This window comes from Pseudorca crassidens, chromosome 12 (genome assembly GCF_039906515.1).
Source record: "Pseudorca crassidens isolate mPseCra1 chromosome 12, mPseCra1.hap1, whole genome shotgun sequence".
NCBI lineage: Eukaryota > Metazoa > Chordata > Mammalia > Artiodactyla > Delphinidae > Pseudorca > Pseudorca crassidens.
The window spans coordinates 66,696,417-66,964,199 of NC_090307.1; the positions used below are offsets into that span (position 1 = coordinate 66,696,417).

General features: G+C 57.0%; 11 protein-coding genes and 3 long non-coding RNA genes across 43 annotated transcripts; 11 read left to right on the plus strand and 3 right to left on the minus strand.

Moving 5' to 3' along the window:
* Positions 1-1,249: 1,249 nt before the first annotated feature.
* Positions 1,250-24,801, plus strand: SLC2A11 (solute carrier family 2 member 11). 12 transcript variants are annotated; one of them, XR_010933184.1, is made up of 12 exons: positions 1,274-1,776; positions 4,386-4,484; positions 6,744-6,904; positions 9,987-10,111; positions 11,763-11,892; positions 12,410-12,558; positions 15,414-15,601; positions 15,712-15,822; positions 16,091-16,192; positions 16,324-16,399; positions 18,151-18,300; positions 21,519-22,303. XR_010933184.1 is itself a non-coding variant. In XM_067700054.1 (12 exons), exons 1-12 carry the CDS (start codon positions 1,612-1,614, stop codon positions 18,154-18,156), a joined length of 1,440 nt encoding a protein of 479 aa, XP_067556155.1. In that variant the 5' UTR covers positions 1,299-1,611; the 3' UTR covers positions 18,157-19,962. The 12 variants fall into 12 exon arrangements, 10 of the variants coding, with proteins under 10 accessions (XP_067556157.1, XP_067556156.1, XP_067556159.1 ...); XR_010933183.1 differs by lacking the exon at positions 21,519-22,303 and adding an exon at positions 18,829-19,962 and having other exon boundaries at positions 1,296-1,776; XM_067700054.1 differs by lacking the exon at positions 21,519-22,303 and adding an exon at positions 16,619-16,746 and having other exon boundaries at positions 1,299-1,776; positions 18,151-19,962.
* A 1,850-nt stretch (positions 24,802-26,651) lies between these two features.
* Positions 26,652-27,479, plus strand: MIF (macrophage migration inhibitory factor). Its single transcript, XM_067700059.1, has 3 exons — positions 26,652-26,872; positions 27,044-27,216; positions 27,299-27,479. The coding sequence occupies exons 1-3, from the start codon at positions 26,765-26,767 to the stop codon at positions 27,363-27,365; spliced, it is 348 nt and encodes a 115-aa protein (XP_067556160.1). The 5' UTR covers positions 26,652-26,764; the 3' UTR covers positions 27,366-27,479.
* Positions 27,480-36,912: 9,433 nt separating this feature from the next.
* LOC137204152 (uncharacterized) lies at positions 36,913-40,928 on the plus strand. Of its 2 annotated transcripts, none has more exons than XR_010933441.1 (3): positions 36,913-37,176; positions 37,839-37,977; positions 40,701-40,928. It is a non-coding gene; the product is annotated as an uncharacterized lncRNA (long non-coding RNA). The 2 variants fall into 2 exon arrangements; XR_010933442.1 differs by having other exon boundaries at positions 37,839-37,968.
* Positions 40,929-47,744: 6,816 nt separating this feature from the next.
* LOC137203600 (glutathione S-transferase theta-4) lies at positions 47,745-55,406 on the plus strand. The gene is made up of 5 exons (XM_067700060.1): positions 47,745-47,856; positions 48,931-49,018; positions 53,003-53,153; positions 53,813-53,989; positions 55,102-55,406. Exons 1-5 carry the CDS (start codon positions 47,745-47,747, stop codon positions 55,297-55,299), a joined length of 726 nt encoding a protein of 241 aa, XP_067556161.1. The 3' UTR covers positions 55,300-55,406.
* A 1,885-nt stretch (positions 55,407-57,291) lies between these two features.
* On the plus strand, positions 57,292-66,104 carry LOC137203601 (glutathione S-transferase theta-1-like). Its single transcript, XM_067700061.1, is given in 6 exon segments — positions 57,292-57,494; positions 59,309-59,396; positions 60,928-60,991; positions 60,993-61,079; positions 65,274-65,450; positions 65,647-66,104. Coding segments are annotated over 6 exon segments (723 nt in total). The 5' UTR covers positions 57,292-57,382; the 3' UTR covers positions 65,842-66,104.
* A 1,393-nt stretch (positions 66,105-67,497) lies between these two features.
* LOC137203603 (glutathione S-transferase theta-3-like) lies at positions 67,498-72,944 on the plus strand. 2 transcript variants are annotated; one of them, XM_067700064.1, is made up of 5 exons: positions 67,498-67,700; positions 69,071-69,158; positions 69,708-69,858; positions 72,005-72,181; positions 72,511-72,944. In XM_067700064.1, the coding sequence occupies exons 1-5, from the start codon at positions 67,589-67,591 to the stop codon at positions 72,703-72,705; spliced, it is 723 nt and encodes a 240-aa protein (XP_067556165.1). In that variant the 5' UTR covers positions 67,498-67,588; the 3' UTR covers positions 72,706-72,944. The 2 variants fall into 2 exon arrangements, with proteins under 2 accessions (XP_067556165.1, XP_067556164.1); XM_067700063.1 differs by lacking the exon at positions 67,498-67,700 and having other exon boundaries at positions 68,317-69,158.
* Positions 72,945-74,840: 1,896 nt separating this feature from the next.
* Positions 74,841-77,546, plus strand: DDT (D-dopachrome tautomerase). Its single transcript, XM_067700065.1, has 3 exons — positions 74,841-75,171; positions 75,504-75,679; positions 77,294-77,546. Exons 1-3 carry the CDS (start codon positions 75,064-75,066, stop codon positions 77,364-77,366), a joined length of 357 nt encoding a protein of 118 aa, XP_067556166.1. The 5' UTR covers positions 74,841-75,063; the 3' UTR covers positions 77,367-77,546.
* Positions 77,547-79,782: 2,236 nt separating this feature from the next.
* CABIN1 (calcineurin binding protein 1) lies at positions 79,783-177,786 on the plus strand. Its single transcript, XM_067700062.1, is given in 38 exon segments — positions 79,783-79,878; positions 84,830-84,859; positions 84,861-84,911; positions 85,388-85,480; positions 86,527-86,640; positions 87,267-87,401; positions 88,149-88,329; positions 90,498-90,627; positions 91,878-92,027; positions 93,759-94,045; positions 95,057-95,225; positions 96,981-97,117; positions 97,613-97,830; positions 98,921-98,999; positions 99,507-99,694; positions 100,428-100,580; positions 101,828-102,022; positions 104,552-104,794; positions 104,890-105,046; positions 109,654-109,769; positions 111,419-111,580; positions 112,290-112,496; positions 112,678-112,823; positions 114,868-115,129; positions 115,517-115,777; positions 118,654-118,805; positions 120,288-120,466; positions 131,069-131,251; positions 132,435-132,766; positions 139,366-139,479; positions 165,840-166,003; positions 166,886-166,982; positions 167,743-168,417; positions 169,374-169,448; positions 171,887-172,169; positions 175,202-175,366; positions 177,067-177,293; positions 177,398-177,786. Coding segments are annotated over 38 exon segments (6,735 nt in total). The 5' UTR covers positions 79,783-79,797; the 3' UTR covers positions 177,542-177,786.
* Positions 148,375-159,761, minus strand: LOC137203605 (uncharacterized). 2 transcript variants are annotated; one of them, XR_010933187.1, is made up of 4 exons: positions 159,091-159,761; positions 155,456-155,510; positions 155,112-155,223; positions 148,375-154,995 (listed from the first exon to the last, which is right to left on the minus strand). It is a non-coding gene; the product is annotated as an uncharacterized lncRNA (long non-coding RNA). The 2 variants fall into 2 exon arrangements; XR_010933188.1 differs by lacking the exon at positions 155,112-155,223 and having other exon boundaries at positions 159,091-159,723.
* A 2,297-nt stretch (positions 177,787-180,083) lies between the features above and the next one.
* SUSD2 (sushi domain containing 2) lies at positions 180,084-189,998 on the plus strand. Of its 2 annotated transcripts, XM_067700066.1 has the most exons (15): positions 180,084-180,191; positions 181,649-181,856; positions 182,036-182,187; positions 182,672-182,839; positions 183,335-183,509; positions 183,628-183,829; positions 184,061-184,146; positions 184,231-184,499; positions 184,589-184,732; positions 184,829-184,987; positions 185,341-185,589; positions 185,707-185,979; positions 186,095-186,271; positions 186,413-186,515; positions 186,643-189,998. In XM_067700066.1, exons 1-15 carry the CDS (start codon positions 180,116-180,118, stop codon positions 186,665-186,667), a joined length of 2,466 nt encoding a protein of 821 aa, XP_067556167.1. In that variant the 5' UTR covers positions 180,084-180,115; the 3' UTR covers positions 186,668-189,998. The 2 variants fall into 2 exon arrangements, with proteins under 2 accessions (XP_067556167.1, XP_067556168.1); XM_067700067.1 differs by lacking the exon at positions 183,628-183,829 and having other exon boundaries at positions 183,335-183,462.
* Positions 189,999-200,298: 10,300 nt separating this feature from the next.
* On the minus strand, positions 200,299-220,940 carry GGT5 (gamma-glutamyltransferase 5). 3 transcript variants are annotated; one of them, XM_067700081.1, is made up of 15 exons: positions 218,997-220,940; positions 218,648-218,746; positions 218,139-218,315; positions 208,293-208,423; positions 207,899-207,994; positions 207,190-207,385; positions 206,485-206,642; positions 205,812-205,958; positions 204,822-204,958; positions 204,300-204,490; positions 203,796-203,902; positions 203,538-203,656; positions 203,297-203,407; positions 202,292-202,370; positions 200,299-201,065 (listed from the first exon to the last, which is right to left on the minus strand). In XM_067700081.1, exons 3-15 carry the CDS (start codon positions 218,309-218,311, stop codon positions 200,569-200,571), a joined length of 2,142 nt encoding a protein of 713 aa, XP_067556182.1. In that variant the 5' UTR covers positions 218,312-218,315; positions 218,648-218,746; positions 218,997-220,940; the 3' UTR covers positions 200,299-200,568. The 3 variants fall into 3 exon arrangements, 2 of the variants coding, with proteins under 2 accessions (XP_067556182.1, XP_067556183.1); XR_010933193.1 differs by having other exon boundaries at positions 200,932-201,065; positions 202,058-202,370; positions 218,139-220,940; XM_067700082.1 differs by lacking the exon at positions 202,292-202,370 and having other exon boundaries at positions 200,773-201,065; positions 218,139-220,940.
* A 353-nt stretch (positions 220,941-221,293) lies between these two features.
* Positions 221,294-254,147, minus strand: GGT1 (gamma-glutamyltransferase 1). 13 transcript variants are annotated; one of them, XM_067700075.1, is made up of 15 exons: positions 237,113-237,150; positions 234,234-234,351; positions 233,797-233,869; positions 231,813-231,981; positions 231,159-231,323; positions 230,405-230,535; positions 230,170-230,256; positions 227,166-227,379; positions 226,796-226,953; positions 225,734-225,883; positions 225,193-225,329; positions 222,660-222,847; positions 222,352-222,479; positions 221,959-222,257; positions 221,294-221,619 (listed from the first exon to the last, which is right to left on the minus strand). In XM_067700075.1, exons 5-15 carry the CDS (start codon positions 231,317-231,319, stop codon positions 221,473-221,475), a joined length of 1,800 nt encoding a protein of 599 aa, XP_067556176.1. In that variant the 5' UTR covers positions 231,320-231,323; positions 231,813-231,981; positions 233,797-233,869; positions 234,234-234,351; positions 237,113-237,150; the 3' UTR covers positions 221,294-221,472. The 13 variants fall into 13 exon arrangements, with proteins under 13 accessions (XP_067556176.1, XP_067556175.1, XP_067556177.1 ...); XM_067700074.1 differs by lacking the exons at positions 234,234-234,351; positions 237,113-237,150 and adding an exon at positions 252,679-254,147; XM_067700076.1 differs by lacking the exon at positions 234,234-234,351 and having other exon boundaries at positions 237,113-237,135.
* On the plus strand, positions 240,825-243,998 carry LOC137203612 (uncharacterized). The gene is made up of 3 exons (XR_010933197.1): positions 240,825-241,169; positions 241,992-242,067; positions 243,896-243,998. It is a non-coding gene; the product is annotated as an uncharacterized lncRNA (long non-coding RNA).
* On the plus strand, positions 244,448-251,037 carry LRRC75B (leucine rich repeat containing 75B). The gene is made up of 4 exons (XM_067700083.1): positions 244,448-244,639; positions 247,129-247,257; positions 248,817-248,932; positions 250,284-251,037. Exons 1-4 carry the CDS (start codon positions 244,463-244,465, stop codon positions 250,807-250,809), a joined length of 948 nt encoding a protein of 315 aa, XP_067556184.1. The 5' UTR covers positions 244,448-244,462; the 3' UTR covers positions 250,810-251,037.
* Positions 254,148-267,783: the final 13,636 nt, after the last annotated feature.

Genomic DNA, 267,783 nt, shown 5'->3' on the forward strand with positions numbered 1-267,783 from the left:
AAGAAAAGAAATGCAAGACCTTCACTACTTTTGATCCTTATCATATACCCGGGACTGCGAGCCCCACATATAAAATCTTCTCCGATTCCCCTAGGAGGGGGACACAGTTCTTGAGGCACTAGCCTACTGTCTTCCCCTCTTGCCTGGCGAAAGGAATAAAGCTACTCTGTTCTATTTCCTCCAAACTCTGTCTCCTTATTTCTATTCGGCATCAGTGGACAGGGAGCCAAGATTTGGTAACACCCCCACCTCTGCCTTCTCACCGGGGAAACCAAGACTGGGTGGGAATCCGAGACTGGGTGGGAATCCACGCGGGAAGCTCCCCGGAGGAGGAGTCGGCACGCGTGGGGGTTGTCTTTCCATGCTCCCCTGACTCAGGCGTGGTTTGACAGCCCCATCCCGTAGGGTCTGCGCTGGACTTGGAGATCTGAAAGCCCAGCCCCGACTTCCAGCAGGGCTGCAGGGGTGCTGCGGACACAGACTCCACCTTGTGGAGCCTCAGGGACGTTGAGAGGATTAGCCATCAGCACTGGGCAGCCACAAACACTCACAACCTTGACTGTCACACACTCAAGGTTAAACTCCTGATTAATGTTTGCCAAAGAGAAACCTCAAGCTCCCTTGCTTAAGGATAATAATTAGTGGCTGGGGAGCCCACGCATTGGGGGGCTGACTCCAGCGAGGTGTCCATGGAGGGGGGGGCGGCGGGGAGGGAGCGAAGAGGGTATTATCACAGCAGTGGATCATCTCAATTGATGCAGAGATGCAGAAAGGCATGCACTTAGCAACTGCTAATATTTTATTTATTGTATTGATATTTTTCCTTAAAAAATGCATGATGTTTTTTAGAAACTTGTACAAGTTCAGGGCAGCAAAAATAAAACAGTATCCCTTCTGGTGTATGTCCTATCACAGTCTTTGCTCAGATGACTTCCTAGGGTCACTTTCAGGTCTATGTTTCTATGACCAAAAATAGCATCTTTGGCAACTGGTTTCGATTTGGCCTTAATCCAACTCCTGGATTCATGAAGGACCTGAGAAGCCCTGAGAAATAAAAGATTAATCCTGCCCAGTGGACCCGGTGGTTCCTCATCTCACAAGGTCCACTGGGCCGGACTAATCTTGTCGCATAGGCCGGGCTGGCCTCTCACGGAATGGATCCCCGGGCTGCAACCCGAGACTGGGTCTCCCACCCGCCTTCCAAGTCACTGGCTCTGCCAGGACGGACGGATGAGAGCTCTCCAGACTTGTGGGTCTGCCTTTTGGCCCTCCTAATCCTGCCCCTCCCCTGGGGGGAAAGGGCGGGGACACCTGTACTGGAGGAGAGTGGGGATGCCTGTGCGGAATCAAGGGCTCGGCCCTTATAGTGCCTGGGGACAGGGGCCTCCCGCAGGCGGGCAGGGGCGCCTGATTGGGGTGAGAGGAGGCCGGGCAGAGGGGCCGGAAGGGACGGCGGCGGAGGTCCAAAGGGGAGCGCAGCAGTGACGGGCTGAGAGTCACTCCGGAGGCGGCAGCGGGGGAGGAGACGAGGGAACTAGGGGCCAGGGCCGGGATTTCGTGCGAGTCTGGAGCGCGCTGATCAGAGCCGCCGGCCACGACAGGCGAAGGCAGATGCAGGGGCTGGCCGTGGTGACTTCGGAACTGAGCCCCCTTCCGGTCTGCGGAGATGGGCCACAGGCTCGGCCGAGTAAGGAGTCAGTGGCTTTTCACCTTCAGAGCTGCAGAAAGGGAGGGATGGAGGATAAACACGAGCCGCCGTTACAGCCTCGGACTCAGGTGACCCGCTCGCGGGACCCCAGCCCCACACACCCTTAACGCCCTGTGCGCCTGCGCACGTGTCTTGGCCGCGCGCTCTGGCTAAGGTAAGCTTTGAGCGAGTCTTCGCAAGTGCCCACTACGCATGCGCCTCCCTCTTCCACGCCGATCCGCTTTTCGCAAAGGTCTGAATTCCGAGACCTGCCGGCCCAGGCTTATCGGATGAGGGATTGCGGACTGGCGTGCACTTGGGAAGGCTCAACGAACTCGTCCAGTGTACAGAAGTATCTGAGTGTGCACAGTGGAGCTAGGTGCTCGGCCCAGACGAACAAGAGCAGGTGTTCACGCGCAGTGTTGGGCTGGGGCGCAGTGTGCGCACTGCGCACGGGACCTGCGCACCGGCCGCGTCCCAGGCTAGCATCCCTCTGGTCCTCGTATGGGCCGGACACGCCCCCAGCAGCAGCAGCCCCTGGGCACTGCAGTCCTGGCCGCCTCATCCCGTCCTGGGCCTGTTTCCCACCTTCACTTCTCTCCCCAACCTTCATCTCCTCCACGCTGGTTCTAAACTCCGTCCTCCCGTCCTGCTGCACCGAGGGGGCGGGGCAGCGGGAAGAGCAAGCCTATAACGCTCACCACCCCGCCTCAGGGTTTACCCCGCCAACCGGCGCTGATCTGCATGGCGCTTCCCCTCACCTCCTTCAAGTCTTTGTGCGGAGGCCGCCTTCTCATGGCGTATTCCCTGACCACCTTTCCCAGACATGCCCCTCTCCCCTTCGCCTGCTTTCTGTCTACGTCGCACAGCTGACTTACTATGTATTTTCCTTGTTTATTTGTTACTGCCTGTCTTCCCCCGCTGGAATAGTCACGGATTTCGTCTCTTTTGTTCGCTACTATATCCCCAGCACCTAGAACAGTAGATTTATTGCCCACAGTAGGGAGGCAAGAAATCTTTATTCACTGACTTAATAATCACCACCATAGCTAATGTCTGAATGCTTTCCATGACCAGTCAGAGGACTAGGCAATCTCCATGCACGATCTCACGGAATGAAGTCTTGGAGACCTGCCGGCACCCCTGTCACGTGGGCTCAGTTCTCATCAGGCAGTGCGTGACTTGCTGCTTCCTGCAGATCTGCTCTCTTAGTGGAACTCTCACCTCCGGGCAGCCCAGCAGGGTGCTTCCAGTGACTCCAGTGAGACTGAGACGGGACTCCTGGGTTCTCACCTGGCTTCCCCCTATGGCTTCAGGCTTGGGAGGAAGTTACTTAGACCTTGTAGGAACTTGCGGGCAGCCAGGGTGCCTGTCATAGACCTGCCTGCAGACCTGTGGCAAGATCTCTGGCAGGAACCTGCCCTCAGAGCCTCTACCTCCCCACCCCCAGGCCATGTTCTCACAATACGGTGAAAGCAGGTCTGTCGTTCCCCACCCCACACCCCGCCGCACTGTGTGTGCCTCCCAGCTCAGTTCCTGGCTGGGACAGGCACTTGGTATTTGACGGATGAATGAGTAAGTAGTCTTCAGGTTCCGGAGATTCTTCAGGAAGCCCTTAGCCAAACATCCTTCTGACTTGAAACTTGTATTTAAGAATTAAAAAAGTAATAAATATGACACAGTGCTTTATATTTGAGGGACAATTTGCCCGAGCAAGAAAGGTAGTATAGAGTTACTAGGAAAAGATCAACAATTTGATTTTTGTATAGTTAACCACTTTGTGAATGTCTCAGAAAATATCTGAGGGAAGCAGTTCACTGCTCTTTGGGAGAGTGGAGAACTGTTAGCGTACATTGGATTTTCAAAAAATTTAACGAGCAGGTTATTTTGTAATTAAAAATTGTAAGAGAAAAATTATAAACAAGACTGAATCCCCCGAAGAAGATACCAATCTAATGATGGGGCATCAGGGCGCTGAGCTGGGTGCCTTGGGGAGTTCTCCCTCCATCTCTAAGGGTGCTGCATGAGGATGAAAAGCTGCCCTTTGTTGTACCAGGTGTGTGTAGTGCACATGCGCATTGGCTGTCCCCCAGCCTGAAGGTAGCCATTATCGTCACCAGGGCCAGCGAGGAAGCCCCTTAGAGAAGATGAGGGAGGAAGGGCAGAGCTGGCACTGCGACCCAGGCTGCTCTCTGCTGCTCCATGTGCCCCCCCCAGGCCCCCACACATGTAGGTCCGTGTGGCCCCTCCTCTTAGCCTCCTGGCAGAACAGGCTGGGAGGGAAGAGAGGGAGGCCCAGCCACTCTATTGAGAGAGTTTCACTGGGGCGCGTCAATGTAGCTCGGGGACTCCTGTCCTGCCAGAGGCAGAGCTTCACGCCTGTGGGGCCCCAGCTCAAGGCATTGTCCCCTGAGCCACAGCAGGCATGCCCAGGGGCAGCCCGGCAAGGAGGGCCGGGAATGGCTGTCCATCTCAGGAAAATGCTGTCAGGGGTGAAGGGGCAGTGAGATCCTGGACTCAGAGCAGAAGGCTAGGGGTGCCTCTGCTACCTGCCAGCCATATTAACTAGGCAACTCGTCTCTGCCTCAGCGTCTTCATCTGCAAAGTGGAGCCATCATTGCCTGGTTCAGATAGATTGCAGTGCTGGGATTGGTGGAGGCTGTAGTCAGGCACTCTGTGTCCTCTCCTCTCTCCTCAGTTCCAGGGCAGGGTCCTGCTGCTGACCATCTGTGTGGCTGGCATTGGTGGGACTTTTCAATTTGGCTACAACCTCTCCATCATCAATGCCCCGACTTCGGTATGTACCCTCCATGCGCACCGTCACCATCCCAGTGGGTGCTGGGCCAGGGCCAGCCGCTGCCTGCAGCGGATCTTCAGGCCAGCAGCCACTTGGTGGCGCTTTCTCCCACACGTCCACCTCCACTGCGATGCTCCACAGGCCCTGCGATTTCAAACCCAGCTCTGCATCCTCCCCTGAAACTGGCAAGTTCTCCTGAGTCCCTGATATCAGTAGATGACTCCACCATCCACCCAGTGACTGGGGTCCGCCCTGACTCTTCCCTCCCTCTTGGACACCAAGTCCTTCCTAACTGCCTCTGGCTTCCAGCCATTTCTCCTCGGGTCTCTTCCACAATCCCAGTTCAGACCCCGTCTCTCCTGCCTGTATCACTGGCCTCACTGCCTTTGACCTCCCCCTTCTAGATCCTCGCAAATTTGATCAAACCACTCCCCTGCCCAGAAACATTCTGTGGCTCCCCAGTGCCTACAGGAATAAGGACAGACTCATCCATCTGAAGTCCAAGGCCTCCTGGGATTAGAACCTGTCCACCTGTCTTCCACCTTCGTTCCCCCAACTCCGCTATCAAAGCAGGTTAAACGCAGTTCCCCAAATGCACCCAGCCCTTCCTTGAAGACTCCTTCTGATGGGAAGCCCTCTCTGCCCCACCTGCAAGAAGCCCTTCAAGAGCCACCCAAATGCCATCACCTCCCTGAAGCCGTCCTTTAGCAGCCCCCACAGCTGGAGTCACCCTCCCTCCCCAGCCCTTGGTCTCAGCCTCCTGCTGGTCTCCTCTCAGTGTCCAAGTCATCTTTGAGTCCCCAGCACCTGACTCTGTCCTGGTCTGTGCCGATGTTCAGTAAATGCCTGTGGAAAGGGTGAATCTCTCGGCCCCATTGATAGAAGCCACCTCTATCCCACCTAAGTGAGAAGGGCAAGTGTCCTGTCACATAGCTGTGAAGGAGGTGGGGCTGCAGGAAACAGGTCCCAGGATGGAACTGGGGCTCTCCTATCCCTGCAGGGCATCATCCTCCACCCAGTGCAAGAGAGCAGCTGTCACCAGACTCACTTCCTGTCCTGGACTGGGAACCCCCAAACAGAAGTCCTCCCTGTTAGTTCCAGCAGAAAGGCTGGGGAAGAGTTTGATTGGCTGGTTTGGATCACATGCCCTCTGATTGGCTGGTTTGGATCATATGCCCACTAGACCAATCATGTGGTCAGGAGGGTGGAGCACTTTGATTGGCCAGGCCTGGGTCAGGTGACCAACTGTGTAGGGGGGTGTAATTGTCAAGGGGAAAGAATTTCCCTCAAAGCGTGTTGGTGCTTAGAAGTTGGGGACGGGAGTACATTCTGGGCAGAAACAACTATAGCTGCCCAGTCCCTTAAAAGAGGATGAAATGAAGGGTTTAGAAAGGGGGGTCTGAGCTCCATTCGCTTTTTTATTTGTTTATTCAAAAAGCATGCGAGTGTCCACTTCAGTGCAAACCTGCACGCTGGAGAGGGATCTGCCCACAGCAGGACGCTCTCAGGCCTTGCTTCCCATGGGCCATCACTGGGTCCTGCAAATGAGACTTCCTTGGCTTCTGAGGCTTCCCCTACCCCCTTGAATGGTCACCCTTGAGGATTTCAAGCCAAGGTCAGGGGAGGCTGGCCCTGGTCCCAGCTCCCCCAGACAGGTCCTTCCCCCAGAGGGACCTGGCAGGCACCAGGCTAACAGCCATTACCCTGAGCTGGCCTGCTCACCTACACCCCCTGGTCATCCTCACGTCCTCCCTCACGTCCTGTTGGGAGGACTAAGACCAGCCAGACGCTGACATTCATCTCTGACCAAGAGGAGGGTATCTGGGTCTTTTGGTCAGGCGTTGCAGCGATCCTGAGGTGCCCCCAGTGACGGAGCCCTGGGGACAAACACCCCTCCTGCCTCCTCTGTTGCTCTGCTGATGCTCACTGATGGCCAAGTCCATCAGAAAGCTGGTCATCAAGGGAGCCTGCTGATGTGGCCCATGCAGGTGGCTTCCCAGGCCAAAAGTGGGGGAGGGGTGCTGATAGTGGACTCAGAGGGGCACATAGAGACTGGCCAGCTCTGAGCTCCAGGAGACACTGTGTTTGAAAGAGACGGCACAGTGCCCTGCAGTTGGGTGAGTTCGGTCCTGCCCCGAAGGGACTAGGATTGCTGGGGAGACTTGCCTGCTCTGCAGAGGCAGGGCCTGTGGGGAGAAGGCCTGTTGTGGGGAGGGAGCCCCCGCCCCCAGGGGGGCTGAGTGGCATCTCTGTCCACAGTACATTCAAGAATTCACCAATGAGACGTGGCGGATGCGAACTGACCGGCCGCTGCCCGACCATCTGGTCCTGCTTGTGTGGTCCCTCATCGTGTCTCTGTACCCCGTGGGGGGCCTTCTGGGAGCACTGCTTGCTGGCCCCTTGGCCATCACACTGGGGAGGTAAGTGCTTCCCGTGGACCCCCAAATGCCCTTCAATGAGGGGCACCCCGGGTGTGGGCAGGATGCCCGGCAGGCCCAGGCCTGAGTCAACTCCTCACCAGCCTCCCGCTCTGCCTGCAGTTTCACCGGGTGACTCACGTTTCCCAGCAGATGTGGCAGAGGGAAGAGTCCCATGCCGGGAGGGAGGGAGGACCCATGGCTGCCAATACAACACATGTTGTCTGACTGTGAACAGGTGTTTTCTCCCCAGTGCCCCCCTTTGTATCCAACTGATGCAGATCTTGGGTCGCAAACAAGAGAGACAGACTCTGACAGACTGAATGGAAAACTGTGATAACGCAAAGGATACTGGGGCAGCTCATAGGACAAAAGGAAGTGGTCAAAAGCCAGGCCTGGGGAGGGCAGGATGCAAGACCACCCTAGCCTGGGCTTTCCTCCTGGGAGATGCCTTCAGCGCATCAGCTCCAGCCTTGTTCCACCTCCAGCATCTTCACTCACTCTCAGAATCAAGGGAGACGGGTTGTTCCTGGCCCACCTTGGGTCACACGCCTACACCCGTGAGACAGCAGGAGAGAAGCAAGGCCGGGCGGGAAAACAAGCGGCTCTCATGGTCCCCCCCTTGGCTGGCCACCCAGCACGTGTCGGCACCTTTCACCCATATATTCAGCTCCCCATGTGCCCCTCCTCACGTTAGTTGGTTCAGTCCTTCCTGAGACCACCCAGGGCACTGCCTCGTCACAGCCACCAGGGACGACACAACGGAGGTGTCCTCCCTGAGTGCAGAGTTTCCACGTGACGACCAATCTGCCAGCCCTGCCGTTAACGTGTTGATATTCTGCACACTACACACTTAATGGTAAACTTAACTGTCCTCAAGACACCTCATGGGAAGAAGAAAGAAGAAAGTGTAGGGGAAACTAGTCAAAGAAAAGGAAACTAGTGGACGAATTTAGTTTAAAGCGTATGATCCAGAACCTGGAAACATAGGTAGAGGGTCTGCTCCTGGGTTTTGGAGCTGGTCACTCCAAAACCTGCCTCGGGAACGTCCATCCTCAGGTTTTCTGCTCCTGTCTTGGGTCAGCACTTCCACCGGCCTGAGGCTGTTTGCCCATCGGCGTGACCCCAATCTTCATGCTTGAGTGAGCAGGGCAGTCCTGATGGTGTGGGTCCTTCGGCAGGCTCTTACCCTCTGAGGTCATCTACTTCTGAATGACGGGGTTCCTAACGCGATACTGAGTTCCGTGGGCACCCATCCTTCCGCTTCCACTGATGTAACCTCCTTTGTTGGAAGCAAAATTGCACAGATAACATGTTTGTGTATTTAGCAGAAGTATCAACGGCAAGTAACAGAAAACCAGGACTCAGCTGGCTAAAACAATAGCCAAACACCCCATTCTGGCGTTTATTCTCTACTAGGGCCTAGTGACCAGCCAGGAGTTATTTCTGATTAAGGGGGTAGTAATTCACTGAAGTAGTGGCTTTACTCCAGAATCCTAGGTCTTGCACTGTGATTCTCCTTGGGGGCACTTTGAGCACCACAATCTCCCAGGTCTAGAGGGTCGAGGGGCGGAGCCTCTGGCAGCTGGTTTGGACCCACTAGGGCATACTCCACTCACAGCTTCCAGGTTTGCAAATATCCAGTGTAGGTGTCAGATCACGACACTCACTGTGGGACAGGCTGCCTCCAAAGTAGAAAGAAGCCATCTGAGATTTGTCCACCCTTCTTAGAGGAAGGGCAGCAAGCCATCCCGCACTTTGGAGGAAATGTGCCCTCGGACGTCAGGAGCTCCACTGGTGTGGCGGCTCCCACTCTGTCATGCTTGTACGTTACCATGACGTCGGGTGCACTTGCCGCTTCCCCTTCCCCAGGTCCTTTCAGCATAAAGTCATCAAAGCAGCAGGCCAGCAAGATGCCTGAGGCGGGCAGCTCCCCATGGAGCAGGTGTGGCCCAGAGCTGGAGAGCGGCCATGTCCCTAAGGAGGTCGGTAAAGGTGCAGTACTCTCCCTGCCGGTGGAAGTAAAGTGTTTCTGCTGTCGTCTGTGTATTGAAATGCAGCAAAATGCATTCGCCGGATGAATAGCTACAATGGATGTACTGTGTTTTTTGTTTATTTGTTTTTGGCTGCACTGCGCGGCATTGGCATGCAGAACTTCCCCAACCAGGGACTGAACCCGTGCCCCCTGCCCCCTGCATTGGAAGCGTGGAGTCTTAACCACTGGACCACCAGGAAAGTCTTGGAAGTACTGTATTAATTTATATCAGTGAGGAAGCCGTATGTGGCTTATAAGTCACAACTGGAGTTACCACAGGATCAAGTTATAATCCACGGTCATTCTCCATTCTCTAGGCCAGGGGATCTGAGCTTTGGCCCATCTTTCACCCCTGTGCTGTTGGTTTGGAGCAGGCCAGCGGCTTCCTGTGGCTCATTTCCTTGTCAGTACATGCGCCATATGACCTCCTGTGGCCTCTCTTGGGTGACCTGCATGACGGCGCCTCTGAGCACGGTGTCAGGAGCCCAGAGCTGACGCCTCATCGTGTGGCGCTGCTGACATGCCCAGTGCCCCTTCCTGTTTTGCCGTCTGTCCTGTTGAACCAGCCTGGCAGAGACCACCCAGCCATCCTGAAGGCTCTGAACAGTGACTCTGCAATGCACTTGGCTCCCCAGCTGTCCCCTCCCTCACTCCGGAAGCCCCTGTTCTTCCTCCCTAGGGTTTCCTTGAGTCTGAGAAATCAGATGTTAGGCCCTTCGCTTTACAGAGGAGTTTGAGGAGAGCAATGCTCAATCTGTAGGGATAAAGCCATACGAGTTCTGTCACTTCAAGCCGTGGCGGAGGCAGAAAGGAGAGTAATTTGGGGCATATTGGAGGAGGGGAGTGGGAGTAGGGCCCTGGGGGCATCCCACAAGTGACCCCAGCTACAGTGGCCAGCGTCATTTCTGTTCGTGTAGCTTACACTCCTGACTCAGTCCCCTCATGCACACACAGGTCTGATCAGGGCTGGCTGCAGCTTCAGAGAAGGGTCCCCAGGGGTGGTCCTCAGGACTGAACCCACCTCTCTCGCCTGTGTTTGGCTTCCCCAAGGAAGAAGTCCCTGCTGGTGAATAACATCTTCGTGGTGGCTGCAGCGACCCTGTTTGGCTTCAGCCGCAGAGCAGGCTCCTTTGAGATGATCATGCTGGGACGGCTGCTCGTGGGCGTCAGCGCAGGTACAGTGTGAGTGTGTGTGGATCCCCTCCTGCCTCTGTTCCTACACTTTCCTGTATCCTCTTTATTCCCTTCATTCATTGATTTGTTTTCCTTTCATGCCCACCATTATTATTATTTTTTTTTTGCAGAATGATTAGATATGATTTATCTTAAAAGGGTCATATAACTAGGTACTTAAAGTGGATCTAGAAAAATGGAAAAGTTGTAAGGGATGGGAGGGCAAACATCCCCAAACTTAAACCAACAGAAGTCCTCTAAGCTGGGAGCTTCCTGGCAGTCAAGATGAAAAGCCATCTAGGACGGGCTCTCTGATCTTCCCTACAGAAGCAGAGTAGCCTTTTAGGGACCCCTCAGGCTCTGGGGCTTGTCACGGGAGGGAGCAGAATTTTGAGCGTGTCCACCTGGGCTTTTAGGGGTGCCCATCAACAATCCCCCTTGACTCCTACTGTTTATACAGCCAGGTGCTGATGTCTTCATTAGTTAGTTATCTATTCCTGTGAAACAAAGTACTCCACAATTTAGTGGCTTAACACCAGCAACATTTATTAACTCATGGTTTCTCTGGGTTAGGAACCATGAGTGTCTTAGCTGGGTGGTCCTGGCTTGGGGCCTCTCAGGAGGCTGTGATCAAGCTGTCAGGCAGGGCTGCAGTCACCTGAGGTTTGGCTGGGGCTGGAGGACCTGCTTCTGAGATGGCGCCCTCGCGTGCTGTTTGCAGGAGGCCCGGGCTCCTCAGCTTATGGGTCTCCCTGTAGGGCTGCTTGAGTGTTCTCACAGCATGGCGGCTGGTTTCCTCCAGAGGAAGTGATGGGAGAGAGGAAGCCCACATGTGTGTGCAAGGACACAGTCCCAGTGCATTTTATGGCCTAATCTCAGAAGTCATACACCATCAGTTTTGCCACAGTCTACTTAGAAGTGAGTCACTCAGAACAGCCCGCATTTCAGGGAAGAAGGACCAGGTCAAACTTTGTGCCCTGAGTACCTGGCACAGAAGGAATCCCTCCCTAATTGTCTGTAGGAAGAGTGGGTGTACCTCCATGGGAGAGCTTCTGGCAATCAGTGTACCCCCCTTCCTCCCAGCTCCCCCCACCCAGTGCTCAGAGAGGGGCAGGACCTTGTTGAGGGCTGTTTCCTGATCCCATGTCAGGGAGGGGGTGGAGCAGCATTCCCTGACGTGTTCCCAGGTGGATGGTGCCCCAGTACTGCGGCCTCCTAGCTTCTGCCGGCTGTCACCCTCTGGGGTGGGCAGTGGGGGCGCCATCCAGTTCCATTTTCCCACTGGCTGCCTGGGTGCGAGGTGCGTCCCCAGGGAAGGCAAGATGGGGGAGAACATGCGGTGGTAGTTGACATGAGAGGTGAGAGCCGGGGCCGCTGGTGGGCATCTGCTCCCTCTGAGCCCCTCACACTCCTCCCGGTGATAGGGCTTCTCTCTCAGAAGTACTGGGAGTTGACCGGAGTCCTGCTGGCCCTATATCAGGTGGAGAGGAACCCCTCAGAGCGCTTGGGCTGAGGGAGCAGCACTCAGTGCCTGTAGATGATGGGCTGGTGGTGCCAAGGCCGCGGTGGGGGCGGGCGGGGGTGGCGGGGAGAGGCGGGCCCAAGCATTGCGGAGTCCAGCCTGTGGCTGACGGCTGCTGTGCTCATGTCCAGGTGTGAGCATGAACGTCCAGCCCATGTACCTGGGGGAGAGCGCACCCAAGGAGCTCCGAGGGGCTGTGGCCATGACCTCAGCCATCTTCGCCGCCCTGGGGGTCGTGATGGGTCAGGTGGTTGGACTCAGGTAAGTGCCGCCCCCCCACCCCACGTGCACTGAGAGGTTGGAGGGATGCCAGGGAAAGCCCTTCTTCACCTAAATTTCTCCCCTACCCACCCAAGTGGATTAAGACGTTGCTTCCTTGTATGAAGTCGTTGAAACCCTGTCCATGTGCATCTGGCCAGTGTGGTGTCAGTCAGACACACTTGGTGTGAGTCACCCTCTTCTCGCCTCTCCGGATCAGGGAGCAAAGAGGAGAGGGTGCAGGTTTGGGCTTTTAAAGGGAGCGTGTCCTGTTTATCCCAGAAAAGGGAGGTGAGGGCAGAGCCCTGTGCCCTGGGAAGAGCCCTGGGGAGAGGAGTTGCCAGGGATGAGGTGGGGCTATGACCCTGTCCTATCGTGGGTCCCTACCTGGGTGTCCAGACCCAGAGCTGGTTGGGAAGAGGCACAGGGTAATGCAAACCCTCTGCCCTCAGGGGGGGCCGGTAGGGGACAGAGCTCTGACAAGGAGGCACCTGGCCCAGCCTCTCCTCTGTCTCCCCAGGGAGCTCCTGGGTGGCCCGCAGGCCTGGCCCCTGCTGCTGGCCAGCTGCCTGGTGCCTGGGGTGCTCCAGCTGGCCTCCCTGCCCCTGCTCCCCGAGAGCCCACGCTACCTCCTCATTGACTGTGGAGACTCCGAGGCCTGTCTGGCAGGTGAGTCCCTGACCTCGGGCCCCCAGACCACCCTTGACCATGGGGCACATCTGGCCAGAGCATGTGGGTCCTTATTTCCTGGGTCGCATTTATTCAGGAAAAGCTATCCCTCTCTTTGTGCCTCAATTTCATGATCCATCCATCCCTTCAGAGCTCTTTATCAAGGGGCTGTCCTAAGCGCCAAGGCGGTGGGATGGAACAGACCCAGCACCTGCCATCTGGGAACCCCCAGGGTGGTGCAGAGAAGGAGCGCCACCTGCCCCCTGCCTGACATGCAAGATGAAGAAACACTGAGTAAGACCTCAAGGGCCCAATGCCAGCTGGGCTGATGGTCTTCCCTGTTAGCTATGGCCACGATAATGATGCCAAAGGAACAATCCCCAAATCTCTGGCTTAAAGCACACAATCCTTCACGTTGGGCTGGCTCATGGTGTCGGGGTCAGCTGGGGCTGGCCAGTTGAGGCTGGTCTGAGCTGGAGCAGTTCAGCTCTGCTGCACACACTGCTCCTTGCACTCTTGGTACTGACAGACTAGCCCGGAAGGCAGATCCAGCTGCACAAGCACTTTCCAAACCTTTGGTCCCTTCCTGCCCACTAACCTCCCATTAGCCAAGGAGAGTCACGTCACTGAACCCAAAGTCCAGAGATAGGAAAATCCATGGCATCTCCACTCATGTGGCAAGGGGCGAAGACCAGGGCCCACTAATGTATTCTTCCCAGCTTGCCATGGCCACAGTTATTATTCATGTCCCTGCCCTGAGCAGGAACATGCTCAGTGCTATCCGGAAACACCCCCCACCCCCACCAAGTCTCACCCAATCATGGCATCAGGCTTGAAGTCCAGGGTCTTAAGATCATGTCAAATCTATATATGCCTTTTCTTGAGCCAAAGACCCAAGAGATAAACAGAAGTCTTCCACCTCGCGCGCACTCAGCAGACACTGGTGAAAAACTGTTTTTCAAAAAAGAGGCGGCAAGGAGGCAGAAAGCAGTTGCCGATCCACAGCAATGCTGAGTGCCCCTGGGGAAACGCTGCCAGCCTCCCCTGCCCTGGGATGGAGAGTGCTCCTGCATGAAGCCCTGGCTCTGCCCCCAGGGAGGGGCTCCCCAGGCCACTGAGAATCTGGGTGTCACGGTAGCACTTTGGAGTCATTTAACTGTAATATGACTCCACAAGACAATTCAGTGTTAAACAGCGATTATGTTATTCAGTGGAGTCCAGGCTGTGACATATAGAATCATAGACTGTCAGGACTAGAAAGGGCCTTAGGGATCATTTTCTTCAGCACCCTCGTGGTACAGATTAGAAATGCCTAAAGGAAGACAGGGACTTAGTCAAGACTCTTCAGCTGTTCGGGGTAGATTTAAGATCAGACTGTGAGCCTCCTGACATTATCGCCTTCCTTTTCTATCACCTTCCTTGACACCTGAAGAGGGCCCTGGAAAATGTACCTATAGAAAACTGGGGCACAGAAGCCTTTACATTTCAAACCATCTTGGTGTCTTTTCATCCAGGCCGGCAGAGCTTCTGTCAATACAACTTTCCCCCAAAATGATGTGAACTTTCTGTGCATTTGATTTATGTGCCAGAAAGTCACACCCACAATTCTTGTCGAGACATGCTTCTCTCTTGCAACCTAATTACTGGAATCTAGGGCATGTCGAGCTGCGGAGGACCAATACCCTTAAGCCTCTGTAATGCCCGTTTTTCCAGCCCGGAGGGTCCATGAGGCACTGCAGGAAGCCATACCCTTGATTTGATCTTTACCCTCAGCCCAGGGCTCACTGGCCTTGCTCTGGATCTAGTCTTTGCTCTCAGGCTGTGATTTAACTTAGGACTCTGCTAGATGGAGAAGCTAGAGATGAAAAACAGATTTCTTTTTCTTTTTTATTTAACTAACCTAGCAAGCTCTGAAATAAGTTAAATTGGATTAAATTGTGTTCCCTCTGAAGGTCTTTTTGAGCTCATTTTCCTTACAATCAGCTCAGAATACTCAGGTAAAGGCAGCTAGCTCATGCTTTCGACGCTTGGAGATCTCTTTGCCCAAGTCCAGAAGTTCATTAGACCTGTTTTGTTTCTTGCACGTTACACGGGCTTTCATTCTTCCAGCCTCCTCACCGTCCTCTGCCTGGTTAGGAACCAACACTGCATGTCATAGGTCCTAGTTATGGCGTCACCTACTCCCATACCAGGGGTTTTTTTAGTCCGTTTTTTTTCTTGCTGCCTAACAGTCGCACCTCCGCGGGAGACCAAGGAAATGATTACTTAGCCCAAGCTTCTGAGTTCTCGGGTTGGCTGATGAAGGTTAGGTCTGGCTGGAGGCTCTGTCACTGGTGTAGGTCAGCTGGGCATTGGCTGATCTAGGACGGTCCCAGCTGGGCCATCTCTGCTTTTTCCTGGGACCAGTGGGTCAGCCCCACCGCAAGTTTTTATGATGATGACAGAAGACCAAACAGAAACCAGCAGGTCTCTTGAGGCTGTATTGGAACACGCGGCACGCCCTCCTACAGCCTAATTCTACGGGCCGGAGCGAGTCGCAGGGCCGAACCCAGCACCAAGGGGCGGGTGTATACATGCCTCTTTAGTGGGAGCAGCTACCAAATCCCATGGCCCAGGGAGGGGTGAACTGAGACTGCAGTGGAGATCGGCCACAGTTGTGTCCTGTGTGATGCCCCCGCACAACCCCGAGTTTCTAAAGCCCTTTCTGCTCCGTGGTGCTGTGAACTGATCATCCCCATCAGACCAAGGGGACCCTGGGAAGGCGAAAGGAGGTGGGCGTGGGCAGCTCACTGTGGGGGTCACAGAGGGCCTGGGGGAGGGGAGCTCAGCGTCCTCTGCCCTGCCTCCTCCCCCAGCGCTGCAGCGGCTGCGGGGCCCCGCGGACCTGGCCGAGGAGCTGGCCGAGTTGGAGCGGGAGCGCGCCGCCTGCGAGGGCCGGCGCGCGCGGCGCCCGTGGGAGCTGTTCCGGGACTGCGCGCTGCGGAGGCAGGTGACGAGCCTGGTGGTGCTGGGCGGGGCCATGGAGCTGTGCGGGAACGACACGGTGAGCAGTCCGGGCCAGGCCGGGGTTGGGGGGAGAGGGGAGGGGGAAGGGCCGGCGGGGAGGGCCGGTGCGCCTCGGCCTCTCGCCCCTCCCCCCCTCCCCCGCGGCAGGTGTACGCGTACGCGTCGGCAGTGTTCAGCCAGGCGCGGATTCCCCCGGAGAAGGTCCAGTACGCCGCCATCGGGACCGGGGGCTGCGAGCTGCTGGCGACGCTGCTCAGCGTGAGTCTGCCTCCGGGATGACACCTCATCCCCCAGCCCTGCGGCGGACCCTTGGGGGTGCTGGCCCTCCGGGGACCGCAGGCCTCAGCGCTAAGCCACTTCCACTTCAGGTCGCTATGTTAAAATACGGCGAGTTAGCAAGCACTTATCGAGCATCTAGTTTGCCGGGCTTCCTCATGAGGCCCCTCCCCACTGCTGGCCCGCAAACCGAGGGGACCGCGACCGTGGCCCACACCAGTGAATCAGTGAGGGCTCCTTTCCTTTGCAGTGTGTGGTGATCGAGAGGGTGGGCCGACGGATGCTGCTGATGGTGGGGTACGGCCTGATGACCTGCTGGGGGAGCGTCTTCACAGCGGCCCTGTGCCTGCAGGTAGCTGGGCGTAGATGAGGGCGGGGCGTCGGCCCTGTGCCTGCAGGTAGCAGGGCGTGGATGAGGGCCGGGCGGCTGGGCCCCGCCTGACCTCCCCTCACCACCACCTCACCCCCGCCCCTCTGCCGCAGAGCTCCCTCCCCTGGATGCCCTACCTGGCCATGTCCTGCGTCTTTGCCTTCATCCTCAGCTTTGGCATTGGCCCTGGTGAGTGGGAAGAGCTCCTGTCTTTGGGCCTGGCTGAAGGAGCACGGATGTCTGGGTGAAGGATGCTTGGGTGTGCCCTCCCCCCACTGTACAGGCTTCTGGGAGGGAATGGCTGGAGGAGCGCTGGAAGGGCCCCACTTTCTTGTCTGGGGCAAGGTGGGGGGAAGGCCGGCCAGGGAGCCCTGGCTGGCAGCCTCCTGTCCCCACTCCTCCTTCCAGCCGGAGTGACCGGGATCCTGGCCACAGAGCTGTTTGACCAGATGGCCCGGCCTGCTGCCTACATGGTCTGCGGGATGCTCATGTGGACCATGCTCTTCCTAGTCGGGCTGGGGTTCCCCTTCATCGTGGTAGGCCTGCCCGCCCCTCCCTCCCGGGGGCCCTGCCGTAGGTTTTGTCCTTGTCAGCATGAGAACCCCAGGGGAGGCTCCATCCAGGAGGTGTGAGACTGAAGGGGATGGGGCTTATCTGAGCCAAGAGGGTCGAGTCCCTCATCAGGACCTGTGGTGGGGCCTTCCATGTGGGGGCTGAATGGGCCACACCAGAGCTTGGGTCTCTTAACCCACAGGAGGGCTTGTCCCACTTCCTCTATGTTCCTTTCCTCTGTGTCTGTGTCTGTGGGGCCGTCTACACTGGCTTCTTCCTCCCTGAGACCAGAGGGAAGAGCTTCATGGACATCTCAGAGGAATTGCACAGACTCAACTTCCCCGGGGTGGAGCCAGGGCCCCGCATGGACAGGCCGGAGGTTATCCGGTCCACAGAACTCTAGCTCAGCAGGTTTGGCTGGGGCCCAGCCGGCTGCTGCTCTTCCCTCGGGCCCTCTCCATTCACCAGCCCTGCATCCCCTTGTTTAATGGGTGTTTGTTGAGCACCTACTGTGTGCAGGCCTGGTATTCAGCCATCAGTGGTGAGCCGGACAGATGGGGTCTGGGACCTCTCGGTGCTCCCTGTCTGGAGGCAGTTAACAGGAAACCAATAAAAACACAATTACAAACTTGGGCGGACTTTCCTGGCAGTCCAGTGGTTAAGACTTCGCCTTCCAATTCAGGGGGTGCGTGTTTGATCCCTGCATGGGGAGCTAAGATCCCACATGCCTCGCAGCCAAAAAATCAAAACATGAAACAGAATAAATATTGTAACAAATTTTTAAATTTTTATTTATTTATTTTTTTTTGGCTTTATTTATTTATTTTTGGGTCTTCATTGTGGCGAGCAGGCTAGCGGTTCTAGCTGCGGTGAGCGGGGGCTACTCTTCATTGTAGTGCGTGGGCTTCTCATTGCGGTGGCTTCTCCTTGCGGAGCACAGGCTGTAGGCGCGCGGGCTTCAGTAGTTGTGGCACGTGGGCTCAGCAGTTGTGGCTCACAGGCTCTAGAGCGCAGGCTCAGTTGTGGCGCATGGGCTCAGCTGCTCCGCGGCATGTGGGATCCTCCTGGACCAGGGCTCAAACCCGTGTCCCCTGCATTGGCAGGCAGATTCTTAACCACTGCACCACCAGGAAAGCCCTATTGTAACAAATTCAATAAAGACTTTAAAAAAGGTCTACATCAAAAAAATCTTAAAACAAAACAAAACAAACTTGGGGAAATGAAGTGGAAGAAAATACAGCTTCTGAAGGGTGTGTATACCAAGGGGTGTTTGAGAGGGGAGTGGTCAGGGAAGGATTTTCTGAGGAATTGATTGCTAAAAATCAATTTTATTGAGGTATAATTTACATACAATAAAATGTATCCATATTAAGTTTACGTTTGATAAGTTTTGACAGGTGTACATATCCATGAACCACCACCACCATCAAGGTAGACCGGTCACATCATCTCCAAAGTTCCATTGTGCCCCTTTGCAATCAATACTCTGCCCGACCCCAGGCCCTAGGCAACCGCGGACCTGCCTTCTGTCACTACAGGTCAGATTTCTTTTTCAGAATTTGATATAATTTCATACCATATGTATGCATTAGTGTCTGGCTTTGCTCCAGATAAAGTTTTTGAGGTTCATGCGTGTTGTTGCATGTATTAGCATATATCCCTTTGTATGGCTGAATAGTATTCCACTGTATGGATATACCATCATCTGTTAACCCATTTCCCTGCAGGTGGACATTTGGCTGTTTCTAATTGGTTGTTGTTTTTTTAAAAAATACATTTATTTATTTTATTTATTTATTTTTGGCTGCATTGGGCCTTCGTTGCTGCGCACATGCTTTCTCTAGTTTCAGCAAGTGGGGGCTACTTTTTGCCATGGTGCGCCGACTTCTCATTGCGGCAGCTTCTCCTGTTGCGAAGCACGGGCTCTAGGCACGCGGGCTTCAGTAGTTGTGGTATGCGGGCTCTAGAGCGCAGGCTCAGTAGTTGTAGCACACGGGCTTAGCTATTCCGCGGCATGTGGGATCTTTCCAGTCCAGGGCTCGAACCCATGTCCTCTGTATTGGCAGGCGGATTCTTAACCACTGAGCCACCAGGGAAGCCCTGTTTCTAATTGTTAGCCATGATGAATAAAACTGTTATGAACATCCCTGCACAAGTTGTGTAGATGTATGCTTTCATTTCTTTGGGGTAAATGAATTGCTGAGTTTAATAATGAACGTATCACTTTGTTATAAAGCAGAAACTAACACACCGTTGTAAAGCAATTATACTCCAATAAAGATGTTAAAAAAAAATAATGAATGTATGTTTAACCGTAGCAGAAACTGTTTTCCAAAGTGCATATACTGTTTTACATTCCTGCTAGCAATTGATGAGACTTCTGGATGTTCCAAATCCTCGTCAGCATTTGGCAATGTCACTCTTCTTAATCTAGCCATTCCACTGAGTGTGTAGTGGCGTCTTGTGGTTTTATTGAGGTATTTCCCTGATGGCTAATAATGCTGAGCATCTCTTCGTGTGCTAATATGACCATTCACGTATCTTCTTTTGTGAAGACTCTGTTCAAGTCTTTTGCCCACTATTTTTAAAAGATATTTTTTAGAGTAGTTTTAATTTCACAGCAAAATTGAGAGAAAAGTACAGAGATTTCCCATATGCCCCCTCTCCCACACTCACACAGCCTCCTATTATCAACGTCCCCCACCAGAGTGGGACGTTTGTTACAATCCACGACCCTACATTGACACGTCATTATCACACCCAAAGTCCACGGTTTACATTAGGGTGCACTCCTGTAGTTTTACATGCTATGGGTTTGGACAAATGTATGATGACATTATGCACCATGATAGTATCATGCAGAGTATTTTCCCTGCCCTAAAAATCCTCTCTGTTCTACATGGTCATCCCTTTCCTGCCCCTGCCCAGCGCCTGGTGACCACTTATCTTTCTATGGTCTCTACAATTTTGTTTTCTCTGGAATGTCATATGGTTGGAATCATAGAGTATGTAGCCTTTTCAGACTGGCTTCTTTCACTTAGTAATATGCATTTAAGTTTCTTCCATGTCTTTCCATTGCTTAATAGTTCTTTTTGCACTGAGTAAAATTCCATTGTCTGAATGTCCCAAAGTTTATTCACCTACTGAAGGACATTTTGGTTGCTTTTGCCAATTGTGAATAAAGCTGCTATATACATCCATGTGCAGGTTTTTGTGTGGACATACATTTTCACCTCCTTTGGGTAAATACAAGAAGCATGATTGCTGGATCGTAGGGTAAGAGTATGTTTAGTTTTGTAAGAACCTGCCAAACTCTCTTCCAAAGTGGCTATACCATTTTAATTCCCATCAGCACTGAATGAGAGTTCCTGTTGCTCCACATCCTCACAACATTTGGTGTTGTCAGTGATTTTGGCCATTCTAATAAGTGTGTGGTGGTATTTTGTTGTAATTTGCACTTCCCAGATGACAAACATGGAACATCTTTTTGTATGCTAATTTGCCATCTGTATATATCTTCTTTGGTGAGTGTCTGTTAAAAGTGTTTTGGGACTTCCCTGGTGGTGCAGTGGTTAAGAATCCACCTGCCAATGCAGGGGACACGGGTTCGCGCCCTGGTCCGGGAAGATCCCACATGCCGTGGAGCAACTAAGCCTGTGTGCCACAACTACTACTAGAATCTGCAAGCCACTGAGCCCGCGTGCCACAACTACTGCAGCCTGTGTGCCTAGAGCCTGTGCTCGGCAGCAAAGAGAAGCCACCTCAATGAGAAGCCCGCACACTGCAACAAAGAGTAGCCCTCGCTTGCCGCAAATAGAGAAAGCCCGTGCACAGCAACGAAGACCCAACGCAGCCAATAAATTAATTAATTAATTTAAAAAAAAACTGGCTGTTTTTAAAAATCAAGTTGTTTGTTTTCTTATTGTTGAGTTTTAAGGGTTCTTTATATATTTTGGATAACAGTCTTTGATCAGATGCATCTTTTGCAGATATTTTCTCCCAGTCTGTGGTTTGCCTTTTCATTTTCTTGACAGTGCCTTCCACAGAGCAGCCGTTTTTATTATTTATTTATAAAATGTATATATATATTTTAATACATTTATTTATTTATTTTTGGTTGCATGGGGTGTTCATTGCTGCATGCAGGCTTCCTCTAGTTGTGGCGAGCGGGGGCTACTCTTTGTTGCGGTGCACAGGCTTCTCATTGAGATGGCTTCTTTTGTTGTGGAGCACGGGCTCTAGGCACGCGGGCTTCAGTAGTTGTGGCTCGCGGGCTGAGTTGCCCCATGGCATCTGGGATCCTCCTGGACCAGGGCTCGAACCCGTGTCCCCTGCATTGGCAGGTGGATTCTTAACCACTGCGCCACCAGGGAAGTCCCTGTATATATATTTTAAAGTCTTTCCTTTTTAAATTAATTTATTTTATTTTATTTATTTTTGGCTGCATGGGGTCTTCGTTGCTGTGTGCGGGTTTTCTCTAGTTGCTGTGAGCGGGGGCTACTCTTCGTTGCGGTGCACTGGCCTCTCATTGCCGTGGCTTCTCTTGCTGCGGAGCGCAGGCTCAGTAGTTGTGGTGCACGGACTTAGTTGCCCCGTGGCATGTGGGATCCTCCTGGACCAGGGCTCAAACCCATGTCCCCTGCATTGGCAGGCAGATTCTTAACCACTGCACCACCAGAGAAGCCCATTTTTAAAGTCTTTATTGAATTTGTTACAATATTGCTTCTGTTTTATGTTTTGGTTTCTTGGCCTGGAGGCATGTGCGATCTTAGTTCCTGGACCAGAGATGGAACCCGCACCCCCTGCATTGTAAGGCGAAGTCTCAACCACTGGACCACCAGGGAAGTCCCCAGATGTTTTTAATTTTAAAGAAGTTCAGCTTATGAATTCTTTCATGGATTGTGTTGTATCTAAAAACTGATCACCACATCCACAGTCATCTAGTGTCCACCATTTTTTTTTTAAGCTGCACTGCGTGGCTTGCAGGATCTCAGTTTCCCGACCAGGGATTGAACCCGGGCCCAGTGAAAGCGCCGAGTCCCAATCACTGGACCACCAGGGAATTCCCTTATTCATTTACTTTTAATGGATGTCCAGTGGTGCTGGCACTGTTTGTTGAAAAGACCATCTTTTCCCCATTGCACTACCTTGGCACTTAGGTCAAAAAAACAATTGATCATTGTTGTATCATAAAGAATTTGTCTGGCTTTCAGTAGGAAGCAGTAACCGCCAAATCAGCAGAAGCGGCAAGCAGTAGGTTCTCTGGGGAGCGAGAACTCTCTGAGTCGGGGTCAGGAGAGGTCTCATGGAGAAGTCACCTGGAGCTGGCTTCCTGAGGACAGGCCCAGCTGGGGTTCCTTTGGAGGCAGGAGTGTTGAAGGATGGGACTGAAGGCCTGTGGGTCCGGTAAACGCGGAGCTTTCTGGAAGGCAGGTGTCAGCACTCTGGGAGCCCTCTGTGTGTTCTCCCAGCTTCTCTCTGGCAACTGCCCCATCTCCACCTCTGCTGACCTGCCTCCCCAGCTGCCCCCTCATCCTCGGCACCAGTGGCCACCCTGGCCGCTACTGGCCCCTGGTGAAGATTAGTGAGAAAGGACCATCCCTCGAAATCCCGTGGTGCACAGGCTGTGAGCAGGGCAGGTGTCAGGCTGTGTCCCAGGTCTGGGACTGCACTGGTCACACTTAGGTGCCCTGGTCCCCAGCACGGACCATAGAGATGTCCCCAGCTGGGCCTAGCCCTTGGGCCGTGTCCCACTTGCTGTCCACCCAGCCAAATTGGCTCTGAGAGTGTGGGGTGGGCGTTGGAAGTCCTTGTTGCCCAGGGAACCCTTCAGCAGGGCAAGGAAACAGGGACAGGGCCCCGCAGACAGGAGAGGCCGTGCCAGGAGAGGTGGGGGAGACGCAGCTTGGCCTCAGGTTTGATGGGATGGGGGAGGGGCGGGGGTGGGGAAGGACCTGGCCACCAGGGAGGGAAAGCACAGTCGCCCACACTGCCCAGTGCCACCATTAGGGTCAGGCCTGTTAGTCCGTTTTCTGCTCCAGGACACTTGATGACAAAGCAATAAGATCGGGTAGCTTTTACTGAGCACATACTGAATGCAGGCACTTTGCGCTTGTCCTTAATCTCGTTAAATCTTCACACAAATCTATGGAAAAAGAATTCCCCCATTTTGAAATTTTGCAGCTGAGGCTCAGAGAGATTAAGAGGCTCAGCCCAGATCACCCTCTCTGAACCATGTCTCATCCTGTGGGGGAGAGCTGGCCATGACCGCTAGCGCCCCAACAAGCCTGGGCCTGCTTTTGCAGTGTGGTGCTCTCCTGGCAGACACCCCTCTTAAAATCCTGTACCTTCAGCTACAGCTCGGGGCGGGGGGGTCTCCAGCAGGGATGATGACCCCCCAGGTCTTCTTCCGCTGTGACTGGAGGGGGAGGGTGTTTCCTTTGCTTGTCTTTGCTGCAACTTTTACCACATTCAGCGAACAAGGGCACAGGGCCTGGTGCGTGGGGGACAGTCAGGGGCTCAAGGCTGGCTGGGTTCTTGCTGTGAGTGATGAACCGCGAGTGCCCGGGGGAGGGATGGCAAGGGGAATGAAGCTGGCGAAGGGGCTGTGGGAGCCGGTGGTCAGGTGGACGGTCCGTGCACGTGGACCGATGGCCAGGTCCGTGTCAGGGAGAGGCAGCAAGAGGACAGCAGTAGCCCTGCATCATGGAGTCAGCAGGCCCTCCCCCTCCCCATGCACCCCTTCCAGCGTGGGTGACTTGCGTCCTGCCCACAGAGATGTTCAACCGGGGTGGGGGGCACGGCTGCCAGCTTTAGGGGCCTGCCGGGTGCTCGTATGGGCCGTATTCCTCCTCATCCAGCTGGCGTTTCCCTACATCCTGAGGTTTCCTTCCCACCCCCTCTCTGCCCAGCAGCCCTCAACTGTGGGGTGTGGCCCTCAAGAAGTCCTCTGTACCAGCCAGGAGCTGCCCTGGGGCTGCAAACATCAGAAACCCTGACCAGTGGTGCTTCAAGCAGAGAGGGGCTTACTTTTCTCCTGTAATGTAAAGGCAGCTGAAGGGGCGGGGCAGAGCCGCCAGAGCCCCAGGCTCCTCGGGGTTGCCACTCCCCCTCCTTTGCCTGTGTTTTTCCAGCTCAGGGTTGCCTGGCAGCTGCTGCACGTCTGGTAGTCCTGTTCAGGTTCCAGGCGGGAGTGCAGTCCTGTCCAGGTTCCAGGAGGGGTTAGGAGGAAGGGCGTAGGGTAGAGCCTCCATCTGCAGGCAGCTGCTTCCCTGTGGACCCTGCACATCACATGGGCCGCAGCTACCTCCAGTGGCCATGCCTGGTTGCCAGTGGCTCTGGGGCAGTGAAGGTTCTAAGGAAACAGAACGGGGATGCTGTCAGTGAGGAGGGAGGGGGAGAAGATTTTGGGGGCCAAGGGCTCCCGGTGCGTGTGCGCTGTTGTTCAGCAGGTGATTATAGAGCCCCTGGGGATGCCGGGGTGTTACTGTTCTATTGCTCCTAGAACAAATTACCACAAATCGAGCAGCTTAAAACAACACGTTTATTATCTCAGTTTCTGTGGGTCACAATCTAGTACAAAGTGACTGGTCGTCTTCTTCAGGTCTCACGGCCGAAGTCAAGGCGTCTCCAGGTCAAATAGGGAGGAACCCACTTCTGAGCTCATTCAAGCTGCTGGCAGAATTCAGTTCCTTGCAGCTGAACGACTGAGGCCCCTTCATCTTCAAAGCCAGTAACGGCACATCTGAGTCCTTCTGCTTCGAGGCTCTCTGACCGCCCCTCCTGCTGCATCTCTTACTTGAGCTGGAGAAAATTCTCTGCTTTTAATGGCTCAAGTGATTACGTTGGCCCCACCCAGATAATCCATGACAACCTCCCTACTGTAAAGTCTGTAGCCCTAATTACATCTACAAAGTGCCTTTTGCCAAGTAAGGTAACATATTCACAGGTTCCAGGGAATCGGGTGTGGTCGTCTTTGGAGGCCCTCCGCCTGCTACCTAGTAATGGGTCAGAAGGTAGGCCACAGCAATGTCCCCCACCTCATGCAGCCCAGAAAGGAAGCAGTAACTCGCAAACAGATATGGTGACGGCCTTGAAGTAGAGGACCTGATGGAGCCAGGAGCTCTGGGGCTTTCCTGACGAACTGAGCGACAGCGTTCCAGGACCAACGCCCAAGCCAGGAGCCAGAAGCCAGGAGCACGGGCCCCGAACAGTGGCTCACCTACACGGTGTCGCAGGTTATTTGCTGGCAAGGCTTCAATGTGTCACCCACTTCCACTATCAGAGAACCGCCAACCAGGTGCTGGCTCCTGAATCTTCTGGCTGGAGTCACTTGTGTCAGTTCTGTTCACATTTCACTGGGCAAGGCAAGTCACATGGCCAGATCTGCTGCCAGTGGGTGGGGAGACAGACCCCTCCCCCAGGCAGGCCAGGCCAGGCCAAAGGTGGTGCCAGCTAACTTAGGCTAAGGCAGTGTGGGGGCCGGAGAAGTGAGGGTAAAGGGACAGTGGATGGAGGTACATTTCACTGGCAGGCGATCAGGGGTGGGAGAATAGTCATGCACCTGGATTTGGACACAGGTAGCAGGACATGCGGAGTTGGCTGCTGGGGCTCGGAGGAGCACCCCGGGCTGGAGACAATGCATGGGGTGCATCAGTGGTAACAGAGCCCTGGGCACAGGAAGTCTGCTGGGGTGTGGGAGTGGGGAGGGATATGACCTGGGGCCCACCTGGAGGGATCCACATTTAACAGAGTATTTGCACAGCTGGGCCATGTGACCTCCTGCCTGAGGCCGCCTGCTCCCACAGGCATGGTGGCCTTGCTCTATCACATGCCCAGTGTCCAGGCCAGTGTGTGCTGTGCCACCTTAACCAGACCACACCTGCCAGAGACCAAGGACAGGACCTCCCTGGAGAGCTCTGAGACTTGGCCAAACCAGCATGAGCCAAACCCCCTCGAGTGCCTGCAGAGCTCTGCTCCCCAGCACAGCCCCCCCACCAGGGTCTCCTCAGAGCGGGAGTCGGGTGGCCCTCCTGCCCAGGAATGGCAGGGCCTGCAGGCTCATCCCTGGCCCTGTCCTCATCCTGCCGTGTCATGGCTAACTTCATTCATTCATTCAGCCAGTAGTTAGTCCATGTCTCTTGTATGTTTGGCACCTACTAGGTGCCCCCTGAGCTGACCAACAGTGGAAGAGAGAGACTGCACCCAGGGCTCTGTGAGAGGGCATCCGCACAGGACCTGGCTAGGGTGGGGCTTCCCTGAGGAGCTCAAGTTTCCAGACCTGCAGAGGGGTTGTCCAGGGAACCGGATGGGGCTTTGGCGTGGGCTCTGAGACGGAGTTGCTAACTGCCTTTGGAACCCCTCCTACTCCCTGCCCCTCCCCTGGGCACCTCCCAGCATCCTTACCCACCGTGAAGAGCAGGGGTGCAGGGAAGGCCTCTGGATGGTGACTCGCTTGTGGAAGCCCCCTCCCACCTGCATCAATGACCACCCCTCCCCATCACACACACACGCGCGCGCGCGCGCACGCGGAGACTGCGGACACACAAGGGCTCAGTGGAATGAGCTGGGACTCCATCTTCTTGTCCGGCTGTGATCTGCTGGAGGGCCAGGGGCCATCTGTCCCGCTAAAAGCCGCATCCCCGCTGCTCCCGGCACACAGACGTCGCTGTGACTAGATGAAAGGACAAACGAGGGACAGGCAGATTTCTGGCCGCCGCGTGGAGAACTTTGAGGAGGTGCTCAGGGCCAATGGCCGACTCTGCAGTGGCTCCGAGTTCCGCCGGGCGGGCTGGGCCTCCGCAGGCGGTGACGTCACCAGGCGCGAGCGCGCCGCGGCCTCGGGGGCGGGGCCTCCGCCGGCTGGGGCGTCACGGGAGGCTGGGCCGCAGCCGCACTGGGCGGGGCGCCGGGCGGCGGTCACGTAGCTCCGAGGTTTCCCGGCGGTGTTTGCGCGCGAGTCGGTTGGTTCCTGCATCCCCGTCTTCGCCGTCCCTCGCCATCATGCCGATGTTCCTGGTGAACACCAACGTGCCCCGCGCCTCTGTGCCGGACGGGCTCCTCTCCGAGCTCACCCAGCAGCTGGCGCAGGCCACTGGCAAGCCGGCGCAGGTCTGCGGGGAGGGCCTGGCCAAGCGGTCCCGGGCTGGGGCGGGAGGTGGCCCCGGGATGGGGCTTGGGCGGGGAAGGCGGCTCCGGGATGGGGCTCCGGGAGGGGAAGGGATGGGGGCGTCCGGGCCGGCGAGGCCAGGAGGCCCGCTGACCGCTGCCCCTCCCCCGCAGTACATCGCGGTGCACGTGGTGCCGGACCAACTCATGGCCTTCGGGGGCTCCAGCGAGCCGTGCGCACTCTGCAGCCTGCACAGCATCGGCAAGATCGGCGGCGCGCAGAACCGCTCCTACAGCAAGCTGCTGTGCGGCCTGCTGGCCGAACGCCTGCGCATCAGCCCGGACAGGTGTGTGGGCGTCGGGGGACAGGGGGCGCGCGGCCACGGCGGCCACCTCGCAGCCGGCTTAGACCCGCTTCCTCCCCCGCAGGATCTACATCAACTACTACGACATGAACGCGGCTAACGTGGGCTGGAACGGCTCCACCTTCGCCTGAGTGTCGCGCCCCGGGCTCCCCTGCCCGCGTCCCGCAACCTGCGCGCGGTTTTCTGCCCGCCCCGCCCCAGCGACCCCACCTACCGGGACGGAGAAATAAACGGTGTGGAGACTGGGGCTGCCTCGGGCTTCCTTGCCTTGCGGAGGAATCGGTGCAGGGCTGGGTCAGTGACTGGGGAACCGAGGTCGGGAGGGGTGCCCCCAGAATCTGCAGCCTAGCCTCTCCACGCCCCCAGCCCCCAGCAGAGGGCCCAGCTGTGGTTAGCATCCTGCCCAAGGCCGCAGACCCCGGAATCCTACGGGAATTCGTCGTCGATAGTCCCCCACCCCCCACCTCCCGCAGAGGCCGGACTATCTTTTGGGCTAGGGCTGGGGGGGAAGGGGGAGGGGTCAGAATCTGAGTGGGGGCGGGAGGGGGAAGAAGGCCTTCCCCACTCCATCCAGGGTCACTTTTCGATAGGCTGCTGCCTCAGTGTCTTGAGTTGGGAAATCCCGTTGTTCTGGAACTTTGCAACAGCTTTTGGGTCTGGTAGGAGGGAAGGTGCCCAGGAGGTGATTCCTGGTTATGTTGCCCTGTTCACCCCAGTTCTGGGCCTGGGCTCTGCTCCCCTCAGGCACAGCAGTTCCCTGAGATAACACCCCCTGTAATTTGGGTACCATTCAGGTCTTATGGTGCAGCAGCTCTGAAAGCCTCCAGGTGGCTAGTTAACCCCACTAGGACTCCGGAGGTCCTGGCGCTGAGGGTACCCTGTGAAAACAAAGTCAGTGTCAAGGTCCAGTGTAACTGGGGTCTCCTGGCCTAGGATCCCTTCTCCAAGTGCAGGGGCTCACTCCCTCGTGGGGGCAGCGATAGGGCAGCAGGCAGTCCTGGTGCTGCCACGAGGTGCTGCTTGCTCAGGTCCAGTCGCCTTTGGGCTGAACACTTTACTGCCCTGCAGCGTGAGCACCTCCATGGGCCCTGGCAGCGACTCCTTCCAAATGAGCCCCAGCCATGAGCACTGGGAATTTGTGTGAAGGGCCAGCTCCACCCTTCCCGCACTGCCTGCCCTGGGGGAGAAGTCCAGTTCATTGCAGCTGCTGGCACAGAGAAGGGGCTCCTCTGGCCACATGAACCCCATTCCTGGGGGCCTCACCTCTGGATTCCTGCTGGCCCCGAGCCATTGAAACCCTTTGTTCTTTCTTAGCCCCTAAGATAGTCAGGAACATCCTAGATGGAGGTGATTTTTTTAAATTCCACAGAATTTAAGTGAATTTGTTTTTGGAAGCTGAGGGCTCTGGGGAAAAGGGTTATTACTACTTGGACCAAGCCTCTGGAGCTCTTCCCTTCTGATGCTGGGAGTGAGGATCAGGCCCACCTTTGAGTGATACACAGTGACAAGGGCCACCTTGTATGTGTGCTGGGGCCTGGGGTGGCCACGGGCTCCTTCCTTGGGACGGCTGCCAGTGGCCCAGCCCATGTGGCACCCACTGTGGCTTCAGTGTGAACTCCCAGCAGGCAGGGGCAGGAAGCTTTGGGTGCCCATCCTAGGCTTGTAGCAGGCCACACTTGCCCTCTGATTATGGCAACTTCAGAACAGCCCAGGCCCCGGGGCTGCCTAGCCCAGTCCCTTGGCACTTTCCACTTGGATCCACCCCCTACCCCACACCTCTGGGGCAGAGTGCCAGTGCCAGCTTGCGCATTCAGATGCCTGAGGGCTGCTCTCCTTCGGTCCAGGTCCAGGGGGCACTCTCCACCCTCAGCCCCCAGTCAGCTCCCTGGGTATTGAGGATTTACTTCCAGGACAGTGGGGACAGTCGTGACCTTTGAAAGGCGGAGAGTCGGTTCAAGGGAGTCTGGAGGGCGTAGCCCATCTTTCGGAGGGGATGCTCCTCTTCCACAGAGATCTTCCAGTTCACCTCAGTCTCGTTCTGTCCTCAGCGAGGGGACTGGAGTCAGTCTCCGTGCTGGGGGAGGGGGTGGGGGGGTGGCATGGCTCCAGCTGCAGCCAAACATCACTCAGCCTGGCTCGTGGCCTGGGGCCTCCCTCTTGGGTATGAGCACCTGCCCTGTGACAGGCTCCTGCCTCGGCCTGGCCTTTGTCACATCCCCTGAGCTCCCCAGCTCTGTGCCCCCCAACCCCCAAGTTCCCAGCACACAGCCTCTTCCCCCTGCTCTTGGCCTTCACCTTGATTCACCACACCACACGAGGTCGTGAGAGCAGGGGCCTAGGTGTCTGTGAGCATCTTATCCGACTCCATTTCACAGGTGAGGACACCATCCTGGTTCCTGGAGTGTGTCGACACCAGGCCACCACCTCCCAGCGTCAGACTTCACATTCCCTCCCATTGCCCCCAGCTAGGACTTTCACCTTGTGGCCTCACATGAGCCATGGGGGTCTCCCCAGCTGCAGGGGTCTCTGAGGGCCAAGGAGGCTGGGCACCTGCTGTGTTGGGGAGGATGGAGGGGCTCTGGAGGGCAGAGCATGGCACGCTGCCCCCATGAATCAGGGAGCGCCAGAGGCTCTGGTCAGCTGGGGTGTCGCACAGCAGTGGCTCCTTGGACGGGAAAAAGGGGGCAACTGTGGATCAGGGTCCCACATTCTTTTTTTTTTTTTTTTGGGTCCCACATTCTTAACCCTGCCCGCCATGCTCCCAAGCCCCTTGGAGCTAATAACCGTCCCTGCATGCCGAGGAGAGCAGCTGCTGCACCTCCCTCTCAAGACATCTGTCCCCAGTCCCAGTCCTCCCCCACGCCCCGCCCCACACCCGGCCAGCTCCATTTCTTCCGAAGCATGGGCTCTGCTGCCCACCAAGCATCCATCCCTTCCCCTGATGCCACCAGCTGCCCCAAGGCCCACAGGGGTGCCGTCAACCTTCAAAACAGCAGCAAAAACTCATTTCCAAATAACAGCTCGAACTGAGATGTGGGACAGATGGGGGTGGAGGCACAGACTGCCACCCGCTCTCCACCATTGCCCCAGTGGTACCGCATCACCTGCCAGCAAAGACCCCTGGCCTCTGGGGCAACCAGCACCTTCAGCCCCGGTTTGCAGCCTGGCACCTCCCTTGCCGGTGCTGTTCCTTCTGCATCGAATGCCTTTCCCCCACCTGCTCACTGGGAGCCCCACACTGCACCCTTCTAGGATGCCTTCCCTGAGGCCACCCAGTGCTGCACGATGCCAAGTACCCTGTGCTTCGGCCCAGGCCCTGTGAGCTGCTTCTGGGTCCTGTGTCCCCCAGCACTCTCTGGGTGGCTGCATCTGGCTCTGTGATCTTTGCGCCGGTGGCCCGGAGGCCACTCGGGGCTTGTCCATTCTGAAGAGCTGGGCAGCGTAGGCTCCCCCTCAGGCCTCCCACCTTGTCCTCTGCAGGCTTGCCCCACTGCCCTGTCCCCTGGTCTGAGACGCCTGCCTCAGGGCTTGCTTCCCCTGGGAGCCTGATCCGAGGGACCCTGGGGTCAAGAGACTGCTTGGCTCCCCTCTGGGCATCAGTTTTCCCCATCTGTGAAATGAAGAGATTCACCACATGTCTTTCCTACATATTCCTTAAACCTCAGAGCTGACGGGACAGCTCAGCCTCTGATACGAGTAATGTGGATCACCAGGGGAGCTGAAGCAGGGAGCAGCGGGCCGTGACTGCACACAGGTCTTGGTATTATCTGGGGAGGTCAGCCAGTCCCAGAGCTTAGGAAGTTTCCAGTGTTTCTGGCCCACTGATGTCCTCCTTGACTCTTTGCCCCCCTTTGCACTAAGTGCTGGCCCCCAAAACTGTGTTTTTGTAAAGCTCTCTCCTGCCACCCAGCCCTTCTTCCCAGCCGTGCAAAGCCAGGTTCCAGCCCCCCAGGCCTCCCAGGGAGAACCAGAATGGGCTTGGAAGATGGGGGCCGGGGGGGGGCAGCCATACTGCAAACCCACCAGCCATTTGCCCAGATTTCCCCTCCTAGTGAAGTGAGCACACCTCACTTCTGTGTTTGAAGCTGACCTAAAAGAGACAAAAATGGTCAGCTTTCAGAAATTGACTCTGTGCCCTCACTACTGGAGCCTCAGCCCCCATCTGGGGACAGTGGGGTCTGGACTCGATATTCTCATAGGTCTACGCCCCAAACATCCAGACAGGGCTCCAAATCCCAAAGCTACAAATGGGAAGTCTCTGCCACCATGCCCCCTGCCACCTGGTTTCTTTTCCTAATTCTGCTCTCATTTTAATAGGTAATATATTTACCTGGCTCAAATTCAAAGCATTCCAAGGATCCCCAAAGAGAAAGCTCCCTCCTGCCTCCTCCCTCCACCGGGCAGCCCTCTCTCAAATCCCTCTAGAGCTATTTTATGCACATATAACACCCCCTCCCCTCCCCCCAACTTTTTTTTTTCCCCCACAAATGGTAGCATATTCTACACTAGGTTGTACTTTTTTTTTTTTTTTACTTAAAAGTCTATCTCAGTACCTGAAGAGTCTCCAGTATTCCCTTGTTGGGACCGGCCATGGTTATTCAGCCAGCCCCTATTGAGAGCATTCGAGCCCTTTCCATCCCTCCACTCTTAGCTCTGCGCTGTTGGCGTCCACGCGTGTGTAGGTATATTTGGAGGATAGGTTCCTAGAAGTAGGATTAGTCAGTCAAAATCGTTGCTGTTTTAATATGGCCAGATGTCCCTCCTAGAAGGGGGTGTAGGGCACCAACCCACTGGGCACAGGGGCATTGCCACCTGTTTTGACTTTGGGCTTCCTGGTGGGGAAAGGCTTTTCACCAGAAGGTGTTAATTTGCATTTTTCTTCTCCCAAGATGGAGTGTCTTTTCCTCTAGTGAATAGCCATTACCTTTTCCTTTTCTGGAAACTAAGTCAAATCCTCAAGTCCATTTTTCCCACTGGGTTGTTTTTTGTTTTAGAGCTTTTTATATATCAGAGAATTTAACCCTTTGCCATGAGTTGCAAATGTTTTCCCAGTTTGGGCCCCAGGGCCTCAGATGTCCCGAGTACTGCTTGGATGAAGCGCTCACGGGCCACATCGATGATGCTAGCAGTAAAAAGGAGCTGCCCCAAATTCCAAAACTGTCAACTTAGCTTATGAATTAGGACCTCTTGTAGGTGCCAGTGCCCTGCTCCCTAAGGAGCTTCTTCCCTCCCACCACTAGCTCTGCAGGGGATGGGGGGCGATGCCCATCTGAACTGTTAACTTTAACACATAAGCCTAGACCTTCCTGAGGATAAAACTGGCCAGTCAAAAAAGCAATGTGGTGACTTCCTTGGTGGTCCAGTGGTTAAGACTCCGCACTCCCACTGCAGGGGGCATGGGTTCGATCCCTGGTCGGGGAACTAAGATCCCACATGCCGCACAGTGCAGCCAAAAAAAAAATAAAGAAAGGCAACGTGGTGGGGAAATCAGGTGGACTCTGTCAGAACCTTCCAGTATTTCCCTAGGGAGAACCCAACTCTTCAGGGAGCAAGTCTCCTCTTTTGCGCTCTGATAATTCAGAGGATAATATTGATTCTAAAATAAGCCCATTTCCTTCTTGTTCAGAAAGAAGTGAAAAGGCCCTTTGGATTTCATGCCTTTCGACTATTCTTTAAATTCTGGTGAATGCCCAGACTCCCACTCCAGCACTGGGAGTGGCGGGGGCCGAACTAGGCCCCTTCCGGTGAGCTGAGTGCACGGCTTCAGAGAAGAAGGTGAGCGACCCTGCCCACCAGCACATGGGGCTGTGACGCCCAGGTGACACTGCCCCCAGGGAAGCAGCCAGGTAAGAGGTGGCAGAAGCCTCCCATCAGCTTGATCAGCTGTTCAGACTGAGTGACTGATATGATACCAGGGACACCTCACAGCAAAGAGCCCAGGGCCTCCACACCACCAACAGCAAAGCACGAGGAGAGCTGTGCTCTGAGAAGGGTTCAGGAAGGGAGCCCCATTTCCAGGAATGAATCCTTCGGTGAAGGGCTGATTCCTTGGTGAGTTGCCGCCAGTCAGAACAAAACACAGTGACAAAGCCGAGAAGCAAGTTCAGGCTTTTTAGCCCCCCTACCGGCATTTCAAGTGTAGACAAGGATAAGGACCCTGGTGATCATGGGCGGATAAAAAAGGCCAAAGAAAGACTCGAAGGGTGTAAATTCATACAAGTTTGACATTTAAATCCTCTGTTGAGTCACTTCAATACCATATTTACCAGACAAGCAAGACAAAGAATAGTTAGAATACAGTGAAGACTGGTGCAGAAACAGACATTTTCCAGAACAGAATATGACTTTACAGATACCATACAGAACATGACTTCATATGTGCGGAGAAGAGAAGCTGGCCGGGGAGTAAGGGAAATGAACAGTTCGAGAGTATATTGCTCTGTATCAGGGAATGAAGCCAAGAGGTGCCAATCTCTACAGAGCAAACTAACACCCGGGGGCGGGGTGGTCAATGAAGGACCACATAAGTGGGGAGACCACACACGTCCATGATTGGAGGCAGTGTGGTCTTCCCTTCTCTCCATTCTGCCCTCTGATACAACACTGTCCTGTCCCAATAGAAATTCCAACAGATTTTGGGTGGAATTTGACAACCAAATTCTAACATTTATTAGACTCCAAAGAGCCAAGAGGAGCCAAAACATTTTCAAGGTGGGAGGACTTCCTTGCCAATGTCAAGATTTCTTAGCAAGCTGCATAAATAAGGTGAAGTGAAATCAGCATGGGGCAGACATCTACACACACATATGGACCCGATATAGGATCAGGGCAGCTTGGAAATCTGTGTGACAGGAAGCACAATTCAATTAGCTGTGCAGGGCCACTGGCCACCACGTGGGGAGAAAGTGCAAACTGGACTTATATTTCATACCCACACAAAAATCAGTTCTCTGTGAATTAAAGACATAAAGATCATAGAAGAGAATATCATCTTAATGACTTCTTAAATGAGGTACGCAAAGCACAAATGACTAAGGAAAAGATGGACACATTTGACCTTATATTAGTAAGACACCGTGAAGAGTCAAAAGACATGCTACACCTAAAGGGTTCATATCCAGATCGTATTAAAAACTGCTACAAATTGGTAATAGACAACCCAATAAAAATTAGCAAAGGATTTTATAAGCCTCTTCACAGAACAGAATATCCAAATGGAAAAGGTGTTCAACCTCAGAAGAGATCAGGGAAATGCAATTAAAGGCCCCACAAGATGCTACTGCTACCCATCATGTTGGCTGTAATTAATCCGCCCACAATCCCACTTCCAGGTATAGACCCTGAAGAAACCTACATCTGGAAACAACCCAAATGTCCATCAAGAACAGAATGGATAAATAAATTGTGGCCTCTTCACGGCATGGAATACAACACAGCAGGGCCATGAACAAGCTACAGGGACACTTACCACTATGGATGAATCGATTTCATTTATTTACAGTTCAAAACCAGGGAGCCCCAAACCACAATGTTCAGAGGTCCAGGCCTAGGTGGTAAAACTGTGATGAAAGTCAGGCAACAATTCCCCTCCCATCAAGACAGTGGGCCGGCTGGCGGGGAGGGTGGGAGCTGACTGGGGCAGGGCACACAGGAGTGGATGGGGGCTGCAGTGATATTTTTCCCTCACTCTTCTTACAAGTGTCTGTATTATACTTGTTAAACTGTTATGCATTTTTCTGTGTGTATGTTATACTTCACGGTACGAGTGACCCCACACACACACACACAGACACACACAGACACACACATGAAAGGAAAGGGAAAGGAAGACCATCCCCACATACCATGCAGAGGTGTTACCCAGACTCCCACCCCTCTGAGACCTTGCCCGACTCTGGCCCCTGACAAGGGCCGCCCCACTGGCTGCCTGCTCTCCAGCCCACCCCCAGGCTCCCTGAGCCTCCAGCCACTGTGGGCCTGCTGAGGTGGGGGGCCCTTCCCCCTCATGGCCTCACATTTCCCTGTGAGGTGTTTCCATCCCTAAAGAAGCCCTCCCACCCCCGCCCCCCATGCCCTGCTGGCTAGGCCCTCCTGGGCTCTGCCGTGTGCTGCTTGCCTTCTGGCACACGCTGTGACTCCCACGCTATGGCCGAGGCCCCGAAATCGGAATTGGAAGAAAGCAGTGGTATACGCAGGCCCCGCAAACCCACCATGTTGCACACTGGCGTCGAGCTTTGAGTCCACACCAGTGACCCCACACAGTAGCCCACGTGAAGTCTGAGGTTGCCTGGGGGCCTTGGCAGTGCCCCACGGGGTTTTGGTGCTGTGAGCTGATGCCTAGGCTGTGTGGTCCTGATGAGAATCTCCACCTGCTATGTAAGCAGGGTCCTTGTGGGCAGGTTTGTGAGCCGCAGGAGGTCTCGCCTGGGCTCCAGAGAGCTTCCACCTTCTGGGCGGTGGTGGGGGTGGGTGTTCTCCTGGGTCAGTCACAGGGAGGTGGTGGCCCATGAGTTGCTGCCAGAACTGGGGCTGTGCAAAGTCCTCCTGCACCTCCAAGTACATCCAAGGTTCATCCCTGGAGCTGGGAGACAGAGCCTGCCTGGCCTGCAGGAGGTGCAGGGCTGTTAACTGACACAGCATCCCCAGCAGTTGGGGCCCTTCAGAGAAGAGGGGTTGAGATAGAAAAACAACTCAAGGAGATCACTGCATACCCCAAAGCTAGCAAGGCAGAGCAAAAGGCGTGAGTGGGAGCCGTCTGCCCAGGCCTCAGGTTCACTGAGGAGAGCCAGAAGGGCCTGGAGTGGTTTGAAAAACACACCCTAGTCTGACTCCCAGAACAGGAGCAGCGGAAATAAGAGGAATGCCCTCAAAAGAACATGGGGTGTCAGGGGACAGCCTGGACAGACATGAAGGGGCTGATGGGACCCTGGAGTGGCCAGGCCAACAGAGCAACTCAGGCAGGGGCCAGCAACTCTCCCTGGGGGGCGGGGGGGGCAAGGCTGGGGACAAGGCAAGGCCACCCAGGGAGCCAGGTGACTCAGAACACTCCTGAGGGGCTGCTGCTCCACACAGAGTTGGGAGAACTCTGCTCAGGGCCAAGATGGCTTCTGTGAGACCCAGAAGCCATCCACGAGCCAGCAGTTCTCAGAGGCTGTGGAGGATCCGGGCAAATGCAAGGATGGAACATCAGCACCAAACACTGAGAAGATCTGGGGACGCCTTTTGGGACGGGAAGACTGGGGGGTAGGGTCCGGGATCACACGGCCCTAAGGGAACATGTTTTTAAATGTAGGGATTTGGTCTCAGGAAGGCTCAGCTGAGCCCCACCAGAGGCGAGCAGAGCCAGGCACAAGAGGGGCCAGCAGCGGGGAGAGTGGCCGATGGATCGTCACTCTTGGGTCTCTGGGGTGGAGCCCTGGGGCTATTTCAACAGTGGATGCTGTGACCAAGCCGGAGTTGACTGGTTTTTCTTTCTCTTGCCCTGGGAGACCCCAAGAGACAAAATCTAGAGGAATATGTCAGAAAAAGTAAAATGTGTGGGCGAGAAAGTATTAAAAGGAGGGAAGGCACTGGAATCCAACAAAAACGGCCAGCCCTCTGTGTGGTCAGGAAAAGGGATGAAACCACCACCAGGAGCCGACACAGCACAAGTGCACGGGCTCAGCCTGGAGCCGCAGGCAGCAGCACAGCCAGGATGCTCCCAGGGCACAGAGCCTCGCACCGGAAATGAGGTCGCAGAAACAGCTGCCACGTCAGGCCGGAGTACCCCAGATGGAGGACACACAGTGTCCTGAGAATCAACCGGGCAGAGCGGCTGCTCCCTGGCCCTTGGTTCAGGAACCTGCTCCAGGCAGGACACACGGACACTGGGCAGAGCTCAGCCCTGGGTGCCCAGAGGGAAACCGAAAATTACGAGGTTTTGAACATTCTGGAAGAAAGAAGGTATCGTAAATGAGACCCTACAGCTGGGCTGTCCACAGCCATTTGTGAGAAGGCAGGAGTGGCACAGATGCGCTCAGAGAGGAGAAGGAACGCAAAGTTGCTCCCTGCCCTGCCCAAAGCATCCACTGGGCTAAGCTAACCCTCCACCAGGTCCAACCCTCAGGGGGTGGGGTCGGGGGCTGACATCCTCTTTCCTGTCCACTCTCCTTCCATTCCTGCCTGGGTCTTGAGCCAGCAGAAAGAGGGCTCCACATGGGGCTGAGTACTGCCTGGATTCTGAGGACACCCAGCAGCCTGCAGGCTGCCCTAGGGGTCGATTTCCCTGTGGCGGGCAGGGCCTAGTAACTCTGAATCCTTTAAAAGTGGGGCACATTACAGGCTAGCGGAAATCCTGAGGTGTGGAGAAGGACCCCATTCCAGGAGCCATGTGGGTGGCTGGGCTGGCACAGATGCTTGGAGAGGGAGTTAACGGCTGGGCTCTCAGGGAAGGCTTTGGGCTTCAGTCCTCGGACCTTAAGACTTTTAGTTTTTATTTCCTTCAACTTTAACCTAAAAGGGCAAAGGGATTTAATTTTTTGATTTGAATTTCACCCTAGGAAATTCACAAGAGAGGGCATTTCTGTGTTGACTTGGAGTATCTTTGTCATTTTATCTCTTTGCAGAACGTCTGAGCCAAATTTGGACTTTGAGACTGGCCCTGATTTAGGATGGAAAGGTTAGGGAGAGAATTCTTGGTTTGGGATCTAGTGTGCCCGTGGAGTTCAATGACGCCTGGTTCTGGCCCATCCCGAGGTGGCTGAGGTGGGAGAATCTTTTTTTTTTTATAAATTTATTTATTTATTTATTTTTGGCTGCATTGGGTCTTCATTGCTGTGCACAGGCTTTCTCTAGTTGCGGCGAGCGGGGGCCACTCTTCTGTGGTGCGCAGGCTTCTCATTGCCGTGGCTTCTCCCGTTGCAGAGCACGGGCTCTAGGGCACTTCGGCTTCAGTCGCTGTGGCTCGCAGGCTCCAGAGCGCAGGCTCAGTAGTTGTGGCTCACGGGCCCAGTTGCTCTGCGGCACGTGGAATCCTCCCGGACCAGGGCCCGAACCCGTGTACCCTGCATTGGCAGGCGGACTCTCAACCACTGCAGAGGTGGGGGAATCTTAACTGCCCACAGGCCCCAAAGGGGAATGGATGGAATGGGGCCTGCACCTCTCCCCCTGGGAAACGGTTGAGGCGGCCTTGAGGGCCCTTTCCCTCCCACCCCTTCCCACCCACCACTCCGCTCTGCAAGCAGCAGCAATATCGCTGACCCATGAATTTGGGAAAAGAAAGTGGGCAGGTTTGATTCGGGTCCTTTGGGGCCTCTCTCGGGATCTGGCCCAGCCTGCCCTGTGTGTGCCCAGCGGCGCCCTCGCTCTCTTTGGGGGTGAAGGGGAGCAAGCTGCCCAGCGTGGGACAGTCTCTCTCCATCGCCTCAGGCCCCCAGCAGGCTGCTGACCTATCCTCCCAGCCCCACGCCCCGTCCCCACCTCCTCCCTGGCCTCCTCCTCCTCCTCCTCGTCCATGTGGCCTCGTTGCCCTGACCGCTGCCAGCCCGTCCCCAGAACCCAACACCCATGTTCTTGGATGGAAATGAACTCCAAACTATCACTTCAGGTCAGCTTCTTTTGTTTCTTAAAGGGCTCACTCTGTACACATTGGCAGAGGCAGACTGTGTTCAGATCATGGAGGCACCAGGTACCAGGTGGAGGAAACAACCAGGGGGCAAGCGATCAGGCCCCTGTACCCCATTCCCGCCAGTGCCTGCCAGCGCCGAGCTGCAGCCCCCTGCTGAGTTGGACCCCTTGCTCCTCACTGCCTGGCCCGGGCCCCACGGCTGCCCTATCACTGCCTGTGATGGCTGTCCTCCCCAGTCCCTGGCCTCTGCTGCTCGTCTTCCCTGCAGTCCCTGGAGAGGCAGCTGGGGCTGCACCAGAACAGCACCCCCTCAGTTTTCCAGGCTTTTCCAGCGGCCTGGGGCACTCACTTACTGAGCTTGGAGTTTCTGACCTCAGGCCAGTGCTCTCAGGGGCACCGCCTGCTGCTCAGCCTAAGGCAGGGTCGGCTTTGAGTAAAGGCCAGGGCGGCTTCCCCTAACAGTCAAGGCCCAGGCCTGTGTTCAGGGCCTCCAGGTCTCCTGTCCCCCTTCAGCCAAAAGGATAATAAGGGGCTCCCATGTGAGTGGCCTTTCCCAATTTCCCAAGCAATTTCCCCAGACATTACCTCGTGGTATCCTAACAACACTGTGAGGTAGGTGTTAGTGGCCTTACTTTAAAGGGGAAACTGAGGCCCAGAGAGGTAAAGTAGGAGATTTCCCCCATGGTCACACAGCAAGTTAGCCGCAGGACCGGTGCCCGTCCTCACCCCACTGCCCTCGCTCCCAAGCCGAGGGCTTCTCGCTTTTCTTCCAATTCTTCTTCTTCTACACTTTTCCTCTCCCGTCTCCCCTCCCCTGTCCTATCAGAGAACAGGCAGGTTAAGAGGAGCTGGCCTGGGGCTCTGCCAGACCTGTCTGGGACCTGAACGGGAATCAGCTTTGCCAGCTCCCACCACCCCTCGGCCGCTCAGGAAGTGGCCTGTGGCTCAAGGATCAGCTTGACCAGCTGTGTGTGTGCGGGAGAGGGCGGGGTGGGCCCAGCAGGGAGAACTCTGCTCAGGGCCAAGGACCCTCTTCCATCCAGAGGAGGGCTTTGGCGGGGGTTGGTGGGGGCACAAATGCCGGGAACCTCCCTGCTGTGTGCACTGTAGGAGGAGAGCAGGGTGGGTAGGTGTGGGAGCCTGTGTGTCAACACAAAATGAGGCAAAATTAGAGTGAACCAGTGCCTGGCAACGTCAAAGGTGTACACTATCTTCCCTTAAACTCTCCGGTGGCACTAAACTTGAGCCTGGCACAGCTGTGATTACTCAGAGCAGAGGGGGATTTACAGCCAAAGTAAACAGAGCTGAAGCTTCAGGGCATGTGCTTATCCCTTCAGGGGCCCTAGCCATGCTTTCAGTTGTCAGGTGCTTTTGGAAAATTTGCAGAAAATACTTTTACAAGTTGGTTGAGGCCCATTGTGTTTTTCCACTGCAAATTTCCTCTGTCACACCTCTCCTGTGAGCATTTGGGATGTGGCTAAGGGGAAGGTAAAATTGGGGGATCACTAATGTGTGGGTTGAGTGGGATATGCCCACGGGCTTTGAAGTCACTCCTGTGTCTGCTATCTTGGTGCATAAACGGCTTCCTGGGACACACTTACTGCTAAAGGAGAGGTGGGGGAATCACCTCTTCTGTGTAGGAAACATAAAATAATTTTCACAATGAAAGGTAATCAAAGAGTGTGCAGTCCAAAAATACAGGGGCGGGGTTGGGGGAGGGAGTATTTGAAAGGTGAAGGTGTGTCCAGCAGTTAAGAAGAATGTCAGGATATTCTTGAGCTTGTGGTACTTTTTTTATTTTTTATTTATTTATTTTTTGCGGTACGCGAGCCTCTCACCATTGTGGCCTCTCCCGTTGCAGAGCACAGGCTCCGGACGCACAGGCTCAGCGGCCATGGCTCACGGGCCCAGCCGCTCCGCGGCATGTGGGATCTTCCTGGACCGGGGCACGAACCCGTGTCCCCTGAATCGGCAGGCGGACTCTCAACCACTGCATCACCAGGGAAGCCCGGTCCTTGTTTTTAAAATTCATAATTTCTCAATCTAATTAATCGCTTTATATATAAAAAAAGGTTGCTTATCATCTTGAGTGTGTTGACAATGACCCGGTTTTTCTGTTCAGCCTGCTTTTCCAACAGACTCTTTAGTCAAGACTCAATGCCCACCCCCCCAACCCCGCCCTGGTGCTTATGAGTCAGACTCTTATTGGCTGTTAACAGGGCCCCTGATGTTCTCCACAGCTCTGTTCTTACACCAGGCCATCCCTTTTGCTGCTCTTCAGGACTGAATACCCCACCTAATGCATGTGAACTGTAATGTGACCTGAGAGCTTCCTTATTCCAAGCTGATTCCTGCAGGAATCATCACCCCCAAGTCACACAGGAGGAAACTAAGGCCAAGGCCAATGCTAAGGCTGAAGGAGGTGACAGTGTTGAAAATGACAGGATAACATGAGGGATGAGGCCAACTCAATTGGTGAGGACGAGACAGCTGCAGTGCTTTGTCCCATGCCATTCCACCTGGTGACAAAATAACTGTCTCTAACAGATTCCTGGCAAGGGCTCCTCCCAGACAGCAGCGGCCTTCCTCTGGAGCCAGAAATGCCTCCGTTTATATGGTTTCATTCACAGGCCACCTTAGCTCTACTTAAGCAGGAAAGCTGAAATGACTTGCCCAAGATCACTCAGCTAGTAAGTGACAAATCCAGGATTCAAATCCAGGTCTCTGGACCCAGAGCGCGGACAGGGAGAACGAGGGCAAACAGACTGGCAGCCCATCAAGCCAACCTGGCCCTGCTGGCAAGTGGTGGCAGCAGGCCCTGGTTGGGTAAGGTTGGCTCCAGTCCCTTCCTTCCCCAGTGGCTCCCCAAGCCACGTGGACTGGGCTTTCTGGTAACACATCCTTGCATTACAGGGCCCCACACCCTTTAAAAGCACTTTCAGCATCTCACTAGGTCTCTGTAACCACCTCCGGAGAGGGTAGAGCTGCAATTACTTTACAGATGACAAGGCAGCCTCAGAAAACTTTGGGGAGCTCAATAACCTCCCAACTGTGATGTTCCCTGGCGTTATCAGCAGTAACTTGTCCTACGGTGCAGGGGCCATTCACCTACGGCCATAGCAGTTTCTATCGGAGTAAGACCACCAAGGTCCTCACCTGGGACCCCAAGGTGCCCTGGCAAAGGATGAACAAAGCATGAACAATATGGGGGGAGGTCCCGTGTGAAGTCTCCTATTGACAAGGGTTACTGTGAGGCTTCTTGCCCTGACCCCCTAGTCTTAGACTTGGTCCACCTCACCCAGAAGCCCTGAAATGGGTGGCACTGGGGTGTCATGACAGGGACTTCTCTTAAAACCAGTCTCTAGTTCTCACCAGGGTGGCCTCCATGGTGCTCTCTCCTCCTCCCATTGGCATCCCTTCCTTGCGCTGCTACTGTCCATCTGTTCCTTCCTCTTTCCCCTCCTTAACCCAAAGGTAAGTCTCCCACAGGTAGAGGGAAGACTCAGAGTGGTTGAGAGCTCTAAGCGCCAGAAAGAGCTGTGGTCAGACTTCCACCTACACGTGAAAGCAACCTCTGAGGACCCTTCCTGCTTCAGAACTGGGCTCTTGACTCAGGTCTCCTCCCTGCCTGCTCCCCTTTCCCTGACCGTTCTTCCCCTCCCCTATCCTGTTCGTAAAAAATATTGACCTTCCAAAAATGAGTAGGGGTAGGGGTCTATTATGCTTTGCTCAGCGATGGTGCGTCTAGTGCTAGGGAATGACGCCATGGACTCAGCTTCGCTGGGAGGTCTGCCCAGCTCTGTTTCTTCCACCTCCCCTTTTCCCTCCACTTTTTGAGTCCACCCTCTTCTATTCGCATCTTCCTGTCTCCCCTTCTGGGACCCGGCATAGTTCCTTCCACTCGACATGGCCGGAGACTGCACTCTCTCCCCTCGCCCGGTGGGGGGGTCTCAGCTCCGAGGCCCCAAACCCTTCCCTTCCGCTCCACAGGCCCCGGCGCTTTCTAGGCCCCCCTCCCGGGTGGTTTTCCCGCCCCTTCCCTTCAGCCTAGGCCGCCGCCCGGCAATAACTCAACCACCCACCGCTCTCAGGGGCCCTGGGCAAGACGGGCGCGCGCGTCACCAGACCGTAACGGTCCAGCACGCTCCAACCGTTGCCATGGCAACGACCCCCTCCCGGCAAGCTCCGCGCGCGGGGCCTGGCAGGGCAGGGGCGAGGGCGGCGAGGTGGTGGGTCCGCCCACAGTACGCTCCGCGCTCCGGGCGGTGCTCTGAGAGACTGTGCTCTGAGGGGCGGGGCGGGGCTGGCAGCTCCCAGCGTGCTCCGCGCGGCGGGGCGGGGCCTAGAGGGGGTGGCCTGGAGCCGGGCGGCTCGAAAGTCTGTGTGCTGGTGGTGTCTGCCGGAGGGGCAAAGTGAGGGCTGATAAAATGCTGTGCCAAGGGCCGGCATGAGGCACGCGTCCAAGAGAAGGGCCGTCTGGCGTAATTTTTGTTTTTGTAATGACCTTTTTATTAGTATGGAGGTTTTAATTTATTATTATAGAGAATAATATACAAGTACTCGTGTATCCCCCACGTGGGTCGGGCTTAAGTGAAGCCCTCGGGTGCTTCCACCTCAACCTCCACGCTTGGGAATTTGGTGTTTGCCGTTAGGTATGTGTTTATAATTGAAGGAAGTCAGAACAGTCACCCCCAAATATGCTACTCTGGCATATTGACTATTTTGAGTCAGACGCTGGAAAAACAGCAAATGCAAGAAAAACACTGATTTTCTTTCTTTTTTTTAAAGAAAAAAAGCTCTTATCTTTTGCCCAGTTTTCTACTGCGTTGCGCTTTTTTCCTTACCGATAGATTCTCAGACTAGTTTCACTGGGGATTTACATTTTTAGGCGTAAACCTGGGGAATTTTCTTGCATTTCCTCTCCGGTGGCCTTTTCTTGTCATTTGTGAAGAACGCTTCTTATTCCGTGGCTGCATCCTAGCAGGGTCTCGAGAGGACGTGACGCATGGTCTTTAATCATCACAAAGCCTTCGCCCTGTGTTATAGTCAAGGGCTCTTTACAACCAACCGCGAGCCCAAACACAAACGTTTAGGGAATGGCCCATAAGCGTCCGATACAGCACAGATGAAAGCACACCATGCTTTCAAGTTTCTCGGGGTTCCCTCACCCACATTTCTACTTTCTTTTTTTTGGCTGCGCCCTGGGCATGCGAGATCTTAGTTTGAGGACCAGGGATCGAACGTGTGCCCCCTGCAGTGGAAGCGGGGAGTCTTAACCATTAACCGTTAGAGAAGTCCCCACGTTTCTATTTTCAACAGATTTATTTGCTTATAGGTGGGGTGGGACAGGGAAGGGAGGGCAGTCGCCCAGGGCTCCTTACATGAGAAAGAAGGAAAGAGTTGAAGGGAAGGAGGAGAGAAAGAGAAAAAAAGGAGGAAGGGAGGGAGGAAGGAAGGAAGGAAAAAGAGAGGAAATCAAGAAAGAAAGAAAGAAAGAGGAAATCCAGAAAGAAAGAAAGAGAAAGGAAGAGGGAGGAAGGAGAAACAGAAGGAAGGAAAGAAGAAAGAAAGGTAGAAGAAATCCGGAAAGAAAGAAAAGAAAGGAAGGAAGAAAGAAAGGAAATCAAGAAAGAAAGAAAGGAGGAAGGGAGGAAGGAAGGAAGGAAAGAAGAAATAAAAAGGAAATCCAGAAAGAAAGAAAAGAAAAGAAGGGAGGAAGGGAGGGAGGGGCTTCCCTGGTGGCGCAGTAGTTAAGAATCCTCCTGCCAATGTAGGGGACATGGGTTCGATCCCTGGTCTGGGAAAATCCCACATGTGGCAGAGCAACTAAGCCCGTGCGCCACAACTACTGAAGCCCGTGTGCCTAGAGCCCACGCTCTGCAACAAGAGAAGCCACCACGATGAGAAGCTCGCGCACAGCAAAGAAGAGTAGCTCCCACTCGCCACAACTAGAGAAAGCCTACCCGCGGCAACGAAGAACCAACGCAGCCAAAAATTTAAAAAAGTAAATAAATTTATAAAAAGACAGACAGAAAGAAAGGAAACCTCTGGTCCTGTGCTGTGTGCACCAGGATGAGAGACTCGATGGAGGCAGGGCTGAGTCTGGAGGCTGGTGAGGCTGCCAGGCCATCGGGGTCTTGGTTGTGGGGTAAGAGGTGCAGGAGGTGGAGGGACAGCACTTGGTGATGGAGGGTCTGGCCTGAGCCCAAGGGGCGGGGGTTTGGGGGGCACGCGAGGAGGGCAGAGGGTGGTCCCAGTAGGAAGTTGGGATAGTTACTCAGGGGTGGGGTGGGCATGGGAGTGTCTGTGTGTGTGCTTCTGTGTGTGTGTGTGTGTGTGTGTGTGTGTGAGACTGTGTGTGCATGACTCTGTGAGTGTGTGGGGTTGTGTGTGGGGGGTGTGCGTGGCACAGGCATGGTGGAAGGGAAGACAGAAATCCTTAAGAACCTGACATATGCATCGCAGCGCACTTGAAGGACAGTGAAAGCTGTCTAGACTGAAGGGAAGCGGGGGTGGGGGTGGGGGTGGGGGTGGGGAGGTGGCCCCGCCAGCTGAAGAGAGCAGAGGTGGGAGTGTCCATCGGCTTGCACCGCCCCATGAAGGTGGAGGAGGACCAGGCTGGGGACCCTGCTTTTGAAAAACCAGTGACCGGCCCCTCACAGGGGACAGAGGCCACAAGGTGTGATGGCTTGGCTGGGTGCCCAGCCAGTTGTGGAGGGAGTAGGCTTCAGGGAGGGGCATGGATCAGACCATGGACCCCATTTTGGAGGCCTGAGTAGAGGGCCGATGGGAAGCACGGGGATGGTGCTTGAGCTCTTTCTGGACCTGTACTCACCCCCCTGCCGTGCCATCTACATTTTCACCAGGAAGAACGGCATCCCCTTTGAGATGCACCCTGTGGAGCTGGCACAGGGTGAGCAGAGCTAGGTGGGCTCCACGGAGGGGCGCCCAGGGGCCAGACCCTGCGCTGAGCCTCCTCTGCTCTCTGCCCCCCAGGGGAGCACCTGAAACCTGAATTCCTGAAGGTGAACCCCCTGGAGAAGGTGCCTGCCCTCAGGGATGGGGACTTTCTGGTGGCCGAGAGGTAAGGTGCCCTGGGTCTGGGGCTCATTGCTGGGCGGAGGCAGAAGGAGGCAGACAGAAAGCTGGTAGCCCCTGGCTTGAAGATCTTTCCAGACTGCTGGGCCCCTTCCTCCTTTCAGCGAATCCAGCTCAGAGGGCTGGGAGCTGGACCAGGGGGCTGCTTTGGGGCTAAAGCTGGGAGCTTCAGAGTGGAAGGGGGTGTAGGCCACCCCCTAGGTTTGGACAACCTGGATGCAGCCGGGGAAGACCCAGGCTTGTGGGGAGCCCCTCCCCAGATGTCTGAACATGTCCTTTCAGAGTCACAGGAGCTGGGCAGCCCTGGGGCTGCACTGGGCTCTGAATGCCTGTCCCCTGTCCTCACTTTTTGCCCATCACTAATCTATCACAGCTGTCTTTCCCCTGAGCCTGAATGAAACCTCAGAATCCTTCTGAACGCAGAGCCCCAGAGGGCATCGCTGATAAATGGCTGCTGAGGGAGGGTTGAAGAGGAGGTTGAGGAGGCTTGGAGGGCCCCAAGATAAGCTGTCGCCTCTCTTCCCAGCCCAGTCTCTCCTGCCCCACTTCTCCGGGCAGCCTGTGGATGCTGTGCAGCTGCAGCAGCTGTTGGGGAAGCTGACGCGTGCTTTGCGACGCGTGCTTTGCAGCACCCGGATCAGGAGGTCCTGGCGGCCAGACCCTTCCTGGCCACTGAGCAGGTCTCCCTGACAGATCTGATGGCATTCACAGAGCTGATGCAGGTGAGGTTCTCCTGCCCACTTGTCCTCTGGGGCTGCTCTGGGCGCAGGCTGAGCCCAGGCCCCAGCTGCCCTGTCTCCCCAGCCCACTGCCGTCGGCTGCGACCTCTTCCAAGACTGGTCCTGGCTTGCTGTGTGGCGAGCCCGTGTGGAGGCCACCCTGGGCCTTGAGCTCGTCCAGGAGGCCCACAGGTGAGTGCTTCAGCCTCGGGAACCCCAAGAGGCCCAGTGGGACCCCCAGCTGGCCCAGAAGCTTGTGCAGAGGGTGAAGGAGCGGCTCCGCTGAGGGTCTGCCACGCCCCTGCGCTCTGCCATCTGCAGTAAACACTCTGTGTGCCCCCAACTCGTGTCCAGCCTCTTTCTGTCCCGGGAAGTGGGCTCTCCCCATTTCCAAATGGTCAGGGGATCTCCTGAAGTCGCGCAGCTCAGAGTGAGCAGCACTCAGGCCCCCACAGTGACCTTGCTCTGCCGCCAGGTGCTGAGTTCAGGTGCTCGGCCTGGCCACAGCCGGTCCCAACCCAGGCTGGAGGTTTCTGGGCTCCTCTGCGTGGCCCCTTGAGTCCCCTGTGGTGTCACCCCAATGCCCTGACAGCCCCCTGGCTTCCTGTTTCTTTCTCCCCACCCGTTTCTAGCCACAGTTCAGGCTAGATTGACCTGTGGATATCCCCGCTCCCTGCTTCTGGAACCCTCCTGGGTTAGTTCTCATCCCATCCTCACTCTGGACCCTGCAACGCCCCTTCGATTACGTTCTGCCATGAAGGCCTGGCCATGGGAGTGCCCACGTGGAAGCCCTTCTCAGACCCGGGCCAGGAGTACAAACGGACACCCCCACGGAGGGAAAGGGCAAGGTCACAGCCACCCCTGACCCCTTGGCCCCAAGCTACAGGCCTCTCTCCAGCCTGTTCCTGGGTTTCCTCAGAATCTTTGCTGCTGTGAGAATTCCAGGCTTCTCGGCCTCATGAAAACACCAAGTGAACAAGAGGTTCCAGAACGCGGGGGCCTGGGCCTGGGCTGGTGGGCACAGGGCCAGGGCACAGGCTGCATTTTGGTTGAGGCTGGGTGTCTGCCGGCCGCAGCGGGGGCCCAGCATGGGCCTGGAGCTCTACCTGGACCTGCTGTCTGCATCGTGCCGCGCTGTCTACATCTTCGCCAGGAAGAACAGCATCCCTTTCGACTTCCAGTTTGTGGATCTGCTGAAAGGTCGGCATCTGCAGCTGCCCGGGTAGGAAGGCAGGACACAAGGTTGGGGTATTTCTGAGAAGCGGAGACAGAGACAGAGGAGACCCCCACAAAGTCCACAGGGGAAGAAAAGCTTCCCAAGGGAATTGTTGGTGGTGCTCCTGCCCCGCCTGCCTTTGCGGGTCCCCACGGACTCTGCCCCACTGTGAACAGGCTCTTCTGGGGGGAAATGAGAGGAAGAGGGGCGGAGGGACCCCCACCTAGCGCCCCACCTTCTCCTCAAGGGTGCCCAGCACCTCGTCAGCTGCAGCACCTGCCAATTAGTTTGGCAGAGGTCGCAGAGGCGCACGGTTGTTCCTCATTTACTTCAATCCACACCCGTTCCCCCGCTCCAAGTGTTCAGACCTGCTCAGGGTGACCCCCAAGCCTGGGTGAGGTCCGTGGCCACACTCTCCATCACCACTCCAAGCAGCTCTAAAACCTCAGCTTGCAGAGGCTGGAGCCTCCAGAACACAGAGGAGGAGACCCGGGAGCCCTGGACATTATCGGGGTGGAAGTAGAGCCCCCTGAAGTGTTTTCAGTGGAGGCAGCTGACCAAGGAGGAGTTAAAACTCCCCCCCGACCCCCCCCCCACACACATAGGGTTCTCTGTTCGGATCACTTGGATTGAGTGCCTATGGGAGGCTCCCTTTTGGATTCCATCTGTGTGCTGGGGCTGGGGCTCCTGTGCTGGCACCTGCCCTGCTCCCCTTAGAGGGGCAGGGGGTCTAGGGGTGGGATCCAGGCCCCTAGGGCTTCTGTTGATTCACAGGCTGTGGCTTTAGGCCCAGAGTTGGGGGTGAGGGCTGGAGGCCTCCAGCTTCTGTGAGCCATAAAGGTTGTCCTGGTCACGGAGCCTGGGATGGGGGCAGGCGTCCTGACCTGGTCCCTGTTGGGCCGCTGATTTGCCCCCTTACCTGGGGTGAGCCATGGTTTTCCTCTGGGACTCAGTTTCCCTTCTTGCGAAAATGGAGAGAAAGGCATTTCTGCCTCTGGGAGGCCTGGGTCTCTCTTCCCTGGGGTCCCAGCAGCCTCAGACCTTCCTGCACCTCTCAGGTCACCACCACAGCAAGGAGTACATCGAGATCAACCCCCTGAGGAAGCTGCCCAGTCTCAAAGATGGAAAATTTGTCTTATCTGAAAGGTAACGGTCTTCCCTGGCTCTCCCACCATGTGTCTGCTTTTCCTGGGAGAGTCAGTGGCAGCCCTTCTGCTGGTGCCTATTGATTTTTTTTTTTTTTACTCTGGAAAAGTTCACACATACACTTAAGTAGAGTAAATAGTAAAGAAGAAGGAGTATAACGGACCCACGTACCCACCCCATAGTTCCAACAGTGGTCCACCCAGGGGCCCATTTTGCATCATCTATACTCCACTCTGTTCCCCTGCCTCCTGGCCACTCCATTCCTTCACCTGTAAATGTTTAGGAATGACCTTCTAAGAGATAAAGTCTCTTTAAAAAAAAAAAGCATCACCACAATACCATGATGACACCTAATAAAATTAACAATAATTTCTGTATTTCTTCATATATCCTGTTCATATTCGACAGTCTCTGAATATCTCAGACATATTTTCTTTGCAGTTCGTGCCTTGGAATCAGGGTCCAAATAAGCTGCAAAGAGTGCAACTGATTGATCCACCTCTTCAGTCTCTTTTCATCTCCAGCCCCCTCCACGCCCCACCTTGGACCTTGGACCTTTGCATTTTTGCCATGGTTGAAGAAACCAGCTCTTTTGTCCTGTGGAATTTCCGATGGTCTAAATTTTGCTGACTGAATCCTCATGGTGCCGTGTAACATGGCTTTCTGTCCCTTCATTTCCTGTAAATTGGTAGTTGGATCTCAAGGTTTGGTAAGATTCAGGGTTCATTGTTTCTCAGCCTGCTTCACAGGTGGTCTCATAACTTAAAGTATATCTCCCAAGTGGACCATGGAAGTCTGGGTGGCCCAGGGCTAGGTACATTTCTAGGACTGCTGTAAGAGGGTACCACCGACTGGCTGGCTTAGAACAACAGAAATGTATTGTCTCATGGCTCTGGGGTAGAAGTCCGAAATCGAGGTGTTGGTAGGGCCATGCTCGCCATGAAGGGGCCAGGAAGGATTTGTCCCAGGTCTCTCCTAGGTTCTGGTAGCCTAGGGTGTTCCTTGTCTGGAAGATGGCCATCTTCTCCCTGTGTCTATTCACATCGCTTTCCCTCTGTGCATGTCTCTGTGTCCAAATATCCCCTTTTTATAAGGACACCAGTCTTTTTTTAAAATTTTTTTAGCTGCATGGATCTTTGTTGCTGCATGTGGGCTTTCTCTAGTTGCGGTGAGTGGGGGCTACTCTTTGTTGCGGTGCATGGGCTTCTCATTGCGGTGGCTTCTCTTGTTGTGGAGCATGGGCTCTAGGTGCACAGGCTTCAGTAATTGCAGCACATGGGCTCAGTAGTTGTGGCTCGCAGGTTCTAGAGCACAGACTTAGTAGTTGTAGCGCACGGGTTCAGTTGCTCCGAGGCATGTGGGATCTTCCCGCACCAGGGATCGAACCCATGTCCCCGGCATTGGCAGGCGGATTCTTAACCACTGCGCCACCAGGGGAGTCCCGACACCAGTCATTTTGGATTAGCATCTACTCCAATGACCTCATTTTAACTTGATGACCTCTGTAAAGACCTTCTTTCCAAATAAGGTCACATTTTAAGGTACTGGGTATTAAGACTTCAACATGTCTTTTTTGCGAGACACAATTCAACTCATAACCGTCTGCTTCCTGGCCCCCCCCAAATTCATGTCCTGCTCATGTGTGAAATACATTCACCTCATCCCAGCATCTCCAAAAGTCATAATCATCCCAGCATCACCTTTAAGTCCAAAATGCCATCCTCTAAATCATCCAAGTCAGGTATGGGTGCGATTAGGGTTTGATTCATGCTGGGTCAAAATTCCCTTCCATCTATGAACCTGTGAAACCAGACAACAAGTTATCCTGTTTCCAAAATACAGTGGGGGGACAGGCATAGGCTAGACATTACCATTCCAAAACAGAGGATAGGAAGGAATAAAAGGCTCGTGCATCCCCGGCAAGTCTGAAACCTGGCAGCACAAATTGCATTCGGTTTTAGGGCTTGAGCATTGTTAAAAATAAAAATTCAACTGCGTAAAATTAAAGATTCAACAATTCATGAACGGAGCAGCATCCCACCTGGAAAGGAGCTCTGATGAGCTGTACAAAATGAAAGGCTTGTTATAGGCAGAAGGAGGCAGGGAAAGGAAGTTTCTAGCAAAGAGCGGATTGTTTTAGTCAAGATCACCTTTCTTTGGGGGAAGCCAGGGGTCTATCAGGCAGATGACCTCACTAGTGCTGGCCAGGTAATTCCAGATTAACTGGTTCAAGGTCACATTCCTGGGAGAGGCTGAAACTGCAGTTAGGTTAAGGTACTGAGTCTCGGTTGGCTGATGTGGGGCTTAGCACAAGTGACCCCATTTTGGGTCTTTCGTTTCTCTTAACAAAATGATCCTCGTTAGCTCCATACTCTGTCCTCTGAGCCTATCAGGGTGTTGGCCCCACCTTTTAGAACCAGTACCCCAGGCCTGTGGTGGCAGGACAGCCCTACTGGCCCCTGAGCCTCCCTCTGGGTTATTCTTTCCTCTTCTTGAAGGTTGAATAGTCCCATCTGCCCATTTCACAGAGGTGTCTGACAGCCTTCGTTCATTTCATCCCATCTGTCTCCTTCAGTACAAGCTGTCAGTGTTTCTGCTGAAATGGTCCCTTAGATTCACAAGTCACCTGCCTAATATCTTTACCAAGTGATTATCCAGCCACACCCTTGGTTTTCTCTCCAGAGCAGGGCCCCCACCTCTGCCCTTGGCCTTCTTATTATGCCACCTTCTCACCCTGCTGGTCCTTCCCTCCCACCTCCCAGTCCTGGGCCTTAGAACGGCTGTGAATCCACTACCATCCCCCTTAGACCTTCTCCAAAGACCCACCCTTCCCCCATCCCTCCAGCCTCCTGGCCCCTCTGCCCACAGGTGTCTATTAGGGCACTGAGTGAGAGGCTAAGGACACCAGCCACGCAAGGCAGAAACTCCGCTCAACTAGTTTGAGTTTACTGGGGGATGTGACAAGCCAGGGGAATCTGGGCCTGGCTATGGTGGTGCTGATGCTTTCCCCCACCAGCCCACCTGCCAGCTTCTCTCAGCATTTTCTCCTATTCCCACCACCAGCAACAGCTCTGTAGCCTTATCTTTGAAGCACCTGGTCCTCGCAAAACGAGCAACCCCTCCTTCGTGGGTGATCTGAAGTTCTCAGGAAGGACAGGGATGGGCCCAGTCGAGTCACCTGCTTACTTGTGGGCCTCTCACTGGCCAGGGCACTGGGACCCATGACTGCCAGTCACCCGGGCCAGGATCACTGTTGGTGGAGCGGGTCCCTGCGGGAAAAGTGGGGGAAAGGGTGCTGGCCAGACAAAAGGCCAGATGCCTATTCCAGGGTCATCCCAGGGACTGTGATGTGGGCTGGGCCCTGTCTGCCAGGAGGTGAGGCTCCTCCGGTCACCGTAAGCTCTGATTCACCCTGGGGGCAGGGGCTGTCAGAGAACGTGCTGGTGTGTGTGGTCCCCGCTTGGTATCCGAGCTCCCAGTGTGGGAGCCGGGAGGGCTGAAGGCAGGGAATAAGCGTTGAGGACCATAACCTCCAGGTGCAGGATCAAGAGACACGGAAGGTGTGGTGGTGGGGGCAGTGGGCAGTGGGCATGGACAGAGCAGTGCAGGCCATCTCTGGCTGTCCCTGACCTCTCCCCACCCAGCCCGCACCCTCTCCCCGTCACTCATGGGTTCTGCTTTCTCCAGATTTCCCGCGCCCCCTCTTACCCCGTGTTTCCCTACGTGTTGTGCCCTGTCTGGACTGCCCTTCCTGATGCCATCCACCAACTCCCACCTGCCCCGCAGGGCCCCTCCGTGCCCTCGCTGATGGGGGCGGACTGACTGCCTTTCCCGGGGCCCTTGGGGCTCATCCTCCTCCAGGTGGGATGTCAGTGCCTAGAGCCCACCTGTGGCTGGAGGGCCCACATTGGGCCCAGCCCCGCTGGATGGTTCGTGTAGAGGGTTGGGGAGGCCAGAGGAGCGCCCTGACTGTCCTCTCTGCAGTGTGGCCATCCTTTTCTACCTGTGCCGCAAGTACAGCGCGCCCTCGCACTGGTACCCGCCAGACCTGCACACGCGCGCCCGCGTGGACGAGTTCATGGCCTGGCAGCACACAGCCCTTCAGCTGCCCATGAACAAGATACTCTGGATCAAGGTGAGCAGGGCCACAGCGGGGGCTCAAGCAAGTGTCCCTCCCTCCCTGAGCCTCATTTCCACAGCCCCCTTTCCTGCCTGCCTTACAGAGCTGTGGGGAGTGTGAACCACTGAGTAGGAAAGAGCCTTAGAAAGACAAGGTGAGGGGTGCCCAGGAGGGGCTGGTATCACTGGAGCCAGGATAAGAGTCAAGACATTTCATTCCAAACTAGAAAATATCACAGTTGGGAATTCCCTGGTGGTCCAGAGGTTAGGACTTGGAACTGTCACTGCTGTGGCCCAGGTTAAATCCCTGGTCAGGGAACTAAGATCCCACAAGCCATGCAGCAAAACACTCCCCCCCCCAAAAAACACCCCAGAGTCAAAGGGCCCATAAAGGCTACCAGATTTGAAGATGACAAATAACCAGTACATGTGTCCCTACTTCTTATCCTATGCCTGTGACAGATATCAGTAATCAATCATAGGATTCTTTCCTGCTGGGACTTCAAATCCTTCTGAACAAGGGCCCCAGGCAGCTTCTACCAACCAGAACTGCTAAAAGAGGCGACACCACTTTACATCCTTGGTACTGTCCACCACCTCTCTAGCAGAAAAGGGTACTGAGACCTGGAGGGTCAGATATGGCCTCCTCTCCCTCCCCTCCCCTCCCCTGGCCAGCTGCTGATCCCGATGATCACGGGTGAGGAAGTTCCAGCTGAGAAGACAGAGCAGGTGCTGGCAGAGGTGACTAACAACCTGAAGCTCTTCGAGGAAAAGTTTCTGCAGGAGAAGATGTTCATCACCGGGGACAACATCTCCCTGGCCGACTTGGTAGCCCTGGTGGAGATGATGCAGGTGTGCGGTGGGGTGACGGGGGGATGGAGCCTGGACAGAGGAGGGACTCCTCTGTGACCATAACTTTCAGAAAGGCTGGTGAACGGGGAGATATGGGGACTGTGGGAGCCACGCCTGGGTGTCTGGCCTTGACCCGGGGGCCACGGGAAACACAGGTTTTGAATCGGGGAGGATCGTGGTCATTCATGCTTCACCAAGAGTCCTCTGTGGGGGCAGGAGCTGGAGGGCCAGCGTGGGACAAGGAGAAGAACACAGTGTTTCTTGGTCAGTCGGCCAGGATCCTGGATGCCTCCTCCTCCCGCTGGACTCTCCGGAAATTGTCCAGAGGTTTCCAAAGTGTCCTTCCAGCCAAAGTGCCTCTTTTCCAGAGCTCCAGACAGATAGTTGTACAGAGCAGCTCCCTGGCTCTGGGTCTGAGGGGCATCCGCTGTGCATGGGGGGACACACGTGGGTGTGGGGCGGCATTTATGTGGTTTCTGTGTGCAGGGGAGGGTGACCAGTTCTGACCTAGCTGGTGTGCAGGATGCTGTTGAGACCCTGGCCAGTATGCAAAGTGGCCCTGGTCAGTGTGCAGTGTGGACCAGCACCGGGAAAAAAACATTCCAATCTTTCCGTCCCAGGTGGTGCAGTCCCCTCAGTTTCACCCCCCACCCCTTAAATTTCATTCACAACCCCCCAAACATCTTGTGTGCATGTTTCTTAGGCTGCCTGATGGCTTTCTCGTCCCCGCCCCTGTGCTTGATCACAGAGGGAGGTTCAACAGGGGGGAAAAATAACTGAATTCCTCCCACCCTCATCTGGGGACAAGGGGTTTCCCTGGAAGAGGGCAGGACCCCTGGGAGGTTTCACGCTGGAGAAGTGGGAAGCCCTGGGCCAGGGGTCCCTTAGAGAGGGATTCAGGAGCCTTGGAGCAAGACCAGCGACTGAGAGCCCCCAGGGATCTTCCATCCCCACCCACATGTGTTACATGGCCTGCAACCCCTGACCAGGCCTCAGGGGTTAGCCAGCTCACTGTCCACAGGGACAGATGGGGAGAGCCCTGCAGCTGTAGGAGGGACGCAGGTGGGGCTGGTCCACAGGCTGACCATGCCTACCTCTCTGTCTCTCCACAGCCAATGGCGGGCAACCATAACGTCTTCCTCAACAGCTCCAAGCTGGCCGAGTGGCGCATGAGGGTGGAGCTGGCCATCGGCTCCGACCTCTTCTGGGAGGCCCACGACCGGCTGGTGAAGTTGGCGGAATGGGACTGCTCCACTCTGGATCCGATGGTCAAGGAGAGGATCTGCGATTTGCTGCAGAAGTTCACGTAGTAGCAGCCCAGCCTGCGGGCCTGGCCAGCTCAGCCCCCGGCGCCTCCTACCTTAGGGGAGACGCTGAAAATCACTGTTTTTCAGTGAACTGGAACAACCGCCACGGTTGCTGAGCCTGGGACACACATCTGATGTGGTGGGTCTGGGGGGCGGTCACGAGTCCCCCCAGCTTCCAAAAAGAATTTGAAAATTAAAGGTTAAACATGATTAAACTGTCAATAATAAGAGTTGAGACTTCAGTGCTCTACTTTCACTAATGGATAAAATAGTGAGACCGAAGATCCCCAAGGAAATGGATGATTGAGCAACACCCTAAACCAATCGGCCTGCCAACTGCGCATAGCACCGCACCCACAACACGGAATACACGTTCTTCTCAAGGGCACACGTAGTATTCTCCAGGTTAGACCCTTTTTGAAGCCATAAAATAAATCCCAAGAAATTTAAACAGATTGAAATCACAGTGTGTGTTTCTGAACACAGTGGAATGAAATGAGAAATCAACAACAGAAGGAAAACTAGAAGATGAAATATCTGGAAATTAAACAATCCATTTTTAAACAACCAGTGGATCAAAGAAGAAATCACAAGGGAAATTAGAAAGTACTTTGAACAAATGAAAACAAAAACACAACACACCCAAACTTATGGGATGCAGCAGAAGCAGGGCTGTGAAGCAAATTTATAGCTGTAAAGGCATACAGATCTCAAATCACAACCATCAGAAGAAAAGAAATAATAAAGATTCCAGTGGAGATAAATGAAATAGAGAAGAGAAAAACAGTAGAGAAGATCAATGAAACAAAAACTGGATTTTTGAAAAGGCTGTCTCTTGTGCTGTAGTTTTCAGCAAGACCCTGGATCAAACTTCACTCACAACACTCAGGTTGTGCTTTTTTTTTTTTTCCTTTCAGCAGACAGTTACCATTTTTTTGTTGTTGCTGAGAATAATTAAGAACTACTCAGCAAATTTCAGGTATACCATGCAGTGCTGTTAACTATAGTCACCATGCTGTGCATTAGATCTCCATAACTTATTTATCTGGGGTATTCAAAACTTTATACCCTTTGACCAATATGTTGCCATTTCCCCCCTCCCCCTCCAGCCCCTGGTAACCACCATCTACTCTCTGCTTGTTAGAGTTCCACTTTTTTTAGATTCCACACAGCATAAGTGAGATCAGGCAGTATTTGTCTTTCTGGGCCTGTCTTATTTCACTTAGCGTAATGACCTCCAGCTTCATCCATGTTGTTGCAAATGACAAGATTTCCTTCTTTTTAAAGGCTAGATGAAAGATTCCTCTGTATGTGTCAGTGTATATTCTCCAATTTGTCTTTATCCATTCACCCCTTAACAGACGCTTAGGTTGTTTCCATATCTTGGCTATTGTGAATAATGCTGCAATGAACATGGGATTACAGATATCTCTTCCAGATCCTGTTTTCATTTTCTTTGGATATATGCCCAGAAGTGGGATTGCTGGATCTTTCAGTGGGATTGCTCCATCATTTTAAAGGTGGGGAAACAGAGGCCCAGAGGAGGGAAGAAACAAACCCAGGGAACGAGATTGAGGCACTGGGCTGGCAGGAGCAGGAAGACCTGCTGTCAGAGTCCAGGGCACGCGCCGGGGCGAAGTGAGTTAGCCCACCACGCTGACCGTAAACCCAGAGGCTTTGCCTCTTGCTGGCGCCAGGATCTCTGCAGCTTGTGGCCAAGAGCGTAGATGCTGGAGTCAGACTTTCTGGACCTGTAATCAACTGTGGGCCTCAATTTTCTCATCCGTAAAACAGGAAGTTCTGACACACGCTACAACTAGGATGAGCCTTGAAGACGTTATGCTCAGTGAGATGAGCTTGGGCCTGGGGGCCCTCTGAGCCCCCCAACCCGCCTCCCCGAAGGGGACCATCCGGAGCCCCCGCCCAGCCCGCAGACTCGCCGGGCTTCCGCGATTGCACCCAAGTGCGCGGCCAGAGCGCCAATGGGGAGCTACCGGGGGGCGGGCCGCGCTGCCGCTCGTCAGACCCAGCGCTGGGCTTGCTGTGTTCCGTATCCCGTGCTTTGCGAGGCTGGTCCGCCCCCGCCATGGGCCTGGAGCTCTACCTGGACCTGCTGTCCCAACCCTGCCGCGCCGTCTACATCTTCGCCGAGAAGAACGGCATCCCCTTCGAGCTGCGCTCCGTGGACCTGCGCAAAGGTGGGCCAGGCCCGGGTCTGGGGGACCGAGAAGTCAGTGAGGGACGAGGAGGCCGAACACCAATTAGGGGGACCCCTCTCCGAGTCACCCCCGTCCTGGGGCCAGCACCGAACAGGTGAGCCACCAGGGAGATACGAGATTCGGGGATCCCCAAACTCTGTTTCGTCCCATGGAATGGACCACGGGGCTCAGCTGAAGCGGAGTAAAAAGTGGGGGAGGCATGAGGAAAGGAGGAGGGACACTGCGAACAGAGGGGGTACACCTGGGCATAGGGTTGGGGCCCCAGGGAAAGGGGCAGGAGGAGGGGGCTTTAGGGGGGCCGCATGGGGGGTGTGGCAGAGTGAGCCTCTCCTTTGTGGCCCCAGCTGCTGATGCTCTGGCCTGGGCTGCACTGGGTCCCCCTCTGTCCCTTCCTCCTCCTCCTGCTTTGCCTTCACTTACCTTGTCCTCTGCCTCTTATTCCTACCGGAAAGGGGGGCAGCCGACGGGGAGTTATGGGAGCAGGAGGGGGACTGCAGGGGCTTGGCGAGCCCTGCACTCTGAGCAAGAGGGTTTGTTTCTCTGACAGGTCCCCAAGGTCCCAAGGGCACAGCTGGCATGGCAGCTGGGGTAGGCGACAGCAGAACTCCCTTTTTGCTGGTGGGGCAAGTAGGGCAACTCTGCCTGGCTGAGCCTTCCACCCAGGGCCCCCAGCTCGGTGGGCCTCGCCTGCCATTCTGCCTTTGTGCCAGCCTGTCCTTCTGCCTGAATCGCCATCTCTTCCCAGCCTCCTCTGGGGACTGCCCACTTGTCCTGCCCAGGGGTTACCTCTGCAGAGTGTGGGGTAGGGGAGAGGGCATGGGGACAAAGGGATGTCCAAACTGGGCTGTCAGATAGAGGGTGCAGTAGGAGGTGTGTTTCACCAGGAGAGGAGGGGAGGGTCCCTGGTGAAGGAACAGTCGGAAGGGAGGGAAAGGGAGGAGAGAGAGTGGGGCTGAGGCTGGAGGGGTGAGGCGGTAGTGGATAGTTTATGGCTTTGAGCAGCTTCCCCCTGCTCCCGTGGTAATGGGGAACCACTGAAGGCTGTTGAGCGTGGCAGCAGTGATGCTTAAGTGTCCTTCAGAAGCTTCTCTCTGGCTGCATCTGAAGGAGCAGAAAACACTCATATGAGCTTGAGTAGAGGTCAGGGTCCTGGGGGACAGTGGGCTGCACCTTTCCGGGGAGCTGTGGTGGGACAAGAATGCAGAGCCTAACGACAGGGCCAGCTCTGTCCCCGGTGCCCAGGGCAGGGTGAGCAAGGGGACACTCAGGGGCCTGTGGAAGTTGGTTGCAAGTAAGTGGACACCAGGAAGAGGCCACTTGTCTGTGTTTGGTGACCCTACCTTAGAGTCCACAGGGAAAGGGGCACCGTAGGGAATCACAGTCCACTCAGGGCACCAGCCTCCCGGCCCCTGCAGTTGGGGACACCCTGCATGGGCGCTTGTGATGCTGGCAGTGGTGGCAAGGCAGTGGGTTGGGTGTCTGTGAGGGCCCAGGCAAGGAGAGGCCCCACCCTGGCTGGAGCTTCTTGAGCTCTGTTTTGGGGGCGTGCTGTTGGGGGAAGGTTATGCCCACCAGGACCTGGCAAGGGCTATCAAGGTCTTTTGCACCAGCTGGCAGAACAGCCTCCCACTCCTCCCACAGCAGCCTTTCCACACCGGAGAGCAACCCGGGGCTGGAGAAGAGCCATGAAATTGGGGCCTGGGCCTTGAGAGGGGGGTGGCGTGGGGGGTGGGCGCAGCCAGGCAGGGCTTGGCGTTTTCCTCCCACCACCCACCACGATGGGCTCTCTGCAGGCCAGCACCTCAGTGATGTCTTTGCCCAGGTGAACCCCCGGCAGAAGATGCCTGCCTTGAAGGGCGGGGACTTCATTTTGACCGAGAGGTAACTGGGGAGCCGGGGCTGCTACCAGACCTCTCTAGAACCATCTTGTCCTAGCTCTCTATTTCATAGACAGGAAACTGAAGTCCTCCGAGGTGAAGGGCCCTTTGCCCAACATCCTACAGAGAGTCAGGGCTTGACCCCCGGCTCCTGCCTGTCCACGGTTTCAGTTCACAGGGATGGTTGGAAAAGAACTCATCTGTTTTACATCTGTACCAATCCTGTGGTTGTTGGTGATGGGTCCCCGGGCAGGGGTGCGGGGCAGGGCGGCTTCATCCCCTCCAAGGTTGCCCGCTGGCCAAACTTGTGTTTTGATGCCCCAGTGGTTCCATCTCTGGGCTGCCCCTTCCCTGGGTGGGCCATGCCCGTGGGAAGACCACCAGACACGTGTATGTTTTGCATCACAACAGTCCCAAGAAGTAGAAATCTCTTTAGGGAGGGTGAAATTTTTTTCCAGTTCCGCCCCCTTCATCACCTAAGTCACGCCTCTCACAACAAGGGGAACCTGGAACTTTTGAACTCATCTCTGGAATCTTGAGGTGGATGCACCCCCAAAGAATTCCTCCCACCTTCTGCCAGCGCCATCTTCCTTCCTGCTGCCCTTACTGTCCTGAGTCCTGTGCTGCCCACTGTTGACCTCCCAAGCGTACCTGCCAGGGGCAGCATGCAATCTCTGCATTTCTCTGTCTCTTCTCCCCTATTTTGGGAGGTGCATGGCTCCCAGGGACCTGTAGCCCTCCTCGGAGCTTCCTTGAACAATTAGTTGGGAGCAAAAAGAGCAAAAAGACAAGTGAGCTGTTCAGCTGCGTGTGGATACAGGGTTCCCAGTAGGGAACCTAGGCCAGTGGTAGATACAGAGGTTTTCTGCCCCTTTGGCTGGGATGCCCAGCCCCTGGGGTATCCCGAGTTCCTGAAGGCCTTCCTATGGCCCCAAATTCCCACATTCAGTGCCCTTCCGGGTCCACCCCCGCCCCAACACCAAGGCAGTCCTCCTAACCCAGGGCAGGAAGGGAGCTGCGGGAGCGTTGTCTGTCCTGCTGGTTCATGATCCTGCAGCACTGCCCGCCCCCCCCCCCCGCCCTGCCCCGCGTTTCCAGCTGGTGCTTTAGGGACAACAGGAAAGCCTTTTTGAACCATCAGGCCATCTGGGAGGGGCTGAATGTTGGATGACGAGAGTAGATGCAGACTGGAAAGAACTGAGCTTCTTTAAGGCTCAGCTTTGATGCCATCTCCTCCAGGAAGCTCTCTCTGGTTTTCCCATCAGAAGCTGTCTCAGAACACTTGGCAGGACTTGCTGTGGGATTTCGCCTGGTGATAGGATGAGCTTGGGTATTAGCCATAGACAGACTTTCAGTTCTGCCACCAAAGGCTGTGTGCCCTGGGCAACTCCCATTTCTGTTCTGAGCCTGGCTTCCTTGTCTGGAAACCGAGCAAATACCTTGGCACATGGTCAGGAAGGTTAAGGAAGGGACTCTGTATAAAGCCCCTAGCTCCATACTTTCCCCCACCCATCATGTCCTCCCCTCCCCCACAGTATGGCCATTCTGCTCTACCTGACCCGCAAGTATAAGGTCCCTGACCACTGGTACCCCCAGGACCACACAGGCCTGTGCCCGTGTGGATGAGTACCTGGCCTGGCAGCACACAACCCTGCGGAGAAACTGCCTCCGGGTCCTGTGGCATAAGGTGAGGTGCCCCTCCCCAGGCGGAGGCAGTGAGGACATCGCCCAAAAGGGCTTGGGCAACATCGCATTTATTCTTCCTTTCAGTTTGAATAGCTTGTATTGACCTGACTTTGACTTCCTAATCCTTCCTTCTGTTTGCTGGTAAGCCCATCTAATACATTCTGTATTCGAGATATGTAATTTTCAGTTCTAGAAATCCCATTTGGTTCTTTTTAGAGTTTCCCTGTCTCTGCTGAAATTCACCATCCACTCACCCACTTGGTCCATCTTTTCTTCTAAATTCTTTAACATATTTAGAATAGTTACTTAAAAGTCTTTGTCAGCTAATTTCAACCCCGGGGTTCTCTGCGAGTCTGTCTCTACTGGTTGTTTTTTTATCCTTCTTGATTATGGGCCACATTTTCCTCTTTCTCTGTATGCCTTATAATTTATCATTATGTGCTGCACATTATGTATAAAAGGAGAGTAGAGACTGAATACATAATAAATACCCGAGAAAGGGCTTGCACTTTTCTCTATCAGGCAGTCTTGGTGGGAGGTTCCTCCCTTCCAGCTAGTCAGGAATGGGGCTGGGATGTGGCATTAGTTAGTTTCAGTTCATCTCTGGTTTCAGGTATCCGGAGGGTGGAATCAGGTTGCTCACTTTCCTCCAGCAGGGATTTGGAATCTAAGCACCAACTACCACCGTAAGATGGCTCTACTTTTCAGCCCCGCCCTAAGTTCCCCACGTGGCTGCTTCATCAGAAAACTCCTATGCTGATGGCAGGCTTACACCTCTGCTTGCCTGGACCCCAGGGATGAATGTGGCTTACCTAGGGAGGGCTCGTGCCCTCTGGAATTTAGTTCATTTAGTCCAGTGCTGCACCAAAGTACAAAGTGAGATATATGCAGTCTTAAATCTTCTAGTAGCCACCATTAAAAAGTAAAAAGAAACAGTTGAAATGACTATATTTTACTTAAGCCAGTGTACTCAAAATAGTAAAATTTTGGCTAATAAACACATGAAAATATGTTCAGTATCACTAATCATTAGGAAAGTGCAAATTAAAACTATAATGAGATACCACTTCACCCCCACTGGAATGGCTATTACATATATATATACATATATATATGTGTATATATATATGTATATATATATATGTGAACAAAATAACAAGTGTTGGTGAGAATAAGAAGAAATTAGAACTCTTGTGCACTGTTGATGGGAATGGTAAGTAGTGCAGCTGCTGTGGAAAACAGTATGATGATTCCTCAAAATAATTAAAAATACAATTACCACATGACCCAGCACTTCCACTTCTGGGTATATACCCAAAATAATTGAAAGCAGGGTCTCGAAGAGATGTTCATAGCAGCAATATTCACAATAGCCATTATTCACAATAGCTGTGGAAGCAACCCCAGTGTCCATCAACAATGACACTTAAGTGCCCCTCAGTGGTTCTGCCTATGTTTCCCTCTAGGAGTTTTACTGTTCCTGGTCTTACGTTTAGGTCTTTAATCCTTTTTTTTTTTTTTTTTTTTTGCGGTACGCGGGCCTCTAACTGTTGTGGCCTCTCCCGTTGTGGAGCACAGGCTCCGAACGCGCAGGCTTAGCGGCCATGGCTCACGGGCCCAGCCACTCCGCGGCATGTGGGATCTTCCCGGACCGGGGCACGAACCCGTGTCCCCTGCATCGGCAGGCGGACTCTCAACCACTGCGCCACCAGGGAAGCCCTTTAATCCACTTTGAGTTTATCTTTTTGTATGGTGCTAGAGAATGTTCTAATTTCATTCTTTTACATGTAGCTGTCCAGTTTTCCCTGCATCACTTACTGAAGAGACTGTCTTTTCTCTGTTGTATATTCTTGCCTCCTTTGTTGTAATTGACCATAAGTGCGTGGGTTTATTTCTGGGCTCTCTATCCTGTTCCATTCATCTGTGTCTGTTTTCTGGTGTGTATTTTACATGCACAGCACATTTCACCTAAGACGAGACATATTTTAAGAGCTCAGTAACCTCTCGTTGCCAGTGGTTTCCATATTGGACAGAACAGGTTTAGGCTTTTTTCTTTCTTTTTTTGTTCTTTCTTTTATTTTCCTTTTTTTAAAGTTCTATATTCTTTGAAGACTTTAAAGAAAAATAAGGTTATTTTCTTTTCAGTGTTATGGTGGGAGCAGTGGCTTTTTTGTGACTGTCATATCCTCATCAGAAGCACTCCTCATTTTTGAAAGTGTATGGCTAATTCTGGGTCATGAGTTTTATTGTGTCTTCTATCATTTTTTTATATGAAAAAGGAAACATTAGAGAACAAAAGTCAAAAGACCTCTTTGTTGCCCTTGTACCTTCCTGAGGTGCCCCCTGCTCCCCAGGATCTGGTTCAAGTCCTTTCAGTTCACGATTTTCTACATTATTACATTTATGTGTAGCCATAAAAATAAAGTTTTGCTTTGAGTGCTTACAATTTTATATAAATGCTCTCATATCATTCTGGAACTTGCATTTTTCCATAGTGCTATGGGTGGGTCTAATTTATTTTTTTCTAACTAGTGTATAGCATTTCCTGATAAGAATAAATCAGAATTTATTTATTACCCTCTTATGGTCTTTTATATTTAAAGAGGAATAAAAACACTTTTTAAAACCCTAAGAACTTTGGAACCACCCCATGGGAACAGAAGGGAAATGTAGACAGTCTGCTGCTGGGGTGAGGCAGAGAATACACGGGAGGTGGACTTATGTGGGGTTTGGCAAACTAAGAGCCGTTGTTCCCCCCACCCTCCCGCTTCCCCCACCAAGGAGCAGCTTCTCCCCAGCAGCAGCCTTAGATGCTGTGCTGGTGGCTAGGTAGGAATGCTGGCCCTGTGTGGCCAGCACCTTTATGTTAAAAAGAAGCTGGAAAGTTCAGGATTTTTATATGAAATGTCTCCACTTTTAAATGTCAGCAAGTGATCCATAGTTTTAAAAAGTCTGCAGCCAGGGGCTCCCCTGGTGGCGCAGTGGTTGAGAATCTGCCTGCTAATGCAGGGGACACGGGTTCGAACCCTGGTCTGGGAGGATCCCACATGCCGCGGAGCAACTAGGCCCGTGAGCCACAACTACTGAGCCTGCGCGGCTGGAGCCTGTGCTCCGCAATAAGAGAGGCTGCGATAGTGAGGGGCCCGCACACCGCGATGAAGAGGGGGCCCCCGCTCGCTGCAACTAGAGAAAGCCCTCGCACAGAAACGAAGACCCAACACAGCAAAAATAATAAATTAATTAATTAATAGACTCCTACCCCCAACATCTTCTAAAAAAAAAAAGTCTGCAGCCAAAGGAATGTCATTAGCCCAGCACTGGCCTCCAGGCCACTGGTGGGTGATCACTGACCCTGTCTACCTTGTTGTTTGGGGGAGGAAACAGAAGCCACCAGGGCTTGTGCACAATCTTAGTCCTGTTTACCTTTCCAGAGTCCCAGGCTCCCCAAGCAACTTTACCCAACAAAACACCAGACTGAACATGAAGCTCCCTCCCCTGCTCCACATCCACTGTGTCTCCCTGACAGCTCTGGCAAGCCTGAGGCTGTTGATGGCTTCACCCCAAATGCCCTCCTCCCAGAATCCTGAACGCTACCCTTTCCTGGCTCTTCTCTCTAGTCCCTGGCAGCTCCCTGGGTCAGAAGACGTCAGTTCCACGCTTGGCTTAGTCTCTTCTTGGCTGTGTGGTCTCAGGCAACTGTCTGTCTCTCTCTGGGCCTCACTTTTCCACTTACAAGATGAGCCCTGTACTATTATTCCCATATCACAGATGTGGAAATCGAGGCTCAGAGAGTTGGAGTGTTTTGCTCTAGTTCACATAGTTTATAAGCAACAAAGTTGAGACCTTAAAAGCCCATCCTCCTAATTATACTGTATGAGGTACTGATTTTATAATCTGGGGGAAAGAGGTTATAAAATAATTGTTCCTAAGCCAGGCCCTCCCCCCAAAGTATGAAACTCATTGTTCAGGTCCCCTCTGAGTCATTCTCAAAGGGGTTTGAGTCCTTCTGTCAGATGCCCCAGGCTCAGATTGTGGGAGCAGGAATAGTTCCGGGAAAAGGAGTCCTTTAGGAATTTCCCTGTAGGAAAAAAAATGCATGGAACCAGGAGGCAGCTCTAAGGGCAGGGAGACTTGCCTTCCTGCCTCTGAGGCTGGACTGGGTCCTAACCCCCCACTTTGCCTGCCCACCCACCAGGTGATGCTCCCTGTTTACCTGGGTGAGCCGGTCTCTCCCGAGATGCTGACAGCCACGCTGGCAGAGTTGGACGTGACCCTGCAGGTGCTTGAGGACAAGTTCCTCCAGAACAAGGCCTTTCTCGCTGGGTCCCACATCTCTCTGGCTGACCTGATAGCCATCACGGAGCTCATGAATGTGAGTGGGCAGTTGTTGGGGGGACTAGGCAGGGGAGGTCCTGGGTGGCTGCTGAAGTCCTGCTCACACTGCCTCACCTGGCCATGGGACTGTGCTTATGTGTAGAAACCTTCTGGGGTTCTGTGGCCTCCAAACCAAGTAGATGCTGCCATACTTGGCCTCACCCTGTCTCATCCTGTCCCCTGTCTCCCTACAGCCTGTGGGTGCCGGCTGCCGAGTCTTTGAAGGCCGACCCAAGCTGGCTGCGTGGCATCAGCGCGTGGAGGCGGCAGTGGGGGAGGTCCTCTTCCAGGAGGCCCATGAGGTCATCCTGAAGGCCAAGGACTCCCAGGCTGCAGACCCCACCATTAAGCGGAAGTTGATGCCTAGGGTGCTGTCCATGATCCAGTGAGCCGGGAAGCCTCTGCTCTGCCCTTGGCAGTTCACAAAGCACCTTCCTTTCCATGTCCCATGGGAGGCAGACCCAGAGAGCAGGCGTGACTTGCCTGAGTCCCACTGCCCCTCTGCTCCCTGGGCCAGGTCCCCACTCATCTTCCACAGCTGCCTAAAAGCCACGATGAGAATGGCATACCCAGACCTTGTCTCCTTTAATCACTGCATCTTCTTTTCAGTTTGGGAAATAAACCTGGGCTCAGCCTGAGCCTCTGCTTCTAACTCTGACGTGTGGTTTATTTGAACTTCCTTCTGTCCTGACCTTGGTCTTGGCCTCTATTCGAAAGACAACCCCCTTTCCTAGGCCCCATGGATCAGCTTCCCCCTGATGGTTGTCAAGAGTGAAATTAACAAATGCCCCCTTGCCTTCTAGTTCTTAGAGAAAGACAGCAGAGGTATCGGGCGTCCACTGGTGTTGGCTGTAGGCATGCCAGCTATCACTTTGCTGGGCCAGTCACCCAGGACGTGGCCCTTTGGCACCAAGTATTGTAAATCACAAGTCCTGCATCTGTCCTGAGGAATTGGTCGGGAGGGGAAATCCAAACAGCAGCTCTCCTGGTCAGGACTCAGTCATGAGGGGCCTTAAATGCCACACTTAGGAGCTGCAAACCATGAACAGGAACGGAATGCTCAGCTTGCATTTTAGAATAATATTCTGCCTGCTGTTGGGGGTTGGACTGGACGGTGGCCAGGGAGGAAGCAGGGAGATTTGGATATTGCAGTAATCCGGCCAAGGGTGACTTGTGGAGGAGGGCAATCCACTGGAGGGGGTGGAGAACATGGCTCCGCCCTGGGGGGATAGGTCTTCTTTAAACTGGGAGCCTGGGGCCCAGGAAGGCCAAGCTATTCTCAAGTTTTGCAGTAACCGATCCTCTTGCCAAGGGGCTTTTTCTGAGTCTTGGGTTTGGGGACAGGGTTTTTTATCCAGGACGCTTGCTTAGAGAATGAGGGCATCATAGCCACAGACTTCAGGAGCTCCAGGGTTGTAGTTGGAGGGGTTTGGCCCTGCAAAGGAAGTGGGGAGGTTCCAGGCCCCCCTGCAAACCTCTAGATGGGCCCCACAGGGCTTCTGCTTTGCTGGAGGGATTAGCTGGGAGTGTAAGGAAGGTTGGGGAGGGGCGGCTTCCTGAGGTGTGGACCTAGTCTTTGCTGGGTGCAGAGGTCCACACGCCCTCCCCAGCCTCCACCCTGTGCAGTGGGCCCAGGGGAGGCCGTGGCACCTCCTTTCTCCTCCTCTATTTGTGTTCCTGGGGACTCTTAAGTCCCTCCTCTTTCAGTCCCCTCCGCGAGTGGGAGAAGGTGGCTTGGGCCAACACTTTCGACTCTAAATTCACTGAGTGTCTGCGCTGGAAGCGCCCTCAACGTCGTCCCCCCAGTATCATCCCCCCGCCCCATTTGACTCAGGTAGACATTGAGGTCCGGGTTAGGGGACTGACCTGGCGGCGAGAAACTGTCAAGAGTCCGTCTCCCTGTACCCTCCCCACCAGGGAAGGGACCCCAGCCCAGAACCCCTGAGAGGGAAGGCGGGAGAGCGAGGCCGCCGCTGATTGGTCCAAAGTTCTCCGGCACCATCCAACGGGCGGGGAAGGCGCGGCCCGGCTCGATTAATCAGGCTGCGCGCGGCCGCCGGCTGGGTAGCCGGTGGTCCCCGCCCCTGCCGCCGTTTCTGCCCCAGTCCTGCACTAATCCTAACCCCCGCCCTCGCCATGGGCTTGCAGCTCTACCTGGACTTGCTGTCCCAGCCTTGCCGCGCCGTCTACATCTTCGCCAAGAAGAACGGCATCCCCTTCGAGCTGCGCACCGTGGACCTGCTCAAAGGTGGGCCCGGCAGGCAGGCCCGGGGTCTGGGCCCCTGTGTGCACACGGACTCCCGGGGCCCCACGGTCAGGCGGCCTGCGCAGACAGACGGCAAGAGACAGACTCCAGTCGGAAACCGTGGCTTCGCCTATAAGTTGTGTATTTTCAGAGTCTTTACCTTTGCTTAGTGAATACTAACCGTTCTTCAAAATACAGGTTAGGAAGGAGCAGAGCAGGTAGAGAGCAGTGGGGGTGTGGGGCCGCGGGAAGTGGAGTGACAGCTCCAACACCTCCACACCTGGGCTTGGAGAAAACAGTGAACTGCCTCCTCATTCCCAGTGGAAGCAGCCCCCATCTCTTGAGTTTCTGGGTCTGCTGGCAGGAGGAGGTTGGACACCTGCATCTGGTCTCCTCTTTACTCCTACCTATGCCTGCCTAGGTCCCCTCCACTTACACAGAATCCGGGGAGGGGGCAGGGCTGTAACTGGACAGTAGGATAAGCTCTGGATTCAGAGCCCCTCTGGCAGACCCGGAGGGAGACCCTGCTTGGCCGAGCCTGCCCACCTTCTGCCTCTGGTGCCCCAGCGTGAGCCACCAGCTGCTTTGATGCCAGCTTGCTCTGACTTTTCAATGCTCCTTGGGGTGGGGCTGGGCACAGAGGCAATTTCTAGAGGGAGGATGGGTAGGGGTGATTCCGTCCATGCAGTAGAAGGGCAAAGAGGCCCACAGGCGGTCGTACGGCCAGGCTGGATCCCGGCTCCACTGAAGCCCTCCGACTCCACATACATTACTTGGTGTACCGTCTGCACTGGCCCGGGACAGGGAGGTATGCAGATGTGATTCAGACATGGGAACCCCTGTGGGGGAGGAGCCTTGAAGGTTTGGCACAAGAAAGAAAGAGGAGCTGACCTGCAGGAGGTTGAGTGGCTGAGTCGGGCAGGTATTGCTGGTGAGAGCGAGGTTTGCTGAGGGCCGGGAGCAGGTGTGGCTGGAACTCTGGGGTGTAGACAGGTCACCCAGTTTGCATAGAGAGGGGGACTGCAGTGGACAAGGCTAGAGCCCAGGGAGGAGGCTAGAGTGTGTGATGCGTGGATGGAGTTGGCTGGGGCTGGGGTGGATTACAGCTGCAGTGAATCACCCTCCTCCCAAGTCCAAGCTGAGATGCTACTTGACCCAGGTTCCAAGGTGGGGCGAGTGGACACAGGAAGGGGGGACCTCTGGCAGGCTCAGCGTGTATGATCCGCTGACCAGCAGAGTGGCCTCGTCTTCTCTGATGCCCCACCTGGATGGAGGCCTCAGAAAGTTGGTGCCTGGACATTGGGGTAGGGGGTGGGCAGAGACCTCAGAGGGCTCAGAGTTCTCCCCACCTGCCTCACTGGTCTTTCCCACAGGCCAGCACTACAGCGATGACTTTGCCCAGGTGAACCCCCTGAGGAAGGTGCCCGCCTTGAAGGACGGGGACTTCACCTTGGCCGAGAGGTAACGGGTCCCTTGGCTGCACCAGTCAGCCATCTGTGTGTCCACCGTTGATGGCTCGGATCGTGGCTTCTGTGCCCTGAGCCCCTTACCAGCCCGAGGGTGGAGAGTGGATTGAAGTCAGCAGAGCTGCCCAGGGCTGGGAGGGGCGCCTGGTCTTCCTCCTGTTGCTGTCCCTGCCCTGGAGATGTTGGAGAATGGTATTGGAGTCACTCTCATCCTTCGGGACACATGTTGGGCACTGCTTCCTCATGGGAGATTTCTCTGAGCATACATCCACTTTCTGAAATCACATGACATTTTGCTTTTCCCTTGGTGCCCTTAGTTCTGATGATAGGATGGCCCAACATAGAGCTGTGTGATCCTGGCTGTCACTTAACCTCTCTGAGCCTCACACTCCTACTCTGTACCAGAAACAGTGAAATGTTCCACCCCCAGGAGCTGGGGAAAGATGTGTGAGGAGCAGGGACCGGCCTCACCCAGGGCCTGGCCCCTGTGGAATGGTTAAAGAGTGACTGGGGCATGTCCCCCTGCACCCACCGTGTCCCCCAGTGTGGCCATCCTGCTGTATCTGACCCGCAAGTATGAGACCCCCGACCACTGGTACCCCCAGGACCTGCAGGCCCGAGCCCGTGTGGATGAGTACCTGGCGTGGCAGCACACGGCCCTGCGAACAAGCTGCACCCGGACCATGTGGCAGAAGGTGAGCTTCAGAGCAGGGAGCCCTTCCTTGGTGACCAGGGGATGGTGCTTTCTGTCTAAAGCATTCCATTCAGACCTGAGACCTGAGAACACTAAATTCTAGAATGCCAGAGATGCTCCAGGGCAACCAACTTGTTTCCCAGAGGGGAAACCAAGGCACAGAGCCTGGGAATGACTCCCCCAATATGTCTTGATTCCTGAGCTGCTGGAAATTAATCTTGTGCCCTTTTGCACACTCTAGGCTGCCTGGGAATATTGTCTTTTGGGAGAGAAAAGAATCAAACCTTCACTTTGCTACACATGTACTTTCCAGATGGAGAGGTGTTAAGTGAAAAACCTCAAAGTAGGAAGAAATAAGATATTTCACTAAATGTTGATCTGATTTCTGGGTATGCAAGGATTTATAAGCCTAGTAACAGTGGGAGACTTAAAGAAAAGGCTAATCGATTTTACACAAAATCTGTGTAAGAAAAAAAAAAGAATGAAAACAAGCAAAAAAACCTGGGAAAGATCTTGGCAAAGAAATGTTAGAAAGAACATTAAAAAAAATTTTTATAATTTTTAATTTTTATTTTTGGCTGCATTGGGTCTTCGTTGCTGCGTGCGGGCTTTCTCTAGTTGTGGTGAGCGGGGGCTACTCTTCGTTGTGGTGAGCGGGCTTCTCATTGCAGTGGCTTCTCTTGTTGCAGAGCACCGGTTCTAGGCGCACGGGATTCAGTAGTTGTGGCATGCAGGCTTCAGTAGTTGCAGAGTGCGGGCTCAGTAGCTGTGGCACACGGGTTTAGCTGCTCTGCGGCATGTGGGATCTTCCCAGACCAGGGCTCGAACCCGTGTCCCCTGCACTGGTGGGTGGATTCTTAACCACTATGCCACTGGAGAAGTCCAGAACCCACATGCCGCAACTACTGAAGCCCGCGCGCCTACAGCCCATGCTCTGCAACAAGCGAAGCCACCAAAATGAGAAACCTGTGCACCACAAGGAAGAGTAGCCCCCACTCGCCGCAACTAGAGAAAGCCTGGGCGCAGCAACGAAGACCCAACGCAGCAATAAATAAATTAAATAAATAAATATGCTTAAAAAAAATAAGACGCTCTTAGAAGCCCATCAAAACACAGGAGAAAAATGCGCAGAAGAAACCAGCAGAGATGTAACTGAAGGACAGAGAGAAAGGGTCAATAAATGGATGAAAACATGTAACTTCAGTAAAAATCAAGCAAATGCACATTAAAAGAGCATGCAGATACCATTTTTACTTATCGAACGTGCAGAGATTTTTGAAATGTGAACTCTGAGTTATTATTGGTAAAGCACTTAGTGTCTGGCACAGAGCAGGCTCCCTGCGTGTGTGAGGGAGTGTGAGCTGGCCCCTGCTGCATGTATGGAACCACTGTTCTGGGGGCCCATTTGTTGTTGTTGTTTTTGGCCGTGCAGCTTGTGGGATCTTAGTTCCCTGACCAGAGGTGAAACCCAGGCCCTCGGCAGTGAGCGCGGAAGTCTAACCACTGGACTGCCAGGGAATTCCCTCTGGGGGTCCATTTGGCACAAAGAAGGTTTCCATAGCTTTACAAGCTGTGGTGGGGGAGGAAGCCCGGTGCATTTGAGGGCAGAATGGAGAGAAGTCCAGGAGAGTGAGTGTAGATGTTTGCTACTCAGAGTGTGGGCCATGGGCCAGGAGCATGAGCGTCACCTGGGAGCTTGGAAATGCAGAGTCTCAGGCCCCACCCAGGTGTACTGATTAGGACCGTACACTTGAACCACATCCCAGAGGGATCTGCACGCACATTCCCATTTGAGAAGCCTGGGGTGGAGTGGGAGGTGGGGTGGGAGAGGATGGCTGCTGCCCTGTGTTGAGGCCTTTGCAGTGAGGGCACTAGGGAGCCATGGAAGGCTTTATGCAGGGAGAAGATATGGGCAGACTGGGATTGCCGAAGTATCCCCCGGCTGCCCGATGTGATGACCCAGGAAGAGGTGGAGGCTATCTGTGCCTGAGTAAGGGATAAGGCCTGGGCTGGTAGTGGCTGTGGGTGGGAAATGGTAGATGGGAGTGAGGAGAAATGCGAAGGATGGCTGATACGTGGAATGAGAGCAGGAACCATGCTGGGCCTTGGGCAGACCCTGAGCCCTCCCCTGCCTGCCCGCCTACCAGATGTTGTTGCCTGTGTTCCTGGGCCAACGGGTGCCCCCTGAGACACTGGCATCTACTCTGGCTGAGCTGGACAGGTGCCTGCAGCTGCTTGAGGACAAGTTCCTGAAGGACCAGGACTTCCTGTCTGGGCCTCACATCTCAGTGGCAGACTTGGTGGCCATCACAGAGCTGATGCATGTGAGTGTCGTGGGGTGGGGGGCCAGCTGGGCATTGGGGTACCCTGGGAGAGAGCCAGTGTACCAGCTCACGTTGTCCTTTCTGGCTGGGGGGCCCTGGGCGGGTCACTTCCCCCTCTGAGCCTCAGCGTCCTCATCTGTAAAAAGGGGCTTAAAAACCCCACCCTGCAGGCTTATTGAGCAGCTTCTCGGTATTTCCTGGAGGAGAACCCCCAGCCTATCACCCGTGTGGCAGAGGAGGGAAAATCCACCCGAGGGATCCCTAAGTTGGGACATGCTGCCTTGTGCTTCTCTGGGTCCCACCCCTCCACCCGGCTTCCTCTCCCATAGCCTGTCAGTGCCGGCTGTGACATCTTCAAAAACCGGCCTAAGCTGGCTGCGTGGCGCAAGCGGGTGGAAGCTGCGGTGGGGGAGGACCTCTTCCAGGAGGCCCACGCGGTCATCATGAAGGCTAAGGACCTGCCTCCAGCCGACACTGCCATGAAGGAGAGGCTGAAGCCCCTGGCGCAGCTTTTGTTGCAATGAGTACCGGGTGGGCCTGCAGAGCCACCATCGACGGAGCTCTGTCCTCAGAATAAAGAAATGGTACTGCCTCCCCTCGGCTGTGAGCGAGACACCTTCGCAGCATCCGGTCCATAGTGCCTTCCACACGCCAGTCCTTTGTTCCTTCTTCTGTCTGCCTGCCAACTTCACCCTTACCCCTTGCACTCTGACTTCCATGTAACCTCTGGAAATAGCTTTAGTAAACACAGATGTGACCCTGACCCCCCGGCCCTCTCCTGTTTGAAACTAACCCTGGTGCATCACTGCCCTGAGGCTAAAGGACAAAGGACGAGTCACTGAACTTTACATTTGAGGCCTTGCCCCCGTCCCTCCAGGGCACCCCCTCTGGTTTCCCCCAGTAGCCCACCATTTTCCTGGCTCTACCCCCCCCACCCCAGCACCAACTCCCAGCTTCCTCCTTGGCCTCCTGGCCTTGGCTCAGCCTATTTCTGCTGCTTACCGGGCTCCCCCTCACCTTTCCTGCTTGGTGCTCTTCCTGGTCTTTTGGCATTTGTTACCATGTCCTTCTCCAGGGAGAATTCCTCCAACTTCTTACCCTAGGCCAAGTCAGGTGACCCCTCTGGGCTCCTCAGCCTCAAAGCTTCCCTCCCTCAATCCTGGCAGGGAGCTGGTTCCATGCCCCCTGGACTGGCACATGTCACAGTTGACTTGGTAAAGAGAGTCACAATCAGGAATCATCTCAGTCTCCTGGGTCTGTCTCCTCCATCTGGGGTGACGCTGTCTCCCACAGTGGGGCGCAGGGCTGGTTCATGAACCTCCTTGCAGGGAGGGAAGTATCAGGTTAGTTCCTGGCCCTCCTGGTGCTGCTGAGGGGCTTTGCTCTCCCATGCCTACTCGTAACCCCGGCCACTGTCTTCTCCACGCTACACCCTGGGTCCCAGACTTGTCACCTGTCCCTCAGGATGGTCACAGTCTACCTGTCTTGTGTCCTAGACCCTCTGATATCTGAATCATCTAATAAAGGAAGGAGACAGGGTCATGGACAGACAGAGCCTCAGCCTGCCTGCCTCCCATAGAGGCTCCTTTAATATGTGCACATAAATAGAATTTTAGATGTGTAATTGAAATTGTTCATATACACCCATACAATTTCAATTATCTTTGTCATTTACAATTCAAACAGCTTTACAACGTAGATGAGAGTACCATGTTTGGCTACCTCAACAGACCTACACGGTTTTTTCGTTTTAATTAATTAATTAATTTGGCCGCATTGGGCCTTTCTTGCTGTGCGCAGGCTTTCTCTAGTTGTGGTGAGTGGGGGCTACTCTTCGTTGTGGTGCACGGGCTTCTCATCGTGGTGGCTTCTCTTGTTGCGGAGCATGGGCTGTAGGCACATGGGCTTCAGTAGTTGTGGCTCATGGGCTCTAGAGCGCAGGCTCAGTAGTTGAGTGCACGGGCTTAGTTGCTCCGTGGCATGTGGGATCTTCCCGGACTAGGGCTCGAACCTGTGTCCCCTGCATTGGCAGGTGGATTCTAAACCACTGCACCACCAGGGAAGTCCGACTTCCACATTTTAAGTAACAACTTTTGTTTCACCTATAAAAACATAGGGTCCTGTAAACATTGCTGGTAATTCTACTGGGACTTGGTGGCTCTCACCCCCCGGTGGGCTGTCCTTCACCGTGAGGTAAGGTTGGCACAGGCACAAGAGGCCACAAAGGTAGATGTCTTTGGGGGCCAGGTAGGGATGCAGGGAGCCCGAGGGTCTCTGCCCAGCCCCACTCGAGCCCACATGTATCACCAGGTGACCTGATCAAGAGAAGTGCAGATTCACACGTGGAGCGTGAAGTTGCTTGACTTGGAGGCAACCCATTTAAAAATAATTTTAAGCCTCCGTGACGACGTAACGTTTTTAGGGTGGAGCCTGGGGAAGGCTCCTACAGGTGTGTGTGTTTGGGGGGGGGGTGTTCAGACTCCATCTAAATATTGGCTAAGAAGCAGAAGACCGCAGCAGCGCCCGAAAGCTGCAGGAGACCGGAAACCTCGGCCAGTGTGGCTGGGGCGGGGGCGGGGCCTGTCGTGTGGGCGGGGCCTGGAGCGGCCAATGTCTCCTTGGGGGTGGGGTTACTCGGAGCCGGCCGGGCTACAGCACTTCCGGAAATCAGCGCCGTAGCACGCGGAGACTGTCGGCCGAAGCCGGGGGGTGTAGTCTAGGCAGCCAATCGGGGGGCGCTGTGTACCTGCCCAGCCAATGAGGAGCGGGTTTCCGCGGCGCCCCGCCTCCCCCGCTCCCTACAGCCCTGCCCTGGAGATCACCCACCTGGATTCCGTGCTTTCTTTCTCCCTGGCGGCCTTTCGCGCGCCTTCCCGCTAGAAATGCCGTTCGTTGAGCTGGACACGAACTTGCCCGCCGGCCGTGTGCCCGCGGGACTAGAGAAGCGGCTCTGCGCGGCCACTGCCGCCATCCTGGGCAAGCCTGAGGACGTGAGTATGCCCAGGGGAGCACAGAGAGGGAGGAGGTTGGTGGATGGGGTCGGGCTCTGTCCGCGCTTCGGCTTCCCCACCGCGACCCTGACTCTTCCGCGCCCGCCTCCCGCCAAGTCTGACCTCCCGCTCTCCAAGACCCCGCGGCCCCACCCGCCACGTCTGCTCCTGTCGCCTTGCCCAGCCATGACCCCGACGTGACCTGCAAGGACCCCGGCCCGTGCCCCCGGCCCTGATCCCGCGGGGCCTGCGCTCTCCCACTCCGCGCTACCCGGTCCTCAGCACCATCCCGGCCTACACTGGCCTCAGGCGAAACTTTCGTGTCACCGCAGCGCGTGAACGTGACGGTGCGGCCCGGCCTGGCCATGGCGATGAACGGCTCGGCGGAGCCCGGCGCGCAGCTGCTCGTCTCCTCCATCGGTGTGGTGGGCACGGCCGAGGAGAACCGCGGCCACAGTGCCCGCCTCTTCGAGTTTCTCACCAAGGAGCTGGACCTGGCCCAGGACCGGTGCGTAGGGGCAGGGAGAGGACCCTCTTGGGACTGCTGCGAGACGGGGCAGGGATCCGACTTGAGGCCCTTCCTAAGGTTGGGGAAAAAATTAATTCCCCACCCTTCGCTAGAAGGATGTGGTGCCGCAGGGCCCCTTGCGCCCCCCGGTGGTGGGCCCACCTTGAGAGTGGTAGTGGAATTGAGTGAATTCCTGGCTCTGTAGTGGTCCCTGTGACACCTGGGCAAGGTGTGGCCTCCAGGACCTCAGTGTTTCCATCTGTGAAGTGGGAAGGCTCTCCTTTAACCACTCCCTGGGGGTACTGCATGGGATGGCACTATACTGCACCTGCCTTGACACCTGGTAGGGCCGGATGTTGTTACCCTGACAAAACCAAGGCCATTTATCATCTGCCTTCAGGCTTCCCCACATCTTAGGGAAACAGGTGTAATTTTCTAGAGCGTCTCCAAGCTGGTCGAGGAATTCTGGGTATGTCCTGAGGCTGTGACCTTTGGGCCTATGGCCCAATTAGGTCCCAGGTAAGGTTCCTGGGAGGGCCACAGAGTAGTGGAAAGAGCATTGGCCTGAATGTCTGGAGACCTGGGTTCTGGGTCCCATGCAGCTGGAGGATCCAGACAAACCTGGAAGTGAACCATCTCTGGTTTGTAGCCTTCTCTTCTGTGAATAGAGAGGCATGGATTAAACGATTCCCAAGAACACCTACAGCTCCCAAACCTGGGACTCTGTGGCAAGGTTAAAGTTTCTTCCTGGGTGAAAAATATTCCTGAGCCAAGTCCATGCCTACAAGGAACTAAGTATATGAGAAGCTTGAAAGAACCTTCCAGAATGGAGCCTTCATTGGCCCAGAAAGGCTGGTGAAGAATGGTTACTTGTGGGGGGTGCTCAGACCTGGTCCTCAAGCTGGGGAGTGATAATAATTCTAACAACATAAGTAATGTGTAATTTACCATGTGCCAGATACTCCATAGGTAACTCACATGCCTGATCCCATTTGATCCTTAGAAGTTTTGTCCCCCTCTCCATACCCCTCGTGTGGACATGCCATCCCCATGAGGTAGATATCTCCTTTATGCCTATTTACAAATGGGAAAACAGGTTGTCACATATACCTCCTTGGTACCAGGCTATCCCAGGTATCCTGTTTCTTCACAAGGAACTTCCTATCACTTCTGTGAGAGGGGCACACTCACTCACTCCATAGACATTACAGGGGTGGTGGGGGAGTCACCTCGTGCCTGGCCTTCTTGAGCCAGGCTTTGCAAAAACAGGCAGCTTGGGCACTGCGCATGCCCCCATGGGGCCTGCAGTTTGGAAGACAGGGCTCCCCTGTGAACCCACAGACAGAGCATACAGTGACCACAGAGGCCGCCATGTTGAGAGTCTGTTCTTGGTGGGTGATGATGATGTGCAGTCACCATCCCAACCTTGACATGCCCACTGCCCTGTCGGGGGTTGGGCAGAGAGCATTAATGGGTTGAGACAGGCTTGCAAAATGCCTGGTGGGCTAAGGCAGGCTGGCCTGAGAGCCCATGGTGGGAGTACCTGGCTAGGGGTCTTGGAATGTGAGGCATTAGCCAAGGAGCTGATGACATCTTTTTCTCTGTCTCCTGAAGGATAATTATCCGCTTTCTCCCCTTGGAGCCCTGGCAGATCGGCAAGAAGGGGACAGTCATGACCTTTTTATGATTGGCGTGGAGGGCATCCAGGGCATCTGTGAGCTGGCAGCCCCTTCCAGAGAGGCCTCCTGGCAGAGTGAGGGCCTGGTGGATACCAGCTTCTGGCACCCCCACATGCAGACAGGCCTGTGACCTCACGGTCCTCTTCCCCATCCTTACGACAAATAAATGAAGAGCGTTGTCTCTCAAACATGACTTCTCTACTTCCCTTTACCCTCCTCCGGCATTCTGGGCCACCCTGGGCAGCAGGGGTTGGTTTATGAGGTGGGGACTTTAGGGAACCTGGGAGGTGGGATGTTCCTGTCTTCAGGGCCTCTGATTCATGTTTTGTATCTCGGCTGCCCAAATCAGGGTGGAGGGCTCAGCCTGGAGGCCCTGCTCCCGATGCCCATGTTCAGGCTGGTGGGGAGGAGCTGGCAGCTGGTCCAGCCTGGGCCTTCCTGCAGACTCTGCGGACCAGATGTTCCTGTCCTCAGCCTGGGCTTTAGGGACCTTCCGTGGACATTGCCAAACTTCACCTTCTCCAGTGAATCTTGATGAGAATTCAGTGTAGCTGTGCGCCTTGTAAAAATCCATGTCCCAGGGCTTCCCTGGTGGCGCAGTGGTTGAGAGTCCGCCTGCCGATGCAGGGGACACGGGTTCATGCCCCGGTCCGGGAAGATCCCACATGCCGCGGAGCGGCTAGGCCCGTGAGCCATGGCTGCTGAGCCTGCGTGTCCGGAGCCTGTGCTCTGCAACGGGAGAGGCCACAACAGTGAGAGGCCCGCGTACCGCAAACAAAACAAAACAAAACAAAAAAAACCATGTCCCAGAATGGCAAACCCAGAAATGCAACATCTGCTTCTAGAAATGGAATGAATGGGATCCCGCACCCCCATCTAAAGAACATACCATGCTTTTGCATTTCAGAGGATATACAGGTTGGGTGGGGGTAGCCCAAAGGAAGTCACCTTTTCAGTTTCCTTCCGGATGCAGAGTTTACATCTCTGGGTGCTATGTTTCTCTGCACAATTAAAGCTTTGATCATCCTGTGCACCAATGAAATGCCAAATTGAGATCTGCAGTCTATGCAGTCCACCTGGTTAATAAGTTAGTTTCCAAAAGAATGTGCCTGTGCCTGCTGTGTTTACCTGACCACCGCTGAGGACTTGTTAAAAGCTATAGCTTGGAGTTCCTTTCCCTGGCTCGCTGTCCCAGCTGTTTCTGCTCTCATTCCTTCTGCCAACATGGATGTCTTGCTTCCCAAAGGGGCTCAGGGAATGTTTGTGGGTTGAATGCAAATGAATGGTTGAAGTGCCTAAGGAGGGATTCATGCCTAACCCTTGCCAGGACCATAAGGTAAGATCTGGTCTCCCCAGCTTCAATCTTATCCCCACTATTGTGAGTGATGTCATCTGTTTGCTGTGAGGACTGGCCCCTCCCCCCACACGGGCATTACCTCCCCCCGTTGTGGCCCTGAGTTTTCCCCCTGAAAACACCATGCTGCATGAGGCTCCTGCATGGCCAGCAGCGTTTCTCAACTCAAAACCTTGCCACACAGCTAGCTCCCTGCTGCTTGTACCACCCTTCCCATCTTTGTTCAACTTTCACTCCAGAGCATCTTTCAAGATACAACTCAGTTGTGGGAACTGCATACAAGGTTGCAAGTCATCCAGGAAAGTTTGAAACCATCTGTTTATGCTCTGTTTAACCCAACCCTGCCCCTTATACTCCTCTCAAAAATCAAGGTTGGCGACTCAATTATTTTTTTATCTACTAGCATATCGTTAAAGCTTTACTGTACTGAACCGTCTATGAGTTCTTCACCATGGTTTTACTGTCTATAAATAAAGTTAAAGAAAAAGCCATAACATTCGTTCTTTAAGTCATTCTTGCTGGACTCAAGCCGCTATGAATGTCAACCAGTGTGAAGCCCTTCCCTAAAACGCTTAGCTCCCAAGAGCGTTACCCCTGTATCCCAGGCCCTTGTCAGAAACCCGTCAATGCTGGGCCCTCCTTCCGGCTCTGTTCTGTCACTTCCTCCCCGGTACGTTCATCCCCCGCTCCCCCTCCCCCTTTTTCTTTTGCTTCAGTAGTTGCTTGTATCTGTGACTTTTAGGTTTCAAATCCTTTTCGGAACGAGGTGAGGTCCAGGTAATGTGAGAATGCTCTTCCGGCCCCGGTTCCCTCCAAGTGTCCCAGGTTTCCACGGCCTTCAGAACACCTGTCGCAGGTTGTAACAGTAGTGCGGCCGTCACTTGGCAGCTGCTGCGGGCCAGGCCCCGAGCTCGGTGCTTCCCGGGTACGACAAGCGGTGGGGAGGGAGCGGGCGCTGAGCCCCCAGCCGCGCTCCGGCCGAAGGGCAGGGCTGCGCCGGGCACCTGCAGGGTCCTCGCGCGCCAGCTCCGCGGGGCGGTGCGTGAGCGCTTGCCGACTGGCTGGTGGAGCCGGCTCCGGAGCCAATGGGAGCGCGCCTTGTTGTGAGGCGCGCAGCCGGCAGGCCCGGGGGTCTGGCGGACAGGCGGTTGCCGTGGAGACGCCTGGTGAGTTCGCTGGCAGCGGGTTTGGGGCGGCCCCGGGTGGGGGCGCGGCTCTGCCCTGCCGGGGGCGAGGGTTTGACGGGCGGCGGTGGCGGGATCCGGCCGGGCGGACGCTGGGGCTCCTCGTGGGGAAACCGAAGCCGGGACCCGGAGCGGCCCGGCTGGGCCCCGCTGCCGCGCGGGCCTCTCGTCGGCTCCTGCTCGTCCCGGGGGGCTGAGAGGGGCTCCGCGTGGGGGCAGGGATCACAGTGGCCGCAGCGGGAGCCGCCGTCCGGTCTATGGCTTCGGTGCCGGGCCCCGCGCTGACCACCGCCTCGCGTCCTTCTACTTCACCTTCACGGCGGCGTTGCGCGGTGAGCGCCCCTCACTTGTGGAAACTGAGGCCGAGGGGACGTGCAGCCGCTTGTCCCGAGTCCCCGGCTCCCCCGCGGGCCGTTGGCTCCAAACTGCAAGCTTTGACTGCCCCACGGCCCCGAGGAGGCGGACCTGGGCCGGATAGAGCTTCCTGATGCTGGCAGGTGTCTGCACAAGGGGCTCTGGGGGCCCTCCACCCTTAGGGGCCTGGGTTACTACAGGTCGTGCTGTGTATGCGGATTCCATGCGGCGGCTGGGCTTCCTTCTGGGTGACTCATAATCGTTCTTAGAACTGGAGTATCCGAGTAATAGTATTATGTCTTGTGGCTGTAGTAAGTATGAGTATACTTATAATAATATAAGTATTCGGGTGCTATACTGTACTGAGTACTGTGGTCGCAGCCAAAGACAGTATGTAAGAGAGTGGTGGTGTTTCAATAAAATTTTATTTAGGGACACTGAAATTTGAATTTTATGTAAGTTTTATGTAATTTTCACGTGTCACGAAGTTTTTCAACCATTTAAAAATGTAAAAATCATTCTTTGCTCTTGGGCTGTATGGAAACAGTAGGCTAGTGAGCTTGCAGACGCCTGATTTAGTCCAAAGACTCATGCAGTAGAGGAAACTGAGACCCAGAGGGGTTATCTTATGCCATGTCAGTCACACAGCCGGGTAGTGCCCCAACTGAGCTTAAGACCTACTCTTCCCGACTCCTTCCCGACTCCTGGGCCAGAGCCTGCTAGGAAACATCACCACTTACCACTGGATCAGGGTACGAGGTGCTCAAAGTGTGCTGTTGTTATGTGTTCTGAAGGACATGAAAACTATAAAGAGTTTGAAAACTTGTGAGGTTTAACTCCTGAATGTGCTGTTCTGAGAAAATGCAACTGTTCTGCTGGGAGACTGAGAAATGAGTACCAGATACTTCCCTTCTCATCTTTATACAGTAGCTTTTTTTTTTTTTTTTTAAACTCCTTTTTGTGGTTTCTAGGGTTTGTGGTGAATAATATGGCTATGGTCCTCATTCTCACATTGCTTACAGATGATAAATATATAATCTCAAATGGTTATTTCTTTGTAAAGTTTTTATTTTAAACTACTTTGTGTGTGTGTGTTTTTATTGAAGTATAGTTGATTTACAATGTTGTGTTAGTTTCAGGTGTACAGCAAAGTGATTTGGTTAGACATACATATATATTTTTTTTTTTCAGATTAATTTCCCTTATAGGTTATTACAAACTATTGAGTACAGTTCCCTGTGCTATACAGTAGGTCCCTGTTGGTCATCTGTTTTATATATAGTAGTGTGTATCTGTTAATCCCAAACTCTCAATTTATCCCCCCCACTTTGGTAACCATAAGTTTGTTTTCTATGTCTGTGGGTCTATTTCTTTGTGGTATATAAGTTCATTTGTATCTTTTTAAAAATTTTTTTAGATTACACATATAAGCAATATCATATGATATTTGTCTTTCGCTGTCTTACTTCACTTAGTATAATGATCTCTAGGTCCATCCGTGTTGCTGCAAATGGCATTATTTCATTCGTTTTTTTTTGTGATATTTATTTAATATATTTAGTTTCCTTATTTTTTTGTCTGCGTCTGGTCTTAGTTGCGGTACGTGGGATCTTTTGTTACAGGGCGCGGACTCTTGGTTGCGGCGTGTGGGCTTCTCTCTAGTTGTGGTGCGCGGGCTCCAGAGTGCACGGGCTCTGTAGTTTGCGGCACGCAGCCTCCCTTGTTGAGGCGCGCGAGCTCAATAGTTGTTGCCCGTGGGCTTAGTTGCCCCGCGGCATATGGGTTCTTGGTTCCCCCACCAGGGATTGAACCTGCGTCCCCTGCATTGGAAGGCAGATTCTCTACCACTGGACCACCAGGGAAGTCCCTCATTCTTTCTTTTATGGCTGAGTAATATTCCATTGTATAAATATACCACATTTTATTTATCCATTCATCTGTCGATGGACATTTAGGTTGCTTCTGTGTCTTGGCTATTGTAAATAGTACTTCAGTGAACACTGGGGTACATGTATCTTTTCAAATTATGGTTTTCTCCGGGTATATGCCTGGGAGTGGGATTGCAGGCTCGTTTGGTAGCTCTATTTTTAGTTTTTTAAGGAACCTCCGTACTGTTCTCCATAGTGGCTGCACCAGTTTACATTCCCACCAACAATATAGGAGGGTTCCCTTTCCTCTACACCCTCTTCAGCATTTGTTATTTGTAGATTTTTTTAACACTTTATTTATTTTTATACATTTATTTATTTATTTATTTTTGGCTGCGTTGGGACTTTGTTGCTGCACGCGGGCTTTCCTTTTAGTTGAGGCGATCGGCGGGCTACTCTTTGTTGTGGTGGGTAGGCCTCTCGTTAAGGTGGCTTCTGTTGTCGCGGAGCACGGGCTTGAGGTGCGTGGGCTTCAGTAGTTGTGGCACATGGACTCAGTAGCTGTGGCTCACAGGCTCTAGAGCGCAGGCTCAGTAGTTGTGGTGCACGGGCTTAGTTGCTCCGCGGCATGTGGGATCTCGCCGGACCACAGCTTGAACCCATGTCCCCTGCATTGGCAGGCGGATTCTTAACGACTGCACCACTAGGGAAGCCCTGTAGGGAGTAGGGGCGGAGGGAGGGCCTTCCTTCCTTAGTCCAGAATCTGGCAGCTGAATCGGTTGCTGTGAAGCCTGATCTGTCCACAATCAAAAGCACGTGTGGAAATCCACTCCCAGAGAAGAGTGAGTCCTTGGGGAAGCTGGTTTGGCCTCTGAAAGGTCGACTGAAAGACACCACCCAGAGTTGATGGGGACTTCATTCTCTCCCTTCGCTCTTCACAGGGGCACTGCCCCTTGGGATGTGTGTGTGTTTTCCCTAGGTACAGGGTTTTAGTGCTATAGTTTCTACTTTTATCGTCTTTTTTTTTCCAGATTGTATGGTGGTCACAGTGCCCATTGTAGCATAGTTTATAGTCAAGCAGCAGTTTCCAGAGTTAATCAGCAGAATTCTTTTTTCTAAATGTGGAACCCAGGAGATAAAATAGCTATCAGCCTCGTGGGGTTTCAGTCTTCCTCGTCTGTGAAGACTGTACTTTCTTTCTTCCTTGTAGGAACCCTTGGAGAACTCAGAGCCCATTGTGAAGGTCTTAGCTGTGAGCTCCGTTGGCAGTAGCAGTGGTCATTTTATTTTATACATGTGGAGCACGTGTTCAGTCTCTGCCAAGGCTCATTTCCACTGCCTGCTGGGCCCTTCGGGGCCTTCTGCCAGCCTCTCAGGTGGGACTGTTCCTGGCTCCCTCCTCTGCCCTGACGGGCTTGTTTGGTGGTGCTGCCTCTTCCTCCCCGCCCCACAGGCCAGAACCCCCGCTGTTACCCGGCACCCCTGCTGCTCCCTCCAGCCTCCCAGGGCCCCCCGTTCTGTGAGTTTGCCTCCTGGAATGTGTCCCCCCCTCTGTCCCCAGTGCCACTGCCCCAGCCAGGCTCCTGGCATCTCTTTGTTTAATAGCAGCACATAGTTCACAGACCAAACAGCTCGCCTGTGTAGGGTATACAATTCATTGAGTGTAAGTGTATCCATAGAGTTGTGCAACCATCACCACCGTCAATTTCAGAACATTTTCATCACCCCAGAAAGAAGTCCTGTACCTGGTAGTAGTCACTCCCCATGTGTCCCTCTCCCCTAGACTACTTTCTGGTTCTGTAGATTTGCCTATTCTAGACATTTTGTATAAATGGAATCAGACAGTATGTGGCCTTCGTGACTGGCTTCCTTCATTTAGCGTGTTTTCAAGGTTCATCCATGTTGTAGCAAGTACCAGTGCTTTAATTTTATTTATCACTGAATAATAATCCATTGTATGGACATACCACATTTTCTTTATCCATTTGTCAGTTGACAGACATTTGGGTTGTTTCCACCTTCAATCTGTCATGAGTAATGCTGCTGTGAACATTCATGAACAAGTTTTGGTGTGGACATGTTTTCATTTCTCTTGGCGGTGGAATTTCTGTGTTTGACATTCTGAGCAATTGCCAGACGGGTTTCACCATTTTTCGTTCACATCTGCAGTGGATGAGGTTCTGATTTCTCCACATCCTCACCAATCCTGTCATTTTTTTAGCAGATTTCACACTGGTCTGCCTACCTCTAATTTTTTTCCTTTTATATTTCCGTCCCATCCTCCAGGCCCCCTGCCTCTGCCTTCCCGCCCTCTACCCCACTGCTGTCCCTTCCTGGGGTTTAACACAGGGCTTCCTCCTTCACCTTCCTCCATCCCTTCGAATGACTTGTTCTCCACCTGTTGCCTGTGTTTCTCTTTATTTCATTCAACTTTTGAAAAAATAATTGTTTATTGATCTGTAACCTCTGCTGAGCAGTGAGTCCTGGGGGCAGATGTCGGTCTAACTCCCCTCTGTCCCTGGCCCCTGGTCTGGCAAAGGTGGGCATTCCGTCCCAAGGACCAGGGGCTCCCCGGGTAACAGACTGAAGAGCCATCCCGAGGCCCACTAGCCTGTGTGCCCAGAGCCGGGAGGCCCGTGGGTTTGGACATGGGTTCCTGGTGGCCTGGTGCTTCCCGGGCCCTCCCTCAACCTGTTCTCCTTCCTCCATAGGAGCCGCGTGGGCTGGCACTGCCCTTCCGGTGCTGGTCAGTGCTGGGCGGTGCTGGGCGGTGTGCCGAAGCCTCTGACTATGGTATGTGCTAATGCTCACCTGCTCTGCGGTCCTCCGGGGCGAGGGCCATGTTCTTGGATGGGCCCTGACGGCTGTCTGAATGGGGCAGCGTTCCTCCCCAGAGGGCTCTTGGCACCCTCGAGGGTGTGGGTGCCCGCTCTCCTGTTGGGTGGTTTACAGGGCCACATCACCATGGCTAGAGAGGCACACAGTTATCCCGTGTCATTGGAATCTGTTTTTCCGATGCCTGGGTCTTCTGCTGTGTCGGGCCATTGCTGGGGTGTCCCCAGCCTGTTCCTGTTGTAGTGGACACGCTCCCTGAACAGGTTGGTGTGGTTCCCTCAGAATGTCCCAGTCCTCCTTTTCCTCCGCATCTGGGGAGGCCGTAGCTGTTTGAGGCCGAGTGTGTTACAGAGTGTTGTGCGTGTTGTGGGTTACTGAAGAGATGAGACACGTCTCATCTAAAAGCAACTCTTCCGTCAAATCTGTGCTTCTAGATTCGAATCGCAGCCTTAAATGCCAGCTCCACGGTTGAGGATGATCATGAAGGAACCTTTAAAAGTCACAAGACCCAGACAAAGGAGGCGCAGGTGTGTGGTCAATGGGCTTCTCTGCAGCTGGACCTTGATTCTCATTTCTGCGGGTGGCACCATGTTTCACATGCATCCCGATGTCTCCTGAATGGGATTTTAGAGGAAAACCCTGTTTACAGAGATGGCCGGCTCTCCATCTCCTGTTTGACCTGCTTCACTTAGAGAGGGTCATGCTGAGGATGGTCACACTGTTTATTCTGAGTGTGCGTGGGCCCTTCTGCAGCCGGAGCTGGCTCTTCACTCAGCTGGTTGTGTGGGCCTCAGAAGCTGGCACACCCAGGGGATGGCAGCACGTCACTTTCCAGGGGGAGGCCCCGGAGGGTGCTGCCTAGCCCAGGTCTCACTGGTGGTCTGTGGGGAGCACGAATTCTTGGTCTTTCCTCTCTGCCACGAGGCCCGGCACCACTTCCATTCCAGCCTGCCTGCCTTACTCTCCGCCGGCTCTCCCCATACCTCCTACGCGAATATAACAAGGGTTTGCTCCGGTCTTTGTTTTCCCTGGAATAAGCATACACCTCCCCCTTATCTGGAGAAGCCAGGACAGTGTGTGGAGCCCTCACGGACGCTGCTAGTCAGTGGTCCCCGGCCCTGAGGGGTGTCAGTGGGGCTCAGCCTGCCCAGTGCCCCCTCTGCCCCTCCCGGCAGCGAGCAGGCTGAGGCAGAGCAGCACATAGAAAGCAGTGGAAGCCTTCCCTACTCTCTCGGAGTCCCTGGGTTATTACGGCTGCTGGGGCCACTCTCCCAGAAAGCGTCAGCGAGGCTCACAGAACCTTGGCATTGCTCTGCTCTGTGCCCTCAGCCTGCCTTCTGCTGTTGCTTAGACTCAGGTGAGCCCGTGCTGCTCGTGTCTCCTTGGGGGGCTGCTGAGGGGCTCTTCTCCCAGTGATGAGCTCCTGCGAGCTTGGAGCGTTAGGACTGTTTCCAGCACAGAGCGTGCAGCTGACGAGTAACATGGCCTTGACAGCAGCCCCCTCTCACACATTGTTGGCTTAAAAAGACAAACCTTTGTGCTGTGTGAAAATGTCTCCTGTCTTGGTTTGCAGGAAGCAGAGGCTTTTGCCTTGTACCACAAGGCCCTGGATCTGCAGAAGCACGACCGGTTTGAGGAGTCCGCCAAGGCCTACCACGAGCTCCTGGAGGCGCGCCTGCTGCGAGAGGTGAGGCCCCAGAGGCCCTCTGCCCCCAGCTTCCCCGCCTGCGGAGCGTCCACCTCTCTGGCTTGCTCTGAGGGTTGGGTGAGTCCAGAGAAGCATGCAGAACGGTTCTAGGTGCAGAGTAAGAGCTCCGTAAATGCCAGCTGCTCTTCCTACTTGGTCTTCACAGCCACTCTGCCAAGTGCGGGTGCATTGTCCCCAGTTCACAGTGTGGAGATGGAGGCTTAGCGAGGTGGTGTTGGCTCAAAGCCATGCAGCTAGTGAAGCATCAGAGCTGGGAGTGGCATGCGGGAGCCTCTGGCTGGCTTACCGATGCTGTAAATGTCACCATCTAGGCTTGGGCCCTCAGGCGTGGCGGTAGTGCCAGGAGGGTTCCTTCTGTGTCTTTTGGTGCCCAGACGGCCCGCAAACCGCCTCTTGGTGGTCTGGCCTTTCTCCTCTGTGTGCTCGGAACTGGGGGGTCCTTAAAGGACATCTGGGGCCACGCTTTCATTTTCCAGTGGAGGGTGGCACTGGACTGGCCCAAGGGCCTGTGGCAGAAGCCAGCCCTGAAGCCAGGTGTCCTGCTGACTGCCAGCTGAGGCTTCAGAGCCTGAGTGTCACTTTACTCCTGTTTGCTTTGTTCTCAGGCAGTTTCGTCTGGTGATGAGAAGGAGGGGTTGAAACACCCTGGGCTGATGTTGAAGTACTCCACGTTTAAGAACCTGGCCCAGCTGGCCGCCCAGAGGGAGGATCTGGAGACAGCCATGGAGTTCTACCTGGAGGTGCTCCCCTCAGCCGGGTCTTTGGGAGTTCTTGGGGGAGGGGTGGGGTTGTGGTGCTGTGTCAGCTGTAGTGCCCGAGGCCCCAGGCAGTAGGTGACAGTAGCAAGTTCAGAGAGGGCTGCATGTGTGTTCTTCCTCTGCCACACAGGGCACACATGACCATGGGTGATTGCTTCATTTCTCTGGGCCTCCAGGTCTACATCGTAGAATTGGAGTGATATAAAGAGGGTGCTGAACACAGGGCCTGACCCCTGGCACCCAGTACCTACTCAGAATTGTACTGCCATTATTTCTGTCAGGCCGGCTTACCTGTGTGGGCACCTCTGAGGCGCCAGCACCATGCACGTGCTCACCCTCATGCCGTCTGGCAAGGAGGGCGTCTTTATCCTCATTTTAGGGATGAGGATACTGAGGCTGGCGGCCACGCTGCTGGGCAGTGTGGGAGTATGGATGTGAACCCACGTCTGTCTCCCACCCATGCTGTTTCTAGAATCCCAGAAGGTTTCTGTATTTTCTTTTAATTCTACTTCTTGCACTTCCTTTACATATCAAATATGTAAGGAGTACAGGTGTTCAGAGTGACAGAATGTATTAAGAACATGTTCTGAGTTAGATAAATTGGTCCACGTGACTTCCCTGTCATTCCTTGGGCAGTCTGGGTGGCTGGGCTGGTGCTGTGCCCTCCTGCCACCACGGATGCCCGCTCTGGGGAGCTGACTGAGTGTGCCTCTGCTGTGCTGCTACCAGGCGGTCATGCTGGACTCCACGGACGTCAACCTCTGGTATAAAATTGGACACGTGGCCCTGAGGCTCATCCGGGTCCCCCTGGCTCGCCACGCTTTTGAGGAAGGGCTGCGGTGCAATCCTGACCACTGGCCCTGCTTGGACAACCTCATCACTGTCCTGTACACCCTCAGCGATTACACCAGTGAGTGGGGTGTCGCTGCTTTCTGCCACGTGCTCGTGCACTTGGACCGAGGAGGGCGGGAGGCCTGGATGAGCTCGGAGCCAGAGTTAACACTGAAGGGCTTTCTGCCCTACCTTCAGGGGAAATGGAGATGACTTTACTTCCCTGCTTTACTCTGCTTGTCTTTCTTTCTCGGTTGAGACTTACCCCATGCGTTGTAGTAGGAAGCATGTCTTCTGAGCGGTTTTCCCTTCAGTCTCTCATTTCGTCTCTGCAGTGTCCCACCCTGTGCCTGTTCTTACAAGTTGCTGACAGACGGCCTAGCGGCTGCAGCCTGACTCCCGGTGCCGGGAGCTCACTCCCTCCTTTTAGCAGCTGGTCCTTCCACAGAGGAGCAGGGCTGCTGGAAAGATCTGTGCTAGACGGAGCCCTGTCTGCCTTCCAGTTGCTTCACTCTCTGACCCCACCTGGCCCTCTGCTCGGCCCCTCACGGGCTGTCCCGAGGCGGGCGCTGTGGGGTTCTGGGCCTCTTGGGCCAGCTCCTCCAGGCAGCTCTGTGGGAGGGTCCCGGGCAGGGCTCGGGTGCAGGGCAGCTGGCCTCGGGCATAGGTGGTCCTGGCGTGGTCTGCTCATTCTTTTCAGGACAGACCTGCTGCCAGCACTTGCCCTCACGTTGAAGGTTACAGCTGGAAGGCTGACTCTTGGAGGCTTTTCCTTCTGTTTCTAAGAGCGCGTCGAGCAGGTGGAGCAGGATGGGGTAGCGGAGGCTGGGAAGCTGGGCCCTGCCCGCCACCCATGGGACTGCGACCATAGCTCTGTATAGTCAGGTGAACCGTGTGCAGCACAGGGCTAGCGGCGGGGTCGGCATGCCCCAGGGGCAGGCTGCTGTGGCCCCTTCCCAGTTGTCCCTGCCCGAGGTGACCCTGACTTCTCCCTGTGTCCCCAGAGCCAGCTCAGCCCTCTGTCGCCTCCTCCAGGTGGGCCCGGGCGGGGGCGGGTGCCTTCTCCCAGCCCCTTTGCTGTGGGTCCTCTGCTGTCTGCCCTCCTCTGCACCCTCTGACCATCGCGTGCTTGCACGTGGGGTCATTTCTGGACTTGGGCCCTTGTGTCCCTCCACGCAAACGTTCTCGGGCGTGTCCTTCCGTGGATGTCCGCACCCGTGCTGTGGATCGCCCGTTTTGACTCCAGTGCTTTCATCTTCAGTGACTATGGGTCTCTCCCCGGGCTCTTCCTGGAGCTTGGGCGCCCCCTGGAGGCCCCAGCCTCAGCGTCCCACCTTCTCTCTGGCACCAGGCTCAGTTCTCTCTCCTGGAGAAGCCGCACTTGATAAGCTGAAGTATTAGTGGGAAGATGGGTTTGGGGGACAGAGCGGTGCATGTGTCTGTGAGAGCCGCAGAACCACATCGAAGCCCCAGAGTATGAGCAGCCGCTACATGGGCGCTCGAGAGGAGTAGGCAGGCCTCCCTCTGCTGCGGGCACGGTCAGCTCTGGTGCTGCTGACCAGTCCATCCAGAGGCTTGGTGCCCCCCTCGTTTTCTCTCTGCTCCCACCACCTTCCCAGAGGAAACCATGTCCTCCTCCTCCTTCCGGTTAGGCGGGAACCTCTGGGCCCCCTGTCCCTGGTTCAGTGGGCGGCTGGCGGGGCAGCCCAGACCCCTTCCTGCTTGTGGCGTGGGCACCGCTCTCCCACTGCCCTTCTCCCTGACTTCCGTGTGGCATCTCTGCTTCTGCTCCAGCTTTCCTTCCTCCTCCCTGACTCCATCCTTCTCTGGTTATTCCTGATGGGAGTGCCTTGCACCCATACTCAGACTCTGGAGCTGGGTGGGGCACAGGGCTGGCCGGGGCCCAGGCAGAGAGGAGCTGGCGGCCGTACTCCAGTTTGCCGACAGCTGGTTCCCGAAGGGTTTCCTCAAGGTGGGCTTGCTGGGCTGAGGGTCTGTGTTTGATGCCCATGTTTCCGCAGAAAGATTGTTCAACCGTCCTCCCTGGCAGTGTGGGCCTTTGCCCCTCGACCTTGGTATTATTATTTTCAAAAATCGTTCCCAATTGGATGGATTAAAGTGGTGTCTTGTCGTCATTTACCTGGTGGTTCTTGGACTCCAGACCAGGGACTACTTCCCTGGCGTCACTGGCAAGGCCAGAGAGTCAGAGCGCAGCTTGGAGGTCACGCCTGTTTCTTTCCTGGCCAGCTTGTCTGTACTTCATTTGCAAAGCTCTGGAGAAGGACTGCCGCTACAGCAAGGGGCTGGTTCTCAAGGAGAAGATCTTCGAGGAGCAACCGTGTCTCCGCCAGGACTCCCTCCGGATGTTCCTGAAATGGTGAGTCTGCAGCCCACCACCTCCTCCCCAGCGGCTGGGGGCTGTTGAGGCCCCTCACTTGGCAAACGGCTCTGATCTGCTTGGTTTATTGTTTCCCTACGCGCCTCATATGGGCGGTGCCTCCGCCTGTCCTCTGCCCTCCTTCCCCGCTGCCCTGCGGCTCTCCTCTGGGTGCTCACAGCAGCCTTGTTCACCTCACTCCTCGCTGCCCACCCTACCCCTTTCCGAGGCTGTGCTTCCTGTGTTGCCCGGCCCGCCTCTAATCGGGCCACCGTGCCTGCCTCCGGGATGAGGCTCATGCTTAGCTTCATCGCCCAGGAGGCCCTTTGCAGTCTGACCCCCCAGTTCTCCTCCTGCTTCTCCCTCCACCAAGGGGAGAGCTGTCCCAGGGCCCTGCTATGTCCTGTCCGGTCCCGCACCCTGGCTCCCACAGCGCCCTCACCTGGAATCCTCTCCCTATGGTGTCTTCGTGCCCCTTCGTATTCCAGGCCCCACATCCCCTCTTGGCAGCTTTCTAAGTCCGGGCTGCCTCCCCGCCCATCCTCCAGTGGAACCAACTCCTGTGCCCTCTGGTATTTCCTTGGCCCTGGGAGCTCACCGGTTGGGAGTTAGTGGTTATTTTGGTGTTTATCCCTCGTAAGATTGTGCCTCTTATTCACATCTGTCCTGACGGAGCTGACCTTCTTTGGAGAGGTGGTTGATGAGCATGTAGGACAGATGATGAGTCCATAAGCGCGTGGCTCCACGGGGGAGCCTTGTGGGGAGGAGGGCACAGGGCAGTGGGGACAGGTCTCGCCGGGCCACCACAGGCAGAGGTGTGCCTGTGGGAGGCATCCGGGGCCTCAAACTCCACCTTTCTGTTGATCTCCATAGGCTTTGGTGAGCTTGGCTGGTCTGATAACCTTTTTTGGGATGGGTAGGATGGGAGAGTTAAATTCTTAAAAGGTTTTCAGCAAATAATTGAGAGCAGCATTTAATTTTTCTGTTGCTTTTCTGCCACTACTATGATCCTGTTAATACAGATGAAGGTGATGAATTGTAAGCAGATCAAAGGGCATTAATCATTTTCAGTGTAACGTGGGTATTAAGAATGCTAATTACTGCCCTTTTCAGCCCAGACTCAAGTAGTTATTTTATTTGTAGGAAGAATTAATACAGATTAAAGGATATTAACTGCATCCCTCTGTGTAAGATTTCCATCTTGGCTCTAGTGTGACACGGTCACTCCTCTCTGTCTCACGCACTCTCAGTGACATGTCCATCCACGAGGTGTCGGTGAGCGCGGCCGAGTCACAGGCCATCATGGATGAGGCCCTGGGGCTTCGGAGGAGGCGGCAGGCGCTGACCACGCATGAGAAGGAGCCGGACCTGAAGCTGGTGCAGCCCATCCCCTTCTTCACGTAGGTCGTCTGGGTCTGGGTTGCTGGTGGCCACTGGGCCCTGCTTGGGAGGGGGCTGAGCCCGCCCGGGCTGCTGCCATGGCAGGAGCTGGGCGCACATGGGCGGGTGACTGCAGGAAGCAGGCCGGGCCTTCCCCGGTCGAAGTCCCTCTCTGTTGCTGTCCTTGACCCACCACCTGCCATGTTCCTGTACGCCCCTCTCATCTGCCCACCCTAAGGGGAGAAGGAAACCAGCATTAGCCAAGCCCTGGACGGGGGACACCAGGACTCAGAGAGGCTACTGGTGAGGGGGGAGCTGATCCCACGTCCTGGCTTCCCGATCTCTAGTCCATGCTCCCCTGCTAGGGCTGCTTGGCATCCTGGAAGGTGGGCCTCAGCATAGCCCCGGGAAAGGTGATCCCTGGAGTTGGGGTCATTTAGCCCTTCGGTGAGGTCTGTTCCTAACATCCTGGCATTGACCCTCATGCCTATAAGTTGAGAGTGTCTCATATGTGGAGGCAAGTCACGTGGTGGCCCGCAGCTCCCCACCAGGTGGGACAGACTGGGGTCCAGCCCTGGTGCCCTCGCCGGGTCATTATGTGCCACTTCCTGGAAAAGAGGGAGCAGTATCCCTCTCTTGTAGGGTCATCATGATAATTGAATTGAGTGCTTGGGGGTCGTGCAGAGCCAGCACGCAGGAGGGGCTGGTTCCGACCCATGTTACTGCTCCTACTTGTTCATTCCCGCACGTTTGAGTTTCCCAGGAAACTGGAGGCAGTCCCAGGGGTACTCAGTCACCAGAAGGAGGGGCACACGTGCAAAGCTGACAGGCCCCTCGAGGAGAGAAGCACAGCACCGAGAGCTCATAATGGGGTCTGCACTGCTCCGGGGGTTGGGGAAGGCTTAGGGCCAGAGCTGGAGTCTGGTGGAGGAGTGGGCATGGATCAGGCAGAGGAGCTGGGGGGTGTGAGTGGGGTGTTGTTTCCGGGCAGAGGGAAGCCTGTGCAAAGGCCCTGTGGTATGTGGGGGGTGGTTTTGTTTGCAGAACTGAAAGCAAGCTAGCGAGGCGAGAGTGCAGGGGGCAGGCGTGGGGGGGGGGGCGGGGTTGCGGCGGTGCGATGAGGCTGGGCGCCACTGAGGGGACAGGCAGAGGCTTTGGTTTTTAGTCTGAGGGCCTGGGAAGCTGTTCAAGGTTGGAAGGGTGAGTACGTCAGGCTACACTGTGTCATACCATAACACAGCATGACATACAACACAACACATGACTAGAAGTAAAACACAAAACAGCATACAACATAACACATGCTACACCTCACCACAACAGGGCACACAACACAACTTACACACCACAAAACACACGACAGTCTCGGTTTGCATCCAGCAAGCCCCGGCCCAAGAGCTGTTCAGCCCCTTTAGACCATATCCCTGCCAGTATTCCTCCCCCAGAAAACCAGACTAGTGACAACAGGTCAACGACACCGTCGTTTTAAAGATTCAACCTTGTAGGGAAGGGGTTTTTGAGTGAGTCTGTGGTTTCTCTGTGTGCCTGGTAGGTCTGAAGGGGCCTGGGGCTGAGATGCCTCAGGGCTTCTCCTGCGGGCAGTGGAGCGGGTGCGGGCTCTGCTCCAGCCCCGGCTGCTCCACCTCAGCTATCAGTAAACTGAGACCACCCCGCCCTCATGGAGATGGCAGCCCTGAGCTCCGGGCACCCCGTGTTGTGTGCTGACCCGGGCGGTGACCCTCTTCCTGCAGCTGGAAGTGCCTCGGGGAGAGCCTGCTGGCCATGTACCACCACCTCACCACCTGCGAGCCCCCGCGGCCCAGCCTCGGCAAGAGGATCGACCTGTCCGACTACCAGGACCCTGGCCAGCCCCTGGTGCCCTCTGCCGTGGTGGCACCTGTCAGCGTGATCCAGCCGAGCCCCGTCAACGCCAACCCCGAGGTGACCGTGGCAGAGCCTGTGCTCTCGTACGCCCCCGTGGCCACGGCCAGCTTCCTGCTGCACAGCCCCAGCCTGTTGGAGACGGGCATCCCCGCAGGTGAGCAGGCCTCGGGGTTGGCTTCGGGAGAGACCCTGTCTGCTGAGCAGGAATGAGAGTCGGGGTGCCCTGGTCTATCCAGAGGGACGGGTCCTGCTGCCGCTCCTGGCCCCACAGGGGAGCCTCTGGGCCTGCTCGCAGGGCCTCCCTCATCAGCGGTGGCTTCTGCATTGGGGCCCCTGCAGGGAAGGGGTTGGCCTCAGGGATACAGCTCCTCAGACCACTCGATGCCCAGTTGCTCAGTCCTGGGGTAGAGTTTACTCCTGCTTGTGACCTGTGAGCTGGCGGGTCCCTCTGCTGGTTCTGCTCAGTTGCTGGCTCACGCCCTGCACCCAGTGCTGCTGTGCACTGATGTTCTGAGTTCTTTAGCTTTAAGAAGCAGTCAGCATAGTTACCACCGTATGCGGTAGTATATGTTGGAATGGTTTTATTGGTTTCTATTATCACTGGAGTTGTAAAAGAATTTCAGACTAAAGTTCCTGAGCCTTTCCTTGATATTTGTGTCACCGATGAAGAATATCTGGCAGTTAAGGAAGTTTCTGAATGAACCTGTATATGATTGTTTTTAACTTTTTAACTTAATCATACATGACACCCCTCTTCTCTCTGTATGATTTATGTGACTCTCTTGCCCACATCGTGTCACTGGGCCATGGCGATGGACAGAGTCAGTGTCATTGCGACTTGCTCTGTTCCATCCCAGGCCAGCCAGTGGGAGGGGCAGGGGGATGGGGCATTTGACTCTGAGACCCTGGCGTTCTGTAGTGTGGAAAGTAGCCTTGAGATCTGGCTTTTGGGCTCTGTGAGTTGGAGAAAGGGGTGAGACTTAAGCGGTTTGGAATGGACTTTTCCCAGGCTCCTTGTTAGAGCAGACAGGAGATTTCCTGAATGTCAAAGAAGCCACAGGTTAAACCTGCAGGCAGGGTTATTATAAAAGAAGGGACCGAGTGCCTCGTGGTGCATTTCCCTAGCCTGACTCTTGTGAGATTTCAACGTTCTCTCTTTGTGAAGGTGATGTTTCTGGAGGAGATAAATCCAAGAAAGGGGTGAAGCGGAAGAAGATTTCTGAGGAGAGCGGGGAGACGGCGAAGCGGCGGTCTGCCCGCGTCCGAAACACCAAGTGCAAAAAAGAAGAGAAGGTGGACTTCCAGGAGCTGCTGGTGAAGTTCCTGCCGTCCAGGTGCGGTGCACTTTTTCTGTTTTAGAAAAGGGAGCACACAAACCTCCTGCCTCCCTTCACGTCCCTGGTTCCGTGGTCGCCCTCCCCTCCAGGCATGTCCTCCGTCTTCCTGTAACATCTGTACAAACGGCCAACGCTCAGGTCTTCCTGGATTGGGGGCTTGGGTTTTCTTGCCTCTCCTGCCTCTGAATGTCCTGAAGGCAGGAACCGTGAGTTTTGTGTCTTTTGGAGCTGGAGGTGACCCGCTCACGCCCCTGGGCCTTCTCTTGTTGCCAGGAGGCCTGGGGCTGCTGCTCCTCAGGTGCAGACGTGGGGACGGCCCGTGGAAGGGACCCCCTGCGCTCAGGGAGGGCGCCTGCTTGGCTTCTCCAGGCTCAGCAGGGTTCCCTCGAACTCTGAGAAGGTGGACGGTGGGCTCAGGAGTCATCCCTTGCTTTCACTGGTTCGCGGTGTTCCTCAGAGGAGCCTCCCGGGAGGAGATGGGCCAGGCTGCGTGGAGCTGGGGGGCTGCGCCCCAGTGCTCCTTCCCTAGGTCTTCGCCAGCCCCCATGCTTTTGGTCCTTGCCCTGTCACCTCCCTCAGACGCTCTGGGACCTTGATGCCTGAGCCTTCCTGGGGTTTATGGTGCCAGTGCCAGACTTCTTAATGCCCTCACGGAGGGCAGAGAGCAGTCAGTCTCTGCTGGTTGGGCATCTCTCTGCCTTCTAATGTTTGGTGGGCATGTCTTGTCAGCTGGGGCTTCCTCTCTTACCCCCTGTGTCTTTGTGAGTTGACTCCATTTTATTCCTTCCCGGTTACTGGAGTGGAGTTTGGGAGGTAACCACGTGTGTTACGTGAGCTTGTGTCCCAGGAGTCCTCAGCTGGCATTTTGGCTCGTGACAGTAGGTTTCAATGGTGATGCATCCAAGCGGAGGAGGAGGAGGAGCCAGGATCTTTAGGTGGATTGTAAATCTGTTTTGCCACAAGGTTCCTGATTTTCCTAATTTGCTGCCTTTCTGTTTCTGTGTGGTGAGAGGGAAATGCTCAGAAGTGGAGCTGTTCTCAGTGAGTGGAGGAGGCAGGCTCTCTGATCAGTTCCTCCCTAGCCGCCCCTCCAAAAGCAGGTCTCCCTTCCGAGGGCTGCGAAGAGGAGGTGCCAAGGGGCCCGAGGACCATTTCCCCATCTCCCCTCCGGTCGTTGCCCCGCCCAGGGCCTTGCTCCCCAGCCCGCTTCGTGTGGAATAGTGTCTACCTTCTTTTTTTTTTTTTTTTTCTACCTTCTTTTTTATTCTTTATTTCAACTGCTGGTTTCCTGTGTGGTTTTCACATCAGCTTCCTCGAATCATCAGGCAGGGGCACACGGTGGCTTGCTGGGCGTGGTCCCTGGGGCAGAGGCGTGCAGTTGTACACCAGGACGTCAGGAGGCGCCTACCTGTCCATCCTCGGCGAGGTGGCAGGCTCGGCTAAAGTGGAGTCCCTGGGTGGGTCTGAGGTGTGGTGCCTGCTGGGAGAGGCCTCCCTGGGCTCAGAGAGCTATGAGGAGCTCTGGAGGGGCTGCCCACCCACCCACTTTCTCCTCGTCCCCCAGGCCCCCCTCGGGCCTTGGCACCTGGAGGCCTGGCCAACTGGGCTGCCCAAGTGGAGCTTTTCGGCCTCTGTCTCTAGCTCTCCGTGGGGCTGGGGCCAGCCTCGGGTCCGGCTCAGCTCTCCTCTCTCTCAGGGGAAGGTGTTGGAACATGCGCTGTGGCCTTTGCGAGTTCGGTGTGTTCCGTGCAGGTTGAGAAAGCTGGACCCCGAGGAGGAAGACGATCCCTTTAGTAACTACGAAGTCCCGTCAGAAGCCAAACTGGAGAACTTCCCAAGCGTCGGGCCCCACAGGCTGTCCTTCGACTCAGCCACGTTCATGGAATCTGGTAGGACCCAGGCACCACGGGCAGTGCTGTGAGGACTCCTTCCTCCCATTCTCCTGGAACCCGCTCAGGCCGCGTGCTGGGGAGATGGGTCTGGGTGGTTTTTCAAGGGTGGTCCAGGGGCTGCCTGGCTTTGTCCTGCCTGAGGTCTGTGGTCAGCTGGAGGCAGGGGGTGTGCTGGAGTGTCCTGGCTCACACTCCACCGTGCTCCCCTAGGGGTGCGGGCTTTGCCGGTCGAATGGGTACATCCCAGCTCTTGGGTACGGCCGGGAGCTGTGCTGCTGTGCAAGGCCACACCCAGGGGTCAGCCCTCTCATACCCGCCTGGGCCTTGGAGGTTCAGATAGGTGTGCCCACAGCCGTGAGGCCCGCCCTCAGCGCCCCCCTGGGGCACATGGGCTCCTCCCGCTGGCGCCCGCTCTCATCTCCCGAACAAAATGGGGCCCCTGGCATGGAGGGTCCTCTGTTGAAGTCTGGTCACTTCCCCCGCTCCGGGCAGAGAAGCAAGACGTGCACGCCTTCCTGCTGGGGAACCTGAGCAACGGGGGCATTCTGGAGCTTATGATGCGCTACCTGAAGAGCATGGGCCACAGGTTCCTGCTGCGTTGGCCACCGGGCCTGGCAGAGGTTGTGCTCAGCATCTACCACAGCTGGCGGAGGCACAGCGCCAGCCTGCCCAACCCGCTGCTCAGGGACTGTGGCGACAGGCACATCCAGGTTGGCTGGCCGGGTGGCGGGCAGGTGGGGGCCAGGCATAGGCGGGGGGCCTGGGCTGCAACTGCAGGTGGAGGTGTGGGGTTGAGATGGGGGGGGCGGATCACGGGGGAGGGAGGTTCACGAGCAGGAGGAGAGCAGCGGAGAGGCTGGAAGGTGGAGGCTTGCTGTGTTCTAGGAGCCAGGGAGCATCGCTACCCGTTTTTTCAACAAGTGAGGAGACACAAGTGCAGAGGTGGAGGAAGGCTGCCGAAGGGGTGCTGGGGACTGCCAGCTGTGGGGGCCGAGCCTACGCACTGCCCTCTGCAGCCCAGGCTCTTGCACTCAGTGCCTCCCAGGGCCAAGGGAGCCAGGGTGCTTTGGCCCCTTCTCCCGTGAGAAGAGGAAGGCCGCTTCTGAGGAGGCAGCACTGGGAGATTTCAGGGCCCTTGGGTGGTATTTCCTGCTGGGGGCACAGAGGTGGAGGAGCTCCAGGTTCACAGGTCCTCAGGGCCGTGTGGGTCATGGGCCCCTGGCGGTGCAGCCTCCACTGGGACACCCCAGGGACTGCTTCCTGGCAGCATCTGCCCAGGCCCACCTGCCCAGACTCCCCTGGGTCATCCCGAGTCTGTTCCAGCGTAGATCCACGTGCCTCTCCTTATGTCCCAGCAGGGTGGAGCAGTGGGAGGGGCCGAGGCTTTGGTCCCTAGACAGACCAGCTTGGTTATTTCCCAGCTGTGCCCATTGGCCAGGCTGGCGCCTCCTTACTGCTGAGTCTCAGCCTTCTGGTCCACCCAGCGAATGACGCGCCCACCCTGGGGGCTGTCAGGGTTGAGTGCCTGGCGCTCGGCAGGTGGCAGGGCTGCCTCTTCCATGGGACAGCCCCCAAGGACTGAAGGCGGGTCTCCCGGGTCCTCCCGAGTCTGTTCCAGTGTAGATCCACGTGCCTCTCCTTATGGCCCAGCAGGAAGCTAGTGATTACCACCTATGAAATGGAAAGTAGGTAGAGGAAAACTTGATGTTCTCATCAGAGTAAATTTTAGTTTAGGTTCGTTCCATCCCCTGCCCTTGACCTATGTGACCCTGTTCCTGACCATCCGCACCCGTCCTGCAGGACATGATGCTGATGTCCCTCTCCTGCATGGAGCTGCAGCTGGACCAGTGGCTGCTGACCAAGGGCCGGAGCTCTGCAGGTAGGCGACCTTCCGTGTTCTGTGTGGGGCAACTTTTCTGGACCCTCAGCAGGCGGGAGGGGGCAGGAGTGGGGGGCTGAGTCACACCTACAGGGGGCGCATTTCCTGGGTCAGCTTGTCAGGCCAGGAAAGACCCGGGGCCTTTGAGAAGCAGCTGAGCCGCAAGGGAGCCACCTGCCTGCTTCTGTTACTCAGGATGAGGGACGTGACATTTCCATTTTCTCAGGTTATCACCTGATACTTTACGTGTCCCCAGTCATTGTCCCAGGTGATATGGATCGTTCTGACTTAAACCACCACCTGGTGAGCAAAGATATGCTCCAGATCAGTCTGCCGGATGAGGGCCTCTAGCCCCAGGGTCTCCGTATCCCCATCCAGCCCATCTGGCTCTCTGCTGCTCTGGGGCTGTGAGGCTCCAAGGGCTCAGGGCTGGGGGCAACCTCAGGGAGCAGAAGGGTGTCTGGGCCCCGCACATGAGGTTGACTCCTTTCGGCCGATGGTTTTCAGTGTCTCCTCGGAACTGCCCTGCGGGTGTGGTGAGCGGCAGGTTCGGGCCCGACTTCCCGGGAGCCCACTTCCTGGGGGACCTCCTGCAGCTGTCATTCGCCTCGTCCCAACGAGACCTGTTTGAGGATGGCTGGCTGGAGTTTGTGGTCCGCGTGTACTGGTTGAAGGCGCGATTCCTGGCGCTGCAGGTTGGTCTGTGGTCGGCTGCTTGGGGAGGATGCGCTGGTACCCAGCGGGAGGGGAGAGAGCTGGCCGCGTGGTGGAGGGTGTGTGTGCGCACGTGTGGCACTGGGCACTGGGCTCTGCATGAGGAGGTGGGATGTGGTGGGGAACGTGCAGCATCTCAGAAATCCCGACGCCCACCATCAGCACAGCTGTAGCGCCACGAGGGGCCTCATGGGCCCCCTATAGACCCAGCGAGGTTGCTTTGGAGCCTTGACCCTTTCCTTTTGTTTCCCGAGAGAGCCTGAGCACGTGTGCAAATGGGTGCAGTTTTTTGGGAGGGAATCACTGCCCATCTGTGTGAATGGAGCTTGTCTGGAGGGCCCGGGAGGGCTGGCTATTCCCCAGCCCCTTGCACACTGTGGCACCCAGTGCCCCACAGTCGGTTCTGGAGCTGGAACAGGCCTGGGTCTAGTCGCGGCTCTGCCAGCTTTGCTCAAGATCTGGAATAGATACTCAGCCTTGCTCTGGTGTCCCGGTGTCCTCACCACCACCACGAGGGTCACGATGCTCCCCTTGGAGCTGTAGTGTGAATCATTCGTTTATGCGTTCATTCAGCAGGTACTTATTAAGCCCCACCCCCTCTGTAGAGGGGATATGGTAGTAGTTGGCTAAAACCGCCCTCATGGTGCCCCCAGTCTGGTGGGCTCAGGGGGCAGGCACCTGGTGCAGCACAGCGAGTGCCCCTCCTCTGCCCAGGGAGACATGGAGCAGGCCCTGGAGAACTATGACATCTGCACAGAGATGCTGCAGAGCTCCGCTGCCGCCCGGGCTGCGGCGGGAGCCGAGCAAAGAGACGTCGTGATCCGCCTGCCCAACCTCCACAATGACTCGGTCGTCTCCCTGGAGGAGGTGAGTGGGAGCTTTTTAATGGTGTTTTCTTGGTCAAAGGCCTGACCTGTCCGTGCGGACTAGGAGAGCGGCCCACGTGCTGAGTAGGGCAGGGTGGGACCCAGGAGAGGCAGCTCTGAGGCACAGGGTGCCACAGACTCGCAGGCACACCCCCGATGGAGCGCTCCTCTGGGGGCCAGTGGCTGGGAGCCGGGGTGGAGGTGTCTGCCCACAGGGTGGAGAATGGCTCTTGCTCAGCTCTCTGGCCTGCGTGTGGCAGCAGCCCCAGAGGAACGAGAGGAAAAGCCCCGCAGAAGCAGACCAGTGCTGCTCTGGCCCTGGGGTGGGTCAGCGGTGTGTGGTTCTAATCCTGTCCTCACTGGGCAGCCTCTGACCACATGCCCACAGTTCCACATCTGTGACACATTCACATTGGCTGAAAGACTTCAGACTCTTGCAGAGTGGTTTCAGGGCCAGGCCTAGTGCAGTGCCCCTGCTGCCCGTATCCTGCAGGCCTCCTGTGAGGAAAGTGTTCGGGGATTGGTGGTGTGTGCCAGCCTCTGGCCTGGCTCCCTAGGTCTCTGAAGCCCCATGCTCCATGGTTCTAGGAGTCTGGTTCACTGAACTGTGGCCATGAGGCTGTCTAACTATTTTCACAGATACTTTCTGGAGCCCTTCTGCTTCTGTGGTAGTTTTGTTTTTTGGTATATTTGTTCTTCAAAGACTTGAATGCCTTGCCCTTAATAGAAATACTATTTATAAAGTATTTTATAAGGTATATACTTGCTGTAAATACTTCTCGGCTGGGTCTGTTAAATGCAAAACTCTGGGGGGCTTCCCTGGGGGCGCAGTGGTTAAGAATCCGCCTGCCAATGGAGAGGACACAGGTTCGATCCCTGGTCCGGGAAGATCCCACATGCCGTGGAGCAGCTAAGCCCGTGCGCCACAACTACTGAGCCTGCACTCTAGAGCCCGTGAGCCACAACTACTGAGCCCGTGTGCTGCAACTACTGAAGCCTGTGCGCCTAGAGCCCGTGCTCCACAACAAGAGAAGCCTCCGCAATGAGAAGACCGCGCACCGCAAGGAAGAGTAGGCCCCGCTTGCCACAACCAGAGAAAAGCCCGCACGCAGCAGCGAAGACCCAACGCGGCCAAAAATAAAAAATAAATAAAATAAAATAATTTTTTAAAAAAATGCAAAACTCTGGCTGCATTAAGGGAGCCCGTGAGGGCTTGGTCGTCAGGCAGTGATTCTGGGCCTTTTCCAGATCGACAAGAACCTGAGGTCGCTAGAACGGTGCCAGTCACTGGAGGAGACTCAGCGGCTGTACGAGGCTGGCGACCACCGGGCCGTCGTGCGCCTGCTCCGCCCCACCTTGTGCCCCAGTGGGTTTGACCGGGCCAAACACCTGGAGTTCATGACATCTGTGCCTGAGAGGCCGGCCCAACTGCTGCTGCTGCAGGTGTGTGCTGCCCCAGCCCTTCTCCTGCTTGTGCCTTCTGCTTGGCCGGAGTTTCTTCTCCGGGGGCTTGGAGGCAGCCCTGGAGAGCGTAGAGAGAAGTGGAGTAAAATCCGCCCCCTCGGGCACCGGGAAGATGTGGTGAGAATATATGGCGGGGGGGGGGAATTGGAGCCTAGGGGTCTGCTGGGCTCAAGGTGAGCCTGCGCCAGGCTCTGAACTTCCACATGGCAGAGGGGGAAGGGAGACTAGTCAGGGCTTAGCCATCCATCCACCTGATGGTTCATCTGCATGTTGTTCATTGCTTTTTAAATTAACTATCGAGTACATATAAAATTGATAAAATATCTATACAATGTAAAGAATTAAGTGAAGGTAAATAGTCCCGTAGGATCAAGTAGTTGAAGGAAAGGAACACGAGTGTCGTGTGTGAGGCCCATGTGCCCTGTTGGCTCCCTCCACGCCCCCGTCCTCAGCACATGAACCCCTGCTGAGAGCTGGCTGGGCACCAAGCCTCTGCTGGGCTGCGTGGTCACTCAGCCTCCCTGCGCCTCAGCGTCTTGTCTCTGGAGCGGAGATGGTTATTGTCTGTACCTCAGAGGCCTGCTGTGGATTTTCACGAGCTGGCGTGTGTGGGCATCATGCCTGGCATGTGGCAAGCCCCAGACAGGTGCTGGCAGTGACCGCTGCCGCCATCCTCGGGACACGTGGAGATGGATGTGGAAGACGATACACAGGATGTGCTCAGTGGTGTGGGGTGGGCTTTGATTTATTATCTCACTGGGTCCTTCCTCTTCAGTCTAGGGAGAGAGCCCAGTCTTCTCCCAGGCTTTTTAAAAATTTTTATTTTTTTTAACCTTTTAAAAAATTTTTTTGGCCACACCGTACAGCATGTGGGATCTTAGTTCCCTGACCAGGGCTCGAACCCGCTTCCCCTGCAGTGGAAGTGCAAAGTCTTAACCACTGGACCGCCAGGGAAGTCCCCATCCGGGCTTTTTGAACTGACTTTCTTGAACTGGGAAATGGTTAAGAGGTGTGACTGGGAACAAGCGGAGGTGAAAGGGGAGGAATGGGGAGAGGAGGGCAGGGGACGAGCTGTGATGACCTCAGCGCCAGTGGCTGTGAGGTGGACAGCTGAGTGTGCCAGGGACAGGCCAGCTCAGTGGCTCAGGTGGTCTTGCTCTGTGGTCTGGAGCTCCTGGGCAAAGTGGGCGGGGGGGGCCCCAGGGGAGGGGGCTGCTGCTGGGGAGGCACCGCATGGTGCCGAGGCCCGAGATGAGGCCTGGGCCGAGTGCTGGGGAATCTGCTGGTTTTTGCTCCTTTTCCTCTTGAGGGGGTGTGTTTTCTTATTGATTTGGAATGCTTTTTATATATTAGAGATATTAATCTTTTTTTCATCAAATGTTTTTTCCCAGTTTGTTGTCTGCTTTTAAATTGCAGCTTGTGCTTTCTTTGACGTACATAAGTTTTGAATTTTTAGGTCATTAAATCTCTTGATGTTTTCAAACAGTGGTAAATTTGTTCATTATGCTTAGAAAGCCTTTTCGAGGCTAGAACAACATTCATCCAGTTGTTGCACACACAGGATGGAGCTCCCACAGTGTGCCTCACACCGGGCAGCGGGGAGGCCCCCTGACGGAACCTACTCTCCACAAGGGAGGCCGCAGGGGCGTGTCAACAGACAGAGGCCTGTGTGCCTTGCTTCTTCCTGCAGCATTAGGTGTTGGGTTCATGCTTGCGTGTAACCCGCTTCACCTAGCTTTTGTAGGGTGGGGGTCTGACTTGGAATCCTCTCTGGGATATGCAGGAGACTCGGTCTCCCTGTGTAGATGAGCTGCCTGCCACATTCTTCAATGTAAGTGTACAGTCTCCTCATGGTTGTGTTGATTCTTAGTCCTGATACTTTGGGTTGCTGTTTGAGCAGGACGTTTTTGCTGGTCCATATGTCTTCTAACTACGTTTATGGTTCATAGGAACCTTGTTGATTTTTGCGTGTTTATTTTAAATCTGGCCACTTCACTGCATTCCCTTTATTTCTGATGGTTTCTCTTTTGGGTGGATGGTCTGCTGCCACAGTCAGTGCTGATCTGCTCTCCTATTTGTTGGCAGTTATTCTTCTGCTTTTTAGCTCTTTCTGGCCTCAAGCACTGGGGATCATGTCACATTAGAGTGATGGGTCCTTGTCTTGTCTCTGACTTTCTGTCAACGAGCCCCTTGCGTGTTCTGATCAGGTGGGGTTGGCTCCAGCCTGCGGCCTCCACCTCTGCCCCTGTGGGCTTCACACCTCAGCAGCTCCCGCTCGGTGCTGGCTTTCCCTAAAGAAACACAGGCCCCGTTTTCCTGGCAATTAAGGCTCTTATATTGGGGGTGGTTTTGATCTGCGTTCAGGCACGTTTCTGCCTGTCTGTCACCTCGGAGGGTGGTCGAGGTGGGCAGGCCTGCTCTGCATGCCCTGGGCCCCTGTGGGGCCAGGCGTGGCGCGCGTGGCCGTAGCTCTCACAGCGCCTTCCTGCCCCCTCCTCCCTCATGCAGGACTCCTTGCTCCGGCTGGAGGACCACCGGCAGTGCTTCGAGTGCTCTGACGTGGCTCTGAATGAGGCAGTCCAGCAGATGGTTAATGCCACTGAGGCTGCCGCCAAGGAGGAGTGGGTGGCCACGGTAACCCAGCTGCTGCTGGGCATCGAGCAGGCGCTCTCAGCAGACAACAGCGGCAGCATCCTGAGGGACTCATCCTCCGCCGCTGGCCTCACCCGTCTCACCAACAACCTCATCCAGGTAGCCTGGCTCCTTCCTGCCCACCCGCAGCCCGGTTGGCCCTAAGGACGCACCCCGGGGGGAGCTGACCCTGCAGTGACGCCCGATCGCCCCAGGTCATCGACTGCAGCATGGCCGTGCAGGAGGAGCCCAAGGAGCCCCACGTGTCCTCGGTGCTGCCCTGGATCATCTTGCACCGCATCATCTGGCAGGAAGAGGACAGCTTCCGCTCCCTGTGCCACCAGCAGCAGCTCCAGAGCCCCGCAGACGAAGGTGTGGGGACGCGGTCCAGTGGGGATGGCCCTCAGCCCGGTGTCCCTGCCTCTCGTCTCTGCCTCAGGGCCCTGCGGCCCTGTCCAGGCACCGTGAGTGGGCTTGGGCTTGGGCAGTTGATGTTTCGTGGCACTTGGATGGAGGCAGAGGCTCCCCACCATGCAGTGGGGGCGTGGCCGTGGCCTGTGCAGTGTTTCACATCGGGTGCAGGTGGTGAGCACCGTGAGGAGTGGGCCTGCTCTGGGAGCCTCGTGCTGCCAGCTCCTCCAGTCCCTGCGCAGCCCGTGGGCCCTCGTGGGTGTGGGCCCGGGCAACTGGAGGGCAGCACGGGGCAAGCAGGCACAGGTTCCACTTCTTGGCCATGTGACCATGGGCTAGTCAGGCGACCCCCAGCCTCTGTTCCCCCGTCCACTCTGGGGATAGTGGCACCATCTTAGGGTTGTTGGAGGACCTACGGGGCAGTAAAGCCATCGTTGCCACGGCAGGTCAGTGCTGGCACGAGGGGTGCAGAGGCCGCAGGGGCGAGCCAGGGCCCTGTGTGGAGGTGGCACTTGAGCCGGGTCAGCACCATGGTGGGAAATGTGGTCGGTGGAAGAAATTACATCAAAACAACAGCTAAATGACATTTAAGCAAAGATTGTAGCTCTACCAAATGGACTTTATTCCTTTGGTTTTCTCACATTTTCAATCTAAACTTGGCTGATATATGTATACTTTTTATATAGCTATGATTACAATACACGTATTTATGTGTATATTCAACCAGCTTAAAATTGAATTTATGGGGGTGGTTTCCTCAGTCATTTGACGGATCAGCAAAGCGCACAGGAAGGAAAGTCAGCTGTGTGGCCGCAACCATGGAGCCCACACCAGCTTACCTTCCTTCCACTTGCTCTCTTGCTCCAAGTGCTTCACTCCGCAGGTGTCTGTCAGCTGCTCTCTGCTTGTCAGGCCTCCATGGGTAAGAACCTCTGGCCTGGAAAGGTTCACAGTGGAGGCGACAGACGGGACCACTAGCAGCACCCACAGTGCCACGCCTGCGGCCTGACGGGGGACCGGGAAGCGATGGGGCAGCTGGGCAGGGACCCGGAAGGGCTGGGCATGTGGCTGGACTTGGCAAGGAGCCAGACCGAGGAAGGCTTTCACCCCCCCGTGTATAAGCTGTGTGGCTGTGTTCTGTTGTCTTCGTGATGCTAGGAGAGGTGCCCTGCTTTGCCCAACTCTCAGGGCAGCGGTGTTTCTCTCTTACTGGTCATTCTTTAGTCAATACCTCATGCACGCCTTTTTGCTTCTGCTTAATTGATTTTTTTGGATAAATTTTTAGAACGGTTATCTTTAAAGAGCTTGACAAATAGTGCCTCTGTGTTTTACAAAACAGTTTCAGTGGTGAAAAAAATGAAGGTTTACACCTGTAAATGTAGGTGTAAAAAGACTTCTGGATTAAGAGTCTCCTCTTAATTAATTATGCAAGCACAATATGGGTGTTTTTGGTTTGCTTTTTTGTTTTTATAGTAACAGGATTTCTTTTGTTTTATTTTAAATATTTATTTATTTATTTATTTGGTTGCACCTGGTCTCAGTTATGGCAGGCGGGCTCCTTAGTTGTGGCATGCGAACTCTTAGTTGCGACATGATGTGGGATCTAGTTCCCTGACTAGGGATTGAACCCAGGCCCCCTGCATTGGGAGCGTGGAGTCTTATCCACTGTGCCACCAGGGAAGTCCCCACAATATAGTTTTTAAAAAAACTGCCAGTAAGCAAATAAGGGGAGGAGGACAGTCCAAGGCCATAAACTTCAAAAGGGTGGGATAGGGAAACAAAGATCCTGGTGGACTAGCCGCCGGTGTGGCCCATCTCCTCCTCCACCCCCTGGAGGAGGACTGAGGGGATAGGGTGAGTGGACAGAGTCCTCTGTTCTGTAGAGAGTGGGCTGGTGGGGCTGCCCCCTGTATTGCCCTGGGCCTTGGCAGAGGCACTAAGGGCTGCTGGGTCCTGCCCCTCCTGGTGGCAGACTACATGGAGGGCCCTCTGGCCGGCAGTAAGGGGCCGGCGTGGGGCAATGTTGCATGCTGAGTTCCCTGGAGCAGATGTTGGGATGGTATATTAGGAATCTCTGCTCGTGAAAGGAAGCGGGAAGCAGCGGGGAGAACAGGGTGCATCCTGACGTCGTCTCGGACCCCGGCGGGGGCTCTGTAGCATGTCGGGCAGAGGAAGCCAGGCCTTTGCCCTCCCATCTCACTTCAGTCACTGGATATGGCTCCCGTGGCTGTAGCCACGCCGAAGGAACTGCTGGCTGGGGCCATGTGCTGGCCGCACTGCTCTCCCCGGGCAGCCATCCTACCTTTAGGAGATCTCGGAAGAGAGGACAAAACCCTGGCCCCCCAGTGCGGACTGATGCAGCCCTGGTCGAGCGAGCTCCCTTCTTTTCCCTCAGCAGACACAGGCGGCGGAAAGTGATTGAGAGCAACACCTGCTGCAAGCTCACAGCTTCGAGGAAGGGCAGGCTGGTCCTCTTTGTTGGAGATGCCCCAGGAAATTCCTTCATGGTGATTGCAGCACTGCCGTGGTCCGAGGAGCCGCCCTGGCTGACCATGAGCAGGATAGAGAGAGGTGACATGGCGGGCATGCTGACAGGTCATGGCCCACCCCTACCCCACACCCCGCATCAAGTACAGGAAGGGAAGAAGGAACACACCATTCGAGAGACAGGTGAACTAGGCCTGGAAGAAAGCGTACGGCAAGGAGCAGAGGCAGAGGCTTGTGGGTGATTGGCCCAAGAAAATCATTTGTTAAAATTTCTAAGACGATAAGCAGAATGAAATGAAAAGGACAACTGCAGAACTAAGGGAAAACGCTGCAAACCACATCTCAGCATTATAAACTAATAAACTAAAACAGCGAGGAGCAGAGTGAACATGACTGAAACTGCGGGAGACGGATTAAGAGCTAACAGCACTGGAGAGAAGGTGGTAGATGTGGAAGACAGAGATGGTCCAGTGTGAGGGTGAATGGGGCCCCTGATGGCAGCAAGGAATCTGATGTCAAATACAGGAAGAGTTCTCTGAATTGTAATAAACACTGAATCTGCAGGTTCAAAGTATATACCGAGAAAAGTTGATATGCAACAGTCTACATCAAGATGCATCCTGGTGAAGGATCTATTTTAGGGGTAAAGACTTGTCAGGTTTCTAAACTGAAAAAGCAATTTATCTTAATGGGACAAAGAACAGGGCTCATTTCAGATTTCTCCCTGGCAGTGTTCAGTGCAGTTGGGGTCATGTCCACATGTCTGCAGGGTTCTCAGGGCAGGAAAGTGTGGGCCCAGGCATGTAGCCAGTCGTTTGTAATTACAGTGGATTCCAGCTCCTTGAGTGCTTCTTAAAAGCATGGCTGGAGGATGAAGTCAGTAAACGAACATGAGTCAGGATGGAAAAGCCACAGGAAAGAACTTGCGATGAGCACCAGATCCACTTAGAATTGGAGTCGAAAGAGAGCAGTCGGGCTGATTATGGCTGCAGAACAGAATGTACGTGTTATAACCCTACTGCACTAGAAGCAGTGTGTACGACCAGATTGGGAGCTGGGGGAGACGAGGAAAAAGCTACCACAGAGCCATCACTGACCTGATGTAACAGTCATTTGATGCTGTTGAAAATGGAAATGAAAGGACTTCCCTGGTGGCGCAGTGGTTAAGAATCTGCCTGCCAATGCAGGGGACACGGGTTCGATCCCAGGTCTGGGAAGATCCCACATGCCGTGGAGCACCTAAGCCTGTGCGCCACAACTACTGAGCCCAGAGCCCGTGCTCTGCAACAAGAGAAGCCACCGCAATGAGAATCCCGCACACCACAACGAAGAGTAGCACCCTCTCACCGCAACTAGAGAAAGCACGCACGCAGCAACAAAGACCCAACACAGCCAAAATTAAATAATTTTTTTAAAAAGTACAAAACAAATTTCATGAAAGAATCTTGATTCTGTTTTCTCTAGTACTTTCTATCCTAATGTGTCCTGTCCTAATCCTCTTTAAAAACGTTAGTTATAAGACCATGATGGGTTATGGCTCAGAGTTTCAAACACACCAAGGGATATTTAAGGAACTAGCCATAGTTCTAGTGATGAACAAACATTTAACTGAGATTTGGTAGTTCTTTTTCCTTCTGTAGTAGTTAAACAGACCTAAATATAAGAATTTTTAAGTTAAGCAATGGTATGTGTAGTATGGGTTCCATTGTCATAAATGACTTGTCTCTCTCTTTCAAAATGTCTCATACATGCATAGAAAGATGCTTCCAGTGATGTTCACCAAATGTCAGCCCTGGTTATTGGGGGCGGGGGTGTGGGGTGGGGTGGGGTGGGGTGGGCAGTGCTGCTCTTTGGTGATGGACCATTCCTTCTGTATACGGTCCTGTGTGATCTGAATTGTTTTTTGATAAGCATGTACTGCTTTAGTAAACCCAGTCACATCATTACTGATTTTAAAAGACAAAAAGATGAAAAAGGAAAGAGGGGGAACTCTGCGGCCCCTTGGTATAGAGAGAGGAGCGGGGCCCACTGCTCCCAGCCGTGCTGGCACTGACCCTGTGTGTCGCCTGGTCTTTCCCCAGTGTCAGCCGATATGCCCATGCTCCCTTCCTCCCTCATGCTGCTCAACACGGCCCATGAGTACCTGGGCCGGAGGGCCTGGTGTTGCAACTCCGAAGGGGCCCTGCTGCGATTCTACGTAAGTGCTGCTGGGGCGCGTCCGCCCTTCTCTGGCCGTTGTCACCCCGGGTCTAGAGTGTGTGCCCGTGCTTTCTTGCTTTCTTTCTCTCTGTCCCCCTCTCTCTCCCCGCTTCTCTCTTGGAGTAAAATTTAAACTATTGACTCTTTTTTTTAGTGATTTTAGTAGGTTCATTTAGATTTTTTCTTCCATGGTCAATTCTGTTTTTGGAATAGTGTCCATGTAAGCATAAAGTTGTTCACGGTATTTGCTGATGATTTTAAAAGTCTCTGTAGTACCTCTAGTTATGCTCCCTTTTTCATTGCTAAAATCATTTATTTATGCTTCCTTTTCCTTTTTTGAAAAACCAGTCTTTTATGAGGTTTATCGAAATTAGTTTTTTCAAACTACCGGTTATTGGTTTATTGACCTATTTTTTCTTTGCTTTCTAGTTCACTAATTGACACTTTTTTACTTTCTTTGGATTTGCTTCGTGTTTTTTCTAACTTATTGAAGTAAATGCTTATTTTAGTGATCACCTTCTAATACATGTGTTGGAGATTATAAGTTTTCCCCAAGTACATTTTTAGCTGCATGCCATAAGTTTTGATATTTACGATCTTTATTTTTATTTATTTTTTATTTATGATAAGGTCTTTTATTTGAATTTTATTTTATTTATTTTTTTATACAGCAGGTTTTTATTAGTCATCAATTTTATACACATCAGTGTATACATGTCAGTCCCAATCGCCCAATTCATCACACCCCCACCCCCATCCCCCTGCTGCTTTCCCCCCTTGGTGTCCATACGTTTGTTCTCTACATCTGTGTGTCAGTTTCTGCCCTGCAAAGCGGTTCATCTGTACCATTTTTCTAGGTTCCACATATATGCGTTAATATACGATATTTGTTTTTCTCTTTCTGACTTCACTCTGTATGACAGTCTCTAGATCCATCCACGTCTCAACAAATGACCCAATTTTGTTCCTTTTTATGGCTGAGATATTTGCTATCTTTATGTAACTGATTTCTAATTTTATCGAATTATGTTTGGAGGATGTGGTCTGTATTACACCTAGTCCTTGGTATTTGTCGAGACTTGCTTTTTGTCTAGTTTTGGTAAAAATACCGCGGATGCTTGAAAAGAATGTATGTTTGCTAATAGTTGGGCATCATAATGGTAGCCGTTGCTCTGACCTCTGTAGATTCACCAGTTGACTATCATTCACCTCCTCTGAGACCCTCACTAATGTCTGTCTGCCAGAGAGAGGTTCCCTCGGCCCTAACGGGATTTATCGTCTGACATTATAACTCTTTAATTCACACCCCTCCACGGGAGTCTGAGCTTCCCAAAGGCAGGGACAGTGTCTCGATGTGCCCAGCATAAGACGGTGCTCAGTAGATATTTGGGGAGCAGATGAATGTCTAAATGAACAAGTGTAGCTAGAAACTGCAAGAAACTGCCTGCGGTGCTGGAAGGAGGGAAGCTGGGCAAATCCTCAGCACGCCCTGCAGAGCGGGGCCCAGATGGCTCCCAAGGGGGTGGTAGGCCCGTTCCAGGACACAGGCCCAGACAGGCTCCTCAGGTTAGCAGAGCTGATGGGCCCACTGTGCAGGCGGCTGCCGGCCCTCCCCCAGATGCCTCTTCCCGCCCGCCCACCACCTAGGTGCGCGTCCTCCAGAAGGAGCTTGCTGAATCCACGTCTGAGGACACTCACCCATACAAGGAGGAGCTGGAGACAGCCTTGGAGCAGTGCTTCTACTGCCTGTACAGCTACCCCAGCAAGAAGAGCAAGGCCAGGTACCTGGAGGAGCACTCGGCTCAGCAGGTGAGGGCCCCCTGGGGGCGGGGCCTGGGCTCCCCTGGTGCGGGTGCTGTGGTGGTGGGGGGGGTCGGGTTGGGGGGTGGGATTTGCTGCATCAGGTGGACTAGTCCCACCAAAGAAAGTTCTTGGTTTCCTCGCAAGAACTAGTTTCATAAATGTTGACTAATTATTAAAAAATGCAGCATGGCAATTTTTCAGTAGATCTTTTTCCCCCAATTCGATTAATGCAGATAATTCCTTAGAGGGTTTCCGTTTTTTTGGTTTGGTTTTCAGACTGCTAGTGGGTGTGTTACCTCAGTGGTCCTGAACACGGTCAATTATTCTTTGAGGGAGTCCATCCCCTAAGTGCGCACGACTCTGGGCAGGGTCTCCGCTGTGACCCCCATGACATGCAGAGCGCCCTGGCCCAGAGCAAGTGCTTGGTCAGTATTTGGCAACTAGTTGACCTGCCCTCTGTCATGGCCATGTGGACTCAGAGCGAGCCCTCGGTTCCAGTGTTTGTCTCTATAAAGACCAGGTTTGTGCTAGTTCACTTTTCTGCTCGTCACACACTTGGGTTTGGGGATTGCAGTCGGCGAGCAGATGTTTTAAGTATGTGGGAGTCATTTGAGGCTCTCCTCGTCTACATTGGACACTGAGCGTTTCTGTAGAAGGACTCTCCCCCATGCACTCTACCTGGACCGCACTATGGCCTGCCTCTGCCTTCTTTCAGGTGGATCTGATATGGGAGGATGCCCTGTTCATGTTCGAGTACTTTAAGCCCAAGACCCTTCCTGAGTTTGACAGCTATAAGACCAGCACCGTGTCCGCTGACTTGGCCAACCTCCTGAAGCGAATTGCCACCATCGTGCCCCGCACAGAGCGGCCAGCCCTGAGCCTGGACAAGGTCTCCGCCTACATCGAGGGCACCTCTGCAGAGGTAGGAGCTGGTGTGCCGGCCATGTCCTGTCTCCTCCAGCACCTCTGCCTGCGTGCCTTGGCCTCTCCCCTGCTCTGTGCCAGCTGGCAGGGCCCTGGGAAGTGAAGGGTCCTGATCGCACCCTGGTGACACCCGAGTCCCTGGCTCCATGTCCCCTCACCCTTGCCCTCTCACCTGCCAGGTGCCCTGCCTCCCAGAAGGGGCCGACCCCTCCCCTCCGGTGGTGAATGAGCTCTACTACCTCCTGGCTGATTACCATTTCAAAAACAAGGAGCAGTCCAAGGCCATCAAGTTCTACATGCACGACATCTGCGTCTGCCCCAATAGGTCAGCCACCGGGTGCTGGGCAGGCCGGCTGCGGGAGGGCTGGGGACTCATCTCGGAGAGCTCTTCCCGGGGCGGTTTGGGGTTCCCCTGCCCACAGCAAGGAGGCCAGGAAGAAGGAAGGAGAGGGCAGGTGGGCACTCCGCAGAGGCAAGGAAGGGCAGAGCCTTCTTCCCCAGTCCCTGGGGTGGGGGCGGGGTCAAAGCAGGCAACTGTGTCCTTCTGGTCCCGGCCCGCAGCCCTGGGGAGTCGGCTGGATGGACTCTTGCTTCTTCCACTGCAGTGTCTTTCGTTGTGGTTGTTTTCTTCTTTGGGGGCAGGGGGGGGGGGGAGGCTCCTTCCTTCCTGGGATGCAGCGCGTTGATGGCAGGAGAGCCCATCGTACGTAAGGCTCATGCTTCCTTCCCAGTGGTCCCTGGTGGCCTCTGCTTAAATCGTACTGATTGGCCTGATCCTCGTGAAGGGCCTGCTAAGCTCATAAAGTCTGACTTGCTTGATTGAGAGGGAATCTTTTCTGATGGCTGCTGCGCCTAGGAGGGTCTGGGTCAGAAGGGGACCACTCTCTGCTGGTGACCTGTGTCTGAAGGGTCCAGAGTGGCCTCCATAGGCCGCCCTCCTGGGAGTTGTCAGGAACAGAGGGCTCTGCCTTATCAGGCAGGACCCACCTGGCTGGGGCAGGAGGGCTGGGGTCTGGGTGGAGAAGCCAGTGCATGACTCCCACAGCTGTGGGAAAGGCTCTCCCGCAGCCCCTCTTGCTCAGCCTGTGGTTTCCTCCAGGCAGGGGCCTGTGTGGTGGTGGCCCTGGCTGTCCTCCCTGTGGTCGCTGCCGACTGGGGTCGTGGGGCCCAGGGTCGCCGTGGCTTAGGGTCGCGTGGCCCGGGGTGGTGGATCAGAGCTGCACTCAGGCTGGCTGAGTGGTCACTCCCTGCTGCTGCCACGTCTGAAAAGTGACAGTGCCAACACCCACCTGTTCGAGGGAAGGGGGAGCCTGGCTCCTGGCGGCACTGCTCCAAGTGTCTGTGACCGTGTGTCTGTTCTGCTTGCTTGTATTTGTAGCAGGAGACGGTGGTTTCTGTTTTGGTCTCATGCAGGCACGTAGGCATCTGCTGTGGTGTGGAAAGAGCTGCCCAGGTGGAAGGTCCCTGACCATTCCCACCATGCTCTCTCCCAGGCCCCACCCCTGGAGAAAGGGGTGCTCAGGACCCCTCTCGAGGCGGGTCCTGCACTGTCCTCTTAGGTCTCTCCTGCTCCCTCATCTCTGGTCGCTTGGAGAGCAGTGGAAGTGCCTGGAAGCTTTGTGAGCTGCCCAGGTTCCCCTGACCTTGCACAGCCCAGGGATGCCAGGGGCCGGCTTTGAAGTTTGTGCCTTGGTAGTGGAAGACTTGTCAGTCTGCAGAGGGTAGCATGCCCATGTGGTTGCTGCCTTTTCTGTTCTCTGTGCTAGAGAATTCCAGACTCTTTCAAGGGCCCAGAAATGGTCTTGGTGCCTCAGAGAGGCTCCTGCATTCTCACCAGCAGTTTCTCTGGGGTGGTCTCAGAATGATGGGGTCTCATCCATCACATGGTCCCCTTGCTGTCCATCTTGCTGCTGGTGCCTGAGCTGGAGAGGGCAGGGTCCCAGTGGGGAGTGAGGAGCCGGCAGAAGCTAGGTGGCTGGGGTCTCGGGAGTCTGGGCTGCTCTGTGCTGTTGGTCAGGGAGGTTATAGGTCATGAGATTACACCTGCGGAGCAGGCCCTTTCCTCCCACTCAGAGCCATCCTGGTGGGACGTCCTCCAGGCAGGGGAGCAGAGGGCAGCAGGGTGCCAGCGTCTGGCTATGCCAGGGGCGACCCTCTCAGGGCGGTGCCTGAGTGCCGTGAGGAGCTGGGTGACTTGTGCCCTGTGCTCTTCTCTGGAGGTGGGCCTGTGGGCCCATGTTTCCTGGCTCAGGGATGCCTGCGGTGGTGGAGTTAGGAAGTCTGGGGTGGGGCCCATGTGCCCGTGGTCACCGTGTCTGCAGGGCAGTGAGGGCAGCAGTATGTTGAGCCGGGCTGTGTCATGACCACAGGTTTGACTCCTGGGCGGGCATGGCCCTGGCCCGGGCCAGCCGCATTCAGGACAAACTGAACTCCAACGAGCTGAAGAGCGACGGGCCCATCTGGAAGCACGCCACACCTGTGCTGAACTGCTTCCGGCGGGCACTGGAGATCGACAGCTCCAACCTGTCCCTGTGGATCGAGTTCGGCACCATGTCCTATGCCCTGCACTCCTTCGCCTCACGCCAGTTGAAGCAGTGGAGGCCCGAGCTGCCCCCTGAGCTTGTGCAGCAGGTGAGGGGCAGGGGCGGCCGCTGTCCTGGGGTCCATGTCAGCTTGGTCCCTGGTCTCTGGACACCGGGTCCGGGGTGGGTGAGTCCAGGACCAGTCTCCTGTGAGCGCTGGTCAGCCACCAGTTTCAGGGCCGTGGAGAAGCTGTTGTCTCTTCCCTGCTCCCTCAGAGGAGCTTGTTGAGTCCTTGTAAAATTCTTGACACTGTGCTCGGAAGTTTGAAGCCCCTCCTGGTGGGGGAATGTTCCCCTAGTGTGGGTGCCGGGTGTCTGGCCTGAGGTCTGTGTGCTGCAGGGGCTCCCTCGGCTCCTTGAAAAGGGACGTGAAGGAGCCACATGGCGTGTCAGTGTGGCAGGTGTGGCAGTAGGACACCACGTGGTCTCATTCCAGATGGAGGAGCGGCGAGACAGCATGCTGGAGACCGCCAGGCACTGCTTCACATCAGCGGCGCACTGCGAGGGTGACGGGGATGAGGAGGAGTGGCTCATCCACTACATGCTGGGCAAGGTGGCTGAGAAGCAGCAGCAGCCGCCCACCGTGTACCTGCGGCACTACCGGCAAGCCGGCCACTACCTGCACGAGGAGGCGGCCCGCTACCCCAAGAAGATCCACTACCACAACCCCCCCGAGCTGGCCATGGAGGCCCTGGAGGTGACACCGCGCTGGCCCCGGGCGGGGACATGGGGAGGGGACGGGCCAGTCTCACTGTCTCCCTGGGGCTGGGGCACACGGTCCCAGTGACTTCCCTGCAACCCACTGGAAACTTCTTTGTATGTAGTTCAATTAAAACAGCCTTTCCTCTCTCTCTCTAAGGGGTGCTCACCATCCTTTCTGGGGGAGGGAGCATTAGCACGCGGCATCCCTGGCTCCGGGGCACTCGCGCCTGCAGCCTGGTCCCCGGGTGCATGGGAGAGCTCCCAGCCTGCAGTGGGTGCCCCGAGTACCTATCCTGGTGGGACTCAGCCGGGCAGCCGCCGGCCCTCTGGACCCCCAGTTCAGGGTCTTGCGCTGCTCCTCCTGAGCAGAGCGCGTGTGCGCTGCCTGGATTTGCACCTGTGGTTCCAGGTGTGTGGCTCAGTGCTCTCGTTGGTGCCCATGGTGGTACCTTGAGGGGGCCACTGAGGATGCAGCACAGGCATGGGTGCACCAGGCTTCCCAAGGCCCTGGGCTTGTCAGCGTCACCCTTTCTCAGGCTGCGTGTCCACCCCCACCGATCCCCTGCCCAGAAAGGTGCTTGAAATTTGGGGCAAAATCTGCTTGCGTATGCCTTTTTTGCATTTAGGGTTTTTTTCCGTTTATTAAATTAATAGATGTTAATGGTTAAGAAAAATGTAATAATCAAATAATTCAGAAGTGTTTAAACTGAAAAGTTAAAGTCCCCGCTGATCCTAGCTCCTCATCTGCAACAATCCACGTTGACATTTTGGCCCTGTCCTTGTTTTTCTAGGCATGTTTCCTGTTAACATGTAGACGCACAGTAACATTTTCTTACCATCTTTTAATTTGTTTTTCTCATTGGACTAGATGTAGTGGAAGGAGCTGGGGCTTCCCTCATGTTCTCCTGCCCCCTCGCCCGGCTGAGCACCCAGCCCCTTCTTCATGGGTGTGGCCTCTCCTCCACTCCCTCTGTGAAGGGCGCAGGCTGGGCGTGGCTTCGTGTGTGTATCCGGAAGCACTTTTTCTTTTGGCCTTGCTGTGGGGCTTGCGATCTCAGTTCCCCAACCAGGGATTGAACCCAGGCCACAGTGGTGAAAGCACTGAGTCCTAACCACTAGGCCACCAGGGGTGTCCCAGGGAGCACTCCTCTGAGCGCTTCCCAAGGTCACGTAACATTAGATCAACGACGGCCTGTGCCTGGAGCCTTGTGGTGATCTGTGAGCCTTGTGAGCAAACAAAAAAGTCACGTTTTAAAGAGTTCGCTTTTTTAAAGTGCTCCATGCTGAGTGGTGTCTAGCAGTGTTGGGCCACCTCCGGGGGTTCCTTGTGGAGTGTGGAAGGAAACTTCCTGTCTAGTGCTTCCCCGGCAGCATCCTGGTAGCTGTCCACACAGCCCAGGCCCCATGTCCTTCCCCATCGCATTTCTTTCATGCTTTGCACTTGGGTCAGGAGCCCCTCCTTGGAGGGACTTCCGCTTGGGGCATGTGAAGGCTGCCGCCCAGAGGAGTGGCTGGCGTGCCCTGAGGCCGCTGAGGGAGGGCAGTCAGCACACTCAGCCTGGACTCTCTCACTCTCAGGAGAACGACTGCTCTCTTTTTTCCTGCATGTATCTTCCTTGGACTTTTGGCCTCTGCTGCTGTCTGATAGAACCAGTGAGCAGGCAGGATGTTGGCCCTTCAGGGCCCAGGGCCTTCCGGATGAGGGGCTGAGGCCACCCTCCCAGCACGCCACCCGGGCTCTCAGGGGGCAGGTGCTCAGCTGGACCATGTGTCTATCTTGCTTTAAAAATGGGATTCCGGGCTTCCCTGGTGGCGCAGTGGTTGAGAGTCCGCCTGCCTATGCAGGGGACACTGGTTCGTGCCCCAGTCCGGGAGGATCCCACATGCCACGGAGCGGCTGGGCCTGTGAGCCGTGGCCGCTGAGCCTGCGCGTCCGGAGCCTGTGCTCCGCAACGGGAGAGGCCACAACAGTGAGAGGCCCGCATACCACAGAAAAAAAAAAAAAAAAAAATGGCATTCCTCTTTAAGAATTTAACCTTACCCTGGTGAAAATTCCCCTCTGTTGTTGAGCCTTCATTCAAAATACTTCACTTGCTGCTTGGATGACCTTTGCCAGTGGAACACTTGGCTTTCCCCTGAGTTTGGCCACCTGGGCACATATGAGTGCCCCGCATCTAAAAATGGACTGTCTGGGCCGGTTTCTTTGGGGCCCACGGGTTGGCTGGAGGTGGAGGGGCTCTGGGTGTGGGCTCCTCTGTCCGGGGTGCCCACTTGAGAGTGTGGCCTGGGCTGGACCACCAGGCACCTCACCTGGGTGGGTCCTGGCTGTTGTCTGTCTAGAACTGCCTCTGGGTGAGGAGAAGCTGGTTAATCGGGACCTGTGGCCACAGCAGCCTTCGTGTCGCCCACTGTGCTGTCCGTGGGAGCCAAGTGGCACCCACACCTGGGTGGGAAGGTCAGGCCTGGTCACTTGTGGTGTGTGACACTTCCTGGGGGCAGTAAAGTGCCCTGGGCTCTCCTGGCTGGGGGCCTGGGCCGCTGGCCTCACGCTTGTGAAGGAACGAGTGTGGTGAGGACAGAGGAAAGGAGGGAAGGCCCAGGCCTCACTGCTGCAGCACTGCCTGCCCGCCTCTGTCCGCAGGGCGGCTCTGGGGTGGGGACACAGACAGAAGTCCCGCGACTTGTGGCCTCGGGGAGCCCATGGTGCGGGGGAGATGTGTGTGCAGGAGCTGTCCACTCTCCGCGGTACCAGGAGGGGGTGTGGGTGCTGGGTGGGAGGCTGTGCTGGATTAACAGCTGGTGGGGTGACGGGGGGTGGGCAGCGAACCTCGGCAGCTGGGAGGGCTGCTCACACCCGCGTCCTTGTCCCAGGTGTACTTCCGGCTCCACGCATCCATCCTGAAGCTCCTGGGGAGGCCCGACTCTGGGGTCAGTGCAGAGGTACTGGTCAGCTTCATGAAGGAGGCTGCAGAAGGGCCCTTTGCCAGGGGCGAGGAGAAGAACGCGCCCAAAGCCTCAGAAAAGTGAGTAGCACGTGCTCCCGGCGGTTGGGTGGCGGCTGGGCAGTGGGCATTGGGGTGGGGAGGGATCTGCTGAGTCTCCGAGAGCCTACAGAGTCAGGTCTGGCCCGAGGCTCCCAGTGGCTGGGCCGAGACCCTTCTGTTGAACCTGAGACAGAGAGGCTGCTTGTGCGTGCCCATCACCTCCTCATCCTTGGACGGTCCCTGGAGGAGCTGACTCCCCCTCCCGGCACAGCTCTGCCCGTGTGGATGCTGCACGCGGCAGCCTCCTACCCTGGCACCCTCTGCCAGGGCCTCTCCCTGGGGTGGGGCCCTCTGAGAGCTGCTGCCCCTTCTCCCAAGAGGCCGGGAGGGTGTGAGAGGCAGGGGCTCCTCTCGCAGCACCAGAGATCTCGTGGCGCTGGAGCTCTGATGGGGTTCCCTTGGCAGGCCTGGGCCAGACCCCCGGGCCTCCCCTTGATTGTGGGTCACCCCGGCATCCGCGTCCTGGAGCTCTGGCTCAGCTTGCCTCATCCCTGGGCCCTTGCCTGGCTGGGCACCGTGCAGGCTCTGCCCAGTGCTAGAGAGACCTGCACCCGGGGCCTGTCAGCTATGGGACAGGTGGGCACATGTGCGGCGGGTCACCAGGTGGACACGGTGTGCCCAGAGACTGTAGTCATACAGGGCCCCCAAGGCACAGTGATATGGCCTTTTTGTGATTGTAACTTTTTTTAAACTTAAAACTTATACACATAATACACAAATACATACTAGTTATAGAAAACTCTGGTAATGTATAAATGTATGGACTAAAACGTGACAAATCCTTTCTCACCCCCAGGGTTAGCGTCTTTTCACGGCTGAGTTTCCCAAATCAGGTTCTGTGCATTTGCACACACTTCCACGTGAACGTCCAGTTATAGGGGTTATTTTATTTTATAAAATCAAGCTCCTGGAGGTGTTGCAGAGTTTGCTTTTTCCCAGCAGCGAGTCTGGGACCCACTCTGTAGATGGTGCCCACTTGTCTGGGTGTGTGGTATTGCAGAGCACAGGTGCGTCCTGCTCTCTATAGCCATTTCCTTGCACGTTTCAGGTGTTTTTAACTTTTCTCAACATTGTTGTAGCATATACCCTTGTACACGTGTGAGTGCACAGTAAATCCAGATGTTTGGCCACACACTGATTGGGATGAATTGTGTCAGGCCGTGGGTGTCACACGAAGGGCGCTGACGCGGCCTGGAGGGGCGCTGGGCGGGTGCTTCTGAGGAGGGGTCTCCTGGGCGTGAGACGTGAGCTGCCGGCAAGCGCAGCTGTGAGGGGTGGGCAGCTCCCGGCTGGGCCCGTGGGGCCACCCCTTCAGCCCCTGGATGCCAGAGGGGGTGGGTGTCACCAGAGGCGCTGGGAACAGGGGCCCCTGCTCTGGGAAGGGCACCATCCAGGCTGGCACATGCCCCATTTCAGTGGGCCGCGGGGTTCTGACCTGCGCCCTGACCCTCTGGTCCACAGGGAGAAGGCCTGCCTGGTGGACGAGGACTCCCACTCTTCAGCTGGGACACTGCCGGGCCCCGGAGCCTCCCTCCCTTCCTCCTCTGGCCCAGGTCTGACATCCCCACCTTACACAGCCACTCCGATTGACCACGATTACGTCAAATGTAAAAAACCCCACCAGCAGGCGACGCCGGACGGTACAGTCCCTGTTCTCCCTCCTGCCAGCCCAGGGCGGCACGCCAATCACGGGGGCGGGTGCTTCGGGTGATGAGCCGCTTTGTTTTGGTGAGGGGGGTGCCGGGTCTGGGGTGACACGGGCAATGTTGCGGCTGTTCATTAACCTCATGGACTCACGGTGATCCTGTGCTCCCCGGACATGCTCAGGGTCACCACCTGCCCCCGCCCACCTGGGGGCCTTTGCGAGCCTGCATTTCCTACCTGTGAGCTGGGGACGTGAAAGGGCGGTTGGGAGGCCGCTGGCGTCTGCAGGCAGCCCCGAGTGGCCCCCACGTTATTACGGCACGTCCTTCTGATGATTGGGGAGGGCCGTGACTCTGAGTCTGTCACCCTGGGAATCCAGACGGGTTGGTGGTGGGGTCAGCTGGCTCCCCACGTGGGACGGGCAGGTGGTGGTCGGTCACCCACATCCTTACTAACACCGGAGGCTTGCATGCCGGCCTCGCAGCTCAGTTTCTTCATGTTCCCCTCACCTGCACGGCACCGGGCCAACTAGTGGGCCTTGGGGGCCACTAAGTGGAACCCTGGGGGCAGTGACAGTGCTGAAGGCCACGCAGGCCCTCTCTCCCACGTCGCTCAGCTCAGCAGGACCCAGTGCACAGCCCCTGGACAGCAGGGCTTGGGAGCAGGGCCAGGGCAGAGCTGGTGGAGGGGGGCAAGGTGGCAAACTAGACTCCTCGGGGTGTGGTTTGTGACCCAAGAGGAGAGGATGCTGGCGGTGTCCCCTCCAGGGTTCAGGGTGGCCTGTGGTGTGTGTGGAGGGGCTGTGGTCTGAGCGCGTGCAGGTCTGAGCGTGTGCTGTGTGTCTATCACCTCCCTGCCCACCCCAGAGCAGGGAGCATGGACCCGGGAGCTGGCTGGCCTGATCTTCCCGCTGTGATACCGCAGACATTCCTGAAATAGGGACCTTCCAGGTCTCACTCACCTCAAGTTAAACCCTGTTCTCTCCTTTTACTCTTGAGAATATTGAGAAAACACTGGAAATAAGTCCTTGCTTGGGAGTTCCATTCTGCCAGGTACGTCCTGGAGGAATTAGCACCAGGCCAGTCTCAGGAGGGAGGAATGCCTCTCAGGGTGTCCCACGCTGGCACACCTGTGTGTGTGTGGAGCCGTGGGGAGCAGAGCACTGGGGACAGGTGCCGGTGTAACATGTCCTGGGCACCTGGTTCTGCAAGCTTGTAGGGGGAGCCACACAAATACGCTCAGATGTTATTTCAGTGCTTGTGCGTTCTTGAATGGTTGTAAAAACTTTCTATGCAAAGTGATTCTTGTCGATGACATGGAGCCTCTGAGCTCCCGTGGCTCGCTGTGGCCAGCCCCAGCTGGTTGTGCCGGGAAGCCCTGCGCTGGCCAGGCCTATCTACAGTGCTGCTAGAACTCTCAGCCCTCACCTCAGAGAGAAAGCGGCGTCCACAGCACGAGAATGTTTGGGGCCCTGAGCTAGCTGTGGTCTTGGAACGTTGGAGTGGCCCTAGGGCAGCCTTGCTGGCTGCCGGGCAAGGCCCTGGCTAGGGCAGAAGCAGCAGGCTGCTGATGCCGGGGGACGTGCTGGAGCCTCCAGGGTCTGTCTGCACCAGCCACCTCAGCTCCTACCTCCCATGACCAGCCTGGGGTCTCCTGATACGGGAGATCGGGGGCCAGCGTGGAGCCCCTGCCTGGCGAGGAGGATGGCGCATGCCCCCAGCCCTGGTGCAGATGAGTGTGCAGAGGCTGGGGCCCTGCTCGAGGTCAGACGGGGTGGCCAGGGCAGAGCCACCTTGCCCCCTCCACCAGCTCTGCCCTCGGCAAGGATTTCACTTCTCTGAGCCACAGCTTCCGCACCCGTGGGACGGGGGTGACGTTCTCCTCGTGGGTGTTAAGTGAGGGTGCCTGCGGGTCACAGCCGCCTCCTAGACGCAGGCACCCCTGTCGTCGGAGCTGGCAGGGGCCCCGGGCGCCACTGCTCAGCCGGGGGAGCTCAGGTGTGGGGTCAGTCACCCTGACTTTGTGCCCTGACCCTCCAGCTGTGGCACGGCCTCAGAAGAGGGGCAGGTGGCATCCTCTGAAGTCGGCCCCCGAGGGGCCCTGGTCCCCTGCACCACAGGGTCCATCAGGCTAACTTGCCACCCGCTGGACGGGCAGCCAAGTGCCAGGCCCTCCCTGGGGTGTGGTGAGGAGACCCAGCCTCAGGGCCGCACTGCCGCACTGCACTTGAGGACGCCTCTGCTTCACCACCAGGAGCCAGCCGGGCTCAGTTCTGACCTGGAGAGAGATTGAGGAGAGATTTAGGAAGATGGCTGCGGCCTATGTAGGGAGCTTGACAGTTATTCATTGTCTTAGTAATTACTTAGCATAGGAGGCCCCAGGGTGCTCTCTGAACCGGCCCCACCTGCACGCTTGAGGCCCCCACACCAGGGTGGGGAGCTTCCTGCAGCCCGTCTGCGGCCCTGGGGAGAAGTCCTTGGAACTGGCCCTCGGGCGGCTGGAGGCGCCCACGGCTGACCTGAGGGGCCCTGGTTGGGCTGAGAGGGATGGAGACAGAGACAGAGCAGGACCTCCGCTCCCGGCAGCCCTGCCTGCCTCACCTCTTCCTTCCATCCGTCTTGGGATTCGCCCGCAGCGCTGAAATCTTCCACGTTGGAGCATGTTGGGACCTTCAGGGGGGCTTTCAGAGATCACCGCTCACACAGGCTCGAACACAGTGTGATGAGGTTCCCAAACAAGCTCTGTGCTCCTCCCCACATGCGATGTGCAGTGTGCGCGTGTGTGCGTATATGTGCGTGTGTGTGCATGGGCACCCCACCACGAAGCCGTGTGTACTCGATCCGCGTGGGGCTCCAGGCTGGGTCCTGGGAGTGGTAGCAGGTACCCATCCTCACGGTCGCCCGGCGGGCTTGGCCATGTGTCCTGTTCCCCATGAGGGAGTGAGCTGAGGGCAGGAGGCTGTGGGGCTAGTTGGGGTGGAGCCAAGGGCACCTGGGGTCTCAGTGTCCTCCCCAACCCGCCCTGGGCCAGTGGGGAGGCCACACTGGGGAGGTCCCCACAGCCTGGAAGGCACTGGATCTGTGCGTCTCCCTGTTGGAAGTTCCCTGGTGGCAGGGCCCAGGGAGCGGGACCCTTATAGAACAGCCTGGGCCCTGGCTTGGACTGGCCAGGACCCTCACTGTCTGGCTGTTGTGCTCCACATCACTTTGGAATGTCGGAGCCAGAGCCGGAGGGGGCCTCAGGGTGGGGCTCTCCAGCCTGCCCAAGGTCCCGCCCGTCCTGCAGCCCTGTGCCAGGTACATGGCACAGCCCTGGGCTCTGCCCTGCTGCGGGTGCTTGGTACAGGAGCAGGTGTGAATCCGTGAACAGCGGAGGGTCCCATAGAGACCTGTCCTGGTCTCCTGGTGGGTGGGAAGCCTTCCTGAGGGGGAAGCTTAGCCAAGATCTGAGGGGTGTGTTGGAGGTCACTGTCGGGGAGGGGAGGGCAAGCCGGGGTCAGGCAAACGGGAGCCACAGGGGCTGGGGTGGGTGCAGGGTGCCTGTGTGGCCCCCTTTACAGCGTGAACCATGGCTGCCCTGAGCCCCAGGGGCAGGTGTGGGCCGTGGGGGTCTTTGGGGCAGCCCAGCGTGCCTGTGTCAAGCTCCCTCATGACCATCCATCCTCACCTGCCATGCCGTCACCGTCACCGTCTGTGTCATGTCCCATCTGTGCTCGTCCTCGCCCACTCGCCCACGCTGCCTCCACCAATATTGCCCGTGCTGCCCCTAACCCTGACCACTGTTCTCCAGGCTGTCCTCTGCTTGTGCTGTCACAGCTCGCTTCAGGGACCGAGCTGACCGCATGCTGACCCTCAGTCCGGCTCCCTGCTTCCCGGTGGCCGGGAGCACCTCTGTATTGCTGTCCTGTGGTTTGGAGAGTGTGTGTTTGATGTGCTTGGCTTCTGCCCCGGCCCATCATCCCGGTTCTGGCCAGATGCACATGCAGCAGTGGCCTCCCCGCACTGCCCGCCCGCCCGCCTGTCCTGCAGGCAGCTCAGTCTGTGTTTCCGTTGCTTTATTCTTTCTTGCTTAAAAGGGTAGCAAAGGCAACAGACTATAAGATACAAGGTGTTCTTTACAAGGACAAGGGTGTAAAAATGCTCACCGTGCGCTCTGCAGCCGTGGTGTCCTCGGCCTGGCCGAGGGGACAAGCCTACACTGGGCTTGTCCTGCACATAGACCTCCTCATGGAGCCCAGGTGGTCCTGCGAGTCCCCACAAGGTGGGACTGGTGTCGGGCTAAGGAGGGAGGCTGGCAGAGGGCAGAGCCCATCACCTTCTCTGTCCTCTTCTCCCTCATTCTCACCTTTTAAAAACGTCTTTGGGCCGTAGCTGGTCATGGCATCTGTTAGCGTCTGCTGTGTGCTGGGCCTAGGAGAGGGCGCCGTGGGGAGAGCCGAGATGAGATCTCAGTTGGGTCTGTGTCCCTGGGGCAGTGCTTGGTGTCCTGAGGGAGTGCCATGAGCTGGCTCTGGGGTTTGGTGGATCGGGGAGACTTCCTGGAGGAGGTGGGCCTCCAGAGAGAGCTGCAGGGCCATTTCGGGTGAGGGGCCATGGGAGCAAAGACACGGAGGTTGGAGAGTCCTGTGGCATTTGGACACTGAGGTGACCGGGTGGGTGGAAGAGAGACCTTGAGGGAGCAAGCTTGGGAAGCAGCAGGGCCCGAAGGCCACAGGGGAGTGGCGTGGTTGTGGTGTCTCCCTCTCTCTCTCTCTGGCTCTGAGAAAGGCAGGTTCCCAGTCATCCTCTGTTGGAAGAGCCTTCCTGGGAACCCCTCCAGGTAGCTGTGGGGTGCTGCTCTCACCTGACGTGCTCTGCCTCCCCTGGTATCAGGGTCGAGAGGCAGCTGCCCACCTGCCTGCCGTTAGGAAAACAGGGCTGCCCGAGGCCTCCCTGGTCAGTGCCTTGCCGGCTCGGGGAGCAGGGTGGTGCATGGTGAGGGCTCAGGGCAAGGGGCACACCGTGAGGCCAGGTCTTCTCCCCATTCTTTTTATTTATTTGTTTGTTTGTTTATTTATTTATTTGGCTGCATTGGGTCTTCATTGCTGTGCGCGGGCTTTCTCTAGTTGTGGCAAGCGGGGTCTACTGTTCGTTGCAGTGCGTGGGCTTCTCATTGCGGTGGCTTCTCGTTGCGGAGCACAGGTTCTAGGCGCACAGGCTTCAGTTGTTGTGGCTCGTGGGCTCTAGGCGCACAGGCTTCAGTAGTTGTGGCTCGTGGACTCTAGAGCGCAGGCTCAGTAGTTGTGGCACAGGAGCTTAGTTGCTCCGTGGCATGTGGGATCTTCCCGGAGCAGGGCTTGAACCCGTGTCCCTTGCATTGGCAGGCGGATTCTTAACCACTGCACCACCAGGGAAGTCCCCTCCCCATTCTTTAAAATTTTTTTTTTAATTTTCTTTTTAATTTAATTTTGGCCGTGTTGGGTCTTTGTTGCTACGTGTGGGCTTTCTCTAGTTGTGGCGAGCGGGGGCTACTCTTCGTTGCAGTGCGTGGGCTTCTCATTGCAGTGGCTTCTCTTGTTGCGGAGCACGGGCTCTAGGCTCGCAGGCCTCAATAGTTGCGGCACATGGGTTCCGTAGTTGCAGCACGCGGGCCCTAGGGCGCACGGGCTTCAGTAGTTGTGGCTCGCGGGCTTAGCTGCTCCGTGGCGTGTGGGAGCTTTCCGGAGCAGGGATTGAGCCCATGTCCCCTGCATTGGCAGGCGGATTCTTAACCACTGCGCCACCAGGGAAGTCCCTTCTCCCCACTCTGAGGATTGGGGGCCTGGCTCCACTGCTACGTCTCTGGGGGTGGGTGGGGTGGGTTTCTGGTGTCTCTTCTCTTGGAGGTCTGTCCAGTCTCCTTGGCCTGCAGGAGGGCACCCATCCCACACCCCAGCCCTACTCCCGGAGGACAAGTCCCTTCCTGGCGGTCATCAGGGCCCGACTGGGGCAGGTTTTGCCCGGTTGAAAGATTTCTCAAAATATTGATTCCACCCAAGTTTGCAGTTCTTAGAAACCAGTTGTTTTCTGGTCGGCAGAAAATTGGTGATGTTTTCAGGGCTCAGCAGCCAGAGTTGCTGCAGTTTTGATCACACCAGCATGCATCTTTTTCCTTGAGCTTTCATATAGCCGAGCTAATGGACTAGCTGGCTGTGGCCGTTTCTAGCCTTCCTGCCAGAGCAAATGGAGAAAACACAGCAGGGAACGTGGGTCTTGTAACCAAAGAGCTCTTTCAGGCTGGCCTGCAAATCCTGAGAATGTTCAAGGGATGTGAACTGAGTCAAACCCACATAAAGAAAGCCCCGGTGGGACAGGGGCTTGTGTCACCAGGCCAGACCCCTTTCCCTCTGCGCCCCCAGCTCTGTTCACTTGCCCTGGCTGTGGGTCCCCCGGAGGTGGTGGTGGGGGTGCCCGGGCTGAGAAAGCAGGTCGACAGATGCACGTCTCTCTTAGGTTCAGAGGAAGGGCTGCGGCGGCCCAGGGGAGTGGAAGTGAACCTCTTGGGTGATTAACAGTAAGAGTGACATATTTATAACCCTGCCTCACGTATGTATTAGTGTGAGCAGGTTCTGTGTGGACAGGTTCTAAAAAAGCGCCCTGGAAGGAGTGTAGGGCTGCCTGTGTAGCCGGCCCTCCACCCCGGTGCCAGCTCTCTTTCCTGCCGGCCTCTAGGCAGCCCACTAAGGAAGTCGGGAGCTTGGGCGGTGGGTGGTCCCCAGGGTCCACCCACCTGTGTGCCTTTCCTGGGAAGGCCCTCCCGCCCAGCCCTGCGGGTCGCCGGCTCTTCAGCTGAGTCTGGCTCTGCCTTAGGACCAGGGGCCCGGAAAGCCCCAGTGCAGCCCCCCCACAGGCCCCCACGTGGGGCCTCACTTGCTTCTTAGTATTTAAAATCAGGATCATTTTCAGCAGTCTCGTGCCGACCCTCTCTGACACACAAGACCCGAGAGGATTGGAGATACTTAGCCCTGGGCCTCCTGAGTCCCCGTTGGTGTCTGTCTTTGCAGCGACACACTTATCCTCTGTTTCCCAGGCATGAGCATTCCCCACCCTCTTGCTTCACAGACCCTTGCCTCCCCCAAGCTGCAGGGGGTGCTGCGTGATGTGGTGGCCCCTGGGGATTTCCCGGCCCTTTACATGTTCCTGCTGAACTCTGACCTTCCTCAGGGCTCCGTGAGTGCCCGCGATCACCCTGGGAGGGACCACACGCGTCGTGCCGGCTGATGCTGCTCTCTGCCCTGTCAGGGTCAGCGTCCTATGTTTTCACCCACGTGTCTGAGGGGTCAGGGAAGCGTGGTCGCAGCCCCATCCCCGCTGGCTCCCTGGCTGACACGTGTCCTGCTCTGTGGTGGCTGCAGGTGCAGTTTTAAAGGAGGCTCAGCTGAGGCTCCTCTACCTGTCATTCCCCGGGGAGCGGGTACCGCCGTCCTGCCCACACCACCCTCCCTCACCCTCACCGGGCAGCGCTGCCAGGACATTAGCGCATTGGTAGGAAATATCCGAACGTTTGTTTAAGCTGATCCTTGGTTTTCATGATGATCACAACGGGTTCCACCAAATGAGCAGTTCCTTCAGGCCCAAAGCCCAACAGCTTGTGAGCTCGTGGCCCATCAGCCTCATGCCGGCTCTCAGTCAGTCCTCCCGCTGTGCTGCCTCCTGGATGCCTGCCTGCTGCAGGCCGTGCTGCCCAGCCCTGCGGCGCCTGCGGCTGCTTGGGTGCTGGCAGGGGAGCGCCCATCGGCTGATTGCCAGGACCACTTAACCACGAGCCTGAGTCCTTTGTCAGGGCCGGAGGTGGGGCTGAGGGCCGGGTGGGTTGGTGGGCGTCACTCCAGTGTGCCAGGAACCAAGCAGGCCCCTGTGGGAATCCTGTGTATGTGTTGGGGGCAGTGGTGGTGGTGGTGGAGGGGTGGGCAGTGACAAACGTGTTAAAGACCATGACACGGAGTCCTCGAGCAGCCCAAGTGGCAGCTCTGGGATTGGAGTGCAGGTCTGGGGCTCCCGGAGCCCAGAGGGTCGGCTGCCAGCCCTGGAGAAGCGATGCCTTCACACTGCCCATCACCCCCATTTGGGGCTTATGGAGCTTGGGGTCTGCCTTGCAGTCAGGGGAGAGCCCCTCGCCGAGCAGGTCCCTGCCCCCCCGAAGTGAGATGCTGATGCCCTGCACTTACTGGGCAGTGGACATGCAGAGGCAGCTATGGAGCTGCCTGAAAGGTCACTGTCCCCAAAGCCTGGTCATCAGTCAGACGTGGGTAGAGAGGTGGAGCCCCAGAGCTGCCGTTGGAAGCACAGGCCTGATTCTTGGTGTCCTGTGTGCTGCCCGGCCCACCTGGGACAGTGCTGCCCAGTCAGTGTAAGGAGTGGTCAGCACCCTGTCGACAGGCCCTGTGTCCAGTGTGGCCTTTAGGACTAAACCCTTGTGTGTCACATCTGAGACATTAGAGATGAGATGGTCCCGGTTCTCTGAGGTCATACTGGTGATAGTTGAGCTGACGTTTCGTGAACATTCACAGTGTATCAGGCACTTTAATCCTCATAACAGCCCCATGAAGTGGGCACATGTATTATGACAGTTCTACACGTCGGGAAACAAGTGTAAAGAAATTATGGCAACCGCCTAGGCTGTCCGACCCAGTAAGTGACAGAGCAGGACCTGGACTCAGGAGGCCAGGGTCTCCCAGAGTCCAGGCTCTCGACTTTGCCAGAACAGTTTCCCATTCTGTTGTGAGTTTGCCTGCTAAGCAGCTCCTGCTGTCCTGCTGGTGGCCCCAGGGCACGGCCTACTGGGCGTCTAGGCTCTCCAGCAGCTGAGCAAGGGTTGAGGGCCAGACCCCAGAAGGCCCCATGGCACCAGCTCCCCTGAGATGATACGTGGCTGCAACTCAGAGGTGGGGAAAGGGCCTTACTTATTCAAGGTCACGTGACTAGTGAGCTTCACCTTCAAGTACACAAAGTTCAAGACAAAAACTAAGTGCTATTTTTTAATGGGTTGCCTTTTATCTCTACTATTGGTTTATTTATAACTCTTTAAAAAATAATGTACTGCCTGCATTAGGGTTAAGAAAATACATCTTCAGGTGATCACAGTCAGCGCTTGGAGGACATGATCCTGCTTCACGTGCAGCAGCGTGAACCTCCCTCCTCTCAGGCTGCTGCTCTTGTTCATTTCATTCTTACATGTGCTGCCAGTCCACGATGCATGGCTGCTGGTTTCGCTTTCATCAGGAGTTAGTAATAGTTTAGAGAAGGTAAATACAAAAAAGAGAGGGGAGGGTCACCTCTGAGCCCAGTTCTGTTGATCTTTTTGTCTCTTGACAATGTTCTTTTCTGCTTTTGCGTGTGTGTGTGTCTTATACTTTTTATATTGAACTCGAGATAGCGTGTGTAGGACAGAAGAGGTTGAAATAACTGATATTCATGCCTGGAATGGGCTTCACTCTTAAGCTCCCAGGCGTCAGGTGGGGAAGTGAGGCTGACGAGGTGGAAGCTGAGCAGGGTTGGGTCTTGCTGTTGCTGTGGTTCCCTTGGTGCACCCCACCCCCAGCCTCCAGTTCCCCCAATGCTGCCTTGTGCTCAGGGTGGAGTGGTTTGCTGGAAGGTTTTCTCAGGGTCTGTTTCCACCTTCTGCTTGCTTCAGGCCCTCTGTGTGCCCCTCAGGTGGGTCTCTCTATGTCCTCGCCCCTCTTCCTGTGGCAGAGTGCTTGGCTGTGAGTCCGTGCCTGCCAGCCCGGGCTTGGGGCTCGGCTGGTCCTCTGTTGTCTGCGTGCAGCCTGAGACCTGGCCAGCCGGGTCCCTGTGTCTTGGTGGGAGTGTTCAGGCCCTGGGCGATTCCCTGCAGGTGCTTCCTGTGGGTCTTCACCTGTGCCCTGGAGGCGACAGGGCTATCACCGGGCTTGCTGCCCCTTCCCTGTTGGCTTTGGCTTGCTCTGTCGGGGAGAAGGGTCCAGCCAGGGCTTCACACCCTTCCCACAGCAGCCTGCACCCCGGAAAGATGTCCCCCAATCTCTCCTGCCCCGCCCCCATCTTTCTCAGGAGCAGCTGGGAGGCTGTGGAGAGGAGCCCAGGGGGCGCCCTCAACCTGGGGTCTGCAAGTCCCAGTGATCTGTACTGTCACTGCAGACCCACCACACGTGGCCTTCAGAGACTGGGTAAAAGTGTTGGCTGAGTTCTTCCCCGTCGCGGTCGCGTGTGCCTGTTGCGGTAGGAGTACTGTGCGGTGGTGCATAATCACTACTGTGCATCTCCTCCCAGCCCTGCGTTCAGATACATCACGTTGGTACCTCGGAATTGGCCATGGTGGGAGTATTTGCACCACAGAAATCAGTAAATGCTACAAACGAAGGCTTTTCCCTCCTGAGAGTCAATTGTCAAACACTTACCAGAGCACCACTCTTGGGGGAAACCCCGGGAAATTGGTGCCTCTGGTGAGTGACTCGGTGGCCTCCAGGACAGGCGGGCCAGGCAGTGTCAGAGTGGCTGTGCACGGGGCAGTGGCCAGGCCTCTGGCCGAGAGGCTCCGTGGGAGGCCCCTCTGTTCCCCAGGTGCCAGGGTTCACGCTGCCGCCTCTGTCCTTCTCTCCCCAGAGCGCAGCCAGGAGAGCACGGCCGTGGCGCTCTCGGACTCCAGCTCGACGCAGGACCTCTTCAATGAGCCTGCCAGCTCCCTGGAGGGTTCCCAGAAGCCCTACACAGAGAAGAGGCCGCCCGCTCCCAGTTCCCAAGTAGGACCGCCCGGGAAAGACCTTCAGGGGGCCGCAGAGGAGAGAGGTACGGAGACCTGACTCAGTGTGTGGGCAGTACTGCTGGGGTGTCCTGGGAGCCTGGGCAGCGCTGGACAACGTGGGTCCTGGCCTCTGCCCTCACGCCTCTGCTGCTGCCCGGGGACCTCGGTTGGCTGAGCCACTCACTTCCCTGGGCCCCGCTGTTTCCCATGTAGGATGGGAGTGATCCCAGGCCCACTCCTGGGTTGTGGGGTCAAACGCGGTGTCTCAGGCAGGTGCGCACAAGCGCCTGGTATGCGGTGGGCGCTGGTGACACTGTTCTTGTTGTTAGGACCCCACTGTGGCCCCGTGTGGGAGAGCCAAAAAGCCTTTGGGTACTATATGTCACAAATGTGCTTTCTTTTTAGCCTGAACCCTTCCTTTCTTGGGGTGGGCCCTGATCTGGCCCTGGAGTCTGCCTAGCTTCTGTGGGGCCCCCAGGCCCCACTGTGGAAGTCAGTGGGCAGAGCCCACTCCCGGGCTTGCTGGGAGGTTGCAGGCGGGCCGGCGGCCCTGGCACTGCGCTGAGGCCATGGCTGGTCAGCCGGCCGTGGATTCTGAAAGCTTTCCCACTCTGGCCGGGCCGGGGCACACAGCCACTTTGTGGACAGTAGCAACAACAGCAGCCAGGCCTCCCAGCCTCCCCAGGGAAAAGCACTGGCTGTTCCCTTTTACTGGAGAAGAACCTGAGGTCCAGAGAGGGTCAGTCTGCACCCTTATCCACTACCCCACGCTGCCTCTCCGGTGGGCTGGAGGGGCGGGTGGGCTGGGGGCGCTGAGTGTGGAGCGGGTGCTGCCCTCGGTGGTGGTGGTGGCCACGCCTGCCCTCTTCGGTCTGCTTCCCCATTCACGTGCACGGCCTTGAGGCGGGCAGCCCCGTGCCACCACCCACAGGGGCACCCTGAGCCCAGCTCGGAGCCCCCTTCTCAGCTGCGTGCCAGCTGAGATATCCTGTTTCATCAGGGAGCAGACTGGAGGCCACGGAGGCCTCAGCTGGGGGCTCGGGGGGCAGAGGCAGCGAGGGCCCACGCCTCCTGCCCCTGAGTCGCCTGGGTCCAGCTCCCATCCAGCAAGAGTGTGGACCCAGCTGTGCTGATCGCTCACCAAGGTGCCCCTGTCGCTGGTGGTGGACTGCCACGGGGAGAGGGCCTAAAGCCGAGGTGACTTTCTTTTCTTTGTTCTCAATTCAGGAAAAGCCGAGGAGTCCTCGGAGAGCACGGAAGGCTTCCGGGCCACAGAGCAAGGCAGCCAGAAGCCTGCTGCCGACCCCCCGGCCTCCGCTGGCACCCCTGCCAAGCCCCCAACTTCTGTGTCTGCCCCGTGGGATGGGAGGAAGAGAGGGGACCCGCTGGGGGAGCCAGCTGCCTTCCCCCCGGGGCTGCCGGCCGGCGCAGAGGAGCAGCGCCAGTTCCTCACGGAGCAGTGCATCGCCTCGCTCCGCCTGTGCCTCAGCCGCTTCCCCCAGCACTACAAGAGCCTCTACCGCCTGGCCTTCCTCTACACCTACAGCAAGACCCACCGGGTGAGCACGAGGCTGAGGGAGAGGGGTTGATGCATCGGAGCTGGGAGAGGTTTCTGGCGGCAGTGGCGGGAAGGATGGGCGGAGGGCCAAGAGGCGGGCGGGCTGGAGGTGTCCAGCCTTCCAGGTGACAGGTGACAGGGGCAGGCATGGGGCTGCTCCCCCAGCAGGACCACATGCTCAGATTCTGGCTTTGGGGTGAGGGACGGGGGACGACAGGCTGTCAGCTCCTCCCTGTGAGGGCCTCACTGGCGGCTCCCTCCCCCGTGGCCTTAGAGCCCGCACCCCCCCACCCGCCCCGGTCCCCCAGGCTGCCTCTTGCGCGGACCTCCTGGCCATCACCCTGCCCTGGGCTCACCTCTCCACGCAGCTGCCGGCCTTTGTCACTGGCTCCGCGCGTGGGCTTTGGCACTGGCAGCCTCCTCCAGCTTGGAGGGCAGATGATGTAGGGGCTCCCGGCGCTTCCCAGCCAGGCCTCTCCTGCTGGCGCTTAGCATTTGTGCAGGGAGTGGGGCCTGTCTGCTTTCTTTCACTCACACTTGCCCCTGAGGCACTGGGAGACAGCTCCCACAAAGCTACGTTGGGGCGGGGGGATCAAAAATATGCAAATGAGCAGATAAAGCAAGTCGCATCATGACAAACCCTACAGGGAAGACAGTGGGGTGCACATGGGCTGGGGTGCTGCTGCACTCTGGGAAGGTACCCTTATGCTGAGACCCCTAGGGTGGCCACGGGTCCAGTGGGGATGTGGCGGCTGGAAGGGAGGGGAGGGGAGGGCAGTGCCCAGACAGGTGAGCGGTTGGTGGGGCGGCCTTGGGGGTCAGGCTGTGGTCTCTGCTCACCTGAGCTCAGCAGCCAGAAGCTGCTGGCCCCCGGATGGCTTCTCTGTGGGACGTTTGAAGAACTAGGGAGGGCAGTTGACCTGAGATGGACCCTGGTTGTGACAGGAAGGTCCTGGATGGGGTTCTGTGGGGACCGGCTGGTGTGCTCACGTGACTTGGTTGGTGTTCATGGAGCAGAGCAGGTAGAGCAGTTGGCAGGCCTGGTGGGGGGACCTCAGCAGGGGCTCCGTCTCAGCTGCAGGGCGTGAGGCTTTCCCAGCCACCCATCGCTGCCTGGCCTGCACTCAGCAGTGCACCTGACCTCCAGTGCCCAGGCCTTCTAGACCCAGGCAGACCTGGATTTTAATAAAACTCCCACTCGGAACAGTCTGTGGGGGCCCTGTGGCTGATGCTCCCCTTCTCCAGAAGCAGTTGCTGAGGCGGGACGTAGGGTACAAGACGCCTCTTAGGGAAGGGTGGCGGAAGTCACAGGGTTGGGTGAGGGAGAGCTGGGCTGCAATGTGGGCCCCATGGAGGCCTGCGGCGCGCCCACTCCCGCCTCCCCTTTGAATGGCTTTAATCTGAGTACGGGAGCTGTGCCCATAAAGGGCTCCACAACCTGTTCCCTTGCTGAGTGGGCTTTTTAAAAGTGAAAAACAGTATTTATGTCAAAATTAAAGAAAAATTGGAGGGGGGCTATTCATAGTTTTGCCAGTATAACAGAGTACGCTGCGTGTGTCTCTTCTCTCAGCTCTTGAGCACTCACACCGTTGACCATCGGGGGTCGTGTCCTCTGCTTGAAGTCACGGAGCCCGGCTCTGGGAGCCCAGGCCCTGTCACTCCACTGCCCCCCAATGTCGTGAGTGTGTCCATGCTCACAGTTGGCCATTTGCTCTTTCCTCGAATTCCCCCAGGTCGTCTGGGTCCCCTGTGATGGTCTGTGGCGGCCATGGGGTGGGGTGGGGTGGCTGGACCGGGTGGCGGAGACGAAGCTGCCCAAGGTTGTCTGCTCCTTGGGCATCACACCCCATTTCTGCATCTCCTCGGTCACTGTGTGCCCAGATTCGCCACGTGGTTCTTCCAGAGGGTGCACTGTCTCAACGCGTGAGCCCCCCTTTCTCCTGCATCGGCCATGGAGGGCCCCCAATATGCACCCGGGCCTGGCCACGCCCTGGGGGTAGCGTGGGCTGCCATTTGCTTCATCCAGAGGCTTTGCTGAGCAGTTTGTGAATACCTCACTGCCTTGAGGGCTGAGCGCGGGAACCTGTCGAGGCAGCCCGCAGTCCTGGGGGCGTGGCCAGAGCTCTCAGCTGAATCAGTCACTGAGCAGCAGCGACCACTTCCCACGCAGCTGTTGGGTAACAAACGCTTCCTGCCGTGTGGGCTCAACAGCAGCCTGTTTCTTCATCAAATCCGCCTGTGGGCTTGGCAGTGGCATCTCCCCGTTGCCATCTCATGGGTCCGGTGGCTGCCTGGAGCAGAGGCGCCCCGGTGGGTCCTTTGTGCTTCAGAGGACACTATCAAAGTGAAAAGATGATCCACAGAATGGGAGAAATATTTGCAAGTCACATATCTGATAAGGAACTCGTATCTAGAATATACAAAGAACTCTTACAACTTGTTAATTAAAAGGCAACCCAATTTAAAAGTGGGTGGGACTTCCCTGGGGGCGCAGTGGTTAAGAATCCACCAGCCAATGCAGGGGACACGGGTTCGATCCCTGGTCTGGGAAGATCCCACATGCCACAGAGCAACTAAGCCCGTGCACCACAACTACTGAGCTTGCGTTCCAGAGCCTGTGAGCCACAACTACTGAGTCCACGTGCCACAACCACTGAAGTTTGCACACCTAGAGCCCGTGCTCTGCAACGAAGAGTAGCACCCGCTCGCCACAACTAGAGAAGCGCACGTGCAGCAATGAAGACCTAATGCAGCCAAAAATAAATAAATAAATAAATAAATATAAATAAATAAAAATGGGCAAAGGGTCTGAATAGACATTTCTCCAAAGAAGACATACAAACAGCCAATAAGCACAAGAAAAGATGCTCCACACTGTTACCCATCAGGGAAATGCAGATCCAAGTGCCCTGAGATGCCCCTTCACCCTGCTGCAGTGGGCTAGGGCCCAGGCCTGTGTCTGTTTAGGACTTGTTTGGTTAGGGCTGCCCCCTCCAGGAGGGTTGGCAGAGCTGTGCCCACCACGAGATCTCTGGGAAAGCCCTGACCGATTCATTGTCAGCTTGTGCTCTGCTCTGGGCGGTCCTCTATCCTCTGGGCCACCAGCTCATGTGTGGGACCCTCAGAGCCTCTGAGGAGTGGGCAGGTGTGAAGGGACTGACCCTCCTGCACAGGCTGTGTGCCCTTCTGTAGGCGCGTGTGAGTGATCGGGGCCAGGACCCGGCATCACAAGGGCAGGTGGCCACAGCGCAGAGCTGCCCACCTGCTTGCAGCCCTGCTCCCCTCTGGGCACATAAAATGCCCCCCACCCCCCAGCCTCTCCACGCAGACCCCAGCCAGGTTCTTGTCAGGCTTTACTTGTGTGGTTTATAAAGTGAGAACTCGATGTTTTTCTCAGCTTAGGAACCTTGGTTATGCACTTCAAAGTCTGTACCATGTGGTGTGAAGAGTGCTGTGCCTTTGGGGCCAGAGTCAGCGGGACAGATGGGCCTCTCTCCATGGTGTGGAGCCCATCGATTTGAGTAGGTCAAGCCCTCTGCCAGCCGTGTGCGTCACAGATACTGTTGTTCACGTTTGGAAAGAGGGGTGAACCCATCACCATGTCGTCCCACGGCCACCACATGGCAGGAGTGCCTATGCTTGGCGTGCCCTCCAGGGCGCTCACGCATTCCGCAGCAGGCTCCCTGGGGAGGAGAGTGGGGCGAGAGGAAGTGGGTAGGAATGGGCGCAAGAGTGTGGCCGTTTGGACAGGGCGCCCGGGAGGCCTCTCTAAGCAAAGACCCGACAGTCGAGGGCCCAGCGAGGAGCTATCAGGGAGAGGCCTCCAGGTGGACACACAGCCAACATGCATGCTCCGGATGGGGCTCAGCCCGCAGCCTGTGTGACTAGCCGGACAGGAGGGGAGGGCCAGGAGGCGGCAGAGCTCAGGAGGGCCGGTTAGGTGGGAAGGAGTCGTGGGGTGTCATTCTGAGTGAGGTTAAAGTGTGGCAAGGCTCAGGGGAGGGGGGGACGCGTGTGTGAGACTCGGGCGGCTGTGGGGAGAGCCAGTGGGGTGGCCGTGGGAGCCCAGCAGGTCGCAATGGCACCATCCAACCGCTGATCTGAAGAGCCGTTAACGAAGGAGACAGGGGCCTGGGCCGGGTGGGCAGTGCAGGCCTGGGTCAGCCGCAGTGCCCCTGGAGTGTTTGCCCTTTGGCGGCCAACCCTTGGCAACCCCTCAGGGAGGGAACTTGGGAGAGAAGCTCTCTGGCCTCACCCCCACCCCAGCCTCCTACCTCCCAGTGCTGCCTCCCACCTCCCAGTGCTGCCTCCCTTTAGCGCTCAGCAGTGGGAGGGCAGAACAGGGGCGGTGGCAGGGCCAGCTCCTGGGAGAAGGTGTGGGAAGGGCAGGGAGCTCTCCCCAAGGCGCCGTGTGTGTACACAGTTGCTTTCCTGTCTGCATTCCTGGGGTTCTCCAGCTGATGCTAGGTGTGGCCTGATGGCCACCGCCATCCTCCAAGTGGGCAGTGGAGGCCCAGAGAGGCGGTCCAGCTCTCCGAGGCTGCCAAGCACTTCCACAAAGATCCATGTGCACCACCCCGCACCTGCGTGTAGCTCTGCGAGCAGACCCGGACCTCTGAATGCCTGTCCGGGAGACCAGCGGGGGATGTTTTCCACAGAACAACCTCATGCTCCGGCCTCCCCGGCTCCTGAGTGCTCAAGCAGTCCTTTCCTGGGCTCCCTGGTGTGCTGAGCCATGGGTGGGTGGCTGCTCTGCCCCCTCCAGTGCCCTGGGCTCCCCCCTCCCCAGTGTGTGTTTCAGTCTCTTTCTTGCCTCTGGGCCTTAGTCTGTCCCCTCGGCTTGATGGGCTGCATTTCCTTCAAGCTCAAACTCTGTCCATCTTCCTTTGATGGTTCTTTTTTTTTGGCTGCAGCCGGTCTTAGTTGCTGCACGCAGGCTTTCTCTAGTTGCAGTTAGTGGGGTCTACTCTTCATTGCGGTGCACGGGCTTCTCAATGCAGTGGCTTCCCTTGTTGTGGAGCACAGGCTTTAGGTGTGTGGGCTTCAGTAGTTGTGGCACGCAGGCTCTAGAGTGCAGGCTCAGTAGTTGTGGCGCACAGGCTTAGTTGCTCCATGGCATGTGGGACCTTCCTGGACCAAGGATCAAACCCGTGTCCCCTGCATTGGCAGGTGGATTCTTAACCACTGCGCCACTAAGGAAGTCTCCTTCCTTTGATTCTTTTCTCAAATATCTGTCCCACCTTTCTATGGACCCCCTACTGATCTAGACCCTGAGGAGCCATCAGTGAAGAGGTCAGTCTGTCCCTGCCCTCGGGGCTGACAGACAGCGGGGCGGTGGACGAGGCTGTTTGAGGGCTGTGGGGGTGAGTGGGGCGGCACGTGGGTTTGGAGGTCAGAAGACGGGATGGGCTGGGCCTGCTCTGAGGGAGGGGCGCCTTCAAGCAGAGGAGAGCCCCTCACCAGGACCCCTGCCCTTGAGCCGGTGAGGGGCTCCAGCCCGGCGAGTGGCGCCAGGTCACATGAGGCCTGAGAGGGGTCGCCTGCGTCCCTGGGGTAGCGCGGTGCCGAGCACAAGGCAGAGGCAGAGGCAGGTCTGCGACATGACCCCCATCCCACCTAACCCCCGCGGGGCCTAGGGAGGATCCCGGCCTTGGGGTTCCGGCCTGGGCCAAATGCAGGCTCTGCTCTGCCCTTACTGGCTCTGGACCTCAGGCAGCGCTGGAGGCCGCTCTCCTTGGCAGTTCCACGTGGTGAGGGTAACAGTCACGTGCTCTGCCTGGGAGGCACACGTCGCTGCAGGTATGCGGGCAGGTCAGGTGCCCCCGCTGGCCTGTTGCCTGTCCGTTCCCCACGGGTCTCCTTGTCCCCATCAGCTCCATCTGGGGCCTCGGATGTGAACCTTGATAAGGTCTCCTGAGCCATTGGTCAGTTCCGTCTGGCCCACCTGGGGGCTGCCCAGAGCCTGCTATCTGCCGAGTCTGTGGGAGGCTGACAGGCCCGCAGTTGGGCCCACGCTGTCTGTGCTCTGCTGGGAAGGCGTGCTCTCCAGTCCATGAGAAGTCCCCAGAGAAGGCCTGGCTTCTCACCGTGCCCTGGGTTCCACCAAGAGGCACCACTGCCCAGAGAGCAGCGGCCTGAGCACTGCACAGAGCACCCCACCCCCGTCCCAACAAGCACGCATCCCCGGCGTCCTGCAGAGCCCCAGGTCTCCCAGGCTCACGGTGGCAGCCGACACCCTGACAAGTCAGGCTTGACCGTTTGGGCCAGTGGGGGCATCCCCTGGCAGAAGGTGGGGTGCTGGGTCCGTGCAGCAGCTTGTGAAGTTGTCAGGGTGTGGCGTCCCTGTCTGTGCTCTCCTCAGGCAGTCTGAGGCCACAGTCTCCTAGGTCAGCTGTATTAGGCAGGAAACCAGTTCCTGAAACGCACCCCACAGCCAGATGATCAAAGCCGGCGGCCGGGGCCGCTGGGCGCTGCGGGATGGATGTCTGCAGGAGCTGCTGCTTTGCCCACGCAGCCTGGAAGGAGGGGACTGCCTCCCTTCTCCGTGGGCGCCCAGAGTTGCCCACACACTCACTTCCAACCTACTTCTTGCTTCCCCAGAACCTCCAGTGGGCCCGCGATGTGTTGCTAGGTAGCGGTATCCCGTGGCAACAGCTGCAGCACATGCCGGCACAGGGGCTCTTCTGCGAGAGGAACAAGACCAATTTCTTCAATGTGAGTAGTCTGCCTTGTTGATTTCCGCGGCTGCTGGCTGCCAGCGCTTTTCATGGAAGGAGGTGTGGGAATGGACCCCAGCGTGGGCGTTCCCAGGACACGGGATGGCAGCGGCCTCAGAGGGCAGGCTGGGTGGCACAGTTGAGAGTGCGCCAGACTCGGGAGTGAGGCCCTGCTTGCCGAGCGACTTCTGGCAGGTCACTGCCCCCTCTGGGCACCGGTTTGCCAGCTATGGGGAGAGGCCTGGACGAGCTCGGTGGTTCTCTGGGGCCGCGGTGGGCAGTGGTGAGAGGGGCTCTAGGCCCGTGCCCTGCTTCCCCTTGGGGTCCTGGGCACCTGGAGATTCTGATTGGAGGCTGGTCTGCTGCTGAAAAAGAATGAGTGTGGCCAGTGCTGGGTCTTCAGTGCGCTTCCAGCCCTGATGTTCCATGCGAGGTAGAGACCCACCCTCAGACAAGACATGGCCCATCCCTGAGGCCCCGTAGAGCCCACATCTGCCCCTCCTGGCCAACCCGCCTGGCCTGGGCCTCCCGCATTTGCTCTGCCCTGCACAGAGACCACTGGCCCCTCACTCTGCTCCACCTATGGGTCCTCACCCATCCTCCTCACCTGTCCTCAGCTGGGTGGCTTTGGCATGTCACATGGATCCTCAGAGCTTTGGTTTCGTCTGTATTTTCCTTGCTTCCCTTTCACATCTAGAGAAGCCGAAGGGCAGGATTGGCCTGGACAGGAGCCGAGGGGGTCTTGAAGGGTCTGGAGGGATGTGGCAGAGGCTGGTTCTTGAGCCATATGGGCAGAGTGAGGTCCCTGCTGAGAGCCGGCCGGGTGGTAGGTGTCTGGATTCATGGCTTTTCTCCTCTCCCAGGCTTGAGCAGGGGCTGGGCAGGGGCTCCGAGCCTGGGAGCCCTGCTCCTGCCAGCCCTCTCCCTATGGGTATTTTATAGACAAGTGGTAGATCAGTCTGCATGGTACCAAGGGGTTTGCTGTGAAAGAGATGCTCCCTCCCACCCAGATGCCCAGGCCACAGCCACTGTCCCTCATCCTGCCCGCTTTGGAGCCCACGCCCGGAGACGCACACAAGGGCAAAGTGCACGTGCTCCTGCCCCTGGTTTTTCTTCACTTAAGCGTGTGTCTTGGAGGGTGTTTTTTGTTTGTTTGTTTGTTTGCGGTATGCGGGCCTCTCACTGTTGTGGCCTCTCCCGTTGAGGAGCACAGGCTCCGGACGCACAGGCTCAGCGGCCATGGCTCACAGGCCCAGCCGCTCCGCGGCATGTGGGATCCTCCCGTACCGGGGCACAAACCCGTGTCCCCTGCATCGGCAGGCGGACTCTCAACCACTGCGCCACCAGGGAAGCCCTTGGAGGGTGTTTTTGAACTTGCTGTTCTTTTTAATAGCTGCCTGGTCCTCCCATGTGGATGTCCAAGGTTTACTAACCACCCCTATTGATGGACGTTTAGGTTGTTTCCAGTCTTCCACTGTTGCAGACAATGCTGGTATATATGTCTTTGCACACGCGTCGGGGGTCCACTCCTAGAATACACTCTGAGAGACAATTCCTGGGGCAAGGGGTTTGTGGGGCCTTGAAGTTTTAGCAGATGCTACCCTCCGATCCAGCTCCTCCCCAGCCCTGGACTTACTGACTTTCTCTATTATTAAATGGTTTTATGTTTGCTTTTCAGTGGGTGAAAAACACTTGCGTTCTTTGTGAGTGGGACTGTGATGTCATGTAAGCAGTTTTAATTTTTTCTGTGTAGTTTCTACTCAGGTTCATTTTCCTATTGGATTATTGGCCCTTTTGTTATTGATTTATAAGAACTCTTTCTATATTAATGAAAGGGGCCCTTCTTCAGTGTTCTGCAAAACTTTCTTCTGCAGTTGCTGAACCAGAGTGAGAGTCAGGCAGATGGCTTGGTTCCCCTGAACTCCTGCTTGCTCTCCTTACACGTGGGCCTGAAGAGTGACTGAGGACCCAGTTAGATAAGGGGAAGTGCCTCACTTGGGAGCTGGTGCATGGTTGGTGCTCCGGGAAAGTTTCCCTCTGCCCCCCGCCCCCACACACACACACCCCGCCCCGTGGTGCTTTGCCCTTAAAGCCTGTGCAGTAATGTTGCAAGGAGGGACCCAACCCCCCTTTCTTCCTTCCGGGTCAGGCACCAGCCTTCCTAACAGCGGAGTTTAGGAGGCCAGCCCCTCAGATGCCTGCTCCCCGCAGCTCCTCCCATGGTTTCCAGAGCCTTCCAGAAATGAGTCCCACAGGCTGAACGGGACGTTTTGCACGGTTTTGCCTCTTCTGGGTCAGCTTTTGTTTCTTTGTGCATCACAGTGAAAGGTTAACCTCTGGGCAGAGAGCAGACAGGTGATGGCACCCCCTTTTATGCAGCACCCGAGGGACAGGCACTCAGGCTGGCTGGTGACAGCACGGCCCCTGCTGAACCACCCACTCTGGCCTTGCCATTGCTGCGGCTGGACCTTCGGGGTGGACGTGTCTTCCAGCCACAGCTCACTCCCAGCGCCTCAGGGAGTGCTGGCCCTGCACGCATTTGTGGGACAGATCTTAGCAGGAGGGATGCCTCCTGCCTTGTTTACGAGGAGTGTTCAGGGCAGCCCTCGGCTGACTGCTGCCCTGGCCAATGTGCTGGGCTGACAGCTGGGCTGGGGGTCAGGACGAGCAGGCTGGCTCTTCTCCCTTCCAGTGCTGGGGTTACTGCCCGGGCCTGGGGCGGGGGGCGGGGCAGGGACTGGCCCTGTGAGCAGGTGTGGGGAGGTGAGGGCAGGGCCATCCAAACCCCCACCACCCTGGGCGGTGCCGTCATCCTCAGGGCCTGGGCTAGGAGACCTGCCTCTTAACTTTTACTGGCGATTTCTGAAAATCATGTGAGCCACATTGTCATTGGGCCACATTGTCATTGCAAACCGTTCAGACGCACAGCAAAGCCCACACCCTTGGTCTCCCACCCCAGGCCTCCTGCCCTCCTTAGAGGTACCTCTGTGAGCGGCCGGCTACTCCGTTTTCTCAAGTGTACGTGTACCAAATCAGACAAGTTTGTCATTCTGCTTTAAAAAATATGCCTGCGTGTATATGTGTATGGGGGGGGGTGCTTTTCGGTAACTTGGGCTTTTTCGCCGACACTAAGTCTTGGGGACATTCCCTGTAAGAGATGCAGGCCGCCTGTGGCTGTTTGTCCTCTGGGTCCCGAGGAGGTGCTCGCTGCGGGTCTGTGGACCGTCTCCCTGACAGCCCGTCTCCAAGCACGTCCTCCTGGTGCGGCCAGCACCGGCTGCCGTGGGCCCTGCCGCAGGACACTCGCGGGCTCGCCCCTTTGCGCTTGCCCGGTCGTGCAGGCCTCTGTAGCGTGCTGTGGGGCACAGGGAGAGAGCGGGACCCTCAAGGAGTCCGGTTGACTGGAGGCACGGCTCCCACGGGTAGCGGGTGCTGCTTGGCCAGGGAGGGGGCCAGAGGGAGGCTGGGGCTGAGGCTGCGCCGGCCGGGGCTTCTCGGGGAGCATGAGGGGCCGGGCAGAGGGCTGGGTGCACAGGGGACCGGTGGCCTGGGCCCTGCGGCAGAGGCCTGGTGCACAGCGGCCCAGCCATGCGGTGGGACGAGCATCTGAGGGAGAGCAACGAACTTGGCGCATCTCCATCACCCCCCCGCCCCAAAGACTTGACTGAGGTACTGGCTCCCACCCACCCCTTCTCTGCCGTGGAAAATCCCGTCTGTGGGCCATGTGCCGGGCAGGCTGGATCCTGGCCCTGGGCTTGAGTCCGGAGTGGCCGCAGCCCCACCCAAGGGCCCCACACCCCGCCCTCTCCCGACAGGCAGAACGGTCTGGCCTTTGCCAGAACAGGGCCGGGAGTTGTTGGACATTGCTGGTTGAAGTCCTGCGGCCCTCCCCGCCCTGGCACGGCTTGGCCTGGGCCCTGGGGAGGGACGGGCAGAAGGCGTGTGGCCACATGACTCAGCGGTGCCTCCTCAGGACGACTGTGCAGGGAGCTGGGACCCCATGGAGGACACAGAGGCCTAGGTGGGAGGCAGCGAAGCGGGGCTGGACCTGGGGGTGGGAGCCCTCTGAGCCAGTGCCAGCCCTGAGGGGCCTGCAGAGAGGGGCTGTCCGTCCCTGGGCAGAGGAGACCAGGAAAGCAGAGGCCACGGGCTTGTTTCTGAGTGCCTGGAAGTTTCCACGGCTTCCTGGGCAGGTGTGTGTGCCCCTGGGTGGGGGGCCCGTGGGGGCTGGAGCTCTGTCCAGGGCAAACTTCTCTCCCACTGGTAGTTGATTCGGAAACGTTCCCATAGTAACCAAACCAGAGATGGCTCTCCCTCCTTCCCCAAAATGTTTGCTGATTTTAGCAAGCAGGTTTTTTTTCTTGTTTCAACCCAGTTTCCAGCCACCGTGAAAGAAGCAAAGGGAGCGAGGGCCTGGCCGGCACTGTTCCTGCTTCCCAGGCTGTGCAGGCGTCGGCGACTGTGGCCTGAGTTTGAGGGAGCGGAGGGGGAGCGCTGGCCTGCGGGGCCTCCACCACGGCTGCTCCCGCCCCATGAAGAGGCCCGCCTCTTCATGGAAAGCAGCCCACGGCTGGCGGTGGCTGGCGGCCCCCAGGGCCGCATCGTCACCGAGAAAAGCACAGACTTCAGGCCCCAGTGGGTTTGGCTCCCAGCCACTCACCCCTTACTCAGCCCACACAGGGCATGGGGTTGCTCATTGGCAGGATGGGCATGATAGGTGGACAGGAGCCCTCGGCACACTCTTGGCCAATCACACAACTCACCCTTAGGACAGGAAGTCAGCCTGCTCCGGGCCCTGGGGCTTGTCTGCGGATCCGGTGGTGCTTCAAGAGGGCAGTGCTGGGGACCAGAAGGGACCTGGTTAGAGGGTGGAAGGGCCTGCCCTGGCTTGAGTGGGGCAGCCTGAGATGTGGATGTCGTCATCCCCACCCACCACCTGGGCCCCCTTCTGTGTGTCCTGGCTCTACTGTCAGTGCCTGTGGATGCAGCTGTGTTCCTTCTTGTCACTGCTGCAGATGCCACTGTCTGGCTGTCCCGGGGCGCCTCTACCTGCCCTCTCCCCCGTGGATTGGCGGCTTCAGTTCTTCACTGGTACAGGAGGGCTGCTTCTCCCCAGTGCCAGGGGCTCCACGACGAGCACTCCTTACCCAGTGCTCCCACGCACGCCTAACGGCTCTGCCGATCTGGGCCAGGTGCCTTCCCGCCGGCCACTGCCCTGCCCCTCCGGGCACTCAGAACCGAAGGAGACTCTCATTTTGGCCCACCTGTGGGGTGACCAGGGGGACTGGAGCACCTTCCCACGCCCAGGCCTGTGCCTTTGCCTGGGCTCTGGTGTACTCTCCTCTGCAGCCACCACACACCCTGTGGTTCTGTTTGTCCTGACTCGAAGTTGCTTAAACTGATGGGAGATACAGTCATCAGGAGTCATCTTTGTTTCATTAAGCGTTTGTGCCCTGGAGCCTGGTGGCTCACTGAGGGCCCTGATGTGGGAGGAAGGGCCCCCTGGTTGGGCAGCCAGCTGCCAGACAGCTACCTACCAGAGCTGGGGGAAGGAGAGAAGGTCTCTAAAGCCCCTGGCACCCTGTGCTTCTTGGCAGGAATCCGTCCCACTGATCCTACTCTGACTTGCTACCGGTTGGCTGTGTGACCTGGGGGGTCCCCCAACCCCACCCAGTTGCAGATGCCGGTGTTAGGGAGGGGCAGGTGCAACGGGCCCACCGCCCAGGCCAGGGGCCTCTGAGCCCCAGCTATTGCCCAGCCCCAGGTATGGCCCACTGTGTAGGTCAGGCCTCAGCCAGCACCCTTCCCCCAGGGAGAGAGCCCATGGTGCTGGGCAGGGCCTGGCCTCTAGAGCTCAGTGCGCCTGGGCATCCCTAGGTGGGGGCCTCATCTAGAACAGCATTGCCATTGCCCCCTGATGCACCCCCAGCACAGTGCCCGGTAGGTGGGTGTGCCTGGTAAATGTGAATCCCTCCCGCCCTCTAGAGGTCCCTGGGACGAGGTCAGCTAGGAAGCAGCAGCTCCTAGCGAGGGGGCGCCCAGCCCCGGCCAGGCCCTGGGGTCTGTGCCTGGGACAGCCACCTCCTGTTGCGGGGCCTGACTCGGCCCCTCTTCCCCCGCCCTTCCAGCTCAGCGCCGGGTGGGCCCGTGGGCAGCCCCTGCCTCACTTGCATACACCCATTGACTGAGCCAGTGGTACCGCCCCCGGACGCCAGCCTCAAGTTCAGGGCCTTTGGAGGCTCAACCCAGGGAAGAGGTGTTGGTCTCCACCCAGTTAATTATACGCACCCGCCCCTGGCAGCGGGGCTTTGTGCTGCCTCCTGGCAGTAAACAAGCCACGCGGCGTGTCCCTGTGGGGCATTCCGGCCTGCGGGTGCCCCGGCATGGCTTCTCCAGTGTGGAGTCTGCCCGCCCGCTTGGGCCGGGGCCAAGACAGCCAGGAGAGGAAGCGCCCGCCTGACAGCAGACCGACAGCTTTTCCGAAGTTGGTCCCGCCCACGTCACCTTCCCTCCACTCGGGCCTGGCTGTGGACCCGATCACCTTCCACCTCGGCTCGTCCCTCTGCCCACACCTCGAGGCGAGTGTCGCCTGGGTGTTAGACCAGCTCGTGCCAGGCCCTGGGCCGGTTGACAGCAAGATCCAGGGGCCACAGGCCAACCCACGCAGTGGCTGGATTATTAGTCCCGTTTCACAGAGGCGCCAGTAGGTGAGGTGCCTTGGCCGAGGTCCCACAGCCAGTCTAGGCCGGAGGAGGGATGTGGACCTTGTGCTCTCTGGTGCTGAAGCCGCGGGTGGCAGCCGGCGGTGCCTGTGAGGAGGAAGGGCGGAAGGCCAGCGCTGGCTTCACACTGGGATTGGCCCATTTGGCGATAAGCAGGATGGTGGCCTGGGCAGGGGGCACGGCCATCTAGCCCTGCCCTGGGAGGTGAGGCCGCGTGCCAGGTTGATGGGGGGCCGGGGTCAGTAGTGGCCACGGTGTAGACCAGGGCCTCCCCTGGGCAGCGGGGCCATGTGGACATGGCCTCAAGCGACTGGCTGGCTGGGCCCGGCCACCTCTCTGTGTAGACCCCCAGGCCCACCTGCTGGGGCTCCCGAGGCACAGCACAGCGACAGAGGGAGGCCAGAGCATCTGTGCCTGGTCTGGCCCGGTCTTGGACGGGGGGGCAGTGGCAGGACTGGCGCCATTTACAGGCGCTCACTCTGGTCCCCACAGCACGTCTGTGGTGCTCAGGCACTGTTATTGTCCCCGTGTACAGAAGGGGAGGTTGATACCAGTGGGCATTTTAGGCTGTTAAAACCAAAAGCCCTTTTCTAGTCTCTGTCCACCAGGCTGGACAGCTGAGCTTGTGGCCCTGTTTCCGGGCCCTGTTCACAGCCCCTCCCTGGCTGCCTTGGCTGCTGTGGGTCCTGGGAGAGAATGTCAAGTGGGCCTCTGCACAGTAGCTGCCAGCAGCCGTGACAGCGGCCAGGGCCCTGGGAAGGCTGGTTCTGTTATACCCCCTTTGAATGAGGTGCAGGGCCCAGGGAGTAGCCCAAGGTCACACAGCTAACAAGTGGCCAGGCTGGGATTTAAATCCAGGTGGGTCCCACTCCAAGGCCTGCTCCCTTAGCAGCTGTGCCATTCGGAGTTCAGCAGCCACATCTGGGCTCTAGAGAGTGTGGGTGTCGGGGAGGTGAGTGTGGTGGAGGTGAGTGTGGCAGCTTGTATCCTGCGCCTCTGCCCCCTCCTGGGATGGGGGGGAGGACCCTCGCCCCTCCCTTTCTCTGAGACCTCCTGGTGGCGAAGCACTCTGTGCACGGCCCTTGATTACCTTCCATCATGCCATGAGTGAGGCCCACTCTTGAGGGGCACCAGGTCTCTGGGGGAGGCGACTAGGTGAACAACAGCTGGGGGAGCCCAGAGCTCGCAGTGGGTTTGCCATCACTTTTGCACACATGCTTTTTGAGACCCTCAGGCCTGAATAAAGCCCCACCACTCTTGGAGGTCAGAGCCCGTAACCTGAGGGTGAGCAGGAGGTCGAGAGAGGCAGAGGAGGTGGCGTGGGGGTGCCTGCACCACAGAGCAGTGGGAGCCGTGGGGTGACCCCGTGCCCGCAGGGACGGGCCAGGTCCTCGCAGGGCAGAGGGGCTGGCAGGGGGCAGACGTGACACCAGCTGACGCAGGCGTGCTGGAGCGGCCGGGCTGGGACAGGGCCAGGTGCGCTGCTGGCCTCCACTCCTCTGGGCGGCCACCACTCACAGCAACGCATCACCGCTCACAGCAGCGCGTTGCATCCTTAGAACCCACAAGGTGTTGGTCGTGCCATCATCCCTGCCTTACAAAGGAGGAAACTGAGGCCCAGCCACACTGCAAGTGGGCGCCTGAGATGGGATCCAGACATTCTGAAACAAGTCAGGGCCATGGGAACACAGCCAGTGGACGGACCCCAGAGACAGGCAAGGACGGGCCCAGCGCACCTTCCTGGACCGACAGGGTGACAGGCAGGGCCATAGGGACAGAGAGTGTGAGGGCGCAGGTGGAGGTGGGCCCAGGGGTGGGCCCTGGGTCTGCGTGGGCGAGTGGGACACAGGGCGCCCCTGCAGGCCCACAGTTCATCGTCCTACCATTTACCTGAGGATGGTTCAGTTCCACGTGCTGGTGTCGACTGATTCCCAGAAGAAACTGGGATTCCTTGTCACCAGTGGACACCCCTCCCGGTCCTCTGTTCCTGTCCCCACTCTCGATGGAGGGGGACCGTGGCAGGTCACCGCCTGCCCCATCCTCGCTGAGATCACTGAGGCCGTGCACAACACCGTCCTGACGTCAGGGTAAAGGACACCCAGTCACGTCAGTGGGAATTAGAGAACAGAAAAGAAGGGAAAAGTTTAAATTAAGGAAATCGAACACTGGGCTGTAGTAGGAATTGCTGCTGTGGCGCTATTTTTAGCTTTATTGAGTTGATTGATGGGCCGGTTGCAAAAGCAAAGTAAACAAAAGAATCACTTCAAGTTCTCCAAGGGAAAAGGCCCAGTTTTTAAGAGTCTTTAAACGGTTAGCAAGCTTGTGACTTCTTAGCATCACTCTGAGCTCTCCTTCCTTCCCGTGTCCTCGGCTCTGCAAGCTTCATGGGACTTCACAGCCTCCAGCCCACTGGGCCCGGTTCAGCCTGGAGCAGGTGCCCAAGGCCTTCCCTTCTGTAGGATGCCCCAGCCCCACCCTGACAGGACCATAGCGGTCATAAATCCCTGCCCGAGCCAAGCCACTCCCATTCACAGCTAGACTTTAAAAACCAATCAGACATAATCAGCCTCTGGACGGGCTGCCCCCACGTGCATTTTTGCCAGGCCCTTGGGGACAGTTTCTGTGTCCAGGTGTGGGCTCACCGCTGTGGCCATGCCAGGATGCCCTGGCAGAAGGCGGCACCCCACCATGATGGTCCCCCAGTGGGACACGGGACTTGCCCCGGGTCCCACATCCTGCGGGCAGCCTCCACCCCAGAGTTTCTGGCCAGCCCCGGGACAGCAGTGTTTGTATCCGCATCCAGAATGGTCAGGAGCTTGCTGTGCAACATTCCTGAGAGAAGAACATTTTCCAGTGTGCACTGCTTTTCCCACTGCAAGTTATTTCTCAGAGGCTTGCTCCTGGAATCAGTGTCTCCGCTGAGTCTTTCTGAGGCAGGCACGTATCAGGCTCAGCTTCATCCCCCTGGGACACTGCCCCAGGCAGGCGCCGTCTGGAGGGCGGCAGGGGGGCAGCTTCTGGAGGAGGCCCGGGGCCCTCTTGAGGGTTTGGAAAGTGGAGCAGGGCAGGCAGCGGCTCAGACCACGGATGGCAGGGAGCCGCAGGGAGCCGTGGGAGAGGGCCGAGGGAGGGCTGTGTTTCCTGAGGCCGCAGGAGCAGGACCCAGCGGGGCAGGGCCAGGAGGAAGGGGGCTCCCTGAGGCCTTGGCTGTGGCAGAGTCACTGCAGGAACCTGTCCTTTGGGAAGGAGGATGCTTGGCTATGCCAGTCTCTGCTTAGTCCTCTTGGCCCATGGAGTGCTGGGGCTCACTCCGGATGCAGGCCCTCCCTGTGGCTCCCGGCCTGTGGGAGGGCAGTGGCTGTGGCCTGGCCCCTGGGCTGAGGTGGGAAACAATGTCAGGGAGCAGGCCTCTGCCATGGAAGGGAGGCCACAGGGCTTGCTTCCATGGGGCACAGAGGAGCTCGGGGACAGCAGACATTTCCTCCTCCCTGCGGCCCCATGATTCCCATCTCACGGTGAGCAAACTGAGGCCCAGCATCGCGCAGCCCGCAGGGAGCAGAGCTCGGATGCTTCTCACCTCCTGCCCACCGCCCTCCCCACCCAGCCTGCGCCCAGCCCGGCAGGAGTGGAGGTTCAAGCCCACCTCCGCCCTGGGCATCATCCTGCTTGCCTGGCCCTGATTAGCTGGCCCCACCCCAGCCCAGCAGGAGGGACTCTGAAGACCACAAGCCCTGAGCCACAGAGCCAGGGAGTGTGGGGGCTGAGGCTGAGCCAAGGCTTGCTGCTTTTGCCGGGGGGCCGCCCCCGTGGGCCGGCGCACCTCTGACCGAGTCAGGTGCCCTGTGACTGCACAGACCCAACCTCCTCATTTGTGAGATGGGGGATGTAAACGTCCAGCGCTTGGCACTCGAGAGCCCTGTGGTCCCAACAGTGTCAAGATGGCCACAAGCCACACACTGGGCCCCAGGGAGCAGCCTGGTGCAATCAGGACGTGGCCATTCCGGGCCCACCCCTGCCAGAGTGCGTGACTGCCTTGCCATCACGTCTCCAAACACCTGTCTCGACAGTGAAAGCAGTGGGCAGGAGCATCCCCCCCACAGAGGGTTCTGGGGGTGGGAGGGGCAGGGTGGAGCGCAGCTGAGGGTCCCTAAGGGGTCTGGCAATGGGTGGGGGCATAGGGGAGGGCAGAGTGTATCTGGTGGCCTTTGCCTGTCCCCCATCCCCTCAGGGCACCATGCCTGTGGCTGCTGCTCATTCACCTCCCCTTCCTTGCGGGCTTCCCAGGTGTGCCCTGGGTAGCTCAGAGTCATCCTGAACTGGAGTGGAAGCCCCAAGGGAGGACGGCCTTCCTGTGGCGATGGGCGCTGGCCCCGGAGCCCGAGCACAGGGCTGGGCGGCACCCCCATGGCGTGGAGCCGGGGCTGCTGCAGGGGGCTGGAGTGTGGATGCCCCAGCGCCCCGTCCACATGGGGCCCGACCCACAGATCTTCCGGTGCGCCTGCTCTGGGCGTAGCCATGCTGCCCTACCTTCGTGGTTTAGCCCTGCTTTTGACTTCCTGGTCCCGACCCTGACCTCAGTTTCCCCATCTCCAAAGGCAGGCCAGCTGGATGAGGTCAGTGGTTTTCCAACCCTTTTTCCAAAAGAGCCCTTTCTCACACACCCCACTGGGAAACACAAAAGGGCAGCTGCTCCCGCAGAGACAGGAAGGGCCGGGCCCACCTGCTTCGGCTGCACCACCACCGCCTGCTCCCCAGAGGAGGGGCATGAGCCCTGGGGAGGCTACGGGGTCTCTGCCCTGCCACCACACTGCCCACCCAGACAGGGCTTCCCCAGCTCAGGGCCCAGGCCGTCTTTCTAGGGTGGCTTCAGGCTGGGAATTTCTCTCTCTCTCTTTTTCCTTCCACTTTTCCTATTTGGAAAGTTTGACCAAGTTGCTTCTGAGAAAGCGGCATTGGGTTTGAAATCCAAACCAGAGCTGAGGGCTCCAGGGGCCCCGGCCTGGTTTCCATGGTGATGGGCTGTGACCACCACGTGCCTCTGGGGGCAGAGCATGTACTCCCTCACAGGCCAGGGTGAGGCCACTCAAAGGCCGCCCACGCCCTCACCCTCAATTCTGCTCCTGGCCAGCCTCAGGCCCTGCACCATGCCTGGCCCCACCCATAGCTGGTGGCTTTGGGCGAGCTGCTCAGTATTGGTAAGACTTAGTTTCTTCATCTGTAAACTGGGGCTGACCAGACCCACCTCACAGGGTTATCGAGGATCACGGGAGACCATTACCACATGTGCCCCGGGGCCACTGTGTCCAGGAGAGGGTCCAGGAAGGCCCCGGAAGGAGGAGGAGGCAGCTGGGGGAAGGGACTTCGTGGAAAAGAGCACACAGGCTCACTGGGGTCCGTGTGGGAAGGAGGCGAGGTGGCTCGGGGCCAGTTCGGAAGGATGTGCAGGAATTTGGTTGATTAAAAACAAATTTTGAAACGTTGATCTCTAATTAGGTATAAGAAGTCTAAAATTAGGGTATGCCAAAGCAGGTGGAGCTTCCCCAGGAAGCCCAGCCCCTCGCCAGGGTGGCACTGACTCTCAGATAACGTCCTGTCACACCCACCCCGCAGCTCCCCATGTGGGGACACTGGCAAATTTGCTTAGGACAGACGAGCAAGGGCCCGCTCCGGGCTGCAGGGGAGGCCGCCCCAGCCCCAGCGGCTCAGTGCTGGGCTTTATTTCCAGAGAGGGACCCGCCTGGCCCTACTCAGAGGAGGGGTGGGGAACCCTGGGCTCCAGGCCCCTCTTGGGTGGGCAATGAAGCCGGCCCTGCAGCAGGGGCACCACGGGAAACCCAAGAGGAGGAGATGGTGGTGCTCGGGCGCAGCGAGCTCTCGGAGGGAGGGCTCGACCTGCGGGAGCCCCTGCCTCAGCCCCCTTTCCTCGGGGCCGGGTGTGAGCAGTGCACCCGGCACCCTGCGTGTGCCGAGGGTGCAGGAGAGGGGGTCGGCCAGCTACAGCAAGGGGAAGGGGGCAAGGTGGCCGGACAGACCAGGGAGAAGGTGGTCCAGGAGAGGGAACAGAGAGAGGCCAAATGGCACATGAGGGTCGGCACTGGGTGGGGCAGGTGGTGCTGGAGAGGGCAGGGCTGGCTGTCCCCAGGGCTGCCCACGTCCATGGTCATCCAGAGGTACGTCCGGGGGAGGGTGCACTCTAGCCAGAGAGTGATTGGATATGTGCTGCGACGCTGCTTGGCTTGGGTCGTGAACTCAGGCCTCTGCAAGTTCCGCCACCTGCCAGCATGAGCGTCCGGCAGGTGTGGGGGCCCTGCTCCCAGGGGCCGGTCCTCGTCCTTGTTCCTCACAGCTCAGTGGGAGGCCCCCAGGCCACAGCAGAGGCTGCACGGCGCTCTAGAGAGGGGAGGAATGCTGCGCTTGTAACATCTCACATTTGTTCTTCTGGTTCGGGGCACCCCTCAGGTTGGGGACAGAGCCCTGCTCTGCAGGACACGCCTGGACGAGTTTGTTCCCCTTCTGATGTTCTACACGAGTGTGAAGGGTTTGGGGGAGGTGGCGGGTTGTAAGCCTGCTTGGGACCTGAACGCCAGTGGAGGCACCAGCTCTGCCTGGGATGTCGGCTTTGTCTGTGGTCAGTGCCTGACCCCCGCCACCCCTTCAGCTCAGCCCCTCCCTGCATGAGGATCCTGTGCTGGTCATCCAGGGAAGACACCTGGCACAGGCCACGGCTACTGCCACCACTTGTGGCCTGAACCTGGCTCCACTTACTCAGCACAGATGCCCCCGTGTCCATAAAGGCCACTCATTAGGAGCCAGGGGTCAGATGGTGGATGGGTTGTCCTAGTTTCCTCCATGTGCACATCAGACATGGCTTTTCTAGGATGCGGGCTCCCCTCCTGAGATGAAACGGAAGCAGCTCAGCAGCCCTCCAAAGACTGGGCTATTCTAGAAGCCTGGACGGTAGCTCTCATTTCCAACCCTGACGTGGGGCGGGCTCAAAGGAGCCAAGTGTTAGCACCCTCTTGCTCTGAGGAGGCTCTCTTGGGCCCCATCAAACACATGCCAAGTCCCAGATCACCCCGAGAGGCATCAAAGCCTGCTGGTGTCTCTTCTCCTCGCTGCCCATTCCCCAGACCCCTGGCAGTCCCTCTCTCCATGAGGCCACGTGCAGCCCCACTGCACACACTAGGCACCCCTTGCCCTCCACGTGGTCCCACTGGCTGTCCCTGATCGTCCCAGCCACCCCCACCCCTGCCGCCATGTGGGGAGATCCCTGTCCAACAGCATCCAGCCCACAGGCCTGCCTCTTCTTCCTGAAGCTGCTCTGTCCCCCACCCCAACCTTGTTTCTCTCCCTCTGAGGCCAGCTCCGTTCCTGAGCCCCCAGCTGGGCTGGAATTGCCAGGTCAGCCAAGCTGACATGGGCCACGGCTGTGTCAGTGCCTGCGCACAACAGCCCTGGCATCCATGACCGAGACCCTGGCTCCGCCCCATGGTGACTGGGGCCTTGGGCAGGCCCTGCAGGTCAGGCACTGTGGAGGTGCACGCATACTCGTGTGCTCATCCCCGCAGAGCTGAGCGTGGCATGGGCACAGCTGTCTGCTGAGGTGGATGCTGCCCCGGACCGAGGGACAAGGGTCCTTGCGCCCGGCCCTCTTTGTTTCCCTGGGCAGGTCCTTGTTCCCCACCTGTGTCCTCACTCATGGGTCAAACAGGCAAAACAGCTGGACTCAGTGACATCAGCGATACTTTGCAGCTGCAGAGCATAGTCTGAGCCGCTTTTGAGCGCCAGAGGCTCTAGTGAGAATGAGATGGGGCTGCAGCTGGGGTCTGTGTGCCCGGGGTGGAAGGCGAGCTGCTTTCTCAGCTGTCAGGGAAAGGAGAGGAAGCTGGCTGCCGTGGGCCTGTGAGGCTGGCACGCTACCGGCAGAGAGATTGCTCAGGCACACGACACACAGAGCCAGCATCCCATAGCGGGGAGGCCTGCACCTCCAGACCAGCTGGCAGCTCAAAGCTCCAGTGCTGAGAATTTGGACTGTTAACTCTAAGAAGCAGTCTTGCTACCTAAAAGGCAGTGTTGGACTTAGCCTGGGGAAGACTGGGGTTAGGTCAAGGTGGGGGCTGGGGTAACGGCTGGTGGAAAGGAACCAGGAGCAGCCTGCAGGTCTGCGTTGGGTCAGGTCTTGAGAAGGATGGCCGTGAGAGGCCACTGGGCCACGTGGTCCCGTGGGCAGCGCAGCCGGTGGCACTTTGGCCAGCAGCTAGCTCTAGGTCTGGGTCTTGGCTTTGCAGGGCCAGGAGCCACCTCTGCTGGGGGTGCAGGCCTGGGGCGTGTGACGCAAAGCACAGGTGCGTGGTTCCAGGGAGGGTGTGGCCACTCGAGGGGGCTATGCTGCCCGCTGAGAGGAAGGTGGCCAGAGAGGTGTGAGCAGGCCCGCCACACGCTCTGCATGCCGCCCCGGGTGCAGGCCTGGGCTCTTGCACACGTTGGTCCGTTAGTCTGGCTTCCACTCCCCGGTCCACCACACGCCTCTTGGCCTTGGAGTCTTCCTTTCCACTTGCATAGGGATGACAGCCTCTACCCCAAGGCTACTGTTTGTCCTCTGCTGCTCCTCACTCAACACGGACGCCTTGAGACAGTCTGGACCACCTTCAGGCCAGGGACTACTCACACAGACAAGGCTGGAGTTGTCCAGTCTCACCTTCTCTGGCTCCTTCTGGCTTTGGCGGCCATCCCTGGGCTCCCGGGCTCACAGCTCCCCCTCTGCAGCCCCGACGGGTGTGCAAGTGCTTCACCTAAGAGATGGTGGCAGAGCAGAGAATGAACGGGGATAGTCAGGTGGGGGCCGCAAGAGGAAAGCTGGCCGCCCGACTTCCCAGCGTGGACACGGGTGCAGCCCCGGCCTGCCTACCTCCCCGCTGGCCGCCCAGGGGTACTGGGTGGATGGTGGCTGGGGATGTGAAGGTCAGGACTTCCCAGGGCTGGCCCTTGACCGGGGCTGGACCAGAACCTCTCCCTTAGGGCTGAAGAGAAGAAAGACAGGGTCCTGTAGGCAGTGAGGCTGCCCGGGGTGAGGGCCATGTGGGGAAGGCCTGGGCTCTGAGCCGAGGGCAGGAAGGGGCCTGTGTGTGGGCCGTTTCCTTCCCCAGCTCAGCCCTGGCCACCTCTTTCTCCTGCTGGCCCCCAGTCCGCCATCTGGAAGAGGTCAACGAGTAAGGTCCAAGGCAGGGGAAGGTGGCTCTCAGGGCCAATTACCTCTTGCCCTTGCCACCATCTTCCTTGTCTTCTTGGTCACCCACAGGTCCTGGGGCTAGAGTGGGGAGAGGGGTCTGTCAGGCAAAGCCCCCGTGGGGATCAGGTGATGTCCTCAGATGTTTGTTTTCTTCTTATGATCGATTGTTGAAGTTTGCTCTGGGGGATTAAGGTTAGGTGTCCCTTGGAGAGGCAGCGGGGCACCCTGATAGCGTGGGGCTCATCCTGCCCTGAGGTCAAGGGGCTTCTCAGGTGCTGGGCCTGTCTTCAGCCCAGGGCCGTGCACCCCCCTCTGCATCAGTCCTCCTCCCAGGAGCCTGCCAGGCTCAGGCAGTCCTGGGGCGCTCGCTGTGACTAGGCCAGTGACAAGGGTGACTCCAGGGGCAGGCTGGAGCACACCCTTCAGCACCCAGGCAAGGTGGCCAGGGACACCTGCCCCCCCCGCCCCAGGATTAACCCCGAACAGCCAGCTCACAGGTTAGACCAGCCCCTCCCTGCTCACAGGGGCTCCTGCTGGCCGTGGGGGAGCAAGGTCAGGGTGGCCCCGAGGGTGGCATAGTGGTGCAGGAGCTCCCACCCTCTTAGGCCCTCAGGGTGGCCCTGAGGTGGGGAGCAGCTGTTTCTCCAGGGCAGTAGTCAGAGGCCTGTGTCCTGCACGTCCAAGTGCTTTGTGGGCGATTAGGACCTGCATAGGGTGCTGACAAGTGCCAGGTGGGGCACAAGGTTTTCTCAGGCCCCAGAAGTTCTCAGGCCCACCAGTCCCACAGCTATCACAGTGCTGTTGCATGAAGCCCCGGGGGGGATCCCCATGTGCACAGAAGTGTTTCCCCCTGGGGGGTCAGGGAGGGTGGTCCCCACTTCCTTGTTCTGCGGCCTGGCAGCTAGAGACGGTGATGCCCATCTCTTGGGGCTCTGGAGAGGGCTGGGGTGCAGGGTGCCGTGTGGTGCTGGAGCAGGCCAAGGAGGTGGAGCCCTCAGGTGCCAGCATTTGCCCGGGGCATCTCCCCAGAGCCCCTGAGCTCCCCTCGCCCACCATGGCCTCCCTCCTGCTGTGACAGCAAGACCCTGAGCCCCGGGCTGCCCCCACCCGCTGCTTCCAAGCTGTGTGGGAGGCCTCCTGCACACAGGGGCCTGTTTCCAGAGAACTACCCGTTCCACACACACCATTTCCTTCTGGCCCAGATGTGATGCCCACACACATCTTCAGCCTCCCTGGGTCTGACTCGACCTGTGCAGGGCATGAGCGTCCCATGTCTGCTCTAGCCCTGGGGACAGCTGGGGGGAGTGTCCCCACCTCTTCTGGAGCCGGCCAGGCCTGGGGATGGCTCTCAGCCATACTAGACTTCCTGCTGTGTGACTCTGAACCTGTCCCCACGTGTGGGTGTCATGACGACATGAGTGTGGACAGTGAACAGCTGTTGTGACTTGAGGACGTGCGGCGGGAGCACTCCTCGCCTGAGACCCAGCCCAGTGGGCATAGCCTCAAGGTGGCCTGTCTCCCTGCAGCTGTGTGGCCTCTGGGAGCCCAGGGCCAGACAGAGAGTCCTGATCCTCCAGGGAGTGTGAGCCACTGCCTCTGCGCCCCCCGGAGGGAGGGCAGGCAGGGAGTGCACAGCCCCCTGGCCGAAGGTTGGCCTTGGGCCGATTGGACTGGGGGCACGTGGCAAGCCTGGGAAAGCTGGTGGGCAGGAGCCAGCCGGGGCAGGACAGGTGGAAACTATCTGGCTTGGGGAGATGTCACCAGGACAAGTGTCACCAGGATAGGGACCTGGTGGATCTGAGGCATCTGGGTGTTTGGGGAGGGAGGAAAGAGCCGGGCCCTCGTGGTGCTGAGGTGGGGGAGGGATGGTGGGGAGGCTGGTGCCTGGCCGGGGGGCTGCGCCTTTGCTCGGCCTGTCCTCAGCTGGGTTAGGAGAAGCAACCAGGAGCTGGTGGATAATTCCAGGGCGGCCGGCTCCACAGGAAGCCAGAGAGGAAGGTGCTGTGTGCTCGCTGGGGCTGTGGGTGCCGGGGGCGTCCCTCTGAGCCCACTCCTTTCAGAAGGGGCACAGTCCCGCTCCTGGCACCCGCAGGCCTCTGCAGGGCTGCCACATGCCGAGGCTGAGGGGCTCCTGAGCCTGCCTGGCTTCTGCCCAGCCCCACCCCTCCCCGCAGTGTCTTCTGCTCTTGGGGCCTCACAGCCAACTGGAAAATGAGCCCCCTCCCAGCTGGAAAGCCCCCTAGGGGATGCCATGATGCCCCTGTCCTGCCCTCCCCGCTGAGGATGGGCCTGGGAGAGGCTTCACTCCAGCTCCCACTGCCCCACTGGGTCAGCAAGGACATCCCCCACTCACCCACTCCTCTGCCCTGCACTGGGCCCTCGGGGCACAACTCCAGCGGCCCCGCGCACAGAGCTGCCCCGTACAGGGCGAGGACAGCCCCAGCCCAGCGCGTTGCTGGCCCCTGTCGCCCTGCCTTCCGCACTCCTGGCCGCCCCTACCCGGCTCGGCCTGGGATGCCAGGTCCCACAGCCTCCCGCGGTGAGGGCTGTGCCCCCCGTACCCTCAGCGGCCCGGCCCGGAACCCGCGAGTGTTTGCCGGCAAAGTCAGCCGTGCCGCTGGGCCCGCTTCCAGGCCGAACAGCGAGCGAGCGCCCGCGCCCCGTCCGGCCCCGCCGCCCCGCCCCGGCCCTCCGAGCCAGCGAGCGAGCGAGCCTCCGCGCCATGGCCCGGCGCCCGCCCTAGCTCCCTGCACAGATGCCACGGCGGAGCCGGCGGGTAGGAACTTGCCCGGGGCGGGGGCCGGGGGCCGGGCCGCGACAGTGTCTCCCCTCTGCCCGCAGGCTCTGCGCTCTCCCGAGCTTTGGCTCAGTCCTCCGGGCCGGCTCACGCGGCCGCCCCCCGCCTGGCCCCCGGCCCGCCCGGCGCAGCAGGAAGCCCGCGGGCCGCGGTTTCCCGGGCGCCGCGGCAGAGGAAGTCGGCAGGCGGCGGGGTCGCGGCGCCCCCTGCCCCGTCCGGGTCCCCGCACAGCGCCAGGTGGGCGGCGGGCGGACCGGGGCGGGGGGACCCGGGGGAGAAGCCCGCCCGCGAGCCTGGGGCGAGCCCAGCCGACCCGCCGGGGACGCAAGTGGGCGCGCGGGGGTGTGCGCTGCGCCGGCCCCGCGAAAGCGAAAGCCGCTAGCTCGCCGACCCAGCAACTTCGCGGCGGGCGGCGCGGACCGGGAGCTGCGCGGGCCACTACCGGGGATGGTGAGCCGGCCGGCGGGTGGGCAGCGGCACCCCGCGCCGTGCTTCCCCGGCTATAAATAGCTGCCGTGCGGGGGTGGGAAGATGGTGCCGGGGCTTGGCGAGCGCCTGGCCTACTCCAAGCCCCGGGCTGGGCCGGGACCCTGCCCCGCCGCAGAGTGGGCGGGAGGGGGCGGAGGGGCTCGGCGCGGAGGCGAGGGGGGCCCGGCGGAGTTGCCGGGTGGGCTGCCTCCGCGCTCTTAGTTGTTTGTCATTTCTGCTTCTCCCCGGAGGGGGAGGGGACGGACGGCCTGGCAGTTCTGGGGATCCCGTGTGCGACATCTTATTTGGCAGAAGAGGCTGGAAACGGGCGGGCACCGGCCGCAGGCAAATTGTAGGCTTCCCCAGCCCTTGCCTGCGCTGGGGACTCGTTACCTGTGGATGGCGCGGGGAATCCCTTTCCCTTCGCAGCCCAGCTTGGACGGCTCCTGGGGGCAGGGCCAAGGCGCCCCTGGCGGCCTCTGTGCAACCCTGCGGCCAGAGAGGTGGCTCTGATGGTTTTGCAGAGGAGGCTGCAGGGCTTCCTGCCCCCAGGCGTGTTCAACCTCGCCCGCCCCTGGCGCGCCCTTAACCGAAGGCCTGGAGCAGGATGGTGGCTCCGATTGCTGTGGGAGGTGCAGGGCCCTTAGCTCTGCAGGGCATCAGGAAGATGGGGAGCTGGCAACCTGGAAACGCAGTCCTGGCCCCAAAGGCCTCAGGACTCCACCAGGGCAGTTCCTGGAGGTGATGGAGCCATCTGGGCCGGCGGTGGGAGAGGTGATGCCGTGCTGGCCTGCCTGTCTGTGATGTTCACCCTACTTGGGGGCAGGCAGGGCGGAGCGGGAAGAGCTGGGTAGGCTGAGTTCTGCTGCCAGCTCATCTCCCTGTTGGCTGTGTGCCCTGGAACTAGTCTCTCCGGGGGAGGTGTAAGTGGGGTCATGTGTGGGAGAAGCTGGGAAGGTGCCCTGTGAGTACTGTCGGCCCCAGGGACTCATGGGCACCAGATGCAGCCCTGCCCTCTCCACCCTTCTCTGAGTGGTCTCGCTGCTTGGGAGGTTTGCGTGGGCTTACAGGTAACAGGTGTCTCCCCAAGCCTGTGGAGGGCGCCGGTATTCTCCCCAGGGCTGCTCTTGACCTCAAGGCCTCACAGTCAAGATACCGACGCTTTCTTTGCTCGGCTCAGGGTTGGGCTGCGGCACCGAAGCTGTCCTGGAAACAAAGTTTTTATGCTTCTCTGGGAAAAAAGACTCCTAAGCTCCTACCCTGACACCCCTTCTTGCTGAGGGGCTCCCTCTCACCCTCCTGCTCCTACAGCCCCCAGCCCACTGCTCCTCGGAGTGGGATGCCAGCAGGCTCTCCTGGCCTCGCCTGCTCGGAGCGCTGAGTCACTGCTGCACCCATGCCAAGGGGGTGGGCTGCAGGAATCCCTCTGCCCGGGAGGCGGGCTCTCCCTGGGGTGCTCACAGCATCGTGTTCTCTGTGAACAGGGATGTTGGGCTGAGCGGCCGTGGGGAGGCCTTGCTCACCTGTCATGCTGTGGGCGTGGGACAGGTGGGGGCTGGGAGGGCCTGGGCAGGTGGGACGCTCTCCGCATCTTAGATCAGGAGCTCAGGCACGGCCTCCAGGACAGCACCCGCTGCTGCATGCCCACCATTGTCCCCTCTGTGGGGAGGGGTCCAGCCCGAGCAGAGGGAGAAAAGCTCTGTGGGGAAGGCTGTTCAGCCGACATTCTTCCTAATGATCCTGAAGACTCCACCCCAAATGTCACCCAGGAGGGGACCGAGCGAGTTAGGGTACACCTGCAGGGTGACGCACTGGGGTCCTTTTAAGTGATGGGAAGTTTTTGATGGTGCAGGAAAATACGCGTGCTCCATTACTGAGTTAAAAATTAAGGTGAAAGAACTCACGCTCCTCTGTACCTTCTGCTCAGGACACTTGGGTCACAAGGTCGACTCTAGGGGGCTGCCCATCTCCCCTCACTTGGCAGGGGCTCCCCTCCCTCTTCCTCCGGTTCCTGCTCCTTTCTGGCTTCCTCCCTGGCTTTTCCTGTACAACCCCCTCCCCAAAGTTCTTGCTCTCTTAGCTCCTTTTTTTTATTCCAATCTCTCGTCTGTCCCCTCGCCCTGGATGGCAGCCATCTGTGTCTGCCTATCCCACCAGCATGGACCCCTTTGGGGGTGTGCCTGACCCATCCGTGTGACCCCCCAGTCCCTGGGATGCACTTGGCTTTCTGTGCAGTTGCCAGGCTGAGCTGCCCTGGGGGACCCAGGGGCCTCCCTAGCACCTGCGGGGGCTCCATCTGGGGCGCAGACCCCCACAGCTTGACCAGGCCTTGGCTCAGATGCAGCGCTGGCAACTCCCTCAGAGCCGCCCGAGAGCTGCACCAAGGTTGTGGGGACTTGGGACCAGGGTCTGTGGTTTTGACCGGGAACATTCCTTTTGTGGAGGGTGTGCAGGCCTGCCTGGTGGCCCCCCAGAAGGCCAGCTCTATTCAGGGCATGGAGGGGCCAGGAAGCAAGAGAGGCTCAGCCCCTCCTGCCTGCCCACCGGCGGCAGCTCAGAGTCTGGGGGGGCCGCGCGACAGGATTCAGGACTGGCTGCTGCCCACGAGAGCTAGGTCGGCCCTTGACACCACCCTGTGACAGCCCTTGCTCAGGCTGGGCCTGGGAAGGCACCAAGCAGACACAGGCCCTTCTGGGTTGCCTGCCCAGCCACCTGCTTCTACCTCTTCCCGCCCTCTGGCCTGCTGTGGGTCCCCTATCGCCTTTCTCTCCTCTCTTCCTACGTGAGGCTCCTAGGCGCAGCTCCTTCTCGGCCTTTCTGGGTGCTCCTAGCTGTCGTTACTTTCTCCTCTGTCCTTCTGTTTGAGCCACACCTGGTGCCCCGGCTGGGCACGACCCCGGTGGCAGCACAGTGGGGAAGGGGCCACATCTGAGTCCCGTGGGTGGGGCAGCAGGGGACAGCGGGAGGAGCCCAGGATTCCGGGAAGACTCCCACAACAGGGCCCCAGGGACTTGCTCACAAAGGCTCTGAGGCCCTCAGGGTGCTGGGGAGGGCGCTGGCTCCCCCGTCCCTCTGAGGGCAGGGCTTCCAAGGCCCCGGCTGAAGACTGAAGTGACTTGGTGTCACTGTCTAATTCTCTGCACCCCCACTTCTACGTCTGTAAGTCACAGGTCATATTGTTGACTTCTTGTGAGCCTTCAGGGAGGGCGCAGAGAGTGGGGGACAAAGGGGTCTGGCCCCTGTGTCCTGGTCCCACCCCAGCGTCACTGGGCAGCCTTGGGCGGGGTTGATTACACACACGGACTGTCCTTGCTGGTGTGGGCATAGCACGAATCCGAGTCTCCGCCCAGCCCCCATGGCCTGAGCCTCATCCCCTCCCAGACAAGCCTGGCACCGGGGCTGAGTGTGGCTCGGATGGAGTGGAGCCCGACTGGGCCGTGCCTCTCTCGGCCTTCTTTCCTGCCCTGGCATTTCCCGGCCCCTTGTTTTCCTGGGGAGCCTTTGCCTGGGCCCTTGGAGTGGAGGAGCCTTGACTGAAAGGTGGGGTCCGTGAAGGTGACACATGGGGCCGGGAGCCCTGGAACGACCCTGAAGTATGCCGTGGAGAATGGCCCGAGTGGTGGCCCAGCAGAGGGTGGTTGGGTTTGCCGTGCGAACCAGAACTGTGTCTGGATCTCTGCCCTCCGTCTGCCAGGCTCAGAGTTGGCCCCAGGTTGGATGAAGAGGCTGTGCCGGCAGCCCTCCTGGGGTGCAGGGAGCCGGCGCTCCTTCTGGCCCACACTGAGGCAGTTAGGGAGGTGTGGACTGGCCGGCCAATCATGAATCTGGGGGGAAAGGAGCCCCTGCCCCTCCAGGAAGAAGCTGTCCTAAGACCACAATGTGCTGGAGACAGCGTGAGCCATGGGCCTGAGCACGCCCTTGGCCTGGCAGCCAGGAGCAGTGCTCCATGCCAGTGGGGCCATCTGCTGTCCGTCCCTTCCCTGGGGCACCACCTGTCGAGGCTGCGGTGACCAGAGGCCAAAACCTCATGGCCCTTCTGCCCAGGCTCTGGCCTCGCCTTGCTTCACAGCCCCCCTTGTAAGTGGATGGCACGTTCGATGGTACCCCACCATGCCACTGACCCAGCGTCAGCTCCCTCGGGGACGTCTTTAAGAGTCCCCAAGTAGGGCAACCCACCCCAGCTCCCAGGACCCCTGGCCTGCCCCGCTGTGGGGCTCAGCTGCTGCAGCTCGGTTTCCTCAAGAGCAGTAGGAGGATGCCCGGCTTTGGGGGCTGCATGGAGGGTTTGGTAACTGGTATTAAGCACTCAGCCCAGAGTCTGGGGCTCCATGCATTATTCAGGTGGTTGCAGTCTGTCTCGGTGACCTCATCTGGCAGCCAGGAGCCCAGAGCCGTTCTGATGGGCTGCAGGGTCGGCTGGGACACTCCAGATGAGCCTTTTGGCACACGGGTGAGCTCTGAGCACAGTCCTGGCATTTCTGAGTGCTCTGAGGCTGCCGCTGCGCCCCCTGCACCACCCGTGGCTCTCCAAGCAGGCGGCATCCTTGCCAGGATGGAGTGCCTGCCGCCTGGGAGAGGGGAGTCTGGGGGAGGGCACAGTGAGGAAGAAGCCTGAGTCGTGGCCCCCCAGCCCCGCCTGGCACCAGAGCTGCCTCCCTCCCTCGAGGCACCCTGTCCCGGACTCTCCTTGTGGGCTGCCTGCTGCGTGGCTCCTGCTCACTGGGATCCTGCTTTGGGCTGTCCTTCAGGCCCCCCAGCGCAGCCAGTCTTCCTCTCACGCACTGCTGCCCCCATTCTTCTCGGTCCCAGTGCGCTCCCTGCCCTCCCTGGGGCCTGCACACGTGCCCTCTGGGTGAGTGCATGGGGGCCTCTGCTGCTGAACTCTTGTGTGAAGGGATGCAAACTGGACCTGTCCTGGTGGCTGTGTCCTGGCTGCCCGAGGAGGGGCTGCTCAGCAGGCTGAGTCAGTGGCTGAGGCGGGAGGGGCCCCATGCCTCCGGGCTGGCTGCTGTCCAGCAGTGTGGCTGGGGGCGGGCTGCCCCTTGCTGGCCCAGGCTTCCCACCTACACAGCAAGCAGGTTCAGCCAGCTGTCTGCCTGGAAACGTCCGTGATCGTGATGCACCAGACCGTCAGTGCCGGGCGGGGAGAGCAGTCCCAGAGGGTGAGCCGGGCAGCGGGTACTGCCTCCGTGTGACAGGGCAGGTGGCAGGCAGACCCCTCTCAGTGTCACCCGGAAATTGTCTTCCTTGAGGCATTGCCTGGCAATTCCCAGTGGGCTGGCAGTGGCGGGAGGCTAGCCCACTGTGGCAGGGGAAGGGAGGGACACGGTGCCCTCCAAGGCGTTTCTCAGCGTGTGCCTCGGCTCGTTTTGGCACCCTCACCCCAGGGGGAAAAAAAAACCAGGTAGATGCCTTGTGTCACCGCCCCTTGCAGGCTGTGGTGGGGACCACGGTGATGTCTGAAGTGCCTTGGTGGGGCGGGCCCTTCCTTGGTCTTATACTGCTGGGCCTGGCACCCTCCTGGCCACTGCCATCACACCTGGGGGCGGGGTGCCTGGGCCACTCTGGCTGTCCCTCGTCCTCTCCAGTGGCAGCTTTCCCCGAACTGCTGCAGAAGCCACGCCCGCCCAGTAGGAGATGCAGCATTGGTGTTAGTGCCACAGGAGAGGGTGGCCTCGGGCCCCTGGTTTTGTCTGGACGGGGGCCCAGCCTGCCCGGGCGGGCCCTCCGTGTCCACTGTGAGCCCGGGGACCAGGCGTGCAGGCTGCGGGGACTCAGCCCTGAGGGTTTCAAGCTCCTCTCTTTTTTTTCTTTTTTTTATACATTTATTTATTTATTGGCCGCGATGGGTCTTTGTTGCTGTGCACGGGCTTTCTCTAGTTGCGGCGAGCTGGGGCTACTATTCGTTGTAGCGCATGGGCTTCTCGTTGCAGTGGCTTCTCTTGTTGCGGAGCATGGGCTCTAGAGCGCAGGCTCAGTAGTTGTGGCGCACGGGCTTAGTTGCTCCGCAGCATGTGGGATCTTCCTGGACCAGGGCTCGAACCCGTGTCCCCTGCATTGGCAGCAGATTCTTAACCACTGCACCACCAGGGAAGCCCTCAAGCTCCTCTCTTGCCCAAATGGCTCAGGCCTGGAGGGGCTCTGGCTTCCTTCCCAGGGCTGCTGGAGCAGGGAGGGTGCCGTGGACCATCCTCCAGCTCCCACGGGAATAGGGCCCTGAGAGGGGCTCTGCCTGGACACCCTGCCGTGGGCCACACGTTGGAGAGGCGGCGGCGCTCACGGCTCTGTCCTTCCTGGGCAGGAGTTTCTCCAGGGGTCAGCTGCAGGGACCCATCTGGGAACCTGCCCCGGAGATATGGCTCAGTGGTGTGAGCTTGTGTTCACTTGTCATTCTCTCCCTCAGCCATCCTGGGCTTCACCTCACCTTGACTGGGTCTGAGCGGGTGTCAGACCCCATGCTGGTGGGGGGGGGCACCTCAGGGAACCAGACCTTGGGGCTGGTGATAGGCAGGGTGCCGGGTGCAGCGGTGGGCTAAGCATGGCCAGGGGGGAGATGGCAGTGGGGCTCCCCAGAGCCAGTCCTGCCCCCGCTCAGCCGTCAGTCAGTGGAGTTAGCCAGGGGGGAAGTGGGGAGGGGATCCCAGCCAGAGCAAAGTGCTGGCAAAGGTGTGTTGAGGGAACCCGGCATCCTGGGAGCTGCTGGTCATTTTCGGCAGGCCTGCGAGTCTCTGGCCACTGCAGGAGGGAGAGCCGTGGGTGGGGCCCAGGCCTGGGCCTGTCTGGCCAGCACAGCTGCCGTGGTATGGCGGCACCTTTTGACCCTCGGCCTCACGAGTTCCTAGAGTTTCCCTCTGGGAACAGGTCCCACGCTAAGTCAGCACCTGTGCAGGAGACACGTAGGCCCCGGCTTCTCCCAGTCCTGCCATTTGACCAGGCGCAACCCGTTTGCTTCCCGTGGGAGCCGATCAAGTAAACGGAGGCCGTGCAGCCTTTCAGAAGAGGAGGGCAGAACTATGCACACGTCCTTGCCCCTCATCTGTGGGAGGAAGCAGGTGGGGGGCCGTACTCCCGTCCCCTTGGGCCCCAGGGCAGGCTCTGGTCGCAGCGGCCCTCCTCTCATGCCCGCCGCGTCCATCCCGCAGGGCATCTGGCGGATCCCCGTGGACGAGATCGACCGGCCGGGCAGCTTTGCCTGGCACATGAACCGCTCCATTGTGCTGCTGCTCAAGGTGCTGGCCCAGCTCCGGGACCACAGCACCCTGCTGAAGGTCTCCTCCATGCTGCAGCGGACCCCGGACCAGGGCAAGTGAGTGCAGCCGCCCGGCCGGCCGGCCCAGTCCAGCGTGCGGTCAGCCCTGCGGCGGCGGCTGACACTGCCGTGGCTCAGAGCACAAGCACGTACTGCCTGGAGCCGCTCGGCCCCGTCTGCCTGGGGCGTCTACACGAGCAGGGAGCCCAGCCCAGTCCTTCTCCTCAAGGCCCTCTCTGTCCCGCTGTCTGGAAACCAAACACCAGCGCCCCTGCCCCAGACTCCCCGGGGCAAGCACGGGCTCTCCCCACTGGGTTTGGTTTCCCCACTGAGACTCTGGACAAGCTAGCCCTTCTGCTTCCCCCAGCTCGGGGCGCCTGGGGATGCTGTCAGCTCGTGGGGACAACAGGTGTCCGAATGACAGCCAGGGTCCCCAGGTGAAGGCCAGTAATAGTGGGCTGTGCCACAGGGGGCCTGGGCTTCAGAGGTAACCAGAGACCTCTTGGGACAGATAGGACTGAGGGATAGCCGCCACTTGCAGTGGTTGGGGGGAGGGGGGTCCCAGGAGAGACACAGTTCAGACGTGGAGTGGCCCGACTGCAAGGCCTCCTGCTGCCAGCACCATGCCTCACCTCTCCGCTGTCTCACTCACCTGTGCCGTGCCAGGGGCTAGGGTGGGGGCTTCAGCAGGGGCCTGAAGCTCCCTGGAGATGGGCTTGTGGGAGAGAAGCCGGGGGCCCCCAAGCTCACTGAGCCTGGCCTGCCCCGCCCCGCCCCTGGGGTCACAGCCCAGCTCAGGGGGGCCCAGGACACAGTGCTGGGCGAGGAGGAGGAGGCTCGGGGAACACTTCTGGGGAGCAGACCCCAGGCGGGTGGGACTCGGAGGGGCACGGGCCGCCATCCGGCTCTGATGCTCTGGCCACCCCCGCATGCCTGCAGGAAGTATCTGCGAGATGCCGACCGCCAGGTCCTGGCTCAGCGGGCCTTCATCCTCACTGTGAAGGTGCTGGAGGACACACTGAGTGAGCTCTCGGAGGTACACCCCGCCCACCCTGGGCAGGTCCCCACACCCCCACCTGTGGGCAGTACTCACCTGCCTCCCCAGGTGGGAAGGTCAGTTCAAAGATGACCTCGCAAGCACCTCGTGTGAGGCACTGACGCACTTGGCTAAAGTGAGCTCGTGGTTGGTGAGGAAGGTGGTGAGGCTCCTGAGGCAGCCCCGCCCGGCAGGACCAGCTCAGGAGACAGCAGCTCTCACAGTGGAGCAGATGGCAAAGCCAGTGGCCCCGCACCCTCACCCGCCAGCCCCCAGGAGCTGGTGCACACACGGTCCCTCGTCACAGCTGGGTACCCTGAGGTCCCGGAGGCTGGTCACCAGCCTAGCAGGCGGGGCCGCTGGGAGCCAGGGCCATCTGGCTACAATGCCCCGCTGCCCAGCAGAACTGGCTGGGCCCTGGTGCAGGGGCTCAGGGTGGACTCGGCTCTGCAGTGAGCACGCTTGGTGGCCCTGGCAGGTCACTTCCCCGCGAGGCGCCCGCACATAGAGAAGCCACTTGGCGAGGGCCAGCTGGTCCTCAAGAGCAGAGCCATCTCCAAGGCCTCATCAGCCCCCGTCAAGGCCGGAGCTTCAGAGTCGGGAGGGCCTTCCCAGGCAGCTCTCCAGGCCCAGCCCTGGCCAGCGGGCAGATGGGCAGAGCCTGAGTGGCCTCGGTGGGTGGGCAAACCTGGCGCCCAAGGGTGCTTTCTTGTGGCAGAAACACCAGACACACTGAGTCTTACCATTGGTTTCCTCACAGGGGTCAGAACGCCCAGGGCCCAAGGCCTGTGGCTTCCCTGGAGCCAGGATGACCACCGACGTCTCCCACAAGGCCAGTCCTGAGGGTGGCCAGGAAGGCCTCCCGCACCCCAAGAAGCCTCCTCTGGCTGATGGCTCAGGGCCAGGGGCCGAGCCAGGGGGCAAAGCAGGCCCCCACAACCACCGGCCTGTGGCTGTGGATGCAGGAGATGGTGCAGACCAGGGCGGGGAGCGCAAGGACAATGAGAGCCCCCGGGCAGGCCCCACAGAGCCCATGGACACGGGGGAGGCCGCCACCCGTGGCTCAGACTCGGAGCGGGCGCCACCCCTGCAGCCAGGCCGCCCCCCAAGAGACTGGGGCCCCGAGAGCCGGCCAGCCGAGCTGTCCCTGGAGGAGCTGAGCATCAGCGCCCGGCAGCAGCCCAGCCCGCCCACACCGGCCCCACCAGCCGCCGCCGCTGCCCCGGCCGCCACCCCTGGACCCAGGACAGGCAGCCACCCCGAGGAGGCACCTCCACGGCCTAGCCGCAAGAGGAAGCTCCTGGAGGACACAGAGTCCGGCAAGACCCTCCTGCTGGACGCCTACCGAGTGTGGCAGCAGGGCCAGAAGGGCGTGGCCTATGACCTGGGCCGCATCGAGAGGATCATGTCCGAGAGCTACATGCTCATCAGGCAGGTGGGTGGCCTTGGGGCGGGCCTGGCGGCTCTGTTCCCAAGCATGATCACGGCCAGGCCCCCCAGGGTGGGCTTTCAGAGTCATTCCTGGTCACCTCTGAGGTTTTCTACTGTGAGCACGAGATAGGTTCAGATATGTTACAATTTTATTTGTCAACTAAACGTTAGTAAAGCTGGGGAAACATACCAAAAAGCAAAAGGAAAACAACATGCTTTTAAATGTATATATTCACCCATAAAGGAAAGGAAGCCGCTTTGCAGAAATCTCGTCAAGTCTGGCACAGGGAGTCGGGGCCCCCGAGTAGGGGGCTGCAGTGGAGGAGCCCTTCTTATTCTGTTTCTTTTAAAAAAAACTCCATTAGGCACACGTTTTTTTCTCTATCTAGAGAAAAATAGGTTCTTTCCACAGGAAGAACCCTGCACTGTGACTGGTTCATACAGGGTGACCATCTTGATACACTGTTTTCCTTTTAACTTGTGTTAATTTGCACTGCAGCTTGTGAGTGTGTCTGTCTTATCACCACCTCACAAGCACCCAGCAGTAACTTTTTTTGTTGCTGATAAACTAGAAAAAAAGCCCTGCATTCCCTGCTGGTGAGGGCGGGCCCTTTCGCCACGCCAGGCTGGCTGTCTCCCTCATGCCCTGTCTGCTGCTCATCCCGGGCGACCCCCAGGTCTCTCCGGCCTCATCGCCCCCATGAGGGGCAGGTTCTGGCTCAGAGTCTGCCAGCCTCAGCCCCCGAGGATGAAATAGCACAGCCACAGACATGAACGTGGCTTGGCCATCTGGGCCCAGAGCGGTGCCCCTGGCAGATGGGCCTGGGAGACAGGGCTGGGGTCCTGGGGGGAGCAGCAGTGGGAGGGCTCACCCTGGGAGCTGTCCTCAAACACCAGGGGCCGGGGGAAGGCTGGCCTCCGAGGCCCCTGCCCTCTGACCTTGGGCATCTCCTTGCTCAGGTGGACGAGGAGGCTGCCCTGGAGCAGGCCGTGAAGTTCTGTCAGGTCCACCTTGGGGCCGCCGCCCAGAGACAGGTAAGCGTGACCCTGCCTGTGCCAGCCTCGTCGTGCAGAGCCCGCCCCGGGCTGCAGGCTGGTCAGGTGGGCCCAGGGGAGATGGGCAGCTGAGCCTCAGGCCCTGAAGGAGCCCCTGACAACCCGCCTGGGGGTGCACCAGACCCCAGCTCTGACTGGGCGTGTGACACAAAGGTCCCCTCACCCCCGCACCTTTTCTCTAAACAGGGAGGATGTTCCCTACTTAGTCGACTTCAACTGGAAAGGTTGCTCCTCCGCACAGAGGTGGAGCTGGGATACGGGGCTGATAGGAGCAGGGTGAGCGGGGGTCCTGGTGTTTGTCCAGCATCGTGTTTTGGGAAGACTCCCTGCTGTTGGGTGGAGAGGGTGGGCTGGGGCAGGGGCCAGGTCAGGTGAGCCACAGGTGGGGATGATCCCGGGCCAGGTCACTAGGTCAAAGAGCAGGTACGTGCCATGTGGGTAGGTGCGGCCTCTTTGTCCCCAGGGGTGGCCTGACTGCCCTGCCCCAGCAGCAGGCCCGGCCTTCCCAGTCATCACTCTTCCTTGGGCCCCCTGGGGAAGGGTGTCATGAGGGAGTCCAGAGGCAGGAGCTCAGGGCAGTGGGCTTCCAGCTGCAGCCGGGGAGTCATGTCCTAGTCCCTCAGCGGCTGGCTGTCCCTCGGTGTCCAGATGGGCTTTTTCTCAGTGGAGTGGGGCATCGGGCCACTGCCCCACCTGGGTTCTGGGTCTGAGGAAGCCCAGGGGTTCAACCTTCACCAAGTGGGCTGTGGGCCACATAGGAGGGCCAGACCCCCAGCTGAGGGCAGGAATCCCTGGAGGCAGGTGTCCCCCTGCCGGCAGTCCCCACCGCCCTGCTATTGCCAAGGCAGCAGAGTTCACAGTGCAGCCACCTCGTCACAACCTCTGCTCTGTGGGACAGAAATGACTGCCCAGTGCCCCAGAGCAGGGTCGGGCCCAGGGGTCCCCCTCCTGCCTCCTCCACCAACCCGGACTGGGGCAGGTGGGCAGTGATCACTCCAGAGAAAGGAGGGCTGTTTCTGATGCAGACTTTTAAGGTGCTTGAAATGATAGAACCACACAGGAAACCCCCAGACAGCTTCCCCCTTAACTGGTCTCTGGTCTGAGGTGAAAGGGGGTGCGCAGTTGGCAGGAGCCAAGGGCAAGGAGGGGACATGGGGAGATGGAGGCCCACGGAGGACCAGCACCCAGCTGGGACCTGGCCTGTCAGAGGAGCCTAGGAAGCGACCTCAGGGATGACAACCATGTCGGTCACAGCTGTCCTGGACCCGCCTCTGGCCAGTGCTGCGGGGGAGGCGGCCGTGGCCCTGGGAGCCACTGCTCCCACCCATTTTGTGTCCATTTTGCTGGAGGTATTTCCGAGTTGCCACGCAGCCCGGCACATGCCAGGCGGGTGCTCGGGACATAATTAGAGGCTGAGTGCCATCACCCGTGGCTCCCGCAGGATAGGGACACAGCACCCACCTTCCCCATGTGTCTGCCCACAACAGACAGGTCCTGTCCTGCCCACCCTCCCACTGGAGGTCTGGGCTCATCCCAGACACTCACTGCACAGCAGAGTCGCCGGGCTGACCGCACCCCGTGAAGCTGGGGATGGGGCATGCTCCCAGCAGGCGTGAGGCTCCCGCACTCGCAGCCCCGGGCAGGGGTCCCCACGGCCCTGGTGTGGGCTGGCTCCAAGTATGGTGAGGCTGGGGTGTGGCTCAGGCACTGGGGTGCAGCCCTCAGCTCTGCTGCCAGAGGCCGCGCGGAGCCCCTGCCCCACCTCGCAGCTGCTCTCAGGGAGCCGTGGCCCTCGCACCGCCTGGGGAGTGGGCTTCAGGTGCAAAGTGGAAAAGGCCTAGCGGCAGAGGGAACTGTGTGCACAAGGATGGGGAGGTCCTGAAGGGCCCAGCTCCCTGAGAACCGACGGCCTGTGGTGGGGGAACCACGGGGCAGCCGAGGCCAGGCTGCCGGCAGGGGCCACGCCTGGGGCCGCCTCGGGTGCTGTGGCTTTGGGGCTGCACAAAGCCCCGGAGCTGACTCTGGCGGTGTCATCCCGGCTGTCTCAGGACCCCTCCACCAGTGGCCTTGGGAAGTCGCCCTCCAAGACTGACCTCCCATACTGCAGTCAGTCTTGGAGGGGGCCACCAGCCTGTGCCCCGGGTCATGGCTGGCATGTTCCTCCCAGGCTGGCACCCAGGAGTGGGAGGGTGAAGATCCCGGCCAGCCTGATGCCCCTCCACTGAGCCCCTGCCAGCGTGGCCTGGAAGTTCTCCTAGGGACAGACTCTGGGCCCCCAGCGGTGTCCCGAGTTGGCAGAGTGGGCCTCCCTGCTAGCATTGGGGCCCAGAGCGGGGCACCATGACAGGTGTCCTGGGGGATAGCGTGGACTCAGGCCTGCCCAGCTGGCCTCCCTCACCTCCCCTTTGTCCTCCCAGGCTGCAGGGGACACACCCACCACCCCAAAGCACCCTAAGGACAGCCGAGAGAACTTCTTCCCTACAGTTGTGGCCCCTGCAGCCCCCGACCCCACGCCGACGGACACCCCGCAGCGGCCCAGCGATAGCCACACCAAGCCTCGTCCTGCGCAGGCTGCCGCCCCGGCTGTTGTCACCTGTCCTCCCTCGGCGTCAGGCTCTACCCCAGACCCGTCCAAGGATCCCGGGCCCCCACGGCCACACAGGCCCGAGGCCACCCCCAGCATGTCCTCTTCGGGCCCAGGTGAGTCCCATCCCCTTCACCTGGTGGTGAGGCCCGGCTGGGCCAGAGCAGGGCCCAGACCCCGTTGCCAGCCAGCGGCAAGTCCTGCCCATTGCATGGAGAGTGTGGGCGCCTCCAGCCTGGTGATCCCTGAGAAGCTGTCTCCACCCCACCCCACCCTCACGGCACCCACCTCACCATGTTTCTCCTCCCACGAGGATTCAGGAGTGGGGAGGGGGTCCTGACCCCAGTGCACATGAGACCTCTCAGGCCTGTGAGCAGTCCTGGGTGCCTGCTGGGCTGTGGGGCAGACCTGCCCAGCTCCTGCGCCCCCGGGGCGAGGCAGACGGAAGCCGGCCAGGCTGAGGCGGGGTCTGCGGAAGGATGGGGCTGGGGGCTCTGTCGGCAGGAGGGAGCCCCAGTTCCTTCCAAATCTAGATGCCACTGGGAATGGGAACGGCAGCCCACGGGCGGGGGCAGCCAGCAGACCAGGGAGGGCAGACGCTTCAGGACAAACACACACACGCACACACACCCTGCGCCTCTCCCTCCCTGCTCCGCGGACCCGGGGCCGGGCTCCCACCTGCCCACACATCCCTGCTCGTCCCCGAAGGCCAGGCTCACCTGTCCACCAGGAGCCATCGACGTGGAGGGCCACAGCTGGGGTGCTACTGTCCGCCATGCAGGCTCGGCCATGTCATTTCCTGACCCATCTGAACAAGGGGACAGTCAGCCCTAGCAGGAGTGCCTGGCCGGAGCCAGACCTGGAAGCCCGGTTAGCCGTGACCAGGAGCGCTGCTCCCACAGGCTGCTCTGCCCAGATGGAGGCTGAGGGCCCAGGCCCCCAACCTCATGGGTCCCTAGTTTGCTCTGAAGGTGGGGAAGTGCAGGGACCCTCTACCCAGCCAGTCAGAGCGGTGCTGACCGCGGCCTGAGACGGTCACCTCCCCTGAGGTAGCCCCTGCAGCCGAGTGTTTAGGGAGGAGCCTCTGAGGCCGAAGGGCCACAGGTGCGGCTCCACCCAGTGGCCTGGGCGTCCTGTCCTCTCTGCTGTCCCATGTGTCTCGCTGTCCACACCCAGCAGAGCAACGGTGGCAGACGGTGAGCACGGCCCTACAGGCGGGTTCTGCTGGGGGTGACTTCACAGGGTGGCGGCAATGACCGTCCACGGCCTGGGGAAACCACTCACTCCACGAAGACCTGGCTGCCGTCCCTTGGCCTGTCGCCGCCGCCGCCTGACTCCTGTCCCAGAGGATCAGAACTTCGGGGGCGTCAGGCCATCAGCTGGTCCCCTGGGCGCTGTCAGGTTGTTGGTGGCCTCAGGTTCTCGCCAGCTGTTGGCTAGAGGCCTCAGTTCCTCCACTGTGCGTCCCCCAAGAGGGGCCCTGACCCTGCCCATCGCTGCCCCCGTCGGCTCACCTCCCTGTCTCCTTGGGTGTCTGCCCGCCACAGGCCAGGACTGGATTTCCTGCTGACGGTGCCTGGCCCATGAGTGATTGAGGGTCCCTCTTGCTGAGGTGGTCAGGGCTCCAGGGGTGGGGAGTGGGGGCTCCAGGCCGTGGGACCAGCTGGGTCAGGACTCAGGGCAGGGAGCACCTGTCTGTGCAGGGTGCCGCCCGCCGGACGGGGTTGAGGGGGCCACAGTGCCGGCCTCGTGCCAGTCAAGAAGCCAGGGAGAGTCTGAGCCTGGGTCAGGGGCGCCTCCAGGACACTGGGCCTTGGGGACTCAGCGGCCAGGCTGTGAGTTTACCTAGGGAGCAGGGAGAGTTACCCCGATGGCTCAGGATTCCAGCCCGTCCCCCTGCTTCCACAGAGCCTGAGGCCTGGGGGCTCGGGGAGCCCCAGATAGCTCTTCCCTGAAGGCTGAGGCACCAGGCAGGTCCCCTCCCCGTTGGTACCCCCACCACCCCGCCGTGGTCCTCCTCACAGGGCCGCCTGGCCTAGGAAGCACCTCTCCACGTGCTTGAGTCTCTGCTGGACTTCCCTGCCTCGAGTGTCCCTCCTCCTCTGGCCACCCATCAAGAAGGGAGGCCGGACCGTGCCCTGGGGGCAGGAGGGACTGATACCTGCCCCCTGAGGGCAGACTTCGCTTCCTGCCAGCCTGGCCTGTAGACTGCTCACAGCAAGGTAGCCCCCTGCCCGCTCCCCTAACCCAAGCAGCCGCTCCAGGTCGCTCGGCCAGACCCTCAGTGTTGGGCCCAGCCAGGCAGGGCTTTGCCACCTATGGAAGGCCCTGGACCAGACAGCCACCGGGCCTGCATCACATCGTGGGTGCGTGCCCGGTGCAGTGACCCATTCCTGCCACGGGCCACAGGATTCCTGCTGCTCCACCTGCTCCGCGGGGCCCAGGAGGGCAGCTCTGGAGCCTCCGAGGGGCTCATCCCTGCCTGTGGCAGCGTGTGGAGCTGGACCCTGGGAACGAAGAGGCTGTGACCCTGACTGCCGGGCAGTCAGAACCGAGAAGGGAGGGCGTGGCTCGCGGCCAGGCAGCAGGGCAGGTGCTGTCCTCCAGGACTGGAGCCAACAGGCAGGAGGCCCATCTGTCCCCCTGCCCAGCCAGGGAGGGGCCAGTGTCACCACAAGTGGGGAGCGGCTGGGTGTTGGGGTCATGGCCGGCGTGGCAGGAGAGTCCGGGCCTCAAGGGGAAGGAGGAGGAATGGGAGTGCAAAGAGGCCGGACGTGGCCGGGGGCCCTGGGGGCAGGCGCCCCTGTGCCGACTGACCACCTGGCACCACGGAGGCTGATTCACAGCCGCCTCCTCACACCTGGAAGGTGTGGCCTGGCAGGAGGGCGCCAGGCCCGCCACCGCTCCATCTACTTTGTCCTTAGCTGGATTGTTCGGTTCCAGTGGCCACTCCTGTGAGCTGGGGTAGGGCCTCCGCTGTGTCAGGTTCATAGCATGTCCACAGGGGTGAGCGGTTTCCTGCTGGTAGCAGCCTGGCCCCACCCGGGCGATTGTTCCAGCGGAGCCCCTGCGTGGCCATGGTGGAGGTGGAGGCCCCTATCCCAAGGGTGGGGGACGTGTCACCCATAGCCGTGCTGTGTCTCCACAGAGGAAGAAGAGCTGGCAGGAGGGGCAGAGGGCACGGGCTTCCTGCCCCAGGAGCCGCGGTGCAGCGAGCAGGTGAAGACGGCCCCCGAGGGCCCTCCAGCAGAGCCGCACTGCTGGCCAGCAGAGGCGGTCCCCCGGACAGGCGCTGAGCCCACCTGCAGCCAGGGTAAGGCCAGTCGGGAGCAGCCCATCACGGCCCCCAGGGCCAGCAGTCAGCGGGTGCTTCTCGACAGAGGGGCCTGGAGTGGGCCTGGGGGTGAGGTAGACAAGAAAGGCAGGCCAGGCAGGGAAGGCCTGGCTGGAGAGCTTCCTCGGGGGAGGGAAGGGCCCAAGACCCCCCACCCCCACCCCCACCCCCGCCTCACAGAGGGGAATAGCTCGGGAGGTGCTGAGCCCAGGCCAAGGTGGCCTAGCCGAGAGGGAGGGGTGCCTGTGCCCAGATGGGTCCATGGGAGGGGCAGGCGTGGGGCGGGGAGGAGGCAGGGGTGGGCAGAGGGCCGGCCGGGTTGGGCGGAGCCAGATGGGCATCCATGTCATGTCTGTGTCCGTGTCTGTGTCTGAGTCACAGCCCGTTCCCACCAGCCGCCTCAACCAGCCAGGCCCCTCGGGGACTCCTCAGGGCTGGGGCCTCTCGCAGACCCCACTCAGGACAGCAGGGCTTGGTGCCAGCCCGAGGGAGTCGGGCATGGGGGCTGAGTGAGCCCCGCTCCTTTTAAAGCCATGGAGCAGCGGAAGAATGTGGACACCAGCCAGGCTGCGGCTCCCGGAGGCTGCCAGCCCACACTGCTGCCTCCCAGCTCCGGCTCTTCCTGAGGCGCGAGGGGAAAGTGGATGCTGGCTGAGTGGCCAGCTCTGAGCCCCAGCATCCTCCCTGTGGCGGGAATGACCAATAGAATGTGTGTCCTAGTGATCTCAGGTGGCCTCGGCCTGCAGCCGCTCGAAGCAGGGTTTTGGTTGCCGGCCAGTGAGAGTGCTGAACCCTAGCCACTAGGCCAGTGGTTAGTGACAAGGCCCCGGCTCTTCGGCTTTGCAGAAAAGAATTCCCATAAAGACGGAAAGTAGTGAAACAAGTAAAGTGTTTATTAGGAGGAAAAAGTGTACAGTACATGTGGATAGACACACAGGTGGGCTCAGAGAGAGAGTGGCGCCCTCCTGCTAGTTTGAATCACATGGGGCATTTCTTCCGGGTTTCCTTTGGCCAATCATCTTGATTTGCCTGCTTCCAAGTCCGTATTTGGTGTATCTCGGGATCCTCCCCTGTGTGCGTGCCTCTCAGCCAAGATGGATTCTAGGGAAGAGACCTGTATGGGTAGTGAGCATCACTCCCCTTTTGACCTCCAAGGAGCTTTCTAGTCAGGAAGGTCTCTTTGACTTGCGAATGAGGAATATGTGGCCTGTATTCCTCATCTGGGCAGGGCCCAGCCTCCTTTCTCAATTGTCCTGCTATTTTCATCTCGGAGTATCTGTCCACAGGGAGCGAACTCCAGCTGTTCGCCCTGGGGGCTCGTCTATCTCCTGCCTCACTAGGATGGTCTGAGAGCTCACATGCGTGCCTGGGAGGTGCAGGGCTTGCCCTTGTCCCAGCCCTGGGCACCCAGTGAACACTGTGCTTTTGGGGGTGCCCCACAGCCCAGAGCCAGAGCCAGAGCCAGGCCCTCGGGGAGGCAGAGAGACAGGAGGAGGCCTGGGAGCCTGGCAACCAGCACAGGTCTAAAGAGAGAGGGTAGGGCGGTCTGACGCTGCCAGAGGAGGCGTCTTGGTGCCTCTGTGGTGCAGGGTTTGCGGGGGATGAGCCCCAAGCAAGGGAGGGGCAGGCAGGCCCGGGAGGCCGAGAGCCCGGCTCAGTCCACTGGGTCCACCCCACAGTTGCCAGCTCCAAGGTGCCCAGTGGTGGGAGTGCCCAGCCACCCGAGGGCCACCCGGGCAAGGCTGAGCCCAGCCGGGCCAAATCACGCCTCCTGCCCAACATGCCAAAGCTGGTCATCCCCTCGGCCACCACCAAGTTCCCCCCTGAGATCACCGTCACGCCGCCCACCCCGACCCTGCTCTCGCCCAAAGGCAGCATCTCAGAGGAGACCAAACAGAAGCTGAAGGTGACTGCAGGTCCTGGGTGGGACACAGAGCTGGGGGTGGGGGGTGGGGGGTGGGGTGGTGGTGCCAGGCTGCCACTGACCACTGCCTCACCCGGTCTGTGCAGTCAGCCATCCTGTCTGCCCAGTCGGCTGCCAACGTGAGGAAGGAGAGCCTGTGCCAGCCGGCCCTGGAGGTCCTGGAGACATCGAGCCAGGAGTCCTCGCTGGAGAGCGAGACAGATGAGGACGATGACTACATGGACATCTGAGGGCCACTCCCCACGCACCACCACCTCCACCACCCCCCCACGCCCCGCCCGGTGGGGCGTCCCGACCACAGGGCCACAGGCCACAGGAGCCCAGCAGGGCCCGCCTCCTTTTTTATGAAGTGATTTTCTTTGTAAACGTGACCGCCCCCAGCCAGGCGGCCTCGTCCACCCTCCACGGGCTCTGTCTGGGTCACGGCAGCGGAGGGTCCTTTTTTGGTTGCTTTTCTAATAAAGATGGAACAGTCGTCTTGGCCTCTTTGTCCCCTGGGGTGGCGATCCCTGTCCAGGCTTTCTGGGCCTTCCTCCCCCAGGCCAGGTCAGGGTCTGACCCACAGGCACCCGGGGAGCAGGCGGGAGCCACACAGGGCAGACGCTCCCGGGAGAGACAGCAGCCGGGCCTGGAAGGAGCACAGGGATGAGGGCACGTCCCTCCAGAGTCAGGGTCAGGAGGGTCCCAGCCGTGCTGAGGAGGTGGCTTGCACCCCAATGTGATGGGCACCCTGGGGAGGGGCCTGAGGCAGGGGGTGGCGCTGACCTCCCACCATACTCGCCTTCTGACAGGACCAGCCACACGAGTCGGGGGGCTCGGTGCGAGATACAAACGTGGGGCCCCAGCAGAGTGATGTTGGCCCCACCATCCCGGCTCCAAGCCCGTCTGTTCTGTGGGAGCACCTGCCCTTCACAGTGTCAAGCCCCTCCGTGCCGTGGGGGCCCAGCCGCCAGCCCCACAGCTGGGGGCCGGTCCCGCTCTGGGGGCCTTCTCTGAAGGGCGTTCTGTCCAGGGAGGGACAGAGACCCTTCTTGCTGCGCTGTGCCCCTCGTGGGCTGGACGCTGTGCCCCCACCCCCCACTGCCTGGGAAGAAAGGCCCAAGAGGCTGGACACTGCAGGGTCCCCAGCCCAGGCCCGGCAGAGCCACGTGGGAACCCAGGGCGCTGAACTGGCACTGACTCAGGCCCTTCTCAAGGCCGCAGGGCCTGAGGGGACCGGCAGTTACTCAGCTGAGCCCCCTGGGCCCCCACGCTGCACTCCTGGCTTCTGGTTCAGGCTGGGGAGAGGAGGTGGCCACCTTCCTTCCCCCGGTCCACAGACCCCCTTCCTGGGAGCAGCCTAGCCATCTCCTAGGGCCCTTCCTGGCTGGGGCGCAGGACACCTCGGTCCCTCCCCAGGAGCTTCCTTCCCTAAGCTGTGCTCTGGGCCCGGGCGAGTCCCAGCACCGGCCCCCAGGCTGGCTGGGGACCTCAGTGTCCACACCCAGGGCACCTGCCCACAGAAGTGCTCTGAACAACCAGTAATCCACTTGGGACTTCTGGTTCCAACTCCCGCGGCTGGCTCCCGACACCTGTGGCAGCCCAGCTCTCTGGAGCAGCTGCGAGGCGGCGGTGACCAGGGAACAAGGCTGGCCGACCTCCGCGGCCAAGGCCGGTCATGTGGCCAAAGCCTGTGCCCGCTACCTTCAGTTCCCTGAGGGGTCCAGGACCCTGTCTCCTTCAGACGTCTTGAGAAACCGCCACTGTCTGCTTGTCCAGACCCCGGGCCCAGGTGGCAGAGCCCAAGTGAGTCCTAGGCCTGGGTTCCCCCCATACCCTGACCTTGGAGGCTCCCAGAAGATGCCTCTCCCGGTGACCTAACCGCCCCCTCCCTGTCTGGGCCTCAGTCTCCTCACCGGCACCAATAGGAGGAAGATATACAAAGAAGAGATTATGTAAATATCGAGAGTGAAAGGGTAGGGGCGGGTGGGGCCGGGCGGCTCCTTTCCTGGTCCCCAGCCCAAGGCGGAAGCACGTCTGGAGCCCTCAGACTGACCCAGGGGCCCAGAGAGCCAGGCCAAGGGGAGACCGGGGTCCTGGCCTCAGCTCCCACCCCACCCCCAGGGTTAACTTGCCTGAGGCTAGGCCCCTCCCTCCTCCTTCCCCTCTCCCTCTCTCCCTTCCCCTCCCCCTCTCCCCCTTCACCTCCTGCCTCCTCCTCCTCCCCAACTCTCCCTTCCCCTCCTCCTTCCCCCTTCCCCTCCTCCCTCCAAAAGGGATCCCCACGGAGCTGTGTCTGACAGCTCCCACCCTTCCTGAGAGGGAGCCCTCCCCCAGCGCCCACACAGCCGGCCTGCAGCAGGCACCAGCAGGAAGTCACTTGCTCCCTTACCCCACCCGGCTGTGGGGAGGAACTGGGACCCCCTGCTCCCTGCAGGGAAGCTGAGATGCCAGGCTTGTGGCCTGGGACCCGAGGGGCTGGAATCCTGGGATTGCAAGGACAACCCTGCCTCATCCCCACTGCAGCATCCCATCCCCTTTAGGAGCCTGGCCTGGCTCCCCAGAGCAGGCTCCGGGGTGGGATCCAGGGTCTGAGCTGCAGCTTCCGGACATCCGGCTTCAGGACGTGGGCCCCCTCCCCGAGTCGCGGGCCAAGGGCCAGGAATGTGCTAACTGGGCAAGTAGGGCGCATAGGACACCTGTGGACTTTGAGAGGGGACCCGAGTGAGGCGGGGCGGCAGCGTGGGGCGGGGCCAGGGCGTGGGGAGTGAGCCGCCGCCACCTCCCAGCCACTGCTGCGCTGGCTGCAGACACAGGCAGGCACCATGAAGCTGTCTCTCCTGCCCTGGACCCTGCTGCTGCTGGTGACAGCCCCCGACCCAGGCCCCTGGCCTGCAGCAGGTACGCCCCCACGCTGCCCTTTTGTCCCCCGTCTGTCTGTCCATCTGCCCGCTGTAGTCAGACCCGGGGCAGAACTTCCCTGGGCTCAGCCTCTGTCCATCCGTCGGGCCATCTGTGACCATACTAGGGGTGCTAAGAAGAAATTCTGGGGAGCCCAGGGTCAAGGGGCTGCTGGTAGGGATGGGGGTGTCTGGGCCATGCCTACCCTAAGCTTGCTGGGAGCCAGAAGGCGGTGGCGGGCTGGGAGGGAGGTGGCCAGGGTGTGGTGAGCTCTGGAGAGCCCTTGGCCTGCACCTCAAGCGCCGATGGAGGGTGTGTTTGTACATGGAAGAGCCCCCAGCCCCACTGGGCCCCCTGCCTGGCCAGAGGCAGGATTCTGGGTCCTTCTCAAGGTGGGCTGAACCTGAGAAAGTCTAGGGGAAGGCCACGCACTCCAGAGCCGGGACCCTGGCCCCCGGGCTGGGCTGGGCTGGGCTGAGCTGGTATTTGCCAGCTCCCCGGCCTATCTCCCATCTCAGGGAAGCACCAACACCCTCCGTCCACTTATCTCACTTACAGTCATCACTGGGCCTCCTTCCCCACCCCCTCAAGCTATCACAGTCTTGGTCAATACATATTTATTGAGTGCCAGGCCCTGTGCTGGGTGAAGTAGGGCCCGTAGTAGTGGCTCAGGCCCAAGCCTGGCCCTTGACCAGCCCCTTTGGGGAATGGCAGGGAAGGGCCAGATGGGACGTGGGCCTGCACCCCACCCCAGTCTCCACCCTCCAATCTGCACAGCCAGGCCAGCTCCAGGGCGATGGGTGCCCACAGCCCCCCACCAAACCACCCTGTCCCCTCTCCTGGCCTGGCTGGGTCCTCTGCTGGAACTGTCCCTCCTCTCCCCTAAACGAAGGGGAGAACCCCTGGCCTTCTCCCCCGAGGGTGGGGCCGTAACCGGTGAGCCTGCACTGCCCAGCGGAGTGAGATGCGGCAAACTCAGCCTGGGCGCGAGCCCCTAGTGGGCCTCCACTGGGACTCTTAGTAGCCATATCCCAGACCCCAGATCGTCCAAGCCAGCGTGGTTCTTCTCCAGGCTGCCGGTCCATTGATGCTTTAGGAGTGGAGACAGGTCCCCGGCCCATGTCAAGGGGTCAGGCATGTGTAGCCATCTGAGGACGCCGTCAGGTACCGGACTTGGTAGCTGAGGGTCAGTCTGCCCAGGGGCTCCTCCCAAAAAGTTTTATGTCTGGACACATTTCCCCAAATCTCCCCTCATTCTAGCCAGTCATTCAGGCCAACTGGACTAAGAGTTACCCCACCCCACGGGCCCTATGGGTTTCCACTGGGTCCACGTGGTGGTCAGTGCAATTCCTGGCCAACTTTCTCCTGGGGATGCTTCTAACAGGCTCGAGGGGGAAAGAGATGTGGGCCCTGTACATGGGGTGGCCAGGCTGGGCACTCAGGGCCCTCTCCTCCAGGTGCCCAGGGGAGCTGCTCCTACCGTTGTGGAGTCCAGGATGGGCCGTGCTCCTGCCACCCGACCTGCTTCGGCCTGGCCAGCTGCTGCTCGGACATTCGGGACTTCTGCCTGGAGATCTTGCCCTACTCGGGCTCCATCATGGGTGGCAAGGATTTTGTGATACAGCATCTCAACTGGTCCAACCCCACTGACAGCGTGATCTGCAGGTGGGAGGCCCGAGGGCTCTGTGCACGCTGGGGCTCAGACCCACTGGCTGGTTGGGTGGGGCCCCCGGGACAGAGGACTGGGACGGCTGGCCAGATGGTTTCCCCAGGGAGGAGGCTGGGAGCCTCAGAGAGGTCAGCCCACGCTGGCCCAGCCTCTCCTGCCTCCTCCACACTCACAGCTTTAAGGAGAGCATCCAGACCCGCGGCTTCGTGGACTCCTCGGGACGAGTGCACTGTGTGTCACCCTTGCTCTATGAGACCGGCCGCATCCCCTTCACGCTCTCCATGGACAATGGCCGCTCCTTCCCACGCTCAGGCACCTGGCTGGCTGGTGAGACCCAACATGCTGGTCCAGACTGGAGGCACCAGGCCGCACCCTCCCGGGCCCAGGCCCCTCACAGGGACTTTCCATGGCGCTAATCTATGCACACCTGGCCCACCTGCTCTGGGTGAACCTGTCCCTCTGGAGGCCCGCCCGACTCCCTGGGTGCAGGCTCCCCAAGCTCCTTTCCCCACCGCTGGCACCCATGCAGGAGTTCCAGCCCAGAGGGAGTGTGGCTCGGCCAGCCAGGGGAGGGGAGCAGCCAGGTGGAGGACAGAGGCCTGGGCATGGGTGGGGGCAGGGCCCTGCCTCTCCCAGTTCCTGCCCTTTCCTGCCACCAGGGGGAGAGCATCGCTCCCGAGGGACTGCTGTGCTTTGTCCTTGGGAGGTCCCCACAGCTCTAAGAGCCCCGGGCCTCCTCCCCTGGACCCCCTGGGCCCTGGGCCTTCACTCACCCCTCACCCACGCCCCCTGCCCCCTGCCCCCTGCCCAGTGCACCCCAGCAAAGTGTCAGAGTCCGAAAAGAGCCAGCTGGTGAACGAGACCCGCTGGCAGTACTACGGCACCGCCAGCACCCAGGGTAACCTCACCCTGACCTGGAACACCTTGGCTCTGCCCACAAACTCCATCACCGTAGAGCTATGGGGCTACGAGGAGACAGGTGAGGCCAGCAGAGTAACCCTAGGCTGCCTCTGTGGGGCTTGGTGGGGTCAGGAGTTTGGGGCTTGCAGAGATGGGAGAAAGGGGATTCCAGGTGGGGGGAATCCAGGTGGGGATTTCTAGTGGGAAGAGTGCAGGCAAGAAAGGGGAACTGGCTGGAGCAGCACAGGGAAGCTGGGGAGCCCTGGCTGTTTGGGTACCAGCTCTAGGAGGAGGTGTGGCCATTCTCCGCTCCTGGATACAAGGCTTATCCTGGAAACAGAAAAGGCTTGCTCTGCCCCATCCTCTCTGAGCCCCTGGATGGCTGGCTGGCCCTGGGCCTGGCTCCCTCCCCAAACAGGGCAGGGCCTCCTATGGTGGTCATCTGTCTACCCTTCTGTCCATCTACCAGGCTGCTCTGAGCACCAAAGACTGGCACCCCACCCCCCCACCCCATGCCCCGGGGTTCCTCGGACTCGGACAGGCCCGGGGGCTGACAAGGCCTTCTCTCCCCCAGGGAAGCCGTACTCCCGGGAGTGGACGGCAGCGTGGTCATACCTGTACTCCTTGGCCACAAGCATCACCAACTCCGGCTCCTTCACCTTCACACCAAAACCTGCACCTCAAGACTACCAGAGGTGGAAAGTGGGTGCCCTTCGCATCGTCAACAGCAAACACCACGCAGGGGAGAAGTAAGGGCCGCCCTGCAGCAGATGGGCTGGGGCCTGTCTGCCTGCTGCCCCCACGCTAGATGGGGAGCCAGGGCCGAGGGCAGGAAGGGTGGTCCCTAGTGTGCATGTGTCCCCATAGGGACGTGCACGCACTCTGGAGCAACGAGCACGCGCTAGCCTGGCACCTGGGCGATGACTTCCGGGCAGACCCTGTGGCCTGGGCCCGAGCTCAGTGCCTGGCCTGGGAGGAGCTGGAGGACCAGCTGCCCAACTTCCTGGAGGAGGTGCCCGACTGCCCCTGCACCCTGGCCCAGGCCCAGGCTGACTCTGGCCGCTTCCAAGTGAGCCCCCACCCCAGTCAGGGCCCAGGAGGGAGCGAGGGGACAGGCGGGGCCAGCTGCCCCAACTAGGCACACGGCTGTGCCGTCCAAGGCAGTGCAGGGGGAGGCAGGTAGAGACCTGGGAGGTAAGGCTGGGGTCTGAGGGCCCAGGGCCCCAGAGGGGTTGGCTCCCAGGGAGGGGATGACAGAGCGCAAAGCCAGTGCAGGGGACAGCAACCAGCCGCTCTGCAGGCAGACTACGGCTGTGACATCGAGCACGGCAGCGTGTGCACCTATCACCCAGGGGCTGTGCACTGCGTTCGCTCCGTGCAAGCCAGGTGAGCACGGAGACGGTGGGCAGGGTGCGGGGTGGGGGCTGGGGGCAGGGTGCCAAGGCGGCCCTGACCTGTCTGTGTCCCCAGCCCCCTATATGGCTCAGGCCAGCAGTGCTGCTACACGGCGGCGGGCACACAGCTCCTGACAGCCGACTCCACCAGTGGCAGCACCCCAGACCGTGGCCACGACTGGGGCGCACCCCCATACCGCGTGCCGCCCCGCGTGCCGGGCCTCTCCCACTGGATCTACGACGTCATCAGCTTCTACTATTGCTGCCTCTGGGCGCCCGAGTGCTCCCGCTACATGCAGAGGCGGCCCTCCAGCGACTGCCACAGCTACCAGCCCCCGCGCCTGGGTGGGTGCTGCCTGGGCAGGTGCTGGCCAGGGTGAGGCCCCAGGCAGGGCGGGGCCAGGGCAACCTGCCTGACCCTCCGCTCTCCACAGCCTCCGCTTTCGGGGACCCGCACTTTGTCACCTTCGATGGCACCAACTTCACATTCAACGGACGTGGCGAGTATGTGCTGCTGGAGGCCTCTGGGACTGACCTGAGGTTGCAGGCGCGGGCCCAGACCAGGATGACGCCCGAGGGTGAGGCTGGGCCCTGGGGCTCTGGGTGGCTCAGGGTCATCCCTGGGGAGGGGGAGGCTGAGCCGAGTGGACCCCATTTTGCACCCATCATCCCAGGCTCTCAGGACCGAGGCACAGGGCTGACTGCTGTGGCTGTCCAGGAGGGCAACTCAGATGTGGTAGAGGTCCGGCTGAGGGATGGGGCGGGGGCCCTGCAGGTGCTGCTGAACCAGGAGGTGCTCAGCTTCAAGGAGCAAAGCTGGATGGACCTGAAGGGTGAGTGGGATGGTGGGGGCCCCACTCCCCTGCCCTCCCCACCGGGGCCTCCACACCTCTCTCTGGCCCTGGCAGAAAGCAGGCCGTGTCCAGGGCGCAGATGGGGAGGTGGAGTCAGGGCGTGAGGGCCGACAGGCAACCCCCACGCACGGCCCTGGTAAGGGGGCCCCCTTTAGGGCCTGGGCACCTCAGATCCACCACCCGGGGTGGTGGAGTGTCATAGCAGGCTGGGCCCTGGGGACACCCTCCCTTGCCCCTGAGCCCATGGGTGCCGGCCCATGCATCCCGGGGCTCTGGGGTCACGGCAAGGTGCCCACAGGGGCGGCCCTGACCCCAGCTCCCCCTGTGTCCAGGCATGTTCCTGTCAGTAGCTGCTGGGGACAGAGTATCAGTCATGCTGTCATCAGGGGCCGGCCTGGAGGTCAGCGTCCAGGGTCCGTTCCTGAGTGTGGCGGTCCTGCTGCCCGATAAGTTCCTGACCCACACACGAGGCCTCCTTGGGACACTCAATGACAACCCCTCAGACGACTTCACCCTGCGCAGCGGCCAGGTCCTGCCCCCCAGTGCCAGTTCCCGAGAACTGTTCCTGTTTGGGGCTGACTGTGAGTGACCACAGGCTGGAGGGGAGGGGGCACCCATGCTGGGGGGTGCTCAGTGGAGGTGTGTGTGTGGGAGCCCCCAGGCCTTCCCACCAGCCAGGCCTGCTGCTGTCTCCCTAGGGGCTGTGGAGAACGCCTCCTCCCTGCTCACCTACGACTCCAAGTTCCTCGTGGAAAATTTCCTGCTCCAGCCCAAGCATGACCCCAGTTTCCTGCCCCTCTTCCCCGAGGAGACCACCTCCAGCCCCAGCCAGGAGAGTGAGGCGGCCAAACTGTGTGGGGACAACAATTTCTGCAACTTCGACGTGGCGGCCACCGGGAGCCTGAGCGTGGGCAACGCCACGCTGTTGGTCCACAGGCAGCACCTGCTTCGCGCGCAGAGCCTGCAGCCCGGTGAGGGCGGTGGTGGGTGAGGGCGGCGGGCACTGGGTGCTGGGACACGGCCCCCCAGGCTGGTGGCTGTGGTCAGCAGCTCAGGCCTGTCGTCTGTGCCCCACCCCTGCCCCAGTGGTGTCCTGTGGCTGGCTGCCTCCGCCCTCCAACGGGCACAAGGAGGGCATGAGGTACCTGGTGGGCTCCACTGTCCACTTCCACTGCGACAGCGGCTACAGCCTGGCCGGGGCCGAGGCCAGCACCTGCCAGACTGATGGCACCTGGTCCCAGCCCACCCCGACTTGCCAGCGAGGTGAGGATGCCCCGCCCACCTACCGGCCCCTCCCACCAGCTCTCGGCCTGCCCCCAGCATTGCCCCGCCCACGCGCCCGCCCCGCTTACGTGCCCTGCACGTGTGCGCCCACCCACGCCTTACGCCCTGCCGCCTCTCTAGGACGGAGCTACGCGGTGCTGCTGGGCGTCATCTTTGGAGGCCTGGTGGTGGTGGCCCTCGTCGCGCTCGTCTACGTGCTCCTATGCCGCAGGAAGAGCAACACGTGAGACCCCCGCCCTCCCAGACCCCCGTCTGCCCCTCCTAGGCTCTGTGCCCCTCCTAGGCTCTCCTGGCGTCCCGGGGCGCGGGTGGGACCACCGGGCCTGCTCTAGACCCAGCCTCTGTTGCAGGGCCGTCTGGGGTTCGCAACCCTGAGGGAAGCACGCTTGTCCGGCGGCCAAGGGCACACAGGACCTCCCCGGGGCCAAAGACCAGCCTCCCAAACTCCCAAGAACGTGCACCCCAGTACTTGGATCCACAAATCCCTACCACCATACACCTGGGACACGGACACCTGAACCTGAGCTTTTAAAGCCCGGTGCCCTGCTCTGTCACCAAAGACCCGGACCTTGAGCGGTCACTGTGGAGTTCCCGAGGCTCTGTTCCCCACATACCCCTCTTAATTCCCCAGGCCCGAGACTCCGTACCCTTGAATTCTGAGGCCTGTCTCCCGAGCCCTAATACTCCAGCACCTGATATTCAAAGGCCAGTACCAGTACCTCAGATCCCTTGCCCATGATGCTGATTCCCAGTATACTGAGTCGTGGTGCCCCAACAGGGGGCCCCAGGGCCGAGCTGCCTTGATTCCCAGACCCTGGGCCTGGCCTGAGACTGTAGGTGGGTCCAGACTTGGGTGTGGAGAGTCACCCTCTAAGCTCCAGGCTTGTAATTCTAAGTCTCTGGAACATCTCCTGAAACACCCCTCCCTGCCTGTTGGGGGAGAAAACAAGCCTTTGGTGCTCCTTCCCTGGTGTCCTCATGCTCGTGCTGCACCTCGGTTCCGGGGAGTCCCACGGTTGCCCTGTGCGGTCCACAGCACCCAGAGCAACCTGGGTCTGAGGCCTTCGTCCACCGGCAGGTCACCTGGGACCGGTCTCTCCCCAGCCTCTGTCTCTCCATCTGTAAAGTGGGATCTAGAACAATGACCACGTTGTGGCGGGGAGGGGAAGCGTTCTCCATGGGGTGCTACGCTGGGCACTCAAGGGACAGGGCTGGGCGGCCCACCCTCCCCCAATGTAGGGAGCAAGCAAGCTGGCAGCCTGGCCTTGGGCCCCCCACCCTGCCCTGTCACAGCCCCAGAGGCAGTCTGGTAATGCGATGCCCAACTGGTCCCGGTCCCTGAGCCCTTTGCCCAGGAGTGTCCAGAAGCTAGTACAGGGCCCAGGCGTCATGCCATCACTGCCCCGTTTGTAGCAAGGGTGCTGAATGGGGGCTGTGGGCAGGCCTGGGCAGGGTAGGATGGGGTCAGATTTGCATCATAGGTGTTAGATGGAGAAAGCACCCGGGAGTGTGGGGTTGGAGGTTGGTGCCCCCTGGCCAGGGCGGGCAGCTCTGCCTGAGAGGAGTGAGGGGCAGGGGGTTGCCCACGAGATCTGGAGCCCTGGTTGGGAGGCTGAGTGAGGCCCCTTCACCGCAGCACCAAGAGTGGCCACGTGGGGGCAGCAGAGGGTAAGAACAGTGGAGGCGGAGGCTACACAGGGACCCAGGCCATCAGGGAGAGCAGTGCAGTTGGGCCAGCAGGCTTGTGGTCACAACCCCGGCCAAGGTTCATGCAGACCCACCTCTTCGTCTCCCTCATCTGGGGGGGGTGACCTCGAGTCGTCCCCCAGTCTCAGAGGTTGCATGGGTTACTCAAGGTCGTCCAGCTGGCACTGACCACTTGGATCGGAGGCCAGGCCTCCCTATCTCCTCAGCCTCACCTTTGGCAGAGGGGTGAGCAGGGGCAGCGGCAGATCCCGTCTGCAGGGATTCCTGGAGTGTGCACAGTGGGGCACATTTGAACAGAGCTAAGACGAGATTGGGGGGCTGGGAGTCCTGGGGGTGGTGCTGAGGAGACTCTGGTGGAGGCGGATGGGGTCAGTGCTTCTTGTCCTTCCAGACCCCACCCACCTCCCCCCAACCTCTGGGCTTCCAGCTCAGGACAGGGGGGCTGAGGGCCCACCCTTTGGCCCCTGGGCAGGTACTTTCCTCTCTGCAGATGAGGTAAGGCAGGGCTGGCCTCCCACCAACTTGAGCCCCAGTGCCTCCTTGCCGAGCCAGGCCGGGCCAGGCCCTTGACGGTGGGTGAGGGTCAGGTTCCTGGTCAGAGCAGGAGGGCAGGGGCAGCATCACTGCTCCCAGACTGGCCTCAGAGGTTTGATTGGTCAGAGAGCTTTCCAGGTAGAGGAACAGCCTGGGCAAAGGCTCAGAGGATGGGCAGTGCACTCAGGTCTGAGGAGTAACGTGGAGGGCAGCAGTAGAGGTGCCTCCCCTGCCAGGCTTCATCCTGAAAGTAAAGCATGGCCTCCTTCAGGCCCCCTACCCTACTCTTGTCCCTCTAAGGTAGGCCCTGGAGCTGCCCTGGCAGGAGAAGGGCTACATCGTGGCCCTGGCCCCAGATGTCAGGCCTTCCCAGTGCCAGGGGCCGGCCAGGCTGGGAAGCCCCAACACCTGGCAGGGGTTTTCCCAGGGACCCGTCGGGAGTCTGGGGTGCTGCAGGGCCTGTGTGAGGGCACAAGATCCCAGAGCTGGGCAGAGACTCCCTAGAAACATCAACGGTAGGCACCCTGGCCTCAGAGAGGTGGTCACCCCAAACCACAGCCCCAGGGAGTGACGGCACCAGAACCCAGCGGCCAGTCCCCTGTCCCTTGTACTAGTTGGGATTTTGAGGACAGTAATCCAGGGACTTGGAAATGCAGGTAATGAGAGAGCTGGGAAGTGAAATAGGAGCCAGCGAGGGACAAAGGGTGGGGGAGGCCAAGGAGCCAGGCCAGGTCCCCAAGAAAGAGAACATGCGGTTGTGTGGGGCCCTCACCACAGAGGCAGTTGCCCCACCAGCAGAGGCCTCTAGCCTCCCGAGGAGGGGAAGCACCACTTCCCCTCCAGCCTCCCACTTGGGCCTCCTGTTGGCTGAACAGTGGGAAGGGGCTGATGTGGGGGGAAGGGACCGATGTGGGGAGTAGGGACCCCTCTGCCAGGCTGCTTCCTCCCACAAAGCCCCAGGTGACCGAGTCCCTGCCCCGGGCCAGGCCTCTGCTGGGAGACCCCTGTCCCCATGGTCCATGCTGCTCTGGAGGAGGGTGTGATCGGTGTAGTGCATTGTGGGAGCAGGAGGCCAGGTGGGTGCTTCTTGGAGGAGTCTGGTTCCAGCTGAATTTCAGAGGACAGAAGCCATTAGAGAAGTGAGGTCCAGTAGGTACTCTGCAGCCACACAGGCCGGGTGCCCTTCCGAAAGCACTGGACTACATTCCCCAGCACCCTTTGCAGTCGGTGCAGTCATGTGCCTGGTTTCTAGCAGGAGGGGGTGGGGCAGTTCCAGGACTGGTCCTTAACACCTCCACAGGCAACCCCCTGCAGGCCCTTCCCCCTGCTCCCGATGTTGCACAGGTGACTGGAAGCCATGCCAACCTAGGTCCCTAGCATGTGGAAGGATCTCCCCATCCCCACCTGTTCACCCATCCAGTACTGCTTTGGGAACAAAAAATAAACTTCCCTTGTGAGTAAGCCATAGTACATTTTGGGGTCTATGTGTTGCAGCAATTGGTCCCCTGAGCTATACACAACAGGCAGAGATGTGAAAAGATGGCCTTATGTTTTTCATCAGTGTTGAAGATAAATACTATGTGCAAAAGGTTTTAAAAAATTCAGTGGATCTTCCAATGTTCATAGCAGCGTTATTCACGATAGCCAAAAGGTGGAGGCAACTTAAGTGTCCATCAACAGGTGAATGGATAATCACATGTGGTCTGTCTGTACAATGGAATAGTATCGGGTCATAAAAAGGAAGGATATTCTGACCACTGCTACAACATGGATGAACCTTGAGGACATTATACTGAGTGAAATAAGCCAGACACAAAAGGACAAATACAGCATGATTCCATTTACATGAGGTCCCTAGAGCAAATTCATAGAGACAGAGGGTAGAATAGAGGTTGCCAGGGGCTGTGGAGGGGAAATGGGGAGCTGTTGTTTTTGGCAAGTTCCCTGACCAGGGATTGAACCCGGGCCGTGGCAGTGAAAGCACCAAATTCTAACTACCAGACCACCAGGGAACTCCTGGGAGCTGTCAATTAATGGGGACAGTTTCAGTTTGGGAACATGAAAAGGTCGAGAGGGGTGGTGGTGATGGTTGTGCAACCATGTGAATGTACTTAATGCCACTGTGCTGGACCCTTAGAAATGGTTAAGACGGTAAAGTTTTTGTTATTTGTTTTATTTTTTTAATTTATTTATATGTTTTTGCCTGCGTTGGGTGTTCATTGCTGCGCACGGGCTTTCTGTAGTTGCGGCGAGCGGGAGCTACTCTTCATTGTGGTGCGCGGGCCTCTCATTGCGGTGGCTTCTCTTGTTATGGAGCACGGGCTCTAGGCACGTGGGCTTCAGTAGTTTTGGCACATGGGCTTAGTAGTTGTGGCACGCAGGCTGTAGAGCACAGGCTCAGTAGTTGTGGCGCATGGGCTTAGTTGCTCCACAGCATGTGGGATCTTCCCAGACCAGGGCTCGAACCCGTGTCCCCTGCATTGGCAGGCAGATTCTTAACCACTGACCCACCAGGGGAGTCCTGTGTTATTTGTATTTTACTACAATTAGAAAATTTTAAAACTCAAACAGAGGAATTTACTTAGTCATTCCCCAGGTGGTGGACAGTCTTGCTTCTTCAAACGCTGTTGTGCTTGGTAAGTAAGTTCAGGTTCACCTGTAGGGGAAATTCACACAAGATGATGGGCTGGGGTTTTTGTTTTTGTTTTTTTAATTTATTTATATTATTTATTTTTGGCTGTGTTGAGTCTTTGTTGCTGCACCCTGGCTTTCTCTAGTTGTGGCGAGCCAGGGCTTCTCATTGCGGTGGCTTCTCTGGTTGTGGAGCATGGGCTCTAGACACGCGGGCTCAGTAGTTGTGGCTCACGGACTCTAGAGCGCAGGCTCAGTGGTTGTGGCGCATGGGCCTAGTTGCTCCACGGCATGTGGGATCTTCCCAGACCAGGGCTTGAACCCGTGTCCCCTGCATTGGCTGGCAGATTCCTAACCACTGCGCCACCGGGGAAGTCTGATGGGCTGGTTAAACGACACATTTGTTTTCCTCCTAGAGTTGTACCCGCTGACACTCACCACCAACCTACGCGATTGCCAGGCCCCCTACACCCTCATCAGCGTAAGGAGCCTTCAGATTTTTTGCTCTTTGTCAGTTAGTGAAACACACTGTGGGGCCTCCGTCAGGCTGACCGGCATTCCCAGAATTCCCTTCCCAATGTGTTTTGGGTTAGGACCACAAGAGAGATTCCTGTGCAGGATTGGGAGGGCGGAAGGGAATTGGCAACCTCTTTTGTAAGTCACACTCCTTGTGGCGCGCCTGCTGACCCAGCTCATCAAGCACCAGCGGAATCCAGGCAACTACTCCACCTCCTCCCAGTCCACCCTCAGTCCATTCTCCTGGGTCAGGTGTGTGACAAAGCAGTCCAGCTGCTACAAGAAACCTTCGTCGCCCTTGGCAACAAGAAGGGATGTGGGCTTCAGGCCATCCTCGTGGGCTCCAGTCAGCTCTGGATCCTCCCTCCACTTTCCATGCATCTTCCCTCCTGACTCTGCCTCATGGACCTCAGGCTGCAGCATCCCATGGGAGACAGTAGCCTTACAGGGACCCCTTGCCCAGTTCCCATGGTGTGGGCCCTGCTTCTTTGATGGAACTCTGCTAAATAAAGTATAAGTGTAAGCAAGAGAGTGCACTGCTCAGGGTACAGCTTGTGAGCATGCCCAGTGAACCACCACTCTGGTCACCCCTAACATTTTCTCTATCAGACACTGTCCTCTCCCTCCTCCTCAGGTCAACCACCAATTTCTCACCCCATAGGCGAGTTCTGCCTGGTTTGTCCTTCACACAGGTGGAATCCTAGAGTTTTTCTGAGTATTATTTCAGCTAATGAATTTGTTTATCCATTTCCCTGTTGAGGCGCTTTGGGGTGGTTTTCAGTTTGGAGCTATAATGGCTAGTGCTGTAAACATTCCTGTATGTGTCTTTTTTTTTTTTTTTTTTTTTTTTGCGGTACGCGGGCCTCTCACTGCTGTGGCCTCTCCCGTTGCGGAGCACAGGCTCCGGACGCGCAGGCTCACAGGCCATGGCTCACGGGCCCAGCCGCTCCGCGGCATGTGGGATCTTCCCGGACCGGGGCACGAACCCGTGTCCCCTGCATCGGCAGGCGGACTCTCTGCGCCACCAGGGAAGCCCGTATGTGTCTTTTGATGCACAGATGTGTTACCGAACCAAACGTGGGTCTGCTCGCCTTCATGCAGTAAAGCCAATCTACTGACACCAAGTTGTGCTGAAGGAAAGTGCAGCGTTTATTGCAAGACCAAGCAAGGAGTCTAGGTAGCTAATGCTCAGAAGGCCCGAACTCCCTGACGGCTTTCAGGAAAAGGTTTTATTTTATTATTAATTCATTTATTTATTTGGCTGCACCAGGTTTTAGTTGCAGTTTGCCAGCTCCTTAGTTGCAGCACGTGGACTCCTTAATTGTGGCATGCAGACTCTTAGTTGCAGCATGCATGTGGGATCTAGTTCACTGACCAGGGATTGAACCTGGGTCCCCTGCATTGGGAGTGTGGATTCTTATCCACTGCGCCACCAGGGAAGTCCCTCAGGGAAAGGTTTTAAAGACAGGGTGAGGGAGGGAGGTTTCAGGGTGCGTGGTCAGGTCGTGGACATTTTTCTCATGGGTTGGTGGTGAGGTAATTGGGAGTCAACATCGTCATCCTTCTGGTTCCAACTGGTCTGGGGTCTATGTGCTAGTGGGCAGCATGCAGTTAACTTCTTCCACCTGGTGGGGGTTTTAGTATCTGCGAAATGGCTCAAAGGACATAGCTCAGAATATTATTTGTAGCCCTTGAGGAGTAACTGAAGGTCCTTGACTTTGTTTAATGGCTAAACTATTATTATTTTGTCTTGCTTGGCTATTCTCTTTTCTTTCTGTATTTGTCACTTCTCTGATTAAATGTATTCTCAGAAACTCAGGGAAGGCCTTGGAGACTAAAGTTTTTCTATAGACAGAGAGGCAGGCGGAGGACGTTGGAAGGAGCAGGGTCTATTCCAGGAAGGCCCCATAGGGTCCTGGTCAGTTACAGACATATGCATTTATATTGGGTAAGTTCCTAGGAGTAGCATTGCTGGGCATGAGGTAGGAGTGTGGTAGTTTTAGTAGGTAATATTGGTTTTCCAAAGTAGTTTTACCAGTTGATGTTCCCACCTGCAGCGAATGGCAATTCCATTTTGCCATATATTTTTATTTTTTAAAAAAACAACCGCTGTATTTGTACTTTGTTTATAGAAGTGGAATGTTAGTGTGGGATCTTAGTTCCCCAACCAGGGGTCAAATCCATACCCCCTGCAGTGGAAGTGTGGAGTCTTAACCACTGGACTGCAAGGGAAGTCCCCATTTTGCCATATTTTTGCCAACACTTGGCATTGTTGGTCTGTTGGATTTTGGCTGTTCTGATGGGTATATGGTGGTAGCATATTGTGGATTTATTTTGCTTTTTTTTTGACAACTAGTGAAGCTGTGCACTTCTTTGTATGTTCATTGGCCATCCAGAGCTCCTCTTTTATGAGATGTGTTCACGTCTTTTGCCCATTTTCCGTCAGGTTATCTATCTAGAGCTCTCTAATTGATTTTTAGGAGTTCTTTATTCTGGGTAAGAGTTTATTGTCAGATATAAGCACTGCAGATGCTCTCGTATTCCATGGGTTGCCTTTTCACTATCTTAATGTCTTCTGTTGAACAGAAGTTCTTAATTTTTCTATAGGTCAGTTTATCCATTTTTTTCTTTTGCAGTTGGTACTTTTTGTGTCCTGTTTAAGAAACACGTGCCTTCTCCCAAGTCACAAAGCTGTTCTGTATTTTCCTATAAAAGTATTATTGTGTGATATTTCATAATTAGATCTGCCAACCATCTGGAAGAGTTTTGTGCACGGTGTGAGGTAGGAGTCAGGATACACATTTTTCATCTGGCTGTCTGATTGACTTAGCACTGTTTATTGAAACAGCATTCTTTTCCCATTGCACTGCCGTGTCTCCTCCGTCAAAGGTCAGGTGACTTTCTGTTCTGTCCCATTGCCCAGTTTATTTTTAAAATTTTATTTATTTATTTTTGGCTGCATTGGCTTTTCGTTGCTGCGTGGGCTCTCTCTAGTTACGGTGAGCGGGGGCTACTCTTCTTTGCAGTAAGCGGGCATCTCATTGTGGTTGCTTCTCTTGTTGCGGAACATGGGCTCTAGGCACACGGGCTTAAGTAGTTGTGGCGCATGGGCTCAGTAGTTGTGGCGCATGGGCTCAATAGTTGTGGCTCGCGGGCTCTAGAGCACAGGCTCAGTAGTTGTGACGCACGGGCTTAGTTGCTCCATGGCATGTGGGATCCTCCTGGACCAGGGATCGAACCTGTGTCCCCTGCATTGGCAGGTGGATTCTTAAACACTGCACCACCAGGGAAGCCCTGCCCAGTTTATTTTTGCACCAATACCAAATTGCCTTAATTACCATAGCTTGTTCATGACATCTGGTAATGTGAGTCCTCCTTTATGTTCTTTTTTTTTTAAATTGGCCATATCTTTCCTTTTTTTTTAATATTTTATTTTTATTTATTTATTTGGCTGCACTGGGTCTTAGTTGCAGCATGCGGGATCTTTGTTGTGGCATGCAGGATCTTTTTCTTTAGCTGCAGCACATGGGATCTTTAGTTGTGGCATGCGGGATCTAGTTCCCTGCAGGGATCAAACCCAGGCCTCTTGCATTGGAAGCTTGGAGTCTTAACCACTGGACCACCAGGGAGGTCCCTCTCCTTCATGTTCTTCCTCAAGATTGCCTGGGCTAGTCCTGGTCCTTGGTGTTTCCATATGAATTTTAGAATCAGCTTGCCAATTTCCACACACACACACATACACACACACAAACCTGTGAGGATTTTTATTAGGATTGCATTGGATTTATAGGTGAATGTGGGGAGAATTGGCATCTTCACAGCACTAAGCCTTCTAGTCCATGAATGTAGTATAATCCTCCATTTATTTATTCATTTTCTTCAAATTCTTCGGTTATATTTTGCAGTGTTCAGTGTAGAGGTCTTGCATACTTGTTAGTTTTACTTCTAGGCATGGATTTTTTTTTAATGCTATTGTAACTGATTTCAGTTCAAAAAAGTGTTTTCTATTTGTGAATGATGTAGAAATATCATTGATTTTTGTATATTTTCCTTGATTCCAGTGATCTTGTTCAGTTGACTTAATTCTAACAGTTTACCTGTTAACTATCTACAAATATTGACAGTTTTATGTCCTCCTTTCCAATTATACCTTTTGTTCTTTTTTCTCACCTTATTGCCCTGGCAAGGACTTCTCTTTCAGTACGGAAAGGAAATGATGAAAGCTAGCAATGCATGTTTCCATCTCAAAAGGAATTGGTCTCAATCTCAAAAGGAAGGCTTGTATGTTTTACCATGAAGTATGATGTTTACTGTAGGGTTTTGTAGCCACAACTTATAAAATGAAGGAAGTTTTCTTCTATTCCTAGTTACTGAGAATTTTTATTGTGAAAGTTGGCAAGTTTTATCAAATGCTTTTCTGCATTTATTGAGATGGTGAATGATTTTTCTTCTTTATTCTATTAGCATGTTAATACCGTGAATTACATTGCTTGATTTTGTAATGTTCAGCCAATCACGCATTCCCAGAATAAACCCTGATGGGTAGATGAATTTCTGTATATGAATTTGGCTTGCTCAGATTTCATTTAGGAATCTTGCATCTGTGCATGAATGAAATCACCCTCTACTTTTCTTTCATGAAGTTTCTTTGTCAGGTTTTGTTCTCAGGATTATGCTGGCCTTATTAAAAGTTGGGCAGTGTTTTCTCTGTTCTGTTCTCAGGAAGAGTTAGTGTAAGACTGGTGTTTTTTTGTTGCATCAGTGTTTGGAAGCGTTCACAGAGGAAGCCTTTGGGCTGGAGCCGTTTGCTTTGTCCCTGTGGATCTCATTGTTTTTTTCATTGGCGCATTTATCAGTGAGGTTGAGCAATTCTTTATATGTTGAAATGGCGATTTGTAGTTCTCTTTCTGTGGTCTAATGAGTCATATCCCCGTGCATCTTTCTAATGGATACTTGGTGTTTGATGTTAAATATTAAAGTAACCAGCCCCAGATCACATACTGAAACTGTCTTTCCACACGGTTTTCATTGGTCTTTTGAAATATTTTTCACATCAAAATTTAAAATTTTTATGTGTTCAAATTTCTTTTCTTTTTTTTTTTTTAAATTTTTTGGCCACGCTGCATGGCATGTGGGATCTTAGTTCTCCGACCAAGGATCAAACCTGCCCCCTGCATTGGAAGGGCAGAGTCTTAACCACTGAACTGCCAGGGAAGTCCCAATTTATCCTTTCCTTAGTATGGCTTCTTTTTTTTTTTTTTTTAATTAATTAGGCTGCACCAGGTCTTAGTTGTGGCACGTGGGATCTTTAGTTGGCTCACGCGAACTATTAGTTGCAGCAAGCAGGATCTAGTTCCCTGACCAGGGATCGAACCCAGGCCCCCTGCATTGGGAGTGTGGAGTCTTACCCACTGGACCACCAGGAAAGTCCCTTTAATGTGGCTTCTTGATTTTATGTCATGCCTAAAAAAGGACTTCCCTACTCTAAGAACATAAATAAAATTTTTTTCTCCCATTTTTTTTACAATATTTGTATGGTTTTATTTTTAACTCTTAAATCTTTGGTCCAACTGGCATTTAATTTGGTATAAATAAAAGGCCGGGGTCCCACTTTACTGTTTTCCAGGTGGCTACCCACTTGTTCTAATACTGATTGTCAGCAATTCATCTTTTTCCTACTGCTTTGAAATGCTCTTTTAACAGACAAAATCCCCATATATTTGCATTTCTTTGTGAACTTTGTGTTGTGGTTGATTGATTTCTGAGGTTTATTCATATGCTGTTTTAACCTACTGTATGTTTACAGTGTGTTTTTAAATCTGATGGCTTGGTTTACTTGAGTTTTTTTGTTTGTTTCACAAAAGCACTGATGATTCTGGACTGGCTGCCCAAGCATTTATTTTAGTTTTCCCATTTAGGCCTAAGATTCATCTCGAATTAATTTCTGTATATGGTATGAGGTAGGGGTCAAGACTCATTTTCTCCATCTGTGTCCCCAGTTTCCACCTCTGGCACTTACTCCACAGGGCCCTGGGAGCTTCAGTACATCAGTCCTCTCATTGTAAGATGGGCCTCATCATAGCTCCCTTTCATTAGGGAGAATTACGTGAATTAATACATGTAAAGCAATAGAGTAGCGCCTAGCCGTGGTCAGTGTCCAACAGATGTTACTGTTGTTTTGAGATATTTATTCATGTTAAGGGAATATCCATTTATTTCCATTTTATTCAGTGTTCTGTTGTTTTGTCTGTGGGTTTTTTGTTTTGTTTTGTTTTTTTAAATCAAGAATGAGTGTTGAGGGCTTCCCTGGTGGCGCAGTGGTTGAGAGTCCGCCTGCCGATGCAGGGGACACGGGTTTGTGCCCCGGTCCGGGAAGATCCCACATGCCGCGGAGCGGCTGGGCCCGTGAGCCATGGCCGCTGAGCCTGCGCGTCCGGAGCCTGTGCTCCACTACGAGAGAGGCCACAACAGTGAGAGGCCCGCGTACCGCAAAAAAAAAAAAAAAAAAAGAATGAGTGCTGAATTTTGTCAAATGCCTCTCCATGGAGAGGACTCCGTGATTTTTCTCCTCTGGTGAAAGGAGCACAAGTCCCTCTCATGGACATTCCCATCAGTAGTGGTGTTGGCCCCACCCGGACACCCTGTCCTTTTGAATGTGTTGCTTGGAGTCTCCTTGCTTGTATTTGTTTGAGGAGTTTTGTGTTGTTTCCCAAACACAACTGGCCTTTGGTGTGCTTTGCCAAGTTTGGGGCTAGTCCTATGCTGACTTCATAAAGTGAATGTGGAAATGTTCCTCCGGGCTCTACACTGTGGCGGCTTAACTGGCAAGACAGGCCTCTGATCCTAACGGCAGGACGCACTTCGCCTGGGAAACTTTCCAGAAGGGCATTTGAGATAGACCAGTGTTCCTGCCACGTTCTCAGTTTTTTTTTGTGATCACTGACATGTCTAGACCTTTGCTCTTTCTTGGACCCGTTTGTCATTTATACTTAAGCTTGCCAGATTTAGCAAGTAAAAATAAAGCCTGCCCAATTAAATCTGAATTTCAGATAAGTGCCAATGTTTTTAGTGTGTGTTAAGTATCGCAATTCTACTTACATCATCCTAGAAAGAAAGTTATTTTGTCAAGTTTCCAAATGTATTTTTATTAAAATGAGTAATCTTTTCTAGTACTTCTAACTTCCTCTATAGCTTAGGTTATTTCCCCGTTCTCATTTCTTTTTTGTGTGTATTTACACGTCCTTCATTTTTACTAATTGGCTAGCTAATAGCTTATATATCTTTTTCAAAGATCTGTTCTTCTGACTTCAAGTTTATCAATTTCTGCTTCAGTTGTTACTAAATTCTTCCTCTTGCCTTCCTTACTGTTCTGGTTGTTCTTTTACTAACTTGGTATGTTAGATATTTTGTTTTGATTATTATTAATGTAACTATTTAAGGCAATATATTTTCCTCTGAGCCCTGCTTTAGCTATATTCTGTGGGGGCTGATCTGTATTGATGTGAATGTTATTTTGAAGATACCGCTTTGATTTCCTCTGTGTAACAAGATGTTTAAAGAGGCTGTAAGAGTCGCTAACTGGGCTGGGAATGCATCTTGGTTGGCATTACTTGTGGTCCAAGAGGGATGTGGGCAGGGGCCAGGCAAGTAACCTAGGGTGGGATGAGCAGGGAGCAAGAGGAATGGGCTTCCTCCAGGGGCCCCCAGAAGCCAAGGAGGGCTCTGTGTGGCCTCATGGCAGGATCAGGTATGCATTTTCCAAGGCTCATCACTGTCACGAGTAGGGAGTGGATCGAGGCTGTGGCAGCGGCAAGGAGGCAGAAAGGGATGAAGGGATGGAACCAAGGCCAAGCCACACATATGGAGGGAGAGGACTGGGTGACTATCATGGAGGGGGGAGAGGGGGGCACCAGAGAACTTCCGGCTGCCTCAGAGCTGGCTTCTGGTTGGGTGTATTGAGTCCGAGGTGCCTGTGGATCCCAGGTGCTCTGGAGGTGGGAGGTGGGCGGGTGAGTGGGTATGTGAGTCTGATGGTCCAGAAACCTGGGCTAGAGCCTGGGCGGGGACCCATCAGTTCACAAGTGGTAACTGAGGCTCCAGGGGACGGTGAGGGTCCCAGGGATGGCAGAGGGTGAGTCAGGAGTGCAGGGACACCGTTCTCATGCTCTGGGGATGCAGCTGGGAGGCACTGCGGTGAGGGTGTCTGTTGTCTGAAGGCCCTCGGTGTGTAGTGCTCTGTCCCAGCAGGCACAGGAGCAACACCCAACCCGTCCTGTGCGGCTGAACTCCAGGCAGAATGGGAGGTGATGGATCTGTAGTGGCGCCCTTCCAGGCGGAGGTACACCCCTGTGGGATGTTTGGGGTGAAACAGGAACTCCCAGTGCTCCCAGGACTCGGCATGGGGCAGGACCCCCCAGGGAGGGTGGCGCACTCAGGAGCTGGCAGAGCCATCCACGGTGGCTGGGGGCTCGCGGGTCTCAATCGGGGGTGGTTTGGTGACTGGCCGTGGGGGTGGGGTGACCCTGCACCTAGCAAGGGGAGGCCAGGGCTGCTGCTCCACCGCCTACAGTGCGTGGACAGCACCCCCGCGAAGAATGACTCACCCAAAACATCAACAGTGCTGAGGGTGAGAACATGTTGGAGTTGGGGGCTGGGGAGGGCTTAGGTCTCGCTTCATCCAGCCTTTTCCTGGCACGGAGGACAAGCTCCAGGACGGGCCTGAGCCAAGGGCCCCCAGGAGCCAGGGACAGGTGCCCCCAGGCCACACCCCTGCCTTCCTCCCAAAGGCGTGTGCGGAGCCCCAGCAAGTGTCCAGGGGTGGCCTGGAGAAGGCCCAGCCCGTGTCTGGTTTCCCTGGCTCCGTGGTGGTGTGTGTGGAGGGCTGCAGCTCACTGCACGTGCTTTCTGAAGGTCCCCTCCCCACCTCGACCCTGAATCAGGCGTGGTGCAGCCTTTTCTTTAATCTTGGACTGGAAGATACACAGGTGGGGAATGGGGTTTCGGGGAGCGGGGGCCCAGTCCTGGGTGAGAGGCCTGGGGAGGTTGGAGGGGTCAGGGCAGGGCCACAGGGGCTCTGGGAGGGCAGGGCTCGGCCCCCACAGCCGTCCATCTGCTGGGCTGTCCCCACCTCTTGAAGCCCCAGGCTGACCGTCCAGCCAAGGGGTCCAGATTCTGCCGGACCAGGCTAGCCTGGACGTGTGCTGGGTGGGATCCCAGCTCTGGGGAGGGAGGAGCCTCTTTAGTAGCCTGAGGGCTCCCCACCCTTCCTGGGGTCCGCTGCGGCGTACACGCAGGCCCCGTCCTGGGACACGGCCTGGACCACGTTCAGGAAAACGGGCCTCTCGGTCTGGCTCTGGCCCCGGTACTGGAGCCCCTTCTTCACCTCCTGGAGAGGAGAGAAGGCTGGTCATGGAGGGGCTGGGACCCGGGCAGGGAGCTGAGGACCCTGGCCGAGGAGGCAGGACTGGCAGGGGCGGTCTGGGAGAGGACAGAGGGGCGCTGGACGCAGCCTTGTCTGCAGGCATGGAGTCTACGGCCTCCCACTCCAAAGGCCCCAGAGGAGAAGCCTGGGCTCCAGGGGATATGATAGGAGGACATCGCCTGGACTAGAAGGAAGCTGAGATGCAGGTTCACTTCTGTCCTGGATCAAGGACACCAGGGGCCTCAACGTGACAACCAAGGAGTCCAAGGGCTTCTGTGGAGAAGATAGCTTTCAACGTTTTGAGGACCTTGAAAGCAAAGTCTTCTAGAAGGCAGAGCTTGGGCCCTTTGGGGTCCCAGGTCACCCATACATAAGAAAGGCCCAGCTCAACATCTGGCTCCTGCCCTGGACAGGAGGGATGGCCCTGGTGCCAGCACTGTTGGCAGCTCAGGACCTGCCATCTCAACACCAGCATGAGAAGACGGGGGTCCCAGACTCTCCAGGGCCCCGCCCTGCTGGTGGAGGAGTCAGCTAGAGGCTTCTGAACACCCATGAGTCCAAGGACATGGACCCCAGGCCACAGGCACCAGCGGTCCCCAAGGGTGAGGCACTACGAGCACGGGCTGTAAAGGCTCAGGTCTGAGACGGTGAGTGTGGGGAATTGGAGGGCGTCAGGGCCCAGGTGTTGGTGTCTGAGCGCCCGAGTACCTTGCCTTGGGGCCTGGTCCCCACACTTGCCAGTCTGTGGCTCTTCACACAGATCCTGGCACGTGGAGACCTGTGTTACTCGGGCCCCGCATTCCCACTTAAGGCCAAGGACCCCCACCCACCAGGGCCCTCAGTTCCAGGTGCCCTGCAGTCCCCAGGACCAGGGCCTCCAGGACCTGAGCCATGGGTACGGCGAGGTCTCCAGGCGCTATGGCCTTGGGTGTGTCTCTGCCTGACGTGCTAATTACCTAGTGTCCTTAGGTTGGAAGGCCTAGCTCCTCACAGCCACAGCAGGACCTGTGGTCCTCGGAGACCATTCTTTAGCGTCGTAGTGGCCAAACTCCAAGGCCCTGAGGAACAAGGACCCTCCTGGCCTCAGGCCTGGGCCTTGGCTCTGAGGGCCCTTGGAGACTCAAGGTCTCCACCGAGTGCCTCAGATGTTCTCCATGGGAGGTCCTGACCTGTGTGGCCAACACTCTAACCTTCCAGGGAGCTGAGGGCCGTGGGCTCGGGGTTCTCTGGATTCCAGGCTGTCAGGTCCAAATTCTCAGAGTTGAGGTCCTTGGAGAATGGTGTTCACAGAGTAAAGACCTTCAGTCAAGGTCAAGGAGAAGGGCCTAAGAGAGCATCAAGTCCTCCTGCCACGGGGAGGACCCTGCACAGGGAGGGAGGGAGGCTGGGAGGGAGGGCCTCGGACTCTGAGAGTTTGGGCCTGACGGGCTGAGGTCCTTAGTCTCCAGGCCCAAAGACCAAGGTTCTCAGGACTACACACCCCCTTGGACTCAAGGCCCCTCACTCTGTGGTCCTCAAAATTCCAAGGGCCCTGGGAGGCGGCCTTGAGACCAGAGAAGCTCATAACAGGAAAGGCAGCTTTGATGACCTGGAACCCCAGCTGCTTGAATGGACCCTGGACATGAAGTTTGGAGTCTTGAAAAGCTGCTAGTCCTTTAAAGTGGGTCCTAGTGAGGGCATCTGCCAGCCCAGAGACCTTCCAAGGAGGCCAGCCATCTGCCCAGGAGGAGGGGAGGGGCTGGGAGTCCCACAAGAGAATTCAGCTCCTGGGCCTGCTTGTGTGGGGAACCAAGAACCCAGTGCCATGGAGGGAAATCCCTCTGCAGACTCCCAGGAATAATAGACTCCTTGAGAAATAAACCGGCAGATAAAAGCTGCAGATCGCACAAGGAAGCAGATCACCATGAGGGAGGGTCCGAGAGGCCTCAGCCGGGGAAAGTAGCTTCCGGATAGAATGGCCCAGAAAGAGGAGGGCCCAAGGTGCAGGGGAGCTCGTTCTGGGAGTCGTGTGAACAACACCCTGTCCCCTGCCGGGGAGACCAGCTGCCTGTTGCCTCCCCCATGGAGCTTCTCAACTCCTGGTGGCCCCCAAAGCCAAAGTGCACCGGGCACACTCAAAAGCTGAGGCCCCACCAGGGGCTCTGAAGGCAAGCGCTGAGGCGTCTGTCTGGCGGTCTCTCGGCCCACGGCCTCACCTGGCTGAAGCTGGGCTCGTACTCTACCCGGCCCTTGCTGTCCACGTGCAGGATGGGGGCTGCAATGGCAGCTTGCAGGTCAAGGCCCAGCCACAGCTTGTTCATGATGGCCTGTTTGGGGAGAGAAGGATGCAGGGAGGGAGGGAGGGGCACCAGCCACCCTCCCCAGCCCCTCCTAGGACATGAGGACAACAGGGCCGCCCAGCAAGGGCACGTTCCATCCAGGAGCCCCCAGACTCACCTGGGCCACAGCAGAGATGATGAGCTCCCCGCCAGCCCCGCCGATCACCAGCTTCGACCCCTGGGCTGCGTTGACCAAGATGGAGGGGACCATGGATGAAGGGGGCCGCTCACCTGGAACTGGAGGCCGGACAGGTATCAGTGCAGCCTCGCTTCTGAGCCAGCGCCCCCCGGGGCCACCCCCTCCATCCCTGTCTCTGTGCTGGGCCTGCCCGGCCTTCCTGCCTTCCCTCCTCTCGCCCGGGGGCATTGTGCTCACCGGGAGGTGGGGTGACTCCGGAGCCCCGCCGGTGCCTCCAGCACAGGTCCAGGAGCTCGTTGTTGAGGAGGATGCCCGTGCGCGGTGAGTACACCATGGCTCCAAAGCTGTGGACAGAGGCAGAGCTGGGCGCAGGCCGTGGGCTCCCGACACACATGGGCTGCACCCCAGCGCTCCAGAAGCTCCTCGTTTTAGCAGCTGTCCCCCAGCATCCTGGAGCTGCTCTTCCCTCCCTGGCCCTGCCCCCAAAGATCCACCTTGTCCCCCACCACGGCATCCTCCTGCTTGTAAGGCCCGTCCTCATCCCGGCTCAGGGCCACCCCATCAGCAGCCTTTTCGGCCAGAGGTGTCAGGGTGTAGGACCCTTTTGACACAGGAGAGGGGAAAACAAGGTACCATTCGATGGACACAGCCAGGGAGGTGCTGGGAGGCCAGGCTGGGGGTGGAGGGCTGAGGTCTAGGGGGTGGAGTGGGGCCTGCCCGCCTGCCCCCGGCCCCACGTACGGCGTATTGATGGTGCTGGTGGCAGACACAGCGCTGCCATCCTCCCCCAGCACGGACACGTGGGCCGTGCCCATCCTGTGGCTCCAGGTCTCGGCCAGGCTGTAGTGGCTGAGCTGGTGGTCACCCCGGGTGTCGATCTGCTGGTGGATGTGCTGGGCCAGAGCCTCCCCCAGCAGGTCCTGGGAGGCGTTCTGGGGTGGGCAGACAGGTGACAGGGTCAGTGAGAGGCCAGGTGGAGTCACAGAGCAGAAGGTCCCCTAAGGGTGTCAGAGATGCAGCGCCACCACTGCCTTCCCGTACCTGCCCCTCCGGGGCTCCCTTCAGTCCCCAGACTGCTGTACCCTCCCTGCTCTGGCCCACTGACAGGCCATCCGGTTCTAGAACCAACCATGTACACACCCCTCCAGCCTCACCCGCCAGGCTCTCAGGGTCTGTGGATAGAGCACCCGTCGGCCTGACCCTCCCTTCATGCTGAGCCCTGGGGCAGGGAAGGGGGCTCTCCACCAGCTCAGGGCACCTCACCTGGACCTCCGGGTGGCTTCGAGGGTCCCACAGCCGCCACCTCTGCCCCCTAGCAAACTTGAGCGTCTCCACGAGGTGATGGTACAAGTTCACCCTCCCCTCGGGCCTGGCCACTGACTCCGCGGAAAAGTTGAACCCTGGGGAGGGGGTGGGCGCAGGTGGGGGTCATCCTGTGTAGTGGGTTGAGAAAGATTTGTCCATGTCCTAATTCTCAGAACCTGTGAATACCTTATATGGAAAAAGAGTGAATATTACCTTGTATGGCAAATGTGTGATTAAATTAAGGATCTTGAGAGGAGCGGACTATCCTGGATTATCCGGGTGGGCGCTAAATGTAATCACATATATCCTTATAAAACAGACACAGAGAAGAGGGAGGCTGAAACTGCAGGGATGCAGCCACAAGCCTAGGAATGCTGGCAGACGCCAGAAGCTGGAAGAGGCAAAGAACAGATTCTCCCCCAGGCCCCCCGGAAGGAATGTGGCCCTGCAGGCACCCTGATTTTGAACTTCTGGGCTCCAGAACTACGAGAGAATAAATTTCTGTTGTCTGAGCCACCAGGTTTTGGTAATTTGTGATACTTTGTTACGGCAGCCACAGGCTGCATCAGGCAGCCCCATCTCTGGACGCTGCCAGGATGCCTCCTGCTCCCCACAACCCCCTTGCAGGCTGCAATAGGCTGGGCCTCAGCCCTAGCTGCACACACTGGACCGGCAGCTCACCACCTGCAGAGCCACTGCACCTGTGCCCTGCGCCAGGGTCACCTGGGGGCACTTAGTGGGTAGATGTCTGCAGACTCTTCAGCAGAGCCCAGGCGTGGGCCACACCGGAGGCCAGCTCTAGAACACACCGTCCTGGCCCACTCCTCAGCCCAGTCTTCAGCATCTGAGGAGGGGGCTGAGCTGGAGGAGGCAGTGGCTACCCAGAGCCTGGCTGGGCCTGGAATTCAGTTCACGGGCGCCAGACCCCCTGGCTCCTGGGGGCCTCACCTTTGAGCACATTGAGGACAAAGCTGAGAATCGCGCCCCCTGCAGGCGGTGGCGGTGAGTACAGGGTGTAGTCTCCCAGGGGCACCTCCAGGGCGTCCACCACCTCAGGCCGGAATGATGCCAGGTCCTGCGGGGTCAGCAGGCTCCCTGGGGTGAGACAGAGGACTCCATGTACAGACGGGGAAACGAGGTGCAGAGTGTCAGCCAGGGACCTTGGTTTACACAGTGGGGGCCCCCCTCGTTCCCTAGCCTTCTAGGCTCAGAGGGGTGGTGCTGGGCCTGTGGGCAGTGGCCTCAGGGCTGGGGGATGGGTGGACAGAGGCCAGGGACGGGCAGGTTGGAGGGGAGAGTGGGAGAAGGTGGGGGAGGCAAGATGGCCTCTGAGAGACTGAGGGTGGCCAACTCCAGGCCCAGGAGCAGCCACCGATAGCTCCCGTCCCGTGGCCCTAACCCTCAGGGTCCTGCTCCTCGGGGGCTTTGACTGCAAGGTCCCTGAGACCAGCAGTGGGCATGACTTGGGCAACGACCTCTCCAAGCCCTGGGAGCAGCTGGCCCCCTCTCAGGGCGTGGGGAGGGGAGGGGAGGGGAGGGGAGGGCCGGACCCACCCTCAGCCCTGGCGCCCAGACCCCTCTTTCTCTGGCGGAACGGGGCTGTGGGGCCTCATGTGCTGACCTTCCTTGGCAACGTCCTCCAGCAACATCTGGCCCAGCCTCCCTGTGTAGAGGGCCTCTGCGCCTTCCGCAGCCACGGTCTCCAGGGTGGCGGCCAGCGCGGGCCACGGGAGTGGGTCATGAGGACTCAGGGGTTCTGTCCCATTGAAGAAGAGCTGCCTGGGGGTGGGGGGCAGCCTCAGGGTGAGGCCAGGTCCTGGAGGGCAGCCACACTTCTGCAGGGACCCTACAGGGAGGGAGTCCTGGTCCGGAGTCCTGAGGGGCTGTGGTGGACGTGGGGGCAGATTCTCCAGGATTGGGTGGGGCTGACACCCCTCATGTCTCTCATCACCCAGGCCCAGGGAGGACACGCCCCCCCCCCCACCACGCCAGCGTCCACCCAGGGCCTGACACCCGGCATTCCTCCTGGTCAGTGGGCTGCCCGGGTGGGCGAGTGGGATGGCCAAAGCCCTCCTGCCAGCCCAGAGAGAGTGGGTGGGGGGGGAGGGCAGGGCCCAAATCTGCACCCTGGGAGCCCCATCACTTTGGCATAAACTGTCTCTGGCCTGAGCCCTCTGATGAGGTTCTGCCACGTGGAACCGGAGGTCTCTGAGCTGCGACATAGCTCAGTGACATATTGGCCAGCCAGGGCCCCGGCCCCCAGAAGGTTGATCCGCTGGCTGGAGGAGGAGCTGAGGAGGGGCCCTGGGCCCCCATCGGAGCTCACCTCAGGGGCGATGCGTGCAGAGAAGGGCGCAGGTAGCTGCTATGCAGGAAGCGGCTGAGGATGCGGGGCACGCGGAGGCCCCCCCGGAGCAGCGCGATGGTGGGCCTGAAGAGCTGCGCCCAGGGCAGGTGGCCGTGGCGGTGGTGGGCCTCAGCGTAGCCACGGAGCTCCCCAGGCACCCCGATCCACTGGGCACCTGCACGGCACGGGGGTCATGCCCCTGCCCCTGGGCCGCCCCCCTTGGCCCCCGGGGGCTGTCACTCCACTCTTGGCTGCCTGGCCCCCCAGCCGTGGCAGCCAGAGCGAGCCTTCTGGAGCCCACCTGGGACCACGGCCCTCCCCCCTCACACTCCTGTGCCTCCCCATTTCCCTCTGCACAAAGTCCATGGCCAGGCCTGTGGGGCCCAGAAAAACTGGCCCCATCCCCACCCCCCACCCCCAGCCCCCCAACCTGTCTCCACTGAACCCTCCGGGCCTTCAGCTGAGGTGGTCCCTCTGCTTGGATCGTCCCTCCCAACTCAGAGAGCCCTCCCCCGGGAAAACCCGGGGAGTCAGGACCTCCGCAGGGGCTCCCCATCCCCAGCTGCCACCCCTCAGTGCCAGGGTGGTTCAGCTGTCCATCAGGGGCGCTGCCCCTTCAGGGTGGGGGGTTCTGCTCAGCCCCAGTGGTCTGGTGGGGTGGGAGCGGGTGGCCCCTCTAGGGCCTCACCTGTGCCCAGAGGCTGGGCCTGCTTGCACTGGTCCAGCAGACCTGGGACGTGGCTGGCGGGTACCGTCTCCCTGGCGTTGATGACCTCCACCTTCCCTGGAGTTGGGCAGGGCGTGTGGGGTGTCAGGGGCACCCCGGTGGCTGCCAGGCCTCACTGCACACCAACAGTCCCCCTCAGACAGCCCTGGCCCTGCTCTCGACCTCAGTTTCTCTACCATGAACTGGCCTCTGCGCGGGTTTAGGCTTTGCAGAGGTTGGGGGGCACCAAGAGACTCAGGAAGGGGCGTGGGTAGACAGGGCAGGTCGGCCACACTCTCAGGTGGTCTAAAAGGACCTCACTGTTAGCACCTGTGGACGAGCCCATCCTCCCCACGGGCGTCCCGTATGGACTCACCTGTGGACGCATTGTAGATAGTGAAGATGACCCCTCCACCCAGGCCCATGCTCTGGGGGTTGACAACCCCGGTGCAGACCAGAGCCGCGATGGTGGCATCCACGGGTGAGCCGTGCTGCTGGAGGATGGCTCTAGGGAACACGGCACAGAGTAAGTGGCCTGGCTGCCCCGCGCTGGCCTCCTGACCTGGGCTGCTCTGCCAGCATTCACTGGGGAGTGGGGACAGGTGGGTGGTCTGCTTGCTGCCACCAAACCGCAGGTTAGTTTTGAGACCACACTGGGCTGCCCCCTCAAGCCCAGCCACTCACAGGTGTACAGCACTCTACAGATTGCAAATTGTGACGCCATTTACACTGCCCCTGGCTGTATATAAGGTTCTTCTCAGTTTACAAAGTGCTCCAGCTGCCATTATTCCCTAGGTCCTCCCAGCAGCAGCGGCTCATTCACAACAGGCAGAACCAGGCCCAGGCCAGCCCCTCCGTTCCTCCCGGCAGCGCCGGGAGCCTCGCCTGGCAGATGCCACTCCTCATCTCACTGGGGACACACTGGCCCAACCCCTTCAAGACTGGATTTTTTCAAGTCACCCCGGGATCCTGCCCTGCCATCAGGGCTTAGGGCTTGGGCTGATGGGTTCCACAGCCCCTCCCAGGGCCCCACGGTCTGTGGGAATGTTCTCAGGCCTCAGTCTCCCCACCTGTCCATGGGCAGCGAGGGGTGAACCCTTCAGCTCCTAGGTGCTGGTCAGACTGGCCTGTGCCGAGGAAATGCCCGTCTCCCTGGGGCACAGCCTTGCACAGCTCACTGGGGGCTGCCTCTTCCCTCACGGCCAGGATTCCTCCCCAGCACCTCAAGGTCACAGATGCGAAACCAAGGCCCGAAGAGGGGCTGGGCCTGGGTCCCCTTCCCCCACCACTGACCCCAGCACCTTCTCAGCTCAGGCACACTGAGCCGACGACTCCATGCTGGGCTCACCCCTCCCCGGAGCCACGTATCCCTGCTCTGGGCCCACACGTGGGCACACATGGGGGCCACATGGACACAGGTAATCTTGGAATGGGAAAGAGGGCACAAAGACAGAAGTATGAAAGAACTAAGATTCTACATCCAGGCACAGAGAAACGCACATTTTAATTAGGATAAAACACCATAAACAAAGAAAAAAGACAAACTGGAAAAAACTAATTTAAATTCCCGTCACAAAGGCCGCATCTCACTTGACCTCGGAAGTGCTCTCCGCACTAGGCTTTCAGGACCCCCACCTACCACACTCCGGTTTTCCTCCCACCACCCCAACCTCAAGATCTTAGAAGCCCCAGGCTCAGTCCTCGGTCCTGGTACATCTATGTCCTCCCCCAGATGAGCTGATCCAGGCTCAGGGCTTAAAATGCAACCTCTGTGCTGATGACCCCCAAATTTGATCTCCCCTAAACTCCAGGCACTTATCCCCAGCCATCCACAGGCTACCTCCCCTAGGCATCTAAGAGGTATTTCACTCTTGACATGACCTAAACTGCACTTTTTCCTTCCCTCCCACCTCTGCCCCCAAAACTGCTCCTTTGTTAGTCATCATGATCCTAGAAAAGGACACAACCATTCACCCTCAGGCTATAAACCTCAGAGTCGTCCTTGATTGGTCACTTTCTTTCATCCCCATATCCAATGGCCAATCCTGCCTGTTAGTTATACCTCCAAAATACACCTAGATTCCAATCCTTTCTCATCACCTCCTCCACCACACCACCACCCTGGTCTAAGCCACCAGCATCTCTCACCTGGGTTACTGTAACAGTCTCCTATCTGGTCCCTTGCATCTGCCTTGCTCCCATAGGTTTATTAAAAAAATAATCTGTTAACATGTAAAGCAGACATCCTAGTAATGAAAGACTAAACAATTCAGACCAAACTTCCACAGACAACTAGAAAAGCCAGACAAATAGAAAACATCTGCTCAAAGGTGTCAGAAGCAGGAGAGAAATACAGGCCTCCGAGTGAGAGGAGCCTGGCTTTTGGAGCCGCTTTTCCCCTCCAGACGACTGCCAGTCCTGGAAGAGGAGGCTGAACGGCCAAGCAGGGCTTCTGACATCCTCAGAAGAGGATCTTGCTGTGGTTTATGTCAAAGAGTGTTTTTCCTGTGTTTTCCTCTAAGTTTTTTTTTTTTTTTTTTTTTTTTTTTTTTTTGCGGTACGCGGGCCTCTCACTGTTGTGGGCTCTCCTGTTGCGGAGCACAGGCTCTGGACGCGCAGGCTCAGCGGCCGTGGCTCACGGGCGCAGCCGCTCTGCGGCATGTGGGATCTTCCCGGACCGGAGCATGAACCCGTGTCCCCTGCATCGGCAGGTGGACTCTCAACCACTGTGCCACCAGGGAAGCCCGTTCCTCTAAGAGTTTTATAGTGTCTGGTCTTACATTTAAGTCTTTAATCCATTTGGAGTTTATTTTTGTGTATGGTGTTAGGTAGTGTTCTAATTTCATTCTTTTACATGTAGTTGTCCAGTTTTCCCAGCACCACTTATTGAAGCGGCTGTCTTTTCTCCATTGTATGTTCTTGCCTCCTTTGTCATAAATTAGGTGCCCATATGTGTGTGGGTTTATCTCTGGGCATTCTATACTGTACCACTGATCTATATTTCTGTTTTTGTGCCAGTACCATACTGTCTTGATTACTGTAGCTTTGTGGTATGGTTTGAAGTTGGGACGCCTGATTCCTCCAAATCCGTTTTTCTTTCTCAAGATTGCTTTGGCTATTTGGGGTCTTTTGTGTTTCCATACGAATTGTAAGATTTTTTGTTCTAATTCTGTGAAGAATGCCATTGGTAGTTTGATAGGGATTGCATTGAATCTGTAGATTGCTTTGGGTAGTATAGTCATTTTCACAATATTGATTCTTCCAATCCAAGAACATGGTATATTTCTCCATCTGTTTATGTCATCTTTGATTTCTTTCATCAGTGTTTTATAGTTTTGTGAGTACAAGTCTTTCGCATTAGGCAGGTTTATTCCTGGGTATTATATGTTTTTGCAATGGTAAATGGGAGTGTTTCCTTAATTTCTCTTCCTAATTTTTCATTGTTGGTGTATAGGAACACCAGAGATTTCTGTGCATATAGGCCTCAAATTATTTCTAAACAGTTTTAACAATCTTTATACACGCTCGTTAGTGCTCAATTAAAAAGGACTAAGCTGGGGCTTCCCTGGTGGCGCAGTGGTTAAGAGTCCGCCTGCCAATGCAGGGGACGCGGGTTTCTGCCCTGGTCCAGGAGGATCCCACATGCCGTGGAGCGGCTAGGCCTGTGAGCCATGGCTGCCGAGCCTGTGCGTCCGGAAGCCTGTGCTCCGCAATGGGAGAGGCCACAACAGTGAGAGGCCCGCGCGTACCGCAAAAAAAAAAAAAAAAAAAAAAAAAAGATTAATATAATTATAACCATTATAACAAACATATAAACCTTTCTCAGTATCAAAAATTATATCAGAAAGAGAAAATAAGAGATATATTTTGCAAAAAACAAATAATTTTAAAAGAAATAAAGAGAAAAAAGAAAAGAAAAAATATATATATATACACACATACACATATGCATTTGAAAAAAGAGAAAAGAAACACAGGAAAAATAAATCCAAAACAAATGAAAATGATTTCCTCTAAAAGAGAGAATAGGAACAGAATAAAGGTCATATGGATGAGAGTGAGACTTTTGAGAATACCTTTTTATACAGTTCTGACTTGTATTCAGAAAGAAAATTAAACAGAAAGGATGAAAAAGAAAACACTAAAATTGAATTTTAATTGAAAAAAACTAAGCTAATAGTATATTGAACTGTTAACATAATCACACAGGAAAAAGAACTTAATTAACTGCACATCTTTCATGGGATATATCTTAAGGACCAAAAAAACCTCTGCAAAGACATCTTGAATTTTCTCTAGTAGATTCATTGTTCATAGTGCATTGTTGAAGTAATTCTGAAACTTTTTTGTGAGTACCTGGGGATACAGCAAGTAAGTAAATATATGGACATTGCTGGGAACTTCTCATAGTTGCAGAGACAAGATGGGATGGAGACAGATGCAGAAGACCCCATCGTAGTGGATTTGAACTGGAGGTGTCAGAGATTTTACATTTTTTCTTGTTCTATGCACTGATACTACCTAGAAGCAATGGCATCCCAATAATAATGAACCCTCTTAGCATCCAGATTTTCATTTCTAAAATACCATTCTCTACCAATTCCTGATTTCAGGTCTGAGGGAATATACGAATAGATCCTGGAACATTTTGGGTACAAGTCAAGAAAATTCTCTAAGACTGATGGATTCTTGTAAAAGAACATAGATGCTGGCTTAAAGGGGCTCTCACTGGTCAAATTTGTGACAATTTGAGCATCAGAAAAAGTAAAGTGATGGATTATGACATAGTGAACTAAAATAATCCATGAGTCAATAGTAATACTCAAGAATATCTGGGTTGGGGAAGGGGGATCTTTTTTACAGAAGAATGCCAGCCAATGAGTGGTGAAGAAATGACTAGTTTAGAAATCGCCTTTTTGCAAACACAAATGTATCTGTTGAGACGATGATAAAAATCGATGCTAAAACATGGGATAAACGTTGTTTGAGAAAAGGATATTCGCCTGGTCTCAAAGTATCAAACCCTATGTTACTAATTTAATAGGGAAATGGTACCCCGTACAATGGAGAGATCTGGAAGACACCACCTTTATGAAGTGATCCAACTTGGCATCACAATGATGAGAGGGTCTGACACTGTGTTCCCTCTTGTGTGATACAACGGGAAGGCAAAATACCTATCTTACATTGTGTTTAACCTGAATCTGATCGTAAATAAATTATAAAAACAAACCAAGGTTGTAAAGAAAGACTGATACAACTGAACCGACTTCTTTAATGTCACAGAATATCAACTTTTTTTTTTTTTTAAAGCAGGGGATTATTCTAGATTAAAGAAGACTAGAGAAACATGACAATCACTGGATACTGGATCTAAAAAGAAAGATGGGTTGGGGGTGGGGGTGGGATGAATTGGGAGATTGGGATTGACATATAAACACTAATATGTATGAAATAGATAACTAATAAGAACCTGCTGTATAAAAAAATGAAATAAAATTCAAATTAAAAGATGAAAGAGAAAAGAAAGAAAGGAAGGAAGGAAGGAAGGAAGGAAGAAAGAAAAAAGAAAGAAAGAAAGAAAGAAAAGAAAGAAAGAAAGATAGATTGGGTCAATTGGAAAATTTTTGAATTGGACTAGGTATTAGGTACTATAATTTTACCAAGGTTAAATTTCTTGAGTGTGATAATGGTATTAAGGTTATATAGGAGAATAATCTTATTCTTAATAGATACATGTTTGAAATATTTAGGGATAAAGTGTCATGATAAATGCAACTTATTTTCCAAATATGTGGAAAGATAGATATATGGAGAGTGAGAGAGCACGAGAAAGAGACAGCGAGACAATGTGGCAAAGTATGAACAACTGGTGAATCTAAGTGAAGTGTATATGGGTATTCTTTCCATTTTTCTGTGGGTGTAAAACTTTTTCAAAATAAAAATATGAACATTTAGGGGAAGAACAACAAAAAACTTGTGGAATGCAGCTAAGCCAAACTTTGAGGGAAAATTATAGCTTTAAGTGCATGTACTAGAAAAGACTTTAAAGATCAATCATCTATGTATCCACCTTATAATTTGTTTTTCCCAAAATGTATCTCAAGATGAATATTTTTTAAAAAGCAACTTAAACTCAATGGAAGGAGGAGAAAAGAGCCAAGATAAAAGTAGAAACTAATGAAAGAGGAAATAAATGCATCATAAAGAAAATCAACAAAGCCAAAAGTTGGTTCTTCCAAAATACAATAAAATTGATAAAACCCTTATCAAGACTGATCAAGAATGATAAGAGAAAACGCTAGTTACCAATATCAAGAATGAAAAATGGGGGCTTCCCTGGTGGCGCAGTAGTTGAGAATCTGCCTGCTAATGCAGGGGACACGGGTTTGAGCCCTGGTCTGGGAGGATCCCACATGCTGTGTAGCAACTAGGCCCGTGAGCCACAACTACTGAGCCTGCGCGTCTGGAGCCTGTGCTCCGCCACAGAGAGGCCGCGATAGTGAGAGGCCCGTGCACCACGATGAAGAGTGGCCCCCGCTTGCCACAACTAGAGAAAGCCCTCGCACAGAAACTAAGACCCAACACAGCAAAAATAAATAAATTAATTAATAAACTACCCCCAACATCTAAAAAAAAAGAAAAAGAAAAAGGGGCCTCATTACAGACTCTGGACATTAAGAGGATAATAATGAGAGGACGTTATAAACAATTATATGCCAACACATGACAACTTGCACAAACTGGACAAATTCCTTGGAAAGAACTTACCAAAACTGACTCAAGAAAAAATAAAAACTTGAAAGTCTTATACTTGTTAAAGAAACAGAATCTGTTATTTAAAACCTTCACATGCACACAAAGAACTCAGGCTCAGAAGATTAACCAGTAAATTCTTCCAAACGTTTAAGGAGGAAATAACACCAATCTTAAGAACAAGAAACAACAACAACACAAAACCTGTTCTTGCAGACTATGGAAAAGGAGAGGACATTTCCTAGCTCTTTTTATGAGACCATTGTACACCTGACAAGGACATGAGAAGAAAGGAAAATTACAGACCAGTACCTCTCATGAATATGAAGAAAAAAATCCTAAACAAAATATTAGCAAATCAAACTTAGGGATAAATAAAAATGATATTAAATCATGAACAAGCTGGGCTCCTTCCAGGAATGCAAGGGCAGTTTAACATTTATTGCATTTTTTTTTTTTTTGGCCGTGACACCCGCGGCACATGAGATCTTAGTTCCCCATCCAGGGATCGAACCCCCGCCCTCTGTATTGCAAGTGTGGGGCCTTAACCACTGGACTCCCAGGGAAGTCCCACTGCACTTTTTTAAAGGGAGAAAAATCGTTTGATCGTCTTGATAATGCAGAAAATGCATTTGATATACATTTGACAGAAAGATGGGCAAAAGATTTTAACAGAAATTTCACAGACGAGGATACCCACAATGACCAATAATCACTTCCAATCCCTCAGCATTAGGTGTGGAGTTATTGTCTATCTCCCCCTACTACGAAGGCAAGAGCCTCGACCATCTGGTTACCACTGTGACTCCAGGACAATGGCTGGCAGGTGGCAGGTGCTGCAGGTAGCCAAGCATCACACACCTTCACGCATCCACGATGCCTGCCAACATGTACCACGAACACGGTCATGTCAACAGGCAGGATGGTACGTGCTCGGGGCCACCTGGGTTGGGGTTCCTACTCACCAGGCACGTGCCTCACCCTCCCTGAGCCTGGGTCTCCTCAGCTGTGAAGGGGCCAGTTGTGGCCAGCAGAGAGCTGCGGTGCAGAGCAGTCACACTTCTCTCACCTGCCTGTCCCCAAGGAGCTGGAAGGCTGCTGTCACATACACACTCGGACACGCACGCTCACACGTGTGTATGCATGATGCCCAGGTATACAGGCTGTTTCCTCCTGAACCCCAGAGGGTTGGAAGTGCAGTAATTTCCCGGTGAGCCAACCGGGAGTCCAGAGAGCCACTAGGGTCACAAGGGCTGGGAGGGGAGGAAGGGTGACATCACACCATAATCCCGTGAGCCTTCCCCACAGCAGGGTCCCCTGTTGAGATGCCGACCACATCCAGACCAAGCCACTGTTACAACAGGCCAGGGACACCTCCTCTGGGCTGCGTGCGCTCCGTGACAGAGGTGCCAACACGAGCCCCACTTCACAGGTGGGGAAACCGAGGCTTGTCCAGAGTCCCCATTCTCCTCTGCACCCAGGGCATGACCCACAGGCCGACTCCTGAATGGGTCTGAAGCAGCTGACAAGACCCAACCTGCAGGGCCCAGCCCCTCCCCACCCCTGACTCCAGGGCCCCACAGGACAAGCACCCTGGGCCCCCCGCCGGCTCCCTCTACAACTACCCACATGGCCACTGAAGCTCTGGCCTTTACAATCCGAGCCCAGGGGCTGGGCAGGCTGGAATCCTGGGCGGAGGGTGGGGACCCTGGGAAGACTCCACCCTCCAACAACCCCGGAGAGATTCCCCCTCTGCAGGGGCAGCAGAGCAGGACAGTCCCAGCTGGGCCCGCTCATGCTGTGACACCCAGCTGGTCCCTTCTGTGCAGGCCTAGTTTCCTCTAAGTCAAGTGGAACTATGAACCCTCCGCTCAGGATCCTGCGTGGCATTTCCGAGTGATCACAGCAGACAGACATCACAGAGCCTAAAAATCACCACTAACTCTGGTCTCCCTAGAAGGCAAGCACTCACGTGGAGCCTTGGAACTCCCAGTTTGAACGTGAGCCTAACACACTGGCATCACGCAGGATGGGACGGGCCTCGTTGTCACCGTGCTTCTATCGTGTGTACACTAGGCTCGGAGCCGGATCCTCCCCCAGGGGCTCTGGCTGCTGCAGGAGTCCCAGCCCCACTGAGAGAACCCAGAGCTCACAGGGTGGAAGGAGGTGGGGTCTAGGAGGCCCTTGCAGGATCTCCCCAGCCCTGCCAGATGGTGTGAGCCTCTGTCCCACAGCAGCTGTGGCAGCTCCAGGCTCTCTCCCACCCCTGGTTTCTTAGAACAAGAACAGGAAGTGGAACGCCGAGGACATGAAACACTTGGGGGGAACCACATCTGCTCACCTCACCAGCGAGGGTTGCAGAGCAGAGACCCCAACCCCCGGCCCTCCAAAACCCCCAACAAAGACTTGGGGAGACACAACAGGCCCGGAACCCCCTCGCAGATCCGTGGCAGCAGCCCCCCACCCCTGGGGGCCGCGTCCCCATCAGTGGTCTCTGGGTCTGAAGCCCCGACTTGTTTGCATCCTTGCAAATATGGGCTCAGGGGGCGCAGCGCCTCTGCAGTTCTCAGAGCATTGAGAGGGGTCATTCCCCTCCCGGCCCCTGGGAGCCCTCTGGGAAGACCAAGCAGTCTGCCCCCAACTTGTCCCTGTCATCCTAGAGGGAGCCCTGAGGGAGGGGACAAGTCCTCTTTGGTTTACAAAGCACTCCTGATTCTGACAATGGCCCTTGAGGCAGATATTCCAGGAAGCAGACTGAGCCGGCAGGGAGGGGGCTGCTAGCCCAGGCTCCCACAAGCCCAGAGTGGGGCAGGGGCCAGGAGGGGTGTCCTACGCATCCTGTCATGGCAGGCAGCGGAAGCCTCCCGTGGGCTGGGCTTCCTGGAAGAGCGTTGGGAAACATCAGTTGAGGCCCCTCTCCACAGCCCCCCTGCCCCGGCCCACCGAACATCAGTCACTCTGCCTGCCACTGGCCTGGCCCCAAGCCTTGACACGCAGAGGGGAGGCCGCAGGGGACATGATGCCATCAGAGGCCAGTTTTCCAGGGCCAGGAGGGGAGCCTGGTCCCGGCAGGCAGTCCTCACATATGGAGCCCCTGAACCCCCTCACCCATGTCCCTGGGGAAAGACCCCAGCCTTGGAAAACTGCCAGGGCTTCTCTGAAGGGGCCGGGACCAGACAAGCAACACTGTAGCAGTGCCCTCGCTGGGCCTCCCAAGCCCCAGAGCTAGGACCAGCCTCACACACCACCTCTGCTCTGCCCACACTGTTGTTACCCTGTGCACACCTGCTACCTGGTCTGTGCAAGGGCTCTGAGGCTGCTTCCTTACTGGAGCCCAAACCCACACGACCCCCACATGGCAACATGCACACACGTGTGCCTTCTCCACACTCTCGCCACTGGTCACAAAGTCTCTGGGAGGGGTCAGCGCCAAGGGCCACCCAGTTCCCACCCACTTCCTACTCACCGTCCAATGTCCGAGCAGATCTTAGAGTCTGCAGCAACCGCAGCATGGGCAAAGGCCTGGGGGCCACAGTGGACACGGTGCCAAGAGACGACCACGATAGGCACGATGATGGCCAGCGCCAGCCCCAGCCCCAGCAGGACCATGCTGACCGTGGCTCCGTGTCCCTGGGCCATGGCTCTGTGGCCCAGGGGGAGAGAGGAGGTAAGTGGGCACACACGCCAGTGGGCGGAGAGATACAGAGAGACAGGTGGATGAATGGACAAGATGAGCAGATGGGCTCACAGATGATGGGACAGATGGACAAATAGACTGGAGCCAGAGACAAACAAAATGGATTGACAGCCAGATGGCTGGACAGAGAAGGAAGGTCAGATGGACAAGTGGACAGAGTCAGGATTACAGATAGATAGACAGACAGGTTTCCAGGAGAACAGCGGGCAGCCAGGCGGACAGGTGGGAATGTGGACGGGCGGCTGGCAGCGGGGCTGCTGCCTTCCTCCAGCGCCCACCTCAGAGGCGGAGCTGGCCACCCGCCTGGACTTCCAGTTTTCAGCCCGTCTTGGCCCTGGCAAGATGCCAGGCAGCAGGGTGTCTGTGGGGAGTTTTTCCTGCCAGAGAGGAGTCAGCGGCTGCCGTTAACTCCCTCACTGCTGTTCCCACTGCTTGTCCCCTGAAAGCCTCGGTACAATCACCCCTCCCACCGGTTGCCAACGCCCAGGGCTACCCTGTCCTGTCCTGTGTGTGTGAGGACTTGGTGCCTGCTTGGCTTCCCAGGGGAAGCTGGGGTGCGGGGCTCCCAGGACCCTCCCCTGGATCAGGCTCAGTGGGGCAGAGGGCCAGGGCAGAACCCCAACTCACCTCCTCTTCCTGGGGCCCCGCCCAGCCGCAGCTCACCGCAGCATCCTCAGAGCCAGAGGACACTGGGGCTGAAGGGGACCAGAGGCAGACACAGGGGGACCCAAGGCAATGTCAATCAGGACCCGAGTTCAAGTCCCAGCTCAGCTGAAGCCAGGGCAGGGGGGGTGGCCAGGGGTGACCAAGAGGGGACTTGGCTTCCCTGCCTGCTCAGGGGAGGCGACTGGAACACCAAATACCCAGGACAAGACTTCTGTGTGGGGAATGAAGACAGGGCCTGCGTCCAGCCCTTGGCACACAGTGCCCACCGGACTGTCCACCCCCGGGGCCTGCTGTCCCAGAAATGCCACTGGGCCTCAGGGAGCGGGCTTCCCTTCCACCTGCATCTCTGCCCATCCCTGGTGGAATGTCTGCTTCCCTCTTCCTGAGCTGACAGCACCTCCTCTCCTGGGGGCACCGGCCTGCACCCTGCCCTGCCCAAGCCTCAGGGTGCCCAGCTGGGAGGTGGCTGGGAGAGTGGGGGCTCCCCGAGGTGCCCCCTTTGACAAGACTCAGCAAGGCCCAGGGTGCAGGGGCTGGACTCCCACCCCCAGAGCCCCCACATTCTCCCAGCTTCCTTTCCAGCTGAGCTTTGCCCTCCCCAGGTCTCTTTACCCCTTCTGGCACAGCAGAGAAACTGAGGCACGTGCCCACACTGCACAGAGCCTGCCAGGCCCCCCTGTCCGAAGCCCCTGCCAGCCTGATCTGGAGGGGCTACTGGGGCACCCTTGGGGGGTGGGGAGGGCTGCGGTCACCTCCCACCACCCCCACCGGACCCCCAAACCACAGTGACATTGCTCAACCAGGAACCAGAGTGCATTCCTGGGCCAGGGCCAGCCCGGGAGGCAGAGGAAGCAGGGACAGAGAGGTCAGCGGGGTCAGGGTGGAACAATGGCCCCTCTCTCCCCAACTTTCCTGGTCAGGCAGAGGCCAGGATGCAGGGACTGCTAGAGCGAAGGCCCAGGGAAGGAACAGGCATTGTGCTGGGCTGGCCAGAAGTGTGATCAGGGAGGCACAGCCAGAAAGGGCCCTGGACATCCGTGTCCAGGAGATGAGGGGCGGGAAAGAGAGGGGAAGCCAAGTCTCCAGGCCCCAGGGGGGAGCTGAACCCCATAACGGCTGGGGAACTGGTGTGCACCCCGTCCACGTGCTGGGGCCCAGGGAGTTCCAGGCCAGCCCCCACCTCCGCTGGAGCAAGGCCCGCCCCTCAGGCCTCAGTCTTCTCCCCTTTCCTCCGGGGCTAAAATGAGGGCTGAGGAGAGACCTGCCCACCCCACCAGCTCAGCCTCCATCTTGTGCCCCCATCCCCCAGGGACCCCAAAGATGCCACCCTCCAGGGCTCAAGGCTCAGACATGGGGGCACTCTGCAGACCAACACCCTGCTTCCCTGTGGGCACTTTGGAAGCATCAGGATTTTCTGCCTCATGAAGGAGAACCCAAACCTGGGCTCTCCTAGCCCTGTGCCCCTGACCTCAGAGGCCCCCACTGGTGCTCACTAGGCAGCGGGACGTCTTGCTGTCGTGCTGGGACCCCCTCACCCCTGCCCGCCTCCCCAGGTCTTTCCCAGCACCTCACCTTGGGCGTTACAACTGTGTATAAAGGATGAGTTAGGAGGCCCTGAGGGAGGGAGGGGCTGGCCCCGGTGGGGGAGGCTGGGTGCTGCGTCTTGTGGTTCTCCCCCACCCAGAGCCACCCTCCCTGGGGTGCTGGCCCAAGCCCTGACCCCTAGGGATTTGGCGACCTCTTCCAGTTCATGGATCCCTGAGAACCGGGCCTCCTTCTGGAATGGATCACAGCTTGGGTTTCACTCTGGGTTTCTGCTTGGAAAGCCCCCTGGGCCTGGCCCTGACCAACATGTTTTGCTCCAGCCTCTTGCCCAATCCCACCCCCACCCAGACCTCAGCTTCACCTCAGTGTGTGCTGGTTATGGTGAGGCTGGACACCCGCCGGGCTGAAGAGGTACCAGGGCTCCCAGGAGGAAACGCCGGGGCCATGCGCCCCCTGGTGGCTCACACTGGGAAGTGCTGCTGCCCAGCCCAGGGAAGAAGTGGCCTGGCTCTCGTCGTGGGGCTCAGGGTGACGAAGAACAGTGCTTGGCATGGCCCACCCTGGGCCCCCACCCCAGCCCTGCACCCCCAACTCCCGCCCCGTTCCAGTGAAAATGCTGAGGCTGGCTCCAGTGCCTGAGCTGTCCAGACCTCTGAATCCCTTCTCTCCATCCTTCCCTGCCAGGTGGCCCCACTTCACACAGGATGCTGAGGCCCAGGGAATTGGGAGCTGGCCGGCAAGACCGCCCAGAGCCTGGCACTGCAGCCCCCATTTATTGCACTGCTTTGCCGCTCACAGGGGAAGCATGTCCCCCAAAGTCCCACTCCCAGCCCCCCACCCCCAGCGGACATCTCATCCCTGGGCTGCTGGTCCACCTTGCCTGCCTGAGTACTCAGTAGCCCGCAGGCTCCCCGCCTTTCCTGGAGTCTGAGGCAGCTGCCCAGCCACCAGCTGTGCGGACAATGGCCTGTACCACAGCAATGAAGGTAGAAGTGACCTCGGTGTGGTGGTGCCGGGTCTTCAGGGCTGCAGCCACTGCCTGGGGGTGGGAGGGAGAGGGAGGCCTCAAGGGGGGCCCAAGACACCATCTGAACCACACCTGTGTGGGCATGGCTTCCAAAGACACCGGTGGCGCCATTTCTGTCTGAGTGGCCACAAAGAGCAAGTTGGGGGCAGCGGGGCCGACTGGGTCTCATCGGAGCAGGTGGCCTGGCCCTCAGAGCATGGGGTGCAAAGTGGCCCAGGCAGCGGGCATGAGGGTCATCTGCCCCAGGCAGAGGACAGCAGCCATCGTCCACTCCGCAATGACACAGGAGATCCAGGCCCTGTTCCAGGATTCCCAGGGGCCCCCACTGTGACTCAGCACCACCCCCCCAACCTGGTCAATGTCTTTCTCCAGCGTCGTGGTGTTGGGCAAAAGCTGGTTGTGCAGCCGGGGCTCCTCCACTGCCTGCTTCACATCGTAGCCGAACCACAGGCTGTGGATGATGGCCTGCGGATGAGGGGATGGCGTCAGTGTAGCCCAGCGGGCAAGGGGCTGCGGGCACAGGCAGGTGGCACATACCAGTGCAGTGGACGTGGTGATCTGCGTGCCCCCAGAGGCACCCACCACCATGCGGACCTGGCCGTCCTGACCCACGATGATCGCCGGGCACATGGACGAGAGCGGCTGTTTCCCTGCAGCCGGCCGGTGGGAGGGAGGGGACAGAGGAGCTGGTCAGCTGCCTGCTGGGACACCAGCCCCCTCCTCACCCAAGCCCTGTGCCCACACCTGGCGTGATGAAGTTGGCCGGTGAGGGGGGCACCCCGAACTTGTTGATGATGTTGGGGGAGCTGAAGTCATCCATCTCATCGTTGAACAGGATCCCATTGGCCCGTGACAGCACCTTGGAACCGAAGCTGCAGACCAGCTGGGTCAGAGAGCTGTGCCCACCCCTGCCCCGTCCCACCAGCCCCACGTGCCCACCAAAGTGCCAACACGCTCCCTGGGGAGTTGGGGGCAAGCACTCTACCAATGTGGAGCCCCCCTTCTAGGACACGCAGGCAGCCCCGGCCCACCCAGCCACCCAGCAGCCCTACTAGAGGTTGATGGTGCTGGTGGCCGACACAGCACTGCCATCCTCTGAGACCACGGACAGGTGGGCGGTGCCCCCGTCACCCGGCGTGTAGAACTCGGGCTCATAGTAAGAGGCCGGGTGAGTGGTGTCATCGGAGATCCGGGCCCGGAGCTGGGCAGCGAAGAACTCGGAGCTCATGTTGCGGACCACCTGCCGAGACCCCAGAGCTGGCCTGAGGAGGTGAGGGAGGTGGGGAGGGGGATGGGCTTGTGCGAGCAGCTCTCAGGAAGCCCCCAGCCATGGCTCTGACCATAACCCTCTTGCACCCAAAGTCTCACGTGGCCCGTCTGACCCCCTCTCCCCAGCCTCTGTCTCTGTTGCTGTCCAGCAACTCTGAATGTCTGTCCGTCCTCGGAGTCTCCACTTTCATTGCATCCAATCATTCATTCATTCAGGGAGCTTGTAACTTCATGCCCAGCACTGGGGGATCAGCAGGGAACAGACACGCAGGTCCCCACCCTCACAGCAGGGAAGACAAAGGCAGGCAGGGATGTGCTGGAAAGAACAAGCCAGGTGAGGGGGGTGGAGTGTGATGGGGTGGGAGCAGAGTGGTCAGGGAGGGCTTCTCAGAGAAGGTAATATCTGAAAAAGCCACCTGAATGGTAATGCAAAGGCCCTGAGGCAGGCCTGTGAATGACAGGCAGACAGTGAATGGGGTTAGGGAGAGAAGAGGCTGAAGATGCCAGCAAGGGCTGATCCCATAGGTCCTTACAAGCCCTAAAAGGACTTCAAAGCCACCTGTGCTTAGGGCAGAGGAGTGATGGGTGTTATCCCTCTGGCAGCTGTGTGGGGGTGAAGCCCAACCGGGAGGCTATGATATCCACCAGGTGAGAGTTGCTGGGGGCTCACCAGGTGGAAAAGAGGAACGGAGAAAGGCCCCAAGTCTTCAGTCTATAGTGGCCGCTAACTGGGGCAGGTTGGGAGCCTGATTTGGGAAAGGAGCTCGTCGGACCCTGAAGAATCTGTCTCAGGTGGGTGATGGGCCACACCTGATGTGTTGAGTTCATGGGCAAGGCAGGGCGCAGGAGGCTGAGCAGAGGAAATGCCTCCAGAAGGTTCCAGCAACACCCATGAATTAAGTGACTAATCCAAGGGGAGAACGTTCAGCCTGAATCTACTTCCAAGGAAACAGGGTTGAATGCAGGAATTGGGACATCCTAAAAGACAACTGCCCTGGGCCTTAAAATCAACAAAACAGCCCAGGGGGTCCACTGAGGCTAAGAGATGGCAGACGTGACAGCAACAGCAGGTGTGAGCTTGACAGGCCGGGGGCCTCAAGACATGGATGGGACCCTTGGGAAAAAGCCGACCAGACATCTAAAAAGGAAAAAACAGGGAGAGCAAGGGGGAAACGGATGGAGATGGGGAGAGAGGAAGGAAATGTGCCGAAATGTCCATAACCTTGCAAATTAAAAAGTCAAGGGAGGGAGGTGCTGGTGAACGTGGTGAGATGCTGCAGAGTGGACCGAAGGGGAAACGGAGGCTGGTCTCAGGACCTGGCAGTGCAGGTATGGAGGGAGGGAGGAAGGGCGGGCACCAGGGGAGAGGGCTCCAGAGAGGAGGTGGTGGCCAAGTTTGCCCCAATGGGGAGCAGAGGGACGGGGAAGCAGCTGGAGGGTTCTGGACCCACAACCATACACTTCTTTCGGAAATGACCCATCAGAAAGGGCAGACTGGGAACCCAGGAGGGAGAGCAGCAGTGTAGGAAGGGCGTGCAGAGTCAGAGAGTGGATGAGCAGAAGGCCAGTCTCAGCCAGGAGGGAGGGCAAAGCGGGGCACGATGCACTGGCTTCCACCACCTCAGGGATGCCAGGTGCTGATGTGGGGAGCAGTGAGTGCAAAATCATCCCCAGGTAAGAGAAGAGGGGCTGCTGAGCAGCTGCGGGAGGTCACAGGTCAGTGTGAGGGGGTCTGCGGGTCCACCTTGCGGGGAGGGGGGGACCCAAGTAGGTAATGAGGGATGTGATCGGGGTGGAGGTGGAAGTCCAGCCTGGAGCCGGGGCACCTGGCGAGTGGGTGGGTCGGGCAGTGCAGGGCCTGGGTGGGGATCTGGGAAGTTAGCTCCTGGGTGTGACCAGGGAGCATGTGGCTGGGGCCTCTGCCCACCTGGAACACTGGTCCCCTCCCTGAATCCACCCTCCTCCACCCTGAGGGCTGTGATGCCCCTGTGCATTCCTCACCTCGGCACTGACCACTCCAGAGCCTTCCAGGCCAAGGACACAGCACATGCAAAGTCCCCGAGGTTGGAACGTGGCAGAGGAGGGCACTACCACTCACTGACAAGTCTGTCTCTCCCACCCTGTGAGCTCCGTGGGGCAGAGGCTAGGACTCAGGGTCAACAGTCCATCCTAGCACATCCTTGCCCTTGCCCGGGGGCAAGTCAGTGGCAGAAATAGATGAATAAAGGCTGAGTGAGGCTGGGGTGGCCCGGGGAGCCCTCCTGGCATCTCCATGGTAGGCCCCCCACCCATCGAAGGCCAGCCCCTGCCCTTTACCTCAGTCACATTGACAAACTTGGGGTCCCCAAGCAGGGTCCTCTTGGCGTAGGCAAACCGGAAGGCCTCCACTATGCGGTGGTAGGTCAGGCCCTTCTGCTCAGGTGTCTCTACGCTCTCCCGGGAGAAGTTGTACCCTGGTTGGGCAGAGCCAGGCAGGTTGGTGGTCCCGGTGGCCCTGGGACATCCCAGCTCGGCCAGGACAGCTGAGTGCCCTGGAAAGGGGTGGTCCACGCCTCCCTGACCCACCTGCTTCACCTTGAGAAGGGGGACGTTTAATAACCAACAGCAGTGGCTGCTTGGGAGGCGGGGGAGGATGGAAGGAAGCAAGGGTCCCCCAGGTCTGGGCCTCACATGTCAGCCACAGGGCTACCCAGTCCACGGGGTCACAGATGACCACTCAGATTTACCAGATGTGCCCTTTGGACCAGGCCGCCCAGCATGAACTCTGGCACTGAGAGCCACCCCGTGATCCCGAGACCTCACACGGCTGTGCCCACCCCCAGGACGCTGCTCTGCAGGGCCGCGGAGGGCAGCTGACCTTTGAGGATGTTGAGGATGAGGGCCAGCACTGGCCCGCTGAGCGGGGCACTGGGCACATAGAGCTGGGCGTCCCCGAGGCTGATGCGGAGTGGGTGCTCGATCAGCTCTGCGCGGTAGTTGTTCAGGTCCTCGGCCGTCACGATGCCCCCTGCATGGGGTGACACGGAGATGGGGCACACTTCTGGGGGGCCATCAAGCGGGGAGCCCTATCCCCGGACCTCCCTGACGGTGCCACCTTCCCCTGGCCAGGTCCAGGCCAGCGCCCTCCACCTGCTGCCCCACTGGCCTCTGGGTCTGTCGTCTGCCCTCTTGGCGGCCAGAGGATCTTTAAGTGGGAGATATCTGCTCCCATCCCCCCGTCCCCTACCTCCGCCCCCCCCCCCCCGTTGGGTGGGTGGAGGGAAGCTCTTAATTCTCTAGGGAAATGGCTCCAGACATACCAAGTATTTACAGGCTAACTTCCGATGTCAGTGGTAAAGGTCAACATGCTAATCACCCTCCTCCCTGACACACTGGAAAAACTAACATGAAGAGGCCATGGCTCGGTGAGGGAGAGGCAGCATGGGGCTCCTGAACCTATAAGAACCTGCCCACAAGTTCCCAACCGCAGGCCCTGCATGCAGCTCCTCCCATGCCTCGCTCACCAAGCCCACCCTCATCCCCTGTGATCCTCCTGGAGAAATAAAAGCCTTCTCTCCAGGCCTCAAACTGTTCTCTCTGCTTACAAAGTCCAACCTCACCTGTGGCTCAGGCACCACCTCCTCCAGGAAGTCCTCCAGGGTCTGTACTTTAGCACTTCCCCAACCCTGGCTCCTGCCTACACCTGCGTTCCCCCCACCAGGGTTTTCTCTCCTGGACTGCAGGGTTTCTCTCAGCTTTGACTTAACCAGGAGCTGTGGATCCGTGTGGCCTGTCATTAACTGCAGACACATCTGTGACCCTCCCCTGCCAGACACTCCCTGAGGGCCCAGTGTCCAGGCCAGGTAGGACCCAAGGACCCCAGGCTCAGTGTCCCCGCTGTGGAGTTCCTGGCCCCAGGCCCCTGAGGTCGCCCGCTCACCGGCCTCCTGGATGTCTTTGACAATCTGGGCCGTGAGGCTCCCGTTGTAGAAAGCCTGAGCGCCCTCCGAGGCCAGCGTCTCGTAGGTGTCGGCCAGCCGAGGCATGGTCACTCGGTCCCCCTCCCGCAGCACCTTCCCATCCCGGCAGAACACCTCGCTGGGGCAGAGGGGGCTCCCGTGAGGCAGGCAGGTGGGGCGGACTCAGCCACCCCACTCACACACACACACAAGAGAACAAAGGATGGGGTGCCCCTGTCCACAGAATCCAGCCCAGGTGGGGCCGGGACCCCACCCCCAGGCTCAGAACAGGCAGGGCTTTGGTCCCTCGTTCAGTGCAGGTTCCTTAAAGTGCCACCCGCTCTCGCCCACCAGTAGGGACCACAGACGTGCCACAGCTCAGGGTGCCGCTGGATAGCAGCCTGGCTTCTCTGCAGGGCTCCCGCCAAGCTCTTCCCCACAGGGAAGCCCTGGCGGGCCAGCTGGATGCTGGGCTGGAAGAGGCGAGCCCAGGGCAGCCGCCCGTGCCGCTGGTGTGCCAGCTCATAGCCGCGGATCTCGCCTGGAACCGCCACCGACAGCCCACCTGCGAAGGAGAGGGACACAGCTAGTGGCTCCACACGGGGGATGTTCCAGGCACATCCCCAGGTGGGACCAGTGAGGCTCAGGAAGGACATAGATTTTTGAGGTCACATCTGGACTCAGCAGGCATGAGTGTGGCTCAGCTCAGCTGTCTGATGAGGGCACAGGAGGGAGGGGCGGTAGCACGTGTGCTGGGTTCCGCTGTCCCAGGCCTGGATGCCTGTCTCCGCAGGTGCCACCGTGTCTGAAATCCCGTGCCAGGCCCACGGTTGCACAGCGAGAGTATAAGGAAGCCAGACCTCACCATCTCTCCGTTTGAGCCTCCTGGGCCACGAGGCCCCTCATCCCATAAGACTCAAGTGTTCCTCCAAAACCCGCCAAAGCCCCCAGTGCAAGCCCAGGCCACTCTCAAGGCCGGGCTGGTCCCAAAGCAAGGGCCTCTCTTCCTCTCTTCCATTGTCCCAACTGGGACCTGAGCCCAAACCCCTGCCCTGTCCCCTCTCTGGGTCTCGGTTTCCCCATCTGACCATAAAGAGTTTTGTTTCCCAGCACTGTCCTTTGAGGAGCCATGATTCCCCTGGAAACAGAGCCCTGGACCCTGGTTCCCCACTAGGCCTCACTGCCCCTGCCGCACCCTAAAGCCAGCACTGACCCAGAAAGTTTCAGCCACAGCCTCGGCTCCCAGGCACCCTCCTGCTCTCAACCCTGAGATGCAGGGTAGGGGGGCACTCCCAGGCTTGGCGGCTGCAGCTCTTGAGCTGCCTCTCCTACCCTGAAGTGGGGCACGAGGTTCCAAGAGCCGGGTTGTTACGACATTGGCACATCCTGGAAGGTTTGACACCCAGCACACAATTCCTCCCCCTTATATAAGTGCTGCCCTGACCTTGGTCAATCAGGCTCTCATGCCACACTCTCACCAAGGTCACCAGTGACCCCCACGCTGCCATCGCAGGGCCTCTTTCTCATCTTACCTGGCCCATCACTCTCTCTTCCTGCGTCACTTCTGCATCTCCCTGCCCTCTCCTCTGTCTGCACCAACTCTGGGTGCCCTCCTCCATGTCAGGCTGCAGGGTCCATTACACGCTGACAACTCCCAAACTGACTCTTCGGCCTGCTCCCCTGATGGCCAGATCTGAGGATGCACCTGCCCACTTGAAAAAGGCTTCTCAAACTTAACACCTTGCTGGTCTCTGTAAGGGCCACCCTGTCCTTCCAGGTGCAGACCTGAGACCCCAACTCACCCGAGACTCCTGGGTGAGCGTCACACCCAACCCATCAGCAAATCTGCAGCTCCGCCCTCCAAGTGTGCTCGGCCCAGCCACCAGCCGCCAACTTCATCTCTCCCTGGTTATCACCGTGACATCCTGATGGGCCACCTGACGGGCAGGTAACTTGCTCCTCCTCTTTCACAGCAGCCTGAGGGGGTCCCATCAGAAAGCGGCCAGATCCACCCAGGTCCCCCTTTCGACTCAGGGAACACCTTTACCTCACTCAGACATGATGACCCATGAGGTCCAACATGACCTGGGCGGTTCTACCTGACCCTGTGTCCTCCTCTTTCCCCCAGACACCCCCACGGCTGCCCCCAGCCCCAGCCTCTGGGTCTTTGCTCACATGCCCTGACCAGGGCACCTGATGAACCCACAAGCCCTCCAACCCTTCCCACCTCTGCTTCCCAGGCAGTGTTGTGGCACATGGCACACCCATGTGTGCTATCTCTCTCTGTTCCACCTGGAATGTGCATTTCACCTGTTACCTTTGTTTCTACTGGCTTAGGGAACAGCCCCTGATGCTGTAGGAGGTGCCCAGCAAGCCCTAGTTAAATATGTGAATTCCAAGCATCCAAAGATGCTAAGTCTGTAAGATTCCCACAATCTCACACTCTGAATGATTTCATTTCTACACTGAGTTTCCCAATGGGTAAAAATTCAAAGACTGTGTTGGAGGGGATTCCAAAACGACTGCTCTCAGCACCCTACACAGGGCTCCACCTGCAGGAGGGGTCCTGCAAAGCCTGCAGGAGGGGTTCAGACCCACTATGGCCTTTAATCCCCACACCTCCTTCCCTCCAACCTCATCCTGCAATCCACTGGGGTCCTTGCAGGGGCGCCCCCTGGTGGCCATTGATTTCCCTTGGCTGCCTGGGGAGTTGCAGGGATTTCCTTCTTGGCTTAAGGACAGGTTAGAAAAAAGAGACTCCTTCCCATACTCTAGAGAGCTATCCCCACCGTGAACAAAAGAACGAACGAATGAATGATTTGGATGCCCTTTAAAAACCCAGGGTTTAGATAGCCTGGGTTTTTAAATAGGTTTAGATAGCTGGGTTCAATCCCAGCTTTACCACCATCCAGCTGTGTGACCTTCATCAGTTTACATGACCTCTCTGGGCCTCAGCATCCCCACCTGTAAAATGGAAATCAACACCACGCTACCCCTGCCAAGCGTACAGGGAGGATTCAAGGGGCTCATCGGTGAAAAGGGCTGAGCAGAGTGCTGGCCCCAGGACCCCGGCACATGCAAGCTGTTGTAATAGTAATCACTCTCTCCGTGTTCTAGCTCCGGGTGGCCCTGGAGGGACCTGAGCAGAAATAACAGAAGCTCTCTTTACCCTCTGTGATGATGGGCTTGACCAATCATTATGGAGGGTTTTGTGGGGCCAGGAAGGGATGGGAGGGGACTGCCAGAGCCACTCCCAGCCCCAGATGGGATGGGGGGAATATGGAGGGTGTGGGGGGGTGCTCATGCCTTCCAGCAGCTCGTCCTGCCCCTGCACCCACACCAAGCCTGCACTCACCTTCCTCTGACTGCTCTGAGCTGTTGAACATGCCGGCAGAGGCCAGCTGAGGGGCCACCTCTCGAGCATTGATGACCTCAGCCTTTCCTGGAAGAAGAAGCATGTGGGCAGTCCGGACCAACACCAGCCCCTCACTTGTGTGAACCTAGGAGTTGCCCAGCTCTGCCTGCCCAGCCCAACTGCAGCCTGAGGCAGGCAGCCCCGCCATTCACCTCCCACCCTGCCAGCCACTCACGTGTGGTGCTGTTGTAGATGGTGAGAAACAGGCCACCCCCGATGCCCATGCTGTGTGCGTTCATGAGCCCCACGCACAGCAGGGCCGCGATGGCAGCATCCACCGCTGAGCCGCCGTCCAGCAATGCATCCCTGCCAGTGGCACGTGCCGGGAGTGAGAGCCGGCGGGCTCTCTACCCTCCGAGATGCACACCCCTCCACACACCTCCCCACCGCCTGGCCACACTGCCCAAAGGAGGATGGAGAGGAGCCCATAGTTTTTGATTTTTTAACGTAAAAGACTGTTGTATTCTAAAACCAATGGGCTTAAATGTTCCTCTTTTTCAAGCAAACAGATGTACGTGACTTATAATCGGAAAAAAAGGGGAAATTGTTACTTTTTATTAATAACATCTTTTTTCTGTTTAAGTTTTTAAGTGAGAACTGATCTTTGTACATGTGAGCTAGGGGTCTAAAAATAAAACAGCAGAGTTTATCTGAAGAGACAGACACCCTTGAACTGAGAAAAGGGCTCAGCTGGACACTGGGAGACCCACACCCTGCTCTCGGGGCCAGTGTCCCCTTCTCCCCTGACCAGAAGCTGCTGAGAAGGTCCAGGGACAGGATAGGCAGCTCCACGCACACCGAACACCCCTCATCCAGGCAGCCCGTTTACCAGTGGGGAAACTGAGTCCCAGAGAAGCGAGGGTCTTGCCCAGGTCCACTTACGGTGGCTGTCTTCCAGGGCCTGTGTCCCCACACCCTGCCCCACTCACCTCCCGATCTCTGAACAGCGCTTGGCATCCGCGGCCACGGCAGCTCTGGGGTACACGTGGCTGTGGGGCTTGAAGGTCTCAGGCAGCCAGACGCAGAGGCCAATGATAAGGAGCATTAGGACCACGGCCACCAGGGCCAGCAGCATGGACCGCTTCTTCATGGCTCTGCGGGCACGGGGGATGGGAGGGTAGAAGGTCAGGGGGCCACTGCTGACCTGGCCTTGGGCGCATCATCGTCCCACAGGGCACAGCACAAAGTCGAGCCTCAGACATATGTCCTCGTGTCTCCTTCCGGCCCCCAGAATGCATGGGCCACCCAGTCCCCAGATTTTTGCTCAGGCCACTCCCTCTGCCAGAAGCTCCTGGTCCTACCTCTGCCCCCCCCAAATCCTCCTGCTTATCCTCGGGGCCCCCTCCCAGTAAGGACCCCATCTCCAGCAGGGAGCCCCCCGGATTTCACTTCCAGAGAGGAGCCCCTGATCCTGCAGTCACTCCGGGAGGCACAGGCCTGGCCTGATTCCTTCCCGGCACTGTTCTTGGGTCCCCAGAGTGACCTGCCACAGAGCGTGGGGTTCAGCTTTTGTTGTGTCCTCAAAGGGGGCACGCACAGTCTCCTGAAATTATCAGATGAGCCACCGTGGGACCAGAGCCTACCTTCCTCGGCGGGTGGGAGCCCTGAGCCTCCCAAGGAGGTGGCCACAAAAGACGGTTTGGGCTGAACAGGCCGGAGGAATAACTGAGGTCTCCTTCACACTCTGCAGGAGCCTGCGGCCGCAGAATCTGCTCCAGGGAGACTCCCGCACCACGCAGTCTGCTTGTTCTCCTGAAAATGGAGCAGGTGTCTCTGAAGCGGGCTGGGCCTGGCCCTCCGGGGAGCAATGTGAGGTGTCTCTGCCTCTGATGAACTCCGTCAGCCACTCCCATGTTGGTGAATATTCCGTCCCCACAGTGCATTTCTCTCCTGCACAGCAAGGGTGTTGCCCAGAGCAGGGCAGGGAGCTGTCATGTGGCCAAGGGGTGAGGGCCAGTGTGCCAGCCGAGGGGATGGACCATGGGCTCTGGGGCCAGCCTGCCCCGTCTCACCTGTGTGGGACCTTGGGCAAGTCACTGACCATCTGACCATCTGTCCAGTGGAATGACAGAAGGGCCTGCTGGGAGTATTGGGAAGATGAAGTGGGTTGGAAAGCATGAAGTGTTAGGTGAGTGTTGGCTATGTTGGGAGGGCCTGGAGGTCTGTGTATGGCAGAGGGGAGCCGGTCAGCCTCCACTCACCGTTTATTTCCCTGTTGACTTCCTGCCAGGCTGTGAGGGAGGGATGGAAGTAATCCTTGGGGTCCCCGTGGCAATGGCAGCAGGCGAGGGGTGTGACCCCAACGGGGGAGGAGAGGTGTGGTGACAGAGGCAGGGTGCGTCCTCTCCCGGACTCAGTTCCCTCCAAAGGGCGATGTCTGCTGGAGAGCCCAGGGCTGGGACCCCTCTGGCTACCCTGTCCCTATTCACAGGGTCTCCTAGAGCTGGTCTAGGAATGGAGTCCCACCCAACGTGGGGGCCCAGACCCCAGCACAGAAGGGCTTTCTCCTCCCCAAGCTCAGGGGGCGGTCACACAGCTGACTACCACCCCACACCCCCAGCAGGGTCCAAGCCAGCCTCCTCTCTGTCTTGACCACCTTGACCGAATCTAGGCACCACCGTTTCTCGCTGGACACCCTCCCATCCCCCACCAGCACTGCCTGCTCTTCGGTCCTTGGAAGAGCGGTCAGAAGGCAAGGCTCTCTCCAAAGAGCCAGCCAGGTCCTGCCGCCACCACTGCCCTGAGGACAGGCCATGCCCTCTGCCAGGCCTGACAGCTCTCAGGGCGTACCCCGGGCCCTGGCAGGGGGCCAGGTCAGGGTTCCTGATAGAGGCAGCTGTGCTGGGAGGTCTGCGGGACCTCAGGAGCTGGGCCAGCAACCTGAGGCATCTGTTCCAGACCTAGAACTTTCCCATCATATGCGGTGGGGTGGGCGGGGCAAGACAGGAGCCGGTGTCCCCCTCCCCAGCACAGGCACAGCCCCACCCGTCAAGGAGGCCCCCCAGTCCTGTCCACTGGGTCAGGCCACGCTGGGCAGCTTGAGGGCATGGCCTCATTTCTCCTGGGCTTGGGACCATCCGCTGAGACCCCACCCCCACAACTCTGGGTGCTCCTCTCCACCCTCAGGCCCCTAGACAAGCCAGCCAAGACCTCCTGAGGTCCACGCTCCAGCCCCCCACCAACCATCTGCTTGCGCATCCTTCCACCCAAGGGCCCAAGTGGGCTCCCCAAAGGGCAGGGGGTACCCTGTGAGGCTCTGTCTGCCAGGGAGTGGGGGGAGGGGTGGGCCGCACTGACCCATCCCCTTCTCCCTGGGCAGGGCAGTAGGGAGGTCTGACTCAGCCCCCCATAGGCAGCCATCCCAGCCCTGCGGAAGACACCCTGCCGGGTGACTGTGCTTCTGTTTCCCATCCCCCACACACGTTTTTCTCAGCCTCACTAAAACAACGTCCAAGCCCAGAGGACTGGCTCTCACCCAAATCAGTGTCAGGAAGGGAAACTGAGGCCAGAGAGCGGGTGCTTGACCTCCAATAGCGACCCTGCTCCTCCCGAGCCCGGTGGGCTTACCTGAGGCCTGAGGGCAGCGGGGGCCCAGGACAGCCCCTGTTCCTCAGAAGACAGCTCTGGGCTGGGACACTGGCTGGGGAGGAAGAGGCAGATTTGTCTGCCTGGGAAGGTCTTGGCCACAGTGTAGGCCAGGCCCCCCCCACTCCCAGGAGCTGCCCAGAGCCACGCCTGCAGCCCTGCCTGGGCAGAGCTCCTCTGGGGGCCTCAGAGCTGGGCTGGGATCTGGGGTGGGGGTGGGCTCCTCCCAGGAGGAGCAGAGGCAGGAAAGGAGCAGGAGGGGCCGGAGGAACTCACATGCTCACGTAGTCCAGGGGGTGGGGGATGGGGGTGGGAGGGGTGCGGGGGGACACGGGGAGAGGCCTGCGGGGGGGGCACCTAGAATCCCTGTGTGTGTCAGAATAGGTGGAGAGTGGGCGGTCCTCAAAGAGAGGTCTGACCTGGCAGGGAGGATGGCCGGAGGGTGGCCGGAGGCTGCTGTCATGTCACGGCAACAAGGAAGCACAGGGACTCGGCCTATTGCCAAGTGACTAGAGTTCACGCAGTCCTGGGAGGGCCCTGGAGGTACGAGGTGCTGTCAGCAGTGACCCTTGGGGTCCCCTGGATGGTGGCAGCAGGCAAGGGCTGTGGCCCCAATGGGGAAGGCGAGGTGTGGCGACAGAGACAAGGCATCCCTCCTCCTGGACTCAGGCCCCTCCGAAGGGTGGGTGTCCCCCACAGGCTTGCCCTGTCCTTGTTCAGAGTATCTGAACTCCAGGGCCAGACATGGTGTCCCAGAGATGGTTCCTGAGGCCGTGGAGCAGGGGTGTCACCAGCACCAGAGCAGAACCCAGACCTGAGAGGCTCACCACACCCCACAGCTGGACGGCAAGGGTACCTCCCTGGGGCACGGCCCAGGGCTTCAAGTCCGGAAGGTTCCACCACCTATCCAGGAACATTAGTGCCCCAGGCCCAAGGAACCACCTAAACAGCCTGGAAAGGCAGGGCCCAGAGACGGCCAGAGTGGGTCCAAGGTCACACAGCCCACCAGTGCACACCTGGCTACCCCGTACCCGCCCCAAGTTGCTGCATGTCCCTGACCAGCCCACCAAGGAGTCCAGAGTCAGGAGCAGCTGCAGACCCGCCCCAGGGAACTTGGACACTGCCCCCTCCCCCTTTGGCTTTCGTCAGCCAAGGAGAAGGCTCAGCCACTTCCTGAGTCATGCCTCCCTCCCCCTCTCCCCAGCTCGCTGTGCCGAAGCTGCCCAGGAGCCCCCACAGCCCCCATCTGTGCCATCTAATCCGCAATAACCCCGCAAGGCTGCATCATTTGATAGGTAGAAGGAGACGTGGAGGCTGACCAGACATTGCTGCCTGCCCTGGGTCACACAGCCAGAACAGGCCTGGTCCTATCACTCAACTGCCCTTGGGCGGGCTTGGCATGGAACCGAACAAATGCACTACCATGAAATCTTCAACCAGCATGACCCTGGGATGGGGGTGCCATGACAGCTCTTTCCCTAGACACCATCCCCTCCCCTGCAGACCGGGGTAACTAAGAAGATGGACAAGGCAGGATCCAGGGACCAAGGCCCAAGACCTGTCCCCAAGGACTGGACATCAGCCAGGAACATCAGGGTATTTGGTCCTGCCTGAATGGCTGCATTGCAGCTCAGTCGGCTGGGAGGGGTCTGCAGTGGAGAGCCACAGGGCTCTGTCTCAATGCCTGAGCCTGCTCAATGGTTTTCTCCCTGCCTGGGATGGCATGAGACATGGCAGAAGTGGCAGGAAGGTAAGAAGAAGGTCTGAGTGGGCAGAAGATGACCCAGACCCCCCAGGTGACCTCAACAGGAAAACCCTGAGCTGAGGCAAGTTGGAGGAAGCCCAGCTGCAGCTGCAGGTTCTATGGAGGGGAGACAAAAGCGAAGGTGTCTCAAAGGCCATGTCGACTGAGGCATACATACGTACAGAACAAAGAAAGCCCTTCCTCACATATCAAGTGTGTCACATTCTGTCCCAGTCAGCCCCCCACACCCACATGCAGAGAGGGGACCTGGGGGCAGTTGGTCTGGGCTGGAGGTCTCCTCCAGACCCCACGGCTCCTGTCCTAGGCACAAAAGGTGGTGAGTTCTCTGCCCCCAGGAATATGCAAGCCTCACCCAGCCAGAGATACTGACCCTGCCATCAGCACCACCCCCTCCCAGTACACACACACACACACACACACACACACCCCCATGCTGAATCTAGGCTGAGCGAGCATGTTCTAGGACGCAGCAGAGAAGAGAGCATGAAGAAGAGTGAGACAGAACAGACAGCGTGGGGTTTCTCTGTTAATCCTCCAGCCCCAGAGTCACAGGGGCGAAACTGGGCACCGCCCCAAACCCATTTACAGGCCTGAAGCCGAGGCTTAGGTAGAAGCGACTTGGCCCTGGAGGCACATGGATGGACAGGTAGGCACCCCTTCACCTTCCTTACCACCAATGCCCACAGTGAGGAGTGACGTCCCCTAGGTATGAGAACACAGCTCTGGGCAGGAAGCTTACCATGACCCAGACTGGATTTGGGAGGCTCCTTCCCCAAGACCTGATAACCACTACCTGCCAGAAACCTGTCGAAATAGCTATACATGCCTGCAATGACCACAAGGGGGCGGGCGTCCCCGGAGTTGTGCAATCACCCCTTGTACTTGTACCGGCCATGCCCCACCCCCACCATGAGAGCAAACCAGAGCCCGAGAGATGTGGCCCGAGGACACAGCACCTCAGCCCCCATCACCACTCACCCCCACTCCAGACCCGCCACCCCAGTGACCCCACCACCACCCCAGGCTGCCCCATCCTTCTGGGCCTCAGTTTCTCCACACTGCCCTCCTCCCTCTCAATCCAAGAAGCCCACTTCCCCACCCTCCTCCACCCACCCCACAACTGTAGCAGTCAGCCAGAAAGCCTTGTCAGGCAGCCTCAAACCCACTTACTGGAAAAGAAACAGAGGCTCCCAGCCCAGACCCAGTCAGACCAAGGGCCTAAGGCTCTGCCCATCCGTGTGACCCCTCTGCAGGATCCGTCCACACAATCCCCACCCCCATCACCCTGAAGGGCAGCTCACTCCCATGACGCAGGTGTATAAACTGAGGCTCAGAGAGGACGGGGGACTCCTCCAGAGCACAGCCAGGACATAACAGAGCTGGGGCTGGAACCCAGTCCTCCAGATGCCCCCGAGAGGCCCCAAGCCTGAGCTCCCCACTCCTACGATGTCCAGCAGCTCAGAGATGGTGAGCTGAGCTTCAGGGTCACATAGCACTGGGGTACAGCCAGACGCCCATCCTGCCCCAGCTCACCTGGCTGCAAGGCTGGTCCTCCTTCTGTACTCCAGCACAGAGCAGAGTCCCCAGTGCCCAGCTCCTCCCCTCCCTCCCCCTGCTGGCCTGAGTGGGGGGAGGCTTTAAAGGCACAGGAACCTTTCCAGGTGGGAAGAGGACTGGTTCCTGGTCCTGTCCCTGGGGCTGTGTGACCTGGGACAGCAGGTAGCCTCTTCAAGCCCAGTGGGGTCCCAAACCCTGCATAAGAGACCTGAGCTTTGAGGGCCTCGGTAGGGCTACATGAGGCTGGGTTTCAGGCAGAGGCCAGTTAGGCCAAGGGTCCTCTGGGAGGAGGAGAACTCCCGGCCACGTTCAATATCCAAAGAGAGGTCCCACAGTGCTGGGGCACAGCCAAATGCCTCCACCAACAGGGGTGGGTGTGTGAGCATCAGAGGCCCCGCCAGGCCTGAGAAGCCTGACGCTTTCTCTAGAGTTCCTGGTCAGGGGATGCCCTCGCCCCCACGCCCGGGGCTGCAGATGTCCACAGGCTGTCACTCCAAGGACCCTGGTCACCGTCACCAGGACAGAAAGGAGTCACATGAACCGGGGAGTCTTTCCTCATCCCTCAACTTCCTGGGGTTGAGGAGGCAGGCTGATGGAGGATGGGGCCATCTGCTCACGCCCCCGCACCTGCTCCAGCCAACAGGATGGGGTGGGTACCCCCACAGGGCTGGCAGGCCCAAGCCTGCCCATTCTTCTGAGGTCCACACACAGCCTGCTGCTTACACGTATTCATCCATCATTCATTCATTCACTCACTCTCCCATCTGACCCTGGCCCATTCAGATTCTTCTCTCAAGCAGCCCCCAGCCAGATTGAAGATGGGATAGTATAGTCAACCAAGGAGGAAGAGGAGCCCAGGACCCCCAGGGAGGGGCAGAAACTATGCGGGGGGGGGGGATCCAGATAGCACTGGGATCGGACTGTGGAGGCCAGCCAGGCAGAGGGAACAATTTGAGCCTGGGGCATCTCCGCAGCAGTGAGGGTACAAGGGAGACTCTTGACCGCCCTGACCCTTCCTGAGCCCTGAGGCATCAAACCTGGAAAAGGAAGTGGCTGAGCTCAGACCCTGAAGGCCAGGCCAGTGCATCTGGACTTAGAGAGCCCGGGGAGGCTGGTGAATGTGCCACCGGGCTGGGTAACCCATTAACCCCAGCTCACTCATTAAGACCCTGGTGGGTGACCATAGCTCCTCAGCCATTCTGGGAGTCAGGCAGAGGGCAGGGGCCATGGGAAGAAGGGAGTGTTGATGGGGCGCTGGCTGGGGGCTGGCTGAGCTTGGGTCTCTGTGTCCCTGCTCCTGGAGGAGCTCCCCTGGGTCAGGCCGGCCTCCAGCCAGGGGAGCTGCCAAGGCAGCCTGGGGGCCCCACCCCACCATCCCAAAACCTTTCATCTGCTAATCACCCCTGTGGTGCTGGCACCAGCGACCTAGAGAGTTTGGGGGCCTTGGCCAGACAGGAGGCTCAGGCCCTGGACCAGTGGTCAGGGAGGCAGGCACCTGGCCCATCTCCCACTCTGAGAAGTGGGTCCACAGAGGCCTTGGAGGCCACTTTCCTGCTCTAACAGGCTCAGGTCTGCCCCACTTCTATGCCTGGAAAAACAAAGCACTTGTGGGGCAAGCAGGGTGTTCCTGGCACAGGAAACCTCACCCTAAGTAGAAAAAGCACTTACCCAAAGCTACCCAGCAGGACAGCAACCCAGGAAATGGGGAAAGACCTGCAAACCACTTCTTACCAGTGGTGCCCCACCCTGCTGTCAGGTCCTGGGAGTGGCTGTGTCTGAGCCCCCAGAAGTGCCAGCTGAGCCTGTGCCCCAGGTGGGCCACATCCGGCTGGTAGAGACACAACATCCTGGGCGTTCCCTGGTGGCCTTGTGGTTAGGATTCTGGGCTTTCACTGCTGGGGCCTGGGTTCAAAACCTGGTGGGGAACTGGGATCCCACAAGCCACGTGACTCGGCCAGAAAAAAAGACACAACATCCCAAAATGCAGTTGGGAGCCTCACAGTGAGTGAGCCAGGCAGGCAGGTCCAGACGCAAGCAGCATCTGACCCATCCTCCAGAGCTGCTGGGCCAGGATCTCAGGGCCCACCGGGAGTCAGGAAACCTAATATCATCCAAGACACTTTGTGTCCCCTGGTATCTGCACCAAGGAGACATCTGGTCAGTTGGCTGAACAAAAGTTCATCTTCATCAATTTGAGGACCACAGAATCTCAAATGTTTGGCCTCTGAGCTCCCATCTCCATCACCCCAGAAGGGTCGGCTTGCACACCTGCCATGACAGGGAACTCACTACCTCTAAGGACAGTGAGACTGGTTGTTTGGCAGGTTCTTCCCAATGTCAAGCCCCAATTGCCCTTCTTGGAATGCCTTCTGCACCGGCTTCAGGGGGACCTGGCCTAACACCCTGCCCACTGTCAGAGGCCACAGAGCAGGGCTCCCCATACCCTATGGCTATTTGGCCACCACCTCTCAGAGCCACACAGACCACACTGAAGGGACGGAAGGAGAACTCGGGTTTGGTGAAGGGGCTGGTGAGGCCCAGTGGTAGTGGGAAGTGAGCTCTGGTCAACTGCAGGCATAGGCAGAGAGCCCCCTGTGTCCCAGACACTCCCTGGTGCCCTTGTAGCGGTTCACCATCTCCGCACCCACCTTTGATGTGAGGACAGAGGCTGGAGCTCCGGCAAGTACATGGGCCTCCAGGGCTAGCAGCTTGTTAACACCTGGAAACTTCCGGCAGCAGAGCCAGTCTGGCACCTGGTGGACCAAGTCTAATTCCCAAACTCAGAGGCAGCGCAACCAAGGGCATGGGCTCTACAGTCCCTAGGTTCAAGTTCAGTCCCAGCCCTGATGGCCCAGGGTCTCCTCTTCCTGCCTTCAGTTTTCTATCTGGATAGCAGGGATCATTAAAATAGTTGTTGGGCAGATGCACTGAGACGGCCATGCACAGGCTGCTGTGAGCACCATGACCTCCATGGTCCAGCACCCGGGCCTGCAGCTGCCTCTCCCTCCTGGATGAGCAGCTCAGAGCTCAGAGGTCATAAGTGCCCCACTCCTGGCCACCGCATCCTCCCTAACTACGGCTCCCTGCATAGGTAGCATTTATCACATCACCTCATAATTATCTGCGGTGTCTGGGAGCTCCAGGGGGTGGGGGAGGAAGGCTGCGTCTTGCCCACACCCCAGCCCCCAGCCCAGCACATGGCTTGGTCTCCCGGAGAGCCGACATACTCCTATCTCCAGGTGTGTGTGTGTGGGTGCAACGCCCAAGCCCACCTGTCCACGGCTGCCATCCCCCACCCCGTGACCCTGCACAGGGCTAAGTGGGTGCGCGGTTCCGCTAATGCCAAAACTGCCCCACACTCTCCATGCACACCCTGCTCAGCCTGCCTGGGCTTGTAGAAGCCCTGCCCCCACCCCCTTTTTCAGCATCTCTTTGGCCCCCCCTCACTGAAACATCCTGTTGGCTGATGTTTCAGATGCCTAACCAACAAGCCGGAACCTGAGCTAGGCAGCTACCCTCCCAGACCTCCACCGGCCATGTTAGCCAGGGCCTAGCCCTGGACAGCAGCCCACGCATCCTCCCCGGCCCTGTCCAGCAGCCCCTACCTCTACACCCCCTCCTGCTCGCCAAACCTGACCCCCCAGCCCCCCGCACCGCCCCCTCTCACCTGGCAACTTTGCAGAGCCCCCAGCCGCTCTACTACTGCATCCACAGTGCTCTGAGCACATCCCTCCCCCACTGAAAAACACTTCAAAGGTTCACGTGGCCCTCCAGATAAATTCCTGTCAGCTGGGGCCTGCCCCTTCCTCTGTGTGATTCACCCACTGCCCTACTGCTGGGGCTCTTCCATCAGGCCCCAACTTCAACGCCACCGCCTCCTCATTGAAGCCCTCCTCTGTCTCCTGGTCTGATGTCTTCCTCGGCTCCCGCAGTGTCTGGGACCCCCATCACAGCTCCCCACCTCTGCTGTTCCTTTAACCTCCTGCGTCTTTGTCTCTGAAGTATCCACAGGGCCCAGTGATCATCACTAAATGTAAGTATAATGGCTGTCAGGTGGCTGGGTGGATTCGGCATGAAGCCACGGAAGATTGATTAGAGCCTACACATGCCACGTGCGTGTGTGCTGGACGCTTTCCTTGCTGCGTCTAATCCTACACCTTTGCCAGATGGGCATTCTATTTTCCCCATTTTACAGAGGAGGAAACAGTTTTGCAGAAGCTACTGTAGTGGGCTGAATAGTTTCCCCCCAAATCCACATCTGCCTGGGAGCTCTGAATGGGACCCTATTTGGAAATAGAGTCTTTGTAGAAGTCATTAGTTAAGATGAGATCATCCTGGGTTAAGGTAGGCTCTAAATTCAATGTTAGGCTTCCTGTAAGAAGGGAGACACACAGACACAGTGAAGGAGGCCTTGTGGCCATGGAGGCAGAGATTGCAGTGAAGCAGCTACGAGCCAAGGAAGGCCGAGAACTGCCGGCCATCGCCAGAAGCTGGCAACGGGCAAAGAGAGACGATTCCCGAGCACCTTCAGAGAGCACAGCCCTGCCAACACCTTGATTTCAGACTTCTGGCCTCCAGAACTGGGAGAGAATACATTTCTGTCGTTTTAAGCCATTACCAAGTTTGTGGTAATTTGTTATGACAGCCACAGAAAACTAGTACCACTAACTACCTTGCCCGTGTTTATATACCCCAAAAGGGGGCAGGTCCAGGGGATTAGGAGCTGGGGCCTGAGCCTACACCTGTGACCCCCGTGGTGACTCCTAGACCTGCAGGAAGCTCACAACCTATTCCTTAGAGCCAGATCCAGGGGAAACTGTCTCCATAGATTGTCTGTCTGCTTCCTTCCTCCTAGTGAGTTCCGAATCCATCCTGCATCCTTCTTTGCAGTGGCTGCCAGGAGGCTCAGTGACACCTGGCTCCTTGCTGAGGTACCATCAGCCCTGGGCTTCCCTGCCTCCTCCTGGGCTTGAAATATCCCACTGGGTGGGTAGAGAAGACGCCCGAAGGTGGGACAGGTCCAGCTGCAGCGCCAGCAACAGCCCTCCACCCAACCTGCTGGGTCATCAGGACCCTGCTTCCCTGTCATTCCACCTGGGCCACCAGCTGTCGGTGCTACTTGTCTCCTGGAAGTTCCCACTTGGGGCCCAAGATGCCCCCAGCAGGGCCTGGGTTCCGTCCACTTGACTCTCTGGCTCCCAGGGGTGGTAAGGCTGCCCCGAGAACCCCTGAACCTCCACATCAGCCCTGGGGGCTGAGAGGGCAACACCACAGCCCTCCACCCACGGGGTCTCCCCAAACACAGCTCAGCGGCCCAGCGCAACTCCAGGCAGAGGGGCCAGCAGGCTTTAGTTAAGCATACATGGAGGCCGGCCAGTGGGGGGACAATGCTACCATTCCCGAGGGCACAGCTCTGTCTCTGGGGTCCCCTGTCCCAGTCAGGTTATGCCAGAAAGAGTCAACCTCGCCACCCCTCACAGGAGGCTGAGGGAGGCCCAGGCAGGGATTTCGGCCCAGATGCCACCCCTCCCTCCTTTCCTGGAAAATGTTCTCCAGGAATCTCTCAGCCGAGGACACAGAGGGTGGGGCGGGGTTGAGGGGTGGGGCTGGGGAGCAGTTCTCCACTTTCCATGGGATTCCAAGCTCTGGGCATACTCCCTCTGCCGCTGCCTGACGGCCCCCCTTCATGACATCCAGGCTCAGCCTTCCCTTGCCTTCCCCCCCACCCGCTCCCACCCCGCCCCCACCCCGCCCCCACCCCTCCCCCTCCCCCAACCTCGGCCTTCTCGCTTTTGAGGGGACAATGTCCAGACCTGGCTCAGCCTCTGGAAGGATATGGTCACGATCTGGGAATCATCCCAGCTCTGGCTCCAGCCCTGAGATTGGGGTGGGGGAGGTCTTACCAGCCTGCCAGCTCTGGGTAGGGGTCTGCGAGGCCCCTGGGGCAATGGGGCTGCTGCTGAAGTCTCTGGCCCAGTTTAGTGAGAGCAGCACCTTGGCCCCGGAGGAAGGCAGGCCGGGCAGTCATGCAGGTTTGCCAGGGAGGAAACCTGTGGTGCCAAGGTGGCCCCAGGACAAAGCTGGCTACATAGCAGCGAAGGGAGGTGTCTGGGTCCAGTCGCAGATGGCAGGAAAGAAGGGGCTCCGGGATAGGAAGGCCCCAGGAACAGGCCCAATGGGGGCACCCAAGCAGGCAACGACAAGGGCTGGGGTTCAGTGGGTGGTCAGGCCCTCTGCCTTGTCTCAGGGGCTCAGCCCCAGGGCACCACAGAGCCCAGCACTCTGTCTTGGACAGTCTTGGGGGGGGCAATTCTTAACTCAGAAGAAGGAGCCTAACTCTGCCCTCACTTACTACAGGCCCTCGGACAGCCTCTCCTCCCCCTATCGCTGTCCATGCTCAACCCCCGGCACCCGTGCCCAGCTACACTGTCCTCCCAGGCTGGACACACCCTCCTTGCTGTGGAGGTCAGGGTCTGGAGCCTAGTGCCCCAAATGCCCCCTACCCTGGGAATGTGAGGGGCCCAGAGCTGGGTGGGGGGTGCTATAAGGGGCAGCAAGCCTCCAATAAAGACCTCTCCAGCTAGGGGGCTCCTGGCTCAAACTTGGTCCCCGGAGTAGCCAGCCCCCACCCCACACACTTTCCCCACTTCTGTCACGGGGAAGACTGAAGCAGGGGCAGGTGCGGCTGGCCTGCTGCCAGCCTGCCCAGAGCCAGGCTGAGATGGTTAACCAGCATCCCCCATCCCATTTATCTCCCAGGTGTCTGGCAGAGGAGGCCAGCCTGCCCAAGTCTGCCCCCAGCCAAGCAGGGAGGGGTGATAAACATTTGTCAACTCAGAAGTGTCCACGCAAGGCGGACAGGTCAGATGCTACAATTGCTCGCTGCGGCTGGGGCGGGGGAGATTCTGAAAGCAGGCGCTGGCACTGTCTAAAGCTGGCAAACGGCAGCGGAACCCCCACCCATCCCGCCCTGACTGCAAGTCCAGTGCTCTTTGCCCCGCCAAAGCGACTGTTCCACAATCAGCACGGAGGCTCGGAGCCTTTAAAGGCGCCGAGCGCCACCTCGTCCCGACAGCTCCAGTTCCTGGCGACAGGGCTCGAGCCAGGTCTAGCGCGGGCGAGGGCCTCCTCCAGCGACACCCCCAAACCGGGTGTGCGAGCTCCGGGGCCCCCAGCAAGAACCCTCTTCCCTTCCTCCGCCTCGGCCCTGCCGGGGCGCGCAGCCTTGGATCCCCCGCTCCCCGCCCAGAGCATCCCGGGCGGGGCCAGGGGCGGGGCGCAAGCGGCCCTGCCTCCCGCCGGCTCGGCGCCCGCCGCGCGGCAGCCATGGGGGCGCGGCTGGGCCGGCGGCCCGGTCCCGAAGCGGGCTCGGAGGCTGGGGCGGCGGCGGGGTGCGGGCCGGCGCCCTATGAGCGCCGGGTGCGCTGGCTCCGCGAGATCCAGTCGACGCTCCGCGAGCGGCGGCCGGAGCGCGCCCGGCAGCTGCTGCGCCTCCTGCGCCAGGTGAGAGAAGCAGCCAAGCAGCCGGCCGGCCGGCCGGGGCTGGAGGCCGAGGAGGGGCCGGGAGGAGATGCGGAGCTGGCCTCAGGCGCGCGGGCCGGGCGGGTTCCGAGGGGAGGGGACGACTGGCCTCAGCGGTGGGGGTCTTGTCTGGGCCGGAGGGCGAGGGAGGGAAGGCAGTCAGCTAGAGTTGTGGGGTCGGGGGGACTGTGAGTGTGGAGGGGGTCCCATGACTGTACGCGTCTCTGGGGTTTGAGGGTGCTCCCAAGCCTGGAGCTAAGAGTCCACATTCAGGCCCTTAGAAGAAAGGAGGGCGGCTGGGAAGAGGGCAGGTGGGGGTGAATCATCTTGTATTGAGGGGCAATGGGAAGAGGATGGTTCCCCCCTCCAGGGTGAAGGGAGGCGCTGCACTGGACCCCGAAGCAAGGACCTGGGGAAGCGACAGCCCAGCTGGTCAGTGGGTGCAACCTCCCCACGTCAGCTCAGACAAAGCCACAGCACACAATGCCCATCCTCCTAACGGGCAGCTCTCGCCCACTGAGTACACACACCTGGCATCTGTTCATCACAACATCACATCACGACGGGTGGGGGCTCTGGTTCCACATACACCAGGTACCTGAGTCCCATATCCCTAGCCCTGGGTTGCCTTAAGAGACATGGGTTCTGATCCCAGCATCACCACTGAGCAAGCCACTCCTCTCTCTGCCCACATCCCTATACCCTGCAGCAGCTGCCACCACAATCGGCCCCGTCCTGTAAGCCGAAATCAGCTGTGCCGGTGGTCTTTGACCTGCAGGTGGATGATTGGGAAACTGAGGCTTGGAGAAAAGCAGTGAGCCTAGGGCCACAGAGCAAATTGGGGGCCAGCCAAGGCCAGAGCTCACCCTCCAGTCTCCCAGCTCTGCTCCTCCTGCTGCACTGGGTTTCCTTTCTCTGGGCTCAGCAGGCTGGAAAGGTGGGGCTGGCCCTTTAAGAGGAGCTGTCCACATCAGCAGAAGGCAGGCTTTGGTCTGGGACCCTGACTGGGTCAGCCCAGGCTCACCAGCCATCCTTCCCTTCTACTGGATCCTCCCTAGCTGTCATCTCCAACTTGAGCCGTGTTTAAAATGCAAACAACAGAGCAGCATAAATCAGCGAGAGACTATTCAGAGGCACGATCTCTGTCCGGCATGGCATCTGCAGCCCAAGGCACCAGCTGGAAATTTTAGCTGGGGAACGAGCTAGGTTGCCCACTGGTGTCCCGAAGGTTGGAATTTGAGGCCCGCCTGTCCTGCCCCATAACCTTCAGGGACTCTGCAGTTATGGACCTTGGTCATTCTGGCCTGGCCTGGCCTCCTGTGCCCTGGGCTTATACACAGAACATGTTACACTCTGGCTTGGGGAGGGTCCACATGGGGTCTCGAGGCCCCTCCTGGCTGTGCCTGTCTCGTCAGCTTGTCGGCATATCCTCTAAACGGACCCCGAAAAGGCACCACACCAGGCCTATGGGAATAACAGGAGGAAGAGGCCAAGGGGTGAAGGCAGGAAGGCCAGGGCAGGCCAGGGACCTGATGATGGGATCTGTGTGAGGGGTGGGAGGATTGGAGGCTGGACAGGAAGGCTGGTGGGCGAGAGAGGGTGTGAAGGCCAGGCCACAGGGAGTTCTGAGACTGCAGGCTGTGTGCGAGTCTCTGCCATCATACAACCTTGAGAGCATTTGGTTTCCACTGAAGGGGTTAGGGGTCAAGCGTGTGTTTCATAGAGCTGGCTCTGGCAGCATTAGGGTGGACTGGAAGGGTATCAGGAGGCTGGGAGCCCCGGGAGGAGGCTGTGAGGGGAGGAGGCCTGAAGCTCCTTGAGCAGTGGGCTTGGGGTGGGGAGAGCTGGGCAGAGGAGGGATGAGGGAAGAGTGCGGGGTGATTCCTGGGCTCTGGCCCAAGTGCCTGGGAAGATGGGATGGCGGCACCCTTTACTGAGCTGGGGCACAGGAGGCGAGACACACCCAGTCTGAGTTGCCTTTGGGTCGTATGAGCTGAGAGAGAGAGAGTTCCACCCTGACAAGAAGGGTCTGGACCCGTCAGCAAAGAGGTGGCGGCCATAGCTCAGGAGAGCTCGGGGATAGGTGGATAGAGGCAGGGGCCCCAAAGGGAATGAGGAGGGCAGGGGCATTTGGGGATCATCAAGGAGCCCCCAGAGAATACCCCAGACAAGCCCAATCCCAGAGGAGCCAGGGGGTCTCAGCAGAACGTTTCACCTCCAGGGAACCAGTCTAAGGGTTCCTGGACCCACTTACCACCTCCCTGAGGCCCCTGATGCACCGACCCTCTGCTCATCCAAAGGGTCCACCTGCCCCGGACAGTTTGCTCATCGCCATTGTGTGGAGGGCTCCAGCAAGCCTCAGAGGGGAAATGGAGAGAGGGGAACAGATGTGAGAGCCTCTGGCTGACTGGGATGGGGGCTAGGGGAGGGAGGCCTCGACCCCTGGCTCATTCCACTCTCACTACCTGCAGGACCTAGGCCTCGAGGGGACCCTCCTCACAGACATCCTCTGCAGGAATGTGGCCTTCCTCAATCTGGTGGACCCCATCTCCCACGACCTGCTTGTGAACCTGGCCCGGGACCTGCAGTGCCCCAAGTCGGTGAGGCACGGGCCCCAGGCTGGGTAGTGTGGTTGACAGACCAGAAGAGCCCAGAGCTGGGAGCTAGGATCTGGGCCCTCACCTGGTCTGCTGCGTGGCCTTAGGCGGGTCACTGTCCCTCTCTGCGACCTGATGCCAGTTTCAGTGTATGAGGCTGGCCAGCAGCTGGAGCACATGGGAACTCTGCTTTCCCAGCCCTGGAAAGTCATCTGTTGGGTAGACGCGTTTCCTCTTTTCTTTTTTTGGCCCTGCAGCACGGCATCCAGTATTTTAGTTCCCCAACCAGGAATTAAACCTGTGCCCCCTGCAGTGGAAGCACGGAGCCCTAACCACTGGACCGCCAGGGAATTCCCTAGACCCGTTTCCTGAATTTCAGCACTGTGCGCCAGGCCCTGGGACCCAGGCAGGTAGTCATATGAGGACCCTTTGGGATACAGGACATTCTGACAAATCCATTGATGGAACCAGGCTCCCAGCCCCTGAGTCCCAGAGCCAGAAGAGAGCTCCCTTGGCTGGAACCCCTGTCCACATGTTCCCACTGCGTCCCACAGCAACTCAGCCACAAGCACATCCCTCCTCGTGTTGAGCTGGCACCTGCCACCTGCAGCCTCAACTCCCTTCCTGCCACCGCGTCTGCCCAGAACACCTGTCCCCACCTGCTATGTCGGCACCTGCGGACGTCCTGCCATAAGCATGGAAGGTGCCGCACTCCTGACACAGCCTGTGGCCAGCCCCCGGCCCCCGGCCCTTTGTCACAGTGAGCCCCCGAGTGAAACAGGAATGCCCACTCTGGGCTCTGCCAGCTCTGAACTGCCACGTCCAGGCGCGCTTGTCACTGAGGGGTCTGTGAGGCTAGCCTAGAGCCATCGCGGTGACCCCTGGGCCTTGCTGCCACTGTGGTGCCCGCTGTTAACAGAGGGACTGGGTAAAAGAATGTGCTGGGTGGTGGAGCGTGCTTGGTGCCAGCCTGTGGAAAGCAGTCCACCCCACATCCTGCCTGAGCTGGGCCTCTGCAAGGGTCCACTTGGGAACCAGAGAGAGCCAGGTGGTGGTGCTGGAAAATGGTAACCCTCCCTGCTGGCAGCCCAGACCCAGGCCCCACGGGTGCGGTCTCGCTTGGAGAGTGAGAGGAAGAAGAGCGTGCTGACCTGGCTTGTTCCTATTCCCTGGGGGTGGCGTCAGTGGAGCAGGGCTCCCTGGAGAGGCCTGGTCCTGCCTCCCCCTGTGGTGAGTCCCAGGGGGGCACCGAGGGTAGACAGGGAGCCAGTGGCTGATAGCCCGAGACTCTGGCCCAGGGCCTGAGGACAGGGAACAAGGGCCCATTGTCTGGGCTTCCTCCCGCCGAGCACCACGGGCCTCAGACCAGCCTGTCCAGCTCCCAGTGGGCAGCCTCCCCTGGCTCTGTGCCAGGCCACGGGGCAGGGGGGCGGGGGTGGAGGGGAAAACCAGTGGGCGGCTCAGTGATCCGTGATGAATGCCTGTGCGCATGCACACACTTGGGTCCCCAAGGCCCGGGGGCTCACAGGGCTCCGCCTCCCCTGACAGCGCTGCCCCCGCAGGACTATGAGCTCTGGGAGTCCTCGGACAAGACCTGCCGGCAGCTCATCTACCACCTCACCCCTCACTCCAAGCGGCAGCAGGGGTCCAGCCTGCCCCGAAGGAAGTCCCAGAGCTGGTAAGGGAGCCCAGACACAGCCCAGCTGCCTGGCCCCTGGGGGGGTCCCTTCCCAGGCCTCTGTCAACAAGAGCTGGGGCCTGAAATCCCACCCTGCAGGCCCTCACCCTTGGCTGCATCACTGCCCGTCACTGGCCGGTGGCAATGCAGGCGGATGCTCCCCAAGGCCAGCTCCTCTCCGTGTGACTGCCTCCTGCCATCTGCCTGTCCCTCAACGCCCCGCCTATCACAGGGCCTGGCCCCCCTGGGGGCCTCAGCTGGAGTCAGCAGAGTCCCCAGGACAGGCTGGGAGGGAGGTGGAGTCTGGGTCATGATTCCCATTTTCCAGGGAAGGAAACTGAGGCCAGGGGAGGCAGAGTGTCTCGCCCAAGGCCACACTGCCTTGCTTCCTGAAGCCCTTTGGGGACTCTTTGCCAGGCTGCCTGAAGCTGAGGCCTCCAAGGCCAGCCCAGCAGCTCACTCTGCAACGGGGTCCCCCTTAGTCACTCCATCACAACCTCGTGGCCACAGACTCAGCCTGGGAACAGGCCACTGGCACCTGGGCCCTGGTGCTCTCCCCTGCTTGCCCCCCAGCCTCCTGCCCCCTCCCTCAGGCCTGGTGGCCCATGCTGAGCCTGGAGCCCATGGGGTTGTTCCCTGCCTTGGCAGGTGAGGGCCCTGGAGGTGTTCCCACTGCTGTCAGTCCCCAGGCAGGCCCATGTTCAAATGACAGGAGAGAACTAGAGGGGGTTCTGGGGGCAGTGGGGGACCCTCCTCAGTCTCTAAACCTCCCTTCCAGCTTAGGACACAGGGAGCCCTCCCCTAGGGCAGATCCCACCCACATCCCCCAACATGGCCCTCTTGCTTACCCTGGGCCTGTTCCCACATCTGTCCTTATTCCAAAAGGGTCAACCTTAGAGGAGGCACGTGAAAAAAAAGCATGGGCTGAGGGGTCAGAACACCCCGATTTGGAGACCTGGCTCCCCCTTAGTGGTGTGTGACCGTGGAAGGGTCACGTCACCCCTCCAAGCACCCATTTGCTCCTCTGCAGAATAGGATAATCATTCCCACCCCACTGAGTTGGCATAAAAATAAGAGACAACAGATGTAGCAGGTGTGGTGATGCAAGCACACAGAGGGTTTTTATAACAGCTCATGGAGCCTTAACGCAAGTGCATCTAATCCTCACAGCCAGGTCGCCTCTTAACCAAAGGGGACTAAGGCTCAGAGCGATTCAGAGCATTGCCCATGGCTACTCATCTAGGAAGTGGCCATCTGCAGGGCCTGGGCCTTGCTGCCCTGACAGAGGGGTCACTGTCTGAGGCAGGTGGGGCCCTTGCTCAGTCCCTCCCCACCCTCGACCCTCCCGCAGCCTCAAGAGCAACCTCCAGAAGACTCTGCCAGCGGGGGAGACCGTGAACCTATCGGGGATACCACTGTCGGTGCGGGACGTGCAGCATATCATGCGCTACCTGGGCAGCCAGGGCGCCAGGCTGGCAGTGCTGGACCTGAGCTTCACGGGGCTGAGTGATGAGCTGCTGCACCGGCTGCTGCCCAGCCTCTGGACGCTGCCCTGCCTCACCCAGCTTCTGCTCAATGGCAACCGGCTGACGCGGGCTGCCGCCCGTGAGCTCACTGAGGCCATCAAGGACACCACCAAGTTCCCGGTGCTGGCCTGGGTGGACCTGGGCAACAACGTGGATGTGGCCTCCCTGCCCCAGCCCCTGCTGGTTGGCCTGCGCCGGCGGCTAAGCCAGCGCACCTCACTGCCCACCATCTACGAGAGCCTGGACCCAGAGCCTGAGGGTGGCATGGCCGGGGCCACGGCCCTTGCCTCCACCTGGGGCTCTGCAGCTGCCGGGCCAGGGCCCGAGCCCCAGGCCTGCTGCACCAGGTGACCCGCCACCCGCCCTGGCTCTTGCTTCCTGACTGGCAACGCACCCGAGCACGTGGGAGGGGGTGATGGAGGCGGAGTTACCCCACAGGACCCGGATCCAGTGCGCAGAGGAGGATGGGCTCACTGGAGACTGGATGGTCGGTCCAGGCTGGAGTCTCAGCCTTCCCTCAGCAGGAGGGGCCCGGCACCTACTGTGCAGACCCCACAATAAAGGCCGATGCCACCTCCACCTCAGCCTTTCTGCATTGTGGGCCTCAGGGCCACTGAGCACCAGCCCTGTGGCTGGGTTTGGGAGAAGGGGTGGCTGGGACTCAGGGGCCCTGCCTGCCCAAAAGGGAGGGGCCAAGCTCACACTGGTCTCCCCTGGGTGCTCCCTGGGCAGGGTTCCCACGGAAACCAAAGAAGGGGGGAGGGTCCGTCTGTGGTCGGGGAGTTAGAGGAAGCCTCCAGAGACCTGGCACTGATGTCTGGGCGGTGCTTGGGCACTTTGAGGAAGGAGCTGGGGAGGAGCAGGTTGGGAGCCCAGAGAGGAGCGCAGGCTGCTGACCTCCCCACCAGGGCCCCCTGGGCTGGGCACGAGACTGTGCCGACAGGGGGCAAGGCTCATTTCCCACAGGGCACAGCACTGCCCACCAGCCCTGGTACCCACCCCCCAGGCCTCCTGTACTTGGCGAGTGGGCAACTCCATGGGGTTGGGGAGGAGAGACATCAGGCCAGAGACAAAGAGCTCTGTGTTCCCTCCAGGCCCTGGGGGCCCACATGCAGAGTCCTCCCCCCATGCGGGACCCCAAGGGAGCATGCAGGGGTGAGGTGGGCACGGCCCACAGCAGTGGGGGGCCCCGGGGGAGAGCAGTACTGGAGCTGCCCCAGCAGGGGGCCATCTCCTGTCTTCCGCAAGCAGCATAAGGGCAGGCTCCAGACCAGACGCCACAGTCACCTCCCAGCCCAGTGTGGGGAGCTGGGCCGGGACAAGGAAGGAATTTAGAGGTGTCGGGTGGACTGAGGCTGCAGCAGGGAAGCCATGGCCCAAGGCTCCCCTGCAGCACTGGGAGGTCAGGACTAGGGTAGCTGGATCCTGCAGGATGAGGAGAGACCCAGCAGCGGAGGGAGCCCCACAGGCCAAGGAGAAGGTGGGGGTCCCCCGGGCCCACATCCCGGGGCCCACCAGCTGACCTTCCCCCATAGCTCTGGCCCACAGGGGACTATGAGTCAGCACTGATTACACACGTCCCCAGGCAGCCGGATGCACAACAGCCTCTTGGGACAGAAGGGAGATGGCCAAGAAGGGTGACGTCGGTCCCAGGACCGACAAGAGGCAGTGAGGAAAAGGAGCTCCTCTCCTGCGCTGCCTGCCAGCCCCGAGGTCAGGCCCCGCCGCTCTCACTGCTTTTGGCGGAACCCCTATCGGGAGAAAGCCAGAAAGGCATGAAGAGCACCCGGTTCAGCCCAGCTCTGCTCCCTCTCCGGCCCCCGGTCTCTCCTCTCCTCTGTCCACCATCCCTTCCAGCTCTCAATGCTCCATCCTGGGGTCCTGGCCCCTCCCTGGCCTCCTTGCTTTAAAGACATGAGCCTGCCCAGTGGCTTGGGAGCCACAGAAGTATCTCCCTGTGTCCCCCGCTCTGGGACAGGGGGCTCAGGCTCCCCAGGAGAAGGCAAAGCGGGTGCGGGTAGAAGGGGCCACAGAGAGGAGAAGGATGAGGAAGCCGGCCCAGGGCCAGGCAAGCTGATAAGCCCGTGTCCTGCAGCTCCCGGCTGGAGAAACGCCAAGCTGTCTGTGTCCCTCCTGCCCCTCGCTCCCTGCCCATCCCTGGCCCTCATCTGCCCACAAACCTTGAATGTGACGAACATGACCACTCAAAGAGATTCTTACCAGGATGGTGTGAGGACCTTGGCCGGGTGTTGCCAGGCGAGTTCTGGGAGAATCCAGGCGGAGGCAGCTGTTCTCAATCTCCCCGCCTCTCAGATGCATGCACGCGATGCACTGGCTGGGCTGGAGCATGAAACAGCTGGAGAGAGGTGGGCTGCCCTTGTTCCCACGCAGGTGTCCAGGACCCCTTCGAGGGGCCCTTACGACCACCAGTGAGGCTACTATGCAGGCAGGGACACCCCAGAAGTCACGCAGCCTGGTGGGCAGAGCGTGCCCTCCAGGCCGGCCCCAGCCCGAGTTCCAGACCAAGGAGGCGCTAGGTGGGCGTCGCTTGGGCCGGTCCTCTCCTAGGCCCAGTCTCAGAGGCAGACAGACCTGGCCTGGTCCCACCCTGTCACCTGCTGGTGGTGTGGTCCCCTCGGGGTCTGTTCCCTCATCTTGGGAACGAGGCTCACGAAGCCTCCCCTTATCCTGCTGGAGTGAGGCTGACAGAAGGATTGGAAAGTGCCTGCTGCGTGGGGGGCACAGGGCAGATGCTCTGCAGCATCAGTGGGGCCTCCACCCAGGGCTCTCTGGGTGGGAATGGCAGGAGCCCAAACCTCGGGACTAGACAGGGCTGAAGCCGTTTGTTTATTTAAGAGTGCTTCTGTAGCCTCTCTCGGGGCCAAGCACTGTTCCGATGGCTTTACACCCTTTTAATTCTCTTTGCACTTGCAGGAGGTGAGTGCTATTACCACCTCCATTTTGCAGGTGAGTGAGCTGAATCAGGGAGAGGTTGAGTAACCTGTCCAAGGTCAAAGGGCTAGAACTGGAGATGCCGAGAAGTGAGCCAGGTGGCCTGGCTTCAGTCTGGGATGCTAACCCCTGCCTGCCTCACCCAAATTCCTGCCAGGGGAATTCCACCAAGCCCTGCCAGAGGCCATTCGAGGCAGGAGACATCACGGTGGCCCCGCTGGCAGGTGCCCTGCAGCAGAGAGCGACCTCCAGCTGCACTGTCCTGGAACAAGACCAGGCAGGACCTCCCTGGCCTCCATTTCCTCATGTGCAAAATGGGTGGGGAGGGGAGCCCTCTTCTGGGATGGAAAGGGACTGGTGAGGAGTGGGTTTGGAAGTACTTGTCAGACTGAGCCCCACTCTGGGGTGTGGGATCCACGCCCACTTCCGGTGGCCTGGCTGGGACAGCTGCAGGTGAGGTGCCTTCACCTCCTCAGGTCTTGCCAGGATGTTGAGAGCATCAAAAGGAAAGATGTAGAAAAGATGACTGTTCTCTGCAGGACCTCGGTGACCAACACTTAGGAACTTCTGTTCTGTTCCTGAAGGGAGGACATTTGAGTTCAGATAAAGTTCTTTAAGATATGAGTCTACAGCAAAGGTCAGCCTCTGCAGACAGTCTTTTTGAGAATCCAGAATCTCAGATGACTGATCTTCCCAGTGGCTGATATTAACCCAGCACAGAGGTTTTTCTCTAGGTCCTGGAGAGAAACGAAAACATACTTCTTCCTCTTAGAGATAGTTGCCAACCAACAATGGAAAGCAGTATTTCCTTTCCCAGCTGTATACTTTAATTTTATTTTTTAAAAATAATACCGGGAGTTCCCTGGTGGTCTATGGTTAGGATTCAGCACTTCCACTGCCGGGGCCCAGGTTCAATCCCTCGTCCAGGAACTGAGATCCTGCAAGCCATGTGGCACGGCCAAATAATAACAACAACAATAATGATAACAATACCTTATTTAAAAAACAATTCTTCATTGTCGTACAACTAAAATACAATTAAGTACACTTCCCTGGTGGTCCAGTGGTTAAGACTCGGTGCTTCCACTGCAGGGACTCGGGTTTGATCCCTGGTCGGGGAAGTTCCACATGCCACGCAGTACAGCAAATAAATAAATAAATAAATAACATTAAAAAAAAAAAACCCAATTAAGTGGACATCCCAAGTGTTACAAGTTGAAATTGTGCTACATGGCGCATTCTGACTTGTGTATAAATCCATGAAGTAAACGTATCTGTCACACCCAAAAGTCTCCTTGTGCCCCTTGGCAATGTCTCCCTCCCACTGTCCCTTTCCCCTCCTTCCCCAAGCAACAATTGACCTGCTTTCTGTCTCTATAGATTAGTGTGCATTTTCTAGTTTTAGATATATGGAATCATACAGGGTGTACTCCTTTTTATATGACTTCTCTCACTTAGCATAATTGAGACTCCCACAGTGATGCATGTATCGATAGTCCCTTTTAATTGCCGAGTCGCATTCTACTGGATGGATGTACCACAATTCACTCACCCGTTGGTGGACATTTGTGTTGTTTCCAGTGTTTAGCTATTACAAATAAAACTGCTATGAATATCATGTACAAGTTTTTGCATGAACAGATATTTCCTTTTCTCTTGGGTAGTGATATCTCAGTATGTTTTTCTCTTCTTGTAATATCTTTGCCCGGTTTTGGTGTCAGGGTAATGCTGGTCTCATAGAATGAGCTGAGGTGAGACGTATTCCCTTCTCTTAAATTTTTTGGGAACGGTTTGTGTAAAATTGATATTATTTCCTCCATAAATATTTGATAGAATTCCTCAGTGAAGGCACACAAGCCTAAGGTTTTCTTTGTGGGAAGGTTTTCAACTACAATTCCAATTTCTTTAATAAGTGTAGGGCTTTTCAGGTTAGCTATTACTTCTTGAGAGAGTGTTTGTATTTTGGATCTTTCAAGGAATTTGTCCATTTCATCTAAGTTGTGGAATTTGTTGACATGAAGTTGTTCATAACATTCTCTCTTTTTTTTGGACGTGCCGCGCAGCTTGCAGGATCTTAGTTCCTTGACCAGGTATTGAACCCAGGCCCTTGGCAGTGAAAGCACGGAGTCCTAACCACCGGACTGCCAGGGAATTCCCTGTAACATTCTCTTTTAATATCTGTGGAATCTGTAGCAGTCACCACTCTCATCCCTGAGATTGGTAATTTTGTCTTCCTCTTTTTTTGCCCTCATTGCCTGAGCACTCTGGCTAGAGATTTATCAATTTTATTGATCTTGTTAAAGAATCATCTTTTGGTTTCACTGATTATTCTCTATAGTTTTCTATTTCATTGATACCCACTTAGATCCTTACTTGTTTTCTTCCACTTACTTCAAATTTCTTTTTCTAGATTATTTGGGGAGGGGGCAGCTTGTGGGATCTTAGTTCTCCAACCATGGATTGAACCCGGGCCGCGGCACTGAAAGCACAGATTCCTAACCACTGGACCATCAGGGAATTTCCTCTAGAATTTTTTTTTTTTGGCTGCGTTGTGTCTTGCTGCGCGCGGGCTTTCTCTAATTGCGGTGAGCCGGGACTACTCTTCGTTGCGGTACGCAGGCTTCTCATTGCAGTGGCTTCTCGAGTTGCGGTGCACGGGCTCTAGGCCCGTAATTGCAGCATGCGAGCGCAGTAGTTGTGGCGCACGGGCTCTAGGGCTCACGGACTTCGGTAGTTGTGGTGTACAGGCTTAGTTGCTCCGCGGCATGTGGGATCTTCCCGGACCAGGGACGGAACCCGCATCCACTGCACTGGCAGGCAGATTCTTTTTTGTAAATTTATTTATTTATTTATTTATTTATTTATTTATCTATTTTTGGCTGCATTGGGTCTTCGTTGCTGTGTGCGGGCTTTCTCTAGTTGTGGCGAGTGGGGGCTACTCTTTGTTGTGGTGCGTGGGCTTCTCATTGCAGTGGCTTCTCTTGTTGTGGAGCACAGGCTCTAGGTGCACGGGCTTCAGTAGTGGTGGCTCGCAGGCTCTAGAGCACAGGCTCGGTAGCTGTGGCACACGGGCTTAGTTGCTCCGTGGCATGTGGGATCTTTCCAGACCAGGGATCGAACCCGTGTCTCCTGCATTGGCAGGTGGATTATTAACCACTGTGCTGCCAGGGAAGTCCCATGAAATCTTCTTGTCTGATATTAATATAGCTGAGATCATTGACCTGAGACCTTGCCTTTTTCCTAATATAGGTGTTTACTGCTACTTAAAAAAACAAAAACAAAACCGCACAATGTACAAGCTGTGAGTGGAGTTTATCCAGTGTCTTACTGAGGACTGTAGCCTGGGAGAGAGCCTCTCAGATAGCTCAAGAAACTGTTCAGAAGAGGTAAGGGGAGAGGTCAGTACATATGTGATTTTGGCAAAGCGGGTAGGTGCAACCAAGCACACATCTCAGTAGAAGGTTGCTGCTAGTCACAAGGAATGGAAATCTTAGTTAATGATTTAGTGCTTTTCTAAGGGAAGATGCAAGAATCCAGGTTCATAAAAAATTTCTCCTGAAAATATCTATCTTATGGTCTGTTCTGCCAGTTTTCCCAGAGCACAGAGTGCCTCATTCCTGATCTCTGTCCTGAACTCTTTTCAGGGTGTGTGGAAGGTCAATGGCTGCAGTGGCTTATATTCAATCCTTGTGGAGTCGAATGTCTAGTGACATTCTTTAGTGGGTAGTGCTATCAGTTACTTCTCTACGTTCTGCTTTAGTGACATCCCACAAATTCTGATATGTTGTGTTTCCATTTTCAAGTCAGTACAGACTACTTTCCAATTTCTCTTTCGGTTTCTTCTTTGATCTACGGGTTTCTTAGAAGTGTGTTATTTTGTTTCCAAATATTTAGAGATTTCCCAAGGATCCTTGTGATAAATGATTTCTAATTTAATTATAGTGTGGTCAGACAACATAATATGGCTTGAAGCCTTTTGAATCTTGATCAATGTTCTGTGTGCACTTGAGAAGAATGTGTATTCTACTATTGTTGGGTGTCCTGTGTTAATCAAAGTCAAGTTGACTTACCACGTTGTTCGAGTCTACTATATCCTTGCTGATTTTCTGCTTACTTGGTCTATCAATTATTGAGAGGAGAACTGAACTCTGACTGTACTTGTATTTGTCTGTTTCTTATTTCTATCCATTTTTTGTTTCATGTATTTTGAAGCTTTATTATTAGGTGCATAAATGTTTAAGATTGTTATGGCTCCTTGATTAACTGACCCTATCATCATTATGAAATAACCTTCATTATCCCTGAAACCTACTTGTCTGATATTAATATAGCTACTCCAGCTTTCTTTTGGCTAGTGTCAGCAATGGTATTCTTTCCCATCCTTTTACTTTTAAACTATTTATGTCTTTAAAGTGTTTCTGGACTTCCCTGGTGGCGCAGTGGTTGAGAATCTGCCTGCCAATGCAGGGAACACAGATTCGATCCCTGGTCTGGGAAAATCCCACATACTGTGGAGCAACTAAGCCCATGCACAACTACTTAGCCTGCGCTCTAGAGCCTGTGAGCCACAACTACTGAGCCCACATGCCGCAACTACTGAAGCCCGCGTGCTTAGAGCCTGTGCTCCGCAACAAGAGAAGCCACCACAATGAGAAGCCCAGGCACCGCAACAAAGAGTAGCCCCCACTCACTGCAACTAGAAAAAGCCCATGTGCAGCAAAGAAGACCCAACGCAGCCAAAAATAAACAAATAAATAATAAAGTGTTTCTTGTAGGTAGCATGTAGTTGGGTTTTGCTTTTTTAATCCAATCTGACAATCTCTGCTTTTTAATTAGAGTGTTTATACCATTTACATTTACTGTGATTATTGATATGGTTAGACTTAAGCCTACTATCTTGCTATTTATTTTTTATTTATCCCATCTGTTCTTTTAAATGTATTTATTTATTTTTGTCTGTGTTGGGTCCTTATTGCTGCACGCGGGCTTTCTCTAGTTGCAGTGAGATGGGGCTACTCTTCGTTGCGTGGGCTTCTCACTGTGGTAACTTCTCTTGCTGTGGAGCACAGGCTCTAGGCGTGCCGGCTTAGGTAGTTGTGGCATGCGGGCTTCAGTAGTTGTGGCTCACAGGCTCCAGAGCACAGGCTCAGTAGTTGTGGCGCATGGGCTTAGTTGCTCCGTGTCATGTGGGATCCTCCCGGCCCAGGGCTCGAACCCGTGTCCCCTGCATCGGCAGGTGGATTCTTAACCACTGCGTCACCGGGGAAGCCCCCATCTGTTCTTTGTTCCTCTTTTTCTTTTTCTGCCTTATTTTGGTACAATTATTTATTTATAAATCCATCATAAGTCTCCTCTGTTGGCTTAACTTTTTATTGAAGTAAAATCCACATAATGTAAAATTCTTCATGTTAACCTTTTTTTTTTTTTTTTGCGGTACGCGGGCCTCTCACTTTCGTGGCCTCTCCCGTTGCGGAGCGCAGGCTCAGCAGCCATGGCTCACGAGCCCAGCCGCTCCGCGGCATGTGGGATCTTCCTGGACCAGGGCACGAACCTGTGTCCCCTCCAACGGCAGGCGGACTCTCAACCACTGCGCCAGCAGGGAAGCCCCATGTTAACCATTTTAAAGTGTGCAATTGAGTTGTTTTTAGTACATTCTCCATGTTGTGCAACCATCATCACTATCTAATGACAGAACATTTTCATTACCCCAAAAAGAAACCCCATATCCATTAAGCAGGCACTCCGTATTCTCCCCTCCCCCAATCTCTGGCAATCACTAATCTGCTTTGTGTCTATGAATTTGCCAATTATGGACATTTCATATACATGGAAACGTACAACATGTGGCCTTTTGTGTCTTCTTTCACTTACCATGTTTTCAAAATTCATCCATGTTGTAGCGTGTGTCAGTAATTCATTCCTTTTAATGGCTAAATAATATTCTAATTGTATGGATATACCACTTTTGTTTACCCATTCATCAGCTGTTGGATATTTGAATGTTGGCATAATTCTTTGTTATTTTAGTGTTGCTTTCGGGTTTATATTATACATTTTTAATTAGCATAGACTTCAAGTAATATACCACTTCTAATATAAGAAATTTACGGTAGTATATATTTTCCCCTCTTGGCCTTTATGCTAATATTGTCACGCATTTTACTTCTACATGTCATAAGCGCCATAACACAATCTTCATTCCTTTGTGTAGATCCAGATTTCCATCTGGTCTAGTTTTCCTTTTTCTAGAAGGATGTCCTTTACCATTTTTTGTATAGCAGGCCTCCTGTGATGAATTTTTTTCAGCCTTTGTGTGTCTGAAAACATTTTATTTTGCCTTAATCTTAAAAAGATTTATCCCCCCCCAGGTATTGAATTCTAGATTGATAATTTTTTCTGTCAATACTTTGAAGTTGTTGCTTCACTGTCTTCACGTTTGCATGGTTCCCAATGAGAAATGTCATCATTATCTTTGTTCCTCTAACATTTTTTTTTCTCCAGCTGCTTTTTGGAATTTTTCTCTTCACCACTGGCTTTATATGCCTTGGTGTCATTTTCTTGTGCTTGGAGTTCATTTAGCTTTTGGGATCTGTGGGTTTATAGTTTTCATCCAGTTAGGAAAGTTTTTGGCCATTATTACTTCAAGTACTTTTTCTGTCCCCTCATCACCTCTCCTTTGGGGACTCCAACTACCCATATATTAGGAAACTTGGAGTTGTCCCAAAGCTCTTTTCTTTTGCAAATTCTTTTTTTCTGTGTGTTTCACCTTGGATAGTTTCTATAGCTTATGTCTTAAAGTTCATTGAGTTTTTCTTCTGTAATGTCTAATCTGCTGTGAATCCCATCCAGCTATAGCAGTTCAATGAGAAGTTTCTCTTTCTCTTTTCCTTCTCCTTTCTCCTCCTATTACACCCCCTCGTCCTTCTTTTTGTTTTCATTATTATTATTTTGGCTGTGCTGCATGGCTTGCGGGATCTCAGTTCCCCAGCCAGGGATTGAACTCAGGCCACGGCAGTGAAAGTGCTGCGTCCTAACCACTAGACTACCAAAGAACTCCCTCGTCCTTCTTTTTAGATTGTACTTGTTTCTACTTAACTTTTTGAATATATGAAAGAGTTAAAACAAACGTCTTGGGCTTCCCTGGTGGCGCAGTGGTTAAGAATCCACCTTCCAATGCAGGGGACATAGGTTCAAGCCCTGGTCCAGGAAGATCCCACATGCCATGGAGCAGCTAAGCCTGTGTGCCACAACTACTGAGCCCACCTGCCACAACTACTGAAGCCCACATGCCTAGAGCCCGTGCTCCACAACAAGAGAAGCCACCGCAATGAGAAGCCCACACACCGCAATGAAGAGTAGCCCCCGCTCGCCGCAACTAGAGAAAGCCTGCACACAGCAACAAAGACCCAACACAGCCAAAAATAAATAAATAAATTTATAAAAACAAAACAAAAAAACAACCATCTTAATGTCCTTCTCTGCTACTTCTAACATCTGTGTCAGTTTTGAATGTTTTGATTATTCTTATTACGGGTTGTGCTTTCCTGCCTCTTTGCATGCCTGGTAATCTTTGACTGGATGCCAGACATTGTGAATTTTACTTTGTAGGGTGCTAGATGTTTTTATGTTCCTATAAATCTTTTTGGGCTTTGTTCTAGAATACAGCTAACTGACCTGGAAACAGCTTGATCCTTTCAAGTCCTGTTTTTATGATTTGTTAGCTGGGTCCAGAGCAATGCTCAATCTAGGGCTAATAGTTCATTTATGATGCAAGACTTTCCTGGATACTTGTCTTAAAATACATCATATTTTTGTATTATTCGTGTTTAATGTTTTTTTATTGATTTTTTTTTTTTTTTTTTTTTGCGGTACGCGGGCCCCCCACTGCCGCGGCCTCTCCCGCTGCGGAGCACAGGCTCCGGACGTGCAGGCTCAGCGGCTATGGCCCACGGACCCAGCCACTCCACAGCACGCGGAATCCTCCCAGACCGGGGCACGAACCCACGTCCCCTGCATGGGCAGGCGGACTCTCAACCACTGCGCCACCAGGGAAGCCCCTATTGAATGTTTTAAAAATTTTTAAATGGTGCTTTGACATCTTGGGGCCTTGCTCATCCTGGAGAGACTGCCCCTCCTAAAGTTAGTTATTTCCTAGAGATAGTAAACAATTTGCCTGCACAGTATACCTTTCACATAAAAACTAACCAACTCAAAGTCTACCCGCAACGACGTTTAACTCTCACACGCCAAGCCATTATCTGCCCTGCTATAAATCACCACAGGGCCAGGTACCACATAACTGCAGACTACCCCTATGGCTCAGAGCCCTCTGATTGGTTTAAACTATCCAATTCTAGACTTACTCAAACTGGTCTACGCTGCCTCACCCATGCTTTCCCCGTGGAAACCATAACAGAGCTTCTGGGCCATGCTCTCCTTTCACTCCTGCCTCTTGACCCACCTGATGTTTCCTCGTGTGACCCTGCATGGCATGGCATGCTCCCTGCTCTTGAGAATTGTAATAAACTCTTCTTTCAAGGAAGTCATCTCCATGTCTGTCACCTTACTATACCTGATTAAAATAAAATTCTTGGTATAATAGTCTATCCACTATCCTGTGAGTTGAGTTTTTCTCTGGCCGGTGGGAACACACTGTTATAATCCTTTTTGATGGTTCCTTCCCCATCCTGTTTCCTCACACTTGTATGCTGATCGGTATTCTGAATATTCAAGAGGGATCTTCTGCAGACCTCCTGGGTCCTCTATGCAGCTTTTTTCTCCTGCTGTTCTGTACTATGAACCCGAGCTGTCTCCTCAAACCAGAGAGCCTAGTGGTTCCCCCTGTGTCATAGCCTGGAAACTCTCACAAGGCAGTAAGCTCACCTTATTTGTTTCCCATCTCTCAGGGATTTCTCTCCTTCAATGTCCTGAGTTTTGATTTTTTTTCAGGCATGAGGGTAAGTCTAGGCAATTACCTCCATCTTGGCCAGAAGCAGAAAAAAATCCTGTGTGCTTTGACTTTATTTTTTTAAAAAGATTATGAAATACTCAGCAGGTGAGTATAGAAGCTGAGACAGTATCAATGAATCAACTGAGTCTAAACCCTCCCTTGTATAGATAACAAACCAGAGGCCTAGACAGAATTGGTAGTGGAGGTAGTCAGAGCCAGAATCCATCTCTTAAGTCTTGGTCTAGTTATCTTTCTATGACATCATCCTTTGTTCTGTATCTTCTTTACCGTGCCAAGTGGTTTTCAATGTTAAAGTCGTATGTTTTCAAAGGAAAGACATGTTTTTTAAAAAGAGAGAATGTGCTTAAATATTCAGACCTTCATATGATCTTGAGACTGCCCCTTCCCAACTCTGGCAAAAAGTTGGATGCTTACTCTCCAGAGGGGGTTAGAAGGTTTCTGGACTAGGAAGCCTTCCCAGAGACCTGGAAGATGAAGTGAATCTGGACATGAGTGCTGAAAATACCCAGTCCTCTTCCCCCACTGAGCTCCCAGTAGGCCAGCAGTTCAAGGTGAACCCACCTGACAAGACTGAAGGTTTCTCCAAGGAATCTGACCAGCCCAAGAGGAAAGTCCTAAAGATACGGACATTGGAGATTCACTCAAAAAAGTCCAATCAGGTCACCTTACAAACATATATTCTTTTTAATACCCTGCTCTTAAACGTAAGTAGACTACCAATGATTGCCAGGCAGCTAAGGAAAGTCTGTAACACGAAAGACTAAAACAGAAAGGGGTAAGAAAACATCACGCAGGAGATGAAAGCTTCAACACAGCATATTTTTTTTTTTTTTTTTTTTTTTGTGGTACGCAGGCCTCTCACTGTTGTGGCCTCTCCCATTGCAGAGCAACAGGCTCCGGATGCGCAGGCTCAGCGGCCATGGCTCACGGGCACAGCCGCTCCGCGGCATGTGGGATCTTCCTGGACCGGGTCACGAACCCGTGTCCCCTGCATCAGCAGGTGGATTCTCAACCACTGCGCCACCAGGGAAGCCCAACACAGCATATTAATTAACGTCCTCAGAGATAGGAAGATATTGCAACCCTGGAATGAGGTCATATTTTTTTTTTGCCTGTGCTGTGTGGCATGTGGGATCTTAGTTCTCCAACCAGGGTTCCAACTCGTGCCCCCTGCAGTGGAAGCATGGAGTTTAACCACTGGGCCGCCAGGGAAGTCCCAAGGTCCTATTAAAAACAAAAAAACAGGACTGGTGTTCCCAGGTGGCGCTGTGGTTAAGAATCTGCCTGCAAATGCAGGGGACATGGGTTCAAGTCCTGGTCCGGGAAGATCCCACATGCCACGGAGCAACAAAGCCCGTGCACCACAACTACTGAGCCTGCACTCTAGAGCCTGCGAGACACAACTACTGAGCCTGCACGCCTAGAGCCCGTGCTCCACAACAAGAGAAGCCACCACAATGAGAAGCCCATGCACCACAAGCGTAGCCCCCACTCGCCGCAACTAGAAAAAGCCTGCACACAGCAACAAAGACCAAATGCAACCAAAAAATAAATAAAATTTAAAAATTAAAAAAAAAAAAAGAAAAATGAAGCTTCAGAGAATCAACTTGGGGAAATCTACAAAGGAGGTCAAAAAACAAGAAAATGGGGGATAGGGGAGGTAAGGAGAGAAAAGAGGAGAAAAATAGGTAAGTCCAGGAGATCCAACATCTAAATAACAGGAATTCCAGAAAGCAAAATCAGAAAACCAAAGGTAGGAAATCATTAACAAGTAATTCAAGAAAGTTTCCCAGAAATGAAGGATTAAAGTCCATTCTGAAAAGGTTCAGCAAGAGCCTAGCACAATGCACCAATAGACCTTTGCCAAGGCACGTCAGTGTGAATCTCAGAACACTGGCAACAGAAGGGAGAGTCACATACAAAGGTCAGCACTCAGAACGGTCTCAGACTTCTCCACATCAACACAAGATGCTAGATGAAAAAGTAACGATGCCTTCAAAATTCTAAAGGAAAACGAACACCAACCTAGAATTTCATACTCAGTCGAGTATGAGAGAACAAGACACTTTCAGACATGCAACGTCTCTCAAAAAATTACTTCCCATGCACCCCTTCTACAGCAGGTCTCTACTGGACGAGGTAATAAACCATGACAGGAAAAGGTTACACAAACAACAGGAGATTCAACAGAGGAAAGTCCATGATAACGGCAATACCTTAGGCACAAAGGAAAGCCAGTCCAGAGTGGGGCCAATCAAGAAGAAACTGATCAAATAGATGATGTATTAATGTCTACAGAGAAGTCTGAGGTTAAACCAGCGACAAGTTGACAGAAAATTAAGCCAATAAGAATGTAAGTGAATTAATTCTAGGAAAAAGTTAGTTCTGCAGGAAAGTAACCTAGTCTACCACCTGGCTCAGCTGTGATTTAAATGCCCAGCCCTAATAACATAAATACTGAATATGATCTAACCAGAATTATAATATCAGGGAGATGGGTGATGGGGAGCCCATGCATGGTGGGCAGGAGGAAGGAGAAGCTGAAAGATAAATGCCTAAAACGAAATATCAAGGAGTAGCCATACAAACAGGTTTAAACTGAGACATGGAGGCAAATACAAACAACCAGCCAAGAGTTGAAAGGGACTCCCCAGAAGCAGGGGAAATGGGGGAGAGGGTCAGACAGGGCAGGAGGGCTGTTGTTTTTCATAATAAGCCTCTCAGAACTATTTGCTCTTTCAATGTGAGTAACTGATTTTTTTCTAAAGTGCAAGATATAAAACTGTTTATAAAGCTCTATGTTTTAGGTTAATCTTCTTTATTGTTTTATAAAACTTCCAGGGAATTCCCTGGCAGTCCAGTTTGGGACTCAGCTGCTGAGAGCCCGGGTTCAATCCCTGGTCAGGAAACTGAGATCCCACAAGCCGTGTGGTGCAGCCAAAAATCAGAATTAAAAAAAGTAGCGCTTACATAAAATAAGACACTCTAGACCAGGGTCAAAATGTGACCTTGGATATACCGAATTAGAATCATGGAGTCGTGGCGGCAAGGGCATGGTTTAAAATGCAGATTTCTGGGTTCAAATTCCAGACCAAGTAATAGGCACCTCTAGGGGTGGTGCTGTGCATACTTCACTTCTAACAAGATATCTAGCCGATGTGGAAACCACTGCTCTAACTCACTATATTACTAATTCAGGAGGTTCAATTAAGAAGCCAATAAATCAATGTCTAAATCAAGGGGAAGGGGGAGGGTATTCCAGACAGGGCACTATGGGTATCATAACTTCTACCTGAAAGAAACCCACTCTATATGTAACTCAATGTGCATGTTTCTTTTCTTATCAGAAACAAGTTAACTCTTGTTCACATCTAAAACAAATTAACTCCCTTCCACAGTGAGTTCACTGGAAACCACCCCACGTGCAGGAAACCCTCCACTGGAGCAGCACTGCTTGTTGGGTCACTGGCCACACTGCACCCAAACATATCAGAGGAGCTGGGGGTGGGGGAGCAAGAGACACAACACAGGGGCTGCTCTCAGGGGGAACGGTCCTGTTACCTGACAGACTCCATGATGCTCACTGTCCTCGAGTTATTACAGGAATGAAACAAGGTCTGTCACCACGTGGTTGTGTCATAACCACAAGACAAAGCTTACTAGAAAATCTCTACTTGATACAGATGGCCAACAAACACATGAAAAGATGCTCAACATCACTAATTATTAGAGAAATGCAAATCAAAACCACAATGAGGTACCACCTCACACTGGTCAGAATGGCCATCATCAAAAAAATCTATCAACAATAAATGCTGGAGAGGTTGTGGAGAAAAGGGAACCCTCTTGCACTGTTGGTGGGAATGTAAATTGATACAGCCACTATGGAGAACAGTATGGAGGTTCCTTAAAAAACTAAAAATAGGGGCTTCCCTGGTGGTGCAGTGGTTGGGAATCTGCCTGCCAACACAGGGGACATGGGTTCAAGCCCTGGTCCAGGAAGATCCCACATGCTGTGGAGCGACTAAGCCCGTGCGCCACAGCTACTGAGCCTGTGCTCTAGAGCCCGCGAGCCACAACTCCTGAAGTCTGCGTGCCTGGAGACCGTGCTCTGCAACAGGAGAAGCCACTGCAATAAGAAGCCCACACACCGTGATGAAGAGTGGCCCCCGCTCGTGGAACAATGTCCACGTCTCTTTTCCTACCCTGCAAATAGGTTCATCAGTACCATTTTTCTAGATTCCATATGTATGCGTTAATGAACGATATATTTCTTTTCTCTTTCTTCAATCTGTATGACAGACTCTAGGTTCATCCACATCACTATAAATGACCCAGTTTCGTTCCTTTTTATGGCTAATACTCCGTTGTATATATGTACCACATCTTCTTTATCCATTCATCTGCTGATGGACATTTAGGTTGCTTCCATGTCATGGCTATTGTAAATAGTGCTGCAATGAACTTTGGGATATATGTATCTTTTTAAATTATGTTTTTCTCAGGGTGTATGCCCAGCAGTGGGATTGCTAGATCATATGGTAGTGCTATTTTTAGTTTTCTGGGTTTTTTTAAAATTTAATTAATTTATTTTTGGCTGCGTTGGGTCTTTGTTGCTGCGCGCGGGCTTTCTCTAGTTGCGGCGAGCGGGGGCTACTCTTCATTGCGGTGCACGGGCTCCTCATCGCGGTGGCTTCTCTTATTGTGGAGCACGGGCTCTAGAGCACAGGCTCAGTAGTTGTGGCACACGGGCTTAGTTGCTCCGTGGCATGTGGGATCTTCCCGGACCAGGGCTCGAACCCGCGTCCCCTGCATTGACAGGCGGGTTCTTAACCACTGCGCCACCAGGGAAGCCCCCTCCCCATTATTTTTAAAGTCCTGACACATCAGGATCATTTTTTAAAATTAATTAATTAATTTGGTTTTGGTTGTGTTGGGTCTTCATTGCTGTGCGCAGGCTTTCTTTAGTTGCGGCAAGCGGGGGCTTCTCTTCTTTGCGGTGCACAGGCTTCTAATTGTGGCAGCTTCTCTTGTTGAAGAGCACGGGCTCTAGCCGCGCAGACTTCAGTAGTTGTGGCACACAGACTCTAGAGCGCAGGTTCAGTAGTTGTGGCACGGGCTTAGTTGCTCCGCGGCATGTGGGATCTTTCTGGACCAGGGATGGAACCCGTGTCCCCTGCGTTGGCAGGCGGATTCATAACCACCGTGCCACCCAGGGAAGCCCTGAATTACCTTTTAATATTGGATTACTTTTGCTAAATGCTGAGTCACTGGGGTTTCCAGGCTACAAGGTCACAGTATTAGGTTTTTTTCACAGACCATGACCACGTGTGTTGTGTTGTTCAAGCTAAGCTGATGGTGCGCCCACAAAGGCTGCCTGAACAAAGTGCTGCATGAATGTC

Coding starts and splice junctions, on each gene's coding strand:
- SLC2A11 (XM_067700049.1), top strand. CDS start 1,612: ATGCAGGGGCTGGCCGTGGTGACTTCGGAACTGAGCCCCCTTCCGGTC. Junction 11,893..12,409: donor GGTCAGGTGGTTGGACTCAG/GTAAGTGCCGCC, acceptor CTGTCTCCCCAG/GGAGCTCCTGGGTGGCCCGC. Junction 16,747..17,053: donor TGGGGTTCCCCTTCATCGTG/GTAGGCCTGCCC, acceptor CCCTGAGACCAG/AGGGAAGAGCTTCATGGACA.
- MIF (XM_067700059.1), top strand. CDS start 26,765: ATGCCGATGTTCCTGGTGAACACCAACGTGCCCCGCGCCTCTGTGCCG. Junction 26,873..27,043: donor CCACTGGCAAGCCGGCGCAG/GTCTGCGGGGAG, acceptor CCTCCCCCGCAG/TACATCGCGGTGCACGTGGT. Junction 27,217..27,298: donor CTGCGCATCAGCCCGGACAG/GTGTGTGGGCGT, acceptor CCTCCCCCGCAG/GATCTACATCAACTACTACG.
- LOC137203600 (XM_067700060.1), top strand. CDS start 47,745: ATGGGCCTGGAGCTCTACCTGGACCTGCTGTCTGCATCGTGCCGCGCT. Junction 49,019..53,002: donor AAATTTGTCTTATCTGAAAG/GTAACGGTCTTC, acceptor TCCTCTCTGCAG/TGTGGCCATCCTTTTCTACC. Junction 53,990..55,101: donor CCCTGGTGGAGATGATGCAG/GTGTGCGGTGGG, acceptor GTCTCTCCACAG/CCAATGGCGGGCAACCATAA.
- LOC137203603 (XM_067700063.1), top strand. CDS start 68,764: ATGCGTGGATGGAGTTGGCTGGGGCTGGGGTGGATTACAGCTGCAGTG. Junction 69,159..69,707: donor GACTTCACCTTGGCCGAGAG/GTAACGGGTCCC, acceptor CGTGTCCCCCAG/TGTGGCCATCCTGCTGTATC. Junction 72,182..72,510: donor CCATCACAGAGCTGATGCAT/GTGAGTGTCGTG, acceptor CCTCTCCCATAG/CCTGTCAGTGCCGGCTGTGA.
- DDT (XM_067700065.1), top strand. CDS start 75,064: ATGCCGTTCGTTGAGCTGGACACGAACTTGCCCGCCGGCCGTGTGCCC. Junction 75,172..75,503: donor TCCTGGGCAAGCCTGAGGAC/GTGAGTATGCCC, acceptor GTGTCACCGCAG/CGCGTGAACGTGACGGTGCG. Junction 75,680..77,293: donor CTGGACCTGGCCCAGGACCG/GTGCGTAGGGGC, acceptor TGTCTCCTGAAG/GATAATTATCCGCTTTCTCC.
- SUSD2 (XM_067700066.1), top strand. CDS start 180,116: ATGAAGCTGTCTCTCCTGCCCTGGACCCTGCTGCTGCTGGTGACAGCC. Junction 181,857..182,035: donor ACTGACAGCGTGATCTGCAG/GTGGGAGGCCCG, acceptor CCACACTCACAG/CTTTAAGGAGAGCATCCAGA. Junction 183,510..183,627: donor AAACACCACGCAGGGGAGAA/GTAAGGGCCGCC, acceptor GTGTCCCCATAG/GGACGTGCACGCACTCTGGA.
- GGT5 (XM_067700081.1), bottom strand. CDS start 218,311: ATGGCCCAGGGACACGGAGCCACGGTCAGCATGGTCCTGCTGGGGCTG. Junction 205,959..206,484: donor GGAGGACGTTGCCAAGGAAG/GTCAGCACATGA, acceptor GTCTCACCCCAG/GGAGCCTGCTGACCCCGCAG. Junction 203,408..203,537: donor TCATCTCTGCTGTGGCCCAG/GTGAGTCTGGGG, acceptor CTCCCCAAACAG/GCCATCATGAACAAGCTGTG.
- LRRC75B (XM_067700083.1), top strand. CDS start 244,463: ATGGGGGCGCGGCTGGGCCGGCGGCCCGGTCCCGAAGCGGGCTCGGAG. Junction 244,640..247,128: donor TGCTGCGCCTCCTGCGCCAG/GTGAGAGAAGCA, acceptor CACTACCTGCAG/GACCTAGGCCTCGAGGGGAC. Junction 247,258..248,816: donor ACCTGCAGTGCCCCAAGTCG/GTGAGGCACGGG, acceptor CTGCCCCCGCAG/GACTATGAGCTCTGGGAGTC.
- GGT1 (XM_067700072.1), bottom strand. CDS start 252,807: ATGCTCCAGCCCAGCCAGTGCATCGCGTGCATGCATCTGAGAGGCGGG. Junction 222,848..225,192: donor AGTTTGTCAATGTGACTGAG/GTAAAGGGCAGG, acceptor GGGTCTCGGCAG/GTGGTCCGCAACATGAGCTC. Junction 221,620..221,958: donor TGGAGAAAGACATTGACCAG/GTTGGGGGGGTG, acceptor TCCCACCCCCAG/GCAGTGGCTGCAGCCCTGAA.